This window comes from Mustela putorius, unplaced genomic scaffold, assembly GCF_011764305.1.
Source record: "Mustela putorius furo isolate JIRA1106 unplaced genomic scaffold, ASM1176430v1.1 tig00003834_pilon_pilon_pilon, whole genome shotgun sequence".
NCBI classification, from domain to species: Eukaryota; Metazoa; Chordata; class Mammalia; order Carnivora; family Mustelidae; genus Mustela; species Mustela putorius.
In genome coordinates this window covers 53,852,221-54,140,287 of record NW_025421987.1, presented here as the reverse complement: position 1 = coordinate 54,140,287, position 288,067 = coordinate 53,852,221, and the positions used below count along the sequence as shown (strand labels likewise).

At 42.0% G+C, this 288,067-nt stretch overlaps 3 protein-coding genes across 5 annotated transcripts; 1 reads left to right on the top strand and 2 right to left on the bottom strand.

Moving 5' to 3' along the window:
• Window positions 1-51,430: 51,430 nt before the first annotated feature.
• WWTR1 (WW domain containing transcription regulator 1) lies at window positions 51,431-189,458 on the top strand. Of its 2 annotated transcripts, none has more exons than XM_004755519.3 (7): window positions 51,431-51,693; window positions 52,632-53,065; window positions 132,996-133,132; window positions 164,914-165,116; window positions 180,000-180,133; window positions 181,283-181,395; window positions 186,006-189,458. In XM_004755519.3, exons 1-7 carry the CDS (start codon window positions 51,667-51,669, stop codon window positions 186,188-186,190), a joined length of 1,233 nt encoding a protein of 410 aa, XP_004755576.1. In that variant the 5' UTR covers window positions 51,431-51,666; the 3' UTR covers window positions 186,191-189,458. The 2 variants fall into 2 exon arrangements, with proteins under 2 accessions (XP_004755576.1, XP_004755574.1); XM_004755517.3 differs by having other exon boundaries at window positions 51,662-51,749.
• A 15,318-nt stretch (window positions 189,459-204,776) lies between these two features.
• TM4SF4 (transmembrane 4 L six family member 4) lies at window positions 204,777-231,783 on the bottom strand. Of its 2 annotated transcripts, none has more exons than XM_004755515.2 (5): window positions 231,418-231,783; window positions 230,431-230,520; window positions 217,637-217,773; window positions 209,628-209,817; window positions 204,777-205,389 (listed from the first exon to the last, which is right to left on the bottom strand). In XM_004755515.2, exons 1-5 carry the CDS (start codon window positions 231,589-231,591, stop codon window positions 205,372-205,374), a joined length of 609 nt encoding a protein of 202 aa, XP_004755572.1. In that variant the 5' UTR covers window positions 231,592-231,783; the 3' UTR covers window positions 204,777-205,371. The 2 variants fall into 2 exon arrangements, with proteins under 2 accessions (XP_004755572.1, XP_004755573.1); XM_004755516.2 differs by having other exon boundaries at window positions 209,628-209,719.
• Window positions 231,784-246,469: 14,686 nt separating this feature from the next.
• Window positions 246,470-247,527, bottom strand: LOC123394396 (heterogeneous nuclear ribonucleoprotein A1-like). Its single transcript, XM_045088507.1, has one exon. It carries the CDS (start codon window positions 247,471-247,473, stop codon window positions 246,517-246,519), a length of 957 nt encoding a protein of 318 aa, XP_044944442.1. The 5' UTR covers window positions 247,474-247,527; the 3' UTR covers window positions 246,470-246,516.
• Between the last annotated feature and the right edge of the window lie 40,540 nt (window positions 247,528-288,067).

Sequence of the window (288,067 nt, the reverse complement as noted above, 5' to 3'; positions counted from 1 at the left end):
AGAAATATTTCCAATCTATCTCATCTTAATATCCCTTGATCCACATCCCTCTCCAGTTACCACAAACTCTCTCTTCTCCACTTCAGTAACTTCTGAAAAAGTTCACCTTCCCTTCCAAAGCCACTCCTGGTGACATTTCCAGGACCTTCCATGTTGCTAATCCAATGTACATTCTCATCTTACTAGATGTTACAGCAACATCTGACATGACTGATCACTCTCTCTTTCTAAAAAATATACTTTTTGGAGAGGGAGGGATGTCAAATACTCTTCTCGGGGCACCTGAGTGGCTCAGTTGGTTAAGTAGCTGCCTTCAGCTTAGGTCATGATCTCAGAGTCCTGGGATCAAGCCCCGAGTCAGGCTCCCTGCTCAGCAAGCAGCCTGCGTCTCCCTCTCCCTCTGCCTTCTATTCCCCCTGCTTGTACTATCTCTCTCTGTCAAATAAATAAATAAAATTATAATAAATGAAAACAAAAACAAAAAAACCACTCTTCTGTTTTACCCTCTATATCTCTAGTAGTGTGTTCTCAATCTTTGAAAAGACTGTCTGTCCTCTTAGTTGTATATTTTCCCCAGAGCTCTGTCCTTAGCCATTTCTTTCCACAGACATATGCCAGGTAATTTGGTTCATTTCTTTGGCTTTAATTACCATCAATGTGCTGATGACTATCCACTTTAGATCTCTAGCCCTTATTGCGCTCCTGAATTGAGACATGTGTAACTATTTATTATCTGTCTGTGCTTAGATGTCTAACAGTTACTTCAAACTCAAGAAGAACAAAATTCAACTTAATCTTTCACAAACCTACTCTTCTGGTATTCTTTATTCAAGAACTAACATTGCTATCCACCCAGTTGCTCAAATCGGAGATGTGTGTGTCATCTTGGCTTCTCTTCCTTTCACTCACCACAAATGATCCATTACCAAGTCCCATCAATTCCATCTTTTTAAATATCACTCAGACTAGTCTACTTCTCTCCATTCCCATGGCCTCCCTGCTCATGCTCGGGCTACCTTCTCTGCCTCCAGTTAACTGGTCCTTTGACTCCTTATTAAGCTCTCCTTTCTCCTCACCCCATGCATTCCCTACAGAGCAGCCAGAATTCTCTTTCAAAATAGAAATCGTATCTTTTGGCTGCTTAAAACCCCTCAGTTGATTTGCATTGCTTTGGGGATAAAGCCTCAGCTCCAGCCTTTAGCTCCAGTCTCATTTCACTCACATTCTCTTCCCATGCTATGTTCTTTCATGGTTTCCCTTCCCCTGTCTGGATCCTCTTCCATCAGCTACCAGGGTAACATATTCGTTCCTCTGGTTTCACCTTTAAACATCATTTCCTCCAGGAGGTTAGGAGACCTGTTCTGTTTACATTGTACTCTGTGCTGTTCTTATCATAGGTTTAACAAATTTTGGTGTAATTACTAAGTTAATTACCTTTTTTCCTGGATTGTAGGTATGGTGTTTTTCTTGTACTCCTCTGCATCACTGGTGTTTGTCACTGGGACCGGTACCTGTTAAGCTCCTAGTAAATGTTGGGGAGAGAGAGAAATATAAAATGCAGTACGGAACCAAATCTGCACACATTTTAAAGGTAAAACAAGGATCCAAACAAATTTTGCTTTTCTGTCACACAAGTATGGTTTGCATTAACCTCACAATACAAGTTATATATCAGCATTTCTTTTTTTCCTTTGGTGGGAAGGCATAATTAGAACATTTAGTCTGTAGATTCTATTGAATAGACAAAACCAGATATTTACTTAGACCAGTGGTTTTCAGCTTTCGGCTGTCCTTTGGAATCACTTGGGGAATTTTAAAAAATTCTGTTTTCTGAGTCCCATCCTCGTAGATTGTCTTTTAATTGGACTGAAATTTGTGAAAGCTATCTGCATGATAGCATGATCCACAGCAGAAGTTAAGAACATGACAGGTACTGGACTTTTTTCTATGTGACATGCTTCACTGATTGATATTTGAGCTTGTTGGCAAACAGGAAATTCAACCAATCCAGATTCAACAGCGTCCTAATCCGCGCACTGGTGCTTCAGCTCCAGGTAAAAATGGCTGAAACAGTAAAAAGAATTTGTTGGGACAAATAACTGTCAAGTCCAGATGATCACAAACTTGATCCAGTGTCCCAGTGATGGCCCCAGGGACCCATGTCCTTCTCTTTCTCCTATCTGTCTTGGTGTTGGCTTTCTCATAATTTAGACCCTCCACATGGCCAAAGATGACTGCCAAAGACACCTGGAAGGTGACCCGATCTTTGTCCCAGTATCGTTATTAGAAAAAGGTTTTAGATTCACTCTGATTGGACTGGTTTAGGTTACAAACCAATGGCTGTGTTCAGTAGGTTGGGATGTGCTAGAACAAGAGTGGAGCTCTCTTACCAGGAATCATAACAATTCCCAAACAAATAGAAGTTCTTTTGGGAAGGAGAAGGAGAGAGAAATCAATGCCGAGACCACCAAATAAATGTTTGCTATAACTCCACAGTGGTTTGGCCTACCTGCAGAATTTGTACACAAAACTGTAATAGTCTTTTTATAGTATTATACTATATACTATACTATAAAGTACATTGTATGTTATAAGTAACCCAGATTATTTGTATTTCAGAAACAAAATAACCCAAAAAGGTAAGTAACATAGATAGGTTTCCACATCAATTTCTACAGTTAGTGACTACTAATAAACCAAATATGATTGTATTCAATATAAAGCTATTTAGTGAGAAAGGACTCAAGAACAGAAATTTTAATTTGATCCTGCAAATGTAAGTTGCCTCATGTATGGTATTTGCTTAGTGCCTCGGTGAACAATTTTTTTTTTTTTTGCTTCATTTTGAAATACAACAACAAAAACATCTTAGACCCTCCAGAGTGTCTGATTTGTGGATTTCCACCCTCTAAGCTGAGTGTTACCAGCCAAAAAGATTCTGTTGAGCTTTGCTCTTTATAATTTTCATTATGAAAGCAGTAGGGTTTTAATTTCTCCCAAAATATATTATTGAATTATAATATTGGGTATGTCATTCCTAATGACACATGCTAAAACAGAAAATAACACACAACCACCCCCGAACACACACAAATTCCCTCTTCCCTCTGCCTATCCCCCAGGGGCTGCTAACTCTCCCTAGTTGGAAACTCACTGTTCTAGAAATTACTCTCACCAAATAGCCTCCTAATTATAATGTGGCTTTGCATAAAAAGTTTCCCATAGACACAAGATGTGCTAACCAACAGGCATGAATTTGGAGTCTGCATAAAGTTACATTCCCCATTGCAAGTTAATTCATCAGTGTTCATCAGGCCCTACACACCACACATTGTCTGCGTGTGCAACATTTAAGTTTCTGAGTTTATAAAACTAAAGACCAGATTCCAGAACAAAAACTGCTAAGACCAGGGATGTTATGGTGGCCCAACAGTTGTTATTCAAGCCACCCTCACCAGACTCCTTTCTGTTCAAATTGTACCAGTGAAAACCTTTTAAGAGAGTGAGGCATAAAATAGCACAGGTAGAGTTTCTTTGACCATTTAGAAATGCAGTACCTGAATTCTGTCTGTATACCTAGCAAGAGAGTGGACCTCCCTGGACATAGTGAAGAGAGAACAAGAACCTCTGGTGTCATCATCAACCTAGAAGTTCCTGGAAACAGAGTGCCTATGGTGAAGAACTCAGGAGCTAGAATGTGAGCATTGAGTCAATATTGGCCATAAAATCTTGGAGAAAACAATCTGGTTTGCAATAGGTAGAGGCCAACCAACTTCATCTGCAGGGCTTCAAGTTCTGCTTTTCTTTAAGACACTTTGAGGGTCTTCCAGTGATGAATGTCATGGGCAAACCCTGTGCAGAGATGCAGTTGTTGTTTTTAGCTACAGAAGACTTCAAACATATACAAAGATAGATAGAATAGTATAATGAACCCTCAAATCCACTTCATTTTGGTAACAATGAACTCGTGGCCAATTTTGTTTCATCAAAACCCCCACCCACTTTGCTCAGTGGTACCTGCTTCCACTCCCACTAGTTTTGAATCAAACCTCAGACATTTCTGAGATGGAGAATTTTTTAGTCGAATAGCTAACTTGTTTTGGATGGTAATATGAAAACGGTCACTGCAGTTAGGAGACCTGCATTTCCTCAGATTATGATCCCCTTATGGTAATGTATCCTTGCTAAGAATGGGATTTGGCTGCACTATCCCAGTAAAATTTCATCTGTTCTTGGTGGAGTGTGAGGTGCTGTTATTTACAGTGGCTGACCGCAGGAAATCTAGAGAAGTCTGAGGACTTCAGGAAAGGCTCACAGGCCAGGTCCTCCCCCTGAGTCTTAGGAAACCAGCCCGGGGTTTGATTCAGTACAGTGAGCCATGGGAGACTCCTGCTGCCAAACATAGTTTTGTTCTACCACTGAAGATTCCAGACTGTGGGAAACATGTCCTAAGTTCAGACTACCTTTTGAGTCAAAACCACAATTTCCTAAGTGAAAAGGTAAAGGCATTCCCTGAAGGGAGTAGACAGTCCCATTGTCATTTGGAGGTAGATAGCCACAGTGGGATATTAATTAACTGAGGTTAATATGCATGCCTTTCTCTCATGGGCTGAGGGAATTTGAGGGCTTGGATTCAAGTTGGGAGAAACAGGCTAGAGGGACACCTGTGAGGTAGGAGACCTTGCCCTTGCATTTTTTCAGTCTGGCTGGGAGTTAGGCAGAGAAGGTCTAGGACCATAGGCTAAACATTCTGATAGAAGCTATATCCAGTAAGAATTATAGGTTGGCTTCTATGTGGTATTTTCCTTCTATAATCTCTATATCTTCAACGAAGTCAGTAAAAGTTGTGTTCTGATTTCACCAGGCTGGTGTGAAATTAAGAAAAGAGATTGGGTACACACATAGGACAGATCAGTACAATAGTAGCAACAACTTGCCATGAGAGACCAACTCTGACACTGCAGAAGGCACAGAGGTCCGTCCCTTACCCCTCAAAGCCAACTGCAATGACTATGATGGTCCTATGGGACAGTGGGATATTCCTAAGGATTCTTAGGGTCATTAGGGAGGGGAACCTGATGAAGACTGGATTTCCTGTTACCCCATGGGTAGGATGGAAGGAAAGGAAATATGACCTGTGAGTCCTGAGCCCACCAGAGAAAAAATCAATATAACCATGTCATATACAGAGTTGATGTGGAAAGCAAATTTGTAGGTTACATAAGAAACTGTTGGGGGGGGCAGTGTGGGGGAACCTGGATGGTTCAGTTGGGTAAGCATCCAACTCTTGATCTTGGTTTAGGTCTTGATCTCAGGGCTATAAGTTCAAGGCCCACAATGGGCTCCATGCTTGGTGTGGAGCCTACCTAAAAAAATAAAAAATAAATAAAACAACTGTTAACAGGGTTCCCTTTGGGATTTTACTTTGTATTCTTCTATACATTATAAAAAAGCTTACAAAATATATGTATTACTTTTGTAATATAAATTAAGATAGAAATGTATATGTAATACCTAAAATCATTTTCTAGCTGAGGCAAGAAGTCTATGCTACATTAGGAATTAAATAAGGGAGAAAAATAGCACATTTTAAATATTACCCCAGAGTAGTTTACATTTGCCAAATTTCTTCTAAATTTTCCTTCTGAAATTCCACCCCCGCTTTTTTTAAACAAAAAAATATCTATTATTGAACTACAGGCTGTGGAACGATTTTAGCATTCCCCCAGGCTTACACCACTAGTAATGATGTTAATTCCTTGCATGCAGCATTAGATCAGCGTTCTCATTCCTGGCTGCACACCGGCAACCTGGCCCCAACGTCAGTAAACCTGGAGTAATAGACTGATGGGAGCCCACCTCTTTTTTTAATTTCCAGAATTCTACAGGTGATTCTGATGTACATCCACAGTTGAGGTCCTGCATTAGAAGAAGAATGTACAGGGAACACCCCCAGAAGACTCAACCCAAACTTCTACACAATGTGAGTTGTGTAGTAACCAGTGAGTTGACTGGTCCATCCCGAAGATTCCCTACAGATGAGCAAATGGCAGAGCCAAACAGAAACTGAAGCTTGACAAAGAAGCATGGACACCCTGGTAGTTAAAATATACTTTTAAGAAATTATTTTGAATTAATTCAACTCTTCTGGCTTTTGAATCTACTAGTACTTCTTTTTTCCCCTTGTATTTCATGTAAATGCAAGGCAGTGAATCAAGAGAAAGGAGAAGTGAGAATAGGCTATGGTAAAGAAAATGTTTTTAAAGTGGGTTTTAGAATTATTCTGGAGTTGTTCTTCACTTCAAAGGGGCAGGAAAATATTCAAACAGAAGTAGTATACGGTTATTGTGAAAAATGTTGGTGAAGCCTCTTGTTCTGTTGCTCACTCTCCAGGATTTGGGGCCAGCATTATGTCTAGTGCCTCAAAAAAGAGCTCCATGTGTCTGTGAAAGAGAACCAAGGCAGATGAGGCCTAGGAAGGGGGATTTACCTTACACAGTAAACTAAACTGGGATTCTTAACCTGCAGTCTTTGGAGAGCTTCAGGTTATCCATGAACCTCCTGAAATTGCCTACAAAATTGAGCATGTGCCCTTTTTTTCTAGAGAAATGGTCCAAGGCTTTTATCGGATTTTCAAACCATTAGAAAGGATTAAATAGTGCTTTATTTTTCCTTTTTTTTTTTTTTTTTTTTAAACAGCTGGAGGGGTGCCTGGGTGGCTCAGTCAGTTAAGCGTCTGTTTTTGGATCAGGTCATGATCCTAGGGTCCTGGAATCAAGTCCTGTATCAGGCTCCCGGAGCTCAGCAGAAGCCTGCTTCTCACCCTCTCTCTGCTCCTCCCTCTGCTGTGTTCTCTCTGTCAAGTAAATAAACTAAATATTTAAAAAGAAAGAAAAAAAGAAAAAGGAAGGGAAGGAAGGAAGGAAAGAGCCTGGAAGATAGAGATGGAAGGTATAAAAATTATTCAAGTTAGGAAGATAGAGACACCTGGGTGGCTCAGTTGGTTAATTGGGGGCCTTCAGCTCAAGTCAGGATCTCAGGGTCCTGGGATCGAGTCCCACGTCAGCTCCCTGCTCAGTGGAGAGTCTGCTTCTCCCTCTGCCTGCTGCTCCCCCTGCTCTCTCTATCTCTCCATGACAAATAAATAAATAAAATCTTCAAGTTAGGAAAATAGAAAAGAGGGCATATTGATTTAGTCAGCTGTCTGGAGGGATCCCACTGGTTCTTGAAGCTGGAGCAAAAGGCAGGTAATCACATTGTTTGAAGCCTGCCATGGGGGGGGGGGGGCGGGAAGGCAGAGAAGTGAATAAGAAACCATAGATGGTAATTCCAGGTGTGAGAGCAGGTAGTTGGTAATTGTTGAAACTGCATGAGGGTCCATAGGGATTAATTAGGTTTGAAATTTTCCATAATAGAACATTTTTTAAAAAAAATAAAGCACCCCAGAGAGGATTTTGGGAAGATGCCAGAGCAGGAAGCACCAGAAATCTATCTTGCCACATTGCACTGGCAGAATCTGTCTGATATAAGTATGTTAGAACTCTCAAGTCTCTGCAAGGCTTGCAAATTCTAGGAGAAGGGCTGGATGGCAAATTGAGGTTAATTTTGGTCAGTTTCAGCTCTGCTAGAGCAGCAGCCACTCATCTCCCACCCCTCTGCCTCTTGGCTGGCTGCCCAGCATGTGTTTCTGGAACTGTCTGCACACAGTCTCTAGGAACCAGGGTGGGAATAAAGGATCCTATGGTCCAGACACCAAGGATCTGTTCTCTGACTGTAGATTGCTGCTTCTGATCACAGAGGTGCAGACAAAGAGGTAGGCAGCCATTGCTGTAGTACCTCATGTCACCCCCCCAACCCCCATCCCCCTGTTGTTGCAAGCCCCTATCCCTCTGGCTGAAGTGACTTCCAGGGGCTTTAAAGGGCTGGCACCTTCTCCCCACCCTTCAGTTTTTTCTTTTCTCCCTTTGGGAGGCAGGTATTGAAAACTAGGACATTCAAAAGCAACTGCATATAAGGGGAAATTAGAAAGTCACCGCACATGCTCAAGGGCAGGCACAAGCTCATAAAAGACCTGAGAAGAACTAAAGCTTATACCTCAGGCTGATCCTTGGCACAGACACAGCCTATAGCAAAAATGAAAAACAACAAAAAACAGCAAGCCTTGGGGAAGGGGGAGAATCTGATTTTCAGAGGTGTCACATTATCAGATTGAAATGTCCTATTTTCAACAACATCAACAGAATCACAAGGCATACAAAGAAACAGGGAAGTATGGCCAATTCAAAGAAAAAAATAAAACAACCAGCAGAAACTGTCCCTGAAAAGGACTTGATAGGGGATTTGGTAGACAAAGACTTTAAAACTACTGTCTTAGAGATGCTCAAAGACTAAAAGAGGATGTGGAGAAAAGCAAGGATGTGATATATGAATAAAATGGAAACATATATAAATAGACACCTTAAGCAACAACAAGAAAAAATTCTGTAGCTAAGAAGTACAACTAAAATTAAAAATTTGGTAGGTGGATTCAAAAGCAGATTCAAACAGGTAGAAGAAAGAGTCAGTGAACTTGAAGTGAGAACAATAAAAATTATAGCATTTGAAGAACAAAGAAAAAAGATAGAAGGAAACAAAGCCTGTGGGACACTGTGGATGAACCAAAGTACACATTGTGGAAGTCCTAGAAGGAGAAGAAAGAAAAGAGCAGAGAGAATATTTGAAGAAATAATGGCTGAAACTCTGTAAGAATTTTGGAACATTCACAAATTTGTTGAAATTAAAGAAGAACTCACACAAGAAAATAGAAAACCCTTAGAGATGAATGAAAACAAATACCCAACATATCAAAACTTACGGAACACAGTGGTAACAGTGCTAAGGGGGAAATTTATAGCTATAAATGCTTACATTAAAAAAATGAGAAATATCTCAGGGCACCTGGGTGGCTCCATTGGTTAAGCATCCAACTCTTGATTTTGGCTCAGGTCATGATCTCAGGGTCATGAGTTCCAGCCCAACGACGGGCTCTATGCTCAGAGGAGAGTCTGTTTGAGATTCTCTCTTCCTCCCCCTGCTCACTATAGGTGAGTGTGCACATGCATGCATCTCTCTCAATTAAATAAATATTTAAAAAAAGAAATATTTCAAATCAACAACCTCATGTTACAACTTAAGGAACTAGAAAAAAAAGAGCACACTAAACCCAAAGCTAGAAGAAGGAAGGGAATAATAAAGACCAGAGAAGAAATAAACAAAATAGAAAAATAATAGAGGGGCGCCTGGGTGGCTTAGTGGGTTAAAGCCTCTGCCTTCGGCTCAGGTCATGATCCTGGAGTCCTGGGATCAAGTCCCACATCGGCCTCTCTGCTCAGCGGGGAGCCTGCTTCCCGACCCCCCCCCCCACCTCGTCCCTTGCCTGCCTCTCTGCCTACTTGTGATCTCTGCCTGTCAAATAAATAAATAAAATCTTTAAAAAAAAAAGTTAATAATAGAGACAGAAAGCAGAATGATGGTTGCCTGGGCATAGGGGCAGGGAGGAATGGAGAGATATTGTTTAATGGGTATTGAGTTTTGGTTTTGTAACATGAAGAGGGTTCAGGAGATGGATGGTAAATGATGGTTGCACAAGAATATGGTACTTAATACCACTTAAAAATGGTTAACATAATAAATTTTGTGTTATTTTACAATTAAAAAAAAGAAAAGAATTAAATAAAGGGCCCCAGATGAGATAACAAGAAGACCCTGAGAAAAAGTTTCTGAGAGCCATTCAGTTTGTCATAAGAGCAGAGGTGAATGGCCCATGTTACCCTGTGGCTGAGTGGTTGGTAATGATCTCCCCACCATCTGCTTCCTTTCCTTCCTCAAATCCCTTTTTCTGATCTGCTTTTCTGAGAGAATAACCCACTTTCTTGAGAGCTTACGTGCCAAGTTTGATGCAATGATTATGAAAAAAGAAAGGTGTGAGGTTACTAATGGAAAGTCCTTTAATTTTCCGACAGTCACATAGACTTAAAAAACATCTCTAGGGCCTAGTAACTTAATAATATTGATACAGAGGCATTGGGTAAAAGAGTAAACAATTTTATGATATTTTTGGGTTGATGGTCCAGTTTTCCTTAATAGGCATAGGAATAGAATTTTGTATAATTCCCCCTGTTCACTTATTTTTCCATATAAATTCAGCCTTCATGATGTGATAGTTTCTGTTCTTTCAAAAATTAGGGTAATAATATGCGTTGGGGCGCCTGGGTGCCTTTGGTGCAGGTCATGATCCCAGAAGCCTGGAATGGAGCCCTGGGATAGGGGGAGGGGGGGGGGTCTTGCTCAGCAGGGAGTCGGCTTCTCCCTCTGCTCCTTCCCCCCAAGCTCACGCACATGCACATTCGTGTTCTCTCTCTCAAGTGAGTAAGTAAAATCTTTTTTAAAAAGTAGTGTTACTTGTTTTATTAACGGTGATATAAAATCTCGGAGGGACCATTAATGCCTAGAAAAGGTCAGAATACTCACAAGTTACTATAGTCTTTTCCTAAATCTCCACTTATGTCAGACCTTCCAAATGTATGAATTTTTATGTCTTTACCTTCAACTGTGAATATCCTCTTCCACTACCTCTTCCTCACATGTAATTAAAATCTTTCAACAAGTTTTACATTAACAAACTGCTTATATGAAAACTGTCACCCTGTCCTTCACCTCCTGGGCACCAGAGGGCAGATATCTTAAATCTCACTTACCCAGCACATAAATCCTTTTTCCCTCCACAGCAAAGTTCTGTCCTCTGGATTTGCTCCAGCACCCTGTAGAAGCTGAAAGGAACAATTCAGTTTTGCTTTTCTGGACAATGTCTTTGCAGCGGCTAATTGGTTCAACACACCCACCAGGGACAGAAAGTAAGGATTACTCAGGAGGCAGCCCCACCACCCTTTATCAATCAGCACAGTCAAAAGACTTGTCCTTGTAAATAGTCTTTGCAAACAATCAGTTCATAATCTTTTTTGTTCTTGTGAACCTTTAATTGTTTTTCCGGCTAAAGACAATCTGAAATTCAATTCATTGCGCTAGCCTTCAAAGCTTGTGAGGTAAGATTATAGAAGTGAAACTGCTTTCAAAGGGGAAAGCAGAACCATATAATGGCAAAGTAGATTATCCCTAGGAGATAACGTTAACAAGACAAGGTCCTTTGCCTAATAAGTAATCAATAAAAGGTCAACAATGATTGCCAGGGACTCATTTTAAAGGAGTGAAGTTAACTTTTGGTCCTGGCGAATGTAGTCTTATAGTTTGTATTTTCTAACAATTTTGTTTGTTGTTGAGCTTCCTTTTTGAAAAAAATTTCACTTTCTAAAAAAAAAAAAAGAAAGAAAGAAAGAAAGAAAGAAAAAATTTTCATTTTCTAAGCCTGTTAATTCTTGTGGACTTACCCTAACCTTCACATTCAGAACCGCTCAAATCGACATTTCTTCATTTATAGAGTATTGTGGCTATTAAGAAATCTAGAAATTGAATTTAAAAAATAAAACATAACTTTTTATTTGCTGTGAGAAACCAGGTATCAACCAACAATAAGTAAATAGTTCCAAAAGAAAATGCAAGTACAAAGATGTGGAATATCTTTTTTTCCCTAATACCAAGTAAGAATATTCTTATTTCCTTTGGGCCTCAATATCAGTATATTTAGAGTAGCTTTAGATTTCTTGGGATTGTTTTTAATGTTTATTTCCTTCTTCTGACAACTATGATCAGATTCAGCTGAAGGAATCAGAGACTTCAGAGTATCACAATTGGTGGGGTGTGTGTGTGTGTGTGTGAGTGCTTTTAATATTTTTTACTTATTTGTCAGACAGAGGGAGAGAGAACACAAGCAGGGGGAGAAGCAAGCAGAGGGAGAAGCAGACTCCCTACCGAGCAGGGAGCCCTATGAAGGACTGGGTCCCAGGGCCCTGGGATCATGACCTGAGCCAAAGGCAGGGGCTTGATCCACTGAGCCACTTAGACATCCCACAATTGGCAGTTTCTAAATTCAACAGAAACACCCCTCCCTGAATAAAAAGATTTTTTTGCTCAGTGTTATGCCAAGGTCTTGCTAACTTACCTTAACTGTTTTCGTGATTACTGCAAGCAGTAGGAAGAGAAATTAAGACTTGTACAGCACTTTATTCATACATATTCACACTCATTCATCTCCCCACACGCATGTGGGATGGACACTTTATAGGATGGACAACTGCCTCAGAGAAGTTAAATAAGCTGATTTAAAAATTCAAGTTACATATTACTACAGGGAAATTAGTGTTTTGGTTTTGTTTTCTATTTTTTTAAAGATTTTATTTATTTATTTGACAGAGATCGCAAGTAGGCAGGTGGGGGGGGGAGGGAGCAGCCTCCCCACTGATCAGAGAGCTCAACTCAGGGCTTGATCCCAGAACCCTGCGATCATGGCCCAAGCCGAAGGCAGAGGCTTTAACCCACTGAGCCACCCAGGCGCCCCATTCTTTTCTTTTCTTTTCTTTTTCTTTTTTTAAGAATTGGCATAGACCATAGTCCTGTATTTCTAATGGTTTATATGTGAAAAACTTTTTTTTAAGTCAAATATTTGGACTTGAAATATATTCCAAAATTAATCCTGAGTACATGGGAAAATATATTCTGAATTTCAATTCCCCCAGCTCCAATCTGATCCCAGCTCATAAATTCCAGACCTCTTTCGTTCTTCAGCTCAGTATTTTCTGCTTATACAGTTTTATCTTCTGAGGCTTCAGTTACCTGTGGTCAGTCCTGCTCCAGAAGCAGATGATCCTAGAGGAATTAGGAGAAGGTCCACAGCTGCCAAATTCATTCACCTCGTCTCATCTCATCCTAGGCATCCCGTCATTCACAGCATCACAAGAAGAAGGGTACGTACAGCAAATAAGAGGATGCGAGAGAGAAGAGATGCCATGTTCGCATCACTTTTATTATAGTATACTGTCATAATTATTCCAATTTGTTACTATTGTCATTAATCTCTCACACTGCCTACCTGATAAACTCTATCATAGATATGTGTGGTAGAGGAAAAGGCATAGTATAGATAGGGTCTGGTACGTCCCCTGTTTCAGGCACCCACTAGGGTTACTGGAACAGACACCCTGCAGATAACTGGGGATTACTATGTCACCCTTTTCTGCCTACATACATTCATAGCATAGGTCAGATCTTGATGTTTGGGAGGCAGTGTGGGTAGAGAGGAAAATGTAGCCCCAGGCAGCAGACAGCTTCCTTCCCTACTCTTTAACAGCCGTGAACTTGAGCAAAGGTCCCAGACAGCTCCCTTTCCTACTCATTGACAGTGTGACCTAGAGCAAAGGTCGTGCTTAGATTGAGCCTCAGCTCCCACCTCAGCAATCCCACAGTAATAATGTATACCTCTTAGAGCTATTTTGAGGACTAAATGAAATACCATTTGCATTGCCCTAGAGTGTAATTGGTTCTAAAATACTTCCCATCCTCTTTAGTGCTAAATTGGATAATAACTATCAGTTAATTATCTTGCCGTTTTGGTTGTGGCATAGAGTCGTGAGTACAGTCAGGAAACCTAGGGCTGTTACTGTGCCATAGGAATTAGCTTTGGATTGGCCTCCCCCTAACTCATGTCTAATTTTTTAAAATGTCTTATTCATGGGCGCCTGGGTGGCTCAGTGGGTTAAGCCTCTGCCTTCAGCTCAGGTCATGATCTCAGGATCCTGGGATCAAGCCCCACACTGGACTCTCTGCTCGGGGGGGCACACTGGACTCTCTGCTCGGGGGGGGGGAGCCTGCTTCCCCCTCTCTCTCTGCCTGCCTCTCTGTCTACTTGTGATCTCTCTCTGTCAAATAAGTAAATAAAATCCTTTTTAAAAAGTCTTATTCATAAATTTCAAAATGTGAAGGTGGGGTACACAATCCTAATCTGCAGGGAGTACATGCTTCTCCTCTTTTTTTTTTCTTTCTTTTTTAAGTTCTAAAAATTTTAAAGTAATCTCCACACCCAACACGGGGATCAAACTTAGAACCCCGAGAAAAGTCACAGACTCTACCAAGGGAGCCAGTCAGGCGCCCTTGCTTTTCCTCTTGATACAAGCTTTTATCAGCAGCTAAAACACCCAGGCTGAGTGGTAAAGAAGTGGGGTCATATCATATCACAACACAGGAATTGTGGATTCAGGAAGAAGAGACTGTTGATTAAATGGCACATTTGAGTCCTGAACATGAGGAGAGCCATGGCTAGAAGAAAACCTGACTTGGGGAATTGATAATTATTTGTGTTTTTGCTCACTCCTTTTTCCCTTTTCTCTATCAAAGTTCCCAATAGTTTAAGATTTAAAGTAGCAAGATAAAATTCTACCTTCCTCCTTTCCCCTTTTCTTGCCTTTCCATTACTTCAGCCTCATTCAGCATTTATTCCATCAAGACATATCAACTGAGCATCTATTGCATAAAAGATACTGTGCCAAGTACTGAGAATGGAATGATGAGCAAAATAGCCAGTCTTTGATCTTATGAAACTCATGTTGGTTAGAAAGGCAGACAGTAAATAAAGCAACAATAAATGAATGAGCATAAGTAATATGATTTCAAAGAGTGCTAAATGTTATGAGGAAAATAAAGCGGACAAGTATAACAGAATAACTGGGAGCCTCTTTAGACTGGGTGGTCATAGGAGGCCTCTCTGAGCAGTGACCTTGAACTGAGACCTGCCTAATGATCTGAGCCATTTGAAGATCTGAGAGATCTTTACAGGTATGGAGGACAGCAGAGGTTTAGGCTTTGTGCTGGGAATGAACTTGGTTTGTTGTGAGGAGCAGAATTGAAGGAGTTATGGGGAGAATGAGAGAGAGAGAGCGAGAGGGAGGAAGCAGGCTGCCTGCTGAGCAGAGAGTCTGATGCGGGGCTCAATCCCAGGACCCTGGGATCATGACCCGAGCGGAAGGCAGAGGCTTTAACCCACTGAGCCACCCAGATGCCTTAAGGTCAGAAAGCTTAGGAGGTCAGAGAGGTGGGCTGGGGGGAGGGACATTTTGTGAAAGACTGTCTAGGCAGTGGTTAGGGTTTAGATTTAATACGTAATTGTCTTAGAAGGTGACAAGTGTTATAAAAAAGGGAAAGATAAGGAGGATGAGGATTGTGAGGGTGGAGCTGGTTTGTGATTTTTAAATAGGGAAGTCACGGAAGCTTCACTGACCAGGCGAACTTTAAGATTTCCAAGAAGGGAGGAGTTAGGGCTGTGGGTCCCAGGAAGAAGAGTATTCTAGACAAGACCCAGAGCAAAGTTGGTATGGAAACAGCAAGAGGGCCTGGAGAGCTGTGAGCTAGGTACTGGGTGAAATCCCTGTGGGCTATAGGGCCCTCCAGCCTTAAGAGGTCCGATGAGTGGGCCCGAAGCTGTCAGAGAAGACTGAACAACCAACAGCAGCCTACTTAGTAGTTGGAAAACCAGGAAAATGTGGTTCCGTAAAAGCCAAGAGAAGAAAACGTCTCAGGAGAGACTGGTTGGCTGGTGCTGCCAGGAGGGTAGGTGAGATGAAAACCAGAAGTGAGTGTTCTTTTATTTTTTTTAAGATTTTATTTATTTATTTGACAGAGATCACAAGTAGGCAGAGAGGTAGGCAGAGAGAGAGAGAGAGAGAGAGAGAGAGAGAGAAGGAAGCAGGTTCCCTGCTGAGCAAAGAGCCTGATACAGGGCTGGATCCCAGGACCCTGAGATCATGACCTGAGCTCAAGGCAGAGGCTTTAACCCACTGAGCCACCCAGGCACCGTCAGAAGTGAATGTTCTTGATAGGTTTTGGTGACCTGGGCAAGAGCAGGGTCAGTGAATGATCTAAATGGAAGCTCATCGGGGGAAGGGTGAGGGGAGACTCCTGCAAAGGACAGAACCAGTGGTCAAGTTGTGGTATGCCCAAGGTCCGAGGAGGCTTTTTCTCTCAGAGATAACACAAGTTCCAGTGCCCGACCCTCACGAAACAAACGCATCTTGTAGCTCTCTTGGGTGTGACTGCCTTTCGTGGCACTCAATGAAACATCTGGCCGAGCTGAACCACTTTCATTCAGAATGACCACACCACCAAATTTATCCATGAGCTCATCCTCATGAAAGCCTAGAGTGTATTACTAAGTCTCTCTGAACAAGTCACTTACTTAATCGTTCTGTGTAATTTCCCCATGTGATAAGCAGGGTTGCCGGAAAACTTGTTAGCCACTTCTATGGTTTTTAGAAGCATTGCTACAAAGAAACATAAGACTGAACCTAAAGCTATAGTTTCATTATAAAATATTATTATTACACCTCCTTCTCCCTTCGTTTTAGGCATTTATTTCTTATGAAAATGGCCTTCATATAAACCCCGAAGAAGAGAAGGGAAAGAGAAATAACTTCCAAATGAGTGTCCCATGGCTGGTGAGGTGAGTGGAGTTTGGGCACAATGATGTCCCCCCACTTCCCAACACACACACACCCTCTCACATCCTCCGTCCGGCTCACAGACACACACTCTCAAAGTGGCTGACACTTGGTAACGCAAAAATAAACAGAAGTGAATCTACTTGGTTTATATCACTCCTAACAAGTCATGCCAATAATAATAGAATTATTTGTTATGATTTTACTACCAATCTCCTGTCCCTTTGGCAGTATATCAAGATTCTGGTGGTTCTTTTTTTCTGGTATGTAGGGTTCCCTCTTCTACCCTCCCTTATTTTCCTCCCAAACTGTGCCCATGTAGGTGAATCAGTACATAATCAGCTTAGGTGGAGTTCGTCAGTAAAAACATCCTAGAACTGGCGAGTGGAGTCACTTTGGCAGAGTGGTTAAGAGAACAGTCTTCAGCTGTGAACCTGGGTGAATATCCTGGCTCTGCTCCTTATGAGATATGAGAACTTGGGTAACTTACTTCTTTATGCCTCAAATTCTTCCTTTGTTAAAAAGGAATAATTATAATGTTTTAGAAGTGTTTTGCAAGTATTAATTCTTCTAATCTTAACAATAACCTTACAAGATAGGTGTTATAATTAAATCTTTTTTTATAGATGAGAAAACTAAAACACAGATACTAAGTAACCTATCCTAGGTTGTAACCTACTAAAAATAGATTCATCATGTAATCCAGCAATTCCACTTCTGGGAGTATATCCATAAGAATTGAAAGTGGGGTCACCAAGAGATATTATACACCGATATTCATAGTTGCATTATTCACAATAGCCAGAGGTAGACACAACCCAAGTGTCCCCCGATGGGTGGATAAACATGATGTGGAATAAACATATAATGGAATATTACCTGGCTTTTGAGAGGAAAGAAATCTGAAACATGATATGACATAAATGAATCCTGAAGACATACTAAGTGAAGTAAGCTAGTCATCAAAAAGACAAATACTGAATGAGGTACAAAATCCTATAGGAGGTACTTAAAGTCTCTGTCAAATTCCTAGAGAAAGCAGAATGCTGAGTGCAGAAAAGAGTAGAGGCTGGGGGAGAGCAAAAGGGGGAGTTGTTTAATCAGTACAGAGTTTCAGTTTTACAACATGGAAAGAGTTCTGGAGGTTGGTTGTACAACACTGTGAATATACTTAAAACCACTGAACTACACACTCAGAAATGGTTAAGATAGTAAATTTTATGTGATGTGCATTTGACCACAATTAAAAATAAAATGAACAAATAAAAATCAACCAACCAATGAAACAAAACAAAACCATGAAAACAAACTAGAAAAATAAAACCCTACCATAGTGGGACTGAGAACACAGTGATTCTCTACTGTTTAGACTAATAGAGTTTAAAAGGCGGCCTGCCCGTTGGGTAAGGAAGGCATGAACCCAGTCACTGATAAGCTCGGGCACAGTGTTCCTGTGTGAACCAAATAGGACTGCCCCGTCATCAGCTAAGGATGCAGGTCTGAGGCTGGTGGTCAGTGCCCATGGAGGCGCTGGCAAGACAAAGCAGTAGGCCTTCACTGCAGGGTGCCTTAGATGGGGGAGGGGGAAAGTGGGGACAAAGGAAACATGGAGGATGGCTGCCCTAATTCTAGCTTAGGAGGAGGAGGATGGTGCTGCCATAACTCAAGAAGGGAAGCTGGAGCCCAAGCACGCGGAAGAGGCGATTGTGAGGGCGGTACTGTGTGTGTTAAGTCTGGGACCTGCAGAGCTCTTCAGGAGGCACTTAGTTTGGTGTCTGAGAAGGTGAGTGGGGCTGAGAAGCCTCATTGCCTCTTGTCAGCATTTTCTCACAGGGCTCAGTCCTCTGAAAGCTGGCTCCCTCGGATATCTCCGGTGCCCATGAACATATCAGAGGCCTAGAGAGTGCTCTGGGAAGGGGAATTGCTTCACTTTGTTTAACCTAGGTTTTTCTGAACTCATTTGACTGTCCAGCCCTTTTGTTCATGAGACATCTATTAATTTACTGAGGAATACACAGTGGGGAGTTATTCTCTGGTCTATTCAGATATTTATCTGTTGAGAAAGTAGAGCAAAGGAGAAACTGGTTAGAGGGTTGGTAGATCTGTAATTATTCAGAGTGGATCTGTTAAGCACTCAAAATGGAGTGAGGAAACTTCCAGAAATCCAGGCCTAACCTGGGACCTGAGGACACTGAGCTTTCTGCATGGGGACTGGTGGTAAAGGCTGCTGGGGGTTTTGATCAAAGACAGCTTGCTATCTTGGCTTTCTACCTACATTACATGTGCCAGTAAAGCCCTGGTCCAATCCCTCCCCTGGTTCTTTTTTATCCTCTACATTGGCTTCTTGTCCTTGCTTTCCCATTTGCATAACTAATGCACACAACACAGAGTTCCTGCAATTTTAAAGACAGCTGGCCAGCACATCTTGGATGCTGATGTCAGGAAACATCTGGAAGAGGGCTAAAGTTCCTGCAGGCCCAACTGAGAACAATGGAAGCACATTAATATGGAAAATTCAGTATAGGGGGGCTTGTGTACATAAAAATGGCTGCCAGGCCAACTTATAAAAGCCTTATGCAAAATGTTCTTGTAGTTTGGGCATTAATAAACCACTGAGCAATTGAACGGTAAGCCAACTAAAACGGAAATATTGCTACTCTCTTTTGGGCCCTTATCTTTGAGACTTTCCTTTTCTTAAAAGGTCTCCTAGAAGTCCTGCCAGCTAACCAAGATACTCTGTTCTGAAGAATCATGCACTAGTATTTTATTTTATAATAATTTCAAGCCAATCTCCATCTTCCCTTTTTATTCTCTTTCAAAATATAAAGATATAGAGTTCTGGAACACATATTTTTGCTGTCTCTAAGAAGTCAGTGTTGGCAGAAATATTGAACTTTATGAAAATTGTGACTGAATCATTTAAATACGAACATTACTTCCCAAGCCTGCATGGCATAGCTGTTGAAGGAATGGGTTTTGGAGTTTGGATTCTAGATTCTAGGTTTGTGTGACCTTGGGTAAATTACTTAATTAGCATAACTTAATCTGTAAATTGTGGTAATTATTTCTACCTGTTTAGACTATCATAAAGAGTACACAAGCTGGGGTGTCTGGGTGGCTCTGTCGGTTAAGCATCAGACTCGTGATCTTGGCTCAGGTCATAATCTCAGGGTCCTGAGAAGGAGCCCTGTGTCTGGCTCCATGCTGGCTGTGGAGCTTGCTTAAGATTCTCTCCCTCCCTCTTTCTCCATCCCCTACCACCCCCCACCCCCCCAAAAAAAAGAAAAGAAAAAAAAGAGCCTATACGCTAATGTGTGTTAGAAGTGCTTAGTGAGATGCCTGGCCCAGGTTAGCTATTATGATTGTGGTTTTGTTGATATCCAAGGATTAAGAAGAAATCCTAGCTATAATCTATTTCTCAATCCAATACCAACAAAACTGAATATTTGCTTTCAATTTCTGGCCTACAAATGTACTTTTCAGATTAGGATTTCTCCACAAGTATTCTACAGTTCTACCTACTGTTTCCCTTTATTCGGACTCCTTCGTATGACACCTGCTTTTCCCCTCTGAGAGCTTGTCGGATTCTCCTCTATCTCCAGGGTTCTGAAATTTCACAGTGACATGCTTTGCTGTTGGTCTGTTTTAGTCTGTTGCAGCAGGTGTTTATCGGGCCCTATCGATCGGGTGGCTTGTGTCTCTTGGTTTTGGAAGCTTTCTTGAATTGTTGATTTATTGTGAGTTCCTCCACATTACTTCTGCTCTTTCTTTCTGGAACCCCTATTTATTAGAATATTGTGCCTTCTATACTAATCCTCTGATTGTTTTTTCTCTTCTTCCCTATTATCCTTTTCTTTGTCTTTTGTCTTTATTTTCTGAGAGCTCCTCAACTTTATCACCTTAAACCTTCAGTTAAGTTTTAAAATTCTTTTACAATATCTTAAATTTCTAAGAGTTCTTCCCCCCATCCCACTGATTCTTTTTATAGCATTCTATTCTTATAAGATCTATTTCACTTCTCTGAAGATATTAATATTTGCTTCTTTTTGAGGCTTTTATTTTGCTCCATAGTCTGTTTCCTCTATAGTTTTGTGTGTGTGTGTGTGTGTGTGTGTGTGTCTGTCTGTCTGTATTTCCTGATAGAGGCTTTCTTCAGATGTCTGGTAATCCCTGCCTTTTATTAATATTTTAGGTCTGATGGGAAGTTCTGTGCCATAGATAAAGCTTGTTGAGTTCAGTCTTTAGCGTGATCTGCCTGGGACATTTATATTGGGGGTAGGGGGGAATGTCATTATCTTTGGGTCTTTTTTTCTTGGTCTGTTTTAGTTTTCCAGGGGAAAAAAAAACATGACTCTTTTCTGTCTCAGGGGTTATATCAAGCTGCCAGTGTTCTGGAAGTGCACTGGGTATCCCAGTACTTCATTATATAAACCTTTTATCCACATCTCTCCGCTTTCAATATAGTATTCCCAATCTTAATAACGCCTAGTGCCCCTAGTTCTACCTTAGGGACCTTTATTATACCCTCTATAGAAAAAAACCTCAAGCATTCTTGTGGGATTGGGGAGAGGCAATCAACTAAGCTGCATTTGGGAGGGGACTTTTGGTGAGACCTATCCTGAGAACTGGGTTGCTTCCTGGTTTTCATCTTCCTGGTCTTTCATCCTAGTTTAGGACTTAGCTTTTGCAACTTACTGAATCAGATAACAACTGTCCTATTTTTCAGCTTCTAAAATCTCATTGTTATCATTATGTCTTCCTCCCTTTAATTTTTAAAAATCCCTTTATTTCTATTTTAACAGATATTCAGGGGAGGGATAAAGACATTTGTTCAATCATTCATCTTCAATCAGTATTTTTCGTAGAAGATATTCTTAATTTAATGATTTATTTGAAAAACTACATTTTCTCTGCCAGAATCCTAGATCAAAGAATTCTGATGAGATCAACCAATTTACTTGAATAGCTTTGTAAATGTATCCATTAATTTCTAGCCAGTTTTTAATATTTTGGCCCTTACAACTGCTGTGTGGTAAATGTTTCTATTTGTTGGCAAAACCTTCTTGGGTTGTTCATCACCTTTTATGTGGTTATAGATGTAAACAACATGTGTGCCCCAGATGGGCTCTGAAATCCAGGCTCCCACTTTGTCACATACTCCTTAACAACACCCGAGTCTTCCAAACACAAGTCCCTAAATCTACTCATTTCAGCTTACGTCCTGGCAACTCTCAAGGGAGAAATCTCTGATGACTAAAATCTCTGTAACAAGAAGCTTTTACATTTCAGTATCTGTTTTGGTAGGCAGCTTTCTATCTACCTTCTTTCTATAGAGTGAGGTGTGGGTAGATTTGGACTTAAGGCATCAGGGGTCGGAGTTAACCCGGTGAGTCACAAGATGAGCAAGAATCTAGGTCCATGGCAAATGTTATTAACACCTTCTACATTTTAAACCTTGACTTTATTTGCCAACGTGAGGATTCCTACAGCTGATACCCTCCTGGAAGAGCTGATTTCAGAGGAACGGGGCAATTCCAGCAGTAACTTGAGTGGGCCTGGACTATGGTGGCACATGGCCAGCCTCAAATAGAGTCAGCAGCGCCCATAGTCTCAGAAAGGCGATGGCCAGCCTGGTTAGTAACAGTCAAAACTGGAGTTTTTTTAAACTGATTTTGGACCTCCATAGTCAATGGAAGACTGATCTTGCTTGTTATTTCATTAGACAATCAGAATGTGTTCAGGAGTGTTTTTCTGGTTTATAAGAATATAGTTGAGAAAAAGCTGCCTTTGAAAATCAAATAATCATAATAATCCTTGTGACTTAGGACCTGCTATTTGCCGGGTGCTTTATATACATGGTCTCACTTAGTCTTCTCAAACAATTCTGCAGTGTTATTATTATATCCATTTTCATAGGAAAAAAGACTGAGTCTCTGAGAGGTTGATTAACTTACCTAAGATTACAAAGTTATTGAAAATTGAGGTGCATTTAAAAGCAAGATTTTTAGGGGCACCTGAGTGACTCAATTGAACATCTGTCTTCGGTTGAGGTCATGATCCCATGATCCCAGGGTCCCAGGATCTGGTCCTGTGTTCTGCTCCCCACTCAGTGGGGGGTATGCATCTCTCTCTCCCTCTGTGCTCTCTTAAACTCAAATGAATAAATATATCTTAAAAAAAAAAAGGAAGATTTTTAGAATTTTTCTTAAAACCCCAGTTTCTTTGTATTGAACAAGCCTGCTATGCCCAAACAGACAATGTCCAAAAGACTTTTTGTATCATTGATGCAGTGTTCATTTTTGAATGTAGGGCATATTTCAGATGTGCCAAGAGAAAATGTGTTTATTCTTGCTGATCTATAACAAAACTAAAGGCAAACTTGTCCATTCTATAATATAAGTATATACAATTACATGGCAAAGATCATCTGCCCAGCAAATCACCTTCCAATATAGGTACACAGATAATAAACACAGGATACAAAAGGGGTCAGCCGAGGCCACTGCTTGCCTGAAGTGCCATTTTGTCCAAAGTTATCCCTGCCTGGTAGAGAATTGCAAAGACTTGGAGTCCTGTGTTCCAGTCCTGGCTTAATGTTTAATGCTTTATCTCCATGAGTGATTATAATTTTGCCTTGCCTAGTAATTCCACCTCTCACTCCCTCCACAAAGTGACAGTGGGAGCAACCTTGTATTTATAATTAGACTTTTTAGCAATAGTCAATTTGTCCTGCCATTTGTGATAACATGGATAAAACTGGAGGGCACTAGGATAAGCGAAATAAGCCAGAGAAAGGTAAATACTGCATGGTATCACTTATATGTGGAGTCTAAAAAACAAAACAAAAAGTTTTAATTCATAGAGAGTAGAATGGTGGCTGCCAGGAACTGGAGGGTGAGGGAAACAGAAGAGGTCAGTAAAATGGTATGAAATTTCATTTATGGGGGCACCTGGGTGGCTCAGTGGGTTAAAGCCTCTTCCTCCGGCTAAGGTCATGATCTCAGGGTCCTGGGATGGAGCCCCGCATCCGGTTCTCTGCTCATCAGGGGGCCTGCTTCCCTTCCCTTCTCTCTGCCTGCCTCTCTGCCTACCTGTGATCTCTGTCTGTCAAATAAATAAATAAAATCTTTAAAAAAATTTTAATTTATGAGATGAATAAGATCTGAGGGTCTAAAGTATATCATGATGACTATCATTGATAATACTATTTTATATAACTAAAATTTGCTAAGAGAGTAGAATTTAAATGTTCTCAGTAACCCCCACAACAAAAACTGAGAGAGCTGAACTTCAAGAGAAAAATAAAACAGAAAGGAAGAGAGATGAGAAAAAGAGAGATTGGAGGGTTCCCTCCAGTACTTCAGACCCTAGATCCAGAGGATTACCAAGGCCTAAATGCATCACCTAAACACTCTTGGTTTTTATGAATTAACCATGAACCTATGTATTCGTTCTCTGGTTTATAAAAACTAAACTAAATTATTTCAGTCAGAGCAAGTCCAAGTTTCACAAATTTAGTTTGTGTGCCGTGATGCAAAAGAAGGTTTGGAAGCATAGGATTAGAGAGATGTTTAGAGAGTAGAATTACACTGAAACAGAGGGCTGGAAACTGTGAGTATGATGTACAAATTTCTGTTTTCAACCACAAGTTGGCTGTGATGACACCTCTCGAGAGGAGTTCTGAGGTGCAAAACAGATTGAGGGGTGAGAGTGAGACATAGTGTATTTGAGGTGCCTGTGGGAGCACCATGAGGAGATGGCATCTGGAGCTGGACAGGGTTCTATAGCTATATGTTTGGGACTCGCCAGCATATGAAAGGTAGTAAAAGCCACGAAGATGGATGAGTTTGACCAAGATACCATGCAGTGAGAAGACAAAAGGTCAAGGACAGAACTCCGACCAGCAATATCCCCAGTCCTAGGGCTGTTTGCATCTACAGTGATCTCTTTCATCAGCGGTATCTTGGGGGAAAGACATTTTTAGCAAATATGAAGCGGCTTTTGGAGTGGAGTATCACACCATCTTGGGACTGTGCCTTCTGCCTTTAAAAGTCTGAAAGTATTCCAGGTGACTTTGGAGACTGGGTGGTAGTGATAGACTTCAGGCTTTAATACTCTTTCAGGTTGCTCCTTCACTGAATTTTTTTTTTTTTTCAGATTTCCTCCATTAAGATGTGTACACACTCCAAGGCCATTGCCTTCCTGCCCTATATTATCTGCCTTAAAAAAGTCAGTGGGGTGTGGCAAAATGGGATGTGCCTTGGCAGCAGGTCGACTTGATTGAGAATTCCAGCTAATTGTGGGTTTGGGCAAGTTAATCTGTCTAATTCTGTATTTTCCTCATCTGTAAATCTGACTAACAGTATCTTCCTGGTAGGGTTGCTGAGAGGACCAGAAACAAAAGCATCCTACACAAAAACTGATGTATTAAAGCTGGGGCTATTATCATCAAATAGGACATCTACTCTAATGGATTTTTTTTTCATGTTTCTCTTTTCTGTGAAAAACACAAAGAATCTAATTAAAGAATATGCTCTGATTCAATAAGAATGAGACTGAATTTTCATATTGCTGAGGTGATGGCAGAGGATTGGGACCCCTTTAAAACCAGAGGTGCTAAAATCCTTAAGTTCCCTAGGAACACTACCATTAAATTTTCCTGATGAGGAGGTAGTGCTGAAATTTTTTTGTTTGTTTGTTTCTTTCCTTTCCCTGTGGAGAAAGAAGATTCCTGTTCTGGAATATGAACAGATATTTACCATAAGCATAGGTTAGCAGGGGTACCTCTCTCTTCTTTTTCTTTAAGCAGATGGTAATTTACTATTCTTCCTCTGGTGTTAAATTCCCCTCAGAGGAGTTAGGTGTGGGACATAAGGGCAGGGACAATGCTTCTTCTGATCTCTTCCCTTTGCAGATACCAATTTTTGGAAAGAACTCCACATTAACATTTTGGGCTCTGATATTACCCCTAAGCATTATTTTCATGCATCTAATTAGGAGTTGGTCATTTCCACCTTGAAATACGCCTCTTTTTGTGTTCAATATTTATAATACAGAGTTTCATTGTCTTCCTCCAGATTCTTCCTTAGCTCTGACCTTCCTTATTTCTCTCATCAGTGCCTTTATTCTTCTGATAATACAAGCTCAAAAAGGACTTGGTGGCTGAATAACATGATTGAGGACCTGGAATGTTCTTGATCTTCAGGCCCTCTGGTTGCGGGAGATCTCGGCATTACAACCAGACACCCTGATGTGCAGATAAAGAGAGGGCACCCTCTCATGTCTGTCTAGTAAGAATGATGAAATCTGTCCTAGAAATCTCTTAGCAGAGTTTTCACATCTCATTGACCTAAATGGGGTCATATGCTCATTTCTAAAATAATCAATCACAAAGAGTATAGGATTCTCCTGATTGGCTTAGACCAGTCAGGATATACCCCGAGCAAGGGATAGAGTCATCTTCCATGAGATGTGGATACACAAATGAAAGTTCTACTAACATGAAAGGAAGAAGAATTAAGAAGAAGGAAAATATGTCCCTCTGGTTTCCTCCTACCATCTTAGTCCAAGCCCTTGTAACCTCCATCAGGGAAAAATATAATAGCTTCCTAACTGGTCTACTGGTCTCCCAACATTCTTTCCCTCCCAGCCCACTTACACAATATTGTCAGATTCACCTTTCAAAAACGCTGCTTTGCCACATAACACTTTCGTTGAAAAATGTCTTTGGTTCTCTCTGACCATCAGAGAAATACTCAATCTTACCATAGAATGTCTTAATATGTTTTATAATGGAAAGATGCCTTTAATTAACTAAATAATTTTAAAAATAGGGTCTACACCCAACATGGGTCTTGAACTCATGACCCCGAGATCAAGAGTCACATGTTCTACCCACTGAGCCAGGCAGGTGTCCTTTGCCATAAATTTCAAAACATAGGACATAAGAGTTGGAAGGCCCAGGGAGATTAGAAGGTCAAAGGCTGGCACCAGGAATATTGGCTTTAAACTGGACTAGAAAACAGATGTGTGGGGTCTCAACTAAACATTTATTGTTGTCTAACCAAAGGCACAATCTATAGAAGTCTCCCTAAAAGAGAGATCTTCAAACTGAGTTAAGCAACTTGCCAAGGGGGTGTATGCACATGGATTTATTTTTTTAAAAGATTAGTTTTTCAGATTTTTAACTTGTTCTTTCTGAAAACTAGCCATGGGGCAATACAAATCCTTCATTTTCACTGTGCATTTCAAAACAAACAAACAAACAAACAAAAAACCTTCTCCTTATGCATCTTAGATCTTACCTTGGAACATTAGCTCCGGGATCTTGAGAACCTCTGGGGAATGGGGGAAAAGGAAAACAAAGGGATAATTTGCTTATTTAATGAATAAGCAAAATCACCAGGTAGATCCTTCCATTAAGGGTGAGGTGTAGGTTTAGACCTGGTGAATTTGGATCTGTGTTGGGAGGCTCTGAATTCAGATATGTTGTAAGAGGGTAGAGGAGGAGTGATTCAGTATCTCTTGTTCCCTGACTATTTTCAAAGAATGCATAACTATCGAGAGAGACCTATGATAGCAAAGCAAAGAATACTTCAAGTGCTGAAGATGATGTCTTCTATTTGTTTTCAGTTATTCTCAAAGTTCAGCCCTAGGAGGTAACATTAGTAAGAAAGAATCATCTATGCATAGTAGAAGCTGTGTGGGTTCTTGATTCTCACACAGGGCTGAGTGGCACAACTAAATGGGAACCATGTTGGATTCTCATATACATCCTGAGTGTTGTTCACCTTTACTGGAATACAGTGTGAATGGTGCTCACTAAATCTGTGCAACTTGGGGGAGTGACATACAAATTTTTTTTTTTAAAGATTTTATTTATTTGTCAGAGAGACAGGCACAGCGAGAGAGGGAACACAAGCAGGGGGAGTGAGAGAGGGAGAAGCAGGCTTCCCACGGAGCAAACAACCCAATGTGGGGCTCAATCCCAGGATGCTGGGACCATGACCTGAGCCAAAGGCAGATGCTTAACGACGGAGCCACCCAGGCGTCCCAGTGACATACAATTTAAAAAAATTCAAATGGTTTCTGAGAACACTACTACATTAAATGAAACTTATGGATAAGAATTTCATGGACTTTCTTGATATTATATGGGCATCACTGAATACAGTAATTAGGACTTACATATATAAGATGACATCATGGAATATTTTTCCAATGGTAGTTAATTCTCCTTTATTCTTTTAAAACATCATATTTTCAGGCACCTGGATGGCTCAGTCGGTTGTCTGCCTCCTTGGCTCAAGGTCATGATCCCAGGTTCTAAGGATCAGGTCCCAAGTTGAGCTCCTTGCTCAGTAGGGACCCTGCTTCTTCCCCAGCCTGCTGCTCCCCCTGCTTGTGCTTGCTCTCTCTCTCTATCAAATGAATAATTAAAATATTTTAAAAATCTTAAAAAAATAAAAATAAAACATATTTTCCTCTCTTATTAACACTATATAAAATTATATGCTAACTCCCAGACTAGTTTTTAGCAGTTCATACTTCTTCTCTTCCATGAAATATTGTTAAGTAATAAATTTTAAAAACCTTAATGGGTTATTTTCTGAGTTTTTAAAAAGATTTTATTTATTTATTTCACAGACAGAGATCACAAGTAGGCAGAGAAGCAGGCAAAGAGAGAGGAAGGGAAGCAGACTCCCCACTGAGCAGAGAGACCGATGCGGGGCTCGATCCCAGGACCCTGAGATCATGACCTGAGCCTAAGGCAGAGGATCAACCCACTGAGCCCCCTAGGCACCCCATTTTCTGATTTTTTACGTGTGATTTTTATTTAACCTCCCCCTCCCAGTCCATTAGCTGCAGACATGCACATTTACTGAAGGAATACCAGAACTTCCATCATCCTTGCTTCATAAGTAACTTAACATCTCGGCTGCTTCTTTGGTATTATCATAAATTAAGTAATGATAAATAGTATTTTTTAAAATTTTATTTATTTATTTGACAGAGAGAGAAATCTCAAGTAGGCAGAGAGGAGGCAGGCAGAGAGAGGGGAGAAGCAGGCTCCCTGCTGAGCAGAGAGCCCGATGCGGGGCTCGATCCCAGGACCCCAGGATCATGACCTGAGCCGAAGGCAGAGGCTTAACCCACTGAGCCACCCAGGTACCCCAAAAATAGTACTTTTTTTAAAGATCTTATTTATTTATTTGGGAGAGAGAGACAGAGATAGCAAGAGAGAACATGGTCTGGGAGGAGAGGGAGAAGCAGGCTTCCCGCTAAGCAGGGACCAAGATAGGCAGACGCTTAACTGACTGAGCCACCCAGGTGCCCCAAGAAAGAGTATTTTTAAATTGCTTTATACATTTTTTAAGTGGATACATTAATTAATTATAGTAGCTGTACATCCTGATATAGGCTTTTAGTAATTTATCTTATGAGATGAATTCCATAATTTTTCAGTGGTTTCATACTATTCCTCAAATTGAATTTTAACTTAATGATTTGAATTGATAAACGAATTCACACTTTTCCAACAGAACATAAATCTGATTGAGCTGATGGTTTGACAATGAGAAATGCCCTTTCCAATTAGTCTATGTGGGAAGTATTTCCTGTAAGCTGAATGAGCCAAATTAGCAGCCTTAAGCTTCTAACAAAAACATTTAAACTGTGTTAAGATAAAAGCACTTAAAAAATAATGTATTGGCAAAAGTACAATAAAATCCATATTTTTATTTACAGAGTAAACAAGTCATCTTTTTTTGGAAAGGTTTTTATTTTATTATATTTGAGAGAGAGAGAGAGAGAGCACAAGCAGGGGGAGGGGCAGAGAGAGAGAGAGAAGCACATGCAGACTCCCTGATACATGGGAAGCCAGATGTGGGGCTTGCTGGTAAGTGCAGGTGGGCCTCAATCCCAGGACTCTGAGATCATGACCTGAGCCGAAGTCAGAAGCTTAACTGACTGAGCCACGGAGGGGCCCCAACAAAGCACCTTTAATTGAAAGAGAACAGAGGTAGTTGTTTAATAAATATTAGTAGAAAAATTTTTTAAAAACCCAGGAAATTGCAGATGTGAATGGCTTTTATAACTGGGTACCAAATCACTTAACAAGTCAAGTTGCTTCTTTATATATTTTTTAAGGATTTTATTTATTTATTTATTTATTAGAGAGAAGGAGAGAGAGAGAGAGCACATGAGCTAGTCAGAGGGGCAGAGGGAGAGGGAGAGACAGACTCCTGTTGAATAGGGCCCAACTTGGGGCTCGATCCCAGGACCCTGAGATTATGACCTGACTCAAAGGCAGATGCTTAACCAACTGAGCCACCCAGAACCCCAAGTCAAGTTGTTTCTAATAAAAAACATTCCATAAAATTAAAGGAGTCCTTAGTGGAGTTGTTAGCTGAGGATTTGAATATGATAGTTGAGACTGCCTTTAAATAAAGCGTCTTCCATTCCCATCTTCTTATTTTTATGCAATTTTCTTGGCAGTATCATTTATAAAAATGAAAAGTAGAAATAAAATTGATGTTCTAACTTGGGAAGCATGAGCTAATTGAAAAGAAAACACTCATCCATCTTATTAAGAATTGCACCTTGGGGGTACCTGGGTGGCTCAGTTGGTTGAGCATCCGACTCATGATTTTGGCTCAAGTCATAATCTTGGGGTCTTGGGATTGAGCCTGGAGTCAGGTTCCTGCTCAGCCTGGAGTCTGCTTGAGGATTTTTCTCACTCTCCCTCTGGCCCTCTTCCCACTCTCATGCACACTCTCTCTTCTTTCTACAATAAATAAATAAATAAATAAATCTCTAAAACAAAGAACTGCACCTTTAATAAAATTTTCCTTTTATGTTTGTTTATCTTTTTTTTTTTTTTTTCAGTAGGCTCCACACCCAGCATGGAGCCCAGTTCAGGGCTTGAACTCATGACCCTGAGATTAACACCTGAGATCAAGAGGGACACTTAACTGACTGAGCCAACCAGGCACCCTTGTCTAATATTTATCTTAATCCACCATATATGCAGGTTATGTTGATATATTTTACACAACTGGTAATTACAACATTCTTTTTGATTCTTTAGAGACCGACAGTGGTAGATTCTATTAGTTGCTTCTTAAAATTTGTTCTGCCCTTCCTTGGGTGCACAGTTAGCCTACATTTTCCCATTTTCCTTGCTGTAGGGTGTGGCAATGTAATTGTTCTGGCAACACAATGTGTGTGGAAGTGATGTGAGTCACTTCCAGGACTCTCCCTGTAAAATCTCTTCCATGAACTCTTTGCTTCTTCTACCAGCTAGAGAGAGTCAAGAATGAGGCTCTAGGAAAGGGGTTGGCAAACTTTGGTAAAGGCCCAGACAATAACTATTTTAGGCTTTACAAGCCATATAAGGTCTCTGTGTCATATTTTGTCTTTTTTTTTTTTAAATAACCTTTTAGAAATGTAAATCTATTCTTAGCTCCCGGGGCACATAAAAGTAGGCTGGCAAGCTAGATCCCCATTCAGGGGAATGGCAGAACCATGTAATAGGAGACTGGGTCCCTTGATCACTGTGTGGAGGAGAGCACCTTGTTTATTCGAGCATCTCACCAAGACTATTATGTGAGAAAGAAACAGACTTTGTGTTGAGCCATTACATGCTTGGGCCTACCTGTTACTCTAGCTTAGCCTAACAAAAATAAAGAAAATTTAAAAATTTAATTTACAAACATTTTTATTGCAGAAAAGTATACTAATGAATAGGAAGACCTTTGGACACAATAATATAAATAAAAGTACACAGGAGAAGTGGTACAAGAATATAAGCTTAAGGAGAAAAGGAAATTATATAAAATTTAGACTGTTAAATAACTTGTTTATATTTATTTTTAAATGGATAATTATGGGCATCAAATTGCTTAGATTTTAGATTAGGTTGGATATTTTAAAAAGAGGACAGCTATAGTTTATTTAAAATATGTAAATTTTAAATAAATTTAAAATTTATTTAAAATTATAGCCTTTGTAATTATTTAAACATATGAAGTATTTTAGATGTCAACTAAAAATTTTGTGAAGGGATTCATGGTTTTAGAAAATTCCTTTAGGAGACATGCCAAAAATCTCTGAAGAGAATTCCAAGAACCTTTAAAGACTCGGAACCAAACCTCTTGTGAAAACTTCATAGATTTAGAGGGCTGGAAGAACAAGCAGTGGTTTCTTTGGTCCACTTCTGCCCTTTTTGAAATCCTGTGTCCAGGTCACTCTAGAAAGTGTGTGAACAGAGGAATGTCTTCGCACATCTAGAGTCCTGCCAGTGGTGTCACTCAGCTAGGTGTAGACTCATTTCTTCTAACTTAGATTCCTCACTGAATCAGGAGGATGAGAGTTGTTTTCTTCCTACCTTTCAAAAGTCTTCCTTTCTGGGTTGTTCTGAGGATCCTGAGTTAAACATTTGTGAAGTACTTTGCAGTATTTGGCTGAAACTACAAAGTTGCATTTGTTATTGTTGGAGGGATGAAAAGTATTATGCAAGTGCAAAGTATCATTTTCTTTCCAGGCCATACAGCATTACCAAGCTGAACCCCCAGGAAACTCTTGACCCCATCCCCTTGCAAGGCCTCTTCATTTACATAACCAGCCACACAAACTGAGCTAACAAAGGTCACCTGGGAGAGGATTTGCACTTTCTCCTTTTCTTCAGAGAGTTTCTTTCGGCTTAAGAGGTGTGATAACTTTGTCCTGAGGCAGAACTGATGGTCTTTACTTGGTCCTCCTACTATAGGAGACAGTAGGAGAAAGAAAAACCCTGGGGACTGAGTAAATTATGAGGATTGAGTTCTTACTTTGATCTGTCCTTGTCTACTCATAGTGACTCATAAGTCACTTCACTTCTCTGAGCTTCATTTTCCTGATCTAAGAAATGAGGGAATTGGAATAAGTAATTTCTATGAGTCCTCTACACTTAAAAATTTCCTCTAGCATGTCAAAATGCTGAAAAATGCTCTGAAATTTTCAGTATTTTGATGTGTATCATTTGGGAATGTCCAATATATGCCAAGAGAAATACAACTGAATTAAATGAATAAGAGATGATGTTATCCAAATAACTTTAGGGTAAAGTTCTTTATTTAATTCTAGTTTTCATAATAAATGTGGTTTATACTGTTAGATCTGTGTGGCTTCTGCTGGTGGTGGCAGTAGAGGTGATGATGGTGATGATGGTGGAGGGGTGATGGTGATGGTGGTAGAGGTGATGGTGTTGATGATGGTGGTAGGGGTGATGGTGGTGATGATGATGGTAGAGGTGATGATGGTGATGATGGTGGAGGGGGGATGGTGATGGTGGTAGAGGTGATGGTGTTGATGATGGTGGTAGGGGTGATGGTGATGGTGGTGATGATGATGGTTAGAGGTGATGATGGTGATGATGGTGGAGGGGTGATGGTGATGGTGGTAGGGGTGATGATGTAGTGATAGTGGTGGGGTGATGATGGTAGTAGGGGTGATGATGGTAGGGGTGATGGGGGTGATGATGTTGGTAGGGGTGATGGTGATGGTAGTGATGATGGTGATGATGGTGGTAGGGTGATGATAGTGGTAGAGGTGATGATGGTGATGATGGTGGTAGGGCTGATGGTGGTGGAGGTGATGGGGCGGTGGTAGACACAGTGGTATAAACTTCACAATGACCTTGAGTGAAAATACATATGCTAATGTTTTCATCAGAGTCAGTTCATCTTTATAATTCCCGAAGTATGTTAGCACATTTTTTGCAAAAAGTGGGCACTTCAGGAGTGCCTGGGTAGCTCAGTGGGTTAAAGCCTCTGCCTTCGGCTCATGTCATGATCTCAGGGTCCTGAGATTGAGCCCCGTGTTGGGCTCTCTGCCCAGCAGGTAGCCTGCTTCCACCTCTCTCTCTCTTTCCCTGCCTCTCTGCCTACTTGAGATCTCTGCCTGTCAAATAAATAAACCTTTAAAAAAAAAAAAAAGCGGGCACTCCATAAATGTTGGTGAAAGAATATCTGGCAGATAACTACAGATGCACCTTGCTCTCATATCTAAGGCAAAAACTAATACTCTTGTAAGATCTCAGGTTAAATTTCACTTAATATAATAGGCTTTCTAAGGAAGCTCTGAAAATACTATCACTGAGGTAATTTTAATTGATGTTGCTCATATTTAACTCCCCCAGAAGAGGATGAAAGCTTATGCAGATTATAGGCAGGCTGTTTCTCAGTAGTGGAAAAAAAGGCCACTGAAGTTAATCCACTCAAAAAGGGATCAAAACTTCACAGGAAGAAATTTGACTTGGACTATATCTGATTATTAGAATGAAAAATTATAAAAATAATTTTATCTTATATGTAACCAAATTTAGGTTATTATAGAAACTAGCAGCTAGTCCTTGAAATGTACAAAAAACTGGGTTAAGTATTGCTTTTTTTTTTTTGAGGGCACATAATTTTTAACAACACACAGAATACTTTTCACTTTAACAAGCAGGAATAATCAAAGGGTTTCAATAATTTTCCCTAGTGCCTTTACTTAGTCTTTGGATTTTCAGATGACTCCACTAACATGTGATCATTGCTGATTTTTTTTCCAGTTGTTGACTGGTCTACCAGTTACATAAGATTTCAAATTCAGTAGTCCCTCCTTACCCACTGTGTTGCTTTCTGGGGTTTCACCTACCCACAGTCAACTGCAGTCCAGAAGCAAATGATCCTTCTTCTGATGTATCATCAGAAGGTTAATAGTAGTCTATTATTACATCACTATAACTGCATCATTCACCTCACTTCATCTCATCCCTAGGTATTTCATCATCATCATAGGAAGGGTGAGTCTAGTACAATAATGTATTTTGAGAGAGAGAGATGCCATATTTACCTAACTTTTATTACAGTGTATTAGTATAATTGTTCTATTTTATTAATAATATTGTTGGTAATTTTTAAAAAAGATTTTAGTTATTTATTTGACAGACAGAGATCACAACTAGGCAGAGAGGCAGGCAGAGAGAGAGGGGGAAACAGGCTCCCCAAGGAGCAGAGAGCCCAATGCAGGGCTCGATTCCAGGACCCTGGGATCATGACCTGAGCTGAAGGCAGAGGCTTTAACCCGCTGAGCCACCCAGGTGCCCCTGTTGTTGGTAATTTATAAATTAAACTTTATCATAGGTATATATGTAGAGGAAAGATATGGTATATGTGTGATTTAGTAATATGTGTGGTTTCAGGCATCCACTGGGAGTCTTGGAATATAGTCTCTGTGGATAAGGGGGGACTACTGAAAATGAAATGAAATGAAATGAAATCTTTTCTTTTTTGCAAGATTTACCTTTTCATTTTGCATTGTATGGGTGGATAAATACCACTTCCAATAATCAGAGATACTCGAGTATTAAATGGAGAGAGATGCTTGAGTGTATATTAGTGAATACTTTTATTTGGTGACTTTTACTTTCCTATATCACATTGTTTCACTGGAGCTCCTGAGAATTAATGTTCAGATTACAAAGATACCTTGTACTCACTCAGCCAGCATCTATTCAACATTATTGAAAGAAACTTACTGTGGCAGGTAATATTTTCCAAATATGGCTGTATCAATATTTCTCATCCCATCTGATCACCTTACCGTGTGACCTTGCTCCTTTCTGATCAAGAGTTGGCTGGCATGCCTAGGTGGATTAGTCAGTTAAATATTCAACTCTTGATTTCAGCCCAGGTCTTGATCTCAGGGTTGTGAGTTCCAAGCCCTGTGTTGGGTTCCATGCTGGGTGTGGAGCCTACCAAAAAAAAAAAAAAAAAAAAAAAAAGGTGTTATCTATATTCTTCCCATTAAACCTGGGTGGACTTTTGTGACCTTTCTGCCAACAGAATGTGGTGAAATGACTCTGGTGGTTTCAAATATAAAATCGTATGATGTTTGTAGTTATAGTTTGTTTACATTCTACATTCTATTGCTACATAGTGCCTCGTCATTTATGTATTCAGCATACTCTTGAAGAGTATTTGGGTGTTTTAAATTTAGAGTTTTTAGTGCTAGGAATTATTAATATTTTAATACATATCTTTGGGAGAACATATGTAAAAGTTTCTGTTTGGTTTGTACCTAGAAATGAAAGTTCATGACTTTAAATATTTTGGATATCAAATTTGGATATCAAATTGATATTTTGGATATCAATTAAGATTGATTTTTAAATGAGTCACCTTTGACATTTAATGACGGCATTTAGAATATTCCTTAGCCTTCTTCACATTCTGTGAGAATAACCTGAAGGGTGTGGCTTAACATCTATAAGCTGAATAAGGCAAAAATAAAGGAACAGGAAGTTACAACTGATCACCCCAATAGAAGATCACAAACCATTGCTCAGTTCCTGGATCTGAGCCAGTTGTCAGGAGCCTAACTGACTGAAAGGTGGCCAGGTCCTCAGGAGTAGGGACCCTGGGACACTGTGGCAAGTAAGGCTAGAAGGATTCACAGCCATTTCCAAAGGAGTCTATGGCTATTTTCTTGGGTTACTATATCCTGGAGAAAGAATATTCTGATGTCTCAAGGATTATTAAATAGGAGTTCTCAGTTGATACTGACATTTGGACCCTGAAGTTTTCTCATGCCCCTTTGTCTACAGTTAGATATGGGGACACGGGGACCAGATAAATAATGGAGTTTTAGCTAAAGTCTGACTTAGAGCAGATTCCCTAGGTCTGCAGATCCATCTGTCTGAGTGTGTAATTGAGAGTGACACACTTGGCAATGGGACTAATCCCATATGGGCCCTAGCCTGTGGAGTAAAAGCTATCCTGGGGGGATAAGGCCAAGTAGAAGCCTTCAAAATGGTGCCCTGCCAAACTGCTCACTCCCAGCAAGAGAGTAAATCAAAACCAATATTGCATTCTGGGGATGGCGGTGGAGAGTGGTAGAGATTAGTGCCGTCACTAAAGTGAGCAGGGAAGTGGATGGTCACTATCACATCTCTATTTAATTTACCAGTCTGAAGGCAGGAAATGACACTACTTCAAACTCAACCAAGTAGCAGCCATGATTGCAGCTGCTGGGCCAGCCACATTTTCCTTGCTGATAAGACCTCAGGTACTTGGTATGAGTGGTTGATTTGACAAATGAGTTGTTTTCCATTCCAATTAGAAAAGAGGGTCAGAAACAGCATTCACATGGAAAGGACAACATTTATTTGTAGTTTTCCCCCAGGGACAGGTTAATTCTTCCCTCTGTTATCTGTAGTTCCTGTATAGATCTGGACCATCTCAACCTCCCAGAGAACATTACTCTGATTCATTGCATCAGTGACACTGTGCTGATCAGGCAGAATGAACAAGATATTGGCTAGGATGCTGGAAGCCCTGGGAGGAGACATTCACACCAGAGGATGGGGAGCAAACTCTATGAAGATTCACAAATCTGCCACTTGAGTAAAGTTTATAAGGATTCAGTAGTCAGGGGCAATTTGGGACAACCTCTGCAAAGTAGAACACAGAGTGATGTTATCTTGCACCTCATACTATGAAAAAGGGAACACGGTGCCTGGTGGGTCTCTTTATGTACTAAAGGCACATAGTCCATATCTAGGAATCTTACTATAGCCCACACATTAGGATTTATGGAAGGCTTTATTTATGGGAGAGACCCAGAGCTCGAAATGACTCTACAGCAAGTACAAGTTGTGGTGTGAGCAACACTCTTACTTTATCAAACCACCCGGCAGAGCCTATAGTGTTGGAGGTAGGAAAAGATACAGCGTAGGACGTATAGTAAGTCCCAGTGGGAGAATAACAACATAGTCGCTGGGACTTCTAGAGCAAGGCCATGTCGTCTGCAGCAGGGAGTTGTACATCTTTTGAGAAACAGTTTCTGGTGTGTTACTAGCACCTGGTGGAGATGCAGCCCTTGGCCATGGGGCACTAAGTGAACATGCATTTAGAACTGCCTATTCTAAGCTGGATTCTTTTGGATCCATCAAGTCATATAATTGAACAGGCCCAAGAGTAGTGGTACATCTGAGATGGAGCCTGAGCAGGATCAGAGGGTGTCAGTAAATGGCATGAGTAGGTATCTCAGACCTTGTGTCATCCACTATACACATAACAGGTGCCCTCATTCTCTGTAAGGTCTCAGCCGGGGGAGGAAAAGCCCAACTGAATCAGTTGGTTCAGTATGTGGGTACAAGACAAAAATGGTCAGTGGCTCAGAAACAACTCAGTGGGTAGAGCTTCAAGGATTCTAAGCTTATTTACTTTTTGTGGAAGGAGAGGTGACTGCTTGAGATGCAAATATACACACTTTCCTGAATGACTCTGAAAGGGAAAGGACTGAAACACTGAAGACCAAGAGGTCAGAAGCAGAAGTGTGTAGATGAATCTATGAGAACAGGCATGAAGTATGAAGATTTTGTGTTACAAATTAATGCCTACTGGAAAGTATTCACCATTGAAGAGGCACTAAAAAAAAAAAAAAAGCGTAGACAAAATGGATTTGGCTAGTTGGTGGCAACCAGTCTTTACCATCAACCATCCCAGAACTGACATGATAGACAAATGAAAAGTAACAGAGACAGGGTGCCTGGGTGGTTAGGGGACAGCCTTTGGCTCAGGTCATGATCCTGGAGTCCCGGGATTGAGTTCTGCATTGGGCTTCCTGTTCAGGGGGTAGTCTGCTTGTCCCTCTAACCGTCCTCCCCTCTTATGTTCTTTCTCTCTCTCTCAAATTAATAAATAAAATCTTTTTTTAAAAAGATTTTATTTATTTGACAGACAGAGAGAGATCACAGTAGGCAGAGAGGCAGGCAAAGAGAGAGAGGAGGAAGCAGGCTCCCTGCTGAGCAGAGAGCCCAATGTGGGGCTCGATCGCAGGACCCTGGGATCATGACCTGAGCCGAAGGCAGCGGCTTAACCCATTGAGCCACCCTGGCACCCCAATAAATAAAATCTTTAAAAAATTAAAAAAAAAAAGAAAAGTAACAGAGACAGAAGCTATGCATGTATCCAACAGCATGGGCTTCCACTTACCAAAGCTAATCTAGTTTCTGCTGCTTCTAAATGTTCAGTGTACCAACACTGGAGACAGTCTCCAATATGGCGCTATTCCTAGAAGAGTCCAACCAGCCATGTGGCAAGTTGACTATAGTAGGCCCCCTCCATCCAGTTTGTTTGCACAGGAATAGATAACTATTCTGGACGTAGATTTGTCTTTCGTTCCTACAGAGCCTCAGTTAGCACCACTATCTGGAAACTTACAGCATGCCTCATCCACAGACGTAAAATCTCACACAACATAGCACTTGATCAGGGAACTCACTTTGCAATGAAGGAGGGGCAGAAACCACCCCTTGGATATAAATTGCACTGATTGTATTACATACTGCAATATTTAGAATTAGCTAACCTGACAGTCATGCCACAGCTAAAACACCATCTTCTAGGCAATTGTCTGCAGGGATGGGGTGCCAGCCTCCAGGGTGCCATGTATACACCAAATCAAAGACCTCTAGATGATATTATGTCACTTACAGGAAGAATGCATGAGTCTAAGAACAAAGGGATGAAAGCCAAAGTGAATCCACTTAATATGACTCCCAGTGATCCTTTGGGGGAACTTTGTGCTTCCCCTCTTCACAACTTTGGAATCTATAGGGTTAGAGGTCCAGGTCCCCAAAGGGACTACATTCTTACTAGGGGACATGACAACAGCACCCCTTAATTAGAATCTGTGTAGGGCACATATGCACTTTAAACTCCTGTGTCCAGGGGCCAACAGCAAATAAGTCACCATCATTCTGGCTGGGGTCAATGACCCTGAGCAGCAGGAGTAAAGGCTGCTGGGGTAAAGGGGTAAAGGGGGTAGGCAGGAGGAAATGTGCACAATGGGATGATCCACTTGGTACCTCTGGGGCTTATTTTGCCCCATTGTAACAGTGAATGCACATACTCAGCAGCCCCCACCTGAGAAGGGTGTGAGTCCAAGGGCTTGGGCCCCCTTCAAGATGAGGGTTTGAGTTCCCCACCAGGTAGGCAAGCCATCAGCACCTGCAGAGGAGATAGCATTGGCTGTGGAGACTGTAGGGTGGAGAGTGGAGCTGAGAGAGAAGATAAATGCCAGCTCTGGCCTCGAGACCTGCGGCCACAGCAGGAACTGTGGCTTGTCTCACTACCCACCTAGTTTCCCCTCAAGAGAGAGGTCCTTGAGAGCTATGGAAGAACTGCATCCTGAAACGGATGGAGGAGTTTGATGCAGTCAGTATAGACTGTTTCTCTCCATTTGATGCAGTTAATATAGACTGTGGTGAAAGCTGTGTGAGTTTTCTGCTTCCAGCTCCCTTCAGGAGAGAATCTCCTATGAGAGCAGTCAACCAACAGCTCCCACCACCACACTGGTGCAATTACTTCACCATGCCCATGGGGAAGGCCACGATCTCCTCAGTCTCCCGGTGAGTGAACCCAGCCATGTGCTACAGCTGAGCCACCCTTGCCCATCCTGGGACACTCCTGATGGTCAGTCATTGACCTAGAGTTTCCCATCATCCTGGCTCGGACTTTCTTCAAGCTGTGCTGTGGTCTGAGGCACTTCTACCCCACCCTCCTTCCTTCGCTTTCCTCCTTCCACAGTTGTCAGACCTGCACCGTGATCTCAAGGCTGTCCTGGCCTAGTCTTCCTTCTTCTCTCTTCTATTCCTTTTTTTTTCTTTAAGAGATTTATTTACTTATTTTAGGAAAAGAGAGAGAGACAGCAGAAGGGAGGAGCAGAAGGACAGGGAGAGAGAGTCCCAAGCAGACTCCAGCTAGGCACGACCCTGAGATGGACAGCCTGAGCTGAAACCAAGAGTCAGGCGACACTCAACCAACTGAGCCACCCAGGTGCCCCTGTCCTTTATTCTTTATGGCATATCCCCCAATCTATTTCTTGCCCATCTAATTCCATCTTGGTGTCTGCTTCCTGGTGGATCTGAACTGACCCACAAGTCATTCTTGCTAGTTATTTTCCAAGTAATCATCTGTTTTCTCCATTTTTTTTTTTTTTGGTTTGTTTCTTGATGAAAAGTTTGAATACTGAAGATTAAACAGATAACTACCTTATAACACAGGTATTTATTTCTCTGGCCAATTTACTCTAACTTAACTCTGCAGAGGAGTCACAGAACATGTAGTGTTGTCTAGAACTTAGAGGTTCATTTTGCCTGTTTGCTGAAGGACAAGTTCACTTTCAGTGTTTCTCTGGATTTACTTTCATGGTTCCCTCCTTTCTCTCTCCCACTGGATGCCAGTGGTAGGGATCTTGTTTGTTTCCTTTAGATCATTGAACTACAAATTCAAATGACATGACATTTTGAGAACACTAGAAATTCCTGATTTAAGTGAGGCCCTTTTGAGTTCAGATGGATTTGTGATAACTGAAAGAAAGAGCAGTCTTGTTCCCAGACCAGCTACACACTGCTGCTCCAAGCTGTGGATTAATGAAACTGGAACAGGAATAAACTTGGTTGGGATTTTCTTTGATGGGACTTTGTGGTCACCAAGAGGTTTCCTTTGCAAGTAAATAAGTCCAGGTGGGAAGATGCCTGTATGTGGGGTTCTTATTTCCTCTCCCCCCCAAAAAACAACCCCTAACGGTAGTAGTGAAACAGAAAAGATTGTCTAAGGGTAAAAATCTGGCCTTGGCACAAAGGTTTTTGGCAATTTTAGGCAAAATGGTCTGGTCTCTTTCATACCAACAGTTTGCTTTGAAGGCTGTAAAGTTTGGCCTCCAAAATTATTTGGTCAAGCTGTCCAGAAAGTCAAAGGGAGGATTCATTAGCAAAAAGGAAATTAACCACCAGACTGTGTCTGTCCTTTGAGCCAAACAGACTTATTTCTTGGCAGTCTCTTTGTGGGGTGTTCAAACACTAACACAAAAATGTTCTGAAAGCCCTGCAATGTCTTCTGGTGAGTAGAGTGTCAGGAGGAGCTTATGCAGAGGAATGACGGTAACTGTTGCTCCTGAGTCGTTGGGTAATTCATCCAAAGGGTCCCCCTCTCTTGGTGACAAATTTTGTTCTAAGAATGGAATCCATTCACTTCTAACTTAAGACCTTATCTTGTGGGACACCTGGGTGGCTCAGTTGTTTAAGCCTCCGCCTTCAGCTCGGGGTCATGATCCCAGGGTCCTGGGATCAAGTCCCACATTGGGCCCCTTGCTCAGTGGGGAGCCTGCTTCTCCCTCTGCCTCTGCCTGCCTCTCTGTCTGCCTGTGCTCACTCTCTCTGACAAATAAATAAATAAAATCTTTAAAATCAAAAACAAAAACATTAAAAAAAAAAAAGACCTTATCTTGTGATGTGACATAATGAAGCTTCAGTTCTGGGACACTTAATATACCTGTCCCCAGGACAGACAGAAGAGATAGATTTCTCCCTTAAGAATGTGTTTCAATCAACATCACAACTTAGTCCTTTTTCATTGAAGGTCTTGTAAGGCAGTATTGTAATAATTACAAGAGAAGTGGAAGACTAAAATTCTAGAGCTTTTTTCCCTTGCAGACCATTAACCAGTTTTATTATTTTAATATATTTTTTAAAGAATTTGTTTATTTGACAGACAGAGATCACAAGTAGGCAGAGAGGGAGGCAGAGAGAGGAGGAAGCAGGCTCCCTGCTGAGCAGAGAGCCCTATGGGAGACTGGATCCCTGAGATCACAACCGAAGTTGAAGGCAGTGGCTTAACCCACTGAGCCACCCAGGCGCTCCCAGTTTTATTTTTATATTATATTGTATTTCATTTTAGCCAAAGTCTAAATTATTATGACTTCCAGTATTGAACTCCCAGCTCTACAGCCTAACAGCCTAACAGCCTTGATTGATGCTTTCAGAGAAAGTAGTTAGGGACTTTTTTTTGGGGGGGGGGGGTATAGTGGTAGCTAAATCTCAGGGATCGTCTCATTCACTTTTCCTTTGGCATTTTATCAAGGTGTTTTAAGTAAAACTCTCCTCAAATATCTGCAGATTATTTTCCCTTCTGTGAAACACACAGTTTTGACAGGTGGGAGAAAATAAAGAGAATGAATGTCTCTTGCCTGAAATCTCTGCTCAAAAAGTGGGAGATGACGATTTAGTAGAATTGCAATGTGCAGCCTCTAGGTTAGTAGGTAGCCCTAAAACTGTTTAGCTGTCAAGAGCACCACGTGGTTCCTCCAACTATTTTATTGATTCATTTTTAAAAGGCAAACAGCTGAAAGACTTCTGTTCATGTTGAGAAACACCAAGCATATGAACTCAGGCAGTTATTCCATCTCTGGGGTTCTCTGCCTGAACCTTCTTTTCTGGTGGCTTCCTGTCTTCCCTTTGCGGTTATGCTCCTTGCACTTATTCTTGCCCTTGCTCTTCCTCCGCCCCATCAAAAGTGATTGGTCCAAAGATGGACACCTGATTCAAATTAAACCAATCAAAGACCTTTCCCTGGGGATTTAGACCTGCAGCAAAAGTCCATTTCTCTTAAGAGGAACTGCTTGCAGGGGCTCCTGGGTGGTGTAGTCCATTAATGTCTGCCTTCTGCTTGGGTCCTGATCCCAGAATCCTGGGATCCAGCCCCTCACTGGGCTCCCTGCTCAGCCGGGACCCTGCTAATCCCTCTCCTCCCCCTCCCCACTTGTGCTAGCTCTGGATCACTCTCTTTCTCTCTGAAATAAACAAATACAATCTTTTAAAAAAAGAAAGAGGAACAACTTATAATATGTGTAGTTCTGAGGCATAGAAAATCATGTACCATGTAGATTGAAGAGCAGAAAAAGCTGATTTGTCCAGAAACAATGATGTAGATAATGTAGAGAGAAGCAGAGACAAGAGGCAGAGAGGGAGAGGGAAGGCAAGGGAGAAAGAGGGAGGTATGCACTTCCTGTGTTCCATGCAGGATCCTTATAACTGCTCCCTTTTGCTTACGTGAACATAATTTTTTACCTGCAGCCAAGAGGAGGGCTTAGTTAACTACTTTTCCTCCCACATCTTGAGAATGTCTGATATAGAAAATGTGCATTTCCCTAGCCAGGTAGTCCTGAAGTCACAGGAAATGCTTTGACCCTTCAAGATCCTCCTCTTGCGGCTCCTGTAGAACACATGTACCCGCTTTCTGTGTTCTCCATCTCCCACACCAGTCCTCGAAGGATCTAGAAAGACTCAACTTGAGGACCAGACACACCCCAAGGATGGCTGAAGTTACTAGCCATCATTTGTAATATATTTTTTTTCTATAACAAAACACATTCAGACTTTTCAGACTTTTAAATGACCAATTTATAAAATAACTCTAGAAATAAAACCCTTAAAAAAAAACTCGGGACTGCCTGCCCCATATTAATTAGTAGTGAGGATTCGCGTGACAAAAGGGCTCTTTAATACATGCAAGGACTCCATTAATTGGGGTTTGACTGCATTTTAAGTATCCTCCAACACATCTGAGTTTTCATTTATTCAACGAGAGGGAGGAGACAACTAGAATTAAGTTTTAGGAGGCTCTGTGCACTGAGTGGCCATTAGATGACAAAGCAATTGTGAAAGGATGTGAGAGGGATAGGTCAATGGAGGAAAAAGAACTAGAAATATCCTCCCTCTCTCCCTTTTTGAGGGACAGAATTCTGTAATCTCACAAAGAAGGAAGCAATTAAGACTCTGATTTGGTTAAGAAGTTATGAGAGAAATAGGGGCACCTGGGTGGCTCTGGCTCAGGTCATGATCTCAGGGTCGTGAGATCCAGCCCCACATTGGGCTCAGCAGGGAGTCTGCTTGAGAGTCTCTCTCTCTCCCTCTTCCTCTGCCCCTGCAGTGCTCTCTAAAATAAATAAATAAATAAGTAAATATTTTAAAAGGTAAGTTATGAGATGGGGCACCTGGGTGGCTCAGATGGTTAAGCATCTGCCTTCAACTCAGGTCATGATCTCAGAGTCCTGGGATTGAGCCCCACATTGGGCTCCCTGCTCAGTGGGGGGTTTGCTTCTCCCTCTCTCCCTGCTTATGTTCTCTCTCTCTCATAAATAAAATCTTTAAAAAAATAAGTTATGAGAGAAATATAATATGAAAACATAGGTGCACTACAGGGTTTGTGTTCTGGCTCTCTTCTTACAAGTTGATGACCTTTGGCAAGGCACAAAGTTTCCTGAACCTTTGTTTTCTTCTGTATAATATGATACCTAGTAAGGCTTGTCCGCCAATTCTCAGAGTTACTGTAAGATTCATGTATAATTGTACAGGTGAAATTGTTTTGTAGTCTGTAAAACATATAAATATTATTTGCTATTACCATGATAATTGAAGTACTAACAACTTATAATTATGACTACATGGAAATGGCTATGGTCAAATGGTCCCATTAAGACTTATGTGGCAGAAACTACATGAGAATAAATTCACTCTTTAAGATTATCTGTAAATATGTATTTTTTAAGAAAACTTTTCTCATTTTTAAATGTGACTTGAAGTCATGTCCATCAGGTCAGTGCTCCAGTGGAGCAGAATTTGAGTCCTGGGCCCGCCCTCCATCCCACATTGGTTTGACTGCTCCTCCCCTCCTCTTGGCTCCAAAAGGGATTGACCTTTTCTGATCAGGCATGAAAGGTGGCTTCACTTGAGTCTGGACAATGCTGAGACAGAGGGATAAGAGTAGAGCTTGTATATCCTGGGTTCCTGTCCGTGTGACAAGACAGAAGAAGGGCAGTGGCTTGAACAGCTGGTGTAACCAGATCTGGGACTTATTTGGGTAGAGGGAGGAGTTCAATGACATCGTCAACCATTGACTGTCCTATCATGTGGCAGACTCTTCCAAGTTTAGCTTGAAAGATCACTTCTGGTATTGCATGCAGTGGGCACTCAAACAATATATGTATTTCTTGAACATATAAATAATGCTGAGAACTTTAAAATTTACCTCCAAACACTGCTAATTAGTTCTCCCATCATACCCAAAATGGAATTAATAATATGGTTTGGGCTTCTGAGAGTGATGATTCAATTTCTCTACCTTGTAATACATTTATAGATTTGCACAGATCTAAGTACACACAAAGAAACATTCATCTTTTTTTATTTTTTAGCCCTTAGGTATTATTTTTAGCATCTTTTCATTCATTTGTTCCCAAATTTTTGAACAAAGTTGTAATTATAGTGTTCATAGATACTTGTTTCCAGATATATTTTTTCAAAAATAATAAAAATTATCTTTTTCACATTGTTACATTATCTTCAGAAGTTCTATTTCCTATTTTAAAAAGGACTGTAAGAAGAGAAATGAGGGGGGCACCTGGGTGGTTCAGTGGGTTAAAGCCTCTACCTCTGGCTCAGGTCATGATCTCAGGGTCCTGGGATGGAGCCCACATTGGGCTCCCTGCTCAGCAAGAAGTCTGCTTCTCCCTCTGCCTGCCATTCCCCATTTGTATTCTCTCTCTCTGTGTCAAATAAATAAATTAGATCTTTAAAAAAATAAAAATGATGTTTTAGATGGTTTGGTCAAAATAATTTCATATATTATCATTATGAAAGTGAATATTCTCTCGGTAAGTTTATACACATTATAAACTTAGAAAATAAAAAAAATAAAAATAAAAAAAGATTTTATTTATTTATTTTAGAGAGAGAGAGAGCACACATGAGTGGAGGGAGGGGCAGAGGGAGAATGAAAGGGAGAGAATGTTAAGCAGACTCTACGCTGACCAAAGAGCTCAATGCAGGGCTTGATCTCAGGACACTAAGATCATGACCTGAGCTGAAACCAATAGTCGGACACTTAACCCACTGAGCCACCCAGGCACCCCGAGAAGTACTATTTCAGATAGCTACTAAAAACTTCATTAGATATTAAGCTTTCATAAATATCTCATTAAATATTTAGGATTCTTCTAATTAATATTATCCTGCAATTGGCAATATAGCTTTGCAATATAGCTTGATAGCTAATCTCTATTTTTCTAAGAAAACATGTATTAATTAATTTATTTTTTCCATTTAAAAATATTTTCCCCAGTACAAAAAAGTAAAAAAAAAAAAAAAAGCGAAAATACTAGAGGATAAACTACTTGCACACAGTACCCAAGTAAAGACTAAATCTCAGAAATCTTCCTTTCCTCTAGTCCAACTATAGTGCGGAAGCAAGAGATAACATGAGGCAGGACACAGTCCCATCCACCACCATCATCAAAATTATCTTCCTTATGGTCATGCCAGTGATGCATTTATTAGGAACACTAAAGTGAAGCCTGGAAGTGAGACTCACACCTGCAAAGGGTAAGTGCAAAAATGTGTGGCAGGACTAATTTTGACTTAAGTATTTGTAAACTTGCCCTACTCTGGACATTGTGCTAGATATCTGGGATACAGTACATTATGAATACATGTGTCACATTTGATTTGTCAAGGAAGTGGTCAACTCTGATCCTCTTAGAGAAATAAAGATTAATCTTATGCAACAGTTTTCTGGACTCTTTTTTATTCTATTATTCAAATCCTTATCTATTCAAGGTCCTTGTCTTCTTAGTTCCTCTTTGGTTGCTAATGGTGATCCTGCTCTGGGAATTTTCTCTGTACTGGTTCTGCAAGCCCAGGCAGGTTCTGCCTCTAGGGCTTCTGGGCTGGAGTCCTCTAACAACTTAACCACCCCACCAAGTTTCTGACCATTCGCCTTAGCTGGAATCAGTCACCCACATCAAGTCAACAATCCAGAGGGGCAGGGCTGAGGAAAGCAGCTTGTGGCTTTCCTGAGGCAAATATGGCAGATGACAAAGTCAAGACAACAGCCATTGGGGCTGGGTGACCACTGGTACTGAACCTGGTGGTGTGGAGAACACCTTATCACGTGTGGGACAAACAGGAAGAAAACGAAGCCTTCTTAGACCTGTCCTCAAAGCACTTTCAATTCTCTTCAGGAGCTGATTCCATATGAAGTGCCAAAACTGTAACAAATGGTGAGAGGCTACCCTCCAAACAGTTAGGAGTCCACCAGTGGGTGCTAAAAGAAGAATGGGCTAAATCATGTAAAGGGCCACCATGCCCTCGATAAGGAATGATGGGCTTCAAAGGAGCAAATCCATAAAGAAATGTAGGATCCTTCCAGTCCCAGCAGCTATAGTTGAGGAGGTAAGAGATAACTGAGGTAAGAGACTCTAAGACAGTGTTATATATGATTGTGTCAAAGAAACAGAAGAAAACAAAGGAAAAGACAAGAATAATATGAATTTAGGGGAGAAAGACTAATGGAGGCTTGACAATAGAATATGGAAGGCAACTTTGAGCAGGGTTCAAATAGAGATATATGTAGCGAAGAAGCAGGCTAAATATGCTTGGGTCAGAGCCTGGGGGGAGTGGAGGAAGACACATTTGTAAGAATCAAGGTCAGAAAGCAATGAAGATGGCAGTTTCTTCCAAGTCCTTGGGTGTTGGATTGATAGCTCTGACCTTTACTCGTGTGGGCAGCTGTTAAAGGCTTGTGAGCCAGGGAATGACATCATGAAAACAGGAGGCCAGAAAGGAGAGACTGGAGGCAGAGAAACCAGGTAGGAGGTCACTGCAAGCATTTTAAGATAAGGTCTTGTTGTGGGAGCTGGAAAGGAAGGATGGTTTTGAGGGACACAGGATCAAGAGTCCCTTGCTATTGGTTGGAGGCAGACAGAGAGGGAGGAGGGATGGACGGCTCAGGGGAGTTTCCAGTAGGAAGTGTGTTGAGGGAAAGATTAGGAAGCAGGAATCAACCTCTAGTGGAAAGTCTTTGTAAGTGGAGAGAAAAACTTGCTAAATCTCAATTGATTATCTTATGAAAACTGTGGAGTTTCTCTCTGAGATAGGCATACAGGGGGGAGCACACTGATTTAAAATGACAATACCAGGGAGCAAAGGGTGACTCCCACAGGATGGGAGCATAGAAGCAGCACTCTAATGGGCTGAATCTGAGGGTCTTTTCGTGAATTCACTGTATGTCCTTGGACAAAATGCCAAGTTCACCGGGCCAGATTCCTTATCTGTAAAATGAGGGATATAAAATATACGATCTTCTTTGTGTCTCCCTGAGGCTTAAATCACAGTCATTTGAGTGCTTTGGTATATAACAGAATTTGTGTTAAGAACTTTATTTGCATTTTCTTTTTTAATCCTTAGGATGCTCATTCTTCATTTTTAAAAATTCCAAAATTCAGTGGCTTAAACCAATAGCCATTGTATTTGCTCACAGTTCTGCAATCTGGGCTAGGCTAGGCCCTGTGGTTCTTTTGTTCATCTTGATGGTGGTCCCAAATGTGTTTGCAGTCAGCTGGTGGGTCCCTAAGGGAGTGGGCTCAGCTCAGATCTGGGGTGGCTGGACTTCTCCCTCTCTCCACATGTCTCAGGGCCTCTCCCTCTCCTTGTGGTTTCTCTGGTGGGGTAGTTGGACTTATCTTAGGGACTTAGGTGTCCCCAAAATACAAAAATAGAAACTTCCACTCCTTCTTAGGGGTTAAGGTGGGGTTGGGAGGATTAGCACATATTCAATGCTGTATTTTTCTGGTTAAGGAAAGTCACTGTCCTAGTCCAGATTTAAGTTGGAAGGGACTCCATAAGGGTGTGACTAACAGAAGGGTGGTCTGCTGCAAAGCAGCAATGTCATAGACTGCCACAATATTATCTCCAACTTGTAAACAAATAATCTGGGACTTAGGAAAGCTAAGTTACTTGCCCAATATAAAGAGTAGAGCTAGGCACTCCAAAGCTTGTGTTCTATCATGGGTCAGCGGATAAATTTGTAGTGTTTTAACCTAGAACCCTGTGAAGTGGGTACTGTTTCTGTACCTGATTTATAAAGAAGAACACAGCAATAGAGAGCTCAAGTATTTTGCTCCAGGGAATATACATTTAGTTGCTATACCGTGCTGCCTCGCATGGGTAATACCTGACACAAGGCACCTGTAAATGTGGTATCATTCGAAGCTGTTGTTTGAAGGACAGAGCAGATGTCTTCAACCATTCACCATCACATCATATAGGCTCTCTGGGAACTGGGGGTTTTCCCTTTGGGTTAGGTTATCCTGGGTAATTTCCCTTTCAGGCATCAACTTCTCTCTCTTCCACTATTTCTTGAAGCTTGGCAAGGATCCTTGCCCATCCACTCCCAGCCCTGATTCTCACTGGCGAGTCTCATGGCTCCCTCAGCCTCATCTTCTCTGATAGTGGCCAAGTACTCCTTACAAAAGCAGGCCCTTCCTTCTTGGGTGAGGACCTTCCTGGAGTAGGGCTGGACTCAAGTTTCCATCCTTTAATCATCAAGTTAGTCTTACAGCTTCTGATTAGTAACCATTTTGGTCCCTGTCACTTCCTCTAGTTCCATTGCTAGTTTCCCCACTCTCGTAACTGTGGTGGCTTCCGATGGTAGCTTGCTGATACTATTTCCAGTGGAGTGACGTGTCACTTCCCCCTTCCTTCTGCCGGTCCTATGGGTAGAGGGTGTTGCTGCATGGGAAATCTGGGGTTCCAGAGGCTCTGGAAAGGAGCTTATGCTCTGCTTATCTTTGCAGGTGACCCATGTGACTGTCTTTCTCTGAGGCAGCCCTGATTTTTTCCACTCTCTGGAGAGTCTGGAATCAGAGCACACCTCAAGTACAGATACTGGGGTGACAGGTGCCCCATATCAGTGGGCTCGGTTCTGTTGTGGGCAGTGACAAAGAGTGGCCATTCAGGAAGTGGCCCCAAAATACTCCCTAGCCTTTTCCAAGGCAAAACTATGGGGTAGTCTTGTCTTTTCTGTAAACTTTTCTCCTTCAGAACAACTCCAGATTTAGACTTTATTTCATCCTTATAAAAATAGTGAGGTGCAATACTTGCACTTAATATGATTTTATTTAAGGAAGAGGATAGATGGGTTGTTCAAAATGTTTTATAAATCTTTCTCAATTTAGGTAGGATGAGGTCCGATAAATCCATGGTAAACTGAAAATACCCTACGCTGAAAATGCATTTAATACCGAACATCATAGTTCAGCCTAGCCTATCCAAAATAATGTGCTCAGAACATTTACATTAACCTACAGTGGGGCAAAATCATCTAACACAAAGCCTGTTTTATAACAACGTGTTGAATATTTCAAGTAATTTATTGACCACGCTGCTGAAAGTGAAAGACAATTGTTATATGGTTACAGAATGGCTGTAAGTGTAAGTTGTTTACCCTTCTGGTGGGAGGGCTGCCCAGCATCAAGAGTATGGCACGGCAAACCACTACCCTGGGAAAAGGTCAAAATTCAAAATTCCAAGTAAAGTTTGAATGTACATCCCTTTTGCACCATCCTAAAGTGGAAAAATCGTTAAGTCCAACCACTGTTAAGTCCAGACTGTCTGTTGCCTCATTTGCCTTATTTCACAAACTTCTGTTTGAATCAAATGGCATTGGGTAGGGGCTTTGTGAAACGTGACTTACCTTACAGCCGCTTTCCCCTTCCCCCCAGTAGAGAGGGGACAAGGGAGGGAGGAACTGAATTGCTCCGAAGGCCAAGGCCGCCTCCCACTTCCCCGCAGCGTCTTGCCAAGCTACATCTAGGGACTGGGGGTCTCCACCCCTCTCCTAGATCCAGCCGGTGGGAGGGTGGGTGGTTTTTTCCGGGTCACTGGCGCACCCTCTCTACTCCCAGCCACCTGCTCGTGTTCCATCCCGGCTCCAGGCTCTCTGGAGGGCGTCAGGGACATTCCAATCCTCCCACAACTCGCGCGGATGTCGCGGGGGAGGGGGGCGCGATTGCTCTCCCTTTCCAGTACCCAGCTTTGACCAGGTTTCTTCTCAATTTCTAGTGACCCGAGTCACGCAAGGAGACTAAGCACTGATCAATGGTTTCAAGGCTGTTTGTTTACAACGCACCCACTGGCAAAGCCGCAGCTCGAGTGACAGAGGCACTTTTTGGGCACCGTCTGCGCTCTAGCAGACAACTGCAAGCCAAACAGCCAAGATGCCTCCTCGCCAGACCAAATATGGTCACAAGCGCTAAGAAGCCTCCCGTGGAAAGGCTGGCCTTGCCTCCCCGCGCCAGGGCGGACCCGAACCCGCCCTCAGGCAGAACCTCGGATCAGCGCTGCGCTCTGGGCGCTCCGAGCCTCGACGCCAAGCACGAAGGAAGGGCCCGGCAGCCAGGACCGGCCCTCCCTCGGTCTGGGCCGCTCGCTCGCGTGCCCTCCGCCACCCCCAGCCCTAGTTTCGGTCTACAAGCCCTTGATTCAACAAGCGCAGCCACTTTCCCTTTGATCCCGCCCTGAGTCCGCGGTAAACTCGAAGGAATGCAGGTCCAGGACTCCGCGGGAAAGGTCTGCGCGGCCGGGAGGAGTGGATGGGGGGCACTCGTCCCCTCTCACCCAGCGAAGTACCTATCACGCCCAGGGTTTTCTGGAGCCCGGGTGGGGGAGGAGGAGGACGCGGAGGAGGAGGAAGGGGAGGGACGAGCGGGGGCAGGCAGGCTCAGGACTAGAAGGTCATGCATAATTCAACAGCTCAACTTTCGGGCCCGCCTCTTTTCTGGGAGTGGGAGTTCGCTCCAAACTTTGTTTATGGGACAGTCCGGGAGTCGCGGCGGCCGCACTGTCTGCTTCTCCTCCGCCTCCTTCTCGCGGAGCGCGAACGCCTGAGGCCAGTTCGGGGGATGTGAGAGCTGAAGCCCCTCGGCTGCCAGGCATCAAGTCGGGATTTGCCAGCCGGGCCCCGGCTACAAGCCCGCAAGCTCGGGTCGCACCCGAGCGACTGGGGCCGGACGACGAGTTCGGGCGGGACGGCGGCCGCCGCACGGCCAGACTCGGCTTCGCTGCGCGCCCAGGTAGAGCCCGCTGGAGCGCGCCGGCTCACCCCGTTCCACCCCTGGGCGCCTAGGATCCTCGGGCTTCCGGAGTCTCGATGCCGTGGAGCTGGCTCGGGTTGAGACTTTGGGGGGCTGCCTGCCCGGGAAAGTTGCGATCTGTCCTTCGCCACCAACAGTTCGGCACCCTCCCGAGTGTGGTTACTCCCCCCTCCCCACCCCCGCCCTTCCTTCTCGTCCTCCTCCCGGCAACTTAACTTGCTTCGAGAAAGTTGCATAATTCTCCAGGCCGGGAGGGACCCCTCCCCCATCCGGCCGGCCTTACCGCTGAGTGTCTGGGATCCTGAGGCGGACACCTATCACTCTCCTCTTTTTCTTTTGTTTCTCTCTGTCCCCGGACCCCCTCCTCCGACTTTATTAAATAAAAGGCTGATCTGACCTCCTTTCTCTTCGCAGAAGATGAATCCGGCTTCGGTGCCCCCTCCGCTCCCGCCACCCGGGCAGCAAGTGATCCACGTCACGCAGGACCTAGACACGGACCTCGAAGCCCTCTTCAACTCGGTCATGAACCCCAAGCCCAGCTCGTGGCGGAAGAAGATCCTGCCGGAGTCGTTTTTCAAGGAGCCTGATTCTGGCTCACACTCGCGCCAGTCGAGCACCGACTCGTCCGGCGGACACCCTGGGCCCCGGCTGGCCAGCGGCGCCCAGCACGTCCGCTCACACTCGTCGCCCGCGTCCCTGCAGCTGGGCACCGGCGCGGGTGCTGCAGGCAGTCCAGCGCAGCAGCATGCGCACCTCCGCCAGCAGTCCTACGATGTGACCGACGAGCTGCCACTACCCCCCGGCTGGGAGATGACCTTCACGGCCACTGGCCAGAGGTACTTCCTCAAGTAAGTGAGTCCGAAGTCAGGGGGGCACAGTCCCGGTGCCCAGGGTGCGCATGCTTGTTGGGATGCGTGCATGCGCGCGTGTGTGTCCTTCCACGTTTCTTTCCAAAGGATCTGGGAAGCTGGAAGTAGGGAGTGCGTCTCTGGGTGTTGGAATGGTAAAGGATAAGAAGAGCCTTTGGTGAGGTTCTTCCAGGGTCGAGGAAATCCCAAGAGATTGGGGATCTGGGAAACACGTAGAGGTAGGAGGGGGGGGAAAAGTAGCTTTGTAGTGATTCTCATAAAACACATAGCTGACTTTGTCCAGAATCTGGAATAGTGGTACAGATTTCTGGGCACAAACCCTTACCCTCTTACCTGTTGACTCCAAGACAGATGCCCCAGAGCTTGGTCCATTGGGATATGACACAGAGGTAAATTCTAGAACATTTTTGAGCATGGGAAGGAGAGGGACTCTTGGGAGTGTAGGTGGTCTGCAGTCTCTCCATTCTTAGGAAAAGCAAGCTAGAAAAGTGAACACTGCCTAGTAGGCCTTGCTGCTCCCAGCTGAATGATGTAATGACCACACAGCACAGTGATGTAATTAGCAACTCTATGCTGAAGTAGTTGCGGGCTGGAAAATCAATTGTGTGGAAATTGGGTCAGGAGTTTTATTATGTTGCACTTAGTAACCTAAAATACCAACGGATCAGGAACCTGTTTTGTTAATGATGCTTCCCTTTCACATTGTTAGAGTTTTCTTTTCTTTTTTTTCTTTTTTTTTTTTTTTAAGATTTTATTTACTTATTTGACACAGAGATAGATCCCAAGCAGGCAGAGAGGCAGGCAGAGAGAGAGGGGGAAGCAGGCTCCCTGCTGAGCAGAAAGCCTGATGCGGGGCTCGATCCCAGGACCCTGGAATCATGACCTGAGCCGAAGGCAGAGGCTTTAACCCACTGAGCCACCCAGGTGCCCCTGTTAGAGTTTTCTTGATGTGATAATTTTTACATTAGACTGTACAGGAAAATATATTCACAGACATAAAGATTGTTTCAGTTGTGGTACCCTAAGATAATTATGTTCCAGAGGAGAAACCAAACTGGAACTTGAAATGGAACCAGTGAGGTCAAGGGTGGTCAGGCTGTTGATGGCCTGGTGGAGGTTGTGCCAGCTGGACCACTTGGTTCCAGATTGCCTGCACTGGGGGGCCGTTCACTGCCATGGAGAGAAACTCCTCTTCTTAGAACCTGCCTTAGACTTAATCTTAAAGTTGAAATTGCTTTGATGCAGAGGCCTTAGTTTAAAACTTCTGCTGAGACATTATGTGCTCTTTTAAAAATACAGTCCGGCCTTTCTTTGTCACTAATACTTGACTGCTGTCAGTTGGATCTCGCAGCAACTATGTATAAGGGACGAGGTTTGCTGTAGCCAACTCTTCGACTCATACTGGTAACCAGTAATTCCTTCCCCATCCCAGTGCTGTTGAGATCTTGTGCAAGGAGTTCTTTATTTTGTTTCCGGGGTTGGTGTGATGCTGAGAAGCTTTGTCCTGAAAGAGACTTGATAGTTATTCTACAGCTGGCCTTCCCCCAGGCTTTGAGTGTTAGTGTGGACATGTACTCAATATTTCAGCTTCTAAATGGCTGGTGGAATTCAAGTACGTAATGTAATAACATGACATTTTTCTAAAAGTGATGCTGTTCTGAAGGATGACATTAGTTTCTGTGGTACATAAAAGCGCCAAAATAATCTTGTATTAAGTTTACTTAGGTAAATGTGGTTTTGAATATTTATTGTGGCCGTTATGGAAATGGACTTAGTAATAAATGCACATAGAAAATGGTCCAGTAATTTACAGTAATTTAGGAGGATCTTTTTTGGTCCCAAATGACTTTTAAACTGCGCTTATGAATATACACACACACAAATGTATGATATATGATCAGTATACCTGTGGTTATAAAAAACATGAAATAAGAACTAGGCTTGCCTAATATCAGAGGAAAGCTAGGAGAAGAAGGGCCCCTCCCCCAAAAGCAAAAAAAAAAATTACCTTTTATGCATAATGACTGAATGATTGAAACTAGGGCAAAAATGGAAGTTAGCTTTGGGTTTAGAGAAAGTTGCTCAGATTCATGTGTCCCATCCCCCCAATGACAACCACTCTGCAGGTCCAAAGCTAAGTACATCTTTATTCACTTTGGATAGCCAGTGAAATCCACAGCTGAAACAATGTAGGTAGTAAGCTAGTTTGATTTGATGCAGCCCTGGGAAACTTTCTGGACAAGGAGCTAAGGCATTTAAGAAATAAAGTCATTGTGACTATTGTTCAAGACAAGCAATCTGCCAGGAGTTCTCGGAGTTTTTTGGGGGGCTTTGTTTAAAGCTGGAGTAAGTTAACCCACTTTTTTTTTTTTTTAAGATTTTATTTATTTATTTGACAGAGATAGAGATCACAAGTAGGCAGAGAGCCAGGCCGAGAGAGAGGGGGAAGCAGGCTCCCTGCTGAGCAGAGGGCCTGATGTTGGCTCAATCCCAGGACTCTGAGATCATGACCTGAGTTGAAAGCAGACGTTTAACCCACTGACCCACCCAGGCACCCCAAAGTTGGAGTAAGTTAAATGTGGTATGTCACACTTTGTTACACAGCCTCCAAAGGCAACATATTTTGATGGATTAAATAGAAGCTTGAAAAATGGTGGCAGCTGACCCTCAGTTAATCATAAAATCTATTTTGCTCTAGCATCTGTGAAGTGGGAATAGCAGTAGCATCCTATCGTTGATTCTGTCAGTCAAGGCTTTTATAAATGTAGGTGTTTGGGCTCCTAGACACCTGGCACACTGACTTTGACCACTGATCACATTAAAGATTTAAAAAAAAAAATTCTGGGGGCACCTAGGTGGCTCAGTGGGTTAAGCCGCTGCCTTCGCTCAGGTCATGATCTCAGGGTCCTGGGATCGAGTCCCGCATCGGGCTCTCTGCTCAGCAGGGAGCCTGCTTCCTCCTCTCTCTGTGCCTGCCTCTCTGCCTACTTGTGATCTCTCTTTGTCAAATAAATAAATAAATAAATCTTAAAAAAAATTCTGGTTACAAATGGGATACATGTTTATTACACATGAACCAGAAAACAAAATTGTAATGAGGAACACAGTTTGGCTTCAGTAGGACTTTATATTCTTACAGAAAAATATTATTTGAGTAACATTGTATAAGAAAAAACATTTTATCCTCTTTTCTTTTTTCTTCTTCTTCTTCTTTTTTTTTTTTTTTGAAGATTTTATTGAGAAAACAAGTAGGCAGAGGGGCAGAGGGAGAGGGAGAAGCAGACTCCTTGCTGAACAGGGAGCCTGATGCGTGAGTCTATGCTAGGACCCCGTAATCATGATCTGAGCCAAAGGCAGACACTTAACCAACTGAACCATCCAGGCACTCCTTATCTCCACTCTTAAATATAATTTCAGTGATAACATTTGCTTGCCCCTCCCAATTTTTAGTAATAATTTTAGTGTTTTCTCTTTTCTGAAAAGTGCCATAGAAAATTATTTTTGTCAAAGTGATCTATGCACTAACAAATCCAGTAGTACAGAAGGACTTTTGTTGAAAAACAATGGTTTCCTTCACCTCCTCAAGGCTCACAGAGGGAGCCTTTTAGGTTTTATTTTAACTGTTTCTGTATTTAATTCTTTGATTGTTACTTCCTTAACCCTAGTATGCTCTTATCACCATTTTTTGATTTATCAATTTTTAACTTCTAATTGAAAATGAGAGTGTAGCTCCTTGAACTGTTTTTTTTTTTGTAATCTCCCCCAATTTTGGTATTTATATTATTTTTAGTTTGTCTGTTAGATCACCTTTGTTATTCTTTGTCAACTTTGACAGTATTTCTTAACTACCCTTTTGTAAGTGAAGGTGGTTTGGGGCATCCCTAGAATTCTTGCTCTTTTTGAATGACACGTTAATGGTCCAAAGCCAGGAACCCATAACCAGCAAGTTTTGTGTTTTGCTTTTAACTTGACCTACTTATTCATAAATTATTATTAAAGTTGAAAATCTAGAGACAACATTTACATTATTACATTTCTATAACTATAATTAGTTCATTTTTATATTAAGATTAAAGTTTAGACTTGTTACCTTCCATCTGGTGTCAGGACTCCTGGTCAATCAAAGGAGGATTTATCTGGCACCAAAGTTGAATGGGTTCTTTCTTTCCATCAAACCCTTTCTTTGTTTGTTTAAAAAATTTTTATTTTAGTGATAGCAAGTGTGCAAGTGGGGTGGGGAGTGAAGCTGAGGAAGGGTGAGAGGATCTCAACCCAACTCAGCATGGAGCCTGATGCATCTCCATCCCAAGACCCTGAGATCAGGACCTGAGCTGCCTGAGCCATCCAGGAACCCCTGAGACTCTTAACCAGTTGTTTAAATTTGTGTCACCTTTGAGTTTCTTCATAATTGGATCTTGACTCTCTGAAACATTTTTTCAAGTGTTTCTAATTGCTTTTTATTTGTTCATGTATTACTTGCCTCTCAAAATTTTTTAGGCTCTAAATTCCATCAGTTCTATTAAGTCTCATTTCCCTAAGCTTTTATGCCCAGACGTCTTTATCTTTTTGTGCCATTCTGGATTCTGATTGTTCTCTAGGTGTCCAAGAGAGTTGTCATCCTGGCATTTCTCTTTTCTCCCCTCCATGGCTGGAAGTAGCATTTCCTTTTCTCATGTCTTCCTCTTTTTTGGTTTATGCCCTCATTTTGCTGGAGTACATGCTTGAGTAACTTCTTCTTCTTGTTCTTTTTTTTTTTTTTTAAGATTTATTTATTTAAGAGAGAAAATGAGTGGGGGTGAGAGGCAGAGGGAGAGGGAGAAGCAGACTCCTCACTGAGCAGGAAGCCCTATATGGGACTCGATTCCAGGACCCTGGGACCATGACCTGAGTGGAAGGCAGATGCTTAACTGGCTGAGCCACCCAGGCGCCCATGCTTGAGTAACTTAATAAGAATTGTTTGTGGGAGGTAAAATATTCAGATACTTTTTAATTTCAAAATATTTATTTTAAAAGTTGTTTTAAATTTATTTTCTTAAAAAAAAAGAACTGACTGTGTTTTGGTTTTTTTTCCTGTTTACTTTTGGATGGCAATGTAATGTAGTTGATTTCATGAAGGGCCTTTTGTCCTTAAAAAATATTGCCAGCTGCCTCAGTTTCCTTGTCGTAAAATATGTATTAATAAGAGTAATAACCTACTTCAGGATATTTTGAAACGATATTTTTGAAGCGATAACATATTTGAAGAATCTGGCTCATAGCCGACTTTCAATACAAGTTCATTCTTGCCTCCGGTTGAGTCTCTGTCCACACACATATGTTCTCTACCTGGCCAAAATCAGATGCAGAAACCTTGGCAGTAGGATAAAAGCTGATTGTGACTCTTGGTTACAGTTATGGCTCTGAATGACAACCTGGATCTGGAATTGAAAGTCAGCTTTTTAAATATAAAATAAAGACGATTTTCCAGTTAAAAAACCTGAATAGGATTGTCCACTGTGGGTGCCCTTAACTTCAGCATCTTGGGCAGAGAATATGGCATCCCTTCTAAAGACAGTGTACTTTTTTTGTTTGTTTGTTTGTTTTTTTAAAATCTGGCTCATGGCTACTGGTTGGGCCAATTTTATGAGTAGGGTGTAGGGTGGAGGGGAGGGATCAAGAAGTGGAGAGAGAAGAGGAGGCAGGGGTAAGTGACATTGACATCTGCTGATGACCAGACAAGGCAGGGAGCTGAGTCAGTGTTTTCTAGAGAGACAACCCCAGAACCACCTGTGGAGCACACTCCTGTCACGTGTGTATGTGTGTGTGTGAACCTTTTTTTCTTTTTTTCATAACCCTAGGTACTTTCACATTATATATATATATATATATTTGTGTGGGTATGTATATGTATATGTGTGTGTGTGTATGTGTGTATATATATATATATATATATATATATACATATATTTAACCCTCACAGTGACCCTCTGAATAGGTACACACTATTATCTCATACTATTCTTGAGGAAACTGAGGCTCCCTGAAGTTGAGTAAGTGGCCCAGGGTCATGTATCAGGTGAGTGGCAGGGATGGGATTAGAATAATGTGATCCTAAAACCTGTACTCCTGCCCCTGCGCCATGATGCCTCATGCCAATTACGTGCCCATAATTAGGTCCTGTAATTAGGTCTCCTTGGTGACCAGATAACTCTGGAGTGGTGGATGGAGCATTGGAGTCTGCTTCTGAACGCCCTCTGGGTGGTCAAATGTGGAGCTCTTGGTGCTGGAGAGAGAGAGGGGATGAGAAAAACAAATAAACCAGAAATGGATGGTATATCCACAGTGCCTATTTACATTTTATTCTTATCAAGGTCTTCACCTTTAATAAATGTGTATCATTTTATAGGGAGCACAGATGGGACAGGGAAGGCGGGTGACCTCATGGATGTCAGGATCAGGGACACTAAGGAGGGCTTGTGAAGAAGGTTACTTAAATAATGTTAGTAAAGTAGTTTCTAGGGGGAAAAAAAAGAGCTGGCTTGCTTCTTATTGCCTTTATCATCGCAGAGATTGATGAGAAATAAATTGCTGTAGAGGTTTGAGGCGGTATGGAGGCTTGGTTTTTGTTTGTTGACTAGTTAGGACTTACAGGAATTACAGCCTTATATATCATTCTCTCCTTTCTCTTCCTTCTTCAGTTGTGTATTTAATCACAGGAGAGGGTGATAGAAGTCAAAGAATCAACCAATCCCAGGGGCATCTGGGTGGCTCAGTCAGATAAGCGTCTGCCTTCCTCTCGGGTCATGATCCTCACATCCAGGGATAAGGATTGCACTGGGCTCCATGCTCAGTGGGAAATCTGCTTCTCCCTCTGCTGTTTTCCCTGCTTATGAGTAACTAAAATCTTAAAAAAAAAAAAAGAATCAACCAGTCTACGGGATGGTTTTCTTTTCTTTTCTTTCTTTCTTTTTTTTGTTTTAAGATTTTATTTTTTTATTTGACAGAGAGAGATCACAAGTGGGCAGAGAGGCAGGCAGAGAGAGAGAGAGAGAGAGAGGAGGAAGCAGGCTCCCCGCTGAGCAGAGAGCCCAACGCGGGGCTCGATCCCAGGTCCCCGAAATCATGACCCGAGCCAAAGGCAGAGGCTCAACCCACTGAGCCACCCAGGCGCCCCATAGGGATGGTTTTCTTTTTGAAAGGTGGTTTGAAAGACGGAGCACTGAAGTAATTAGCTTATTAATGAAAGGCCGATTCTGAGAGGGTGGCCTTTTCACTGAGGGGGACTGTGCATGTTTAGTGCATTGAAATAATCAGGAGAGCCGTGTTCTCCAACTGTATTCTTTGGCCCCAGTCCATTCAGATGCTTTGTGAACATGGGGTTTCTGGACCAGGATGGGATATGTTGCATGCTCTATCCCATTCTTGGAATTTCATAATATACATTAAGGACTCCAAAGTCATCAGAAAAACTAGTTTATTTTTGTTTAAGCCAGTATTTCACAAGCTCATGTGATTTGAACATTTTTATTCCAACTATCATTGGTTGCCATCCTCTCAGGAATGCTTCACAGATCTTACTTTGGGAAACCTTTTCTGTGCCTTTTGTTATTTTTATATTGAGATTTTTATATTTGAGTCAAGTTACAGATTTTTTTTTCTTTCCAGTGTGCTTTGTGGATACATAGCATATTTTCATCTATATCTCTTGATTTAATCGTTAATTATTAGTGCTTGGAAATAAAAAGTCCTGTATGTCAGACAAGTGGGATATAACACAAGAAAACCAACAATTACAATACCTTGTGATAGATAATAGTGTAGTCCTGATTTTACTTTCAAAGGTGTGTGTGTGTGTGTCTGTGTGTGTGTATGTGCTAGAAGGATAGATACCAAAATGTTTTCAGTGGTCATTTTTGAAATTCTGGATGATTTTTCTTGTTTACTTTCCGCCTTTCTTTATATTCCAGATGTCCTATAATAAACATATGTTTCTTTTCTTTTCTTTTTTTGAGATCTTATTTGTTTATTTGACAGAGTGAGAGAGTACAAGCAGGGGGCCGGTAAAGGGAGAGGGAGAAGCAGACTCCCCACTGAGCAGGGAGCCCCATGCAGGGCTCGATCCCTGGACCCCCCGGGATCATAACCTGAGCTGAAGGCAGGCATTCAACCATATGAGCCACCCAGGCGCCCCATATATTTCTTGTTAAATTGGAGGGTGGGGTAGTTACAAAAACTGTAGAAGAAAGAAGACAAGGATGTAAAGATGCAGTCGTAGGGGGGACCCTTGGCTGGCTCAGTCAATGGAGCTTGTGAGTCCTGAGCTCAGGGTTGTGAGTCTGAGCCCCACATGAGGTGTAGAGATTACTTAAAAATAAAAATCTTAAAAACAAAAAAAAGATGGAGTTGTAGATTTGGGTAGGTGTGGCAGGGTGTGGGGAAATCTCTCAGCCGTAGCCCAGTAACCGGAGCGTGGAGCTTACGGTACTAAATGGATGCTTTTTGGGAACTGCTTGTGTTTTTCTCGTTTTGGGTTATTTTCTTTAGGAATGAACTGACACAGTAATAACTAAACTCTTAATCCAGAATTCTCCATTCAAGTCGCCTCAGGATAAGAAGTAGGATTATGGCAGATCCTTAGGTCACACGGATTTCCTTCAGCGTCGTCTTTATATGCATGCCCTACTTCCTGGACTTCTGATGTTCCATCCAGGTACAGCAGAGGATAAATACGAAAGGAAGAAATGATACTCATTTGCATTTGCTTGGCCCTAGTTAGATGAAGTGAAATCAGGAAATCTGTGTAAAGTACTTAGTGCTGTGGCTGGCACAGTAAGTACTGCTAATAGTTTGCTTATTGCTGGGACTGTTCCCAGTTGAGATGGCAGTGGTGGGGACATGTGTGCTATCTCCCAAGTCCCGAGACCTTTTCCTTCATACCACCATAAGGATCGTTAGCTGTTTCAGCATCGACAACAAGAAATCACTGCATTAGTCTCATGTGCTAACACTGGGCCGTGTGCTGTGAGGGGAGAGACTGCAGCAGGTTTCCCTGACCTCAGGCAGCTGACGGTCTAGCTGGGGAGACAAGGAGAGCACAGACGAAATCAGGCGAAATATTTGCGTCCAGACCTTCTGGGGCCATAGAGCCTAGAGCAGCTGCTCACTGTGTGTTGGAAGCTCTTGGGAGGAGTGTCACAATAAGGCAGTCGTTTCTGTTATGGTTACACGTCTGAACTTTGCAGCCGTGCTGAACGTCTCTTAGTTCTCCCATTGGCTGTCCTCCTGCTGGCCCCAAGAACTTGGCACAGTTTGTTACCTGTGCCTGGAACATTATTTTCCTGCTTCTTGCCTGGCTAACTCCTGAGCTCGTTTGAGGCAGCTGCTTCGATGCCATCCTGCATCAAGGTTTTCCCTACAGGAGGTTTTCCCTGACTCACAGCCCCCGCAGGAGTGTGGATGCTCCTGCTGCTGGTCTCCCATGGCCCCCCAGCTATAGCACTGCTGCCAGATTTCTGTTGCTTTATTTCTCTTTTTCACTATACTATCCCCTCCCTGAGAGTAAGATCGGTACTTGTCTTGCTCTATATTAATTAAGTTCAGCATAGTGCCTGGCAAAGAAGCGGATGCACGATAAGGAAGGAATCCTCTAAGACTTTCTGGTGGCCCTCTGCATTGGGAGCTCATGCACTAGAATTCCTCATCGGAACCTGCCGTGCTCAGGAATGGAGTTCCATTGTGTCTGTGCCTCTTGGACTGCAAGCTTAGAATCATAGGTCCAGGGGCGCCTGGGTGGCTCAGTGGGTTAAGCCTCTGCCTTCGGCTCAGGTCATGATCCCAGGGTCCTGAGATGGAGCCGCACATCGGGCTTCTTGCTCGGTGGGGAGTTTGCTTCTCCCTCTGCCTGCCTGCCTCTCCCTGCTTGTGCTCTCTCTCTCTCTCTCTAATAAATAAATAAACTTTAAAGAAAAAAAAAAAAAAGAAACATCTCCACATACTATGATGCAGTGGGGAAGATGGATAGGGGATGTAGGTGTTCAGAGAAGCCTTTGTAAAGTTAGTTGACATACACGGAGTCTTGAAAAATGGGAGGAATGTGGGTAGGTGAGCAAGGAGGCCTTCTAGGAAGGAGGGGCAGGAAGACAAGTTCAGAGAAAGAAGTGCTCAGGATGTGTTTTTGAGGCCAAGTAAAGTCTGGCTTATCTTGGGTCGAAAGTTAAGTGACGGTTGGTGGATGACTGTGTGTCCTACTGAGGCTCCAGAACCTCAGCTAGAACGTGCCCAGTGACCTTCTGCTAGTCAGTGTCAATTTTCTCATCCCCTCATTTTGAGATACACCAGTCCCAGCTTTATCTGAATGTGGCACAAGACCTCGCCATTGTCTCTGATGTCGAGGTCTTCCTAGTTATTTAAGGAACTAAGGATACTGATTTAAAAGAGTTTGAAATGATAGAACCTTTCATAGCAATTCACTCACCCATCTGTCCCTCCGTAGATCTCTCTGTCTATCATAGATTTGATTTAGCATGTGCTATTCCACAATATTGGGTGGTCTTTGCTTTCCAAGTTAGTAGGATATCAGGCTACTCCACTGAGTCTGCCATTTCTGCTTATAAATGAATAGCTTGTGGTCCGGCTGTTCCCAGAATCCTTTCTTGTGGTTTTGGATGGTTTCTCAGTTTCTCTGAGACAGATCAGCTGGCAAAGGCAAAATGGAGAGTCCAGAAGCAGAGTTATGCCACCGAAGCCCACCGGGGCTGTGCCCCCCGAGGATGCCAGGCTGAGCAGTTAGGGGCCTCCCTCTCAAGCACATCCTTTCTGAACTCTTAGTGAAGACTCTTGAGAGCCTTTTCATACAAACTCACAATGCTGAATCATGGGTTAATGTTTTCAGATAACCTATTCATTTATTTAAATATTTTATTTATGTATTAGAGAGGGAGGATGAGAGAGGGGGAGGGTCAGAGGGAGGAGTAGACTCCCCACCAAGGGGGGAGCCTGATGTGGGACTTGATCCAGGAATTCCAGGATCATGACCTGAGCCCAGGGCAGTCATGATTCTGGGATCATAACTTGAGCTGAAGGCAGACCCTTAACTGAGCAAGCCACTCAGGCACCCCCTCTCTTTTTAATTATAAAAATAATACATGCCCAAACACTACTGGAGGAATGGAAATGGAAAAATAAGTTCTTCTGATCTTCCTTGGATCCCTAGTTTTAGAGAACCACTGTTAACACTTTATCCAGAGATGTGCTACAGGAACAGCCCTATCTAATTAATTACCTATCTAGCTTGTCTGTTGCCTGATTTATCTGTCATCTGCTATCCCCACTGTTAATCATTATATCCACCCTTCTACGAGGGGGATGCACGGTCTGGCAGGTGCACGCGGACCAGTTACATGGGTGCCCTGCTGTTCAGAATGAATGACATTGCATTGTGAAGTGCTTGACCCAGTCTCTCTGTGCGACTCAAAGTGTGGTCTCTAAACAGAGACGAGTGTGCAGATGTATGTCACCCATCCATGATGGACAAGATGCATAGGTCAGAAATGTTTAGAGACTTGTATATAGAATGATGGGGCATGTAAGGATGGGACCAGTGGGATTGTCTCATGGAACACGGTCATCTGGGTGTTGCAGAGCTGTGTGATGAATCACGTGTGGCCCGGGCTATGTACAAGGCACCTACAGTGGGACCACATACTGGCCTTGACAGATTGAAACTAGAAGAACACTGATCTCTTTCCACAGATAGTTTGAGACGCGGATACGTTTCTTTTAACTCTTCTCTTCTTTTCCTTCCCTTCCCTTCCCTTTTCATCCCGTCCATCCATCCATTTACCTACACATCATTCCATTTTTCCACCCATCCTTACAACTGCCTTCTATGTATCAACCAACCAATTTATTATACCTCTGGTTAACTTAACCAAAATGATCAATCTAAGAGAGTGAGTATTGAATCTTAATATGAAAACAAGTTCTATGGCCCAAAGGATGATTATCATCTATTTTTTGGTACATAATATATTTTATGTCTTTGTATATATTTTATGTCTTTGTGGTCCTTATGCTCATTGTTTTAAAAATACGCTTTGGCGCACTTCAGTTCTGAACACTGTAGATAATCCCAAATCCTCTTCTGTCTTGTGAGTAATCTACCTAGAAGCACTATCAGCTACAGATTCAGTGCAAAGCATGGGGACTGGACAACGAGACACATGATGGGTTATTTAGTAAAAATGTATATTCCTTTGGGGTGGCTTTTCTGCAAACATTGTCATATTGAATATTTGTCTTTCTCTCAATTTGTTCATGAAAAACAGTTGATGGCCCAGGGTTCAGAGGTTGAGGTTGCCATTGAAAACCTATCAAAAAGTAGAAAGTGCAAGCAAATGATAAATGTAATTAAAGTGAACAGGCATAACTCTTATTGACTTGATTTTACGTCTAGATTTATTTTTTAAAACTGGCTGCTTTAAAAGAAAAAAAGTCTATTTGAGAGAGTAGGAGCAAGGGGAGGGGCAGAGGGACAAGCAGATTCCCCACTGACGCAGAACTGGCTGCTCAACCGACTGAGCCCCTAAAAGCTGGCTTTTTTTTTTTTTTTAAGATTTTATTTATTTAGGGCACCTGGGTGGCTCAGTGGGTTAAGCCGCTGCCTTCGGCTCAGGTCATGATCTCAGGGTCCTGGGATCGAGTCCCGCATCGGGCTCTCTGCTCAGCAGGGAGCCTGCTTCCCTCTCTCTCTCTCTGCCTGCCTCTCAGTGTACTTGTGATTTCTCTCTGTCAAATAAATAAATAAAATCTTTAAAAAAAAAAAAAGATTTTATTTATTTATTTGACAGAGAGGGAACACAAGCAAGGGGAGTTGGAGAGGGAGAAAGCAGGTAGGATCCTGCTGAGCAGGGAGCCTGATGCAGGGCTCGATCCCAGGACCCCGGGGATCATGACCTGATCCAAAGGCAGACACTTAACGACTGAGCCACCCAGGCGCCCCGTGTTGGCTTCTTAAAAAATAAAAAATAAGCAGAACTGAAGGATATAAAGTAAAAATAAAAGTACTCCACCCACTAGTTCTAGTCCTCACATGGAACCACTACTCACAATTGCTTGTGTATCTTCCAGGGATTTTATTGTGCATTACATGATTCATTTATAATGGCATCGGTTGGTGGTTTTGGCATTGTGGGAAGCAGAGCGTGGGTGGTCTTTGTTCCTTGCTGACCCTCACACAACCTAAGGACTGAGTATAGATCTGGATGACATTACAGAGGGCTGGATGTGATGCCTGATGGCGAGGTCTCAGGCTGAAAAGCTCTGTTGGCATAACTGTCGCTCAGAGACTGGGATTTAGCTTTGTGGTTCAGGAAGTTGATGTCCTTGGTGCTCTAAACTGATCAGGTTTTAAAGTCTTTCTGCTTCAGGCCATACTGGAACGAAATGGGGGGATAGACATTCTAGCAGCAAGATCAGTGACTTGAATAATCTCCCACTCTGGGATGAAGGTACTCATAAGAGTGACTTAATCGCTGGGAAATTGCTTTGGTGGTTTTAGCAAAGGGAAGAAATGAAACCATGTAAGGGATGTTATGGAAGTAATTTGACAGGTTTTGGCGATGGATTAAATATGGGGAGTGAAGAAAAGAGGTGAGAAGGAAGATTGGCAAGACGCTGGCTGTCCATGGCACCAATAGAGTTGTTTCTAATTGTGACAAGAAGGAAGGAAGTTTAGAGGAGGGTGAGAAGATTTCTAACATGTTGACTATATATTTTACATAGGATAGAAGATGTGTTTTTAAGGTTTACTAAGTTTTGTCAGTTAACTGTTCACTCAGTGAACAACCAGTACTTGTAAGCAGTCATTAATAAATGGTTACATGAGGGTAACTTAAAGACAGACTTACTGGAAAATTAAATTTTCTGCACTGTTAACTGGAATCAAGGTTCTGTTTATTCTGCACAAGACTTGCATTGAAAAATAAGATACTATATTTTGTTTGTATATATATTTAGTGTTTTGGAGAATTTCAAGAACCGCTAAACTAAATTTACTCAATTTAGGACATTAAATACCATGTACTTCATAGTTCGAGACTGTTCAGTCAAATAGTGCAGAGTACTATTCTATCTAGATGTGTGTTTTTTTAAAGTCACATGGAGGGACGCCTGGGTGGCTCAGTCAGTTATGGATCTGCCTTCAGCTTGGGTCCTGATCTCAGGGTCCTGGAATTGGGCCCCACATTGGGATCCTTGCTCAGTGGGGAGCCTGCTTCTCCCTCTGCCTGCTGCTCCCCCTGCTTTTGCTCTGTCTCTCTGATAAATAAATAAATAAATAAATAAAAATCTTCTTAAAAAAGAAGTAAAATCACATGGAATGGTTTTTTAAATACTAAAAAGTGGAGGGAGATTTGTTTAAACAAGTATTTCTTAAAGAAATATGTACATGATCCTGGAAATAATTTGTGGTAAGGAAATACTATTACTCCAGTTGCATTTCTCAGACAATAAAGTGGTGAATCTGTGCTACCTCCTACTTTGTCAGTGAAGATGCTATTTACCCCTTACATTTTTGTATTGTGAGAGATTCTAAGAAATCTAATGTTCTTTATTGCAAGACATCCTTTTGTTAACAGATTTGTTTCTTTTAATGTTTTAGCTAAATTTGCATGCTTCCAGGATCGGTTTGCCTCTTACTTTATTTGACATTGTAGAAATATAGTTAATAAACAGTGCTTACTACACAGCTTAAAATAGGCTTTCTCATTTATATTCCAGACTTGATCAGTTAGCAAAACTTAATATACAGTTGAAATATTTTTGTGTATGATGAGAGTTTACAGTTTAAATTTTAGAACTTGTTTTGGATGTGATTATATGTACGAAAATCGTGTAACACTACGCTTATGCTAAGAACTGACATAACGGAATTACTGAAATAAATGTGTTGTGAGGGATGGAAAATATGGGGCAGATGTCTCGGTCATGATAAATTGTGAGTTTTTAAAACTCTTTCCAAAAAAAAAATTATTTCTTTTAACCTGCAATCAAATTCCTTTACAAATAACAGTTTTTGTATGCAAGCACCATTTCATTTTATTTTATGTAGTATGGCTAATACTGTTGTTGAAACAAGGATGTGCAGTGATAATTTTCTTCATATGTAAATTAAGTTAGACAGTTAAAATAAGGAGTATTTTTTTAAAAGATTTTATTTATTTATTCGACAGAGAGAGATCACAAGTAGGCAGAGAGGCAGGCAGAGAGAGAGAGGAGGAAGCAGGCTCCCTGCTGAGCAGAGAGCCTGATGCGGGACTCGATCCCAGGACCCTGAGATCATGACCTGAGCCGAAGGCAGCGGCTTAACCCACTGAGCCACCCAGGCGCCCCAATAAGGAGTATCTTGGTAGAGTATATACATACCTCACTGCCAGTGAAATTGCTTTCCTATGGTATATCCTTACCAGAAAAATCTGTAAATAAAAAAAAAAGACTTAAGAAAAAAAGAAAATTTCTACTACGTTGAGTTTGAGGTGAATTTAAGATATCCAAGGGAGATATTCTCTCTAATTCTATTATATGTTAATATTTATAATTTATATATATAAATAATATTTATTATTATTATTATTATTATATACATAATTATCCTAATTTAGGTGTGGATGAGATCCCAGAGAGAGAGGTTACAGATAGAGTGAGAAGAAAAGTCCTGACTCTATACAGGAGAGACATCCAGAGAGGTTGGAGGAAATGCTGAAAATAGTACGAAAAATCCGGTGCCTGGGTGGCTCAGTGGGTTAAAGCCTCTGCCTTCAGCTCAAGTCATGATCTCAGGGTCCTGGGATGGAGCCCTGCATCGGGCTCTCTCCTCAGCGGGGGGCCTGCTGCTTCCCTCTCTCTCTCTGCCTGCTTGTGATCTCTGTCAAATAAATAAATAAAATCTTAAAAAAAAATAGTACAAAAAATCCAGGGAAGAAATTGTCTACAAGAAAGAGAAATGGTTAATTCTGGGTCATATTTCTTAGAGCTCTAGGAAGATGAGAACTGACAAATTTTCAGTGAATAGGTTTTTCCACTGAGGCCACTTACTTTCCCCAGGGTAGGGCAAAGGCTAGGGCTTGGGGTACTAACTCTACAATTTAGTGTTTGAAGAGGGAAAAAAATGAAGAAAATAAGCCTCTTAGTTAGATAAGGGATAAGGGGGCATCCCCCAAATTCCCGTATATTCTACCACATCCCTACTAAGGAGCATGATTCTCTCTGTACAGATCAGTGCCATAGGGAAATATCACATATTTGCTTATTCAAACATCCTGTTAAAGCAGGGTTTGAAATCAGTGTTTTATAACTGACCGAGATAAGTTAAAAGACTTGGGTGAAAAATACTACTCTAATTGATATGATAATCCCTTGCCATGAGGAAAATTACAGTATTGGATTCTGACTGTGGTAGAACCTTTGGCACAGTTCGTAGCACACAGGACTGTTAATGCTGGGGCGTGTCATACTTAATGGTAGCCATAAAAATAACAGATTATGTTTGGTGAGTATCAGTTAAAAATTTATGGGTCACAAGATTATGTAACTGTTGTCTCAGGTAAACCTTTATCTTTCCTGTCTTTGTTTCTCCATTTGCCGAACTGGATTCTGATAACCTGGCAGGGGGGATTCCGAAATTAACACGGGTAAATGCTGAGGCCCCTTTACCCTTTCACAACAGAAGGTAAATAAAACATGTTTGATTGTATCCAGCTGGTCTGAAGTGGAGTTTGGGTTTGGATACATTTTGTAACCAAAAGGCTATTCTGTTGCCTTCTGCTGATTTGGGAGTACCTGGTAGCCTTGTTACTGGTCTAGGATTTGTCTGAACATGTAACTGTTAGTAGTTGGGATTAAGAATCATAAAAGAAGCAGTAAACTTCAGGGCTGTTTATAAAAGTATTTATATTTTCTGAAGACACATTCTCCAGTGCAACTGTTTCCACTTTTACGGGTCTTTGTTTTATGTGCTGTGTGAAATACTAGCTTGTGTGTATAGAACTTCTGGCAAATGCGAATTCCGCCAAAGCAGTTATACCATCCAATGTTTATTTGTCTTTTTGTGCATTTTAATATAAAATCCAACCATAAATATGTAAACTTGAAGTAAGGAAAGGCAGGAAGAGAGAAAGGATGAGCTACTTAAAGGTAGAGCTTTCCCCAAGTGTGTTTTACAAATACACTTGCTTCTCTACTTAGGCTTTCAATAAAATTTTAGTTGTCTGTGGTCTGAAAAAATTAAATTTGAGTTTATTGACGTCACGTTTCTTTAAGTGTTAGGATAGCAAGGGCTATGTTTTGGGCTTTGGAAAGCAGAGTTCTTAGCAAAGGTCCGAAGGCTGTAACCCATACAGTAGACAGTGGCTCCATTGTTCTCTGTATTTGTCTGTTGCTTACATGTTAATAACTATTGAGCAGTCAGTGATTATTAACAGATATCTAACAGATTAGTTTGTAGGGTCAATAATTACGGACAGTTTGGAGTGTCAACATGGAAGAAATGCCTTTAAAGGTTAGATCCAGAATTGTTGAAACTTTTGCCTGAAACTTTGTCAGGTGAGTGGTGTAGGGGATGGACCAGCACGGCCTTTTTGAATTATTAGCCATGGTAACCTGAGTCAGGTTTTGCCACAGCACTTTTCATTTAACCTAACAGTTGGCCAGCCCTAGTTAATTAGTTGAAAACCATTACAGGACGCAGATTTCCCAGTTGCCCCTGCATTGGAATGTCCAGCTCACCCCATGTGTGGATCAGAGGGCCGGTTGTGGCTGGTTAAAGTCACTGTCCGTATTCCCCTTAAAGCAAAGCAGTAGAAACAAGTTACATTTCCAGAGTTCTGTGGAGGTCCTTCTGAGTGAGCCCTGGTAAACAACATCCTGGTTGACTGGTATGTATCTATTTGGAGTCTAGTTTCCAGAGCTGTTGAAAAAGAGTATTATAAACTTCCAAGTGAGCACGGAGGTGTAAACTGATGCTATGGGGTTGCTTCAGCTAAAGTGCAATATCATACTTACTTACACTTAATTACAAATGGGTTTTTAAAACAATGTCTGTTTTGTACAGTGAGAGTAAAGTCGGCCAAGTGTAGAACAAAAAAGTTACATTGTGGAACAAGATAAAAGGACATTGCATAATAAATAATATCTCATACCATTAAAATACAAGGTTTCCTTCCTAAAATGAAGTATGAGCTTCTACATGAATGTTTTAAAAGTCTGATTTCTCTTTGACTTGCCTAGTGACTTGATACATAAAGAGATTCTGAATTTGAATGTGTCCAGATCTAGACATTATTTATGCAGTAAATAATACACATGTACAGCATACAAAATATAAATAAAACTCAGATGGCATTGTGTTATAGTGATACTGTAGAAATTGTGTTTTTTTTTATCATAAATAGGTCAAAAGTAGCTCATTGGAAGTAAGCAAACCATTTTCATCTGTCAATTTCTAAGACTAGAATAACATATCTGATCCAAACTATATTGGTTCTAACCTTGATTCATAGACAGAATCATTGGTTTATGAAAATTGAGGAAACATAAGCAGAGTGGTAAGCTGCAGAAACACTGAATAAATCCTTTAAGATGGGAATGTGTGGATCTGATAAGTAGTTCAGATAGTTTGCTCTTGCTATGAGTGGATTTTGAACATGAGAGATTGCATGGAATTTATATATATATATATATTAATTAATTTATTTGACAGAGATCATAAGCAGGCAGAGAGGCAGGCAGCGAGAGGAGGAAGGGAAGAAGCAGGCTCCCCGCTAAGCAGAGAGCCTGATGTGGGGTTCGATCCCAGGACCCTGAGATCATGACCTGAGCCGAAGGCAGAGGCTTTAACCCACTGAGCTACCCAGGCGCCCCTGTATATACATACATACATATATACACATATGTGTATATATATATATATTTTTTAAAAGAAACTTCTGATCCTGTTAGAGAGGCACTTATCTCAATAGAAGGAGGACCAAAAATGTTGCTTAAAGGGGTTTTGTAAGAAAATAGGCACAGTTTGAACACATCGGGCTACCTGAATAAGGGAGATCTAAGGAGTCACATTAAGTGCCTCTTTACAGGTATAAGGTTTCAAAGGTGAACTTTTGGGGAGGTGGTTTGTTTAGAGAAGGGAAAGATGATGGGATAAGTTGAACAAGTGTCCAGAAAGATAAGGGTTTTATAAGACACCTTGAGATAGATGTTTGTAGATGTTCTTTCCTATGGAACATGGCCAGATACACTGAGGGAGTACTTCATACTAAAATGGAAGAGGTAATTTTAGTCTTTTCAGAATAACAATGAAGAACGATTTATTCATTTTAAAGATATTTTGAAGAGTGGCCCGTGGAGACCACCAACAGGTCTTTTTTGGATGGGCTGACTTGAAAGCAGAGTGTATGTAACCTGGTGTCTTTAAGTGGTATGTGTGGTGACCCAAAGATAAACTAGCTGAGTTCATTTAGACTTGCTGGATATGCAGAGATAGCCAGACCTCTATTTGAGCTAGTGCTCCAGTGTTTCTGCTCTCAAGCCTGATGGTGGAGTGGCTGGCTTTGATTTGCTTCCGCCCAAAGCTTGCTCTGGGTGAATTTAAAAACCTGTTTGTTTCACCCATCATCCGGCTGGGCCCTACCCATAATTCCTGCACTTTGATTATGGGGGTTATTATAGGACAAGAGCTTCTTTGTAAAAGAGCATGTTTAATACTCTGGGGTCTAGCGTGACTAGCGGATATAAATTGTATGGAAGCAATTAAATTCGAAGGAAATGTCATGTGGGCTGAATTTAAACATACAGGCTTGTGGCATTTTTTTTTCCTTAACTTACACAGAAAAGGGTGGAGAGAGAAAAATAAAGGATGAGAAAAGAGAAATGAGCCAGGAGAGTGAAGGGAATGCACACACAGACACACAGAGACAAGAGAAACGACTAATTTTTAACATTTGGTTAAAAATCCAAAGTCCAGAGCCAGTATTATGCTAATGCCATTGCCCTTCATATGAACTCTTTAAAAATACAAATGTCAGGGAATTACACTGCACTCCACTTGGGACTTGCATCCCTTTCTAGGCGGTCACCTTCATGTCAGGGCATACGTGGATATAACTGAGCAGTGTTTTTTTGGAATATGTTAATAAACAGACCTGAAGGTGGCCTGTTATGATCATGAAGGTTTTTCTCTCTCCAGTTTTCTATTTTGTGCTCATGGTCTCTGCATAGTTTATACAGATTGGCTTGTTTTTCGACTTGCTGATGAAGAGTAATGTGTCATTTCTCTCACTGGCCTAGAATGTCTTCCTCTCTAACTTGGTCTGTTAACATTCAGCAACCCCATCTCTCTTAATACCTTATTGGGCCAACCAGCTGGAAAGGATCCCCCGCTACTCTAGATCCTCAGACTAATTGGATCTGGCTGGGTAATTTGACACTTGCTCTTTTCTTTTGTCCATTAAAATGTCATGTAAGGCTTGTCGTTGAGTGAATGGATTTATTTCATTTCCCTAACAAGTCAGCTCTTAGAATATGGACCTGGTATTGTATTGTCCTCCATGCCTAGCACCAGGTACCAGCATGCCATGGTACCAGGAGATACTTGTTGAGATCAGTACTGATAAGGAGCATGCTCTTAAAATAATCAAAATGTTACAGGGTAGTCAGAGGCAGAAATGGATGCTTGTAGATTAGACATAATAGTACAAATTTGATACGAATCTGAGCGTTGGAAGGAATAGACAGCCCTCGATGTTTTGCCCCAGCAGAAAGTGTTTATGCTTTATTTTCATTCTTTAATCTGTGAGCTCTTAAGGATGAAAAGCAAATCTCACCTTGCCTGTACTCTCCTGTACCTGGGGCAATGCCTGGCACACGTATGAGTTCAGATAATATTTGCTGAAAGAAATGAAGTGATTTTTAAATTTCTCTGTTATTAAAGTCATCTGGTACTTCTTTTCTATTCAGTAAGCCAGTTAGTATTTATTGAGAACATACTGTGTGGCAGGTGCTGGTACAGTGCCCAGCATAGTGGGTACACATACAGTATATTACCCTTTGGGATATATTTTGTTCTCTGTATTTAATTATCAGTCTTATTATAAATTCCAAAAAATCACTTGCTCAAACTGAACAGTAATATTCCAAGAGAGCAAAAGTTGCTGAGAATAATTCAGTATATTTATCTATTCCTAGATTATGTCCACATTCCACTCAATGCTGGAAGTATGCCCCTTAAATAATCGTAAGATTGTAACCTTCCCAAACAGACCTGGAGAGGTAGTATACTGTTTGGGTTTCAAAGGACTTTTCAGGATGCAAAGTAAATAGGGGAATTTGAGATACCAACAAAACTGTAATTAAGCAGATTAACTGTGTCAATAGTGAATACAGACATGTCAGAGGAACTAGTTGGTTGCAATTATTTAAACACAGCCTCAAGTTCATTACTAGTATTATCACCATCATTCACAAACATACTTGAAAGGAAGACTAGCCAGATAAACCCAGGAGAAATGATTCTTCTGGGAACATCACATTGTAAACCATAAATCATTATTAATACATTTTAAGATTTGGCTTGGGGTCTTTTATTCTTTACATGCGCCTTAAGGTCACACAGAATTTAATATTATTATCTTTTCAGCTCTCTGAAGAGTGGAAAATGAGCCTCCTCCTGACCAGAATAAAGGGAAGAAGAATTTAAAATTATAGACCAGGTTAACTTTATTTATAGATGAGCCTGTGTTCACATGCAACAGTGTCTATTGCTTTTCTTTTCTTTTCCTGTTTTTTTTTTTTCTTTTAAAAAATTGCCCAGGTTATACTTAAACGCATTCTTGTTTTGAGAAATTCAGCCAAAGTGACAGTCTCTCTTATTCTCTACTCCGGATCCTGCCTGTCTCCCCAGAGTGTGAGCCCACGTCTCAGTTCATAGTCTGTCCTTCAGACATACATACCTCTGCATGTACAAACCTGCTTCAGATATTTTTTACATGTTACTTTCACATTCTTTTTTTGTTGTTGTTCCTACTTAAAAGTATGCTTTTCCACTGCTAAAGATCTTTCTAAATATTTTTTATCCCATCATATGTGTATACTACAGGTTAATTACCCATTCTGATAGTGGGACTGTAATGTTATTTGAACCTCATCAGAAAGACATAGTATAAAACTTTCTTTGAAACTTTTTATCATTTGTGAAGGGAGACTTCTAAAGTAATTATCCAAGGATATGAGACTCAAGCCCAGTTACTAAAAATAGACTGCATTTGTATGTTAGTCTTTCCGGTGTGGGCCCTAGATCGTCCCCAGTCTGTGAGTAGGGGCGAGCGGGGTCCTGCTTTGGGGGCACCACAGGATGGTCACGACCCGCTGCAGCTGAGGATAGAATGGAGCCCTGTTCTGATTGGATGGTCCAGGGCTCTTTAGTCAGACCCACCCAATGTGTTTCTTCCTCCCGTGCAGAAAAGGCGTGGGTGCCTCCCTCTCTGGTCATCTTCACCTCTGCCCAGAGCTTCCTGGCCAGCAGTGTCAATTTGGTTTTGGCCAGAGAGTCTTTGATTTATTAAATCAAGAGGAGATACTGGGGCTAGGCCCCGCGGGGGAAGCCACCAGGAAGCAGGACAGGGAAGAGCCTCAGTGGTTCCCGGGTCCGAGGCAGTTTTGGAAAGGGCAGCTAGGGTGAAGGGTGAATGCCCGCTGAGCCTTACTCCGCGGGCAGGAGCATTGCAGACTTGATTGGGGAACACCTGCCTGTCTGATCCGGGGTCCTTCACTTGCCGCTTCCGCTGCCCACCAAACCATGTTTGTTCAACCAATTAGAATGCGTGGATTTTGGCAGAGAAGAGTCATTGTTCCGTTTGCTGGCCTATTTCTCCCTGGAGGCCCACCCTCTGGGGTAAGGGGCATGTTTGTTCTTCCTGGAACTTAGAACCTAGGATGAATAAATGGGGGAAAGGACGCTTGGTGGGAGATAATGAGGTTTTTCCATGTTGCTCTTGCCATCTTCGGAAGCTGGGTTGTAGAATGCTTAATGTGCATTTGCATGAATTTGCATAGCACTTACTGAGTCCCAGGCATTGTTCTAAGTCCTGTCCACATGGAATTCTCCCAACAACTGTTTGACAGAGACACTATTTTTACATTTTACTTCTTTGAGAGAGACACATGTGTGTGCACATACCCACACACAAGTGGGAGGCGTAGAGGCAGAGGGAGAAGCAGACTCCCCGCTCAGCAGGGAGCCTGATTTGGGGCTCCATCCCAGGACCCGATGATCGTGACCTGAGCCCAAGGCAGATACTTAACCTCCTGAGCCACCCAGGCGCCCCAGAAACACTATATTTATTCCCACTTTACCTAGGAAACTGAGGCACAGAGCATTTACGTAACCTGACCAGGCACAGCTAGTAAGAATTGAAGCCCAAGCAGCCCGGGCCTGGAGTCGGTGCCCTGGCTGTCTGTCCATCTTTCTCTTCCACAAGTCTAGACATGGTTGGGTTTTGCCATCTATCCCCTGCTTTCCTCGTCATCCCTATCGCCCCTACCCTGGTGTGTGTCTTGATAGCTCCTTTGCAGATGACAGATCTGGCCCTCTGACCCCAGTCCCTTGCACACTGCAGCCAGGCTTGTCTTCTGTAAAGACAGCTCTCATCTTGTCACTTTAGAATGCTCCTTTCCTGGCATCCTGTCCTGGTAGGGCTGATCTGCCGATCCCATTCTCCTCCTGTTGAGGCTGTAATGTTACTCAAACCTCATCTAAAGTCCTGGTATAAACTGGATGGCTTCCTTGGTAGCTCCTGTCTCCCCTCCTGGGAGTGCCCTCATCTCTCTTCTCCTGCCCTCCATCCAGTGCAGTCCGTTCTGAAGGCCCATTTCAGGACTCAGCTCCTGTGGTCTTGACCTCTTCTGAACCCAGTGCTACCGATAGGCTGTTGGCTGTAGCTTCATTGTTCCAGGCTTGAAAAGGCTCCATTACATTGAAGCTCCCAAACTCTGTGGCCTGGCACCGAACCGAGTACCTGGGGGCAGGGAATAGTGGTACTGGGAGGCAGAGCACATTGGGACACTGATTTCGACCCTGATATTGGGCTCTCTGCTAGGTTTCCTTACTTTTAAAAGAGGAACTGGAAGGAGATAATAGCTAAGGGCTCTTTTGATTGTTTAATATGACACTTAAACAGCTTTATTGAGATACAAGTTCTATACCATACATTTCATCCATTTAAATACTCAAGTCGGTGATTTTTAGTATATTTGTAGGTGTGTGCAGTCAAAACCCACAGTCAATTTTAGAGTAGTCTGATCACCACAGAGAGAATCTCTGACTAGCCAGATAGCTATTAGCTCTCCTCCCCCACCCCCTGAACACAGAGGCACACACGTGCATGCCTTTATCCTCCCCAGCCTGAAGCACCCACTGATTGACTTTATGTCTCTAGAGGTTTGCCTCCTTGCTCTTTCATATAAATGGAATCCTATATCATGTGGTCTTTTGTGACCAGTTCCTTTCACTTGGCATAATGTTTCCAAGGTTTGTTTATCCGTGTTGTAGCACCTCCCTGTACTCTGTGCTTCACTGTGTGCGTATACCACGTTTTATTTATCTGGTCCTCAGTTGATGAGCATTTGGGTTGTTTCCCCCTTTTGGCTAAGTACACTTACTTTGCAGGGGACCATGGTCTCCTGGGTGGTGGTTTCTGTAGTTGCTGAGTGCACTTTTCCTCCACTGCTTCGAAAGCAGAAATCTGGGTTTGCTGGCTGTGTCTGCCCAGCATGACAGACAGGTGGGCAGATACTCAGTCATCGTTGGAGGCAGGAAGCTGTCCCGGGGAGTCCTTGTGAGCTTGTTTTTTTCCTCATCCTCGTGAGCTTTATAGTCAGACATTCTGGCTTGAATCACGGCCCGGCCACTTAATAAGCTTGCATAATTTCAGCAAGCTCCAGTTTCCTTGTTTGTAAAATGGAAACTACCTTGCCTGCTTCCTCAGAGTCAGGGTCATACTAGAAAGGGTATGGAGCCTGAGGCAGCTCGGCCAGTGCAGAAGGACATCATTAGGACCAGAAAAATAAATAAGTGAATAAGCAAAAATCAAAGTTGTAAAGAACAAGTGCCTCCGGCTGCCAGTTTCAGCAGGTGCAGGGCCTCGGTGCAGCCTTCCTGGCGAGCGTGGGGCCCAGCGCCATCACCTCATCTGCAGTCACCAGAGTGGACCTGCTTAGTCTTGTTGGAACAGTGAGAAGTCTTGCCTGATGTGTCTTAATCACCTTTTTTGCTTGTGGGTCTAGATTTGTACTCCCGTCACTGTTCCATCAAGTCATTTGAGAAGAATGACTGGTGTGGGGGGGTGGGGGACCTTTTTAGGCTTCAACTGAAGCGTGTTGTCTCAGAATGTAGCTGAGTGTTGATGATTATTAAACATCTATTGGCTTATATATTTGGAGTTTGTATGTGAAGACTGAAAATGCCTTTTTTGGTAACTGGGTGAGTAAGGGATAAAATGTTGATATGATCCAGACGTCACTGGGAGGGTGGATAATATCACTGATTTGCCTAAGTGCTGTTATTGAAAATTCAAGGAGCCCTACCATTCTAGATTTTAGGTATGGCCTGCCTCCACATGCAGAATCACAAGAACATTTTTTATTCTGTTTATTTTTTTTTTTAAGATTTTATTTATTTATTTGAAAGACAGAGATCACAAGTAGGCAGAGAGGCAGGAAGAGGGAGAAGTAGGCTCCCAGCTGAGCAAAGAGTTTGATGTGGGACTCAATCCCAGGATTCTGGGATCATGATCTGAGCCGAAGGCAGATGCTCAACTGACTGAGCTACCCAGGTGTCCCTTTTATTGTTTTAAATAAGTAGGTTTTAGAAACACATAATTCTTACATTTACAATAGTAGGTCTTTTGAGAGAATTTGGAATGTAAGTCATTTTCCTCATCCAAATTTAGCTTCTGCCCCTGTGAGTTTGGTGGGAGGTAAAAAAAATCGATTGTTGGGATATGTGAAGCTTCAGTCTCATCTTCTGTCCTGGCCCTAGATGCCTGGGGACAGGTCTGATCTGAACTGTGCACAGCAGCTGTGAACAGGTTGGCATTTCCAGGCTGAAATGATGACCACATTTTGTGTGGGAGATCTCAACAAAAGAATATTTGTTTCCGGGGGACTGACGTCCCTTTTTTCCATTAAGTCTGACCTTTCCATCATTAGATTGTGACTGTTCTTGGAGCTAAGTAGAGCTTAGAAAGAAGGAAGGAATGAGTAAAGGAAATTGAGTACAGAAAGATGCAAGTTGTGGGGTAGAAAAAAAAAAAAGGGACATCATTCCTGGGTGACTGCAGTGCCTGTGTGTGGATTATGATCCTGAGAAAGGAGACTGTGAACATCTGGGTTACGAGCTCTTTTCATTACCTCAAGTGTCATGACTCTGTTTCCTGTTGGTCTTAGGGCTCAGGTGTCCTGCCTGACATGCACTGTGCCACTTGCCAGCCCAGTGAGGGCAGAAGGGCTTGAGCACAGGGCTGGAGCCTCATGTGGAGCAACAAGCCTTGGCCTTGCCTTTCACAGGGAGCCGAGCTGGCTTGAACTGGTCTAGAGGAAGTGCACGAAGAAATTCTGATCGCCTGTCCCCAAATGGAGGCGTATGTGTCTGTGAGATGGCGAGACGTGAGCGTGGAGATAGTGAATGACCCCTGGAAATTTTAGATATTTGTGTTGGGCTGTGGGTCTGAGATAAGTTGCTGACAGTGTTTTGTCCTGTATAGAAAACCTTTTCTCTGTCTCTTTCTGTTCATTGCTAGAGCATGAGTATGGTGCACCTGAGTTTTAGAATATTACTTTTTGCAAAAATAATTTCTAATGGTAATTAGAAATCTTTCAAATTTCTTAAATTTTCTAAATTTCTAACTTTTTATTTCTAAAATTAAAAAAAAATTTTTTTAAAAAGGAAAGAACGAACCATGGAAAATCTTATTACTCTAACTTCATGTTTTCTTCTATGTGCTTGTATATATGCTCTTTGTATTACTACATATTTTCATCAAATAGTCCAGTGTAGGTGGGTTGGCTGACTTGAAAAGTTGTTTTTTGTCTGTTTGTTTTTTGTTTTGTTTTTCTTTAATTACTCTGATACGCTGTTACCCAATTTAAAACTTACAGGAGCTTTTAATGCCTTATTTAGAGTCAGTCTTTTCTCTAAAACAAAAGATACTTCTCAAAGATTATTATGTTGGGAAGGGTATCTTCTGGCTTTATTTCAGACCTCACCAAGATGCGGACAACAAGTTACTGCTATTTGGAAAACAGAGAAGAGAATCTTGAGATTCAGCAGTGACAAAGCGTAGGCACAATGTTACCATGGGAAGAGTTTTTCGAGGCCACATTAAGTCTTAGTTGGGATTAGCTTGGTTTAGTAGGTTCCCTCACCTAAGAAATATTGACCTTGATTTTAGATGATTTCTGAGGTCCATCTCTGTAAGGATAAAAATATCCTAAATAAACAGTTAGGGAGTAGAAATATAAGTATTTTTGTGAGCCTGAGGGACTCTGCTGTAACATCAGAGACAAATACTTCAATTGAGAGAGAAATGAAATTGTTTCTTATGAACAGAATGATTTAAATAGAAAGGCTAAGGGCTTCCTACATCTTCAGACTTAAAAGTGCTAGAGTAGTTGGGGAATATTTTTTTCCTTTTAAACCTTTTGTACAATTAAGAATGTTTTTCTTTTAATCTTTCTTTAAAATATTTGATGGATATCACTGTAGAAGAATGATCTGTAAGTATTATCAGATTAAAATTTTCCCTTGTGCTAGAATCTGAAAGAGTTGGGCTTGGTCTCGATAGTCATTTTTCCAATCTTCCAAAAACTCACCTGTATTTCCCACGCTCCATTGTGTGGGAGAAGAGACTCTTGGAGGGAAGAAGAATTAGCCTCTCATACAAACCGGTGGACAATACCAGGAATTACAATTTGAAGTGGAGGCTATTTGTAGTTGTTAAAACAGCGTTTGTTCATTTTAGCTTCCCTGTTGAAAAGCAGAGTGCCCAGACTGGCTTACTAGTGGGAAGTTTTTATGCCTTCAGAATTTTTTTTTCAGAATAACACTTCCTTTAAAAAAAAAAAAAGACCCACCTTAGAGAGCTTTGTCAGTGGATAATAAACTCTGTGGTTCATAGGTGAATGGATGTCTCTGATTGGTTTCGTGTAGATTTTGACCAGTTTGATTTTGAGATACCTGCTGTGCCCATAGCTTACTCTGTTCGGCTGTTACCACCTCTCCCTCGTTTCTGGCTTTTCTGGCATTTCAGAGGGGGGTTGGGAACGGCTTGGTTTAAGGCTGCTGGCTGTTTCCCTTTGTCTCAAGCTTCCTCATCCCTAGGAGAATTAAGAATAGTTTTTTCCATCAGCAGTTGATGTTTTCTTTGCTCACTGCCTTTCATGGCTCTGTATAAATTCAGGGCTGACTACCTCACGTGACACCCCACATGGCTGAAAATGGGGGGAAGGTGTTTTCTGGGAAATTTGGATTATGGTTGGAAAAGGGAAGGGGATAGACGGTGGGTAGTTAGCAACAGATGTTCACCCTAAGTAGGGCTGTCAGATAAAATACAGATGTCCAAGTAAATCTGAATTTCAGATAAACAGTGGCCAAGTTTCTAGTATATGTGTGTCCCAAGTATCGTGTGAGATGAATTGTTTGTTGTTGTTGTTTTTTAATAAACATGTAATGTATTTTTATCCCCAGGGGTACAGGTCTCTGAATTGCCAGGTTTACACATTTCACAGCACTCATGAATTGTTTGTTGTTTATTGGAATTTCAGGATCAGTCGGGCATTTTGCCTTTTTTTTTTTTTTTTTTTTTTGGCCAGATTTGGCGACCCTGAGTCACTAAGCTACACCTCCTGTCTCATTTCATGTTTTTTGTTAGCCTCTAGCTTATCTGGCCTAAATTTGCTTTGGAGAGGTGCTGGGAGTGGCCCGGTGGCAGGATATTACACTAGTGTGAACTGAGAGAGGGCAGGGTAGGACATAAATAAAGTATTGGCCAAGCAGCTGCTTGGTGGCCTCAGGACAGAGTAGGTGTTCAACTACCTGTTCGCTATAGGACAAGGTTGAGCAACACCTTGTTTTTGATACTATTCTTGGATGCACCCCTATGTTCTCTGGATTTCATCATCCCATCCGAACACGCATTCAGTACGGGCAGTGTTCCAGCTGATGCTCTCAGTGGGCCAACATCTCCAGGACCTTTTCTTAAAACTTGAAAACAGAGGAGTAGAATTTTATCTCTAACCAGTAATACGGAGTCTGCTTTTGGGTTTTTCATGTGAGTTATTTAAGTAAAATGAAAATTATTTTTATTGGGGTGCCTGGGTGGCTCAGTGGGTTAAAACCTCTGCCTTCGGCTTGGGTCATGATCCATGATCCTGGGATCGAACCCCGCATCCGGCTCTCTGCTCAGCGGGGAGCCTGCTTCTCTCTCTCTCTCCCCCAGCCTGCTTCTGTGCCTACTTGTGATCTCTGTCTGTCAAATGGACAAATAAAATCTTTAAAAAAAAATTATTTTTATTCGTATGCTAAACATGTTCTTGGTTCTGGTCAGTGTTTTTTGTTTTTGTTTCTTACACACTCTCCAGTATGTATATTATTGTATACCAACATTCTCTTTAAATTCTGACTCAAAGAGAAGTTACTAGCTTTGTTTTTTGTATAGTGACCAGTTTTAACTGGATGGATTTTAGGGGAGAAAAAACCCATACAGAGTATGATCCTGACTCATAAAGGATGTTTCTCTGAGATGGTCTGCCCCTGGATGTTGCATTAGTGACTGCTGGTTTTTTTGGCCTCCTCCTCTGAGGCTCTGTTAGTAGTTAGTGGCTTCCAGTAAAGTATGTGGAGGATTGACGGAGTGGGATTAATTTGCTGTTGAAAACGTCACATGCACAATTTCTTCAATTTGAGGCCCGTCATATACCTTGGTTTGACTCAGAAAGCCCTCTGTGATATTTTTATTTCTTGGGCCCTGCAGGAAAACTCATTTCTCATGAGTAACAATCACTTCACGGTCATTATTGTGATTGCAGTGCATTTATTGCTAAGAATGGTTTATGAGTGTCACCTTAATCCATGAGCTCCACTGGGTGTCAGACATCTAGGAAGGGAGGGACTTGTAAGTAGTTAAATGGGGAACTAGGGTGCCTTCTGGAGGTGTATTAGTGATTAAGGAGGTGACATTTGGTTTGAGTCAGGGCCTTTAGTGCTGTGCTTAGAACAGTTCGTGTTGTCCTTATGAGGAAATCCTTATTTGCATGTGATCCTAATTCCTGCTTCATTAAAAACAAACCGTCAGGGCGCCTGGGTGGCTCAGTTGGTTGGACGACTGCCTTTAGCTCAGGTCATGATCCTGGAGTCCCGGGATCGAGTCCCACATCGGGCTCCCAGCTCCATGGGGAGTCTGCTTCTCCCTCTGACCTCCTTGCTTATGTTCTCTCTCACTGTCTCTCTCTCAAATAAATAAAAAACAAAAAACAAACAAACAAACAAAACAAACAAACCGTCAGACCGAGTCACTAGAACTCTGTCACAGAAGGCAGGGTAAAAAAGGGCAGACTTGTCTATTTCACTAAACAACTTCTCCTGAGAAGAGAATTCCTTGAAAAACTGAGTGGTTATGATTTATTTTACTAATTTTCATAAGAAACAGAACAAAGCAGTTTCTTCTCCTTAGCACCAGACGCTGGTATTGTAGGAGGACGCAGCAAGCCTGATCTCATGTGACCCACACTTCTACCCAGTTACCTGGAGGGCTTGGGGGCACTGACTGGACCTCATGGCCATGAACATGGCACAGAATGTAGGGTCCTGTCTGTGGCCGGTGTGAATGAGTGTGGACCGGTTAGGACTGTCCCAGTTGAAAGTGACAGATATCAACACCTGCTAGCGGGTGCATGTACCAGTGACGCCAAGATTGACCCCAGACCCAGAGACTACTGGATATCACTTGGACTCCCCTCTGTTTCCTTGGCATCTCTCTTTCCTTTGACCACATCTCTCCTCTCATTTGCAGGAGGGTGGTCTCAGGTAGAACAGAGTTTCCCGTATCCCAGGTGGGCACCTTGAAGGGAAGAGAGGTCTCCCTACTACCCTGGCTTCAGCATATGCTGAAGTATCTGATCATCTGCCATCCCCCAGGTCCAGTGAAGCAGGGCACAGGATTGGTCACCATAGTTGGAGTGGACCAAGAGTAGCTTCTCCGTGGAAGTGGTTGTAGTGGCAGTGGTTGGGTGGAAGGTTCCTTTGGCTAGAAGAGGGAAAGACATGCCTGGCAGAGAGTAGCCATTTGTATTCTCTGTAGAGGGAGTTAAGGACCCTAGCTTGAACCCTTAGTCTAACTGGGGTGGTAACAAGCATACATGGGTGGGAGCGTGAGGACACCTGAACTATATACAGGTAATGAGGAGATGCAGGATTCAGTATGATGTGCATGAACTGAGGTCATTCAGAGAGGACTGTGAGATTTTAGCATTGTATGCAACTTCTGTCATATGTAGTAGCCCTCCAGTTTGTCAGGATTTTGCCTCTTTTTCTGTGGGCTCTTAGAAGGTGATTAATCCTGAAAGCAATTACATCATTTTTATTTATACAGATCTGCATTTACCTATAGAAATTACTCTAGAAATTAGTCTCTCCTGTTCAAGTATGGTGTCAGAATGCAAGTTCATGAAAGTGAGGTTGTTCAATGGATATAAGCTTTCATTCATAAAAAAGAAAGACAACATTTTGCAAACATAAATGACTTGAACTGCCTTTCACAACTAATGATGTCATAGAATGACTTTTAGTGGCTGTTCAACATCCCATTTTATGATTGTGCCCTAATTTATTCATCCAGCCCACATTGCTAATTACATTCTTTCCCATTTTCACACTTTAAGGCACGTGAAAACGTTCTTACAGATTTTTTTTTTAGATTTTATTTATTTGACAGAGAGAGAGAGGGATCACAAGTAGTCAGAGCGGCAGGCGGCGGCGGGGGGTGGGGGGGGCGGGAAGCAGGCTCCCCGCTGAGCAGAGAGCCCGATGCAGGGCTTCGATCCCAGAACCCTGGGATCATGGCCTGAGCCGAAGGCAGAGGCTTGAACCCACTAAGCCACCCAGGTGCCCCTATTCTTAACAGACTTTTAAGATATATCCATGACTGCATCATTAGAATTAATTCTTAGAAATGCAGATAATGAATCTGAAGCTATATTGCTATGGATTTTAAGGAGCTAGTGAGGAAAGGATGATGATCAACTCAGAACCATTTTAGTTGGTTATTGAATCAAGTGCATAATTCTTTATTTTCTTTGCCATGTGGGAAAATGGAATATGGAAGTAAATCCCAAATGATTGTTATCATCATTTTTATATTATTCATATTTTCTCTTACACTGTTGGTATATGTTCATTATTTATAAATTGACTGTTGTATTTTTGTGGTTTTTGAAAAATAAGTCTCTTATTCAAATAATAGCCACCTTGATGGAAGAGTTACTAGCACTTGGGAAGATGATAACAACAGCATCATCCCAGATCCGCTCTCATCAACCTAGCTGTAACTAATACGTCATTGTCAGGAAGACATCTTGTAAGACTGGGCTAAAGCAAGCCCCTTGCTGCTTTTGAAGTGAACAGTTTACATTCACAAATAAGTTGTTATTACTGCTCATGTCATAAGACAGAGGGGGATGTGAGTGGTAGCAGTTAGAGCCATTTTTTTTTTTTTTTTTTTTTTTTTTGCAGGCAGAGGGTGTGGGAATTGGATTCATCATTTCTACCAGAATTTATTTATTTATTTATTTATTTATTTATTTATTTTTAATTTTTTTTTTTTTTTAAGGTAAAGGTGAGTGAGTGAGAGTTGAAAGAATAAGAATAAGGAAAGTTAAATATTGATTAAGACATTTTGATTCTTTGGGATCCAGAGCAAACATCCTTATAGCCCTGATGAAGAACCACAATTTTGAAACTGTGCCAACATGCTGAAATGATAGGAGAGGAATTCAAAGAGTTTAATGTTAGGTCACTGGTCTGTCTTCCATGCAGAACTTTTTGAGAACACCTGCAATGCCTAACATCAGACAGCAGCACATAGTCTCTCTAAAAATAGATACGCAGTGTCATGGAGCAGAGACCATACAGTATGACTTCTGAATTGGGGGTTTTATTTGAATTTCTTCCTCTCTTTGGTTTTTGTTCTTCTTACATTTTTTTTCTGTCATCTTTGGCAAAAGATGGCCGGTGAAGGGAATTGCACCAGGTTGCTTTGGTGAACACATCAAGAGAGCTGGGAAGCCTGGTTGCTAGTTCCAAATAGTGCCGGCAATGGTAAGGTACAACAGGCTACTGTGGGGCCGTGGGCTCTTTCTCTGTGGGCCCTTATTCCTCACAGCACTTGCTACCAGCATTAGTCAGTTCTGTTTGGGTACTGTGGTTTTTTGCTTCCTTCCAATAACATTGCTTGAATTAAAAAAAAAAATCACAGAAATATAGTTTCACAAAGACTTCTGTGATTAGAATTGCCGTCTGGAATTTTAAAAAGTAGACAGTGAAGAAGCAAACTTGAGCTCGAAAAGTTTCCAAACAAGAACCGTTTTCTTCATAGGAGAGGCCTCAAAGCTGTTGGGTTAGTGTTTTTTGTCCTTCTTAAAATTCCATATTTAGTATACCTGAAAATAGCTCAGGCAAGGCGAAAGGTAAGGTAGAAAGGCATGTCATTCTGTGACATTTTCAGGATCGTAAAGTTAGAATGGCAGCAAATTTGTTTTCGGGGATCTGTGGTTCATTCAGCAGAAATTGATCCGAGTTCCTGCCGAGGATAACATGGATTCTTTTATGAGACTCCAGATTTCTGGTACTTTGTTGGCGCTCTCTCTGCTTGTGCCATCCCGAGCAAATAGGGTAGTCGGAAGATACTGCAGTCAGAAGCTTGAGGTCCTTGTGGGAAAGGCTGATGTGTGTGGTCTCTGTAGCCCGGGGGTTCGGTTTATTCCTGGATGTGGGGGCAGACATAGCTGTAACTTTTTGCAAAGGCAGTGCTGTTAGTGGAATTAGACAGATGGATTTGAACCAGATCTTGAGGTGTAGATAGGTAGGATCTAGATAAAAACGATGTAGACATTTCGTTTCAGCTCCCACGGCAACCTCTGTTTAGTCGAAGAGAAGCTGTACTGGGTTGGAGGTGTGGGTGTTGGTATGCTACAGGAAGGGTGCGAGCCACCATGAGAAGCTCTTGCCTGAGACCCAGCTTTCCAAAGGGGCTTCTTTAAGGCACGTGGAGCTGAGTTTGAAAGCAGCTGATCCTTGAATACTTTCTTTCATCCAGACTTGTCAGTCTAGCTAAGCTCTGTGGTTAGATTTATTACCATCTTGGAAGGTGAGTTCTGTTGTTTCAGTTTGAGGGCTGACCAAACAGGTTCAAAGAAAAGTCCAGTTACATCCTTGGGTGTCATGATACCGATGGGATGTCTACGCATGACCTTGTGCCTCATTTACGTACCTCACTTGCTGCTGCCATTTGTTACCTCTTAAAACACAAAGAAACCGAGTTACCCTACACTGTCATCAGAGGAGCTGATTTAGTGTGGTGGTTGAGGATAGAGATTCAAGAGTCAGAATGTGTGGGTTCAGTTCTTGACTTTGCCTTTCAGGAACAGTGTGACCCTGGGCACATTGCTTAATTTCCTTGTGTCTCCGTTTCTTCATTCCTAAGCAGAGATGATAGATTAAAGCGCCTGTCCAACAAGGCTGATGCCGGGATTAATAAAACCCATCTACATAAAGTATTAGGTAAGTGCTCAAGGATGCCATATGGTGGAGCCCAGGACCAAAATAAATCTAAAAAAATCCATAAGTGTAGATGTTAAGTGGAACCAGGTCCCTCATGGGGATAGAGGATAGAATCCTGTGAAGCTTCCAAAGGCCCACCATTTTGGAAAACAAAATTGAGAAATCAGATCCCTGATATCTTGAGAGAATCCCACCATTGGTGTGATATGAACAGCAGATTTCGCCGATTTTGAGGATTAACCAGCAGCCAGAGCCAGCCCTGGGTCAGCTTGTCTTCGGGCAGTAAAGGTAAAGTATGGCCTTCCCTTTGGTAGTCAGTTCAAGCTTGAACAAAAAAGTATCTCTGCGTGCTGTGTAGAGTGTGGGAGTTGTGGGAATCGTTATCAGATGTTTGTATACCTAATTCTAATAATACTGCTGAAGAACACAGTCATGTGAGAACTCCTGTCAGTTGGCGTGAGGAGTTTGAGGAGAAGCACTGCTGTTTCTCATTTTTGGAGAAGTTGCAGGGGGTCCAAGGTATTGCCTTCGGGAGAGCCCCTGTTCTGTACTTCGGGGTACAGCCCCAGAGAGGTGTGAATTTCATCTCTTCCCGAAAGGTGCCATGAAAACATAGCAGGGCTGTTCCTCTTTGCCATTGTTTCTGTCTCCCAGCGGGATGAGGTCATGACAGAATGGCAGGTTTATCTTGGATTTCCTTGTTTGGCCAGCAGCCTAAGCAACCCTGGGTTGAATGTCTCTGGCTATCCCATAGATATCAATGGCGTAGAGGCCATGTTGGCTCCTGCATTGCTGCTTTCGGGAGCCTGGTGGTGCTTGGAGGAGAGAGGGCACAGAGGAAAGGGGACAGGTTTGTACTTCGCAAGTCAAATATGACCTCTGCCTTTTATAGGGTTTCTCTGCTCTATAGTCCTGAGTCGGCCTGTCCTTGCCCTTAAATATTCCTCACACCTGACATGAAATGTCCCTTGCTTTTTTTTTTTTTGCCATTGATTGTGAGCTCCAGATGCGTGGGGACCCCATCTTGTACTCCACTGGTTCAGAGCGCTTTCTGGAGCCCGACTTGCCTGGCTTCAAGCCCTGGCTCTGCCATTTTCTGGCTGTGCGACCTTGGGTAAGTTCTCCAGCTTCTTGCCTGTCTTGGGTGTCACTGTGAGGATTAGAGATAAACATGGATGGGGCTTCTGGCACCAAGACTGGCACGGATGGATGCTCAGAGAGGTCGGTCCGCCCACTCTCAGCTTGGTACTAGCGCCTAAGTGTCTGCTGACCCATGAGCAGTGCCTGACCGTATCTGTCGGCTGCATGAAATCGTAGCCCCAGGCTTGTGGCCAACTGGGGCAGGCAGCCTACTGCCTCGAGGAGCCCCTCATGCCATTCGTCAGTGCCTGAAAGAAGGTGCCTACAAAGGATACAGACTTTCTCTTTTGAATCTCCTGTTTCAGTCCATCCGTAAGAACTTGAGAGTAGTCTTTATAAAGTAACTCTTAAACATTATTAAACAAATAATTATAGTACTATTTAGTAAGGGGGAATCTCCCGTAACCCACCATTTGTCCACCATGGTATCTATCCTACAGGTTTTTCTGTGTACATGTGGTGTCATACTAGTTATTTTCATTTATCCAGTGGTGGAATATTCTACTTGTATTTTCATCTCTATAGGAGAGGCTTTTAGAGTTCATGGATAATGTTGATATGATTTATGGAATTGTAGAGAGCTTCAGGTCAGTCCTTTGTTAGAGGGAGAAATATGAAAGCACCTAATCCATGGAAACCCATCAGCCTCTAGTGGTTGTGAACTTGAAGCAGCACAGTGAAGTTGCATTGCGTGTGCATTGGATGCCTCTGTGTGCAGCCATGTGAGCCTGGAGAGAGAGGGGCACAGAGAGGAAGTGAAGGTGGTGCTCTGCTCTGGCTCGGGGAGTATATGCCCTGGAGTGAGTGTGAATGAGATGTGAGTCTGCTTTTCCTTCTGCGCATTTTGGTCCCAGGGAGACCCTCAGGGTGTGACCACAATATGGTGCTCAAGCACAAGCCAGCTATCTTCTCAGCTGTCTGTCCTAAAGCTGGAGGGAAAACTGGGTATGCTGGCTTCATGAAGAAATAGATAAAAATGGCACAGCAAACTTAAATGTTTAGTTAGATTTTCAGAAGCAGTTTTCCTACAGTAGTTTTGCCTTTGCTTGGTGACTTGAGCGCTTCACCCCCTTACCAGACTCATTTCTGGCGAAAATGTAAAAAGCAACATTTCTCCATTCCTTCTTTGTTCTCCTTCTACACGGAGGTGCTGAACTGTGGAGTGTAGTAATAAATCAGTACATGGCTTTTGCCCTAAATAATTGATACTGAGTTTTAGAGAAAAGTATGAAAATGGCTCATCATAATACATGGTAGTTGAAGGAAGTTCATTAAAGGAGAGGACAGCCATCTTACTGGGGAAGTACAGAGGAGAGAATGCTTCATTCCAGCCAAGGAATTACATGGGGCCCCAGAGGAAGGTGCTTCCTGAGCCTGGTTTTTAAGGATCAGGTAGTTTTGATAGGCAGAAAGAGAGGTGGGGAGAGGGCCTCTGGGTTGAAGAAAAATTAAAGAGACTTTGAAGAAGCTTGAAAGCCAGAGCCATTCGAGGAACAGAGTTCGTGGGATAGATCTGAGATGACATGGGAAAAGCAGTCAAAATTCCAGTTGGGGAGTGCAGATAGAGTAGCTCCCACTGAACGGTGTGGATGTTTATGCTTGTTTGAACCCTGTTGGAATATTCCTGGTTTGTTTTATGAAGGGATGTCTCTCACTGAGGATATTGACTCAGGGACGTTTCCTTTTACAGTCAGGATGGCCTCCATCAGACCAATATTGTTCTCGGGCCTTTTTTGTTTTGTTTTGTTATCTTGGATAAACAGAGAGAGGCTGATTCATTTTTCTAGAAAAACAGGATGCACTAAAATACTGCAAGTGACAATGAAACAGACATGCTCACGTACAATAATATTTATAAAGGGACCAAACAATATGTGTAGCAGATATGTCCATGGTGTGGCTGATCTCCCACTTCCATCTCGATTGCCCTGGGTCGTTGGCCAAGTTGCTTGTTTCATTGGGTCTCAGTGCCTTAAGACATCAAACCAGGACCAGTAACACCTACAAAGCAGGCGTGCTGTGTGGAACAGAGGAGTATAAAGTGCTAGGAACATTGCTGGGCTTGTAGTAGTCATTCCATCCAGTAAAACTTAGTAGTCTTTACACTGGCTACAAAAGATGGATTCGTGGTATTTCACAGCGATTGAAGAAAACGTTCATATCATGGAGAAATGTTCCAATATACATTAAAGTAAAATAGTGTTACCAATTCCATGTAGCCATCATCACCCTGTTTGAGCAGTTACCAGGATTCGACCACTCTTTTTTTGTTTGTTTGTTTAAGATTTTACTTATTTATTTGACAGATGGAGATCACAAGTAGGCAGAGAAGCAGGCAGAGAGAGAGGAGGAAGCAGACTCCCTGCTGAGCAGAGAGCCCGCTGTGGGGCTCAATCCCAGGACCCTGGGATCATGACCTGAGCTGAAGGCAGAGGCTTGAACCCACTGAGCCACCCAGGCGCCCCTACTCTTTTTAAAATATATTTTATTTATTTATTAGAGAGAGTATGTGTGTGCCCAGGAGAGGGGGTGGGAGAGCGTCAGGCAGGGGTGGGAGAAGCAGACTCCCCGTTGAGCAGGGAGCCCTACACAGGGTTTGGTCCCAGGACCCCGAGATCATGACCTGAGCCTAAGGCAGCCGCTTAGCCAATTGAGCCACCCACGTGCCCCAGCATTCTCATTTATCAATCTGTTTTCTCTCTTAAAAATATTTTAAGGTTTTTAACGATTAATTGCCAGCTAAATTATTTTAAAGCAAATTCCTGATAGCTTATAATTTTGCACGTGAGAGCCTGAGAAGTCAGTGGGCCAAAGAGGAAACTCCTTCAAAAATAGCAGACACCGGTATTTTGAGCCCAAGTTTCCCAGCTGAGTTTTAGGTGTTTCTGCATTAAATGGGAAGATGGTTGCATTTTTTTTTTTTTTTTGGAAAATATATCCTTGCTTTCCATTTTAAAATTATTAAAATGTCTTTTAATAGCAGAAGAAATGATTATGACCTAGGGGTCTAGAAACAAGCCAACACTTTATGATATCTTTGATACTGAGGTTCTAGGTGGCTAATTATTCTAAGAAAAAAAAAAACATGCATAGGAGAGGAAGTCGGTGATGGCAGAAAACCTGAATGGTCATAAATTTTGTATTTTGGGGACAGTTAAATCCTGGTGGGTTTTGTTTTTGTTTATTTGTTGTTTATGTTGAGTGAGTTCTGTCGGGTACCCTGATATTGTTAAGATTCCTAGAGTATGTAAATATAAACAGCAACAATTTTTTTTTTGTTTGTTTGTTTTTTCTTAATTCCCCTTCACCCATTTTGTCAACCCTCCCCACCTCTCCTTTGGCAACGACCAGTTCTCTATATTTATAAGTCTGCTTCTTTTTTGTTGTTGTTTCACTTGCTTATTCATTTTGTCTTTTAGATTCCACATGTAAGGGAAATCATATGGTATTTGTTTTTCTCTGACTTACTTCACTTATCACACTACCTTCTAGGTCCATCTATTTTGTCATGAATGGTAAGATCTCATTCTTTTTTGTGGCTGAATAATACGCCATTGTAGCTATACTGTATCTTTTTTATCCATTTATCTGTTGATGGGCACTTACTTTAATTCAAGAGTTGCACTTTGGAAGGTAAAAGTTTTGTTTATTCACTTAGTGTATTTCATGTATTAGTCTGCACATAAAACAGCACTTAGGTGCATGTACAAAACATTTTTTGTAATGGAGGTTTTCAAACATAATGTAATCCCATTAGATTAGTTTAATGAACCTCCCTTCCCCAATCTACCACTGGGGCTGTCTCCATTTGAAAGATGTTTATGTTGTTTGTAAAAAGAATTCTGGGTCTAAATGGCCTTATTAACTTGGAAAGAAAAGGTGTAGAATCAAATTAAATTACACTAGATGTAAAGAAATTCTTAGCATCAATGCTGTTGCCTTTGAGAAGTATGTCAGTGATAGCTCTCAGAAGAACTGATTTTTTTTCTGGATGGAATAAAAGTAAAATCTGATGTTTGAAAGCAGTTCAAGAAAGAGCCCCTTAAAAGACACTAAGCAAGAACAAGTTTGGAGGACAATACTGAAATATTAGCAGTGGGTTCTCTTGGTGGATTTGCATTTTTTTTCTTTTTCCATCCATTGACCTTTCTCATTTTTCGTTTCTCGGTACTTTATGATTTTTTTTTTTTTTTTACCATGAGCCTAGATTACTTGATTGCTAGAAAAGTAACATGAGAGTGAGTGTATGTTACCAAAGTAAAAGTCAGCATATGTAGAATAGAGACTAGCTGTACTGAGGTGAGTATGTCAGGGTAAGGCAGGCACTTTTTCTTAACTAAGTTTTTACCCTTCATCTTGCCACTTACCTGCAGCCCCGTGTTTGGCCCTGGCTCTTGCCTATTTGCTTGTTACCGATGGTGGGGACTGGTACTCGCCTTCATGACTTCATCTCCTTAGGCCAAGCTGGAGGATAGTTAACCCTACTTTCCAGGCCAGTCCCCTAAGCCATGTTTCGTTTTCACTCTTGATTCTGTTCTGTCCTCAGCCCTCACATTTTCTGGTTTGCCTTCTGAGGCTGCTCTGGTTTCAAGAGATGGGTATTGGGAAAGGCTAGGAGATGGATGCTGGGAGACAGGACATTGAGCGGAATGACTGGGACGGACCTCAGAGAGCCTCCTTCTATTCTGAAACCATAAAAATGCATCTCTGTTCTGCTGCCAGCCTCCCCACCCCGACTTTGACAGAAGAATTGTGACATTTTTCAGAATGATTTTCAAGTCTGCTTTGGAACCATTACCTATTCTAAAGTTCACTATCTGAGAAATAATTTAGTTATGGAGGACCCTGTGCAGGCATAAGTAAAACAAGCAGTTAAAACATTAAAGATTGTATAGAAGGAGGTGTCCAGGGGGTCCATGGCGGTGGGCTATGGTGGTGGAGAGACATGAGGAAGGGGTTGAGAAAAGCCCTTTATCGATGGTGGAACTCTGATCTCCAGAATGACAAATGGGGCAGGGGGGGACAACTCCTCCATTTTTCATGCTAATTTACTCATCACACTGAATATCCTGCTGGTGGAGAGCCTCATATCCTCTTCCATAGGAAATACTTAGCTACCTGAGGTAATAGAATCTCTTTTATGGCACTTCCCTGAAAAGAAGATATTACTCAATTGGCAGGCAACTGGGGTTTCTAAGGGACTTACTCAAACCCTGTTTATTGTGTACTTGCCTGTACAGAGTGATGGGGTGAAGGGGAAAATAATTATTAACAGTGTTTTTCTCTTAAGGATCCTAAGTTTTCCAGTGCAAAGTAAAATGATCCAACTGCCAAGGTATATATTGGTAGGTGTTTTTGTTTTTGTCTGGAATGGGTTCAGGTTAATCCATGTGAACATTTGCCTAGCGCCTGTTGTAACAAAACAATGGGTATTGATGAGAGCTCATTGAAACACAGAGTGAATTTACCTCAAACTCCTGATCTTTCATCTAGATTTGGAGCAGCACTAAGCCTTAGCTAATGTGGCTATTGGGCCACAGTTCAGGTGTGACAAGGAAGTTTCCAACAAAAGCATTTCTCTTTGATATTTGGTGTTTGATTATTGAATTTCTAGTCTCATGAATGTAGTCCACATGGCAGCCCCTCCAGTATTTCAGAGTATATACGAGTATGTGATCCTGGATGGCAAACATTTTGGCGCTGCCCGCTACACGGTTTGTTTGCAACTACTCATCTCTCCCATTGTGGCACGAAAGCATTCAGGTTCAAAACATAAATGAGCAGGTGTGGACATATTCCAATAAAACTTAATTTACCAAAACAAGCTGCCAATTGGACTTGGCCTGTAGGCTGTAATTAGCGAACCCCTGGCATATGTCGTTGTCCTCTGCATAGCCGTCATTGGATTGGTTCTGCACACATTTTACCTTAACGTACATTAGTCATTTTCTTTCTTTGTTTTGAAGACTTTATTTATTTATTGGACACAGAGAGTGCACAGGCAGGGGAGTGGCAGGCAAAGGGAGAGGGAAATGCAGGCTCCCTGCTGAGCAAGGAGCCTGAGCAAAAGGCAGACACTTAACCAACTGAGCCGCCCAGGTGCCTGTGCATTAGTAGTTTTCTTATGGGTGAAGTTCAGTCCTTTTGGCTCTCTGTAATCCCCCGGATGTCATATAAGTAGAAGAGTGTTCAGTTGATTTTTGGGTGATGAAAGAAGGATTGCTGGTTTTAGGCTGTTACAGCGTTAGTGTCCTTATGGATGGCTGAGCTCTCCAGACTTCTGGCGCCCTGTTCCCTATCCCTGGCCTGCTGGAAAGGGAGAAGAGAGGTCCTTTAAGCTTTGTGTCCATCCCTTGTTTCTGTCTTTCTTAGCCAGCCTTCCCCTGCTTTGAGCAACTACTATTTACAACTCAAAGAATTCTTTATTTATACAGTGTTGGAGACTGTTTACCCATGTTGAACTAACATTAGGTTTCTTTAAATGTACTGTTAAAACGAAGAGTGGCCGCTTGTAACTTTAGGAGCATAACAGCTGGTCTCATGATGTAAGAGAACATAGACACCCTTAAAATTATTTCCAAAGGCCCTGGGAATGGGATTTTCCTAGTTTATGCATTGCAAGGCAGTCTTTTGTATATTGGTGGAGGAAAGTAAGGTGAAACAAAATCCAGCAAAAGATTCATTACAACTTAAAAGTCATTTGCAACACTGAGCAGGTATGAATTTGGTACTTTATTTTCTTCCAGAAAACTGTCCAAGTTGAAAATTTTAGCATGGACATTGTAATTTTCAATTTTTAGAAGATACCTGGTATATAAGGGCAGTTTTCACATTTTCATATTAGAAGATTAGCATCCCAAAGGAAGAGAAAAATGTTTTCAATTCCAGATAGTAAACATTCTTTTTATTTTCCCTTAGTGTAAATTCATTTTTGCTAACCAGATATATATATATATATATATATATATATTTTTTTTTTTTTTTCTTCTTCTGACTGAATTTTTTATTGTAAAAAGTAGACCACTGGAGTCCTCTGAATTCAGTTGGGGAAAATGATACACACAGTCTTGTGAGTGAAGCATTGCATTGCTTTTAACTTCACTGGAAGTGAGGCAGATGCGGACCTTGGAAAAGAAAGGTTATTATTTCCTCTGTGGAAACTTTTATCTTTGTTTTCTGAGTAACTGGTAAAAACAATAGTTTGCTGTGGAGTTTCAGTAATCAAAGAAGAGGAAATAGCATGTGAGTGACTGCAGCTGGTTGGCGGACTCATTCGGAAGGTGAAATCTACCAGAGTCTCATTAACTATCTCCTTGTGCAAGGGTTGGCAGACATTTTCTGTACAGGGCCAGATCACAAATGTTTTGGATTCTGCTGGCCACGCAGGCTCTGTCCCAGCTATCCAGCTCTGCTGGTGTAGCAAGAAAGCAGTCATAGACAATGCATAAATGAGGGTGGCTGTGGGCCGGATAAGACCTTATTTGTGGGCACAGGTATTTGAATTTTCATGTGTCACAAAATTATTGACTTTGCTTCTCTTTCAGTTATTTAGCAATGTCAAAATCATTCCTAGCTTGCTGATTATACAGAAACAGGTGTGGGTGGTCTTTGGCTGCCAGGTATGATTTGCTGAGCCCTATGCTGGTGAATTTGCACAATGATTTCTGGAAGGGGCCAGGAGGATATAGTAGTGGGGAACACATTGCATATTCATACTTTTAGGAGATAATCTGATTATGATTAGTTGACACAAATTTGTACAGAAAACCCCTGGTAGAATGTGGATGACTTTTTAGGAGTCTGGTGTTCTTGACCTTGTTGATCTAATACAAAGTCCGGGGAATTTGGGGCCTGATGCTCATCTGGTATGTGGTCAGGTTGGACCAGATGACATCTAAGGCTTCAGGTAGATCTTAACATTGTAGACCCTTTATCACTTGTTGTGCTTCATTTGTTTTTTCTGAAGATAATTCTTAAATTCACTTACCTAAAAATTATTTAAATATTTCTTAAGAAGCAGATACGCTCTGGGGTGCCTGTGTGTGCCTCAGTCGGTTAAGCATCTATCTTCTGCTAAGGTCATGATCTCAGAGTCCTTGGATCGAGTCCCATGTTGGGCTCCTTGCTCAGTGGGGAGCCTGCTTCTCTCTCTCCCTGTGCGAACCCCCGCCCCACTCTTTCTGTCTCAAATAAATAAATAAAAATCTTAATGTTCCAACTGTACAGGGCCTGGTGGCAGTGGTGGTGGTTGTGTGTGTAGAGGGCGCTGGAGGGGTAGTCAGAATACAGAAATGTGCATTTTTGTATTCCGACGAATTCTTTTTATATTGTATAAAATTTTTTTTTTTTTTTTTAATATTTTATTTATTAATTTGACAGAGAGAAATCACAAGTAGACAGAGAGGCAGCCAGAGAGAGAGAGAGAGAGGGAAGCAGGCTCCCTGCTGAGCAGAGAGCCCGATGTGGGACTCGATCCCAGGACCCTGAGATCATGACCTGAGCCGAAGGCAGCGGCTTAACCCACTGAGCCACCCAGGCACCCTATATTGTATAAAATTTAAAAAAAAGTCTTCCTTGCAGTTTAAAAAACAATACCCTAAGTAATTATACATGCAAAACAGTTACTAAAAATAATAAAATTGTGAATAATTAGAAATTCAACATTATTAGATACCAATATTTGCACTGTTACTGTAGCTTCTCATTTATTCCTTAGTGCAGCATGTATTTTGTGAGCACCTACTATGTGCCAGACATTGGTCTAGGCATTGAGGACCAAATTGGTTGCCCTTATAAATCTTAGGTTCTTTTTTTTTTCCTTTTTTTACATAAAGCTTTTGTTTATTTGAGAGAGAGAGAGAGAGCACAAGCGGGGCTGGGGGGAGGGCAGAGGAGGAGGGAGAGGTAGGCTTCCCACTGAGCAGAGAGCTCCGTGCAGGGCTCCATCTCAGGACTCTGGGATGGTGACCTGAGCTGAAGGCAGTCGCTTAACTGACTGAGCCTCCCCGGTACCCTCTTTTTTAAAAAAATTAAATTAATTTTTTAAAAATTTTTTATATTTTTAGAATATAAAACTTATATTCTAATGGGGATCTTTTGTTAAAGATGGATGGGTGGTTTTATTTGTACTTTTCACAAGAGTCAGCTTACTCACTACTTGTTTTTCAAGTTTTTTTTTTGTTTCAGTTATCTTGGCAAATCTCTTGAGTAATGTTTTTGAATTCTCAGAGGAAGTTTTACAGTCATACAGGTCTTTGTTGACTTTCTTGGTCTCTTATAGTTGTTAATCATTGAAGATAACTCTGATCCTTCAATGACAGCAAATGAATTAATTCTGTTTAGTTATGTTAGCTAATTTGGAAAGCACTTCCCTTAACTTAAAACTGTAGGGAGGGTCAGTCAGATGGGTCTTTTAGAAAATCACTATGTTAAATTCTCAGAGGATGCTGAAGTTAACCATACTATCAGAGTTCTAAGCAATAATAGTGAATTTATATTTGTACAATATAAATATAATACCCCTTATAAAAATACTCCACATACATTTATTCAGTGAATACTAACAAAACAAAACAAAACAGGGGGCAGAATAAAAGTAATTAGATATGCTTATTAGTACCTGTTGAAGCTTTTTCATAGCTTTGCCTGATGTCACAAATTTTGTTGATTTTTATGGCAGGGTGATTTTCCTGGACTTTACAACTAAAGAAAAAAAAACCATTATATAATAGTGTGATAATAATAACAATAACGAATAATCCAAATATAGTGGAAGCTGTCACTCACCAGCACTTCCCTCTAGACCACTTCCCTTCTGTTCTTCTTCTGGTGGGAGTGGTCATTCTCAGCTTTTCTAATAAAATAAAGTTAAATTTGGCTTCAGACATTTCACACATTCGTTGGCCACTCCTTGGGATTCCACTCAGTCTAATCGTACCATCTAGTTAATTCCTGAGAAGTCTTATCCTGAAAGATCCCTGCTGCTGAAGCATTCCCTGACCTTCACGGGTAGAAGGCTCCCCTGGTTTATATGCCCTTTATCCTCCATGTCTTCAGAGCAACTGTAACTAATTATTTGTCATTACCTGACAGTGAGCTACATGAAGGTGTAGACTTATTGCCTCTCCCTTATACCCAGCACTTGCTATGCATGGACTCAGTTATGTATGTCCACCACCCATCCCCCCCAGGAGACTTTTGAGGCACAGAAAAGTTAAATAACTTGCCACATCTCTGTCTGTGTTGGAGCTGGAAGGCCAGCTTAGGTTTGTGTGACCCCGGATCCTGTCTCCTGGCTTGGGCACTTCAGTTAGAGAATTACCAGTTTTAGCTGCTACTCGTGTGATTTGTTTTTTATTCTATTATTATTTTTTAAGATTTTATTTATTTATTTGACAAAGACACAGCGAGAGAGGGAACACAAGCAGGAGAGTGGGAGAGGGAGAAGCAGGCTTCCCGCTGAGTAGGGAGCCCAATGTGGGACTCGATGTAAGGACTGTGGGATCATGACCTGAGCCAAAGGCGGACGAACTCTGGGATCATGACCTGAGCCAAAGGCGGACGTTTAACAATCTGAGCCACCCAGGCGCCCCCTACTCATGTGATTTAGTGAGAAGTCTTAATGTTTTCTCATAATGTGCTTCTGTGTCTTTTGTGGGTCTCAGACTTTCATGACATATATGTAATTATAATGTTTGCTGACTAGATTTGTTTGATTACTGTTTAAGGAGATGCCTTGGAAAAACCAGAGTATGTGTCAGAGAACTTTTTGTCTCTTAAACAGCTTAAAGTTGGGTAAGACAGAAAAATATATATATATGTGTGAAATAACTAATATGTGACCAGTGACAGTGTCTGTCTGTATACCTGTCTGATCTTTTCCCCAATACTGATGGAGTTCAGGAAAGGAATCACCAGTTCTCAGCTTTATGGAGTGGTTGAGGATTGGTGGGGTCTCTGTGGCATGGCCGTCCTCAACATTTCAGTAGAGAAGAGGTTTAAGCAGCTGCATGCAGACAAGTCCCCAGTCTAAACCCCCTACTTCCATCTCTCTTCTGAGTCCTTATATGCATTTGTCCATTTGAATGGTCCAGTTGTGTGTGCCACGGTCACCTCAAAGGCAACATGTCCGAAGTGGACACTCCCCAACATGCTTCTCTCCCATTTTTCTGGAGCTCGCACATGTTGCTTACACTGGAACTTCACCCAGCATTTCTTTCTCTCCTGTCACAGTCCCCCTCTGAGCCTCACAGTCCCACTGCATGAATTTCCCAGTACTCATTCCTAGTCTAGGGCACCAGCATTTCTTGCTCAAGCTTCTGCAGTACTTTTCTAATGAATTTCCCTCCTTGTGTATGGCCTTACTTTCCGATTCCTTTCCCAGGCTGTGGTCTGAGCCATTTTCTTAAAAGACAAGTGTCAGTACACTGCCATCTACTTTAAAGTCCTTGTTCGGCTTTAGGATGAAGTCACATTCCATCACCAAGCAGACAAGGCCTTGGTGACCTAGTTCTTGCTCCTTAGACACATTGAACTTCTCACAGTTTTACCTACTTTCTAGCCATATTGAACTTCTCACAGTTCTTCTTACTATATTCTGTGCAGTTTGGGCCTTTGCAGCGCTGTGGCCTCTGTCTAGTCTCTTCAGTCAGTGATCCTTTCCTCCTCCATTGCGTAGGCTACAAAGTCTTTCTGTGAACTCACATACCCTGACATCTAGTGAATAAGGTGACCACGAGCCTCAGCCAACTCAAGCTTTCATGAACGTTTTCTCATCAGGGCCTGGTGGGTGAGAACGTAGAACTTACGGCCTCAGTTTCTGGGTGGGCCTTTCCCTGTGCCTGGTTTCCCTTGACACCTGTCGTCACACCTGCCTTCTGGCCTGCCATGGTGTCTGATCTAGGAAATGTGGGGGAAGGGTGTGAGGGTAGGTCAGCAACGTTTTAGTAGGAAGGGGGCAGCACATGGAGGCCCAGGAGCCGTGGGATTGCCTGACATCTGCCCCCCAACACTCCTTACACAGAAGCACGGAGCAGCTGGTCAGCATGTGGGCTGGAAGGAATGGGGCTGGGCTAGGGACCAGGGATTAAGGCAGCCCTTGCAGTAGCAACTGTGACAGAGGGAGCACCTGGCGCTCCTGGAAGTCTCAGGGCTCGCTCTTTGACCTCCTTCCTTCACTTCCTGCATTTTCTGAATTGCAGCTCAAAATTGAGGAGTTGGAACTGAGACGGGCTTGTCTTCTAGCTAAGGAGCTCCTCTGGACTATGAGTAGAGAGCCACGCCTACTCGGGTGCTGCGGTAAATCCCTTCCAGGCTGCCCTGAAACTTACACACCACGAGCTGTCATGAGGGGCCCTTCCCAGGGGGCAGGGTCTCAGCCACTGTCCAACAGCACGATTTTAGACAAATGATTTAACTTCCAATCCCGTTTCTTCACCTGGAAAGTGGGGATAACCTTCCAGGGTTGGAGCACGAAACAAACATTACAAGGATCCAAAGCAAAAATTCTTGGCTTGTTAGGAAATGTGAAAATACTTCACGTATGTTATTTATAGTATTACAACCACAGCAGTGCTATTATGACTGTTTATAAAGTTTAGAAAGAAAATCTGCCCATGAATATATTTCATGAATTTACAGTCTCTCTAATTATCCCTGTGTATTATTATTTTTTTAATTTTTAAAAAGATTTTATTTATTTATTTGACACAGAGATCACAAGTAGGCAGAGAGACAAGCAGAGAGAGAGGGGGGAAGCAGGCTGACCCTGAGATCATGACCTGAGCCGAAGGCAGAGGCTTAACCCCCTGAGCCACCCAGGTGTCCCATCCTTGTGTATTATCAACGCAACATCAAACCCATGACTGTGGCAAAATGTCGTCACTGACCTCGGATGTGGGAACTATGTTCCTTACGGAGATGTGTACTGCTTCACATGCCGTTTGTATGTGGGACCAGTGAAGCATTTTACCCTGGCAGCACTTTTTTTTTCATTGACATTATCTCATAATCCAATCATTATTAGGGGAAAATGTCAGTTGATTTTCTGCATTACCAAGAACATGAACAAAGAAAACTGTGTAACACAAAACTTTCTGTGTGGAAGAGAGAAATCGAGTCACTCTCATGATTTCATGGCAGGGGGTGGGGGCTGGTACCCCAGAGCTTTAGGGCAAGCTGATGAGCTATACCACTTCACAGTTAACCAAAGAAAGAAGGAACAGCAGAGCCAAATGGGGGGCGGGGAGTGTAATTAGAGTAGAGGACAGAAAGAAAAACCCTTCCCAATTCAATTACCAGGATTATTATGAAGGAATTGGTTTTTGAATTGTTTTTAAGCAAAAGAAATCACAAAACAGTATTTTTATATGACCCTTTCTCATTGCATTTGAGGTTTGCATGCCCCAAATTCTTCATAAATCTTCATTAAGATGTCAGAATTCCTTGTGAAGCCTGTCTTCATTTGCATTCCCTTGTACAGTTGTTAACAAAAGACCCTCTATGTCTCCACCCAGCTTGATTTCAGTCATGAACTCCATTTTCCTTTTATTATTTCATAGAATCTAGTTACTTGACTGAACTTAGTAAATCATTCTTGATTGAGGACTTGGTGGGAAGCCAGCAGCGTGGTAGTGATGAGGGCTGTGTGTGAGCCCAGGGTGGGTGGGGGCCCGGAGGGGCAGGTCGCCAGTGACGCTGGCTCCTCGAAGTAAGAAGAACCAAATTATTAACTTAGAGTCTCTGTCGGATTTTTAAAATGTTTGCCTGAAGTTAATAGGTTTTGCAGTTTCAGCATAGATTTCTACAGCTGAAGCCTGGAGTTGGATGAAACTGATCAATATTATTGGTGTTATATTTTAACAAAACCTAGGCTTTTCTCATAAATTATCTGAACATTAGTGTGGTCAATTTAAGCAAGGAAGAAAATAAAACTCCTATTTAAGGAGTTTTGTGGACCTTTAGAAGTTGTGCCTTGATAATGTGTCAGTGCTGGAGTTGAAGTGTCTGCTGAGGTCTTGTGTTTCCTACATTGGAAGCCTGTGAGGTTGAGTCAGGAGGTCTTCAGGTATTTCAGACACTGTGCCTGCTGGGATTTCCCAGTTGCCCAGGGCTCCGAGTGAAATGAGGGAAGGAAGGTTGCTGCTACCACCAAAAGCATCATCGTGTCTCTGGCTGCCTTAGTTCACAGTCTTTGCTTATCCTTGAATTCAAACCCTCAGCCCATCTCCAGATAGGTATTCACAAAAGTATATACAAATGCTCATTTAAGGGCGCCTGGGTGGCTCAGTGGGTTAAGCCGCTGCCTTCGGCTCAGGTCATGATCTCAGAGTCCTGGGATCGAGTCCCACATTGGGCTCTCTGCTCAGCAGAGAGCCTGCTTCCCCTCTCCCCTCTCTCTCTGCCTGCCTCTCCATCTACTTGTGATTTCTCTCTGTCAAATAAATAAATAAATAAATCTTTTAAAAAACAAAAAAACAAAAAAACAAATGCTCATTTAAGACTAGAACAGGTATATATCCTTTTACACTGTGACTTTGGGAATGAAAAAAATCTAACTGGACTTTGCCTTGACTTTTGCTAATATTCCCGCTGAACCCTACGTAGATGCAGTTTTCTCCTGTGGAAAAACTTTATTTTTCCCCTCACCCCCCTCTATTCCCGCAGCACCATTCTAGTGCCTACGAAATGCATACTGAAATTTTTGAGGGGGAGCCTGGTTTGTGGTTGTTAATGGTAAATGTGAAGATTAGATGTGGGTCAGGCTCAAAAGGATTATAAAATCTGATGAAAATGAGACCCACCACAACCACCAGTATAAATCTCTCTGGATAAATGTAGCTGCAGGGGTAACACACTTGTCTCTCACATCCTGCTGACATTGAATTCCCTTTGTATTGAGACGTTCACTCCATCCTATATACTTAACGAGGCTACTTGCTTGCCATCCTGCCTTTAGGACTGTTTGTGTTTTAAACATACATGTTTTATTTCTCAAGTACACTGGAGGAGTCTTAAAAAGGTACAAATGGAACAGGATCTTGTAAAAAAAAAAAAAATTGGGGCGCCTGGGTGGCTCAGTGGGTTTAATAAGCCTCTGCCTTCGGCTCAGGTCATGATCTCAGGGTCCTGGGATCAAGATCAAGCCCTACATGAGGCTCTCTGCTCAGCTGGGAGCTTGCTTTCCCCTCCTGCTGCTCTGCCTGCCTTTCTGCCTACTTGTGATCTGTGTGTGTGTGTGTGTGTGTGTGTGTGTGTGTGTGTAAAAAAATCATCTTAAAAAAAAAAACCAACAAAACCCCTACAGAATTTTTTTTCTTATCCTCGGTCATGCCGCTTTGTTTCCTGTGACATTATAGAATGAAGAATTGGGCATGTATTGGTTTGGGGGTATTTGGCCTGGTTAACTAGAGAAGTATTAGATACTAACTATGGGAAAGTTCTCAAGGGAGGACTGACCTTTCAGTTTTAAGAAAAGGAGAAGGAGTCATGTCTGATCCTTTTCTGATTGCTTCTTTTGAAGCAGTGTACCCACCTCTTAAAATCTACATATTTTTGAGTTCAGAAAAACTGATTAATTAGAACCTGAGCAGGCTCCATGTTTTACTGAGATAATGTGATTTTTTTTTTTTTTTTGCTTAAAACATCAGTCATTTATTTTGCTCAGATCTGCAATTTGGATGCAGCTAAGCAGAAATAGCTCATCTCTGCTCCATACAGTGCTAGTTGGAGAGACTTGACTGGGGTCTCAGGGAATCATTTTCAAGGCAGCTCACTCCCATGGCTAGTGTTGGCTATCCGCTGAGTGTATCAGTCTCTTTCCTTTTGGTTCTCTGTTGACTGCTTGAACTTCTTATGGCATAGTGACTGGGTTCAGAGAACGAGCATTCCAAGAGACAGAAAGTGGAAGCTGTGAGTAAGCCTGGAGACTGGCACCATGTGGGTCAGGAAGTTTATAATGGGAATTTTAAAAAGGCCGTTTCATGACGGATATACTTTGTTTGAACCTCATTTAATGTATCAAATGGGTACTTTCCAGGTTGGCTCCTGCATTGGGGAAGGTGCCCTTATTTACACCAAGGAATAAAGGAAGGAGTCAAGTTCATGAGGTATAATTGATGCTAATTATAGGTGAATAGAGGGTCCAGAGGATGATGGGGTCCTATTTTGAGCTTCTTAGAGGGATGAAGAGGGCATACTTGTGTTAGGAGTGGGGTAAGGAAGTTAGCAGGCTGGCTTCTCTTCTCCCTTTGGTCCTTTGACTTTATTAGCATAGCTAAGACTCAGTGCTTACTATGTTACAAAACTTACTAAGTTTACATATATTAACTCAATTACATTCCTATAGGGGACTGTGTTACAGGTAGACTTAGAGTACTGCTATTGATTCTTAATAATGACATTACTTAAAAAAATGACATTACTTTTTGAAGATAACTACTATCAATAATCCCTTTTCCTATTTTATTACTCTGTGTAATAGTACCTTATTGCTATTTAAAGATATTCTAAGGATATTTTGTAAATTCTTAGAATTTCGATGTTTTTGAACATATACCTAAATCCTTCCTCATATTGTTCTAGATTCTCTTAACACTAGAATAGATATTATCTTGGTGCATTTTGCTTTTAGGTTAAAAAAATCTGACCTGATCTAATGAGAATCTGAGTATCTTAGTTTGGGATATTACCAATACTGTCAGCATTGGCAGGGTCTTCCCTTGATTAAGTCTTATTTCCACTCAACACCATTTAATAGTATTGAGATGGAATATAATGAGCACCAGTGCGGGACTGTCCCCTCTTTTCAGCCAAGGTCAGCTGGCAGCCAGCATACACTGTTTCTTTATTTTGGAAAGGTTTTGCTTGGGCAAAGACTCACTCTTTTAACCAAATCCTGCTTTTCATCTGTTTTTGATGGCAATGGACCATATTTCCCAGCCATTTGCAAACAGTGCCTGTCTGGCGGGATTTCCTGGACACAGAGCCTTGACAACCATTACGGGCCAACGTTTTTTTGAACTTCAGTGATTAACCTGGTTATTTGTTCTGTATTTTCTGCCATGGGAACCAATAAGCTTTTCCTTTTGAAACTAGCAAAAGGTCTAAGAATAATCCATTTGCTCATTAGAGCCATTGCCTTTCCACCCTATTAACTTTGTTGAATGAGATCTTCCTTCCAATATCCAGATTTTAATCTACAAGTCCAAACTGTCCAGAGTGAGGTTAACTTCTGAACAAGATTCCTATGGTAGACCTTGGTCATTGCAGTCTTGGAATCCTTACCTTCTAGAATGACATTAACCAAACATGGCAGAAATGAAACATCAGGGGGTGCCTGGGTGGCTCAGTGGGTTAAGCCGCTGCTTTCGGCTCAGGTCATGATCTCAGGGTCCTGGGATCGAGTCCCGCGTCGGGCTCTCTCCTCAGCGGGGAGCCTGCTTCCCTCTTTCTCTGCCTGCCTCTCCGACTACTTGTGATTTCTCTCTGTCAAATAAATAAATAAAATCCTTAAAAAAAAAAAAGAAAAAGAAAAAAATAAATGAAATATCAGGGGACACCTGGGTGGTTCAGTGGGTTAAAGCCCCTGCCTTTGGTTCAGGTCATGATCCCAGGGTCCTGGGATCAAGCCCTGCATCGGGCCCTCTGCTCAACAGGGAGCCTGCTTCCTCCTCTCTCTCTCTGCCTGCCTCTCTGCCTACTTGTAACCTCTGTCTGTCAAATAAATAAATAAATAAATCTTTAAAAAAAAAAAAAGAAATGAAACATCAGTGGAGTGTGACTGAAAATTGGTTGGCCAGTTAAATGTAATTTTATGGTGCAAGGTATCATTAAAATGATTTTACAGGGGCACCTGCGTGGCTCGGGCATTAAGGATCTACCTTCGGCTCAGGTCATGATCCCAGAGTCCTGGAATTGAGCCCTGAATTGGGCTCCCTGCTTGGCTGGAAGCCTGCTTCTCTCTCCGCCATCCCTGTTTGTGTTCCTCTCTCACTCGCTCTCTCTGTCAAACAAATAACATCTTTAAAATAAATAAAATGCTCCTATATACAAACAGTAATTTAAAAGTCTGTATGTAATGAGTTATCCTCAATAATAAGGTGACCATTTTTTTTTTTCACCCTGTAAAAATAAGCAAAAATAAAACTTGATTGTGGCCACTAGTCAACCATTTGGTAGTGTGGGTCCTCAAGAAGGAGAACAAAGCCCTCTGACAGTGGAAAACCAGAGAGGTCCACCTGTGTGGCACCTAGAAAACAGTGATACTCATGCCCAAGTCACATTCTCTTTCTTCTGGGTTGAGATGGTCTGCTAGGTGACTGTGATCCTGGTGCTTCTTGCTGTCTCTTGGGAAGATGGCACAATGAAGCAGATGGCAAATTAGCAAGGAAGTTATCTAGATGACTTCTAAGGTTTTTTCCATTCTTCTTCCTCCTTTTTTTTTTTTTTTTTTTAAATGTAGTCTCCGTTTCCAACATGGAGCTTGAACTCAGGACCCTGGAATCAGGAGTCAGATGCTCTACCACCTGAGCCAGCCTGGCCCCTGGTTTTCCCTTTTCTTAACATCCTAGGTGTGCATGGAATGATGCATATACATCTTTGTCTCCTAGGAATAAGTGATCATAGTGAACATGAAGGGAAAAAGGTACTTTGATTTAAAAGTTGCATTTGAAACTAGCTTTTGAGAAGCACAGCCTTTCTGATAAGTGATGAATTCCTGGATACTAATAATAAAACCATTTATTTGGTGGAGGGAGCCTGCCCCAAAGATACCTGCAGATCTGGTCTAAGGGCTTTAGGTAACACAAGCAGCTTGAGGAACATGGGAGTAGTATTGAGAAAAGTTATTTATATTTTGTAGTAGATGCTGCATGATTTATGGTTGTTGTAGTCAATGACTAGATAGTTGCCAGAGATACTAGGATGTATTTTGGGTGAATATTAAAGAATCCCGGTATTTTAATTATCAGTAAATTTACTCAAGTTGTACAAAGCTTGATGGGAATAGAGTAGCTGATCTATATTTGGAACATCTTTGCAAGACTCTTTTGAAAACGGTGATACTATGGTCTGCATTTGGAAGTGTAACTGTTAGTCCTCATATTTGGAAAAGTCATTTCAAATGATTTTTTCTTTAAGGGCTCAAAAGTTAAATATGAGTCCTGGCTTTGATAGTTCTAAGTGTCACTATAGTGCCAAGAATTTATCAACATTTTACTCATTTTTGTTTAATTAAAAAAGCTAACTTCTTGTATATACAAAACTGTAGGGACAGGATAGGCAAGAATGTTATGAAGCTTTACCCCTCCTGCCCCCTCACTGAGAGGTCGGATGTACCACTGCAGGTCACAGTGATTAAAAACACCATCTATATTTTATTTTGCTAGGAAAAAAAAAAATTCCTGAATGATTCTGCTCCCAGCAGCTTTCCCCTTTCATGGCATTTTATCCTCTTAAAGAAGTCTGGGAAGAAAGTCTGCCAGTTGGGACGTAAAAAGAGAGCAAAAATGTGGAAAACATAAATTTATCTAACTGCAAGGTTTAGAAATCTAGCTCTGTGGCACAAAGGCAGTAGCTACAAGTTTGGGTTACTTTTCTTGAACAGAAGCCCAACTTCAGACGCTATAATGGCTATCAACAGCTTCTCTCTCCCCTGCTCCCCCCACCCCCTTGGAATCACATTCCTTGTAAGAGGGAGTGCTTTCCCCCTTCCTATTTTTTCTCTCTTTCTTTCTCTGTCCTTCTGTGTTTCTCTGTCTCTGTCTTTCTTTTAATACCTCATCCACCTCCCCAGGTATGACTGGATGTAGGAATGTTCATGTCCCAGTGAGGGAGACGTCTGGGGATGGTCAGTAGGCGACAAGATCCTGTGGTCACCACTGCAGATGGCCCTGTGAACCGGGCAGGAGGCAACCTCAGAGTAAGGAGAGCACAGGGGCGGGAACCCAGCCGCCTGCATTTGTTTGGAAAGTGATGTCTTGCTCTGTACAGAGCCCATGGGGGAATTCTTGGACTCTGCTGGGCTTAATTCTTTAAAATATTTATTTTCTTTTAATTTTGGATTCAGATTCTTAAGATTCTGAGTATCATCTTTTTTTTTTTTTCTTCCAAGGGACACTAACAAGAAGATTAAAGAAAATTTCAGGAGAGCTTGGCTTTGGCGCCAGGCAGACCTGGGTCTGAATTCCTACACTATTTATGAGCTGTGGGGCTTTAGGCAAGTCTCTCATCAACTTTTTGAACCTTTGTTTCCTCATTCATAAAGTGGGGATAATAATTTCTCCTTGTGGGATTATTGTATTAAATGAGATAATGGTGCAGGTAAAATTCTTGAGATTCCATAGGAGACCAACAGCTGGGTGGTAGCTAGTACTCATAGCTTCAAGAAGAAGCTCTTGAGTTGTCTCCTTGACTTTGGCGTTGTGTTGTGATTTTTGCCCAGTTAGCTCCTCTTATGTCATGCTACTGAGAAACAGATGATATGATGAAGCATCTCTTGGGAGAATTTGCCATGATGGCTTTTCTGGTCCGCTATAGGTCAGACACCAGCACCTGTGTTGAGTACTGTCCCATGTTTTGGGGCCATCATTGTGTCTGAGATGGACCAACAGGACCCACCTGAAGGTGTACACTCTTGAATACAAATGCTGGTTATTTGCAGTTAAACAGGTACAGAAAAATCTGCATTTACAATAGCATAGATAAAAGGGCTACAATAGCATTGATAAAGGGGATATAATTGCACACTTTCCAGAAATACTTGTGATAAACTTATTTTTCAAAGGGCGCTTGCTCTGTGCATTTAAAATGTGATTAAAACAAACCATATATTGGGGCACCTGGGTGGCTCAGTGGGTTAAAGCCTCTGCCTTGGGCTCAGGTCATGATCTCAGGGTCCTGGGATCGAGCCCTGCATCAGGCTCCCCAAGGTTGGGCTCTCCTTTTCGAAGGTGATCTGTGTGCTGGCCTGCTAGCAGGTTACAGAGCGATTTCCCGGGGAGCCCTGTGGTGCTAGGTTCTGGGCCAGCAAGGGCCTTAGAAGTACTGAAACTAATTCGCCAATGGAGAATGATCCATGGAGAATGGAGAAGGGAAAAAAACAGAATTCCTGAAGTCTGCTTTGTTATGAATGGCAGCATCGGAGAGAGTGGGGCAGGGATGTGATGGCTTGTCTTTGGAAAACATCCAGACAATTTTCAGGTTTCAGAACAGTCTTCAGTATTTCCTTTAGGACACTAACCATCCCTTCCCCTAATTGCTGTCATAACTAGAGTTGAGAGAAAATGTGCTATTTGACTTTGTTTATAAAGACTGAGAATTCTGGGTCCACTAAACTAATGGTGTCTCCCCAGGCTCCACCAAGGATTTTATTGTTAAAGAGAGGAATATCACAAAACTTGGTATTTTTGATATTTTAGTATGCCAAATTTTCAAACTTGCAAGTAGAGCAAATAGTACTAAACACTCACCATATACCCCTTACCTAGATTTAAGAATGATTAACATTTGCCACATTTGTGTCCTATATATATATATATATATATATTTTAAAATATTTTATTTATTTACTTGACAGATAGAGATCACAAGGAGGCAGAGAGAGAGGAGGAAGCAGGCTCCCTGCAGAACAGAGAGCCCGATGTGGGGCTCGATCCCAGGACCCTGGAATCATGACCTGAGCCGAAGGCAGAGGCTTTAACCCACTGAGCCACCCAGGCGCTCCTGTGTCCTATATTTTTTAGTGAAAGTATTTTCAAGCAAATAACTGATAGATTTTAATCTTGGATACTTAAATAAATATCTCTAAGATAAAAAGACATTTTCTTACTTAACAAAATTAACATTTTCATATGTAACAATTAACATAGATTTAGTCTTTCCTTTTCATTTTAAACCTGAAATAGTATTTAGGAAATATATTCTTCCTTCATCTAGAGTCAGTGATTCTTAGCATTTTGCCACTTTCTTTCTTTGTATATTCTTTTTTTTTTTTTTTTTTTAAGATTTTATTTATTTATTTGACAGACAGAGATCACAAGTAGACAGAGGCAGGCAGATAGAGAGGAAGGGAAGCAGGCCCCCCTGCTGAGCCAGAGAGCCTGATGTGGGACTCAATCCCAGGACCCTGAGATCATGACCCGAGCCGAAGGCAGCGGCTCAACTCACTGAGCCACCCAGGCGCCCCAACTTTGTATATTCTTTTATTTATTTACTAAACCATTAAAAAAAAAGACTTTATTTATTTATTTGACAGAGATTACAAGTAGGCAGAGAGGCAGGCGGGGTGGGATGGGGTGGTGGGAAGCAGGCCCCCCTGCTGAGCAGAGAGCCCGATGTGGGGCTCGATCCCAGGACCCTGAGATCATGACCCGAGCCGAGGGCAGAGGCTTTAACCTACTGAGCCACCCAGGCGCCCCTACTAAACCATTTAAAAGCAAGTTACAGGTAACATGAGATTTTTATCCTAAGTACTTCATCATTCATCTCCTAAGAATAAGAACATTCTTTCAGACAATAACAAAACCATGTTTACACCCAAGAAAATTAAACTTAGTTGAATAATATAACCTAATATGCAGCCTGTATCCAAATTCTTATAGTTGTGGGTTCCCAGGCTTGTGCCTGATTCAAGATCCAATCAGGGTTCACATACTGCCTTTTCCTTGTTCTGTCCCTCTTTTGATTTCGAACAGTGCCTGTCTCCCCCGTACGATTTTGTTTCTTTTTCACGGCATTAACTTTTTTTTCTAGGACTTAAACCAGTATCCCCCATGGGTTCCCAATGATTAAATCAGGTTAAAAATTTTTGACAGCAGCACAGCATAAGTCATTTTGTGAATTTCTTATGGCATTACATCAAGATACATATAGCAATTTTTTAATATCATCTAATACCCAGTGTATAATCACATTTTTTCAGTTATCCCAGGTGTGATATTTTTTACATGGGTTTGTTCAAAGAAATATTGTACGCTATATTTTAAAAGATTTATTCATCCATTTTAGAGAGAGAGAGAGCAGAGGAGAAGGGCAAAGGGAAAAGGAGAGAGACTAAGCAGACTCCGTGCTGAACACAGAGACCCAGGTGGGGCTCGAGCCCACAACCTGAGACCATGACCTGAAACCACCTTAGTTTCCAGGTGGAAACTAAGAGTAGGTCACTCAACCAACTTTACCACCCAGGCACCCTTATTGTGCACTATTTTTTAAAAACAAGGTCAAAAATTAAACCACAGTCCTAATTCTATTCCTTGTCGACCCCTTAATGCTTCTGCTAGATGGTAACCATATCCCTTTTTCTTTTATAACTATTACTTCTAAAAATTGAATAATTTCTCTTAATTACTTTTTTAAAAGATTTTATTTATTTGGGGGTGGAGAAAGAGAGAGAAAGAGCACCAGCAGGGGGAGGCGCAGAGGGAGAGAGACTTGCAGATGCTGATTGGGTCACTAGTGGGGCAGTGGTCACAGGACCTCGAGATCATGACCTGAGCTGAAGTCGGATGCTTCACCAGACTGAGCCACCCAAGCATCCCTCTCTTAATTACTTTTAAAAATTAGGTGAAATTTCTTTCTTTCTTTTTTTTTTTTTTAAAGAAAAGTATACAAATCCTAAATGTAGTGCTTGGTGAATTTTTGCAAACTGATCCCACACAGCAGCAGCTTTCAAGAAACGGGACATCCCCAGTTCCAAGAAATACCCTTCCTGTTCTTTTCCAGCTCCCCCTGTTACCCCCTGAAGGTGCCAGTCTCCTGATGTCCAGTGTCATGGTTTGGTTTCGTTTGCCTGTTGAAAATCACCTCTACTCCCCTGAAAAATGGAGCATGAATTAGAGAAGCCATAAAAGATACGTATATTTTAGTTAGGAGTTATGAAAGCCCACTTCCAATCAAAGATCTTTTTAAATGATATCCTGTATATATTTTCACACAAAATAATTCCCACAACAATGTTTTTACATAATAGTTTCATTCAGTTGGCTCCCCCTGCTTCCCCGAGAGATGGGATTTCATCCAAAACCCTAAAGGTTAAGTTATCAATAGAACTCAAAGGGCATTTTGTTTCCATTTGTATAAGTCGTTTAATGTTTTTGAAGTCCACGCATATGTTAACAATGGAGGCAGTCAATTACAGGGGAGCTTAGCAAGGCATTCTTAGAGTTCTCCTCAGTGGTGAGCAGTGTCAAGGCAAATTCAGGAAAAGAGCAACTCTCTTCACTGAAGGAAACTATTTTAATTAGTAACTCTCAAAGGATAATAAACAGTCAAATAATTCTGAAATCTGGCTTTGGGACAAGTAATTACAATGAGCTCGCCGTTAAAAAAAAGAACGAAAACTAGAATGAGGGCATGTATAATCAATTCAATGCAAGTAATTACATTAGGAGGGCTTCATGACAATTTTATGGTACATTAACGGTGTGGAAAAGCATTCATCCTGCATTCTAGTAAGAAAGTCGACAGATGGTGCAGTGTATGCCGGCCTCCTGACCGGACATTGGTGTTCATGGTCTTCCAGACTCTAGGCTGTTGGGCCCTGCAGCTGCTAATAGGGAACTTGTAATGGGTTGAAATGGGGGTGGGGGGTGGAGATGGAGGCCTGCGGGTTGTAGTGTCTGACAGTGTTGTTTTCCTAGATCACTGGGATGTCCCATGTAAACTGAGTCCCGTGGGCCCTGCCTTCCACCGGTGGGCGATACTGCTCTAAGCATCTGAGTATGACTTTGCTCTGTGTGCCTGGAGTTTTTATGTGGGGGTAGGAATTTACCTTCACTGGTGTGCTTTCAGTACGGCACGCCCTAGTGACATGAGTTGCGAAGTGACTTGCTAAAGTTAGAAAGTCAGATTGAACAGCTGGGTTGACGACTGAGTACTAGGTTCCCACCAGTTGTTTCAAGGGGATGGACAGGAGCCGCCCTGAGAGCTTTGCTGCAGCTGTGACCCTGAGCCAGGAGAAACTACATTTTGAGAGCACGCTAAGAATAGACACCCCCCGGGCTCCCAGTTTCAAAGTAAGGAGGAAGGTTGACAGCTTCTGGGTGCAGACAACTCCACTCACTTTTTAAACAGAGAAATTTATTTTTAAGTTTTCATTTATGGGAATGCATACATGCATGTATATATGTAAATATTTTTGTATATGAAAGCTTGAGATAAAACTTGTGTTCAATACACACACCTGTTTGTTTCCATGCCTGTGTATGCCTCTGTCTTGATCTCTAATCTCTGTAACTCTGATGTAAGGTTGAACTTTGTCGTCAGGATGTTTTGGAATCAGGGCTTCATAACAACGTACTAACATTTGCCCAGCGACACTCTGTAGGATCTGCCTATAGTTTCTCCCTGTTGGTCAGTTGGGTATAAAAATACTGCTGTACTGTCTGAAGTATGTTCTGTGTTCAGACTGTGCTGCTGAACTGAGTCGGAAGCTGTGCCTGCATAAATACCACACATGGCGTATTCCATTTCTTAAATGTATTCTACAGCATATTAGTAAAATTAAAAAAAAAAAGATTACACCTAAAGTAAATTAGAGAAATGTTGGTTTAAGCTTATTCAAATCCAGGGCCTTTTATAATGATGCATATAATGTGAATTTTTTAGGAGGGAAAACAGAACATTGAGTGTTCCCCAGACTTCTTTGGTAACATCTCTTGGGTGGAGGTGTGAGGGATGATGATCTTCTAGGACTAAAATCCTGTGGAACACACTCGAGGCTACCCAGCCCATAACTTACCTCCTCACAGATGGTGTGACTGAGCCAGAAAGCCTTCGTTACCTGAGAAGTGGATTTGAGGTTGAAAGGCCGGATGAGGTCCTTCCATGCCGTGATGAGATTGGCTGATTCAATGGTGTCTTTCCCCCTAATTACTCACAGGGACTTAGTAGCCACTAACCTTGCCATGCCTCCACCATAGCACGCAGGTCATGATCCCAAGGTCCTGGGATGGAGCCCCTCATCTGGCTTCCTGATCAGCAGGGAGCCTGCTTACCCCTCTCCCACTCCCCTTGCTTGTGTTCCCTCTCTTGCTGTGTGTCTCTCTCTGTCAAATAAGAACCAAAAAATGACTTTGAGAAAGGGTTCATGTTTGCATAGTCAAACACATAATAAATACGATGTTAATATGGAAGTGCAGGAAAACGTACAAATTTTAGTTACCATATGATGTCAGGAAAAATAGAGGTCTTTTAGTACATTGAAATGTAATCAAGAAGAAAATGATAGAAACTTGACTTTTTTGTGACTGTCTAAATGAACTGTATTTTCTTCATTTGCTCCAAAAAGGTTCCTTTGACCATTTTTTCCCTACATGTTCCTACAAAAGGAGGCTAAGATAAGCCAGGCAAGTGAGCTTTAGTCTGAGAAATTCTTACAAGATTACTGTAGGTGGGGGTACCTGGGTGGCTCAGTGGGTTAAAGCCTCTGCTTTCGGCTCAGGTCATGATCCCAGGGTCCTGGGATTGAGCCCCACAACGGGCTCTCTGCTCTGCAGGGAGCCTGCTTCCTCCTCTCTCTCTGCCTGCCTCTCTGCCTACTTGTGATCTCTGTCTGCCAAATAAATAAATAAAATCTTTAAAAAAAAAAGGATTACTGTAGGTGTTGAATTATAGTCAAAGTCAATTATAAAGACAAAGTCAATTATAAAAAACAATTATATATATTACTAACCTAATATATTATAGAATGAACACATTTATTTTATGGAGCACCAACCCCATTCAAATATTTTTCCTAGTAAACAGCATTAATAAAAACTAAGGATAAGTCAGACTGAAGCTATTATGGCCAGAGACTGGTTTCTGAAGGAACAGACTTCCCAGGAGACAGGGCCTCTTCCTTTTAAGTCATAGCAGAGAGTTGGGCTTCTGCTTTGTGTTTGGTTTATGTTTTTGTTTTTATTATTTTTTAAAGCTTTTATTTATTTGAGAGAGTGAGTGAGAGGGCACAGGCAGAGGTAGCAGCAGGCCGAGGGAGGAGCAGGGAGCAGGCAAGCCCCATTCGGGGGTCCATCCTGGGACTCCAGGATCGTGATCTGAGCCGAAGGCAGCAGACGTTTCACTGACTGAACCCCCCTAGGTACCCTTGGGTTGATGTTTTTAAAGTAGCACCTACATTTCCTCCTTTCCTTGCACCCTAGCAGGCCACTGCAGGATCGTATGCAGCCAGTTTACTTCACTGTCACGAGAACCCCTTTCCTTGCCGGGATGGGCCTGATTAAAACCAGGCAATTAAAAGGTCAGCTTGGCAGGCAAGTTTGCACGCGGCAGTTTGTAACTCAGGGGCTCCAGGAGGGACCAGGAGGATAGTGGTGGGTTACTGAGACAAGAGGGGGATGCATCTATCTTGTGGGGCCTTTTCCTCCAAAGGACGGAGTCTGAAGGAGATGTGGTTCCAGGACAGGGTCAAGTTCACAGCAGCACTGACTGTCCTTACGCTTTTCCTTCCTTCCTAATGTTCTGGCTTACTCACGTCAGCTTTTTTGCTTCACAAGGCATATTGTGGGAAAAAAAACCCAGACCCAGGGATGAGAATGAGATTGGACTCTCTAGTGTGCCGTATGGAACCTCAAGGAATCCGTTAAGTCATTTAACCTCTCAACCCAGTTTCTGGATCTTAAAACTGGAGATGAATAAATCTATTATGTGAAGATCAAAATAAGATAATTTTTGAAGCTGGTAAACACTACATAAATGTCAGTTGCTATCATCAGACATCATTATTGCCATCATTATTGTGAATATTATCATGTATGGCTAATATGAATTACTATCCATGACTATTAGTATTAATGAATATTAATACCGGTTCATTCATTCATTCACTCATTCCACACACATTTATTGATGTGGCAGAGGAGGTGTATTTTCAGGGCCCATGGTGGGTGGCACCCCGATAGAGGCTTAGTCAGTTTGCTAAGTAGTGTTCATCTGTTGTAGAAGATTTTGTAGCATTCTCTAGCACTCATGTCCTTGTCCCAGAACAGGTAAAGAACAAATCTTGTGGGATGAGTTCTTGAATGTTCTGTAGATAAAGGTATGTCAGATACGCATAAGATTCATTTAATACAGACACTGAGAAGTAAAATGCTTTGCTAAAGGAAGCCCATTAAATATATTCACTCATGCCTTTCTTTTTTTGGTCATTTATTTCATGAGTAGTTTTTGAATTCTTGGCCGTGTTGTCAGACCTTCTACACTCATTCCACAGGGGGAACTACTGAGAAATTGAAGGCCATATTTAAAGTCTCCCATCAATTTCAGTGGCATTTTAGGAAGCATTGTGGAAAGGAAGACTCAAAGTGCATCCTGTAAAGAAAATTCCATTTCCTCTGACAGTATTGTGATGTGTGTCCTGCTCATTCCTTGCGGAGTTCCTCTCCAAGTCAATGGCAGTTGCGTAAAGGGTTTGAAAGCAGGAAGTACCTTACAGTGGGAGGTGGAGGAGGCTGTGGTTGGTCATTAAACTCCATTTAAACCTTTATTTGGAGTAAAAAAAAAAAAAACAAACCTTTATTTGGAGTGAGTATGTAATCAACATTGGACTTAAAAATGAAAAATACAGCTGCAAGGGTAGGTTTCTTCCTTTAAAAAGAAAAAAGGAGAAATTCAGGTGTGACAAGAAAACAAACACACTTAAGTGAGTTATGCATTCTCTTTCATAAGAACAATCGAAGATAGTTTCATCCTAATCTTTCTAGATACAACAAATACCTTTCCCCTCTGGGTTAGGTAGATGACAGCAATCACAGCACTGCAGCTGGAAGTCTCCAAAGGGCCAGGTGCTGGATATAAGGTGCCTCAGATTGTCCTGGGAAGTGTAGATGGGGCCCGGGATGACAGGCCCCTCTTGATCTGCCCCAGGAGACAGCCGTTCCTGTCTGTCATCACCTTGTTTAGCTCCCTGCCCCCTGCTCAAACACCTGCTAGAGGCAGCCCTACAATATTGCTTAATTATAGAATGTTCGTTGATCCTCTTTATCCCTTCCTTCTACTGGCTTCCCCCCTCTCTCGTGCCCCTCTCTGGTTCCGAGCTCCTTTAGGCTGAGCACTCTCGGGAGTATTACGATGGCGCCTTTTCCAAGTCACAGTTAAGGGACTGACAAGCTTTTCAACCCTGTACTCTTAGCTGTGGAATTATTCTCAGAGGCTGTAATTAGCAGTTGTAGGTTCAAATGTGGAATGCCACATTATTTTTGAAGCAGGAGGGGAGTTCGTTGAGGGGGGAGGATAGCTTTTCTCATGCCTTTTTTGTGATTGGAAAAAAAGATGCTTATTGCTGAAATGTAGAAAATACAAAGAAATCTAAAGAATTGAATAAAGCCTACTTTCCCTTCTTTCATATGTATATATATTAACCCAAATGGGATCCTGTTCACATAGCAATATATTGTGAACATCTTTTCGTTTAAACAAGTAATAGATCTGTGTCATTTATAATGTCTGTTCGGTGTTCTGTTATCTGACTGAACCATAATTTATTTAACCACTTAACTACATTTAAGCTATGAACAGAACTACAATGGACGTCTCTGCTTATGCATCTTGCCTACTTTCTGTATTGTGTTGGAGTTACGTTTGTGATTAACAGGGCTATGAAAGGAGATGGCTTATTTATCTCTAACATTAAAGAAATCTAAAGTAAGGCAGTATAGTGCTGGTTTGGTAGCTCCACATGCATTTATCTTTTTTGTCCTTACTGCGTGGCTTTCATTCCTCATGTTTTGAGAGGGCTGCTGTAGCTCTGGCCATCATCTTCACATTCCAAGCTGGGGGTAAGAGTAAGGTGGGAAGCAGAAAAGTCTGTCTCTTCTATTTAAAGAACTTTCCCAGAATTCCACGTAGCACTTCTTTTTTTTTTTTTTTTTAAGATTAAAAAAAAAATTTGTTTGACAGAGACACAGTGAGAGAGGAAACACAAGCAGAGTCAGTGGGAGATAGAGAAGCAGGCTTCCTGCTGAGCAGGGAGCCTGACTTGGGGCTCCATCCCAGTACCCTGGGATCATGACCTGAGCTGAAGGCAGATGCTTACCTACTGAGCCACCCAGGTGCCCCCCACATAGCACTTCTGTTTACTGTCTAGAAATTAGTTTCACGGCCATATCTAGCACCTAGAAGAAGGGGAAAGCAGATACTCTGAAGCAGGCAGCCAGTTCTGCCATATCTATCAGATTATTTCCTTGTAAACTTTGTTGAAGTGGAGTTGCCTGATCGAAGCATTTTCAAGGATCGTATTACATGTTGACAAACTGCCCTCCAGAAAGATGGTACCAGTTTAAGAATAGTAATGTGCAAGGGTGACCTTCAGTGAGGCTGTGGTTCTTTTGTGAGCATTTTATGGGCATTTTAAAAGGTATTTTTCTGGGGCTCCTAGGTGGTGCGGTCAGTTAAGCGTCCAACTCTTGGTTTCAACGCAGGTCATGATCTCAGGGTTGTGGGATCACACCCGCTTCAGGCTCTATGCTCAGCCTGGAGCCTGCTTGAGATTCTCTCCCTCTCTCTCTTTCTCTCTCTGCTCCTTCCTGCTTGTGCTGTCTCTCATTCTCTCTCGTAAATAAATAAAATCTTTAAAAAAGAAAAGCTGTTTTCCTGAAACTTTTTTCCTTTGTTTAAAACACACATTCTTCAGAGAGTGACACACAGATTTTTGATATATTTACAGTTTTTTCTTCAAAATGTAAATCTGTATATTTACAGATTTTTCTTCAAAATGTATATCCGTGTAAGTAGAACATTCCTTTCAAATATCGGAAGGACATTTGCCTGAGAATTTTAATGTTTTTCACACGGATTTCCTCAGCTTCTAAGAATAACTTATTTGTAGGGTTCAGTTAATAAATTAACCAAACCGAGGTGGCTCTCACCCTGTTTGAAAACGCTCCCAGCCAATTTAAGTAAAAAACATAGTGAAAAAGCTGCACCGGCCAAGTCTGTGTTTAAACATAAGTGTTTGATTTCAGTTAGGCTGTGGTGTGGCCATCAGCAGCTCAGAAAATAGAGGACTCATCTGCCTGTGGTTTTCTCCACTTGGGTGGGGTCTGTTCTCTCCTTCTTGAGAGGGTATTAAGGGTCATGTTATTGCCATATTGTTACTGCTTTTGTTTAGATGTTATCAAATCTAGTGTCACTTTGCTTTGTGACTTGGTTATTCAGGCTGGTTATCTTAGCTTTTTTTCCCTTTTTTTTTTTTTTTTAAATCTTGCATAAGTTAAAGAATAAGATTCACTTCTTTTTCAAAGCTGGAAAAATGACCTATCCACCTATTACTGTTACTATGGGGCCATATAAAAACAGATGATTATTCTAGGGCTACTTTTCCATCAGAACTAACTTTGAAAAAAAAAAAAAAAGACAGCGGGTGAATCAGTAGGTGGAAGTACCTTGTGTATTCTTGCATGTTTCCTGTAAGTTTAAAGTCACACCAATTTAAAAATTACATACACGTAAATAGATGTTTATTTTATTCTTTTATTTTTTTTTAAAAGATTGTACTTATTTGAGAGAGAGCGCGCACAAGCAGAGGGAGCAGCAGGCAGAGAGAGAAGCAGGCTCCCCGCTGAAATGAGAGCCCGATGCAAGAAGCTCCATTCCAGGACCCTGAGATCATGACCTGAGCTGAAGGCAGACGCTTAACTGAGCCACCTAGCGCCCCAGATGTTTATTTTATTTTATATGAGAAATAATCCCAGCTACTTTAGTGAAGAACAGTGGGGTTTGGTTAGGGAAATAAGTCATAAGAAGTTGAAACAGATACATGTTTCTGTTCTTTAATAATTAAAGATTAAAGCACTATTGTATTTTTTTTTTTTTAATTAAACCTCTACCTGTGGGTACCAAGTTAACTCTATTTGGAGTTTGCATCAACGTGTTTTGTATAAAACTATAGTACTTTTGAGGCTAAATTTGTTTCTCCATTTGTGGAGTCACAGAAGCTTAAAGTCTTAAAGTCTTCTTGCATTTCTGTAACTGATCAGTACTTACATTTGGGGGCGAACTGTGGGGGCGAACGATTGTTAGTCACCTGGTAAATGATTACAAAACTAAATTGGCCTAAAATTTCTTGAGCATTTCTGTTAGGAAAAATGGAAAGGCATCAGGTATTATTTTTTTAGTGTTCAATCTTATCTTGCTTTTCACTTCAAGCTAAAATCCTTTTCTACTTTAAATGTGGGCAGAAAGTCTTGTGTGCTGACATGGGGTGCTCATCACCACCAGAAGTGCTTCCCTGACAGACACCATTGAGCCCCACATCAATCTCCCTGTTCAGTGGGAAGCCTGCTTCTCCCTCTTCCACTCCCCCTGCTTCTCCCTCTTCCACTCTCCCTACTTCTCCCTCTCCCACTCCTCCTGCTTGTGTTCCCCCCCTCTCTGTGTCTCTCTCTGTCAAATATATAAATAAAATCTCTTTAAAAAAAGTAAAGAGCCTCCCTGACAAAGACAATAAAGGACTATTAACTGGCTTTTTCTTACACTGGCTCTGAGAGTTGATATCATTATAATGCAAAACAAACAAAAAAACAAAACAAAACAAAAAAAAACAAACCAAGGCAAACGTGGAGGGATCACCCAAGGGCTGGTGGTTAACTAGGCCTATTTCTTTTGAGAATATTTTCTCTAAATCAATTACTACTTCGCCACTCTGTGAAATCAAGTATATCTGTAGTTTTTAGAGTGAATGGTTGTTCACTGTTATTTCCCTCCATTTTTGGCAGGTTCATTGTACATTGTGTGTTTGCTGATTTTTGTGCGTTTGAATTCCTCGGATCCCTTTAAACCATTGGGATAGAGTTCATAAGGGATAAAAGGGGAGTTAATATATGTATAGTGTCATGGGGCACCTGGATGGCCCCGTTGGTTGAGTGATTAAGTCTTGGTTTTGGCTCCGGTCACCATCCCTTGGGTTGTGGGATCGAGCTCTGCTCTGTGTTCTGCCCCTTTGGGCACTCTCAATCTCAGATAAATAAGTCTTTTAAAAAAATATTCAGGGTGCCATCTATGTCTGGCACTGTGGAGGCACTTTACTTTTGTTATTTGATGAAATATTCAAAACAAACTTACGAAATGGATATTTTTGTGCCCATTTTACAGTGGAGGACACTGAGACCTGGAGATGCTAGGTGAAGTTACAGTGTTCTTTTAGCTGGTTAATAGCAGGGGCAAAGTTAGAAAATACTGTGGAATGTTCTGCCCCTTTTGGGTGATACTTTCAGCCACAGATGCCAGGAAATACATGTGAAAAGATATGTGGGCTGGGTTTATTTTTTTTAATCTAATTTTTTTTAAATAGATTTTTTCTTTCCTATTTATTTGACAGAGAGTGAGAGAGTGCACACAAGTAGGCAGAGTGCCAGTCAGAGGGCAAGGCAGCAGCAGGCTTCCCGCTGAGCAGGGAGCCCAGTGCGGGTCTCCATCCCAGGACCCCAGGATCATAACCTGAGCCAAAGACAGACACTTATCTGACTGAGCCACCCAGGTGCCCCTGTGGTCTGGGTTTAAAACACAAAACCTAAGTCGGGTTGCCCCATTTTTCTAGGTCTCCAGTGGTCCTCTCCCTTCCCTGACTCTGAAGCTTAATTCCATCTCTTTCAAGGCCTCAGTTTTTGTCTTCCATCCTCTAAATCATTTCTTGCGAAATGGGACGCTGGCTCTGAAAAGTACTCGAGTCTTTCTGCAGACGGGATTGGGGTCTGTGCCAGTCTGTTCTCCAGTGCCAGCTGGGTCATGGCCCTCAAGCATGTGCACGCATAGTGGCTCCGAGGACCGGAGCCCAGTGTGGCTCATTCTCTTCTCAGAACTTAGAAAAACAAAACCAATGAAGAGGAGTCAAATCTCTTTGCCTGAATGGAAGTGAAGCTAGACGAATCCAAAAGAATTCTTGGTTTTGAGGAGGCTTTGCCCTCTTCTTTTGGGCAAGTGACATCTAATTCAGTTGGCCCCATTAGAAAGAAGAGACAGAAGGGCATTAGCAGTTCAGTTGAACCGTGTTTTTGTCTGGAGTGGCTTTGGAGTGGGCAAGCAGTGTGGACTAAGACATACTGGGGGAACAACTGGAAAAACAACACATTGACACGTGTGCTGGGCACGGAGAGCCTGGAAAAACAATTTTCAAAGTATTTTAGCATTTCAAGTAACCCAGTGGCTTCAAAACAAACCTAAGAAATGATTGCGAGATTAAAGCTGCTTCCCAGATGTCAGACACTGCTGATTTGGGGAGAGTATCGAACGCATAGCTACCAGGACAGAATGTCAGGCTCTGGACCATTTATAGTAACAAAAAAACCCAGGATTTGTGTCTGTTAACCTCCACTCATTCATTATTTCTTGGCCACTACCTCACTGCCGTTTGATTGCTAGCTCCTGCGGCCCACACTGGATCGTCTGATGATAGGTCCATGTTGGCTCGGAAGACCACAAAGGCACTTAGGACTTCATGCCTGTTTAAGTGGCACAAATTCAACACTACATGCTTAGGAATCTCAAGGTAACAATTTGGGGACAGCATTGTCTCACCTGGAGCTAGGCTGAAGAAACAGTACCATGTCTTAACCCTGGAGGGAAGTGGCTGTTTCGGACACTGAAAGACAGTGTAACATACATAAAGCCTAGGAGACCACACACTTATGGGCCCTTTAAAGGATTTTCGTAGGTTCCTTTCACCACACCCCACATTTCCCAAAACCGATTCTGGGAACTGAGTCCCCGTGGAAGATAGGGTTCCTTGGTAAACGCTTCTCGAATGAAGAAATGCCTCTTGATGAGTCTAGAAGTCACCATTCATATAGAAGTCACCATTCATAAAGAACCTCATCTTTTCTCCTCTTCTCCTTCCCACCGCATGGTTTTGTTTGTGAAAAAGGGGAAAGTAGGAAGAGAGACTAGATATCTGGAAATAATAAAAAGTAGTGGTATATACTCTTCCATTGTTGTTCGGTTTCCATAGGAGAAATTTAGCATGATTTATGAATCTTTTACTAGCACTGTTGATCCTGACTTGAGAAGAGGAAAAAATGCTAAGTGTTGATAATAAAATCACAGAACAGCCAGAGTTCTGTAATAGGGCTCTTGGCCTATGGCAGACAAGTAAACAGAAACCTAGTCCTTCTCTTTTTCTTCTTGCTCTTTTAGGGAATAGGAAAAATAAGATTAAGTAAGAGTTTGGTTCGGTTTGCAGAGGTGAAGGCAGGTTTGCCTGTGTTGGGCGATGTCCGGGTGCCTCTAACACAATGAGGCGCCTCACCCTCTGAGGTGAGGGGGCTGAGTCATACCTTGGGGCTTTATTGCTGAGTCACTAGCTTCCCAAAGTGGTTTTCTCTAGGAGGGGCACATTCATCCTGCCGCCTTCCTCCCCACCCCAGCAGCAGTGCTCTGGAGGACCCGTGGATGTGACCGCATCAAGTGGGGCGGACGGCCCCTCTCCTTGACTCAGCTTCTGCCCTGACCGAGGGGGTCTGGGAGTGGAGTCTGCAGAAAAGGTGGCCCTGTTCAGTGGAAAGGATTTCTGAGTCAATAGATCGCCACAGCTGGCTGCAGCGTAAGTGCGAGTGGATCTTCCACACTGGCATGGCCACTACCCCTGCTAATTTAAATGAGGGAAGGCTTCCTGGTGCGGCTGCAATGGAAGTCGAGGATTAGAACCTCATAGTTAAAAATACAATCCCTGCCATTCATTGAGAATTCCAGAGGACTCTGAAATGTTTGTGAATTGGCAAGTGAATGGTAGAGACCGGAAGCATGCACCAAAATAATGCTTCTGGTCTTGTATCATCTTTTATTAGAGGATCCTGAAAAAATCCCCTATTTATATAGGACTTATTCCTGTGAGCTGCCTAAGTGAAAATCAGAGCAGAGCCTTTCAGCTATAAATTCCTTGTGGTTTCGAAGAAGGATGAGCTGTCTAGGAGGCACGCTTCCATTATGGGAACAGTCACTTTTTTTTTTTTTAGCAAGTTTTTTTTTTTTTTTTAAAGATTTTATTTATTTATTTGACAGAGAGAAATCACAAGTAGATGGAGAGGCAGGCAGAGAGAGAGAGAGGGAAGCAGGCTCCCTGCCGAGCAGAGAGCCCGATGCGGGACTCGATCCCAGGAGCCTGAGATCATGACCTGAGCCGAAGGCAGCGGCTTAACCCACTGAGCCACCCAGGCGCCCGGGAACAGTCACCTTTATTGGGTGGCATGAGACCATTTTTATGGCTTTGGGATTTAATTTGTGAATGATACGAATGCTTCGCTAATGGAGGTGTCAGTGATGTACCTTTGAAGCCTAACTTTTTTTTTTTTTTCCCTAACCTCTTCCTATCTTTTATTCTAATGGACCAGCAAGAGATAGTACCGTCCAGGATTTGGGCAGAACAGAAAAAGAATTGTAAAATAGTGGTGTCCAAGTTGCTTTATGGCAAAGAATCTTCAATTAGGGTGACAATAGGAAGGATGAAAACCTGGGAAGGAGTTGATGGCTTTGGAAATAAACTAAAACAGTTCAGCCAGGTGACATGCCAGCACTTGATTTCCAATTATCAGTATATTCTAGTTCAAAAGCCTACTCCCGGTTATCCAGCTGGACTGATAGGGTGAAGCAGAGGGGAATAGCTTAATAGATGGCTATGAATCAGATTAGGTTGCCAGTTTAGAAGTGGGCTGCGAGCTATCACAGTGATGATAGCTCTCCTTGCTATAAGTCCCCCCCCCCCGGGGGGGGGGCTCAGGGGCTCACAAGTGATCAGTTTCCACTAGGTTCTGGTTTTAGGTGACAGCAGAGGAAGTAACTTGGAGGAGTGTACATCTGGGTCTGGGAGAATTAATAAGTGTGCACTCCAGCTGTCTTTGTTCTTGTGGTTAAGACCCACCCCTGGTGTCAGTCGGAATAGCTGAGTACCACTGGCAAAAAAACAAAACAAAACAAAAGACACCACTCAAAGAAATGCAAGATATGAGTAAGATACAATGTGTCATTTCCTAGGCCCTGAAATTTAAATAAGAACACACTGCCAGCATGTTTAATGTAATTGAAACACAGGCAGCATTTATTCCCGGAATCTAAGAAAGTAAACCAGTGTTTTGCTTCTTTGTATTTTAAATCTCACTGGGGAACATTTCGGGACTTCAGCGTGATTCTCGGACAAGTCTTCTTGCCATCTGGTACAGGATTAAGTATTGGCATAGCATTTGTTGCCTGCTGACAATGGGTCAAACTTAACTTGGCAAGCCCTTGCTGAGAAATTATCAGCCTCACGCAAATCTGTTTCAATTTCCATTTTTAACATTGATGGTTTTAATTGAACTGGTTCAGAACGAGCAAGTTGCAAAGTTGATTTAGCACTTTCTAAGCAAATAATCTTTAGCTCTGTACATTTGTGATAAAGGGTGATGTGATTAAGAGGGTGGTGAATGGGTTTCGTAAATCAAAAACCATCTTAATGTCTTGGTTAAGTGTCTGCCTTTGCCTCAGGTCAGGATCCCCGGGTCTTGGAATGGAGTCCTGTGCTGGGATTTCCTGTGAGACATCTCCCTGTGCCTCCCTACTACTTCCCCTGCTTCCGTGCTCTCTCTCTCTGTCAAATAAATAAAAATCTTTTTTTTTTAAAGATTTTATTTATTTATTTGACAGACAGAGGTCACAAGTAGGCAGAGAGGCAGGCAGAGAGAGGAGGAGGCAGGCTCCCTTGCCAAGCAGAGATCCCGATGTGGGGCTCGATCCCAGGACCCCGGGATTATGACCTGAGCTGAAGGCAGAGGCTTAACCCACTGAGCCACCCAGGCGCCCCAAATAAATAAAAATCTTAAAAAAATTAAAAAATTAAAGAAGCAAAGGAAAATAGTTTACATATGCTCTAAGTTGGTTTGTGAGTATTATGAGGGTTGCATGGGTATTGTTTTGCAAATGCTTACTATGTACAGAACACTTAGCTATGCCCATAGGATCATTTCTGTCATTGAAAGAGCTTATGTTCCATTTAATATTAGCAACCCCCCGGCCCCCAACAAAGAGAGAGTGAAGGGAGAACTTGAAGAGAGCCTGGGATGGTCAGGGGACTAGCACCAAGCGGCGTTGAATGTGAATTGAGTTTTGAATCAGTTGACCTTGGTTTTACAACCTCAGGCTGCCTTTAAATTCCCATCTCATTGGTGTGGTTCTCTTGAACTGCCTAGCTAGTTTGTGGTGGAAAAGAAGAGGCAGGTTGGAGGCTACTTCTAAGTCCTGTCCTAACAGCTCTGTTGCTGGCAGGGAGCCCCGAGTAATGGCTGACAGTAATGTGAAACTTGAATATATTAAAGCAGTGAGGGTGGGGTGGAGGGGGAGTAAAAAGGCAGAACACTTACATTGAGAGATGAAATCTTTGCCCATAGAAATAGGCAAGCAGCTTATGTTGCTAAGAACTCTAAATTCTTTCAAAATCAAGCACTCAGAATCATTTCTATTTTTGTATCTTCGTATGCTTCCAGCAATACAAAATGTATTACATAGACCTTCTCTATTTCAGAAAGTCTTTGTTGTGTGGCTTCCTTCCATAAAGTTAGTGTAATAGGTCGTGGTCATAGGCTGGAGGATAAATTCATCCCAAAATGCCAGGCTTTTTCTTGGACTGTACGAAGCAGGTGGGTTCTATTTTTACAGGTTAAGATTTTATCTTCGCCTTTGATGGTTCTGCTGTTAGTCAGGGTTTTATATTTACAGAATGCCTTTTATTTTTATACCTGCCTAGTGCATTGTGCACAGTAGGTGAACAGTGCATGCTGTTGAGTAACCTTGAACCCACGTCGTCAGCCTGGGGCTTGGCGAGGCCACCTTCCTTAAACTCATGGCTGGGGAGGTGAGCCTGGGAGGCCCTGTGAACTGGTCCTGAAACCTGTAGGTGACTTCGGCTGTCATTACTTTCCCTGAACAGACCTATTTTACCCTTGCAACAAGGAACTCTCACGTTTGTTAGCTCCTTTCACTCCTGTGGGTGCTCATGGATCTGGGTTCTGAGACCAGGATGGGTGAAGTGGCTTGTCCAACAAGGTCACACAGGATCAGAGGTAACATTAAGACTCAGGTATGTGTGGGCACCTGAGTGGCTCAGTCAACCAGTTAAGCATGTGAGACCAAGGACCCCGGGGGGACTTGGATCCCAGCTGTCCTTGGGATAGGAGTCTAGAGGTGGGATGGAGAGCTGATTGTCAGTGTCGGGGAGGGGTGGAAGGTTGGAGTAAAACCGGAAGGACTGGAGGAGGGGAAGTGTGGAGGCCCCCGTGTTCCTCAAGGTGGAAGGTCAGGCAGGAGGCTGGAGAAGAGGAAACAGAAGCTAAGTTAATGATTCTCTGGAGGCTGATGGGAGGGACCAGGCCTGCAGTGGAGGGAGACCAGGAGGGTGGCGAGATTGCCCCCTCTTCTGCACATTTCAACAATGTTTCAACCTCCAACACAGAATTTCCCTAGTAAATTAAATGGCTTTCTAAATCCGTGTCTCTATTGAAAAACATACTAGTTCAAGAAGGAAAAATTATTTCACACAACAGTTTTTCAGCCAAACATCATCTCAGAGAAATGTTGACTTTTCTTGCCCCTGAGCGAAAACTGCAGTTCTTAAGCAACTGAAGCTCGTTTCAGACCTGAATCCTTCTCTGATCAGAGACTCCTGATGTGTTGGAGTGAGGAGTGGGTTGGCTCTTTCTGTGACTGTGGAATGGGGCAGTCTAGGAAATAAGTAGTGGTCACAGAGGCCCCCAAAGAAAGAGATGACCACTCCCATTATCTTGTTATCTGCACCACCGGGGTCTCTTTGTGAAGCCCTTACGAGGTTTGTTGTTGTTGTTGTTTTTCTTAAAGCCCAGAAAAGAGGCTTTTTGGTGTCAGGAAAAGTTTTTCTTTTCTTTCGGAACTGGTATTCTTTTTCCTTATAAACAGTATGTGGCCAGGTGATTGATTTCCATTTTCCTAATTCTTTCTTTGCCCCTCGACATTGACAAGCCAAATCTACAGCTTATCTAAAGTCTCGTTTTAGTACCCTATGACCGGTGTGACCATGCCTTGTTTTCCTTTTCGTCATGTTGTACCTTCATGAGTGTCTTTGTTTTTACTGCTTATGAAAACAACTCATAGTCACTGTTAAAAACCTGGGAAGTACAAGGGAGTTATGATAAGAAAAAAAAAGTGCCAGCAGACCTCTTATTCTCATGTATCACCGTCAATAGTTTGATATCTTTTTCCTTTTTTTGTTCCATTTTCTGATATGACAGAGGTACAGCATATTATTCCTCGGACACACATATGTAGGGAGAATGAATATATATAAATTTTTAGGAGAAAGGAGACTTTTAAAAAAAACAGCAGAGACATTGGTTTGAAGGCAGCAAGGGAGTGACATCGGGGAAGAGGCGGGAGCTGCAGGCTAGCTCCACTGCGGGTCCTGGCAGACAGTAAAGTTACACTGAGAAATCCGAGAAAGGAAATGAGTCAGTAACTGAGAGGGAGCGGAGATGAGACAGCGGTGTGACCGACAGAGCCAGTGGCTTAGCCTGCCTTTGGGAAGGGGCGATGGGAGCAAAGTGATTTGTTTGCACAATAGCAGAATGTAGCTTTCCTATCAAATCATCAGCGATGTATCAAGTTCTTGTGAGCAGCGCCCTTGCTTTTGACATTCGGCCTGGGAGCCACCCTGGACATCCTAGGAGCTGAGCGTTTAGAGCAAAGCTGGTGTCGGGTCCACGGGTGGGTGTGCTAAGACTAGGAATTCCAGTGGCTTTCTTCTCCGAGTTGTTTCTGAGCAATGAGAATTGCTTTCTTCAGACTCCCTCTTGTACTCTAGTCTTCGGGCAATACCATGAGTGACACTTTTAATTAACAAATCTGCTGGGAACAAAACTCCTTTCAAAGTGTTGGCCGGGCGTGCGGTTTTGAAGGTTGGTTTGAGGAGGCTCCCACGGTCCTGGGGGAGTTCTAGGACTTGGAAGCCACAGTCAAGTTGTACCTCATTGGGGTCAGACCTCTCTGGGATGGGGCCAGAGGGTCCTCCCAGAATGCCCCAGCATTCGGTTCCGGGGGATGGAGGCTGGCCAGCTGTGGTGATATCCTTAGGCAAGCTGGGCTCATTTTACCACTTGGGGTGTGGGCCTTCCTGCTCTCCCTAGATTCAGGGGCCATAGCCTTCTGGTTCAGAATGGGAGAGGAGAGTGGGAACCAGCATTGTCCCGGCTCCTGTGTCATTCCTACCACTGACCGGTAGCTGCATGTCAGACCGCAGCAGACCTGCATCACTTTCTCTCCCCCTACCCTCCCATTCCCCCCATTTCTCCCACCAGCGGCTGCGCTCTTGGTGCTCCTGGTGAAGAAGCATTGAGATCCATGGTGTCAGAGGGTCTGAGAAAGGTTCATGAAAGAGAGAAAGATTCCTTTTCCTTCCGGTAGCATTGTGGAAAGGATGTAGGATAGACCTACCTTGGAAAAACATGTTTCCATAGTGTGGGTCCTCAAGGAATGGTTAGTCAAAGGGTTTCTTAGCTCTTAATTACTTTGCTAAAGGGAGTTTACTTAACTCTGACATCCTCATCAGTGAGGGTTCCTGACTCTGAAGGACAATGACAAACTGCCGGAGGCTGGTGATGAGTTTCCACTTGACGAGAAGCTGACACAAGGATTTTATGAAAGCTTTCAACAGAATTATAATTGTTAAGCTGAAGATGTAACTAAGACCATTGTTTCCTTCTTTTTCATCTTTCTGTGCTTGAGTAAGTGATTGCCCTCTCTTTAGTTGGGTCTTTCCCCCTCTATTTGTGTTTTTCTGAACTGGACAGTCTTGGCTTGTTTTTTTTTTACACTTCCCCCTCTCCTGTGTGCTCATGCGTGCACCCCGTATGCGTGCTCTCTCTCAGAAAAAGAAAATCTTTGCTTTTTTTAAACTTTATTATTTTAGGTAAGTCTTAAATTTTTTTAAAACATTTATTTATTTTTTAATTAACATAGAACGTATTTTTATCCCCAGGGGACAGGTCTGTGAATCGCCAGGTTTACACACTTCACAGCACTCGCCATAGCACTTACCCTCCCCAATGTCCATAACCCCACCCCCACCCCCCACAACCCTCAGTTTGTTTTGTGAGATTAAGAATCTCTTATGGTTAGGACAGTCTTGGTTTTAGTTTTTATTTTACCCTGTTCATTTTGGATTATGTTTTAAGGACTGCTGAGGGCTCCGACAGTATGGAGACTCAACAGTTAAACTTAATTACACTTCCTCTACCTTTAATCACACTCATTTAAAGGCCTTCTTGGGAAAACAGCCAAATTTTCACTCAAGACGGTGGATGAGCTCCCCGTTCCTGTAACTTGCTGTCTAGGACAAAGAAATCTGAGGAAGTTTAGCAGAGGCAGCATTCAAATGTGAGGAAACAGATGCAAAAGAAGAGACAAGTACAACTCCAGTGAGGGGGGATAGCCCTGATGTAGGATTAGATTTAATGGTAGTAATAGCGGTTCGAGACAAGCTAAGGATTCAAAGAGAGCCATTGTTATTCAAAATCAAGGTGTGTTTTACCAAAAGAACAATCAGGCTCCTTTCATATGGATCTAGAAGGGTCTGTAGTGCGTGGGGGTTGACACTGACAATTACTTTGGGAGAGGCAAGCCTAGCTGCAAGGTTTAGAACAAGAGGCTGACGTTCAGTTTCTGCTATCAGAGTTTGTTTTTGATAACTGTGGAAAGAACTCGGCTGCAACTCCTAAAACGAAGCGCTTGTACTAGGTGAATATGTTCATCTTTTAAAGAAAAATATATAATAAAATCTCAGAAAAAAATTTATGTCACGGGGTACATGAAGCACCAGGAATGACTTACATGATACGGTTTGCGAGGAGGCCGACAAAGCCGGAGGTCTGTCCATCTTTCTTCTTCTTTTTTTTAAGATTTTATTTATTTATTTAAGAGAGAGAGATCACAAATAGGCAGAGAGGCAGGCAGAGGGAGAGGGAGAAACAGGCTCCCCGCCGAGCAGGGAGCGCCATGCTGGGCTCGATCCCAGGACCCTGAGATCACGACCTGAGCCAAAGGCAGAGGCTTAACCCACTGAGCCCCCTAGGCACCCCTCTGTCCATCTTTCTTCGGACATATGGAAACTCTGGACAGAAGCTTATGTTGGGCCAGTTTCTCTGAGATTAAGTGACAATAACGGATCCTGGAAGTTGTGTATGACCGAAAGTCAGATCCCTTTCTTTCCTCTAATCATGTCTTTGCCCTCAGAAGTCTTCATGCCTTGATGGTTGGGTTTCTCCGTCATCTGTCTTCCTGTCTTTCTACACTTACATCCTGCTGCTCTGTACTCCAGCTTCCCAGTTGTTACCTTGATGAATCGAATGTAAGCTTCTTGAGGTTCTTACGTATTACCCGTGTGGACCGCACAGTGCCTTCCTTGGTCTTAGTAGAGCTCAGTCATGTCATGTTCACGAGATTGGTTTCAAAAGCCCCGGCTTTGGCTGAGACCAGCAGAGATGTCCTCGTTACGTCAGTTATGCGATCTGCAGAGCATGGGAGGGTTGGTGGGGCAGGAGCATGGTCCTGCTTTGGGAGAGGAGTTCCCACCATGGCATCCCAGTGATTGAATGGCAGCGACGCATCTGAGAGGCTGGGGAGCGAAGACTCCTTGGCTGAGAGGAGATACACACTGGTGAGGCAGAAAACCTGTAAGAGGGTTTCTGCATCTAGGGACGGCTGGGACAACCAAGTCATGGGCTTCTAGTCACAGAGTACCTGCTGGAGCCCTTGCATGGAGGGTATGTGGGCAGGCGTCACCTTGGATGAAAACAAACACAGTGTGTCAGCCATTTGTAAGCAGATCCTAAGGGAGGAAGAGCTGACGTCATTTAACTCTTGTGCTGTTATTGGTGATGGTGATAATGATAGTCATGCTGACAATTAAAAAGATAATTGTTTTCCTTCTTTTAGTCACATAGAAAAAATCACCACATGGCAAGACCCTAGGAAGGCGATGAATCAGCCCCTGAATCCCATGAACCTCCACTCTGCAGCCACGTCCACCCCAGCACCCCAGAGGTCCATGGCCGTGTCTCAGCCGAATCTCGGTAAGCCCAGAGCGTCCGCTTGGAGCTGCATGAACAAGTGTTGAACCCAGAGGCTCTGGAGCTCGAAGCAGCTCCGGCTGGCTCGGTGTTGACTTGCGCACCCACATCGTCTTTGGGTGTGTCACCCTTCTGCCATCTTTGCTTTTTTTCTTGGCGTCTTTGCTACCCGTTCACAGTTTTGCTGCCTAGGTTCACACTGAGGTTCCTGCATCTCATTCAGTTGCCTCAGTTGGAGTGTTTTGAAAAATCATTTAGGCCTCCTCTCTTCATCTAGGCTAAGGCAAGTACACATCCCCATTCTGTGAATTTGGTTCCTGAAGACCGCCACAGGTGCAGTTCTGGTCTCAGATCCCTTTCTTTCCTCTTATTATTTTGCATAATGTGTGATTGACACCAGGCTTGGTGCCTTCATGCCTGATCTCATTCAGCTCACAACAACCGGACAAGAAGTGATGGCATTCCCATTTTGTGAATGGGGAAGCTTTCCCAAGGTCGTACAGCTTGTGGATAGTGGAGTTTGGAGTTTGAACTGAGGCTGGTATGGTTTAGAAGGCATTCAGCCTTTCCCTAATCTGCAGGGGGCTTCTTGAGATAGCTGCCCCAGGACACTGCAGCTTACTCTTCACCTCGTTTAAATGTTTAACTGATTTTATTTTTTTTTTTAAGATTTTATTTATTTATTTGACAGAGAGAAATCACAAGTAGATGGAGAGGCAGGCAGAGAGAGAGGGGGAAGCAGGCTCTCGATGCGGGACTCGATCCCAGGACTCTGAGATCATGACCTGAGCCGAAGGCAGCGGCTTAACCCACTGAGCCACCCAGGCGCCCCTTTAACTGATTTTAGAAGTGAGAAAAGACTATCTTCTGCTAATGGCTTTTACTAAAGAACTAAAATTCTGCCCACTAGAGATGGTCCGATATGAACCGGTATGCTGCAGCGGCATAACTAATCAGCTTTTATTGTAGTCATTCCCCCACACCCCCAGAGGCTAAGAATAAAGGGTACTTTTATGGTTTTATAAAAGGCGGTGCCATGTTAAGATAACATTTCTATTTAAGATCAGATATCCAGATATTGCTTCATACACAGAATAGTTAATTTTAGAGTGAAAAGAATCTCCTGTTGGATTTTTCAGGAATGAACAGGATAAAAATGGAACCATTATTCCCAGACACCTTCCCTCACTCTGTGACTTAGCCAAAGTGAGTATGAACTCAAGTAAACCCGAGTCTGCTTCAAGTAAATATATTGTCTGTTCTTCCAGGAAGTCTGGATCTACCATTTTAAAGCTTGCAGATGTAAAATATATCCAGAAGCAAAGGACTTGGAATAACTTCTGTTGTATCTCGTATCTAACAGGCAGATCAAGGAAAATGGTACCAATTCTTTTACCAGCAGTGGTAAACTGAAACTTCCCATGACTCATTTGTCCCAAATACATAAGAGCTCAAATAGAAAGCAGTTGCAGGCGTATTAAAGGAACCTCAAATTAGGTAGCATTAGACGGGTTTCAAGGTTTCTTTTAGCCATTCAATTTTCATTAAAAATTCTAAAGACTGATTATTAAAGTATTAACTTTCATTTTATAATCCATTATAGTTGGAAAAAAAGTCTTTCAAGGACTCAGTTAAAAAAATGCAAACATTTTTTCGAAGCATTCAAAAATAAGCTTTTCTCGGATCCCCCATTCCGGGAGTCCTCTAGTGATTCTGGTCAGGGGGATGTGTTTTCGTTACATGAATTCTAGCATCCTTGACCTGTTGTTCTGCACCTTGCCTCTTCTGCTTTGGTATCTGTACACAGAGAGCTGCCTTACTCTTGTGAAAGATTTCCTAATCTTCCCAACATAGCGATATGCCACAGTGAATGTATTTAACTGGCAGCCCCCATCTGATGGGTACTTAGGTTGTTACTAGTGTTGCTAGTGCTTCGATACACTATACTGGAATGAATATCCTTGTTTACGTTGTTTATGTATTTGCCTTCATTTTTGAAAAGTAGTGCAACAAGTGGATTAATTAAATTAGAAGGAGTTTGAATGCTTGAAACTTAACACTGACGGCACACATGAGTTGGCGTGTGCTTGGGCGCCCTCCTCCCTGCAGAAGCACCATTGTTGGTAGAGTGTATCCAAAGAAACTGGAATCTGAGTGTTGGAACCATGTTTACCTCTTGCTGAGTTACAGTACCTTACTTTCCAGCTTTCTGATAAATCGAAGCAGCCAATTTCTCAAGACACATTCTGGTTATTTTCCTAACACTGTTTGAGTATTTGTGCATTATGAAAAGTGTTACTAGCCTATAGCGAATCACAGATGTGTCCTGAGGATAGACAGGGAACTAGGATGCCAAGTAAGCGCTGAAGACTTGGAATGTGTTCCTAATAGTAAGTGATTTATTCAGAATATGTTTTGTCAGGCTGCAGCCCTCCCTGTAGTTTATACTCTTTATTACCGATTTTTGAAACTAGAAAGACCAGGTCCTTCTACTTCTTAAATCTGAATTCTGGTTTTTTCAATAGAACATAACTAACCACTAAGTGAACTAAGTGGTATGTCTCCTTCACAGGGAGGTATTTATGTACAGATGAAAATATCAAAATACAGTTAATAATAATATTATTATATATGTAATATTATAATATAGGGTGATAAAATTAGTATCTTTAATAAGCTAATTGTATATTTTATAGAGCTGTTATATAATTTGTGCTATTGCTAAATTCATTCAGAAATAAATCTCTTTTTTTTTGGATTCTATGTTTTACTGTAGGTTAGGTTCATGGATTTAGGAATCAGACTGTGAAAATTTGAAACCTGGCTTTGCCCATTACTAGCTTGATGACTTGTTACTTAATTTTGCCCTAGTTTCCCTATTTATAAAATGAAGATTATTATTGTATGAGGAGATTATTATGAGTTTATATATGTAAAGAGCATAGATGTGGTGCCTGGCACATAACAAGCTGTAATTGTTTTATTCTTATTGTTAATATTATTCCTTGTGGAAAGAAGTTTTATTGCATATTTTATTCAGTGTTAGGTTTGAAGATAATGTCATTGTTTATCATAAAAGCTCTCAATAAAAAGATTTATTGGGGCGCCTGGGTGGCTCAGTGGGTTAAAACCTCTGCCTTTGGCTCAGGTCATGACCATGGGGTGTTGGGATTGAGCCCCGCGTGGGGCTCACTGCTCAGCTGGGAGCCCGCTTCCCTTCCTCTCTCTCTGCCTGCCTCTCTGCCTACTTGTGATCCCTGTCTGTCAAATAAATAAATAAAATCTTAAAAAAAAAGATTTATTTTGGGCGGGATAAAGCGCAAAATACTTTAAATTAGGAACACTGTATTTATTACTTTCAGTGAGTATAGCGCCCTCTGGTGGAAATATTTCCGTGCAGGCCCCCCCACCCCCCAACCCCCGCCCCCAGGAAGCTTATCGGGGAATACCTTATTTTTTCAGTGTATCTGTTCCTGAAATGTAGCTTGAAAGTCACATCATATTTTGATTGGCAGAGACCTATCACTTAAAGGTGTCCTGAAGTGAGTGACTTGTAAAAATAGAGTAAACTGTCACCAGGCGGCATCAGTATCCAGTGAAAAGCCATCTGTGTAGGATGGCAGATTTGTTGTGTATCTAAACTCACTAATATTTTAAATGCCTAAGTAAAATGAAATAGACTCTGCAAAGGAAAAATGGAAAAAAGAAATTAAAAAAAAAATTATTTCAGGTACCGGTACCTGGGTGGCTCAGTGGATTAAGCCTCTGCCTTTGGCTCAGGCCATGGTCTAAGGGTCCTGGGATCCAGCCCTGCATAGGGCTCTCTGCTCAGTAGGGAGCCTGTTTCCTCCCCACTCTCTGCCTGCCTCTCTGCCTACTGTGATCTCTCTCTCCCTCTGTCAAATAAATAAATAAAATATTTTTAAAAAAAGATACTCAACATCATTGATCACCAGGGAAATGCAAATCAAACAAAACTAAACAAAACAAAACCAAAAACCACAGTGAGATATTACCTTACACTAGTCAGAATGTCCAGTATCAAAAATCAAGAAATAACAAGTGTTGGTGAGGATATGGAGAAAAAGGAACCCTCTTGGGGCCCCTGAGCAGCTCAGTCATTAAGCGTCTGCCTTCGACTTGGATCTTGATCCCAGGTTCTGGAATCAAGCCCTGAATCGGGCTCCCTGCTTGGCGGGAAGACCTGCTTTCCCTCTCCCAGTTCCTCTGCTTGTGTTCCTACTCTCGCTGTATCTCTGTCAAATAAATAACTAAAATCTTTAAAAAATTCTTTTTATTTCAGAGAACCATCTCTGGCTTGGTCTATGAAATTTTTGTTTTTGTATTTGCCAAATCAGGTTTTCTGTGAGGTTTTATCCTACTTGATTCTGTCCGAGCAGATGGGTGACTTTTGTGTCTCAGTCACCAGAGGTGCCCAGTAAATGGAAGAAGAAAGGAGGATCTTGGAGAATTTCAGAGAGTAAGAGAATAGGTGATCTCTGGGTGGAAGCCATTTTTTTTTTTTTAAATAAAGATTTTATTTAAAAGAGAGGGAGAGAGACAGCACAAGCAGTGGGGAGAGGGAGAAGCAGACTTCCCGTGGAGCAGGGAACCCAGTGAAGGGCTCAGTCCCAGGACCCTGAGATCATGACCTGAGCCAAGGGCAGACACCCAGCCAACCTAGCCACCCAGGTGCCCCGGGGTGGAAGCTGTATTGCTTGGGGCTGACAACTTTCTTAGAATCCATGCTCTTCTGTAACAGTGAAGGGGGAAAATATCTGTACATCTGAAAGTTGACTTTTTTTCATAACACAAACCACATAGGACCTTGTATTGTTTAAGTGGGTTGTTGGTCTCATTAATCATTATTAATACCCACTGGATTTTTTTGAAGGGGGGGGGAATGAAACAAACGGAGAAAAAAAAGAACGCTACACAGGGCCTAGTCTAATATATATAGGGTGGAGGGCTTGGGGGAAACTGGGGCCTGCTAAGGAAATTAGTTAGGCTGTTAGGGTGTTAGCGTGGTGAAAGGGGTAGGGTGGAAGCAGGGAACTTTTCTGACTGGTGGTTCATGGGAAGAACTTGGAGTCAGAGCTGAGTTTCTCTTGGGTTAGACATTTACTAGTTTTGTTTGTGATGAGCCTCTCTAAGTCTTGTTGTCCTTCCTGAAAAGTGGTGGTGATGACAGCAAACATACGTGGCCACTCTGATGCCTGTCTCCTAAACGTTGTCTTGATACTTGACATATAGGAAGCCCCCAGAGAAGTATGATGTTGTGACTGTTCTTGTTAGCTGGTAGCCTCATTTTCCCTCACTGTTCTGGCCGCCGTGTACTTGGGAGGAAGAGCTTGCGGTGTGCACTCTTAGAAAGCTGGCCTGCTCCTCCCTCGGGAAAACCCAGCCATGGTGCCCATAGCCTGATTCATTTGGGCGCTTTCATTTACGCGTTGCAAGGATGAGTTGGTGGACCCCAGAGAGCAGTCGTGAGAAGACAGAAGAGGCATGTTCTTGCAACCCGGCTCTTTCTCCATCAGATCATTAACAGGGGGTTTGTGACAAGTAGGCACACTCAAGCTGCACGTGAAGGACATTGCTGTCTGGACAAGTGTGACGGGCAAGGTTTTCCCATTTCTCGGCAAGTGCATACCAAAATCACGCAGCGACTTAAAATATCTCCATATTTTAAAATGTTATTGCCCAGAGAAAGTGACATGCAGTTTTGCCCTTTTGGTGATAATCCTCATGATCAGAAACTGTGGTGTGCTGGGCTCCTGTCACACATTAACAGACCTCTTTTTGGAATGAGGCTCCAACCTGGGGTGCCAGTATCCTCCCAGACAGAACAGGAAAAATAAAGACTGTGTAACAGCTTCACCAGACTGCCAGCCCGAGCCGGTTCAGAAACTTTTGGTAAAGTGCAGCCAGGGAGTATTTTTAATGCTATAGGAATTTTTAAAATACCACACACACACATACACACACACACACGCTTTCCCTTTGAAAATGTGCCGTCCACCAGGCCAGAGTCTAAGTCCTCCAGGTCTGCCTTGGCCCATACTTCAAATTATAAACACGTGTGTGTGTTTTTTCCTTTTTTGCAGGGCATGCTTTTCAAGACAAGACGGAAAATCTTGTCTGTGCTTCGTTTGGTAAATTGGCTTATTCTTTCCTCTAGGAAGTGCACAAAGGCACTGAAAAACTTTTTAACAGAAGCAAATAAAATAGCTAAGGGACACTGCAGCCCAGTGTTGCTAAAGCACATAGAAAGGTATCCTAAGGTTTGCTAAAAGTCAGATTTATGTGTAGGCTACTTTTTTTCTTTTTCCAGTGTATCAGATTTATGTGGTACGTCTGTGGCAGACACATCTAGCTACAGTGATTTTTGCAGCTCTGATACTCTTTCTACTTTTTGAACTTCGTGGTTCTGCAGCATCAGTTAGCCTGATAGGCGTAAGTACACACACACAAACCCAAAGACAAACTGAAAAAGCTTGATACTTTACAGGAGGGGGTAGAGTGATAGGGCATTGGTAGGAACGTGGTGATAGAACATGGGTGTATATGGCAGGGGAGGAAGACTGGTGGGCATGAGGAAGAAGGAAGGGGTTCTGGTTAAAGAGGCTTCACCTCCCCCTTGATTAGAAATAGAAGAAACAATTTTCTAAATACTGTATAAATCATTATTTTCATCTTAGATTTGTAGGAAGCCATCAGTTGTCAAAATTCACTCTATTTGATAACATTTTTGAAGACTGTTCTTCGGAGTTTCCAAAGAGAGATTAATTACAGCTGTTTTTTTTTTTTTTTTCCTTGTAAGGCTTTTAAAGATGCATGAAATGGGGTCTAAAAACATTATCAAATCAACTGTTTCAGCTCCTTTCATACAATAAAGTGAGGTGTAATAGATAAAAAGAAAGGAACTTTGGGTTTCCATGTGTACATTCCATTTATCTTAATGTGTAGATCAGTTCAGTTAACCTTGAACATGAACAGCACGGGGGTGGGGAGAATTGCAGAGCAGACCCCTTGCACCTTCAAAATCTTCATATAACTTTGATTCCCCCCAAACTTCACTACTAATAATCTACTATTGACCGGTAGCCTTACTATTAATATGGAACAGTCTAATAACGCACATTCTGTATATGTATCATATACTATATTCTTACAATAACGTAAGCTAGAGAAGGAAAAGTGTTAAGAAAATCACAAAAGAAAATACATTTACAGTACTATATGCTGTAAATTAGCATGTAAGTGAACCCATTCAGTTAAAACGCACATTGTTTGGTGGCAAGCTGTATTAGTTTGTCTGGATGAAATAAGATTAGGTGGTAATTAGTTGCCAATTTTATTGTGAAATTTAGAAATTTTAGGTAGAAAACTTCCTCTATGATAGGAAGCCTCAAGAGCCTTAGAAATATTTTGGTGCTACAATTTTCATAAGAAAATATTCTCCAAGATCAAATTCTAGATGTAGTATGCTAGATGAACACTTTGGAAAATGTGTACACAAACATGGGTTATTTATAATATTGCCCCCCCCAAGTAAATGTCTTCAGTACAACAAAAATATATTTTTAACCATTAAAATGATAGTATAAGGACTATGTGGTGCATGAAAAACTGTTTATTATTTCAGTCTAATTTTACAAAGCAGAAAAAATTGTTTATGCTAGGACTATAATTTTGTTCTTAAGAACAGACTGTCTAGAGTCTCCTTTCCCACAGATTTGCTCTCGATCTGTGTATTTCTAGGCCCTAGCCACGTGCATTATACATCACAGGTGTACCACTTCGTAGAGTTAATGTATTAAGTCAGTCAGTTAACGTATTTTTCAGTGTTACTTGTGGTCATGGTAAGCCTTGTTGATGGGGGGTGATTCCTTTTGTTTTCTCTGTAATGTGGTTATATTACTTTTACAGTAGCCTAAAGGGGAAAAAATGGAGAACCAGTTGATGTCTTGAGCTTTTCATAGCAGGAGAGGAGGAGGGGTGTTGGGAAGAAGGCTCCAGGCCCTGTGTGCGGTCCAAACAAAACCATGAATCTTCAAGCTTCTGCAGTGGAATGAGTCTGCCAGTGGCATGCAGGTTATTCCCTGGTCTCTAAGATCAGTGTTTCTCCAGTGGGGATCCACATCTAGAGCTGTTAAGATCCTTTGGATCATTTGGTAAACATGGATGTTAAGGATCCAGTCACCGGCTCCTTGGAGAAGTCTTGGGCTGCTGCTGGAATAATGCCTGGGCCCCACCTCTGGGAAATTCTGTTTCAGATGGTGTAGATTGGGGTCTTAGAAGGAGTGCTGTTTCCAAGCACCCAGATGACTCTGGTCTTCAGCCAGGTGTCGGTGCTACAGCAGAGTTCTGTGTTTCAGCATAGTGATTGGAGAATGCCGTCATAATAATTAATGGCAGAAACCCCCTTGGGTTATCCATTCTTTAAGTGGAGTTATCTGAAAAGAAGTCCGAATTTGCTCACCAACTTTTTGACTGGGTTCTTTGTCCAAAGTAGACATTTATTCTAGCATTGACATTTGTCTTTTTGGCACTTGCTGGTATTAGTGCCTACGTGAGCATTGGGTATGTGATCTCTGAAGCCACTTTACAGAGAGTTTTGACCCCCCCAGCTGTACCATGTAAACTTCAAAAACGAGGGAAAACATTGCTCTTTGGGCATCCGGGTTATTGAACTGTATTGTCTGCATTCATACGGTAAGTGTGTCAGCTCACCTTGAATTTCGCTTGCTCAGGGTTGACCAGAGCATCACGCCTCGGAAAAATTCCAGAGAGGCACGCCATGCCCCAAAGAAGAGCACGTAAGGCCAGGTCAGGCTTCCCTTAAGTCCCTTCTTCGTGGGTACTACCTCCCTTATTTACTTACTAGTTTTAATGGATTCTGATTTCTTCTCCAAGCTGTGCACCCTTGTTGAGAGTTTTAAAAATAATTTTGACAGTTTCAGTGGTATCTGCTGGCCGACTTCCAGGAGTTTGCCCTCAGGAACTTCCTTGTCCTAGGGAATTGGCCCAGTTAGTTTGAGGTGAAGGGATTCTGGGATGGTTTGTCCTTTGGCCACTTGTTCCAAATTAATAAGTGCTGAGTGACATTTGGACACTCTTCTTTGATCTCCTCTTTGGGGCGCCTGGTGGTGTCCCTGCCCTTGTGTGATCATCACCTCCCCCACCCCATATCAACTGGAAGATTGATTTCTTCTTCCTTTCTGAAAGTCTAAATTTATTCCCTGGGTGTTCTGCAGTTGCTGGTGGTCAGGGACAGCTGTTCCACCATGCTTGACTCTGGATAAATCTCCGTGATGAAGTCAGCAAAATAATACTGAAAGAGAAGCCAAGAAAACAAAAGCTTTCATGGTCTTTTCTCGTTAAGTGCTGAAGAAAGGAAGATCACCCCCTCTCCTTGGTTTAAAAAAAAGGACAGGAAAAGATAAGATCCTAAATATACTTGAGGCAACAATATTCAAGAATGCCTACCCCCCCATATTATATAATTACTATTTGGTCATTGTAGAACAGCTGAAAAACACTGTAATCTGAGCATTCAAAATCACAGCAACATTTTCTTTTTTCAATATAAATGTGAACAAGAAAAGCTGGAAAACCTTCTGTATTCTTTTTTTGTTTTTCCCTTTAACATATCATGAGCATCTATCCAATTCACTTAATCATAAAAGATTAGCTGTTTTTATTGGAATAGTAACACATACATGGTAAAAAAATTCAAACAGTTCAAAGAATATTCATGAGAAGTCATTCTCTCTCACACTGGGACCCCCAGCCCTTCTCTCCTCTTCCTTGAAAACACTGCTACTAGCTTCCTGAGTATTCTAGAAATATTCTGTGTACATATGTAAGCTTCGGTGTATATGTCTTTTTTAAACTTAACATATGCTAGAGAGCTTTCTAAATTCGTTCTTAGAGATACATTCATTCTTTACCAGGATTTTGTAATATTCTGCTCTACTGATGTACCAAATTTATTTAAACAGTCCCTTATTCTGGATCTTTTAGATTTCTTTTCTGATGGTTCACTGTTACTAAGCAATGCTATAGTGTGCATTCCTGTATGTATCCTTGTGCCTTGTGCTGTTTATGTATAAGATAATTTTGCAGAGGTGGACTTCCTGAACTTCCTGAATTTACTAAAAATTCCTAAAAATTAAGTGCATAAAAATTAAGAGCAATTTAATAGCTCTTGTTCTTCCCTCCAAAAAGGTTACACCATTTTACATCCCTACCAACAGTGTATCAAAATGCTCTTTTCCTCCTACTTTGACCAATCTGTTATCAGGCTTTTTAGTCTTTATAATTCTGATTGGTATAGCCTAGGTTCTCCTTGTTTATGAATGGACTTGGGCATATTTCTGTTTATAAACCATTACCTCATGTTAATGGCTATACAATATTCTTTAGGGTGACTATCCTATAATTTATTTAACCAATTCTTCTATTGAGAGATCTACAGGTTCAGGCCGTTTTTCTACCATTATAAGTGATGTTGCCGTCACTCTTACACATGAATTTTTGTGCCTGCCTTTAGCTTCCTCATTTTTTCCAGTTTCTTTGGAATGTATGTTAGTAAAGTGTAGGAATTCCTTAAAAAATACAATTTTGCTAAGTTCTTTATAGATTTTGGACACTAGTCCTTTATCTGATATGTCGTTTGCAAATATCTTCTCCCATTCTGTCAGTTGTCTTTTGATTTTGTTAACTGTTTCCTTTGCTGTGCAAAAAAAGCTTTTGATCTTGATGAAATCCCAATAGTTCATTTTTTGCCCTTGCTTCCCTTGCCTTTGGCGATGTTCCTAGGAAGATGTTGCTGTGGCTGAGTTCAAAGAGGTTGCTGCCTGTGTTCTCCTCAAGGATTTTGATGGATTCCTTTCTCACATTGAGGGCCTTCATCCATTTTGAGTCTATTTTTGTGTGTGGTATAAGGAAATGGTCCAATTTCATTTTTCTGCATGTGGCTGTCCAATTTTCCCAACACCATTTATTGAAGAGGCTGTCTTTTTTCCATTGGACATTCTTTCCTGCTTTGTCGAAGATTAGTTGACCATAGAGTTGAGGGTCTATTTCTGGGCTCTCTATTCTGTTCCATTGATCTATGTGTCTGTTTTTGTGCCAGTACCATGCTGTCTTGATGATGACAGCTTTGTAATAGAGCTTGAAGTCCGGAATTGTGATGCCACCAACTTTGGCTTTCTTTTTCAATACCCTTTGGCTATTCGAGGTCTTTTCTGGTTCCATATAAATTTTAGAATTATTTGTTCCATTTCTTTGAAAAAGATGGATGGTACTTTGATAGGAATTGCATTAAATGTGGAGATTGCTTTAGGTAGCATAGACATTTTCACAATATTTATTGTTCCAATCCAGGAGCATGGAACATTTTTCCATTTCTTTGTGTCTTCCTCAATTTCTTTCATGAGTACTTTATAGTTTTCTGAGTGTAGATTCTTAGCCTCTTTGGTTAGGTTTATTCCTAGGTATCTTATGGTTTGGGGTGCAATTGTAAATGGGATTGACTCCTTAATTTCTCTTTCTTCTGTCTTGTTGTTGGTGTAGAGAAATGCAACTGATTTCTGTGCATTGATTTTATATCCTGACACTTTACTGAATTCCTGTACAAGTACTAGCAGTTTTGGAGTGGAGTCTTTTGGGTTTTCCACATACAGTATCAAATCATCTGCGAAGAGTGATAATTTGACTTCTTCTTTGCCGATTTGGATGCCTTTAATTTCCTTTTGTTGTCTGATTGCTGAGGCTAGGACTTCTAGTACTATGTTGAATAGCAGTGGTGATAATGGACATCCCTGCCGTGTTCCTGACCTTAGCAGAAAAGCTTTCAGTTTTTCTCCATTGATAATGATATTTGCGGTGGGTTTTTCATAAATGGCTTTAATAATATTGAGGTATGTGCCCTCTATCCCTACACTTTGAAGAGTTTTGATCAGGAAGGGATGCTGTACTTTGTCAAATGCTTTTTCAGCATCTATTGAGAGTATCATATGGTTCTTGTTCTTTCTTTTATTGATGTGTTGTATCACATTGACTGATTTGCGGATGTTGAACCAACCTTGCAGCCCTGGAATAAATCCCACTTGGTCGTGGTGAATAATCCTTTTAATGTACCGTTGAATCCTATTGGCTAGTATTTGGGTGAGAATTTTCGCATCTGTGTTCATCAAGGATATTGGTCTATATAGCTCTCTTTTTTGATGGGATCCATGTCTGGTTTTGGGATCAAGATGATGCTGGCCTCATAAAATGAGTTTGGAAGTTTTCCTTCCATTTCTGTTTTTACGAACAGTTTCAGGAGAATAGGAATTAGTTCTTCTTTAAAGAACAAATAATCCAATCAAGAAATGGGCAGAGGACATGAACAGACATTTCTGCAAAGAAGACATCCAGATGGCCAACAGACACATGAAAAAGTGCTCCATATCACTCGGCATCAGGGAAATACCAAAACCACAAGGAGATATCACCTCACACCAGTCAGAATGGCTAAAATCGACAAGTCAGGAAACGACAGATGTTGGCGAGGTTGCGGAGAAAGGGGAACCCTCCTACACTGTTGGTGGGAATGCAAGCTGGTGCAACCACTCTGGAGAACAGCATGGAGGTTCCTCAAAATGTTGAAAATAGAACTGCCCTATGACCCAGCAATTGCACTACTGGGTATTTAGCCTAAAGATAAAAACGTAGTGATCCGAAGGGGCACGTGCACCCGAATGTTTATAACAGCAATGTCCACAATAGCCAAACTATGGAAAGAACCTAAATGTCCACCAACAGATGAATGGATAAAGAAGAAGTGGTATATATACACAATGGAATACTATGCAGCCATCAAAAGAAATGAAATCTTGCCATTTGTGACAACATGGATGGAACTAGAGCGCATCATGCTTAGCAAAATAAGTCAAGCGGAGAAAGACAACTATCATATGATCTCCCTGATATGAGGAAGTGGTGATGCAACATGGGGGCTTAAGGGGGTAGGAGAAGAATAAATGAAACAAGATGGGATTGGGAGGGGGACAAACCATAAATGACTCTTAATCTCACAAAACATACTGAGGGTTGCTGGGAGGAGGGCAGTTGGGAGAAGGGGGGTGGGGTTATGGACATTGGGGAGGGTATGTGCTTTGGTGAGTGCTGTGAAGTGTGTAAACCTGGCGATTCATAGACCTGTACCCCTGGGTATAAAAATATATGTTTATAAAAAATAAATAATTAAAAAAATACAATTTTGACATGGTTTGCTTTTATCTAACTAAACAGGTAATTGTCTGCAGATTCCCTGGGTGTGTTGCTGGGGGCGGGCCATGGGTGGGGAATTTGGGGCATAGCTTCCTTATGCAATAAATGATTTAAGGTTGTCATAAGAAGTGTATTTTTCACCATGCACCTACATTCCCACTAGCTCTGTTTCTCAGTTTGCCTATCCATATGTTTTTGACTAAGCCATAAATGGAAGTTTCATTTGAAGTTCTTTTGCTTCCTAGTACATGTCATGCATTTCATTCCATATTATTTTAGTCCTTTTCCTTTCCAGTGTGCTGTTTCTCAGACACCAGTGAAGAGTGAGTTGTGAGTTTTCAGCTTTGCCAAGAGTCACATATTTGCAGAGCTGGAAGAAAAGAGAGTAAAAAATATTTTTTAATGTGGGTGATTTAGTCCTGGCTCACAAGACTTTCATTTAGCTGCTTCAAAGCTCACACTTTCAGTATCAAGAAAAAGATTCCATTTCTACCCCTGTCAACTACCATAATGTCTGAACTAATTAGAATGGAACTCTCATCTCTCCCCAAACGGGGTTGGATCATCCCAGCCTAATGAAATGAATGCTCAGGGCCACCGCCAGTGGGAAGGCTTCAGAGCTTCTCGCCTCCACCACTTGTGTTGTTTTTCTTTTGCTTCTGTCTGAGATGCTGAGCCTGAGGGTTATTCCTCGGGAGACCTCACTTCTCCAGTCTGTAGCATGGCTCAGTCATTTGTGTATCGTCTTCTCCTCTGTCTCTGCCCTAGTTTTATTATTACTATTATTATATTTTAAGATTTTACTTACTTGACAGAGAAAGAGCACAAGCAGGGGGAGCAGCAGAGGGAGAGGGAGAAGCACTCCTTCCCAGGATGCCAAGATTGTGACCTGAGCCAAAGGCAGCCGCTTAACCCACTGAGCCATCCTGGCGCTCCTGCCGTAGTTTTAAATACAAAACTGCTCCCCTTGCAATTTGAGGGAACCCCAGGGCCCAAATCATATTAAAATAGATGGCTTTGGCCTGACGCATTTCTTCCTGAAACATACTTCCATGTGTTTGCATTCGCTGGTGCCTTCTCCAGACTCAGCTTGCCCTTCGCAGTTGTCCATTTTTTCTTCTGTCAAGAAGGCCTATGTGGAACGTGGCCTTTCTTTAGCTCCACTCTGGGAAGTAAGGGCCTGTGGATGAAGAGCCTCAAGCTTTACAGTCAGTTAACTCTTGGAGCACAGAGTCTCCCTAAGAAAACTTGTAATTCTCTAGTCTGGTGTTGTGTAGTCAGGTGAGGTTGTCCAGAACTGTTTCTTTGAGAGGACTGTTCAGCGAGTCCAGTAGGGCAATTCCTTGCCCTGTCTTACCTGCTGTTTGTTTTTTTGAATATGAAATTTTCTCCTTTTTAAAAAAATTAAGATCTAGATAATTAACACATTAGTTTCAGTGGCACAACATAATGTTTTGATATGTGCACACACTGTGAAATGCTCAGCACAATAAATCTAGTTAACATCCGTAACCACACATAGTTACAAAATTTGTTTTCTAGTGATGAGGACGTTCAAGATCAACTCTGTTAGCAGTGTTCAAATATATGTTTACAATATTGCTAGCTCTAGTCACTGTTAAATCCTGTGACTAATTTATGACCGGAAGTCGGTACCTCCTGACAAACTTCACCCAGAATTATTTCTAAAGAACAGGTGGGGTCTGGGGCGGAGGTGGGGAGGTTGGGAGCGTCAGGTATTGGAATCCTTAGCACACATTACAACTGGGGTTCTCTCCCCTTCAAATTCTGGTCAGTTTTCAAAACCATTGTTGAGTTGGGGGTTTCCTCAAAGATAAAAACGTTTCAGTACAATGGCTCATACGTGAGGCAGTTTCTCCTGACCCAGCCAGACAGAATTTTCAGTCTCTGGGGAGTTTAGGGTGTGTATAGGGAAGTTTTTCTTTCTTGTCTTTTTTTTTTTTTTAAATACCTCACTATTTTCAATTAATCTTAAACTTGCAGAAGAGTTTCTAGTACAAGGAACTCCCATATACCCTTTGTTCAGATTTGCCTTTGTTAATTGTTTATGATTTGCCACATTTGCTTATCTCACTTTCTCTGTATGTTTATGTATTTTTTCCCTCCCTGCCCCCCCCCCGAACCTTTTGAGATTAAGTTGGAGGCATCATGCTCTTTTATGCCTAAATACTTCAGATTATATTTTCTAAGAGGATATGTTCTTACATAAGCACTGTATAGGTATCCAAAGCAGGGAATTTAACATTGGGACAACATTATTATCTAGTCCACACCCGTGTTTGAGAATTTCTTCGAATGCCACAGTAGTGTGGTTTTTGGCCCCAGATCTATCAAGGACCATGCACTGCATTTAGTTGTCCTGTTTACTTAATCTCTTTTTACCTGGAGTGATTCCTGGGCCCTTGTGTTTTTGGATCATGACATCTTTGAAGGGTATAGGCCAGTTACTTCATAGATCAGTCTCTAATTTGGATTTGTCTGTTGTTTCCTCGTGGTTTAGATTTAGGTTACACATTTTTGGCAGGAGGGCACATGAAGTCAGTTTGTCCCGGTATGGGCAATGTTGGCTTTGATCCCTTGGTTAAGGTAGTATCTGTGGAAGATGGAGGAAGAGCAGTGTTTCTTTGTGTCAACTGGCTTCTCTCCTGATGTGTTCCAAAAAGTCAGTGCAATATGATGAGACCTTCTTTGCTCCACCAGGTCCCTGGAAGGTGTGACTTCAGGTCAAATAAGCCCTTCTCCTTGAGATGGTGAGCAAATGTCATTGCCAGCATGCTCACTTAAGCTTCGCAGAACATTATTTAATTAACCAACAGTAGTCTGTATACCTTGATACACAGAGATACAGTTTCTTCTTTAAAGATTTTTATTTATATATTTGACAGAGAGAGAGAGCACAAGCAGAGGGAAAAGCAGGCTTCTTGCTGAGCAAGGAGCTCAGTGTGGGTCTCCATGAAATGTGGGTCTTCATCAGGACCCTGGGGTCATGACCTGAGCTGAAGGCAGCCACTTAACCAACCGAGCCACCCAGGCGCCCCCCAGAGAGACAGTTTTGAAATGAGACAGTGATACTTGCATTCATTTATTCTCTATTCTTGCCTCTTATAAAGCACATATTTCAAGGGTTCCCTGGGTGGCTCAGTTGGTTAAGCAGCTGCCTTCGGCTCAGGTCATGATGCCAGGGTCCTGGGATTGAGCCCCATGTCAGGCTCCTTGCTCATCAGGGAGCCTGCTTCTCCCTCTCCCTCTGCCTGCTACTGCACCTGCTTGTGCTTGCTCTCTCAATCTATCAAATAAATAATAAAATTTAAAAAACCCACATAATTCGAAAGGGTACATATAAATAAGTTGTGGTAAAAGGAGATCGAAGCTGAGAAAATAGTAAAGCCAGAGAGAAGAATGTGTACCACAGGCCCTATGTGGTGGCTAGAGGTGCATGAACATTTGGCTTTGAGATTTGGGGACTCTTGCAAAGAGCAAGGCATGTTCAGTTACGGAAATCAAAGCATTTATGAGGTCAAGGTTCACCTGGTGTTGTGGGAAAACATAATTTTTCCATTTATAGATGCCAAACAGGGATTTCTCCCTTCAGTTCCCTGTTAACAATCTAGACACTGTGCTCTAGGTGACAGTCCTCAGAAAATCTCACAACAGTGAACACCAGGAGTCTTAGAGGTTTTTTCTATAACTCCCTAAACCCTGGGTCATGGCATGCTCTCAGAGCACCAGAACAGGGGTACACCACATCCCCAGCTGGATTCAGGAGAGGCTTAGGGAAATCCAGAGTTGTAGCTTTATTTGCTGTTCTTTGTGGTTTGTTTGTTTATTTATTTATTTATTTTATTTATTGGACAGAGATCGTAAGTAGGCAGAGAGGCAGGCAGAGAGAGGAGGAAACAGGCTCCCTGCTAAGCAGAGAGCCTGACGCAGGGCTCAATCCCAGGACTCTGGGATCATGACCTGAGCCAAAGGCAGAGCCTTTAACCCACTGAGCCACCCAGGTGCCCCTGTTCTGTGGGTTTTATGTATATTTGTTTTTAAGAACAAACCCCCCTTGTCACACCATCCCAAATAAAACCAAGAGGTATAGGTGTTTTGTTTTGCTCGGGATCAGAATCTCCTCTTGGAAGTCTTTAAAAGCAGAGCTGCTTTGGTTTCTAGTTCCGCTACCCCCACTCCAAAACTTAGGCCTTTCTTCCTTAAAGGGGGCCCCAGGCACCTCACAGGGCTGAGAGACAGTAGCCCGGAGACACTAATGCCAAGGGGGTTACCCTCTCCACTTCTCCATCTCTGGGTTTCTTCAGAATTTTTCACTTTACCACAGTGTGTGAAATTCTCTGATGGTTTCCCATGGAGTCTGAGCAGTAAGCTGAAAGGAGATGTCTATCACTCTGGAGCAGAGGTCAGTGGCAGCGCTCACCACAGCTGTGAGCCCCCAGGGGCCCTGGTCCCTGCCCCTCAGCCCTGGGGGCCACCCTGTTCTGCACAAGTACTCCAGACCCACAGGTCAGCCACCTTCCTACCTTGGGATCTTGCCTTTACTGTTCTTCAGCCTAGAATGGCCCCCAGCCTGATTTCTGCACTCGATTCTGTTTCTTAGATCACAGATCACCTCCCCAGAGAGGGCTTCCTTAATGTCTCTGCCTGAGAAAGTCCACATTTGTTTGTACAAGGCCCTTACCCCTAGAGTTACACTATGTTTTTGCTAGTGTCTGTGTCCCTACTAGGCTTTAACCTATCAAAGGGCCAGGACCTTTCCATCTTGCTCATCAGTCTCTCCCTCTAGCCCCTGGAAACAGTACAGTGCCTTGTACCTGGCTGGGACTCAGCAGGTACTTGGTGAGTGAATAATTAAATGAACTGTAGAACACTGGAGAGACAAAGTCAACTATTGTCCTAACATCCAAACACTATCTTTGCTAATTCTTTGATATTTTTTCATTTCAAAAGGTAATTAACATCTTGGGGGGGGTCACAAGAAATCCTAAAAGATCTAGGGGTACAGTCTTCAATATACACATAGACACATGTTCTCAAAATTTGACATATAATTTTACCAGATTTCCTAATCCTGCTACCCCTTCTTAAATTCTTTTTTCCCCTCCTGAGTAGTCCTGGCCTGATGCAAAGCATCTACTGGCCCCACATCATTCATTCTCTTTGCTAATCTGATTGCTGAAAAATGGCTCTCACTTGGGCATTTCTGTGATTCCTTGTGAGGCTGATCATTTTTCCAACTTTGATTTCTGATTGCTTATTCTATTTCATAAATTGTTTAGGTTCTTTGACTATTTTCTGGAGTGTCTGCTGTATGAGCTTTTGAAATAATAAAGATGTGTACTAAAATGGTACATTACAGAAAGAAAACAGATTAAAAATGAGCCTTCCACACTGACAGCTTTTTCTCTGCTTCTCATGGAACAACGGCTGTAGATTCATTTTCTGTTATTTTGCTTGGGTTGCCACACTTTACACCTGGAGTAGTTTTAAAATCATTCAGGAAGGCGAACCAATAAAAAGCTACAATAAACTCTCTCCTGACTAATGAAAATAAATGCATGAATCAGAGTTTCCATTTCCTGTTAGGATAAAAGTGTACCTATTGTCTGAAGATAATAAAACAGTTTTGGTTTTGCTCTTGCCAGGCCGTCATATTAAATTCAAAGACACAAAGATAACTTCGTGGAGCAGAACAGTGAAGCGGCCTATTTCCTCTTTTTCCCAGTTAGGGCGTATTTGCCTAAGTTCACTAGCTTCGTAGATGAGCTTCCTTTCACAGGCCACTTTGGATCAATCTTGTGATATCCCATAAATCATATGGAATCTGAGCAGCACTTGCTGATGCTGGTTTTGGTGGAAGAAAATGTGATTTCTTTATAACAGTAGGATCCAGAAAAAAAATCAGCATGCTAACTTGTTCTGGATATATTACACCTCGCATGTTCTGGATATATGATGATGAAAATTCATGTCTCAGTCTTTCAAATGCCAATAAAATATACATTTTAGGACATGCATTTGCTAGGAAAACAATAAAAACCAGTGTTCCAGGCATTTCCATCGTGGACCCCGAGGAGAGCAGCGTTGCACCGTGGTTTGTCACCTGCGTTACTGTGGAGATGAGCAGACAGGAGATCAAGTAGGAAAATCATTCTCTGGTACTAAAAATCCAGGGTTTCCTGTGAAGTAAATGCAGTGTGGGTTACAGGTCTAAAGCTGGAAGAACCGGGGGTATCTGGAAAACCTAAGGTCCACCTGTCAGATTGAGGGGCACCTGGAAGTGGGTTTAAGGCCTGAAACAGAGGGGCTGGGCAAGGCTGAAGGCACACATGTCCCTCAGCTCTGTGCCTTATCAGCTGAGTGGGCTGAGAAATTGCCTTGTGGTTATTCTCACCCAGAATTGGAATAAAGGGCTCAGTGTGAAGTTGGGATAGTACAACTTCTTGGTTTAATACTTTACAGATTTTTGGAACCAAATGCACCCTGAAGTGAAAAGTTGCCTTTTTTTTTTTTTTTTTTTTTGCTGACCTTGTTGGACGGCTAATACTGTTTCTGGGAAATAAGAGAAACAAGCGGCTCATTGTTGGCAGGAGCTGAGAGAGACATAAGAAGGGCGAGAGACGTGTCTGCAGCCCTTTTTTCCTCTTCATTGTATCGTGACTGAGTCGAGGCAGGACTGTGGCTGGATTTTTCTTCCTACCTCTGCAGACATGTGTTTTCCATCAGACAGGGCTGCGTGACACCTGACATTGGCCAGTTCACATGAGTTAAGCCATGTACGGCCCATAAACAGAGAGGAGAAGACCCACAGCTGCACTCAGACACTCTTGACGCTGAAATATTTTTGAAGCTTGGTGTGGCTGGGTCTGCACGTATGTCAGAAACGATTTACACCTGTGTGTTTTGGCTTCTTCCAGGTGCATATCCTTACTTTCTGGAAGCTGCTGTGGCCAGAAGGTCTAGTGTTGCCTGATGGCAGTACCGCTTCCTGTTTAAACCTTCCTGAGTTATGAAGTGGAACTTTAAAAAAAAAAAAAAAAAAGATTTTTGTTTTCTTTATTTGCGAGAGAGCGAGCACAAGCAGGGGGGAATCACAGAGGCAGAGGGAGAAGCAGGGAGCCTGATGTGGGACTTGATCCAAGGACCCTGGGATAATGACCTGAGCTGAAGGCAGATGCTTAACCTACTGAGCCATGCAGGTGCCCCTGAAATACAACTTCTAAAAGTTATCTGACTTGTCTTTTTTTTTTTTTTTTTTTTTTTAAGACTGAAGAAGTAATGGGCGCCAGGGTGGCTCAGTGGGTTAAGCCTCTGCCTTCAGCTCAGGTCATGATCTCAGGATCCTGGGATCGAGGCCCCCATGGTGCTCTCTCCTCAGCAGGGAGTCTGCTTCCCTCTCTGCCTGCCTCTCTGCCTACTTGTGATCTCTGTCTTTCAAATAAATAAATAAAATCTTTAAAAAAAAAAAAAAAAGACTGAAGAAGTGAGCCCTATACCATTTTCTATAAAACTAGATCACACAAACAGGGTATCATCCTAACATGTGATTCATGGTGATTTCAGCATTTTGTAGTAGTAAATAAGTTAATTACACTAGTCTGTATTAGACTTTTTCATGAAATCGGGAAGAGGAAACAGATCCATGTCACTGAATTGAACTTAGTAGATCCTTTTTGATCACTGAGGGTGAGCAGGACAGGGCAGTGATTGGTGATCAGTAAAGCTGATGCCCACCATGGCATTCTAGCATATCCCTGGGCTTCGTACTTTTGTCACTGTCTCTGCCTGTGATTTATGCTGAGTCATTTATCCTTCCGAGGATCATCTCCAGATTGAGTGAATTGGCCTAAGTCTTTGGTTCTAAAATTGTGTCCCAAAGTCCCATGCTAGGATTTTAGGGTGATGTGAAGAGATGCTAAGCAGATCCCAAAAGCTGTGTCAGTTCAGGTTTTAAAAATTTGTTTAAGGGACGCCTGGGTGGCTCAGTTGTTTAAGCAGCTGCCTTCAGCTCAGGTCATGATCCCAGCGTCCTGGGATCGAGTCCCACATCGGGATCCTTGCTCCACAGGGAGCCTGCTTCTCCCTCTGACTCTGCCTTCCACTCTGTCTGCCTGAGCTCGCTCTCTCTCTGACAAATAAATAAATAAAATCTTTAAAAAAAAAAAAAAATTTGTTTAATATTTTCATCCAGAGTTGAGAAATGGCCTGTAGAAAAGCAGAGTGAGGGCAAGACCAAGAGGATTTCGAGAAGATAGCCGAAGGGGCTGCCATTTAAGTGCTCCCCAACCCATTGGTGACAGCTGAGACTGTAGGCTTGCTTTGAACTGATTTCTACATAGGAGGGTCACCTCTGCTTCATGCCATCCACTGACACTATGGAAGGATCCTACTGCTAAAGAAAAGTTTGAGAACCCTGCCCTAAATAACTGAAGTCTATTTCAGCCTGAACTTCTACACTGATGATACAAAGTAGGGTGAATACACGGGCCCCCCTGGAAGGAGCTCTTTGGGGAAACTGAGTTTGTAAACCACTAATGATAAAACAGAACCAAAGGAAATGGGTGCTGAGCAGAGAACTATGCTCTGGAAGTAAAGAGAAAACAGTCGCAAAAACCTGATATTTATTAAATACTGCCTTGTAAAATTATGGGAGTAGTGGTTCCTATCAGTTTCTGACCCATAAAGCCTGAAACTGACTATAGTATTTCATGTCTGTGCATCAATAAGGCAGATCTGAAGTGCACTAAACTATTTTTGTTCTGTGTTTATAAAGAAAATCCATATTATTGGGGTTGGTTCCAAAGGGTGGAGGAGGGGAGGGAGGCTTGGCTCCTTGTCAGGTCTTCGTTATAAAGAGCACAAATCCAGCTCTCGGGAAGATGAGAATTAGCTCAGATCACAGAAGAGTATATAGTTCAGTCTTTAAAGAGCTGCTTTCAGCATGTATGGCCCAGCCAGGAATCCAAGATGGAGGATTTCCTGACAGTCAGACTCAGTCAAGTGCATGCTTAACGAGTGTTGCAGTGCAATGTCATAAGTAGTGCTTGAGCTCCCTAAAGAGTTTCAGAGTAAGTGGAGAAGGAATGTTTCCTCTGTGATTATTAGGTAGTGTGGGTGCAAAAGGACAGTCAGCTAGTTGTAATCCGTGGAGGATGAGAGCTGGTCGGGACTTCCTGGCTGTGGTTCTAAATATCAAATAGGTCTTTGGTTCTTTTTTTTTTTTTTTTTTAAAGATTTTATTTGTTTATTTGTCAGAGAGAGAGGGAGAGAGAGCGAGCACAGGCAGACAGAGAGGCAGGCAGAGGCAGAGGGAGAAGCAGGCTCCCTGCCGAGCAAGGAGCCAGATGTGGGACTTGATCCCAGGACGCTGGGATCATGACCTGAGCCGAAGGCAGCTGCTTAACCAACTGAGCCACCCAGGCGTCCCGGCATTGGTTCTTTTTGTAAAGGGACGTGATAGGATGGACACAGGAAGTCTTGTAGGGGGCGGTTTCAACTGCCGTGTGTTGCGACAGTCAAGGCCTAAGGTGACCAGACGCCCATCTGTCTGGGACTCTGATGTCCTCATTAACCCTGATATCCCATGTTCCAGAAAAGCCCTCCATCTCTGTCAGACCAGGACAATTGGTTACCCTTCCAGCATTTGCAGAGTAGGAAGGAAGATGAAGTGATTATTAAGCTTTCAGTTTATTATATTATATTATATATATAATATTATTATATATATTATATTATATTATATTATAAGTGATTATTAAGCTTTCATGATTCAGGAGCCCTTGTGCTTCCCTCTGATAGGGCACTTAGGTTTTTGGAAGGGGTTTCTCATGCAATCTATATAAGCTTATTAGCTCCCACGTCGAATTGAAGAAGTTTCCTAGATCTCAAATCAAGTGTGTTACCTAAGGTGTGCATTTTTTTTAAAGATTTTATTTATTTATTTGACAGACAGAGATCACAAGTAGGTGGAGAGGCAGGCAGAGAGAAGGGGGAGGAAGCAGATTCCCCGACGAGCAGAGAGATGCGGGCTTGATCCCAGGACCCTGGAATCATGACCTGAGCTGAAGGCAGAGGCTTAAGCCATTGAGCCACCCAGGTGCCCAAGGTGTGCATTTGACTGTTTCCTAGTCAACCTGTTTGAGGAAACGGCAACCAGGTATTCAAAGCAGTAAGTCAGCCTCTTTGAGGCTCTCCTCACTCTCAAGGGATGATACTGGAAGGATTCTTTAGAATATTTAATGTTATATTATTACAGAAGCAAGTTAAAAAAAAAAAACCCTCAAAGATAGGTTATTTTGTATATATGGAAGGAAAGTTAGTGTAGCAAGGTTTTCCTCACCCTATGAAAACTGACATGCAAGTTAAACCATCTTTGAAATTCCCCTGTTAAATCAGCAGTTGATTATGGAGAATTTAGGCAGATAAACTGCAGTCTTGTAGTATAACCCTTGCTTCCCCTGTTTTATTTTTTTTGTTTTTATGTTACTTTGTTCAACATTCACCAGGCTGCTATGTTCCTTTCCCTGGTTCACCAGGCTGCTATGTTCCTTTCCCTGGATCCATGTCCTACACATCTGTTTAGTTGACTTTAAAGGGCTTAGCACATAGTAAGAGCTTAATAAATATTAATTCATCTTCAATTCAGTCAGATTCAGTACTGCCAAGACATCTGCTAAGTTGCAGTGGACCAGCATTTCCCAGTGTTCCCACTCAGGAGAACACTGGTCTTCCAAGTCTGAGAAGTCCTGCATTTTCTGTCTCCTTCCTGGAAAGTCTCACTGTCTGTTAGAGCCGTAAAGGCTCTGAGGAAGCTTGCAACAAAATGAATTCTTTTAACTTTGTGTAGCCCAACACTTCCCAGTCTTACTTGGCCATGGGACACCTCTGGAAGCAGCTATTGTTATATTTTTATTGTAGCCTAATTTCCATATGCTCCCATGGAACACACTATAGAACATGATGGTGGTTTTTTTTTTTTTTAATATTTATCCATTTTTTATATACCCTGTAAAATTTTTCCATTTTTATGTATCCTATACAAATGAATTTTATAAATGAATTAATAGTGAGTATGGAAGAGACAGCGTCTTGCACAGTCCCTGGTGTCTGTTGAAGACGTGGTCACTACACATACACACACACAAGCACATGTGTACCTGCACATGGTTTTTTAGAACAGTTTCAGATTTACAGAAAAATTGAAAAGATGGAGTTCCCATATACACATCAACTTCTCATATTATTAACATCTTACATTAGTATGCTACATTTGTTACAATTGGTGAACCAGTATGGATATAGGGATTTCCTTAGTTTTTATTTAATGTCTTTTTCTGTTCCAGGGTCCTGTTCAGAACACCACGTTACCTTTACTTGTCATGTCTCCTTAAATTGTTCTTGGCCATGATAGCTTCTCAGGTTTTCCTTGTTTTGATGACCTTGATAGTTTTGAGGAATACTGCTTAAGAATTTTGAGGATTCCCCCCTGTTGGAATTTGTCTGATCTTTTTCTCTGATTAGAGTTGGGATGATGGGCTTTTGGGAGGAAGTGCTCTTTTTGTCACATCTTATCAAGGGTCATGCTATCACTGTGGCTTATCATTGTTGAGGTTGACCTTGATCATCTGGCTGATATACAGGAGTTCTTCCCTGTAAAGTGGCTGCCCCCCCCCCCCCAATTCAATACTCTACTCCTTGCGGGGAGGTCACTATATACAATCTACTATTAAGGAGTGGCAGTTTTGCTCCCCTCCCTGAGGATAGTGTATCTACATTAAATGGTTTGGAATTCTTCCATTCAGGAGATTTGTCTCTTCTCCCTCCATTTATTTATGTATTCGGCCACTTGTTTATATGAGTGTGAACTCATGGATATTGTATTTTTATGCAACTAAGGAACTATAGTCAGCAACATGTGACACTTTCCCCATTACTGATAGAACAGAAGCACAGTTGGGGAGTGGGTTTCCGGGGGGTGTGTGCGTGGAAAAAGTTGTGCTTACAGAGACCTTCTCGCTCACTTAAATAGGTTTGTGCCTCTGGCATGTTGACAAAAACATGTTCTGTTTTGTTTTTTGTTTTTTTTTTTTTTCAAAACATGTATTTTTAAAAGATCAGCTTTGGGCTGCCTGGCTGGTTCAGTCAGTTAAGCGTCTGCCTTCATCTCAGGCCATGATCCCAGGGTCTTGGGATCGAGTCCCACATTGGGCTCCCTGCTCAGTAGGAAGTCTGCCTTTCCCTCTCCCTCTGCTACTCTCTCTCTCTCTCTCTCTCTCTGCCAAATAAATAGATAAATAAAATCTTAAAAGAAATAAAGGGTTCAACTTAAAGTGCCAGTTATAGTGGTCTCTCAGCCAGGAAGGTGGTCAGAAGGAGAAAGGAGGCTGAGAAATGCATACTTGCCGCAGGTATTCCTCTTTTCCCTCCTCAGACTCGCATGTGAATTGGGAAGAAGGATTTGAAGGGAGTAAAGTAATTTCCATGTCTTTCTAGGGCTTTGGTATGGCTTTTAGCCATCAGCACACTGATTGTTCTTTCCATAATCTCCTCCGAGCCAGCTCTGTCCAGGCCTGTGATAGGTTTCATAGTTGAACCTAACCCCTTAAGGTTTTGTTTTCTTCACTTGGCATTGTGTGTGTGTGTGTTTCTGTATGTCTTTATATGTCCGTGTGTGTGTGTGTGTGTGTGTAACCAAGCCTGTTTTAAAAATGAAGGAAGCAAGCCCAGGATGCAAGAATAGCAAGTCTCTGAACTTCTCTGAGGCCGAGAAGACATTTGTCAAACATTCCTGGAGAGGTGCACTGGGTAGTCTCTGATTCCCTAGCCTCCCTCGTCGACTGCAGCTCCTGGCTTGGAGAAGCTGCCAGGACACTTTATAAACTGTTGCTGCCCATTCCCTTGGGCTGCAAAAGGCAAAAAGTTCAGGAGTGAGGCTTTACTTTTTTTTTTAAACGTATCTGTTTCTTAGGTAGCAAATGATATGTGGGCTTAGAACTGAGGTCAGGGACCTTCCTGTCCTGAGCCTACTTGTGGGTCTTTGTGGAACTGACCAAGTGTGTTTGCTGGAACAGTCCAGAGGGTACATTTGTGGATGTTGTCCAGGGAAGCATTAACCAAAGGGTTACATCCAACAGGGATGGTCACACCACACCCCCCCTCCCCCGCCACCACACCCCATTCCTGTGTTGACCCTTTGTTCCACCAAGGACACAGTCATGGAATCAAAAGGGTGTTCAGATCTCATGCTGTGGAGTTTGTTTGACTCTGTGTTTTCTTTTTTACTCAACAAGAGCCGTTAAATGTTTCTGGCCACATAGCTGCAGAGCGTGCTTTTATTGATTTTTCAGAAACGGAGAGAAGGCAAGTTACTGAAGGAAAAGGAGATGAAAACAATGAAAAAGATAAATGTGCATTTAAATTTAAATTCTAACTCTCTTGAAAGGAAAAGAAGATGTCTCTGCTTTAGTTTTGATACATTCCTGCTTCAGTGGAGAAATCTTCTGTTTGGGTTATTCCTTTCTGTGGGGACTGGCAAAAGTCGGAGGCTGATGAGGTCTTTAGCCTTTTTGAGGTAATTCATGGCAACCTGCCCTCAACTGGTTTGGCCTCAGAAATGGCATTTGGGATACATTGCCCTTGTTTTTTTGTTTTGTTTTGTTTTTTTGTTTTTAGCTGAACTGTTGTTCTGTCCCTAAAATATTCTGGCATATTATCCCAAGGAGTGTTAGCTTCATTGCAGATTTACATGTTTTGCCTTCCGTGCTCTCCTTAGGACCTCCTCTCTGTTTATCTCGTCTTGGGCCTTCTCTGCCCCCATTTTCTCTGAGTAGCTAGCGAAAGCAGTGGATTTAAAGAACCTCAACCATCCGTAGCATTCATGAGCTGCAGGCTCAAAGAAGGTTCAGTGATAGTGGGAAACCAAACTATTAGAGGGAGCAGAGTGGCAGGTAGAATCATGGGCACCTCAGTGGGACCCAAGACACCTGGCTTCTAGGCCTCTGACCATTTTATGACCATGACCAAATTCACTCTTTCTTTGGGTATTGATTTTTGGCATTTCTACAAGGAGGAGTTGTACCAGGTGGGCTTTCTTGATCTTGATTACATTCTTTAAACATTTTTTTTTTAAGATTTTATTTTTTTATTTGACAGACAGAGATCACAAAAAGGCAGAGAGGCAGGCAGAGAGGGGTGGGGGAGCAGGCTCCCCACTGAGCAGAGAGCCCGATGCGGGTTCCATCCCGGGACCCTGGGATCATGACCTGAGCTGAAGGCAGAGGCTTTAACCCACTGAGCCACCCAGGCACCCCCCCCCCCCGATTATATTCTTAAGCTGAAATTGTTGCTTATCAGATCATTTTTGAGGTCACTGCCTTGCACTCCCATCCAGAAAATACTGAGTTTGATGTATACATGACCACGTTTTTATGTTTTTTACTTCTGTATTTTTATGTTTTCTCTAAGTAATAAATGCACATAGGAAAGCTTCCACTGGTATAGAAGGAAGGAAAGGAAGATCCCCTCCGATCCCTGACACCTGTTTTCCTCTCCGAGTTACCCACGGTTACCAGGCTCCTAACGTGTTCTGCTACAGATATGTGTACTATGCCCTCCCTTTCTAACTAGAAGCAGTAGCAGGTCCATGCGTAGTATTCTGTCCCTCGACTTTTCCCCCCTCCCTGAACAATGTTTCCTAGAGATTGTTTCATTTAAGTACCTACAGAGCTCCCTCGTTCTCGGGAATGGTTATAGAGAATTTCTGAACAGGTGTACCTTGATTTCTGATCAGTGGACCAAATGTTTAGTCTTTGGCTATTACACACAATACCGTGGTCAGTTCTCTCATAACAAAGCTCTGTGGGTGTGTATGCTTTACTTTGAAAACAAAACTGTTGTCTAAGTTGCATTCTTTTCTAGTCTCTGTTGTTCATAACTGGAGATGTGTGGTCTGCATGATCCAGTCCATGAAATGAAGTGGAGGAAAGAAAGCAGCATCGCCCTCATTCCTCCCTGTCCAGGTCTCTGTGAGGGCTGGTATTTTGAAGCCTAGCAAGGGCGTGGTGTTAGACGAGCTCATCTCCCAGTCTTCAACTCCCCCAGATAAGGAGGCAGAGGCTAATAAACTCTACAATATTTGCTTTTGTTGTGTGGAGTCCATTGGGAGTAAACCCGACGCAGGTTTTGCTCACTAAGAGGGCAGGCTCCCCAAGTCCCCGAAGACAGTCTTGCTCGGATGTATTTGTCCCGTCGTGAAGTTACCAGAACCGAGTCAGTTTTAAAAATTAATAACCTCTGTGCTGCCAACAAGCAACCTAACTTTTTTCAAGCTTCTTTTTTCTAATCTGGGGATTTCTGATGTTGGCAATATTTCAGTTTACAGATTTCTCTTAGAGACACAGTCGGGCATCTTTTCTGGTCTGTAGCAGTTACGTCAGAAAAAAGTAGGAGCATCCTTCTTCAGGAGTTCAGAAATGACTATCCCTGAAAATAGCAACTGTTCTTCCTTGTAAGCTTCCTTCTGGCTGGAAAGAGGTATTACGAATTCAGCCCTTCTGGATATCTGGACTTTGTCTGACTTCAGTCTGTATTTAAGAGCACTTTTTTCCCAGTGATGCGGTGCGTACATGATCCCTGACCTCCTACCCAGGCCTTCCAGGCAAGACTGTAAAATGCCCTGACCATTTCTAGAATATCACTTGAGAAATGAAATGCTCGTTTCAGTAATTTTGCATCGAGTAGGACTGTGCTTTTTTTTCCTGTTCTGAGACTGAGAACTTGAAGAGATTGCCAACTGGTTTCATTCATTGGTCTCATCATTTCCTGAGCTTCCCTGTGCACCAGGAACGGTGCCAGGAGGCATGAGCTCCTTGTGGTGGGCTTGATTCAGAAAAGAAAGACTGCATCATTAGGCAGAGCACTCCAAAGCATTCTCACTTCCTGTTCAGGAGCTTGTGAGTGAGCAGACAGTTGTCCATCTCTCCAGACCTGCCTTGAACCCTTTCTGTTTACAAGGCAAGCGGCTTTGGGCCCCAGGCCCTGTTTTGATGACCTGCTGTTTAAGTGGTAGTTCTCTTGCTGTTGAAGGCAAACTCTTCAGAGGGTTGTTCTCAGTTTCAGCAGCTGTCCCTGTTCTTCAGGGTAAGGCGTGACCGAGGGCGGCCAAGGAGAGTTGAAAGAGCTGGAGGACAGGATGTGTGGCAGCGTCCACTCGGGCTTGGGTGGCTCTACCTGCTGCCAACCAGAGCACACCCCTGCACCTCTCTCAGGTTGCCATCTCCCTCCCGTAAAATAAAAGGATGGACTGCATCATTTCTAAGAATCCTGACAAAGCCTAACATTCTGGCATTCCACAGCCCCACAAATAAATTCACCTCCTTTCTTCACACATTCTTTCCAACAGCCTGCTAATTCCTGTGAGGGCAGGAGCTATTTATCCAACGACAAGCCCGGTGGCTGGCACACAGGAAGTGCGGTAAAGATTTGAGGGAGTTATAAATAAATTTTTAAAAAAAGAATGTTTTTATCCTACCTCTACCCCCATCCGGAGGAAGTTCCTGCTGTGGAATTAATCGTTCCTCAAGGGAACCAGTTAGTCCACAGAAAATCCTTTGTGTTTGTGTCCCTTTTGAGTGTGTGCGTGTGGGAGGGGGGTGGTCTACATACACATTTAGTACGTGGATGATTAGGCTACTTTAGAATTCATTTAAGGAAATTCTTAGTTGTTGTAAAACATGTTTCCACATGATACCTATGTCTTCCAAATGAAAGATGTAAAATATTTAACTTTTAGACTTGAAATAAAATATGCCAGTGATTTTCTTTTTTTAAAGACGGTGATACGGGAGGCCTGGGTGGCTCAGTCTGTTAAGTGACTGCCTTCAGCTCAGGTCATAATCTCAGGTTCCTGGGATCGAGCCCCGCATTGGACTTCCTGCTTGGCGGGGAGCCTGCTTCTCCCTCTACCTCTATTTCTCTGTCTCTCATGAATGGATAAATAAAATCTTCAAAAAAAAAAAAAAAACAGTGGTACCAAACATAGCAAAAATTGAGAGTTTTTCTTCAGAAATGGAATATATAAAACTAGATCTTGTTTTGGGCCTTCATGTAAGAGCAAACAGACAGAAAAGTGTGGTTTTCTTTCTTTCTTTTTTGTGGTTTTCTTTATTATAGAATATGGCCTAGGCAGAAGTTAAGCAAATTTGACTGGTAAACTGTTTAAGGAAAACTAGCACTTTAAAAAATGTGTGTGTGTGTGTGTGTGTGTGAATGCCAATTATAGAGTTTATTAAAGGATTTTAAAATTCTTCCCTCAAGTGAAGTACCGCATGCAAAATTTAAGGTGTTGGTAAGTGTGGATAAGTAGAAAATCCTTAAAAAGTTTAAAAGACTTCTAGAATGCCTTTATTCAATCACAAATGTGATTATCATTTTTTAAAAGATTTATTTATTTGAGAGAGTGTATGTGCAGGAGGGAGGGATAGAGGGAGAGTGTAAAGAAGACTCCGTGCTGAGTGTGGAGTCCCATGTGGGACTTGATCTCAGGACCCTGAGATCGAAACCTGAGCTAAAACTAAGAGTCGGACACTTAACTGACTGCACCAGCTAGGCAACCCATGATTATTATTTTTTTTAAGATTTTTATTTATTTGAAAGAGGAGAGAGAGTGCACATGTGGACACATGGGCAGGGGGTGGGGCAGAATGAGAAGTAGACTCCCCGCTGAACAGGGAGCCTGATGTGGGCCTCAGTCCCAGGATCTTGGGATCATGACCTGAGCTGAAGGCAGTCACTCAATCGACTGAGCCACCCAGGTGCTCCCATGAGAATCATTTTTATGTAACTTCTTCTGCACTCATTTTTTTCCTTTGCAAAAACTATATATAACATCTTTTCCTCAATCAGGTATTTGTTTCTGAGCTTAGCTCATGCTCCTTTGAGGTACCCTTTTTTAAACAAAGCATCAGTGGAGTCCTGCTTCTGTGTAAGTCCCTAGTCTAGGTACTGTGTTTTACATCTTGCTTGCCAGTCACTGCTATCCTAGATATTATTGTGCATCATTGTATATCTATAATCTCACACCCTCCTTAGCTCTGATATGAACACGTAGGTTGTCTAGAAAGTGCACACACACCCAGATGTCTTGCTGAAATTACATCATATGTTGTGGTAACCTTTTGTGAAATTCGCTTTCGACCACTATGTTCTTAAAGGCTTTAAAATGTGTTCTAGACACAGGGAAAGTGTGAAATAATTTTTAACAGGGCACCAAATGCCAAGACTAGCTGAATCAGGAGTGGCGCTAGTGTCTGAGCCTCCATGAATTGATAAGGTAATAATTACTTAAACAGTAATGATTAACAGGAAAGTACTTTGGCAGGAATCTCAGGAATCTATACTCCAAAGCACAGAGCATTCTGATGGTCTCTTTCTGATAAGGTATTGTAGGACCTGTTCATTCATTTGCTTGGTCTTCCCTCCCGTAGTGATGAATCACCAGCACCAGCAGCAGATGGCACCCACTCCCCTGAGCCAGCAGAACCACCCTCCTCAGAACCCACCAGCAGGGCTCATGAGCATGCCCAATGCTCTGACCACTCAGCAGCAGCAGCAGCAGAAGCTCCGACTTCAGAGGATCCAGATGGAGAGAGAGAGGATCAGAATGCGCCAAGAGGAGCTCATGAGGCAGGTATGACCTTCTGTGGTGCCTCCTGGAGGCTCCATGATCCTACGTACCAAGGCTGGGGGTAGGGTAAATCTTTGGGCCATCAGGGTAAATCTTTCTCTAGAAGCATTAAAGGTCCAAAGCCTACTCCAGACCATATGAGTAGAATCCAGGTTTTTCTCCCAATATCTACCTGCCTTGTCTTCAGAGCCATATGTATGAGTACGAGGACCAGCTGTGTTAGCATGGCTGTCTTTGGGTTCTACTGCTGATCTTTAGAAGAGGAGGAGGAAGACTCTATTCCAGTGATCTGTTGATGTGTAACATTATCCCAAAATGCAGTGGCTTAAAACATTAGCCTGTTTTATTATATCATACAATTTTCTGGGTCAGGAATTTGGGCAGAGCTTAGCCGGCTCATTCTTTTGGCTTCCATGGTGTTGATGAAGACCACTTTTAGTAGTGTTCAGCTGGTGGGTGGGTTGGTCTGGAGGGTTCAAGATGGCTTCACTCAAGTGTGTGGCATCATGATAAGGATTGCTGGAAGACTGGGCTTGGTTGGGACGGAAACCTGGGACGTCTATATTTGGCATCTCTTGCTAGCACAGCAGTCTCACTGGTGGGACATATTGCATAGCAGCTTGGGTCTCCCAGAGAGAATGTTCCAAGAAACAAGAAGTAGAAGCTGCCAGTGTGTTAGGATCTGGTTCTGGAAACTGTCACAGAGTCACTTCTCCCATATGCTCTCAATCAAAGAAATATCAGATTTGCCCTAGATTAAAGCAGAGAGCAGAAAGGATGTTCCATGGACAAAATGACTTAAGAATTTGCAACCATCTTTGGTCTGCCATGGAGCATGAAAAAGATTTGGGAAAAATTGAAAGAGAATGAGAAAGGTAAATGTTTGTATACGGGCTCTGAGAGAGCGGGTATTGATCGGGTACCTTTGTGCCATACTGCCCACAATGCATTCATTCAGTCAGTCAGTGGACAGAACGTTGCCCTGTGTCCTCTGTGGATCATAGCTGATGTAGCACTTCAAAACATGAATAAAACAATCCCTGAAGGAACCCACAGTTTTCTGCATCCCTCAGTGGCTTGGTCTGTGCAAGAACAGAATTATTTCTTCTATGTTGCTAAACTAACGTAAACCATGTTTTTAGGTCTCATCAGTTTTGCTGGCTACTTTTTAGGGAGGAAAGCTTCAGCTTATTGTTCTAATGCTTGAGACTTTGCTTTATGACTCACACGAAGCAAGATACACAAGTAGCTTCCTTTCACTAGTTTAAGGAAATAAGTACTTTTAACTGTTTCAGGGGGCTTTCTTGGAAGAGCCTGGGAGTGTCACAGTCAGCGCTGCCTTTTCTTTTAGTCACATCTGATACTTTTAAAAATACACATTGATTTCTATAAAAGAATAATATATTTCTCATCAGATAAATCCTAGGATATAAAGTATCAATACAAAACATGGCAAATTAAAATAATTCCCTAGACATTGACTCTGACAATGAGGGAAATGAATATATGAATATAAATTGTGCTTTGTTGTTCAGTGGAACTACCCTGAATTTGAGGAATACAGCTTTTATAATACAACTACAGTTGTGCCTTTTTCCCTGAGGATTTATGTCTGAAGGCTCATGGCTATTTCAGGGTAACAGTTGTTTATACCATTTTTAGATACACAGGATCATGTTTTTTAACAGGAAATAATTATATTACTACTTTTGTCTTACGATAATAATTGCATTTGTAATATTTTTTCTGTTCCATAATATAGAGTAAATGTAACAGTATCATAGTAGCATTTGTAACTTTTCTCTTAGTTTTATATTTAAATGAACTTTAATGCGTTTTTTTTTCTTTGCACAAATCTACAGACTGTTCTGCAAAGAATGATTTGTTTCTCAGTTTCTGCCACTTTCTGTTTCTTTCTTTTGCCCCACTGCCTTCTTTCCTACAGAAAGTATTTCTGCAAAGGGCTGGGGGAAAGTGCCCCACATCATAGGTGCCTTTGAACCAGGATGTAGTATTAATGTTCATATTACAGAAATGCCAACCAAGTTCATTAAACGCTGATCCCTAGAGGCTGTGGAACTTAGAGTATTTTGCTGCATCATACTGGGCAATGCTGCTGTATGGGACAGCAGAGGGAAATGTCCAGAGTTTTTTCTCCCCATCCAGAAGCAGCCTACTCCTCAGTGTCAAAGATACCATTTAAGGCCAGATGGTAAATAGTATTGCAGCATTCTCTGATACTTTTCTGGGGTGTTTGCCAAGATGCCTGGCTGTTCAGGTGTGGATTATGTCTATCATCTTGGTGGTTTTTATCTTCCTTTTTTTTTTTCCCCCTGGTGATTTTCTGCTTCACTATTTGCACTGCTCAAATAATAAAATCCTTAAAATTTTTTTTAAAAATAAGATTTATTTATTTATTTTGAGAGAGAGCGTGCTTAAATGTGCGTGAACCAGGGGGAGGGGCAGAGGGAGAGAGGGAGAGAAGCAGAATCCCCTCTGAGCACAGCACAAAGGGGGCTTGATGCCACCACCCTGAGATCATGACCTGAGCTGAAATCAGGAGTCAGATGGTCAACTGACTGAGCCATCCTGGCACCCCGTGATGAGGTCTAAAGATTATAGACTTCATTTCTTCATCCTGTGCCATTCCCATGTCCTCCATGGGCAACAACTGCCTTAACCTCCTTAGCTCACTGGGCAGTCTATAAGGAGCATGGTTCTCTCCTCTTACTCACAGGGGGACCCTAGCTGTGCAGGCTTTCTTCTCAGAGGCCCTGCCTTGCCCAGCCTTGACCTATCTGCAGTTCCATCAAGAGAGAATTTCTAGGAGAGAAGCCCCATCCTATTTCTGTCTCCGTAGTGGGAAGGGAGGTTGGTAAACTTTAATGAGTAAGATGAACTTATTCCCTAATTCTTGGAAAATTGTTATCATCCTTAGATATATAATAAATGTGAAAGCTCCTTACAAATTAAATACTGTGCAAATACTTGATTTCATCCCTCCCTCCTCTTTTTCCTTCCTCCATGCCATCATCCCTCCAGGCGTGTAATCTGATGGTGGTGCACTGTGGAGAAAGAGCCGCCTCAGTATTGGGTAAGCCCACGTGGGCTACATAATGCCAGGGGCTCACATGTTAACTCATGGTTGTGGAAATCATGTAGAATATCAAGAAATGGTTGTAAAGGAAGTTTGATTACAGATCTGAGGTGAACCTTCAATATTTCAGGATGGAAAATGACTTTTTTCATTCTTTTTTCTGTATCTCCTCATTCCTTTATCCAACCAGTGTTTCTGTGGTGAAAAATAAAACAAAAAGATAAATGGGACTTGGCTACCTTTGGATAACTTGTATCTTACTAGACAGGCAAAATGATGAAATTAAAGTGATTACAGCTCATCCAGATGTGGGGCCAGAAGGGTAAATTCGAACTCCTTCCTGCTTCCATCTTTGGCTTTCATTCCTGCACAGGGCAGAGTTCTGTGAAGCGAGCAGAAGGTACTTCTTTATTTCTCTTCAGTGGCTGCTCAGGCCAACAGGTTGTTAACAGTCCACAGCATTAAAATCAAAGGGCCAGTGAGGTTTTTGCTATCTCCCTTGATTAGGAATCTTCTGAAGTAGGAGAGTTGCATTAAAAATGGTCCCTACAACTTAGCATTGGCTGGTGTAGCCAAGTCGAACTTCTTATGTCCAATAACTGATGAGTTCTCTCGGGTTGCGCAGGTGCTCCTAGCTCAGGGGAATCCTGTCCAAGTCTGCAATACACAGTCGTCTTAGAAAAGTGTTTCACTGCTTTCCACAGGCATCCATTGCAGACACTGTGGAAAGTAAATTTTTGTGAGACATTCTCGGTTGTCCATGGTAATGAGAGTTTTATTCTCGTTGTGAAATTTCCCAAACATGGAGAGGCAGCTTCAAGTTCATAAGAGAAATGGCAGTTCAAGAAAAGGCAACCATCTTAGTTGAAGATGTACCTCCTGGTATCTTTGTAGTTTTTAAAAAGAAATTTGGATTCAGTTTGTGACATTTTTTCTTTTTTAAGATTTTATTTATTTATTTGACAGAGATCACAAGTAGGCAGAGAGGCAGGCAGAGAGAGGAGGAAGCAGGCTCCCCGCCTAGCAGAGAGCCCGATGCAGGGCTCGATCCCAGGACCCTGAGATCACAACCTGAGCGGAAGGCAGAGGCTTTACCCATTGAGCCACCCAGGTGCCCCCATTTTTTCTTTTTAATTAGACAGAGTTTTTTTTTTTTTTTTTTTAAAGAGTGGCATTGTTTTATTTTATTTTTCTTTTACAAGTTTTTATTCATTTGACAGGAAGAAAGAGTGAGAGCACAACAGGGAGAGGGGCAAAGGAAGAGGGAGAAGCAGACTCCAAGCAGGGAGCCCAACCATGGGGCTTGATCCCAGGACCCTGGGATCATTACCTGAGTCTAAGGAAGATGCTTAACCAACTGAGCCATCCAGGTGCCCTGGAAAAATAAAATTTTTAATTTATAAAAATATAATGCAGTAGGGTTTGGGTTGTTGTTTTTGTTTGTTTTGTTTTGTTGTTTTCTGATTGAGACAAAAGAAGCATTTGGTAAGTGAAAGAAGCCAGGCCTTTATGATTCCATTTCTATGACATTCTGCAAAAAGGCAAAACTATAGGAACGGAGAATAAGTAAGTGGGTGCCAGCGTTGGGTGTTGGAAGGGGCTGCCTACAAGGGGGTAGCACTAGGGGATTTGGGGGATAGTGGCACTGTTCTGTACCTTGATTAGGGTAGCTGTTTCACAACCCATGGATGTTTCAAAACTCAGAAATGTACACCACAGGAGCGTCTGGGTGGCTCAGTGGATTAAAGCCTCTGCCTTCAGCTCAAGTCATGATCCCAGGGTCCTGGTATCAATCCCCACATCGGGCTCTCTGCTCAGCAGGGAGCCTGCTTCCTCCTCTCTCTCTGCATGCCTCTCTGCCTACTTGTGATCTCTTTTTGTCAAATAAATAAATAAAATCTTCAAAAAAAAAAAAGAGAGAAAGAAACATACACTGCAAAGAGTGGATTTAACTGTATACCAGCTAAAATAGTAAGAAAGTAAAATTATCACACAAGAAAGACAAAACATGCATTCATTGTGAAGATGGTGTTGATTTCTCTCCAGTCTTTGTATGTATCTATGCGTATGCTTTGTTTTTAAAACAAAATTGGTAGCATATCATACTTCTGTTTTATTATCTCTTCTTTTTTTTTTTTTTTTTAAGATTTTATTTATTTATTTGACACAGATCACAAGTAGGCAGAGAGGCAGGCAGAGAGAGAGGAGGAAGCAGGCTCCCCGCTGAGCCAAGAGCCCGATGTGGGGCTTGATACGGGGACGCTGGGATCATGACCTGAGCCGAAGGCAGAGGCTTTAACCCACTGAGCCACCCAGGCGCCCCTATTATCTCTTCTTAATAATACTGGGACATCGTGTATTTATTCTGTATGAGCCATGGAAGTTGTGCTATGACTTTGGTTGGATCTATTGTAAGCTGCCTGGGATCCTTCCTACAACAGGGCTGGACATTATTTTGTTTAAATTACCATGAACCACACAGGCCCACAATGAGTATAGAATATTCTGCTATTATAGCTTGGAAATCAACACAGTATTTGCTCAGTATCATAAAGGGCACGTTTGCAACTTTACCCAATGAAATGGAAAGTTTTGGTAACTGGTAAGGAATTGAGAAACAGGCTTCTCAGTCACTATTTACTCATCTAAAAGAACAATTCCTTGACATGAAAACAGAGTCCTGGCTTTATCTGAGCAGAGTATTTCTTTTCATGTGTATTATTCATTTAGTTAGGAAGCTGGGGGGTGCCTTCTGCCTTGAAGATTTTAACCCCAAGGACTTCCTGTCAGCCCCCAGGACCTGGAATTCTTAAGTGGAGAAGCCTTAGCTTCCCTTTGCCCCTTCTCAGAGCCTGCCTTGTTGAGAAACCATTATTATTCTTAGACGAATTCAGCCCTGCTTTTACCCTGGGTCCGTCCTTTAATTGGGGCTCCATGGATAGGAGAATGCAGCTTGTCAAACAAAATTGCTGACTAAGCCTGGCCTCTAGTTGCCAGGGCAACGGGGACGAGGACAGAGGGTTTGGGCGGGAGGCCTTGGAATTCTTCTGGCAGGTCTCACAGATTTCTGTTAGGCCTGACAGCCACTACGGGGTCCGGCTGGCCAGCTGGCTGGCCTCGAGCAGCCATTCCTGACCGTGGGCCCGGGAGGGACACGCCCGGCTGGGAGCAGCGCAGCCCTGGGGAAAGAATCTGGAGTCTGGGTTTTGTCATGTGAAGAATAGCTATTTAGAGAGGTTAGAAAGTGTGGTGTTATAGCAGACCGTGAAGCATCAAGGGTGGTGGCTATTTCATGAAGAGTCTTTCCTTTAGTCACTATAATTTAACTTGTAGAAAAGCATTTCATAGAATCCGGTTGCAGGGATGACTGGGACATCAGAAGTCATGGTGTCCAACCAGTATGGGAATCCATGTGTGGTAGCCTGGCTCGTTAGGTTCATTCTCTGATTTGCTCAGCAAATGCTCCGATCCTAAATGCACAGCAGGGAGTGGACAAACTTGGGCCGTCCTCTCCAGTGAGCTTCAGTTCCAGCTTCCGTCAAGTCCCAGAAATAATCCATTTTCTAAAATGTCCTGGTGCTCCGATATTGTTGAGGAATAACACCAATTTGAGTCTTTTTACAAGGACCCTTTTTAAAAATGTAAATTGAACACATTTTTCAAATGTGACCACATCTGCACAAAGGAAAAGGAGCTTCATATTTTCTGATCTTCATAAGCTCACCACGGTATGAAGAAACAGACCATTTCAAAAGCCATTCAGCTATTATTTATTTTTTTTTCTGAAGTGAAGAGAGAATATCTAAACTGTGAAGTTTTCTTTAATGTGATTCTAAGGGGTACAGAGTCTAGAATAACACGGGGTTATGGTATACATCCTGAATTGAAAGAGCAGCAAACAGGCCAGGGATAATCATTATGGCCTCAGCAAATGTCTTCCTCCAAAGGGTTAGAGTTTTGACTCTTCTTCCATACCAATGGTCTGGCAGCTGAGCATGGATGATGAGGTATTTGAAAAAGAGAGACTCCAGGAAATGTGACAGTGAATTTCTAGAATCTCTTGGCACAGAGTTAAAGAGAAATATACATTGGGAATTTTTTTTCCTTTAAGAAGGTAAATAATTCAGTGTTTTGAAGTCCCTGAGGGTTTTGGCAGAGACAGCAACTTTGCTGAACCAGAATAACTATTTTAATGTTGGGATTTCAAAATACTGCTTTTATTTGATTTTTTTCATTTGTTTCTACTCACCGCACCCTTTATAATTAAAACAGTGCAGTCCTCCAGTTTTGTGGAACCCCTGGCCACACAGGCTTCCATCATTAGAGCACCCTCAGAAGGGTGATTGTCATCGTGTTTTCTCTGAAGCACATTCCAGCGAGGGCAGGAGCTGCTGGCTGTGGAGGCTCCCCCAGCCAAGGAGAGCCTGGGCTGCAGGATGCTTTCAACTGCTGTTTGCTTTCTCACCTCCTCTGTTGATTTATTCCACAGGCAGACTGCAGGCAAGTGGGGAGCTGGAAGGAAAGGGGGTTTGAGGTTTGCTCCCAGGGACATCTTCAACTTACAAATCAGTATTTGTCTTTCACATCCCTCTGGATATTTTACACCCCACCCCGTTGCACAGCTGCTAGGAAAGGGGTTTGGTTTTTGTTCTGTTCTGTTTTGTTTTGTTTTCTAACTCACATATAATTACTCGTTTCAGAGACCTAGATGGACAACCACAAACTCCAAAAGAGATTCTTAAGCCCTCATTTTGCAATGGTCTTTCCACCCTCAGCTTGGATAGAGAAAAAAAATACAGTTGTGGCAGGGGACAGAAGGGGTGGGGTTACTAGGGGCAGCTTTCCAGATCTTTCTGAAACCAGTCTTTAAAATCTGAACTTACAACTGTGCTTGATGTGTTGTGAGTTCCCAGGATACTAATTCCACCCGTATACGTTTAAAAGGACCATAGAATATGTCCAAGTCAGTCTTTTTCCCAGTTGGACAGGGGGAACTGTGTTTGGGACAGCTAAACAGGCTGTGTTACCCAGTCCTTCTCCATACTGCCTAAAGGAAGAGGGCTGGTATTTTCATTTGATAGCTGGGAAAAAAGGCTCAGAGGAAGGAGATAACTTGCCCAATTCCCACGGCCAGCAGGAGAAGGAGCCGAAAATTGGAGATCTTCTGACCCCAGCCCTTGGTTTTCCTCTCTCTGCCACACTGTCAGTCAGTATGGAGGCTAGGAGAGCGCTGGGGGGCCAGATCTGGGGAAGAAGTTCGCTTGACTTCCCTATGCTTCAGTTTCCTTGTCTGTAAAATGGAGACGGTTGGGTTATTGTGAAGATGAAATACTCAAGTGCTTAGAACAGTGCTTCCCACAGAGTAAATGATATGCATGCTTTAGCTAACATCTCTGCCTCCTAAAACATACAACACTATCAGTAATTCCTTCTGTTGCCTGCCTCTCTGGACTAGGTTCTTTATTAATATGCCTTTAAATCTTTACAATGGCCCAGCAAGGTGAGTTTTACAAGCACGCTCTGTCTCTCTATGTTGTTGGTTTTCTATTTTTATTTATTTATTTTTTTCCGGATGAATAAGCTGTCAAGGAAGGTTAAGAATTTAGCTCAAGATGTTATAGGTAGGGAGTAACCGAGCTGGGATTCGAACCCCAGTCTTTCCGATTCAGGGAAGCTTTTCCTCCTCTGCCAAGCTCTGGACATGTCTAGGAGCATTTAACGTTCCACAGCTGCTTGAGAATTCCAGTGGCCAGCAGCCCAGAGAATTGAGAGAGCCAGTTCCACCCCTCAGCAGGACTAGTAATTAGAAAGCCTTTCATCAGATCTGTCTCAGATCCTTGGCAGAAGGAATCTGTCTTCCTTCTTCCATGTGATAATCCATAAATAGTTTGAGAACGAAGGTACACCCCTCAGGTGTCTCTTCTGGTTAAACAGTTCTCTGCTTCTTCGTAAGACATGACACCAGCATCCCTTCCAGCCTGATTTTTCTCCTCTGGTCACTCTTTGCAAGGCTGGATGCAGCCTTGCCTGTGGAGGTTGACAGGAGGTAGGCAAGTCTGTTGGAATAGCTAGAGAAGCAGTGCTGATCTGCTGCTGGAAATGGAACAGAGGTTTGGAGCATGGACATATCCAGGAGACAGGACCCACAAGGCTTGGTCCTTGTCCACATCTGTCTCCCTTTCTAGAATGCTCCGTGAGATAGGGCACTGTCTGTTCATTGCTCTGTCCCTGCTGCTGAGAAGAGTTCCTGGTACCTGGTAGTTTCTATAGTATTTTTTTTTTAAATAAATACATGTACAAATGAATGAGTTGTTATGGGGGCTGGGAGTCAGTGGACTTGGATTTTTGTACCCGTGGTGATGGCACTAAGAGAAAGCTTGAAGTTGGTAGGAAGAGCTGCTTTGGTGCTAGAGGAAGAGTGGATTGTGAGATGTGGGGTATCCTACCCCAGTGGGACACTGTTATTGAGGAGTCCAGAGCTGGGAAAGGGGAAGCTGGCTGCTTGCTGAGGTTCTGGTGGTCAGGGAAGGCATTCTGGAAACCGTGGTACAACAGAACTTCTAAAGGGGGATGGGATATGGCTAGATATTGTTGAGGGACCCAAAGTAGGAGGAGTCCAAAGTAGGAGGGACCCAAAGTAGGAGGAGTCTGGGAAACTGAAGGCTTGTGGGAGGACTGGATGGGGGGGACCTTGGGATGGCATCTGTGGTTAGACCTATTGGACTAGAGTGGAAGTGGGAGATGAGAGTCAGACCCAGGGGCTCAGATGTGCCTCCAGCTTAGCATTTGCTCTGTGTAGACTTGGGGGAGCGGAGGCCCCAGCAATGGTTAGAGCAGTTGCTCTAACCACTCAGGTGGTTACACCCACCCTGAGTCGGGGCCCGAGTCTAGTCCTAGACCAGCCTTGGCTGACTGAGCCTCTGTTTCCACAACCGTTTGCTGAGTCCAGTCCCACCGTCTTCTGTCTGTGGTTTAGCTGTTTTACCTTCATTAGTCCTGACGGCTGCTGCTTGGTCAAACCAAAGTCAGGCGTGTAGGGCAGCAGATGGCATGTGGTAGCCAAAATCATCCTGAGGCTGGGCTTTAATTTCATACCTAAATTTAGTTGTTATTTTTGAAAAAATCCTCCCTTGTTGGGATTCAGACGTGTTAGTGACGTTAGTCCTTTTATTTCCAAACTTCGGGTTTTGTGCTGCTCTTTTTCTCCTTCATGAGCAGAAATAAGAAAGTATTTTCATTCAAAAAAAAAGGTACTTAAAAATATGGAACTATTACATTATGAAATGAAATATAAGTGAAGTGAAACTTCTCACTATTCTCCGTGTATATTGAAAATTAATTTTATGTGATATACGAAAAAGGCTTACAGACCTGTCCTTACTTAGAAAAGAAAGAAAATTGTTTTCTTTTGCTGACTCATTGTGATGAATTCACACTTGGATTTAATCTTTCCAAGGTGAAAGTTCATCAGGAAGAAATGTCAGACCATTCAGTATGGATCAGTTCCGCCTGATGGATTGACTTCGGAGATGGTTTGGTCTTGGTTTTTGCTTTTGTTTTCTGGGATTAGAATACAGAACATGAGATGATAATAGTATTACTTAGTTCACATTTATTAAATAATCGTGTGGGTAGATGCTGTCATTTTCCCCACTTCATAAATAAGGAAGAGAGGCAGCGCCTGGGTGGTTCAGTTGGTGGAAAGTCTGCCTTTTGCTCAGGTCTTGATCCCAGGGTCCCGGGATCAAGCCCCATGTTGGGCTCCCTGGTCATCAGGGACTCTGCTTTTCCCTCTCCCTTATAAGAGCCCCGTCCCCCCACTTGTGCTTTCTCTCTCCATCACTCTCTCTCTCAAAAAAAAAAAAAAAAAATCTTAAAAAGGAAAATAAATGGGGAACAGAGAGTTTAACTGACTGGGAGATGGCAGAGTCAGGGTTCACATCCAAGTGTCTGGTCCCAGAATCCATGATTCTGACCACTGTGCTCTCCTGCTTCTCTTCTGTCTTAGGAGCAGGGAAGAAAGGAGTGGGATCATCACACAAGGATGCAGTTTGTGCCTGGTTAGTTGAGATGTATACGTAGGCTCTTATTTTAATTGTATTTGTGGCTGAAGATGAGAATTGACTGTTCTTAGTGCATTTTTTCTTTTATTACTAATCACCATTTAAAATATTCCCATTTGAATTCCAGTAATATTTCTCATTTATTCATTGAGCAAATGTTTGTTGAGTACCTGCTGTATGCTTAGAGTGTTATAGGCAGCAAGGATTTAGTTGTGATCATGACAAAGATGATTTCTTGCTTTGTGGAATTTTCTAACATTCTAATGGGAAAGACAAAAATACTTAAGTTGCTGTGAAGAAAATTCAATGCAATTTCTGAAGAGATAGCATTTGTAGGATGCAGACATTAAATAAGGTATGAACTTTGGGAAGATCCGGAAGGGTATGTTCCAAGCAGAGAGAACACTTGCACAGATGCTGGCAGTAGGAAAAGCAGAGAGAAGGGGATGAGTGAGGGGAGCATATCAGAGACAAAGGAGGGGAAGTGGACAGGACTGTCACATAGGGCTTTGTGGGCCACCATCCAGATTACTGTAGCCAGGGAACCAATGTGATCTTCATGTTGGTGGCTGTGTGGAATGACTTGTAGCCCAAGGATAATCTTGAAGAGAGTGTTGCCCCCTATGATAACTTCCTAACTCACACTAGTCTGATGTATATTTCAAAGTTGCTATTCAGGTACATTCAACAACTTCTGTATCTTGTGAGTCGTTAAAAGGTGGAACATGATAATGTGAGCCCCCTACAGGCAGAACCTAGGATTGCTTCTTTGATGACATGGAGCCTTTAGAAGAGTTGGGGAAATAACGATGCTGAGGAACGGAACTTCAGTTATCTCTAAAGTAGCAGTAGCGGGAACAGATATGAATTGGAAGATGACACAGTGGAACATTTTCTCCAGTCTGGTATAGGGTCCTTCAACTTCGGTTTTTCTAGCCTTTTGAATTTTATTTATATATTTAACCACACACAAGCTTTCTCTTAAAAATATATGTTGTTTTGGGCGCCTGGGTGGCTCAGTCATCAAGTGGATGCCTTCGGCTCAGGTTATGTTCCCAGAGTCCTGGGATCGAGGCCCACATAGGGGGCCTGCTTGACAGGAAGCCTCCTCCCTCTCCTGCTCCCCCCTGCTTGTGTTTTCTCTCTGTATCTCTCTCTATCAAATAAATAAATAAAATCTTGAAAAAAAAATACGTGTTGTATCTATTTGAAATATGCCAGGAGTAATTTAAATAAAAAGGAAAGTTAGAACTATATATTTTATAGCTAGGTTCTGATATTTTTTCTTACAATTTTTAACATTTTACTTTCATCTTACATGTTACTATAGATGACAAAAAATTAATATATATTATGTGTGTATATATGTATATATATACATATATATATTTTTTATACAGTGAAGTTCCAGAAATAATTCTTACTATATTTAAATTCAGACTACCTGAATATTAGAAATTCAACTAGTATTCTTAAGACTTAATGGTGGGGCACCTGGGTGGCTCAGTGGGTTAAGCCTCTGCCTTCAGCTCAGGTCAGGATCTCAGGGTCCTGGGATCGAGTTCCGCATCAGGCTCTCTGCTCAGCAGGGAGCCTGCTTCCTCCTCTCTCTCTGCCTGCCTCTCCGTCTACTTGTGATTTCTCTCTGTCAAATAAATAAATAAAATCTTAAAAAAAAAAGACTTAATGGTGAGAAAATTTTGTCAGATGGAAGGAAATGCAGCAATATCTTCAACTTGATGTTTAAAAGAGCATCTGTTTAGGGGAGTGTAGGGAAAAGGAGGGAAGAATAAGACAAGACAAGATCAGAGAAGGAGATAAACCATAAGAGACTCTTAATCATAGAAAACAAACTGAGGGTTGATGGGGGGAGGGAGTGGAGGGATGGGGTAACTGGGTGATGAACATTGGGGAGGGCACTGATGTAATGAGCACTGGGTATTATATAAGACTGATGAATCACAGACCTCTACCTCTGAAACTAATAATGCACCATATGTTAATGAATTGAATTTAAATAAATTTTTTAAAAATAAAGGAAACAACCAAAAAAGAGCATCTGTTTAGGGGTAAACCCCACATTTATTTAGAATGGTTATAAAATGAATTGTGATAGTTGAAGTTGATTTTTTTATGTTAACGAAGGTTATTGCCCAAAGGATCTGTGCAGTTACAGATTATAAAGAACTAGAAATTATATCATTGACTAGATGTTTTCAGACCGTGGTTTGTGTGTGTGAGTGTGCTTGGTGGACTTTAGGCTTCTCCCACTGGTTCCGTCCCTATGATTCTTCTGTTCGAGGCCTTCAGCTGAGCTTTGGTTGGAGAATAAGGTTTCTAACGCGCATTGCCTGCCGTATAAAAACCTCTGTCAAAAAACATCCCTTTGTTGTTGGTGTTTTTTGCTTTTTATGGGTAACTGAAGAAAATTTGTTAGGTATTTTGGTTATTTGCAACCTGGATGAAGAGAAGTGAGCCAGAAGCCCTTCCTAGACAGGATGTTTATTTAAATATTAATTAACAATGCAGTTTCATATCAATCAGATGTCTCACGTTTTGTAAGAGTCATACTACCAAAACTGCTCATTACAGTACAATGAACTCTAGTAACCGAAAGTTTTTATTGCCGATGACTTCACTAGACCTGTCTAGACAGCAGTTACTCTCTAAAATCATAGCATGTTAGGGCTGGAAGAGATCTAACAGAGATACCGTAATTTAAATGGCCTAAATATTCTGTTTGCCGTTGTAGCCATGGTTTTGGGGTTTGAGGGATGGGAAGACCAATGACTTCAGGATGGAAAGTGGGAAACTGATAGGCATAAATATAGGAAGGGCCTAACTTTGGTTTTGGATGCAAGTATAAACATATAAAAGTATTCTTCTTTGGAAAGAGCAGCAAATTTGAAAGGAATTTGATGTCTGCTCCTGTTTGTCAAAATGGGAGAGACTCCCTGGAGGTTTTACCTAGAGAAAGTGGTTGCAGTCAGATTCATCACCCTTTGGATTGCCTCTCTGGCAAAGTCATGCCAGCCAAAACAAAACAATTCTAGCGTTCTAATTTTCGCTAATGAAATCCATATGCTATCAGTTTGTTGTTAGTGGGATTGGGGTTGGCGCTGCAGGGTTCCCCACCCTTCAGCCATTTGAATCAGGTCAGCTAGATGACTAGTCAGATAGAAAAACCGATGGACTGACAAACTTGTTCACTGGCTGTTGACCTAGAACTCCTGGCTGTTGACATAGAACTGCCAGCTATGATTTGATGGAGAGCCTGACTCTGTAACTCCCCAACTTTATGGGCCTGTTAGTGGCAAAGACCAGAATGTACTTGCTGGGCCAAAGGAGTTCAGCTGCTTTGATTGATTTAGATTTGGTCTGAGCACCTGGGATAAAAATAGTTTTGTCTTTGAGAAAGTGTCTTGACATCCTTACGTGACTGGGGTATTTAAACACTTGGATGGGTGGGACAGTCCCCACATAAGTGTCCTGAGATAGATACTAGCTGAGTTTCTCATTAACTTGGTGAATGTCAGAAAGTGACTTACGCCTGGGAAGCTTTCTCCAGAGAAAGAACAGTAATGGTTTCCTGATGATTTTGACTGATTAGGAACACACATGAAGTGCTTTGTGTTTGGTAAAAAGCTTTCATGTGAAATATACTTTGCTCCGATCCTTGTGACAATGAGTGAATAACTTGCCTCTCCCTCTGTCATATTTCTGTAGGAAGCCGCCCTCTGTAGACAGCTCCCCATGGAAGCCGAGACTCTGGCCACCGTTCAGGCTGCTGTCAACCCGCCAACCATGACCCCAGACATGAGATCCATCACTAATAATAGCTCTGATCCTTTCCTCAATGGGTAAGTTAACATTTTGGAGTGACTGACTTACTTTTGCTTTATTTATTACGTGGTTTAGAGTATAATGGGTCTTTGTTTATGTTGGGGAAAGGTGGGGAGCTGGGAGATTGGGGTGGGGATCAAGGGAAGCTGTCCATTTCCTGGTGTTGGTAATTGTGCTACGGTTGTGTAAGATGTCCTTGGGGAAGCTGGGTGACTGTGCACGGGGACTGTGTACTCTTTTCACATCTTCTCTGTGGGTCTAAAATGGTTTTACAGTAAAAAATGTAATTAACACAAAGAGACAATGTTTTTAAAATATGAAACATGTGAGCAAGAAGGAAAAGATTATTTAGCCAGAAATATGTTCATGAGTAGAAGTAGTCAAACCTTAATTGTAACTTTTTAAACACAAATAAAGGACAGTTGTCTGTTTCCTGTGTCATTTCTGCCCTTGCAGAGGCTTGTAGCAAACAAACAAGTAGGATTATGGAACTTAGTAAAAACAGAAAGAGAGGTTAAAAACAAGGAGTAACTGAAATAATGAAGAAAGGGAGTTTTTAAATTTTTTATTTAGAAGTATTACAAATGCACAGAAAAATATAAAGAATAACATAAGATTTATCCAGGTATCCAACACCTAGATCCCTAGATCTTAAAGTATTATGCCATTTTTTAAAAGTATTATACCATTTTCAAGTATTACACCATCCACCACTGATATCTGTTCTTTTCCCTGCCTGGTGGGAGCCACTGTTCAGAAATTGGTGTGTGGTGTGTGTCCATCACACATCTTTTTAAATTTCCTATTGCTTGCTACAGTGTACATTCATAAGCAATATTCAACACTGTTTTCTTTTTAAAAAATTTACATAAAGGGTCTCATAGTCTATATTCAGCACAGTGTTCAAATTATTATTTTGAGATAAAAAGGAAATCAGCATCCATTTACTATGACTGGCCGGTTTTATTTGCCTAGTCTTTTCATTTCGCTGACATCGGTGTGCATGTCAGAAAATTAAAGGGAGGTGCAAATTCGGCCTCCCTCCATTCCCCGGAAGGTTGGGCAGTGTGACAGAAGTAGACTAGGTTAGGGGTTTCATGACTCTTTTGATTTGGGAATTCTTGATGTGGGCTCGCACTGAAGTCTCCCCATGCTTTGCTCCCCAGAGGGCCCTACCATTCGAGGGAGCAGAGCACTGACAGTGGCCTGGGGTTAGGCTGCTACAGTGTCCCGACGACTCCGGAGGACTTCCTCAGCAACGTGGACGAGATGGACACAGGTGGGTGCAGAGCCTGCAAGTCATTGCCCTGTGCTTGCCTTTTTGTATCGTCCCTTCGGTCGTGGTCATCGGTCATCTCCCTTCTAAGTCCAACCAGAAATACTTTATCTCAACAGTAACAGAAAGGACAGCTGAAAAGCCACCCAAGCCTCAGGCACTATTATTAAATTCTAGTCCTTTCTCCTTTGTTTATACAAAATATGGTTTTACGTACAGGCACAGGATTTTAAAGTCTTCCCCCGCCCTTCCTTCCTTCTCTCTCTCTCTCTCTCTCTCTCTCCTTTGCCCTGCTTCCTACAGCCCCTGCTCACAGTTGGATTAATGCCACTGTCTGCTCTGCCGTTCTTCCACAGTGGAATATTTTTGCTGTTCTCCCTTCAGTTGTAATGTATGGGCCACTTTTCCTCTTGAGAAATGGGACTGGTTTATAGTGCTTCCCACATGCCATTTTTCTCATGTTAATAGCTGCATTTGGGAAGCCATTGGCAGGGCCATTTGGAAAGTTAAGCCACTCAGGAGATTCTAAATTGTCATCTCCCAGGTCCCAACATGGTAATGATGTCTTCCTTCAGCAGTTAAAGAGAAGAATCAATATTTTTTCTTTAAAAAAGAAAGGAAGGAAGGAAGAGTCCTTTCCCCATTGCCATTGTCCACAGTGCCTGTGTTCGTTACGTGTTCTTAGATGACTGTCATCTGTGTCGTAGTCTCTGAAGCCAGACCACTGGTCAGACCAGAGTCCAAGTCAGCCAGGCGCCTTAGGAGTGCCATCGGTCGGAGCAGCTGCCTTGGGGTCTCTCTGCAGGTCGTCATCCCTGTGTTGAGAGGCTAGCACAGACTGTCTTGTGAGGAGTCACACGGGAATAGTCTGAAGCGTTTGTTTTGTTATTCGTTGATTTATTACTTCAGTTTTCTCCCTCCTGCCTCCCTCACTTTCTTCATCTCTCTCTCTATTTTTTGGTGTGGGATTATTTTGTCCTCTTTGGAACAGCCTTATGAAGTAGCTCCTTCCTATATTTAAGGATTGTTTGCTTTCAGCTTTTAAACACTGGGAAGCCAGTAAAGATAAAAAAACAAAAGTTAAATTAAAAAAAAAAATTCGGGAGATCTAAATCTAAGTCTGACCCTTAAAGAAAAAAAAAAAAAAAAGATGGATTCTGTTCTGTGGCTTTTTTTTTTTTTTTTAAAGATTTTATTTATTTGTCAGAGCACAAGAAGGGGGAGCCGCAGAGGGAAAGGTAGAAGCAGGCTCCCCACTGAGCACAAAGCCCAATGTGGGATTTGATCCCAGGACGCTGGGTTCATGACCTGAGCTGAAGGCAGACACTTCATCGAATGAGCCACCCAGGCATAGCCTATGACTTTTAAAAATGGCTTCAAAGTAGGGACTATTTTGAAGCCAAAGTGTGGAATTAAGTGGTATTCTGGAAAGAACATAGTCTTTGTAGACAGGCAGCCTAAACTGAATCTCTGTTTCTCCACTTCTTGGTAGTGACTTTGGGAAAGTGCTAGAACATGCCAAGGCCTTGGATTTCTCACCTATAAGTGGGAGTAACATGCTTACTTCATGGAGTTGTGGGGAGTTATGAGATCACATAGCTTGGCCCACAGTTCTCTTCCCCCTCTTCTGAGAGGCTGAAGTAATGGACAAATTGAACTTGATCAATGCTAGGCTTCCAAGTTAACCTGGTTAAGTGAGTGTCAGCTCGTGGAGTCTAGCGTCCTGTCTGTGAAGTTCTTTCTAGGCATGAACCTTCCTAAGGAAAGAAAAGTAGCACAGTAATAAGATGAGGAAAAGCTGGGGATGGGCACAGCTCCAGTGTGGCTAGAAAAGGTCTATGAGATTCACTGACCACATGCTGAATGGAAACAAGCCAACCAAGCACACTTCCCTTTGCAAATCACACAAAGAAACAACAGCTGGATGTGGTGTGGAATAGAGTAAAGGGAATAGCAGGAGCAAAGGTGGGGAGATCAACCACTCTTCCAGAATATTCTGCAATAATCATACTCTTTTAAGAATTGTCTGGTTTTTCTCTCTCCTCCTTTTTAATGGATAAAACTGTTAAAGGCCAAAAAGATCACTATGTGATGACAAAGTTGATCCAAAGAGAGGTATTTTAAGATCGTTAACCTAAACAAAGAATCTTGGAACTAGCCTCCTCATGCTTGCCATGTCTGAGGAGAAAGGGTAAGAGAAATTCTTTAAAATAGATTTTGTTTGGCTTAAAAAAAAAAAAGTGTTCTTGAGTTATTAGTAGAGATCAGTAGAGATGAATGGTGCTAACTAGAGATGAGGAAAAAAAAGACACCCAGCACTTTATTATTTTTTTTTAAAGATTTTATTTATTTCTTTGACAGAGACAGATCAGAAATAGACAGAGAGAGGAGGAAGCAGGCTCCCTGCTGAGCAGAGAGCCTGATGCGGGACTCGATCCCAGGACCCTGAGATCATGACCTGAGCTGAAGGCAGAGGCTTTAACCCACTGAGCCACCCAGGCGCCTTGACACCCAGCACTTTAGATTGGATAGTTTTCCTGGGCAGATACTTTCATTCAGCCTCATTTCCATCTGTTATGTTCTAGTGGGTAGTAAAAGTTATTTGGGATTTCCTGTTCTGTTTTGATGCTGTTTCTTACAATGTATCAAATTCTATGTTTTGATCATGTCGAACTTGTCAGATTTGATGTTGAGGTCATGTCAAACTTGATATAATTTTCCCAAATTACTACCTTTTGCAATGAAAATCCTCTAAAATACTGCCAAGAGTCACTGATTTATATGGGTTACAGAAGAGCCATTAAGCTTTGCTATCACCAAAATGCAAGTTTGATTATGTTTCCCTCATCACTTGGAAAGATGCAGTTTTTCTCCTTGGAAAATGCATTTGGTTGAAGTGAATTATCCCAGTTTTGCTCAGAATAATGATATTTCTGTGCACAACTTCAGGAAGGCTACCGTACTTCTAAAACACAAAAGCCAATTTAACAAGCTTTTTAGAAATGATTCTAGGGTGGAAGCCGGCCTTAGTTACCAATGCTTCTGTCTCTGAGATGTATATATATTTTTAAGATTTTATTTATTGATGTGAGAGAGAGAGCAAACTTGAGAGGGGGGAGGTGAGAGGGAGGAGCAGACCCCCTGCTGAGCAGGGAGCCTGATGTGGGACAGGATCCCAGGACTCCAGGATCATGACCTGAGCTGAAGGCAGTTGCTCAACCAACTGAGCCACCCAAGCACCATCTGAGGTATATTTTAAACCTTCAGAAAATTGATCAGGGCTATTTGAATTAATCAGTTGTTCTGATATTTGGTAATCAACAAAGAGTTCCTAGGTTTTTCTTTCTCTTAGCACAATCAACATTTATTGTATGTGTGGCAAACATTATATGGTACTTTGCTCCAGTGTGCGAAGAAGGTACCTATAATCCCAATTTCGATGGATACACTGAGGGTCAGACAAGTTACGTGCGTCTAAGGTCACATGGCTAAAGAGCCCAGTCCACGGGCACAAAGGTCAGTTTGTTTTCTTGTCCACTATTGTTCATAAAGAACATGTGTTCTTCATGTCCTATCCCAGAAGTCTCATTTTCCTGGAACAGTGTGTTCTCAGCTGTGTTCTGTAGACTCCAGTTCCATTAGTATATAGGTTCTGCCAGAATAGGATTGAATGATTAAATGGGTTGAGGTAATAGCGGCTTCAACAAAAGAAAACAGATCTCTTTACAGCAAGATTTCTTTGAACCTTCAGTGCTCACGTGCACTGTGACTCGTACGCATTGTAAGAAAAGTAGATAGTTCTGGGGTGCCAGGTGTGTGTGTGTGTGTGTGTTGGGGGGTAATCTGCAGAATTCCCTTTATAAACTATTTCGAAAATGATCCCCAGAGCCATCAATGAAGACAGGTTTTTGTTTTTGTTTTTGTTTTTGTTAAAGATTTAATGTATGTATTTGACACAGAGAGATAGGGAACAAAGGCAGAGTGGTGGGAGAGGGGGAAGCAGGCTTCTTGCTGAGCAGAGAGCCCAATGCAGGGCTTAGTCCCAGGACCCTGGGATCGTGACCCCAGTTGAAGGCAGATGCCCAATGACTGAGCCACCCAGGTGCCCCCGAAGACAGCTTTTTAGTAACAAGGTTAAAGAAAACTCCTCACTGCTATCTTTGAACATAAAAAGAGGGAGGACATGGGTAGATCTAAGCTTCACAGTGAAATCCTTAGAGTATAGCTGGGTGATAAGGCATTTTTACAGGGAGGGACTCTCTTTGACAAAATAGCTCTTCGTGCAGCCGTCATGGGAAAACACAGATCACAGCCTTCCTGTGCTGCTTTGCTGTCTCCTGGGCTTATCCACTGTGGGCCCTTATCTGGGCTCTGTCTACCCAAGACAAAGAAAGGTTCACCCAGCATCTCTGCATCTCCTACGAGGGAGCATCACCAACTCAGTTTCAGGACCGTGGTAGCTGAAATTTTTCAGAGAACTGAACTATTTTAGACAGGCAGCAATAGAATCTTCCGTTTACATGGAAGCCTGGTGGCAATGGAGGTGAGCGTTGGGTTAACTTCTCAAGAGCTTAACAAACGAATGACAATGGCCACCTTCTGTTCTGTTCTAGGGGACAACACAGGACAGACAGCCATGAACATCAATCCTCAGCAGACCCGCTTCCCTGATTTTCTCGATTGTCTCCCGGGAACAAATGTGGACCTAGGAACTTTGGAATCTGAAGATCTGATCCCCCTCTTCAATGATGTGGAGTCTGCGCTGAACAAAAGCGAGCCCTTTCTAACCTGGCTGTAATCGCTACCGTTGTAACTTGGATGCAGCTGTGACCTGACATTTCCTGGGCCTCTTGGCAAAAAGCAATGGAGCAGAGTCAGTCTGCAGGTGTACTCCATGACTCCCTGCTCCCTCCTTTCCATGCGGCCAGTTTCATCATTGCCTGGATTTGGTTAACAGTATCTTAAGTTATAACAGTTAAGTGTTCTCCTTTCAGTTTCCGCAGGCCTGCATTCCCGTGAGGGGCTCTGCGTCGTTCTTCTGCAGAGCTGAGGATGGAGAATTGCTTCTCTTTTTTTCTCTCTGCCACCCCATGACTAAGCTTGATGGGTGTTAGTTGAAATTTATGCATCAGATTGATTATAAACCATAAAAAATCTGACCACAGGCAGTGACTTGTGACAGGCGGGCTCGGTCCAGGAAATGTACACAAAATTAGAGCTGATTGATGGGGTTTCAAAAACTGTTGATGACAGTAGTACCGAATGCTTTAAAAAAAACCCCGCTTAACTCGAGCTTTAAAAATCATTGTATGGATAGTACATGTCTGCTGTATGGGATACAATGTAGTTTTGAATCCATGCTGGTTCTGATGGTTCTTTTTACTCTGTATCTGCAAAGGCACACGCGGTCCTTTTGTAGTTGGTCCTTCATCATGACTTCACTGCGTAGCGTCTAGACAATTCGTCCTTCCAGCAGGAGAAGAGCAGGGACCGTGAGTCACAGTTCCTACCCTACAGATCTTATGAAAGAGACCAGTTTGGTACTAATTACGAGCATTTATTAAACAAAACCTTTTTTTTTTAAATTACAAGTTGGATTTTTTTTAATTGCAGCTTAGAATTTGATGTTTATTTCATAAAGCACTATAATTTTGTAGCTGATGACAAAAGTCAGCCAACTGTTTTTGATAAATCAGCAGTGACTGTATTTTTTTGTCTTTTGCAACAGTTCTGAAAACATCAGCACGACCTAGCTTTCAACCCAACAGCACACACAGCAGAGCAGAGAAACTGTTGCTTTTTATATGCTAAAGCCTTATCAGTTTTGCTTTCCAGATCTCAAGTGCTTAAAAGAATCTTATCTATGAAACTGTTTGAAGGATGAAGCAGATCTCTGACTGACGTGTTAAAAAAAAAAAAACACACAAAACAAAACAGTAAAACCCTCTGAAGGGTGTATGGTGGAGACTTGTGTTTCTGAATTCAGTAAAATGGATTCCTCAGTATATTATCCTAACCCTGTTTGCTACAGTTGGTATAAAAAGGCATGAAATATGTACTCAATACCTCTTATGTAACCAAAAACATTTTTTATTAGCTTTTAAGGACTGAGAGAGAGCATCAGGTTCACCCGGCGCTTGCTCTGCCTACATTGCCATGAAGTCCTCAATCGTTGAATATTTTGAACTGACATTATTTATAATCTATGAATTTAATACCTTTTTTTGAAAGACATTAATAATTCAGGTCTCTGAGAGGAACCTTCAATTCCCAAGGGGGCTTATCTGTTGGGAATCTTAAATAAGATCATTTTCCATCTATCAGAATAGAGACAGGCAGCATACATTCTATCTGGTTGGAAAGAAGGCAAGTGAAAAGGGCAGAGATGAAGTATTGAAGTCGCAGTAGATAGTGGAAGGACACTAGTTGGGGAAGTGGAAACTGACAAGTCAGAATACCCCAAAAGCTAGATGAGCAGGATGCTAGGAGAGGTACCCAAAAGAACAAAGCAACAATTTTCTACTACAGCTTTTATTACCAGAAGACTGTTGTAGAAGAAAGGGCTTTGGTGCACTTTATGGGGGAGTAGGAGGGTCAGGGCTTTGTGGCCCTGTCCAGGCTGACGCGGAGCGTGTCTGTGGATAAGAGCATGGGCCTGCTGTTGCTTCCAACACAATGAAGTGATTTCTTTTTCCTGAAGGACCCATGGTTTATGTTCAGATTCCTTTCCTCTCTCTAAGCGCTCAGAGAGAGTAGGGTAGATGTTTGTGTTTGCTACTAAATTGAAGGGAGCACTATCTCTTTTTCTCTTTTGTGAGCAATAATTGCAAAAAGAGTTGTACATTCTTTCTAAGAAAAACAAAAAACAAAAAACAAGGGACCTAACAAAACTGAGCAGTGTTACTGTATTTTTAAAAAATATTTTTATAGTCTCCTTTTCAGGTTATTATGTGTAAAAGAAACAGATACCCCTCTTTTTTAAAGTAGTTAAAACATCGGTGATTTGTATTATCAATTTTTAGAAGTAATTTCCTAGTAAGCTTGTGACATTAGAAGACACTAGAAGAATTTTTTTTAGTGAAATTAGCTGGAACATACATTAACGAACGTAACAAATATTTTTCCAGAATGAAATATGAACCATGACTACATGTTTACTAATGGACAAAGCCAGATGTGATTTTTTTTGTTGTTTTTAAGGCCATAAAAATATAGCCTTTGTTAAAGAACACTAAAGCTAGAAATCTAAACATAAGAACAACTTTTAAAGGGTTTTTTCTATTATTGTAAGTGTTAAGACCCCTGCAGAATTCATGATAAGGTGCTATTTATATTTCTCATTATAAAAGAACTGCCAGGATATCCCATCTTTTCAGTCCTAACTCAGTAAATTTCAGCATTTCATCTAATAACTTTGCCACGGGAAATGGAAAACTAATTCCCAAGGCATCGATATCCTGATAGAAAACATTTTCTTGAAGTAAATACATTGTCAAAACGTGTTGGCAATTCTACTAAGTCCAAGTAATTGTTAGTGTTTCACCAGCGTATTTAGAATGTAAGATGCCATTTCTTTCACTGATTGTACAGCATGTGGGAGCACGGAAGACAGAGTAAGACATTTTGTATGGGGGGTGGGGGTGCCGTTGACCCCAATGTCATTGAAAAGCTCTCTGTAGAAGAAGGTGAGAGAAGTGTTGCTATAATTAAGTTGTGTTCTTATGACATAATTAGAAAGTAACTTCTGAAAGTACAACTTTTATGAGAAAAATAAGCTGTTTAAAAAAAAGGAAATTGTAGATTAATTTGATTGGGAAAATGGGTGATTGACAGAGACTGTTTCCCTAATACACTACATCATTTATGTGCTCATACTTTAACTTTTTAAAAAATTTACTTCTACGTTTTGTAATATGACATATGTGTGTTTATTTGTAATTTAGAAAGCTCTGCCTGCAGAAGGTATGCAGCCAAATCAATCCTATCAAACCATTTTACCTGGAGTTTGGTACTGGTTTTTACTTCTCTGATTCTGTATAAGAAAAATAAATACAATTGAATTTCCACTTGGAGCCTTTGTCTTTCCATTATTTGTGTGTGTTCCTTAGTCAAGGCTTTGGGTGGTACCGAAGAAGGGCTTATGTAACTCTCCTGGCAGACCATGAAAGGAAGAAAATTTTGTAGGCCAACATTGTTTTGGCTCAAATGTCTCGTCTTCAATATTCTAAATATTCGCAGAATATCCTGGTTTCCCCTTTGTTTGAAGCAGCCCACTGAGTTTTTTTTTTTCTTAAGTGTGTGTATATGTATAATTTACATCATACATATAATTTACATCTTATATATATAATTTATTTTTAAAGTCACGCTGTCCTTCCAACACCCTCACAGATTTGATAGGTATTCAGATTTGATAGATATTTGATATTTGATATTTGATAGATGATAGAGATGTCAGAACTATAGGATCCTCAGTCTTTTCTGTGTTGCTAATGTTATAGCATGGCTTCTTGTTACCAAACTAAGAACAGCTTATCATTCATTCTGAGTGTGGGCTCGTGATAGTATATTTTCTCTGTCCCTTGAGTCCCTTGATTCCCTTGATTCTCATTGTTGTAATATCTTTCTCCATTCCACAGAAACATTAGGTGAGAGCACTCAGGGAAAGAGTATTTTCAAGCAGGAACTAAACAACAGAAGAGATGCTGGTGGGAACAGCTTACCAACATTCCATCTTTTTTTTTTTTAATAATTTTTAAAAAATTTCCAGGATAATTAATGTACAGTGTTCAATTTCTCTCAGGTGTGCAATGTAATGATTCGGCAATTCTGTACCTTACTCAGACCTTACTCAGTGCTCATCGCGCTAAGTGCACTTTTAATCGCCATCACTTATTTCCTTCATCCCCTCACCCACCTCCCTCTTATCCATCAGTTTTTTCTCTAGAGTTAAGAGTCTGTTTTTTATCTCTTTTTTTTCTTTGTTTCTTAAATTCCACATATAAGTGAAATCATATGGTATTTGTCTTTGTCTTATTTCACTTAGCATTATACTCTCTTGCTCCACATAGCAAACGGCCAGATTTCATTCTTTTTTATGGGTGAGTAGTAGTCTGTTCTGTGTGTGTACCCCCATTTTTTATCCATTTCATCTGTGGATGGACACTTGGGCTGCTCCGTAATTGGGCTATTGCAAATAATGCTGCAGTAAACATACAGGTGCCTGTATCTTTTCAAGTTAGCGTTTTCATATTCTTTGGGTAAATATCCAGTGGTGGGATTACTGGATCCTAGGGTAAGTTCTATTTTTGATTTTTTGAAGAACCTCCATACTGTTAACCACGGTGGCTGTGCCATTCCCATCAACAGTGCATGAGGGTCCCTTTTTCTCCACATCCTCAACAACACTTAGGTTTGTGTTGTTGATTTCAGCCCTTCTGACAAGTGTGAGGTGATAACTCGTTGTGGTTGTGATTTGCATTTTCCCGATGATGAGTGATGTTGAGCATCTTTTTTTTTCTCCTGTAGAATAAGTTGGACCTTTTTTACAGAAGAAAAATAATGATACATGCTATTTTCAAGCTTTCGTTTTTTTCTCTTGATAATAATAATGATACTACTAATAGTTACTGATCATTTACTATGTGCCAAGCACTATGCAAAAACACATGATAGGTATTATCTAATTTAATCTGCATAGTGACCCTAACATTTCCATATTATCCTTACTTTATAGATGAAGGATTTAAGAGGTTAAATCTTTTGCACAAGGTTATAGAGCAAGCAACAAATATGCCCAATATATTACGGGCAACCTTCCCTGCCAGTACACATAGTTGTATACTGGATTATTTTTAACATTATTTTGTATGGATGTCCCCTACTGCAAACCAGTGGATTCTTTTTAGTTTTTTGCCTTTATAGTAGTGCTGTAGTAACCAGCCTAGTCTCCTGTGAATATGGCTGGAGGGTAAATTTCTAGGAAGGGAATCATGACATCAAGCGATCTTAAATTTTGATAAATTCTGTCAAAACATTTTTGAAAGGACTGTACCATTTTATATTTCCAATAACAACAAATGCAAAGGCCTGGCTCACCATTGCCAATCTGGAGCTGAATATTGCCTCTGTTTTGTTTTGAAGATTGAGAAATTTTCCTACAAACATGAGGTTTCAAAACCATAAATAATCAAACCTGATTTGAATAAACATGAACATTTGGAGTTTTTTTTTCCCCTCTCATTGTACATTCTATAAAATATTTGGGAAGATAAGTACAATATATGAAGTTCCAAAATTGGATGAAAGTTGTATTTCCTATCAATAAATATAATACAAATTAGTGTCTTGTTTTTGTTTTTCTTCCAGCTTTATCAAGATAGAGACACACTGTGTAAGTTTAAGGTGGATGGTGTAGTGATTTTATGTATGTATATCCTGCACAATGATTACCACAAAATGATTACCTCACACAGCTACGATTTGTGTCTGTGTGTGTGTGTGTGTGTGTGTGGTTAGAACTTTCGACTAACTCTTAAGTCTGTACAGGTAGAAATACCTTCCTGTTACAGCCTGTGTTTCCTTTTTTTTTTTTCCAGTTTGCATTTCTTGAATTAATAGTGAAATTGATACTTTCATAATACCGTTACTTATAGTGGGCGATGTCAGTTCCCCACCCAGATCACCTTAGATTCTCTTTACTGTTTCGTGCACCCCATCTCCCACCCTGGTGTGTTTTTGCTTCCAACAGCTAACACCTGTAACTCCTTTTTAAAAAGGATCACAGTTACATTGCTCCCGCACGTTCAGAGAGCTAGATGCATAGGAATTTACATTCTATAACATGACCTTTAGCCAGCAATGGGTGGGTATGTAACTGACATGTCAAAGTCCCTGGTGGGACCAGACAGAGACTGCCTTCTACGGGACTTGGCCTGAGACACACTCTCGCTTTGTTTCCTCCATTTTCCTGTCTTGTTTCCCCCATTCTCTTACCAATTTCCCTTGTAAATACCCCATTCCTTGAAAAACCCTTTCTTAAACAGCTCTTCTTTAGTAAATAGTTGCACATGAGTCCTTGTATCAGGGTCTGCTTCTGAGAACCAGACCTAAGCTAATATCCAGAATATACAATAAACTTGCGTGTTAATGAGAGAAACAGTCCCATAGAAATATGGGCCAAGGATATGAATTGAAAATGTATAGGTCAGGGAACTGGGGGCCAAACAGCTTGCCAACTCCATTACTAATCAGAAAAATGGAGATTAAACAGTAGTGATTGACCATTCCATTTCTACCAAACAGCAAGATGAAAAAGACTGCTGACACCTCTGGTTAGCTAGGAAATGCGGTAACAGGAACCCTACTACACCGTTGGGGGCAGCATAAGCTGTTAAAAGCACGAAGAGGACACCTAGTGTGTTTTACTGACCATATCTCCACTGTATTCCCCAAATAAGTGAGTAGTTTCAGAAGGGACAGACAGGGAAGGGGGGCTGGCTGCTAAACAGGGGACAGGGAACTTCCGAGATGATTTGGTTGAGTACACAAATATGTCACCCATCAATGGGGTGACCGCATTGCCGCCAAACTAGCTCACAGCTGGGACTTGTAAATGTATCCAAGTTGCCTTTCTTTTTTTTTCTTTTAGGATTATGAATATGTATTTATATTTTCAATTAAAAAATTATAGCTGCTGAATTTAAGATTCTTTTTTCTTAAGACACCAGTTTTTAAAAATTACAATTAATATTGTGTAGCTATTGGGACACCTGCATGGTTCAGCTGGTTAAACAACTGCCTTCGAGTCAGATCATGATCCTGGAGTCCTGGGATTGAGTCCTGCATCGGGCTCCCGGCTCCACATGGGGAGTCGTCTTCTCCCTCTGACCGTCTCTCATGCTCTCTCTCTCACTCTCTCTCTCTCTCAAGTAAATATTAAAAAAAAAAAAAATACTGTGTAGCTATCAAAGCTCCTGGATATATTTTTTACTTACTGTCCATTGAGGGCCCATATGAAAGTATTGTATAAGTAAAATCTAGAGAATTTCTGCTATCTGCCTTGTTGCCCAGAGTGGTTTGATATATGCAATGGATTAAAATGAATATAAAATTAATCAGACACATTATGTCATGTTAAACTTTCTGGATGAGTTTCTGGTCCCTAGAGCTAGATGGGCTGTGAATTTTGGCTCTAAAACAGAATGGGCCTCAGAAAGTCTGGTATATTAGGGTCCTCCAAGCAGAACTCCTTAGGACTTTCTCTGGAATGCTCCCAAATTTCAAGATTCATCAAAACAATTAGCCAGTGCATTTTATTTTTTCGTTGTCTCAGATGGCTTTGAGAAACTGATAAGGCTTTAGGTGTTGTTCACAGTTAAGTCGCTCCCACACACATTTTACCCTCCCGTTCCAGGTGGCTCATAGTTCACTGATACCCTTCCATTGACCTTAGAATTTGCAATTTTTTCCTATAGGCTGTCCTTTGAAATAGGTTCCTTATAGTAGCTTAAAAGTGTGAGATGATAAAGCCTTAATTGTAGTTCACAGAGATGTATAAGTTGTGTTTAGAAATAATAAGTTGCTGGGGTCACAGAGTCTACCATGAAGCTGAAGTGTCCTAAATGGACCCTTCTGCTTGTAAATCATTAGGTTATATTAGAAATTGAACAAAGTGATGCATGCCTCCTGTGTTTGCAGTCTGAGGACCAGAAATAGGGTGACAAAGTGTCAGAAGGGAGGGACAGAAGAGCTTCCCAAGTCTTAGGACTTTTCAGTATTAAAATTGGGGAAGTTCCAGAAAACTGGGAAAGTTGGAAAGTATGCATCATGCACTCACTGGCAGGACTGGCTACATAAATTGTGGGACCCCATGCAGAATGAAAACATGGGGCCTTGCTCAAATGTATTAAGAATTGACCTTAGAGCATTAAACTGTGGGGCTCCTATGAGGGTGGGGCCCTCTGTAATAGCATAGGTCATGTCTGAAGCCAGCCCCATAGCACTCCATCCTGTGCTAGAATATTTCTATAAGAATAAGAAGAGGGTGCGCCTGGGTGGCTCAGTGGTTTAAAGCCTCTGCCTTTCGGTTTGGGTTCATGGTCCCAAGATCCTGGGATTGAGCCCCTATCGGGCTCTCTGCTCAGTGGGGATCCTGCTTCCTCCTCTCTCTCTGCCTGCTGACCAAAAAAATTACAAACATTGAGCTGTGGAATTACCATTTTCTTCTGACATAACTTCTTACCAAATCTCCCAGATAGTTGGTTGTGTTTGCAGGAGTAGGAGAGAGTTAAGGTGGGTTTAAGGCCCCTGATCCCAAGCCAGATTTAGTTTCTTCCTAAGGATGCCAATGAACATAAGACTCTAAAGATCTTCTTTGATATCTCTTGACATTCTCAGGGTCACTAATGTCCAACAACCAGCAAATATATATTGCATTCTTTCATTCATCACTCTGTACTTGCTGAGCCCCTTGCCATCTTGACAGCACCGAAAGCTTCGGGAACATACAATGATGAAGAAAACTCAGTCCTTTTTCTTTTTCTTTTTGTTTTTAAGTTTTAAATTTTTAATTTTTTATAAACATATAATATATTTTTATCCCCAGGGGTACAGGCCTGTGAATTGCCAGGTTTACACACTTCACAACACTCACCAAAGCACATACCCTCCCCAATGTCCATAACCCCACCCCCCTTCTCCCAAACCCCCTCCCCCCAGCAACCCTCAGTTTGTTTTGTGAGATTAAGAGTCATTTATGGTTTGTCTCCTTCCCAATCCCATCTTGTTTCATTTATTCTTCTCCTACCCCCTTAAGCCCCCATGTTGCATCACCACTTCCTCATATCAGGGAGATTGTATGATAGTTGTCTTTCTCCGCTTGACTTATTTCACTAAGCATGGTGCGCTCTAGTTCCATCCACGTTGTTGCAAATGGCAAGATTTCATTTCTTTTGATGGCTGCATAGTATTCCATTGTGTATATGTACCACATCTTCTTGATCCATTCATCTGTTGATGGTCATCTAGGTTCTTTCGATAGTTTGGCTATTGTGGACATTGCTGCTATAAACATTCGGGTACACGTGCCCCTTCGGATCACTACGTTTTTATCTTTAGGGTAAATACCCAGTAGTGCAATTGCTGGGTCATAGGGCAGTTCTATTTTCAACATTTTGAGGAACCTCCATGCTGTTCTCCAAAGTGGTTGCACCAGCTTGCATTCCCACCAACAGTGTAGGAGGGCTCCCCTTTCTCCGCATCCTTGCCAGCATCTGTCATTTCCTGACTTGTTAATTTTAGCCATTCTGACTGGTGTGAGGTGATATCTCCTTGTGGTTTTGATTTGTTATTTCCCTGATGCTGAGTGATATGGAGCACTTTTTCATGTGTCTGTTGGCCATCTGGATGTCTTCTTTGCAGAAATGTCTGTTCATGTCCTCTGCCCATTTCTTGATTGGATTATTTGTTCTTTGGGTGTTGAGTTTGCTAAGTTCTTTATAGATTTTGGACACTAGTCCTTTATCTGATATGTTGTTTGCAACTCCCATTCTCTCAGTTGTCTTTTGGTTTTGTCAACTGTTTCCTTTGCTGTGCAGAAGCTTTTGATTTTGATAAAATCCCAATAGTTCATTTTTGCCCTTGCTTCCCTTGCCTTTGGCGATGTTCCTAGGAAGATGTTGCTGTGGCTGAGTTCAAAGAGGTTGCTGCCTGTGTTCTCCTCAAGGATTTTGATGGATTCCTTTCTCACATTGAGGGCCTTCAAGTTTGTTTTTGTGTGTGGTGTAAGGAAATGGTCCAATTTCATTTTTCTGCATGTGGCTGTCTAATTTTCCCAACACCATTTATTGAAGAGGCTGTCTTTTTTCCATTGGACATTCTTTCCTGCTTTGTCGAAGATTAGTTGACCATAGAGTTGAGGGTCTATTTCTGGGCTTTCTATTCTGTTCCATTGATCTATGTGTCTGCTTTTATGCCCTCAGTCCTTTTTCTAAAGGAGCCATATATTTAACTGGGGCCCTACATTGTGGGGCAAGGAGTAATAGGAGCTCGGAGTAGAGAAGGAAGAAGAGGAGTCAAAACCTCAGCTAGGACATGGATGGAGTGTGAGCCTTAGCCTCGAAGAGTTCTGTAGGCACTTCAGGGAAATAGCATATATGAAAGCCCCAAATTTTGAGTGTTGAGAAGGTTCATAGCCTTGGAGGGATGGTGTAAGGAGGCAATGAGGCAGGAGGTAAGTAAATAAGTAAAATAGATGGAGATAATTCTCGAAGGGGCTTGAATGATTTGTTCCAGAATTGGAGTTTAGCCTATATAATGGAAGCCAAAGGGAGATTTCTCTCTCTCTTTTTTAAAAGATTTTATTTATTTAATTGACACACAGAGAGAGATCACAGGTAGGCAGAGAGGCAGGCAGAGAGAGAGGGGGAAGCAGGCTCTCTGCTGAGAAGAGAGCCTGATGAGGGGCTCGATCCCAGGACGCTGAGACCATGACCTGAGCAGAAGGCAGAGGTTTATTCCACTGAGCCACCCAGGCACCCCCATAGAGAGATTTCTAATAGCAGAATGACTTAAGGAAGACAGGCGGGAAAGTGAAGATGAACCGGAATGGAGAGAAGCTGGTGGCCCTCTCTGAGGACAAAGGCCTATTTGGTGCTGGGAGGATAGGAAGAAATTGAAATCATGGCCTCTGCCTCCAAGAGGATAAGATATACTACCATGTATTTAGCATCAAGGGAGTGCCAGCGGAGTTCCAGAGCCAGAGAGATTGCTTGGGGCTGCTGGTGAGGTAAGACGAGGGGAGCAGGCAGAGGGTCCTGGGGATATGGAACTGGTAAATGAAGGCATGGAAGACAAATGGAAGGAAAACGGTATGTATGTTGACAATCCACTGTGTTCCAGGAACTAGCTCCTCTGTGTGCTTGTTTCGGTCCCATGACACTTTTAGAGTCATTTAGACAGAACTGGAATTCTTTAAAGTATTGAGTCTTTCTATTCAATTCAGTCTCTTTTATTAACATCTGTTTTCTTAACACCTTCAACAACTCTCATTGAAGATGGGTAGACAAAAAAACAAAAGCTCCCCTAAAACCTCAGTCTTGGAAGTCAGGCGCTAGGGCCAGCTGTGTCAGAAATGACAGATGTACACAGCACATGCGATTAGGGGCACCAACCGCCAGGACAGTCAAAAATTTACATAAAACTTTTGATTCCTTCAAAACTGTACTACTAATAGCCTGCTGTTGACCGGAAGCATTACCAATTAAAAAAACCAGCGAATTAACACATATTTCACGTTATATGTACCCTACACTGTATTCTTACAATAAAGTAAGCTAGAGAAAAGAAAACATTGTTAAAGAAGGTCATAAGGAAGAGAAAACACATTTACAGTCCTGTACTATATTTATTAAAAAAAATGTGTAAGTGGACCCATGCTGTTCAAACTTGAACTGTTCAAGGGTCACTTGTAATTGTAATCTCTAGAAATCTACTTAACTTTCTTGGGTATCATTTCTCATTTTCCTTAGCTATAAAATGCTCATTTCCTCCTGGCACTAGAAACCTCCTGTTCTATAATCTTCCTTAGGGTTTGAACAGATTTTCTATGTTGATGAGGTAGGTAGATTTGTGTCATATTCACAAGAACACACACTTTTTCTTAGAGCATTTTTTGAGAGTCCAATAGTTCTAACAGACGGGAGAATGAAAAACTGATATTTTAACTATGACTCTAATCTTGCAAAGTGATATCATTTTTAGCAAGCACATTCATCACTGCCGGACCAGGGGACCTGACATTTCCACCACTGAGATTTAGGGACTATTCCATAAAAAGGTCCCACTCAAGTATTCCATAAAAAGGTCCCAATGACATCACTGGGTAATGATGGTGTGGCTAATTGGGCTATAAATGGAGAAAAATTAATTTACAGGATTAGCAAACAGTTAATAGTCAGTAATCCTGGAGTGTCTGGGTGGCTCAGTAGTTAAGCGTCTGCCTTCAGCTCAGGTTAGGATCCTGGGGTCTGGGATTGATCCCCACATCCCCTGCTCAGTGGGGAGTCTGCTTCTCCCTCTGCTTCTCCCCCTGCTCCTTCTCTCTCCCTCTCTCAATCTCTCTCTCAAGTAAATAGATAAGATCTTAAAAAAAAATAATCAGTAAACCCTTACCTCTTGGAAGAGAATTCCTTTATGGAACTAGCATAGAGTAAAATTAAAATTTCAGAGAATGAGAAGAGGGAAGCCCCAACAGGGAAAGGTGAGGTCCAGCACATTCCATACAACATTGCCAGTCCTGGAGAAGGTGGGTGTGTGAGCATTAAGAAAGGGCATGTGTGGGCAGTCTCCCTTACATATTTGCCGGGGGCTTCATTCCTCCAACCAGTTCAGAAGTTCCTTGCCACGCAGCTATTAATTAATATCGTGGCCTGAGCCAAGTCTCTTACAGTTTTGAAAGTTCAGTTTCTTTGCATGTAAAATTGGCTGTTATAATAAAAGGTGGGGTTCAGTAAGAGGGTGAAGATTAAGAAAACTGACTTATATAGAATACCCAGTAAATAAATAAATGGTAGTCAGTAAATATTCATTTCCTTCTTTTTTGGTGAGCCTTTCCCTCTCTTCTTCCCAGGCCCTATTTTTCTCCACAGCACTTACCGCCATATAACAGTAAGAGATAATTCACTTCTTCATTGTCTCCTCCCATTAGCCTGTCAGTACCCTGAGAACAGGGATCTTTGTTTCTGTTATGGCCTGCAACAATGCCTGGTAGACTGTTCACAAATACTTGTTGAATGGATATGTTTGTGAGAATGTTGTTTTTCACGTTGCAACCCTTCCTTTGGACAGTGCCATTTTGGTTGACTTGTTTGCTCACACTTTGCATCCCTTGGATTGATGAGGCTTTTGGGAAACTTTTCTGTATGGGGAGATACTTAGAAAGATATCCAAACTGGTCTTCCGAGAAACTGCCCCCCCGAGTGAGCCGGTGGGCTGGAGAGCCACTAGAGGGCAGCAGCTGGCTCCTCCAGAACGCGGTGACCAGCCCCACCCACCACCGTGCAGACTGGACGAGGAGTGTCGCACGGGGAAACAGAAACACGGGCAGGAGTCTGCTGTTTTGTTTCCCTCTTTGCACTCACCTATATATACGTTGCCAGGAAGATCTGTGGTATTTAGGTGAGAATGAAGTTTTAAAAAAAAAAGTACAGAGAAAAAAAAAAGAAAGAAAAGAAAAGAAAAATTAAGGTATTCTCAGAACAAGATTATTCATAGTGGAGTCGGTGAATCACCAGCCTCAGAATATCCTAAGATGTTAGCGTAAAATGTGAATTTCTCTGACTTCCTGAATCTGAAGGAAGGTGAGGCCTGGGAATTTGCATTTACATAGCAAGCTTCCAGGTGATTCTGGCTCTCTCTCAAGTTTGAGGACCACCACACCTGGTGAATCATCTCCAGACTTTTTATCATGAAGTCTCAGTGTATGCATGTTTGCTTGTTTATTTCTTTATAAGTTATAGGCATAGATGTCTGTTCTAATGTATTGTGTACACTATAAAGCATCCACAAACATAGAAAATTTGAAAGGATGAAAGATCACACACATTAAAGTTTATATATGAACTTCCCATGGCACATTTTGGATGAGAGGATGAGTATAATTCATGCAGATGAAATGTTATTTAACTGATCTCCAGGTAATTGTTACGGCATAACACTCATTTTCTCAAGTTTATGGCCTCAGCGTCAATGGGCATGAGACAGCATGATTATCTGTAGAGGTTTTATTTCTGTTTCAGTGGTATCACTGGGCATTCTCCTCCCCACAAAACTCACATTTGGTTCTCAGGAAAGTTGTCATATTTACCCTTGTCACCAACCTGATGTCCTAAGTGCAAATTTGAGGAAACCGAGTGTAGACAGGTCAGTGTGTTGGTATCATACAGCTCAACAATGCCCAGGTAATTCACGAACACGCACACACACACCTGGGGCTACATTAAGACTGAAAAGTTACAAAGCCCTCTCCTAGGAAACCCTGCCCACAAAAAGCTTTACATTTAATGAATTGACTCTACTTCTGGTTCTTAACCTTTCTGGAGTCATGGGTCTCTTTGCAAATCTAATGAAATCTATGAGCTTTCTCCTGAGGGCAGGGGAAAAAAATACTCATCTGACTTCATACACCACTTCCGAGGGTGTGGAAACTTTTGGAGTTCTCAACGGGTGGACTCTGGGCCAGCAGCATCAGCGTTTCCTGGGAACTTAACTTGAGATGTCCCACGCCCAAGCCTACTGAATCAGAAACTTTGGGGTGGGAATAAGCCCTCCAGGTATTTTTCATGAATGCTTAAGTTTGAGAATGCGCCAGAGCAGTGGTTCTCACTGGCTTCCTTATTAGAATCACCTGGTGAGTTTTTTTTTTTTTTTTTAAAGACTAATGCCTGGGCTCCAATCTCCTTTAATTAAATCAGTATCTTTGGAGGTGGAGCCTGGACACTAGGATTTTTAAAAGCTCTCCAAAGGAGTTACGCTCTGTGGACCAAGATGTTAATAACCCAGGCTACTTCTGACGATCCCCAAACTAGAGGCACGATAGCACTGGAGAAGAACTTAGCCGCAGCCTGACTCATCACTTTCATTTCCAGGGGAGGACGCTGAGAAGCTTTTCCATGCTGCACAGTTACAGGATGTCTAGGCAATGTCTAGGCACCCTGTTCTCCTTCCCCTGTCCCAGGAAGTGCCACACACTGAAACAGTGATCCCGAAACCCTCCCGAAGAAGCTTGGCCAGCGAGGACACATGTAGTTAAAAGTAAACTGGATTACAGCATTTTTCGGTATAGATCATTGACATCAGCTTCCAGTGGTTTTTCCTCTTTGGCTCAACATCTGCCATTAATTTTCCTTGAACTCAGTTCATTAAGCTTTCTTAGGAAGGAGCTTAAGTTCTCTGGCCATTTGAAAGCGGCAGAGCCGACATGGGGGGCCACACAGCAGAGCCCTTCCGTTGAGAGGTGGGACAGGCCGGGAGTGTGCCAGGGTCGGTGGTGGGGGAACGTGGTGTGGGACCAGGAGTCCTGGGGTTAATGCCAGCCCTGCCACTGACTCACTCCGTGACCTTGGGCTTCTTGCTCAAGCGTTTCATGCCTTGATTTCTTCACTTCTCAATAAGGGTGATAATAATAGCACCACTACCCCATGGGTTGTGACTACTAAAGGGGTTTGACGCATGTCAAGACTGATTTCCACATGAGGTCACACTCTCGGACAGTGTGAGCTCGTGGGGGGTGGCACCAGGGAGCAGGGATTGGGGAAGCCATCCTGCAGCTGTAGGCGAGGCAGAGAGCTCAGGAACCTGCCTTGTCTTTCCTCATCATTTTTTTTTTTTAAGATTTTATTTATTTATTTGACAGACAGAAATCACAAGTAGGCAGAGAGGCAGGCAGAGAGAGATGAGGAAGCAGGCTCCCCGCTGAGCAGAGAGCCCGACATGGGGCTCTATCCTAGGACCCTGGGATCATGACCTGAGCCGAAGGCAGAGGCTTTAACCCACTGAGCCACCCAGGCGCCCCTCCTCATCGTTTTTAACCCTGAGGATTATAGAAATCTGCTTCTGCGTTCTGGCTTCTTCCACACAGAGGGGTAACATCAATGAGTAGAAGTTAAAAGCAGTGTGTGGGGGGGTGTATGGCACGGGGGGATGATTGGGTAAGGTTGTCTTCATATAGGTGCTTTGAAAGATTATATAAAAATGCTGATTTTGATTATGATATTTTATTTTATTTTTTAAAAAGATTTTATTTATTTGACAGAGAGAGAAATCACAAGTAGGCAGAGAAGCAGGAAGAGAGTGGGGGGAAGCAGGCTCCCTGCTGAGCACAGTGCCCGTTGCGGGGCTCAATCCCAGGACCCTGAGACCATAACCTGAGCTAAAGGCAGAAGCTTAACCCACTGAGCCACTCAGGTCCCCCTATTATTTTATTTTTTAAAGATTTTGTTTATTTGACACAGAGAGACAACAAGAGAGGGGATTCAACCAGGGGGAGTGGGAGAGGGAGAAGCAGCTTTCCCACTGAGCAGGGAGCCTGATGAGGGGCTTGATCCTATGGCCCTGGGATCAAGACCTGAGCTGAAAGCAGACGCATTACTGACTGAGCCACCCAGGTGCCCCTTGATTAGAATATTTTAATTGATCATTTGCACTAATTCAGGTTAGAATGAATGAATGAATGAATTTTTAAAAAATAACAAAGTTTTAGTACTTAGAGTTCTCTGTAGGAACTTGGAATTAGCATCAGAAAGCCTTGCTTCCTGGATGGTGTTAGGAGATTTAGTGAGGTTTGGAGCACCGTGGCTGAGAGTGGGGTTCATACCCTCAAATAGGCAGACGATCTGGGTTTATACCCCATCCCAGATTTTTCACTTGGTGTTTGTGGAGTCCTGAGAAAGTTTATTTTTTTCTAAGCCTCCTTTTCCTCTTTCTTACACGCAAGGAGCTAATCATAGTTTCTATATCGTAAGGTTGTGTCAGGTTAAAAACAAAACAGACTTAGAATAGGAAAAACTTTATTCAGAAGGACTATTGCAACACGAGAATCTCCAATCTCAGGAATCTGCAGGCGTCTCAAAAACAAACAGAAAAGGCTTTTCTTTTCCAGGCTGGGGTAAGCAGGGCTTGGCAGCGATAGGAGGTTGGGCAAGCGCATGGCATGCTGGCCCGGGTCTGACAGGAAATGTGTCTCCCTGTGGTCATCCGATTCCCCGGATACGCTAATAAAGGGACACTTCCGTGCTTGCTCAGGCTTGGGGGCAAGCAGAGGTCAGAGGCCTGCGGGAAGGAGAGAAGCCTCCCTGAAGTGTGGGGAAGACAGAGCCGCACGTGAGGCGTGGGCAGTTGCGGTGGGTTGTTTTGAGGGCCAAGTGAAATCATGCATATAAATTACTTACCAAGGTTTCTGGGTATTACCGATAAGTGCTGGGGTTATTTATTTGGTTATTTATTTAAAAAGATTTTATTTATTTGTTTGTTTGTCAGAGAGAGAGGGAGAGAGAGCACAAGCAGGCAGAGTGGCAGGCAGAGGCAGAAGGAGAAGCAGGCTCCCTGCTGAGCAAGGTGTCCAATGCAGGACTCGATCCCAGGACCCTGGGATCATGACCCGACTGAAGGCAGCCGCTTAACCTACTGAGCCACGCAGGGGCCCTGGGGTTATTTTTTATGACAAATGCTTGATTCTCAAATGCTTGAGAGTAGCTTTTTCTTTGTTTTAAGCAGAATAATTAAGTCACACCTACGTGACCATGATAACACCCACCAGAGCACAGCGACTATGTTCCAGGCCCAAGGCTCGGGAGAGGTCTGGACTTGGATGAGACAGCATTTCTGAGCTCAAGGGCTTCCCCGTCCAGAGGGAAAGAAAGACATTTTATGTGATCTAACAGGGAAGAGCAACCATTCTGACAGATACAGGATACCACAGGAGAATGTGGGGGGGGGGGCGGGCTGTCCGTTAACTGGGGGGACTATTGGGAAAGAAGAACCTGGACAAGACAAGAGCCCTGAATGGAGTCTGGGAGGAGAAGAAGCGTTTATACCCTGATGAGCTGGAGGGAACAAGCATTCCCACGCACATGGACCAGCCCATGCAAGAACAGGGTCTGAAAGCCTGTTTTCAGAACTTGTTTATGTCGTGGGGCCAAAGACAAGGATCCCCAGGTTCTGGGTGGAGTGATACTGGGTCTGCAGGGGCTCAGTGATGAAAGCCACTGAAAGGGTTGGGGGTGTGGTATGTTCTGCAGTTAGGACAGTCATCTAGCATCCTTCTCGTAGTTCGTGCCCAGGGCAGATGCCAGCGCTCTCCGAGACCAGGGTTTCAGGAGAGCCAGGTACATGGAGGACTGGGAGAATTCAGCCCAGAACTGTTTCCTTAAGGAGCCCATGAAACATTCAAAACCAGATATTTAGGGGTGCCTGGGTGGCCTCCTTGTTTCACCTTGGGGAACTTGAAAATTTCTTGGATGATGGGTTGCCTTTCAACAGCAGGGAAATGGAGACTTAGAAAGTAACTTTCCCAGGATCCCTTAGCTGGTGTGTGGTGGGGCTAGGGTTTGAACTCACATCAACAGAATGGATTTGACTCCTTATTAGTGCCTGACTCATAGAACCAAACTTAATGTCTTAATATAATATACAAGATTAATAATACCTATTACCTTAATCCTGGTCAGACACTGACAAAAATTATTACCCAAGTCAACTTTTCTAAAATATCATTTTTGTTTGTTTGTTTCATCAAAAGAAGCCATTTGTAGAAAAGGTGAAAAAAAGTGTGGTAGTCATTCAGTCTTTTCCCCTCCTCCCAAACACACACACACACACACACAATCTTTATTATATCACTTCTGAATTATGATTTTAATTTAATATACATAAGAAAACCTTGCAAGTATAAGCAGGCTTGAAAGACTAGTCACAATTAATTCAAACACATTAGCCCAAAAGACACCAAATAAAATTGTTTATGATACATCAGTCATTCTGTTTTTCTCATAAATCTTGAAACAGAAGCTAGTCTTAGTTTCTCATTTTTAATGTGCTTTCCTCCGTTGAACTGTGTAAACATTCCAAAGATATAAACATCTCTATATACAAAGAAGCAATGTGGTAGTATGTGTGACCTTACACATTTTTCCCTCAAAACAAATTATGATAAAGTTGCTTTGAACCTGCTCTTCAATTCTAGAAGGAAGCGAATCTGAAAGATACAGAAACCTAACTTAAGTGACCAACCTATTTTTTATTTTTGAAAATAGCATAAACATCTGAATTGAGCTAAGCTGCTGGAAAAGTGGAAGGAGTAACTCTGTTGTCCCTAAGCTTTGTCAGCTAGGACGCAGACAGGAATTGCCAGCCCCGGGAAAAAGAATAAGTCTAATGTAATGTCCCGCATGCCATCAAGTTAGAGCAGCTCATCAAGGAGATTTAAACTGGTCCATCTCCCTAGAAGATACAAAGGTTAATTTAATTATGACAACATTTTTTTTTTTTTTGCTTTCTTCTCTCCTCCCTCTCCCCTTCTCCATCACCCTTCTTCTTCCTGATTACTCCTGCCCCATATTGTTACCTATTGAATATTTTCAACACTTTTCTGATTGCTTCAGAAGTGACAGTGCATCTGTCACTTATCGATGCTTAGGTTACAGGGGTTGAGGCTTCATTTTATTTTGCATCATTTATTATTATTAATATTAAGATTTTATTTATTTATCTGAGAGAGAGTGAGAGAGAGCATGAGCAGTGGGGAGGGGCAGAGAGAGAAGGAGAAGCAGGCTCCCCACTGAGCAGGGAGCCGGAGGTGGGACTCGATCTCAGGACCCTGGGGATCACGACCTGAGCCAGAGGCAGATGCTTAACCAACTGAGCCACCAAAGTAACCTTGCCTCATTTATTAAAACATTTTTTCATAAGGAGCACAGAGAACTCAAGTGATGTATACAAAGTATACATCTAGTAAGATGTATACAACTAGTAAGTAGAGGAGTGAGGATTCGAACCCAGGGAGGTGAAGCTCAGAGACCGTGCTCCTTTCCTTGAAGCTGCACCAACTCCCCAGTTTTTGTATCTGAGTAAATAACAATCAGTACAATGTGCTGAGCCTTCTAACTGTTGATGTGCATACATATTTATCACCCCATGTTCAACATGCAGCAACCTTGGGAAGTAGGTTTAACCACCACGTTTTGCAGACAAAGAAACATTGCGTGCAACGGACACTGCCAAGACTGCACAAGCTGGCACCCAACCCAGGTCTCATAGTTTGTATTTCAGGCATGTTTCCATCTATTACCTCATGGAAGGCCCGTGCCAGGCTCAGGAATCTCTCTCAATAAATACTTTCTGCTTGAACGCGATGGGTCTGCACACTCTCTGTAAAAGGTCTGCAAGAGCCTGTCGGGGTAACTAAGACTCGGGGAGTGAGGAAGCTTGCTGGGGTCACTCAGCGAGGAGGCTTCGGAACTAGGCTGCGAGCCCAAGTCCCCACACAGCATCCCACGGGGTCGGGAGGTGGGGGTGCTGACCAGCTGGATGAGAGGCAAGCCGCCAACAAGAAAGGAATCCTCAGCAGACCAATTGCTAAAAAATGCAGCTCTCGTGCGCCCTGAAATATCTGGTAGTGAAGTTTCATGATTGTCTGCACGTTACTTCCCGATGGTTCAGGGAGAGAGTGAGCAGATGTGAACAGTTTGTGCCTCCAGGTGAAAAAATATAGGAGGTCATCGTACTGTTCCTTTACATTGTATGCAGATTTGAAGTTTTTGAAATAAAAACTTGGCGAAGAAGGAAGGGAGGAGAGGAGAGGAGGATGGGCGGCGTGCACTCACCCTCTGATTCTGCGGTTACCAGGCACGGACAACCGTGGATCCTTCTACTGTCTTCTATCAAGTGACTTATTCATTAAAATTGCTGAACTACAGGGGCACCTGGGTGGCTCAGTTGGTTAAGCGACTGCCTTCAGCTCAGGTCATGATCTCAGGGTTCTGGGATCGAGTCCTCCCTTGGGGCTCCCTGCTCAGCAGACCGTCTTCTTCTCTCTCTCCCCCTGCTGCTCCCCCTCCCTCTGCTGCTCCCCTTGCTTGTGCTCTCTCTCTCTCTAATACATAAATAAAATCTTAAAAAAATAAATAAAATTGCTAAACTACAGTATTTGTATAGATGACCCTCACTGAAAAGAGTCAGTGTACTGGTACCTATGGGGATGTTTTAAAATTTATAGATAATCCTCAAAATGCATAGACTACTATCTTCTATTCAAAGGGCAGCTGTATTTGTCATAAATCTGGCAATGAAAATTTTGTTCCTAATTAAATATATGATTCTTTTCTGTGTAGGCAGAAAAAGAAATAATGAAAGTGTTTGAAATGAGCTGATTTAGCAAGCATGAAATCATTTTGGATGAATTACAAGATTTAGATGCTCAATATTCTTAACTGTTCTCATGAAAATAATTTTGATGGATTACTAGCTGGTAGTTTTCTTTTCTTCCCATGTGCATTTAAAGACCAAAACATTTAAATACCACACAATAGAATTGAAAATTTATAGCCCAGGGTTGCCTGAATGGTGCTTTCTGGTTAAATGTCCTATTCTTGATTTTAGCTCAGGTTGTGAGCTCAGGGTCATGAGATCAAGCCCCGTGTCAGGTCTCTGTGCTCAGCATGGAGTCTGCTCGAGATTCTCTCTCCCATTGCCCTTCCCCCAACAGTCTCTCTAAAATAAACAAATAAGACTTTGGAAGGAAAAAAATTATAGAACAAAAATCTCAATAGTCAGTGAAACTTATATGTAAATTATATGACCTTTTAATTTATATTTTGTATATTTTAAAATTTATGATTGTTAAACTTTTTTTGAATAATAAAAGCTAGAAGGAAGGAAAAAAGTCAGTCTTCTTACTGATCATTTACCATTTGAATTGGATTTCCTTTAGGTCTTTTTAAAATTCATAGTGTTTGTTTTTTCTTATGTACATAGTTGTTTATTCTCTATACTTTTCTTTGTATCTTGCTCTTTTTATTTTTGTCTTTTTAAAAAGATTTTATTTTTAAGTAATTTCTGTACCCAACGTGAGGCTTGAACCCACAACTCAAAGATAAAGAGTCACATACTCTTCCAACTGAGCCAGCCAGGTGCCCTTATACCTTGCTCTTTTAAAATAACACTATGTTGGAGCACATGTGGGTCAGTGGGGTAAGCCTCTGCCTTCAGCTAGGGTCATGGTCTCGGGATCCTGGGATTGAGCCTCACATCTGGTTCTCCATTTGGTGGGGAGACTGTTTCCCCATCTCTCTCTCTGCCTGTCTCTCTGCCTGCTTGTGATCTCTGTCAAATAAATAAATAAAATCTTAAAAAAAAATAAAATAACACTAAGTCATAAGCATTTTCAGTATTATTGTAGTTTTAAAAATATTTTTAAGGTAGGGGAAAATGATAACAAAATAACTCCAGACGATATAGAAGAAATCAGGTGGAGAGCAGGGGAACTGGATGAATAGAAGACAGGGTAGAATACAAGCTTTCCAAGTAAATACCAATATACCAACTGTATTTTTTCAAGACACAGAGTTTTTGACCTATATGTGTAACAATGGTTGTTAGAAATTTAAAGAAAATGATTTGGATCATTTAAAATGGGGGCATAATATTATCTTAAGTAGATGGACCACAATTCATATTCATTTACATAGTTCTTCCTTATGGAACTTTTGAGTTCTGTTTAATTTTTTCCTCCTACACCAATTTGTGTTTTGAAATATTTCCATGTGTGTTTGAACAATTCTCTGGTCTGGCTTGGTCATGAGTTGAAATAATCACACTTTCTTACTGTCCACAAGTTTATTTTTGTTTTTTTATATCATTAATAATTTACATCATATCTGGAGACTAAATCCTCAGTGATTTCCTTTTACCTCCCTGCTTGAGAACCCTCTCTCTCTTCTAGATCAGAAATCTCATCAAAATATAGGTTTTGCATTGGTATGTCCTATTCTTTTCCAGGGAAAATACAATGCCTGACATGTGTTCCACATATTTCTTGGCAACTTTATTTATTTAAGATTTTATTTATTTGAGAGAGAGAGAGAGAGAGAGGGAGAGCACAGAAGCTGGAGGAAGGGAGAATCAGACTCCCCACCGAGCACAGAGCCCACCCTCACTTGGGGCTCGATCCCAGGACCCTGGAATCATGACCTGAGCCAGAGTCGGATGCTTAACTTACTGAGCCACCCAGGCACCCAATTCTTGGCAACTTTAACCTGCTGTCTAGATCTATTTAGGGTGTAGTGAGAACATTCTGGGCTGGACCATGACCTGTCATTGTTGTCAATATGTGTGAGTGACAAATGCCCCGTCCCTGGGGATCTTCATATAAATAATAGTAAATGTTATTGTAAACTTCTACATGTATTCAGAGTCCTCTTCCTCCAGGACTGTGGTCAGCTGGGTGTGAGACTAAAAAGTTTGGTCTTCTTCAGCCTGTGTATATTAACACACACAGGAGAGCTGAACCGGGTTCTCGGCCACACGATGTCTCCGTTCCCCTGAGCCGACAGAGAAGGCTGCCTGGACTTTCCAACCTGGGTTTCGGCAGCTGCCGCCCTCTGCACCCTCCCTCTGGCGGCCCAGGTGGCCTGCCCTGGTCTCCTGTATGCTGAGAAGAAAGCGCCAGGACCTCAACTTACCCCACAGCAGCCGCAGCACTGACAGTCCCCACACAGGGTCCCCAGGAGGCCGTTGACGATCTGGATGACACAGAGAAGCATCTGGATCCCTCCTACGACCAGCAGGATGGAGAAGAGGGTCAGATTCCAGGGCACCACATTGACAGGTTCTAGGCATTGCCTGTACAAGCTCTCATCCTTGAGGTAATCCCTGTTGGGGACATGGAGTTGAGAAAGGAGTTGTAAATGTAATGTAATGTAAATGCAATGTAAAATGTATGCAGTACCTGGGCCAGAAAGACACCACCATGATTTTCCTTTTGTAATACTTTCTATCCCAAGCACAAGGTCCCTAAGAAAAATGTCCCATAATAGGCACCTGGGTGGCTCAGTCAGTTGAGTGACTGCCTTTGGCTCAGGTCATGATCCTGGAGTCCTGGGATCAAGCCCTGCATAGGGCTACCTGCCCAGTGGGGAGTCTGCTTCTCCCTCTGACCCTCCCCTCTCTCATGCTCTCTCTCTATTGTCTCTCTCTCAAATAAATAAAATCTTTTTTTTTTTAAAGAAAAATATCCCATAATTACAATTTTAAAAACAACACCTAACATATACTATGTGCCAGCCAGACCCTGTTTTAAACATTGTACCCATATCCATTCATTTTTTAGTTTTTAAAGGCCTAATTCTAGCCAAATTGTGAATTTGATTCAACTATATTTTTGTTAACATGTGAAGATTTAGTTACTTCCTTAAAATTCTTCAATTTCTTCCTTAAAAAATAGGAAGAAATCATCTGCTGCCTTAATACATAGTTTATGAAACTTTGAAATAGGAGAAACTGCAATATCTTTATAAAATATATATATAAAGAGTTCAATGCAATATAAAGGGCATTGTGTCTTGAAGGAGAAATATGAAGTATATTATCTTTAAGACACAAAGAGGAGGAAAGTAGGTATATGTGGATTATTATAATTTCTTCTCATATTCTTAGAGCTACAAATTGGTCTCTCCTTCTTCCTTCATGTATCCTCTATCCTTTCAAGGACTCAGTGGGAAACTCCATCTGGCTACTAAATTAACATCTACCATATTGTTTCCAGATCTTTTTGACGACTCCTGTTCCTGAGAGATTTAAAATTCTCATTTTAAATCCACTCTGTATTAAGATCTTCAGAAATCTTTGGAGTGAAGGAAGATACCCTGGAGTTTAATAGAGCAGAAGGGATAAAGGCAAGATGAGGCATTTTGCTCTTGATTTCAAAATAAAACATTGTAGCATTGATTCACCTTTCCATAATTGCACAGTTCTTAGCTGCTCATTAGCCATGGGACTTGCGTCCTTATTATAAAGTGGGAATAACATCAAGTCGTACTTGATGTCGGCTGCTGTGACAGTGACATGAATCAATACCAGCGAAGTGCTTAGAACAGCGCCTAGCATGTAGTAAGTGCTCAATAAAGCACTAGTACTGTTACTATTTTACTTAATCTGAGCAGTGTGGTCTAAAGGAAAGAGCCTGCTATTTTGGAGTCAGTTGGGCCTGGGTTTGAACAAGAGCATCTTCTCACTAGCTGTGTATTCTTCATGCGAGTCTTACCCCCACCCTTAGCATCAGTTCCTCATTTATAAAATGGGCTGAGAACAACCTCACCATTGTGAAGACTCATGAAGATAAGGTACCTTATGTATTGTACAAAACTTCCCTTTTTAATAACTTATTTTTTAGAACTCTTCTTTCTGTGCTTCATTTTTCTATGCAGTCCTCTCTGTCTTTACAATTTTCAAACTTGATTATAGAAAGTCATAAAGACATGGTATTTACCAGGCTCATTCTAGAAAGCAAGGATTCTAAGAAGTAGTTGGCACTCCCCAGTTCTTTCCCTCCGCAAGAGTCTGTGCAGAGATGGGACGACAGCGCCTCCTGGCGGTGAGATTGGTAAAATGCTCATGGGGGCTCTTGAAAACAGGGGTTGAGTTTGGATACCTGGAGAATTCTCAGTCCCATCTCTGCTGCTGCCTTCCGGCTCACAAACCACCACGAATACCCATTCTAGACCCTTCTACTCTCCTCCCAGATTCTCAGGCTCAGAGTCTCTGAGATTCTGGCCATGACTACTCTGTGCAACTCTCCAACCCCAGGAGAGAGGTGGCCCTAATTTTTCATGGCCCCAGAAGCTAATCATGTTTCCGCATTCTGTGAAGCAAGGAGAGCTGAGTCAGTTTAAAGCCCCTTAACTGGAGTTTTCAAGCATCTCATTATTTAAAGGCTATTAACACCTGAGCGGCAGCAATCCCATCCACATCCAGATAGAAAGCCATGGGTTTCCTGAAATTCATTTCTTGCAAGCAACAAAGGCAGCAGATAGAAGGAACAGGGAAGCCCAAATGCATTGCCCAAGGTGCTCTTCCTGGCTTATTCAAGGGGCTACATCTTCCAGAACAGACTCCCTGATGTTTCTCCTGCTCTTGGCTGGCTTTGGTAGCCCTCCTGTGCTTCTCAGCACTCTGTGTCCCTCCGGAACAGAGCCCCCAGGACCACGTGCTGCCATATCTGTCCATGTGCCTGTCTTCTTTCTAGGACCATACACCTACAGGGGCAGAGATCACTTTTCCTATGTCTGTCCCCAGTTCTAGCACAGGGAGTGGTCAGTCACTAACAGCAGCTGTCATGTCCTGGTCCTGCCCGTGCAGGGCCCTGGCCTAGCGGGTTCACGCCGTTCTTCTCAATTCTGCAAGGAGAGGCTATTTTACTGCAACAGTGCTGTGCATAAAGTAGCCTTCCCGACATATTCACTGAATGAACGAAAATACGCAGATTAAGAACTTGAGTCCAGTAAGCGGCAGTGCCTGGATTCGATCTTGGGTCTATCAGACTCCACAGCCAATGTTCTTCATCATTACACAACCCTCCCCCCCGCCCCGCTTGAGTAATTATATCCCTTCGGTATATTTGAAATAAAATGTATTTGTGAAATTTGATTTATACAATATATTTACCATAGCATGTCAATTAAGATTTACCTATCCCATGGTAGAGAGAATATTCTCTTTGGACCTTCATGTGGGTGGTTAGAAATTAAAGCACAAAATCATTATGAAAGCATAACATTTCAGAAAGTTCTATTGCATAAAAATGAATTCTGTTCACAGTCATGAGTTCTGTTCATGACAATGAATAATAAGGCAGAATGTTCAGCTCACAGCACGTGGCAGTAATGGTGCCAAGAGCTTTCCGGACATCAGGTTATTTGCTTCTTGCCTGAACCTGTGAAGCAGAGCTTGCTGTCACCCTTCCTTGACTGAAGATCACACCACTGGCAGGTGGCAGGGGTGGGTCTGGTCCCCAAGTACAGTCAGGCCAAAAGCAAAGCTGTTTCACATCCCCGAGTGTTGCCTCCTCCATGAAACACCCCATCTCTCTCGGTCAGTGTGGCTTTTGGCTCTAGGGAATGTGTTCAAGAGCAGCTCAGGGAGTTCCTTGCTGATGAAGAATCTTTGAAGTACAAATGCAGATGGTCTCAACTGAACCTGTATTGTACTCTCTTCCATGTTTTTGGTGGGAGGGAGCTCGCCTTACCTCACCTTCCCTGGGGAGCGTCGCAGTCCGACTGGGCTGGTCGAGTACTGTGCTTGGCCATTTCTCTTATCCCTCCCCAACTGCTAACTGTCCTTGGCAGTTCCTCTGGCTCTCCCTCCTGTAGCTGCCCTCATGCCCGATGCAAGCTGCTTCCCGTTCAGCAGCTCAGGGTCAAGGTAGACGTAGCCGATTGTCTCAGAAAGGAAGACCTTGGATGGGAGGAGGTCCTACTTCAAAGGAAGCCAAGAGGGTGTATCTCAAAATGTCCTAGGTTTCCTTTTCCTTCTAGAATGCTTCTTTAGTATGGTTCTTGTGACAGAAAAAGTTAACTGTCTTTTCTCTTTTATTATGATCGCCAACAAGATTTTCTGAGGAACACAACAAAACAGGCTATGTTCTATGGCATTGAAGAGTCCTGAATTTTGTGCCGCAAGTTGGAAATCTCAGAGTCCACCTTAATAACTTCTGTCCTGTCTCCTCATACTTCATCCTGATGATTTCATCTCAGATGGTCTCTGAAATCTGTGTCCTCCTTTTGAACCCCAATTCCACTGCCTTGCAGGTGTCCATAATCCTATCTGGATTACTACTCCAACCTCTTACTTTTCTCTCTTTGTTACTGAGTCCTCGTTCTTTCTCCATATCACTGCCATTATGATCACCCTAGAAATCTACAAGTGGTGGTGGCATGTCCCGCTTGAAGTCCTCTGCTGGTCCCCAAGGTCCCAAAGGTCTGGCTTGCCTGTCTGTTGCACTCCTATGTGGTGTCCCCTTCTGTTCCTCTCTGCCACATTCAGCCTGAGCTTCAGGCTCACAGTGATGGGACATTCTCTGAGCATGTCGCTCCTTCCCCTGGTTGTCTCAGGACCTGCTCTTTTCCCTGCCTGAAATGTGCTTCTCCTCCCTCTTTGGAAGACACATTTTTTTTTCATCTCTCCAAACCAGTTCTCATCACCTCCTCAGAGAAATTTCCCTTGCACTCCTTCGTTTCATCCTTTTCTGCACCGTGAGGGTCTGGCAGGTATGGGCACCCTGACTAGCCCCCTGCTCACTGGGGCAGGAGTCACACGTCTCTCCTACCCTGCTCCATGTCTGCCAGCGCAAAGTAGCGTGCAGACCAAGTGTTTGTTTGCTTTTTAAAGTTCTCCTTCTACTCAGGACTAGCTATGGAGCCCTGGGAAGATTAACCTTATTGAATTACATTTTTCTATCTAAGGATAAGAATTCTCCTCAGATTTATTAGGAAGATTAAGTGAGATAATGCATGCAAAACCACTTAGCCCCTTAATGTTAAGGAGAAGGAGGAGGGGGGAAGAGGAGGAGGAGGAGAGAGAAAAGGAAGAAAGAAAGAGGAAGGAAGAAAGGAAGGAGTGGCAGTGGCTGCCACTGCCCTTCGGTGATAAGGAAAGAGCGACAACTGTTCCGAATCCTTTTGCGCATGCAAGTGATTCCTCCGTTCTCCTCACTGGTAACTGTGCATGTGTGTTAGGCCTGCAGCTACAACAACAGTTGCTGCCATGCTTACGCTCTGGAAACCCCTGGATAAGAAGTATCCAAACCCCTGGATAAGAAGTATCCACTGGGGCAGAGGTCCCTGAGCTACACTAGATGGAATCTATAATTTGTACAAAAAGCAGAGCCCGCAAATCAGTATCACTTGCATTCTAGAGAAGACACTGTAACTTGGGCTCAAAGATTGGATCTGAGCTTCAGTCACTAAGAAACAGCATAGCTCAGGGCAATCTGCATGTCCTCTCTGGGCTTAGCTTTCCTCCCTCTGAGGGAGACTTAATCCCACAGGCTTTTTGTAAGCATCAAATGAAACACGTGGGCGAGAGCACTTTGTTCACCAGAAAACACCGAGTGGCAGAGATTCAGTTATTACTGAAAGAAGATCAGGATGAGCCCCTGCAGTCGGAGGGAAGGTTTAGAGTTGGCATGGGAGATCAGGTCCTAAAGGGCTGTGAGTTCTTGCCTCAGAAGACAGGACGCAGGATGTAGGAGACAATGGAATGCTGAGGAAAACCTGCCAGGTTGCAAAGAGGATAAAGTGTGACAGGCTCCACCTAGAACCCGCCCCCCCACCCCAAAAGCCCTTCCTGTGCCAATTGTGGCCTATTTCAGGCCTTGTACAGAGAGAGAGGACTTGTACCTCTCTGGGATTAAATACTAAAGTCAGGGCATGAGGGAAAACAAAAACCAACCATGGGTAGTCAAATGACCTAAATATTCTATGAATCACGTGGAAAGTGTAGTATCCACGGGCTTTGTAATAAGCCCCTACCCAGCCATATTTACTCACAGGGTAGTTTGAAGTCTCTGCGTAGACCTCATGGGAGGCAAACCTCTCTCCTCTCACGTAGAATTATCAAAGCCCGGCCATGCGCAGAGGAGGGTGCAGAATTCTGAAATGCTCCTGCTTGCCCACAACGTCACCTCTACCCTGTTTTCATAATTAAACCTCGGTGATCTGAGACCAGTTCATGAGCCGGTCAGTTGTGAGGCGAAGGCATGATGACATATAGGAAACCGGACATCACCGGGTAACGAGGAGGCAGATGGCAGTGATGTGCGTGGAAACTTGCTTCACCAGAAGGACAGAATAGTTTGAAAAGTACTTTCCTGTCCTTCCCCCACACTGGCATTTCCTGTGGCGGCCCACAGGCCAGCTGTCACTCTCCTGACCTTGGGCATCCATCCCATTCCCTCCCAAGCAGGGAGTGGCTGTGCCCGCAGAGGGTGTGAGGGCCTAAGGCCATCATGTTGCCTTGGTGGGGCGGGGGGGGGGGGACCGTGGGGCCCGGGTTGTGTTTCCTTTCTCCCTCCTTCGTTTGGGACCGGAACTTGTCCTAATTGACTTTACGTTTGGCGTTTATGTAACAATAAATAGAAAAGAGCTTCCTACCGCACTGAGGCTGTGGGTAGAGATAATAGTAGGAGCGGCCTTGAGAGCAGACAACCTGGAGTTTCAGAAATACACCGCCAGGGAGAGAGTAAACTATCTGGCGAAGAACCTCAGGAAATGGATCCGGTGTCCGATTTCTGTGCTCATGCAGGCCAATCCCAAGGCAGCTGGACATTTCCCAACAGTCCTCTGCCAGAAAAGGGGGCAGTCCACAATATAACCAATGCCTTCGGGAATCCCTGCCTCTGATGAGGATACTAGAGGCCTGGACCCTTGTGTAACTCTCGAGAATGGCAGGGATGCTCTCTTACCTGAAGCCCTTGTGGCCCCTATCACCACCGAACCAGTGCTCTCTGTCTTCCTATCGAAAGTCTGCTCTTGTGGGACTTTACACTCTCATGGAAATCAATACATAGAGTGTTCAGATTTCTTTAGGCACGGACCCATCCTTCCCCGTGAAGCAGGACCCCACAACCGCGTTTCCTCACCACCTCGGTGTGCATCAGTCAGTGTGCCAGGCAGTGAAGAACAAAGCTGAAATGGTTCCAGCCCTCCTGGAGGTTGGAGGCTGGTGCAGCGCTGCCTTGTAGACCATCGGTGATGATGGAAATGCCCTGTATCTGTGAGTGTCGATGCAATTGCTACTAGACACGTATAGCTGCTGGTCCTTGAAATATGGCTAGTTGATTGAGAAATTTTTAACTTTATTTCATGTAAATGAATTAAAGTTTGAACAGGTACATATGGCTACTGGCTACTGCACTAGACTGTGCAGTCTGTGGACAGAAGGGTGCGTAATACAGAAAGACTAGAACTCAAAGTCAGAAGACACGAGTTGGAGCTGCCTTCTGCCTTCAACCACCCGTGTGAGTTTGAGCAAGCCAAATTTAGTACGCCTGCCTTGGCTTACTAAACCTTACTAAACTTACAACCTCTTAGGGGTGCTGAAAGGAGTAAATTATAAATTGGGGAGGAAAGAAGTTCTTTATCAACTGCAAAGTTCCATGAAAATATGAAGTGGTATTTTAATGTGTTCTGCTGACATGAATTCTCCTGAAGGATCTGCAGTATCTTCCATGTCATTTTCCATAAACTCGCACCTTAAAAAGTTGTTTGGTCGGAGAGCGTTTGGGGTGTTAGTGAAAGCCTTTGCGCCCTGTTACTGGGTAGTCACTCTTGTTTTCTGTTATAAGATTTTCAGAGGATGCCACCATGTTCTGTTTACTAATATTACGAGCTGCCTCGTGTTGCTGCTTATAAATGTCTGAGTGTTGGTCGTGGCCCTGCAGACCTCCTTCTCTCAGGCCAGCTGAAGCACCCTCTCTTGTTATGTCTCCTGGCATCTGATGCCAAAAGCTCAATGAGAGGTGAGATCTTGGGCAACTTCTCTCCTGCCACACTCCGGCTCTGCCTTACTCCTCAGAGGAGTAAGGCGCCTGAGACTCGTCAGAAGAAGGGGACGGGACCTGTGCAGGGCTCCCCTTGGGCCATTTACCTGCCTGTGCCCCTTGTGGGGACACAGGGCATTGCAGGATGTACCTTACCCTTCGTGGAAGGGGTAGCCCCACGTGCTGTTGCCCATGAGACACTTAGGACCCTTGTTGATTGAGATGGCGGAGATGACGAATGAATATCCAGCACCCAAGAATCCAATCACAGCAAATATTGTGGAGGTGAACATCTGAAAGAGAAGGAGAGAGACAGGCAGGTTCTTAAGTGTTCCCGAGGTTACCCCCAGCACACCTGACTGTTGTTGACCATGGGGACTCCAGGGAAGTTAGGGGTAAAGGCCAGTCTTCATAGTAGGTGGGGCCAGTGGGGTCTCCCAGAAGGAATTTTGGTATCTTGTGTCCCCTTCTCTTCCCCATCCCCATATCTTTTCTTGCTCATGGATGGCTGACATGCTAGTTCTGGTTGATCCCTTGGAACCATGGTTTTTAACTTTATTAAGAAAAGACTCTCCTCCTAATCTCCCTCCTTCTCAGGGCTAATATGAAAGGCCAGCCTATTTAGACAGATTATTTTTTAAAATACATTTTTAATGTTGTGATTTTCTTTTTTCTTTATAATTTTTTAATAAACATATAATGTATTATTAGCGCCAGGGATACAGGTCTGTGAATCGCCAGGTTTACACACTTCACAGCACTCACCATAGCACATACCCTCCCCAATGTCCATAACCCCCCCACTTTCTCCCCCCCACCCTGGCAACCCTCAGTTTGTTTTGTGACATTAAGGGTCTCTTATGGTTTGTCTCCCTCCTGATCCCATCTTGTTTCATTTATTCTTTTCCTACACCCCAAACCCCTGATGTTGCATCTCTACTTCCTCATATCAGGGAGATCATATGATAGTTGTCTTTCTCTGATTGACTTATTTCGCTAAGCATAATACCCTCTTGTTCCATCCACGTCATCACAAATGGGAAGATTTTTATTTCTTTTGATGGCTGCATAGTATTCCATTGTGTGTATATGTGTGTGTATATATTTATATATTTATATACCTCTTCATCTTTATCCATTCATCTGTTGATGGACATCTAGGTTATTTCCATAGTTTGGTTATTGTGGAAATTGCTGCTATAAACATTTGGGTGCACGTGCCCCTTCAGATCACTGCATTTGTATCTTTAGGGTAAAAACCCAGTAGAGCAATTGCTGGATCATAGGGTACCTCTATTTCAACTTTTTGAGGAATAGACAGATTTTTTTAAAAGATTTTATTTATTTATTCGACAGAGAGAGAAGAGTGGACAAGCAGGAGGAGCAGCAGACAGAGAGAGAGAGGGAGAAGCAAGCTCCTAGCTGAGCAAGTCCCCCAATGCGGGACTTGAACCCAGGGCCCCAGGATCATGACCAGAGCCAAAGATAGATGCTTAACTGACTGAGCCACCCAGGAGCCCTGAAAAGCCAGCCTCTTATGGCACCAAAGATTTTTAGAATTGGAAATGACCTTAAAATTTTTTGGTCTAGTCATCTCATTTAAGCTAAGCCATAGCAGGGTCCTATGTCATTGGTAGGCTCTGCTCAGGAGGAAGAGCAGAGGTCCTGGAATTTTCCTCCTGGGCCCAGTTCCATTTCTCAAGGTCAAGAGTTTAAGTGCTTCTCTTCCATGTGGTAGCAGCCTTTAAAAAGCTGAAGATATTTTATATTTCATATGTTACATCTCTCCACTCCTTCTACCCTCTGAAAGTTTTCTCTTTGGGTTAACAAACCCCCAAACTTAAGTTCTTTTAAATATCTTTGTATGACAGGGATTAATTAGTAAGACATAGATGGTACTAGTATCTTTCTTTTTGTAATTATGAAAGCAAAATAGAATTATAGACTATGAAAGGCAGGAAAAATCCTAAAGCCCATCCGGGCTAACTCCCTCAAAACAAATCAGCAAAGCAATCAGGCTCAGAAAGGCAATGTCCATTCTGAATAGTCATTAGAGGGTAGCATAGAAACATTCATAATTTTGGAAATGGAGGTGGAAAACGATCACCTCTCTCACATTGGTCCCATGAAGGTGTGGCACAAAGCACAAGAGTTTAGAAGTCGGCAGGCTCAGGCTCCGGTCACAGCTTTGCAGCTTTTCTCTGTGTGGTGACTGCGTTAGGGACGCGTCCCCAGGATCCTAGTCTTCCTATTTATAAATGGGCATGATAAAGCCTGACCAAAGGTCTGTTGAAAATTAGATGTGCTAACCTAAGCTAAATGGCAGGTACTTCCGCTCCCCCGCTTCTGTGTATTACTAACAATCTTATCACAGAATATATTTGGGTAGGAGGGTGGGGCGGGGGTGGGTTTGGGGGTGGAGAGATCCTGACAGCGCCTGCCAGTTGGAATCTGTGTAATAATGGAGTTCCACTTCAGCTGTATTTGTTTTCAAATCCTATATTAATGTATTTTTGGTGCAACTTTCCAAGACTGAGCTCTCGCTCTGGGCGCCTCATGTAGCCTTGTCTGACTTCTTATGTCAAACTGACTGTCCCCTTCTTCATCTCTTACCCCCAGTACCCTGGACTATATAAACTTCTACCATAGCACAACTCCCACAATGCATTCCTATATACCGTTTTATGTCTGTCTTCCCCTGAACCACAGCATGAGCTCCTTGCGCTCATGGGCCAGTTATCTGAAGATAGGACATTGCTTTATCCATACCACCATCTATATGGTTTTTCTCCTTCCTACCTTTTCAAAGGCACTGGGTAACTACTTGTTGGATGTTTTCAAAGACCATGGTTTCATGTTACTCGTTATTTAAATTTTTCCCTTCATTTTTGTGTCTAGTCCATTCTCACCATTAGGAACATTTGTGAATATAATCTAGGTCAGAAGCAAATGAAAATGTTGGCCAGTTTATCATGTTAGAACAGGCAATATCTTCTCCAAAAGATGTCTAGTTGAATGATTTTGAAAATTGCTGGTCTATCAAGCTAAATGGGTTTCACTCCTGTTTTACTCCTAAAACTCTTTGTGACATGCGCAAGTCTATGAGCCTCCAAGAAGAGGATACAGTATGTCTTCTGGAATATACACAAACTTATTAGCTCTCAGAACACCTCTAAAAAGTGAGGGAATTGCCTTAGAGCTGAGTCCTTATTTTATCTACCAGGCAAGAGGGCACTTCCCTCAACACTTCCTGCAGGAGGAAGGCATTAGTCAGGAACAGCCCAGCTAATGTTAGCTGAAAGAATGGTTTAAAGAAAGCTTTCTGGGGGCGCCTGGGTGGCTCAGTGGGTTAAGCCTCTGCCTTTGGCTCAGGTCATGGTCCCAGGGTCCTGGGATGGAGCCCCGCATCGGGCTCTCTCTCAGCGGGAGCCTGCTTCCCCCCTTCTCTCTGCCTGCCTCTCTGCCTACTAGTGATCTCTCTCTCTCTGAGTCAAATAAATAAATAAAATCTTAAAAAAAAAAAAGAAAGCTTTCTGAACAAAGATGTATTAATTATTCTAGGAAACTAGACCTTATTATTTCTACTTCTGAATGTTATAATAAATGATACTTTTAAAGGGCATTCTGAATGAGCACACCTAGTGTTTACAATTGTGGGGATCATTACACATAACTGCAAGAGTAGTGTTCAAATACTTCCTTTGTCTTTTGTGAACTAAGATTTGTGAACTGAGTGAAATTTCCATGGACAGCGCCATATGTTGTATCCAAACTTCATGGGAGAGAAGAGAAGATGTACTATGGGAAACTTTTGATGGCTCAAAAGGAATCTTTAGCAGTAGCAGAGACATAGATGTCAAAAAAGCATGAATACATTTAAAAATAAATGAGTGGGGGAAACATCTTACTTCAAGATCACTGTATTAAAATTTTATGAAATGTGATTAAAATATGTGGATGGCATTCAAAGTTTGTATATTAATGTCAGTCAAAGAGCTTTTTTTGAAACTTCTTTATGGGAGAATAAGAGATAGTTGTTTGTTTCTTTTTAAAAGATTTTATTTATTTGACAGAGAGATCGAGAGAGCACAAGCAGGTAGAGTAATACAGGGAGAAGGAGAAGCAGGCTCTTTGACCATCAGGGAGCCCGATGCAGGACTTGATCCCAGGACCCTGGATCGGGACCTGAGCCAAAGGCAGACGCTTAACTATCTGAGCCACCCAGGCACCACAAGAGATAGTTTTATATTCAGTTTTGCCTTTTGTTTGGGTAAATATGGTGATTTACAGAGTTTTCCAATCTCATTGGAATCTATAACTTTTTTCCATGCGTTCTTGCAAGAACACGCTTGGGGAATTACTGCTCTAATTCTTAGTGATAGTTTATCTAGCTGGTTCTCTGTCTCTGAGCTACCTCCATGCTCCAACCAAATACCCTGTTGAGTTAGACACAGGCGATACAACTCTAGGAATGGCCAGAATGTTCTAGTACAGCAACTGAAAACTTACACTCAGGGCAGTTTCTTCTAATGTTACCTCTTGTCCTTTCAGAGTGAGGCTGCGCATGGTCTGGAAACATTTGTTGACATGTAGTTCTTTGTAACAGACTGAATTGTCTCAATGAAAAATGGATTCTGGGGCACCTGGGTGGCTCAGTGCATTAAAGCCTCTGCCTTTGGCTCAGGTCATAATCCCAGGGTCCAAGGATTGAGCCCCGAGTTGGGCTCTCTGCTCAGGAGGGAGCCTGCTTCCTCCTCCCTCTCTGCCTGCCTTTCTGCCTATCTATGATCTCTGTCTGTCAAATAAATAAATAAAATCTTTGAAAAAAAAAAAAAGAAAAACGGATTCTATGATGAAAAGTCTCTGACATCTTAAAACTGGTTAAAAGTCTTCAAAAGTCAGAATTTCCACTAAATCAGTGATTAAATATTCTTATAATTAATTTTTGTGAAAAATATCTCAAAAGCCATCCAAGGCAATCATCTCACTTTTTAGCTAATAGACATAGCTAGCTCCCTTCTGCGATACATGCTTTATTTCATTTAATCCTCTCAACAACACCTGTGAGGTGAGTAGTAGTTTGAATGGCATGGGTTCTTTCACAAAAATAAAAAAATACATAAGAAAGAAACCCAGTTTTTGTTTACTTGACATTCTTTTTTTTTTAAAGATTTTATTTATTTATTTGACAGAGAGAGAACACAAGTAGGCAGAGAGGCAGACAGAGAGAGAGAAGAGGAAGCAGGCTCCCTGCCAAGCAGAGAGCCTGATGTGGGACTCAATTCCAGGACCCTGAGATCATGACCTGAGTTGAAGGCAGCAGCTTAACCTACTGAGCCACCCAGGTGCCCCTGTTTACTTGACATTCTGATTTTGAGTTCTAATTGCTAGTCAGGAATCATTAAGCTACCAACTAAGAATACAAAAGTATCTACAATTGGGAAAGACTGTATTTCCAGGAAGGCAGTTGGGAAGTCTGAAGAGACCAGTGTTCTAGCCCTCAGCATCAGAGAGGCCCCTACTTCTTTGGCCTCAGCTTCCTGTGGAAAACAGAAGAAGGCGGGAGAGCAGGTCTAGAAGGTCCCCTCAGCTAAAACGACCCAGGATTTCAACATCTGCTGACTGGTAGTGAGAGGAGAAATCTGACTCATGCTATTCCTGCTGTGGAAGCTGAGTAAAGGATTTTAAATATCACTCCTGGAACGTTTTAGCAGGCAAATATTTAAAGATACAGAAAGCAAATACAAACATACACATTCTTCGTGTTAGGAAAGTCTGAGTAAATGAAAAAACAGGTTAACATAAAATACCAACTGGATAATATTCCCTTTACAAGGAGTCCCCATTGCAAGGCCCTCTAGACCAGTACTGTCCAATGGAATTTTAATGAGAGCCATATATGTAATTTAACACTTTCCAGTAACTACCTATTTAAAAAGGAAAAACAAAAACAAACCCCCAAAACCAAAAACTCTGAGATTAATGTTAATATATTTTAACTCAACATATTAAAAAATTATATCAACATATAATCAATATAAAAATTACTCATAAGATAGCTTCCATTTTTTGCACTAATTCTTTGAAATCTGGTGTGCATTTTTGACTTATGATATATCTTAATTTAGGTCTGCCACATTCTACCACTCAATAGCCCCATGAGAACAGTGGCTATCCACACCGGACAGCATAGTCTAGAATATTTGAAAACTGATTTTTGGTAGTAAAAGTTTAAAGAATGCATGGATCTAGTCTGCACTGAATTTATGACTATGGTTACTATGGTTAGGAGACAGGAACACAGTGACTGTCAACTGAATCAATAGTGTTTTATTTCTTTAATAAAGAAATAAAGGAAGGAAACACGGAATCAAGTTACAACTTCAGGAAGCTACAGGTGGCATGTTCTGATTTTGTATCTAGATTTGAAATAACTTGCATTAAAATAAAGAAAACAAGCAACCCAAACTGATTTTTCATAACTTTCCCAGAACGGATGAACCACAGGAAGCAAAGTATATGTCACTTTGCTTTCAGTAATTCCACATTCAGAAGTCTTAAAAAATAATCAAATTCACTCCTCAGATATTATCACTCTGGAATAACTTTATGATGGGTTTCATGATAAAAAATTTTTCATGTTGAAAGCAAAGTTGTTGGGGCATCTGGGTGGCTCAGTCAGTTAAGTGTCTGCCTTCAACTCAGGTTATGATCCCAGGGTCCCTGGTTCGAGGCCCGCATCTAGCTCCCTGCTCAGTGGGGAGCCTGCCTCCCCCTCTGCCTGCTGCTCCTGCTGCTTGTGCTCTCTCTCTCTCTGACAAATAAATAAATAAAATCTTTAAAAGTAAAGTTATTGAACCTCTGAAGCTAATACCACACTATATGCTAATTGGGGAAAAAAAGTAAAATTATTGAAACCAAGTTGAACATGTGAGGGTAGACACTCAAATTAGGTGTTATTTGAAGTAAACAGGCAAAAGGCCTGGAAAATCTCTGGAAGGAGACACAAAATTGGGAATAGAGGTAAACTTTAGAGAGAATGGTTGCCAGATTTTAGAGTCAGGACTGTGAGGCTTCCCTGGTAACACTTTCCCTGGCCTGGATGAATAAACAGTAAAGAGGGGGTTCTGCTGTGCAGTGGTCAAGGGCGCGGGTTACAGGCAGATTGATCTGGGTCTGAGTCTTGCTTCCTCCCTTTGACCACGGTAAGTTCATCTTTCTAAGATCTCCTGTTCCTCTTTTTAAAGACAAGGCTCAATAAAAAGTACCTGCCCAGGGAGATCATAATATGTAAGCTAGCCTAATAAATAGTAAACAGGGAATCCAAAGTACCTATCTCTACAAGATCAGATAACCCCCGGGTGGGGTAGGCTATTAGATAGTGCCTAGTACTTCCCTGATAGGATACCCAGAAACTTCTTTTGCCTACTTCTAAGTTTTGGGTAATTTCCCATGATATTAGCAAGCCCTCGATCAATGTCATTATTACATTGTAATATTTTTATTATCATACCCTCACACACTCTTACTTTCCACAAATACCGAGATCATAACACTGGGCAGAAAAATAACAGGTCGACTCCCAGCACACACATTCCGTTCCCATAGCTAAAGAAATGGGTTTATGTGTATGCTGGAAACACTTCCCCAGAAAAAGGAGATTAAAATGCCCTCGATTTCAGCATTTGTCAGCTTTAAAACCTTCCACTTTGCCAGGTTCTGGAGATTAGAGGCTGTGGGATTGGACCCTAGCTCTGCCACAGCTCACTCAGTGTTCTTGGTCAGAGGCGTGTGGAGTTGGCTGAGCCAGATGGCAGAGGCACAGGGGCCTGGGAAGGGAAGAAACCTGGGAGGTTTGGGGATATAGCTTTCAGAGACTTGGGTAGTAGCAACATGTCAGGGAAACATCTCTGATGGGCATGATGGTTCCTCCTTAACAATTATCCTAAGATATACAAGTATTACCTGAAGCATTTTTTTTCCCCCTTGGGATGTTAATGTTCTGTATTTTTGGCCTTGGCCAGGCTTGGGAAGGGGAGAGGACTGGGGGCATGGGGTGGGTTGCAGCCATCAGAAACTTAACTTGCCTGCACCTCAGTTTCCCTATGTACAAAACAGGCAGTTTAATGCTTAACTCAAAGGGCTGGTGTTAGAGAGTTGGGCCAGATAGTATCAGTTTGGAAATCACCTGAAATCCCTCTTGAGCGTTCATTTGCTTCATTCATTCCACAAGCATTTATGGAGGATCTATGTGTCCTCACTGCCCAGCCCCCTGGTGTTCCTCTCCCCTTTTGTTTACTCTAATGCTGGCACCAGCTTCCCCCACCCTCGGACGGTCTTGTGAAGGGACATGTGCCTATCATCCATTTCATAGCAGAGGATTTTGAAGCCTAAAAAAATTTAGTGAAGAAATAGGATTCCATATTTTATTTCTTCGTTCAAGAGAATCTATTATTTCAAAAGAACTGTCTTTCTTGAATCCCCGTCAAACTGGCCATCATGTCAAGAGTCCGTGCTTCCCGTCCCAGGAAGGGTATACTTCAGAAGTGCTCTCACAGGAGGTGTCCCTAGGGGGCACTGGTGAGCCAGGCACAGAAGAAGTGCTTCCAGTGACGGACTAATTTAAGAAGTGACAAGATCCTCCTTGGCAGTAGGACCGTCATCCATCCGGCCCTGCCTGTGGGTGGGGTGCGCCTTTATCTACCTGATATGCTTTAAGGATGCTGAAATGCCTGCCTGCGCTACCTTCAGTTCTATTATCAGAGAGTCCTTTGAGTCAAGGCCAAGGTCTTCAAAAGGCTCTTAATAAAGTACAGACATAACATGAATGAGTGGCTAAAATTAATTAGCTGTTCTATGGACTCCGATAGCTTTGTTTTTGTTTTTAAAGCCCAGAGACCTTGACCCTCCCCCCCCCCCCCAAAGATAAACTGCCAGGAGGCCACTGAAAACCTCTTGTAGGGGAGGAAGAGGATGAGACCCAAAAACAAACACAGGTGTGGGTTTTCAAAGCCCATTTTGGAGGTCACCCTCATCTCAAAGCTTCTGTCCCCTTTCTGGGCTTTCGTGTAGCTTAATTTTTTAAAAAATATTTTATTTATTTATTTGAAAGAGAGAGCATGAGCTAGCATGGGCAGGGGGGAGGGGCAGAGAGAAAGGGAGAAGCAGATTCCCCACTGAGTGGGGAGCCAGATGCAGGACTTGATCCCAGGACTCTGGGATCATGACTTGAGCTGAAGGCAGATGCTTAACCGACTAAGCCACCCCAGGGCCCTCATGTAGCTTAATTTATTTAAAATAGTGCAGACCTTGAGGCTGGGCTTCTGGCTTGCTCTGCCTCAGAGTAGAGCGGCTTCCGTCTTCTAGTTTGACCATGAAATACTGGTTCAGTGACCTCAAGATTTTTTCCAGCTCATTGTCTTTCTTTATCTCTGCAATTACCATATCCTGCTGCTACTCTTTATCGATTACTATGCCCTGGTTTTATGTAGACCCAGGGAAAGGGAAGAGAATGATGCAATTGACTTCTGAAAAGTATTCCTGAGAGACGTGTAGCAAAGAAGGGAGGGGAGAGAGAGAGAGGCCAGGAACCAAATGAGAGCAAGGTTGTGGAGACAGGAACAGGATGTAGTCCCACAGCCCTTGGCCTAGTGTGTGTCTGCCTCAAAGGACTTTGTACCCAGCTGGATTTTCCAAACAGTGTTCCACAGAAGCCCCATGGTCCTTAAACACCTGGAGGGGAATGCCACCAGCCTTTGGAAAAATAATTCGAATCTTCAGCATCAGAGTACTGAGTAAAATATGCTGCAGCTTTTCCTTCTTGGTCTGACAAAGTGTTTGTAGATTCCTTTCTTTAAAAATGATTATTGTTTAGGGCTCCAGAGCCTCAGGACGTTAAGGAAACAGAGCTCTTTAGCAGAGGCATGAGCTCAGTGGCCCTGAGGGGGAGGGCAGAGACCCGAAACAAAGGGCTCAGCCTTGTCTACCGCAGGCCAGCGCTGTGTCAAAATGCAGGCCCAGGTCAATTTTGAATTTTTTGAAAAAGAAGTGGAATATCTAAATACTTCTGAAAATTTCTCCTTTTTTTTTTTTTTTTAAGATTTTATTTATTTATTTGACAGAGAGAGACACAGCCAGAGAGGGAACACAAGCAGGGAGAGTGGGAGAGGGAGAAGCAGGCTTCCTACTGAGCAGGAAGCCTGATGTGGGCTCCATCCCAGGACCCTGGGATCATGATCTGGGCTGAAGACAGATGCTTAATGACTGAGCCACCCAAGTGCCCCAAATTTTTCCATTTTTAAAAGTTGGCAGCTGAGTAGGAACCAAACCCCAAAACAAGAACTTCTGCAGGCCACCTAGTGGCTGTGGCTGGCTGCCTTGTTTTACGGTCTGGCAGAGCAGGTCCTTTGATGGGCACTGCTCTGCGGGTGATCAACCAATGGTTTGGAGAATTCATCCTCAACCCAAGCCAAGGGCACCTCTTCCATGGGGTGTTAGGGAGCCCAGACAGACAACTTGAACTGGGCAGACCACATGGTTCAGATTTGATTAACTCAGCTTGTAAAAACATGACTTTTCTGCTTTTCTTTGGAACTTCACATAAATCTAATTAAAAAACAAACTATGTACAATACTTTGAATATTATTTCCCTTTTCCTTGTAGTTCTGTATAAACCCCAAAACAAAAATAAACAAACAAAACCCCTTGTTTTAATTCTGAGCCTTCTACTCAGCACAGAGAGAGAGAGAGAGAGAGAAAGCACAAGGGTGAGGGAACAGCAGAGGGAGAGGGAGAAACACGCTCCCCACAGAGCAGGGAGCTCAACATGAAGCTCAATCCCAGGACCCTATATCACAATCTGAGCTGAAGGCAAACACTGAACCAACTGAGCCACCCAGGTGCCCCTGAGCTGTTAGATTTCTAAGCAATGGCATTTTCCCTTTTCATCCAATTCCTTAATTGCCAATTTTTAAATTTTATTTCAAATTCTCATCGTCAGGGGTGGCTGGGTGGCTCAGTGGTTAAGCCTCTGCCCTTAGCTCAGGTCATGATCCCAGGGTCCTGGGATCAAGCCCCACATCGGGTTCTCTGCTCTGTGGGGAACCTGCTTCCTCCTCCCCTCTCTCTGTCTGCCTCATTGACTACTTGTGACCTCTGTCTGTTGAATAAATGAATAAAATCTTAAAAAAAATTCTCATCTTCAACTTATTCTCCAAAAGGAGGGTAACAGGATTATATTTCAAAGGGCAAATGAGTTATAGATGTCTTCCTTTCCTTTATAATTAATTATATAAAAATATCATATATAAAACACATGTTACATAACTATATCAAATAAATTGTGGTTAATTTTTATATCTCTGCTTTTATATGTTATAATAATCAATGCTAAAAAATGATCCATGCTTACTCGGGACACATGATGGTGTTAAAAATGTAAGAACAGGGCACCTGGGTGGCTCAGTGGGTTAAGCCTCTGCCTTTGGCTCAGGTCATGATCTCAGGCTCCTGGGATCGAGTTCCGCATCAGGCTCTCTGCTTGGCAGAGAGCCTCTCTCTCGGTCAAATAAGTAAATAAAATCTTTAAAAAAATGTAAGAACATTTTCTTTGAATGATCTTTGCACATAAAAAAATGTAACCGAATGCCCAGTACACTAGCTTCAGCCCTTCATATGTGCTCAATCAATTTTTTGATCAGACAAATATTTTTTGATTGAACAAATGAGCAAATACTAATGGGAAAGAAATGTTAGAAATGATTCTATTTGGGAACAGATGGCTACACCTTCCCTTTAGAAATTAAGGCAAGTTTGTATAATTCATTATTGGGGTTCACAAATCTCCTAGATGAACAATTGAGCCTTGGGGAGTTAGAGCAAGAACAGCCTTATTCATTAGCCAGCCAGTAATTCCAGTTCATCCTTCTTCATTTTTGCCATACAGTGTACCCAAATTCTTAATATCTTTCTTTAAGTCACCTCCTTATTAACTTATATCCCCACTATGAGTGGCGTGCTAGAATCATTAACAAAGATAATACAGTCTTACTGCATTTTTAGTTGATGTTGCTTGAGTTCTGGGATCCTGAAACGTGTTCTTCCTTTGTTAGAAAGGGAGAATATGAGGGGTTTGGGATGGCTTATTTCCAGCAAAATTTGAGTTTCTCTTGCTCAAATCAAAAGGATTGAAGGAGAATTGACAAAGGAATAACTTTCTATGTTATTGAAAGGTACAGCGCACCTGTGCTCCAGCAGAGCTTGTCCCTTATTTGGGAACTTCTGATCTAGTTCAACGTCCTTGTTTTAAAGACCAGTAAAAGGGAGGCAGAGGGCAGTACAGTGACTTGCCCAGGTGCAGAAATGGGACCTGACCCCACTTCTCAGGCTGCGAGAGTGATGCCAAATCTCTCTAGCTGACCTCCTAAAAGAGACATGAAACAAGAAACAGAAGTCTTGAGGCAAAATCTGGGCACTGAGACAGTGAAACTGGCAGTGGGGTAGATGGGGAATTTAGGGGGCTTTTGAGGAGGGGCTGTTATCATCTGTCATGGTGCCCCACTCCCTTTATATATGAGATGACTCAGGGCCAGAGAAGGGAAATGACTTGCCCAGGGTCTGGAGGCCTCTCAGTGGCAGAGGGAGAGCTGCAGCCCTCACCCCTGCCTTCCATGCCTGCATCCTTTACACAGCATGACTCCAGTTCTCTGGTGCTGACATCCCTGACCCTTTGCAAAAGCTAAAAGGATGCTCATGGGGGCTATGGTAGTTTACATTTTATTATTACTGTTACTTTGCATCAGCAAGACGTCCATATTTCTCCATGCCCCAGTGCCCCCTGGAGCTGGTGACCGCCTGGGGTCACTCACTTGGCCCCACACCCACGATGCCGAGCGGGGAGCGGTGCACCCCGGGGTCATTCCCGCGGGGGCGACTGCCCCTGGCAACTTACCGCGAAGCGCTTCCCACAGCTCTCGTTGCCACAGCACCCGCAGCAGTCATTGTTCTTCAAGCCCAAGAACACCAGCGCGGGGAAGATCATCTGCGGGAGAGAGAAGCACCTCCGTCGGGGTCGGACCCGGGGAGGGAGAGCCTGCGCCTGCCCGGCTGCGGAGGCCTCACGTCCAAGCCATCCAAGCCGTGGGACCCGGGGACTGAAGGACATGAACTTACAGAGCTCCACTTGGTAGTCAAGTGTGACTATCTAGGGTCCATAAGGCCTAACTGCAGCTTCGGTGAGGCCAGATTTCAAGATCTGACGCCCTGAGTTTCCATTTACATGGTGGGGTAGGATAGCAGTAAGAAACTTTCCTCCGGGGTTCTGGGTGGCTCAGTTCTGCCTTTGGCTCAGGTCATTATCCCAGGATGCTGGGCTCCCTGCTGGGGGAGCGGGGAAGCCTGCTTCTCTCTCGCCCACTCCCCCTGCTTGTGTTCCCTCTCTGGCTGTCTCTCTGTCAAATAAATAAAATCTTTAAAAGAAATAAAAAATGTCCTCAATTGTTCTGAACAGTGAGTCTCTAAACTCTACTAGAAAGGAGGGGTAAGTAGATCATTAGTGGATGAATGGAAGAGAAATTCAGCAACACCTGCTTCTCTTGGTAGTTTTCAGTCCTTCAGTTTCCCAGAAAGTGTGTGTCTACTGCCCCCAGCACTATCTTGTTAGAAGATAGAAACTATGTAGCCCTCAGTTTGGTTGGTGGGATTCAATTTATCCCTGAGAACTGCCAGCCCAATCTTGAGAATTCATAACTTAATAAATTTCGTGGAGATGTCCTGTCAGGACCTAATGAAGAAGGAAAAAAATAATAAGGCACTGACTTTTCAGCATGCCATGTTTGGGCTCTTGTTAGTAACTAAAGATCTTCTTGTTCGAAAAGTACCCAATTTTAAAAGGATTCTGCAAAAATCTTTGGCAGGATTTTAAGGCATCCCTACTCACCAAGACCCCGCTTCCTAATATTCCTCCGAAAAACCAGACCTCGTCAGAAAGGTGGTCTTTGTTGTCTATCACTTTTCCTCCAGGAAAAAATAACAGGATGTTAGCCAAAAAGCCGAACAAGGCAAGAGGGATGAGAGTGCCCCCCAGGCACTTGGCGCAGCCTCCAGGGCACATGTTGGGGGAGTTATAATATAGGACTTCGATCAAAGGCACCTCACTGTCCCCTTCACAGGGTCTCTTCAAAGTTATCGGTGACAGTGTCCTAGGAGTTGTCCCCAGTTCAATCCGTATTTTGGAGCGGAGAACCAAATCAGTCTGTGAGCTGTGTCCTTGGAGTTGCTTCTGCTTCTCAAATGAGGCAGAACCTGATGGCGAAGGACATTTATACATTTTCCCTGACCCGAAGTCTTTTTTTTTTTTTTTGGACTCCATAAATGAGATTAAGTTCAGAGCAATAATTTTGCCATGGAGACCAATAACCTCTGTTAATAATCGACCAGCACAGGCAAGACACACATTGTTGCAATCGAACACAGGGCTGGGACAAATAGATTTTGAACTTCTGAGCCTTTAATCTGACAATGCCCCTGCCCAGATATAGAAATATTTCTCCCAGGCTCTTTATAATCACTGGATAATTGAGTTACATCCTAAAATCATGTCTGGCGAGTGTGTAATGGTCTACAGTGTGTGTCTTTTTCTTTTCCACTGAAAGCCTGGAATGCAAAAGAATTATCCTAAAGAGCTTCTGTTTCCCTCCATATAGAAGTAACAGTTTGATGGTCTGGTCGGGTATCACTGAGTTCAGCCCTATAGGGACTTCTTAAAGGATCAAATCAGAATGATTATTAATTTTATTGCTTGACTGCTCTATTTTTGTACTTGTCCCTTCATTGCATTTTATCTTCTTCGTTACCTGGTGTGATGGAATTAGCAAAAACAGTTTCCTCAATCAGCTTGTTCAGTCACATCCTCCACATAGGAACCAAATCCTCTGTCTTCACAAATGGGAAGGGAAAGGGAGAGGGGTTTGAGGAGAGGAGAGGGAAGATACCAATAAATCTATCAAGGGGAGGTCAAGCAGAGGAAGTTGGAAGAGCCCTCAGTGAGTACCGGGAGTTGTCAGAAATACTGGAAATTTCGCCAGTTGCCAGAGGCATGGTTCAGTTACTCATTTGCTTTGTGTCACTTAAGAAGGCCTTGGCGGGGTGCCTGGGTAGCTCAGTGGATTAAGCCTCTGCCTTCAGCTCAGGTCATGATCTTGGGATCCTGGAATCAAGTCCCACATCGGGCTCTCTGCTTTGTGGGGAGCCTGCTTCCCCCTGCCTCTCTGCCCACATGCGATCTCTCTCTCTGTCAAATAAATAAATAAAATATTTACAAAAAAAACCCAAAAAAACCCTTAAAAAAAATGGCGGCCTTGGTGGTGCCTAGACCCAGCTCTACAGTATGCAAGGAACAAGTTTGGTGCTGGTTGCTGCTGGACCGTGGGGTGGAAGAGGGAGCCTATTAGCTCTCCTTGGAGAGTCTAGAGGTTAGATTTAAGAACAATAGGGAGAATTTTATAGAGGGCCGAATTTTAGCTAAATAAAAAGCAAGTAACATCGTGATCATGGTGGGAGCTACCTGGCAGGGGAGATGTTCACCCACTCCCAGGGGAGCAGGGGGCTGCCTTCCCCCCAAGGTTCAGAAGCTGTTGGCAAGGGAGGCTGTGGTCAGGACTCTGGAAAAGGTGGGCAGGATGGACGCTGAGTTTCCTTCTAAAGATTCTTTGAATTGTGTATTGGTCACTCTGTAAAGATCCTTTCTGAGATCTCAGAGTTGGGGTGAGGAGACAAAAGCAAATGTTTCTTGAGCACGCATAATATACGAAGCACCAAGGAGCACTTTCAATGCTCCTCAACCTCCTGTGAGGAAGATGTCAGGCCCCTCTACAAGCGAAGATACTCGGGTTCAGACAGATCATTCCAGTGTAATAAGGCAAGGAGTTAAGATTGTTAATCAAGAAAACCTATTGCCCAAACTGGGGTGTGGTCTCCGTCATAGGTTTAGAAATTAAAAAAAGACGATCTTTTCAATATAAACAACAGAAAGGCTCTATGTGCAAGTCTATGGAAACCGTGGGACATACTTCCTTCTGAACAACAATTTTGATTTTTTCCCCGTATTACCAGTAAGTATTTATTTAGGTAAAAAAGTCAGATATAAAGACAAGCAGAAGGAAGAAAAGGCAAACCAACTGTGTTCCCACCACCAGTGGGTGAGGACGTCATCCCCTTGCTGGTGGGGGCTTTCTGACACTCCAAGCAGGTGGTGCAAATGAGCTTTGCTTATAAACCACCAGTTTTGACAGGGAGCCTTGAGAATAATCCCACAGAGGAAGATAAGGTTCTAGAAATGTAAAACTTGAATTAATCATCACAGATGCCACCTTGAAGCTAGACAGCTCCCCACTGGGATCTGGACAACTTCTTTCTTTTGCCAGGGCCTTTGGCCCCTAGAATTTCCCATCATGTCATTTCAATAACACTGGTCAACACAGCCCTGATGTCCTAGACTTTTCAGAATAGCAAGTGGGGTTGCCAGCCTACACTATCAGAGAGAAGAGAAAGCCAAGGGTACAGTGCACCACACTTCAGTTTCCTTCCACAATTTTTTTTTCCCAATAAAAATGAGATGGATTTTTTTTAAGGCCGGGGAGGGGCCAAGGGGAGTGGAGAGAGAATCTTAAGCAGACTCCACACCCAGCCGGGCTTGATCCTACGACCCTGAGATCATGACCTGAGCAACATAAAGAGTCAGACCTTTAGCAGGCTGAGCCCCCCCAAGCAACCCAAAATTAGAAGGATTTTTAATTTCTAAGAGTTTTGAGAAAGCAAGACTAATGAAACACATGTTGGAACATCTAATTAATAAACTTAACAGTAAGCCAAGGTAATTTTCTTACAGAAGTTAACCCATTTATTGTAGACTAGTATTGTTTCAAATAGTGTACCTTCTACTGGTCTTTCAACTCTGCCATTCCTCTGATGGCTGACTCTATGGTGACAGCAAAAGTGGTGTCGTAGGTCCAGGCACCACGGGCTACCATTTTCATTGCAGGAACCACAATGCCAGCCCCTCATTGCTCATCTTTTCCTGTTGGTTTTGCCACAGAAGGAGCAAGTGTACTCTGGCGTGCTGGATTACTTCAAACTTCCTCACCATTTTCCTGAAGGAAGCACCATAACGGGTTGCAAACTAGTTCTCAGCCCAAGAGTCCTTCCAGAATTTTTAAGAAGTTTTGGTACATGAGTAATTGTGAGGGAGAAGCCTGAGGTCATTTATTTCCTGTGTGAAGAAGGGGAAACACTGACAGTCACTCTCCTGGAATGCTCTGGCCATCCAAAACCTGGAGGGTGACTAAGTCATTTATTGTTCAACTATTAATGGTACCTTTAGACCTGCAAGTGGGAAGTGGAACACCTAATCTGGAGAAAGGGCGGAAGTAGGGAAGGGAGGCAGGAGTCACCAACAGACTGCTCTAGGCACTAGGAAAAAAAAAAGTTGAGATTCTGGCAATCGTTTTTGTGACGCCCACTCCTTGCTTGCTCTCTGGCTAGCAGTGAAGCCCTTAACCTGAAAATGTTAGAGCCCTCTCTTTCAGAGACAGAATGGAGAAGGAAGCTGAGACTGAGCCCCATTTTGGATCCAGTCCTGTAAGAAGACCTCAGCAGTGAGAGCAGATAGCACCTCTGGAAGGGACAGAAAGACAGTAGTGATCCTGACAGAAAGAAAAGAAGAAGGCAAGCATGATGGCCATTCTGACCGTCACCTTCTGTGATGCAGGCAGTCTGTTCCTGAGACAACGGGAACAGGAGGAGGAGATATTTTCTAGGGGACTCTGATCACCTGTGGGGGCACACATACTACCTAGGTGAAGTTTGCTACTGTTTTCAGCCTGCTAAGCTTCTTTGCCCTACAAAGGATGAAGGTGCCACCAAGGTGTCAATGCTGTCCTAATAAACCAAAAAAATTGGACTGATTTTCTGCCCTCAATGGGATCGCAATCTCTTACAACAAGACACAGTAGAAATCATGCATAAGGGTTATAAAATTAACTGCTTCTTAGCGTAACTGGAAGAGGCTCTTCCATTTCTCTGAAAGTAGATCACTCTCATTTATTCAACTAGCCCATCAGAGAGAAGATGAGGAGTCTAGACACCCATATTCAGGTGTCATAAAATTTAGTTCTCTATCTTTGCTTGCTTATATAATTAGAACAGCTTCTTAAAAGTATTTCCAAGAGGAGGAAAAAGTAATTGAAAATAATAGTGGGCATTGCATGTAACAAGAATTAGGTCTATTTTATGAAACTTCTGTAACGTGCATATAGATAACGGGTAATGATGTAACATGTTTTATTTTCTAGAGGTCTCTAGAATGAATAAAGGTCACAAAATAAGAATCAATGACTGAAGCCTTCAGAAGCTTCCCATGGCCCTCATAGCTTAAACCCAGACCTCTCTGATTTGCCTTCCTGCCAAGTCAAGTTGACCGTCTCCTTACTTTCTTCTCTGTTCTCTTCACCTGCTTCCCTCTTCTCTACCTCCAGGACTCATCTCCACTGTTGCTCCTTCCAAGAAGCCTTGCTTTACCAGAAAAGTGTTTCTCAGTCAAGACACGTCTGCACAAATCTAGGTAATACCAAGTTAAATAGATTTCTAAGTGGCATAACTTTTCAGGGCTTTCAATTGGCAAATGCATTTATAATTATTGAAGGAAAGTTAGGAAATGCAGCATCCAGTCTCTCCAGAACTTTCAGTGGGCCCAGAATAGTTCATCCTGAAGGACTAGGATTCTCCACCACATCCTGGGGAGACTTGGAGCTTCTGCATTTCTCAAGTGTTTGTGAAGGAATCTGTGTTAGCAGGGAGAAGGCAAGTGGTCATTTGACGGAAAGGAAGTGTAATAGAAGAGAAAGCTGAAGAGGGGATGAAGGGTAATTCGGCGGAGTTGGGTGTACTCTGCAGATGCTGAGCTGGGAGCCGGGTTGGGAGTCAGCTCAGCCTCTGTTGAATGGGAGATAGCTGACCTGAAGGAAGGCCGTAGCTAACCTTAGGTGGAACAGTAAACTCTAAAAACTCCAAAAGAGCTATTGTCCTGGTTGAGATTGGACGATAAAAGGTCCAAATGGCCTGGAGAATTAGATGACATGGAGTCCCCCTCAGACTTCTCCGTCTCAGAATCTGACGAGAGTTGTCACCCAAGCTTAACAGGAGCCAACTTTTACAGAGCCCTTGCTGTTTGCCAGGCCTTGGTCTGAAGGCTTTACGCTACCATTCATTTAATCCAATAAGGTTGGTATTGTAATTGTTGTCCCTACTTTAGAAGTGAGGAAACCAAAACATCAGTAAGTGTTGTTCTAGTTATCTGTCAAAGTATCGTAAAGGACTTCAAACTTTTGTATTGGAAACAGCAACCATTTTATAATATATCATGATTTTGGAGGTCAGGAATCAACTGGGTGATTCTTCTGTCCCAGGTGGTGTTGATTGGGGTTGGTCGGTCTTATACAGCTGAGGTGTGCATTGCATGGGTCTGTAGGGTCCATGAAGGATCTGCTCACCTGCTAAGTGCCTTCATGGGAAGGGCTATAAGGCTGGGCTTGGTGGGACTCCTGTCTTCCCCCTGTCATCACGGGTTCTCCTTGTGGTCTCCATAGCAGCATAGTCTGATTTTACCCAATGGCTTAAGGCTCCAAGAGACGAGGAGTGGAAGTTGCATCTTTTAAGGCCTGGGACAGGTCTACTTTTATCCTATCCCCTTGGTCAGAATCATCACAGAGTCCTATTCTCTTACAGTTAGTGGAAGGGGCATAGACCTCACCTGTCCATGAAAAGAGGATCAGAGGCTTTGTGGCTATCTTTAACCTGCCACGATTGTAAAGAGAGGATTTGAACTAGGAGATCTGACTTCACCGACTCTGTGTGTGTGTGTGTGTGTAAGATTTTATTTATTTGTGAGAGAGAGCGAGAGAGCACAGAGGGAGAGTGAGTGGGAGAAGCAGACTCTCCAATGAGCAGAGAGCTCAATGTGGGGCTTGATCCCAGGACCCTGAGATCCTGACCTGAGCTGAAAGCAGATGCTTAACCGATTGAACCATCTAGGAGCCCCAGAGACTGCGCTCTTAACTACTACACTATAAGGTCTCAATGACCCAAACTGGCATCGACTCTTCCATCAATAGGCGAAAGCTGTCTGCAAGGACTTAGCTTCAAATGAAGGGCCTTTCTTAGCTACAGGCTGACACATCTGGGTAATTCCCTCTATTTTATACAGGTAGACATAGCCTGAGTGGAGATTTGGATTTCGGGATCTTGCAGGTGCCATCAACACCTAGAAGTCAGTATCTCTGGTTGTTTTCACAATCAGAATGAGCAAATGGACACATGCCCTTCCTCCTGACTCAAAGGGGGTGCTGTGCAGTCCTCTCTGACATAGGCTTCAGTACAAAAGGGCGCAGATTGACCTCTCCGAGAAGCATGAGCCTTAACTGATAAATCTGTCCAAGAGATCTGCCCAAATATTGATTGGTTTTAGCGTTGTTCCATGTCTCTATGGTTATAGGTAGAAAATTAACTTTCAGCAGGGACTCAGCCTCCATGCACTCTCCATAAAGCAGACCATTGCTAACTGAGGGTCCTCATCCTCTTTTTAAAATGAAAATACTTCTCAAGTAGACTAAGTTTAGATATCCATGTTATGGTTTTTAAAAGGCAGGGGCCTTTCAACACATTTGTTCTTTTATATTTATACATCTGACTTTATAAAATTATGTTATTCTTTTGGTCTGTGCCTTTGGATAGGTATTTCCCCAATAATTTTTAGTATTATATTTCTTCAGTCATATTTGCTGTTAAAAAATTCACACACATATTAGAAAGCAAGAACAAAAACAGAAAGAAGAGAAGTGAAATTTGGAAAATTACACTGAGAGAAACTGGCTGAAAACATTTGTCAGGTCAGGTCAATGAGCTAAAATCATGTCAATTTTAGCTTCACACGTTTATTCTTTTAGCATCTTTATTTCTCCTTTATGTATCAGGCACTGAGCTAGGCACTGGAGATATGTTAAATGGACTGAGCTGCTAAGAAGAGGAAAAGAGATACTAATAATACTAAGAATAAGAAACACATCTAGTACTTTTTACATACCTACCAAATTATTTCTCATAGCAACTGTATAAAGAGGGTCCTATTATCAATCTGCATTTTGCTGATGAGGAAATCTGACACAGAGAGTAGCTTGGCCAAGATCTTACAATTAGTAACAAAAGCTAGGACTGGATCCCATGTAGCCTAGTGCTAAAACAAACAAAAAAGGTTTGTGCTCTCAACCCTGCCTCTTGTTAATCAGAGAGTGTCAGAACCTTGTAATAACCAACTGTGATCTGTGCCATGGCACTGAAGAAGCCATGAAAGTATACATAGTAATAGCGGGATTCAGGTGGGTGAGGAAAGGCTCCTCTGGGAAGGTAATGCTCCTTTGAAACTTCGTTCATCGTCAGGAATAAATTTTAATAAAATTCTGTAGTTAATATTTCTTATACACTTGTTAGATTTAATTTCATCACTGACTCATTTTATCTTGACCAGGTCCCTCTGAGGCAGGTACAATAACTGCCTTTTTTATGTGGGGGAGGGAACTGAGGGTCAGAGAGGTCTGGAGCTTGCTGAAGCCCATACAGCTAGGAAGCATCAAGTCAGCCTCTGAACCCAAGCCTGCACACTGCTCATCTTAATGAAAGGAAAAGGCAGTGCTGGGGAAAATGGGAATGTCCACGTTGTCGCACTGCCCAAAGATGCACACATTGACTTTAAGGACTGATTTCAAGCTGTAAAAGGATGAGCCAAGAGAGCAAAAAGTGTGGCTAAGACCAGATTCTGAGGTAGTGAAAACATTAAAACTAAGTTTTTTCCAGAGAGGGAAACAAACCATAAGACACTCTTAATCTCAGGAAACAAACGGAGGGCTGCTGGAGGGGAGGGGTGTTGGGGGATGGTCTCTGCAGAGGGTATGTGCTATGGTGAGTGCTGTGACTTGTGTAAGACTGATGAATCACAGACCTGTACCCCTGAAGCCAATAATACATTAGATGTTAGTTAAAAAAAATTTACTACAAAAATATGTTTTTTGTTTGTTTGTTTTGTTTTTAAATGTTTTTAATCATGGTATAGTAATACGTAACTTAAAACCCACCATTTTAGCCATTGTTAAGTCTACAGCTCAGGGCTATGTAAGTACATTCACATTACTGTGCAACCATCGTCACCATTTCCACAAATTTTCCATCATTAAAACGGAGTTCTAAAAGACAGGACTTAGAGCACTAATCATACCAGTGGGCTTTCATGCAGGTCGGTTTTAACTTTCACACATTTTTTTTTAAGCATATTTTTTGAGCCCTTTTGTATTGGGCACAAGAATGCTAACTGAGAACAATCCATATTTGGGCGGATCCCTTAAGGGTGTAGGCAGCTGGTGTGATAAGTGTTTACTCTGTGCTGATTTCGGTGGCCCTTCCCTGTCAGTCATGTGGTCCAGAACCTGAGTCCAAGGATAAACCTCACTCACTTGAAATCAAATGACCAGCTCCAAATCACAGAAAGTCAAAGCTAAAGCACCTTGTTTTCTCTTTCATAGACTTTGAAGACTGAACTACGATTGCAAAAAAATATATATATTTTTTTAATAAAAAACAAAAATAGAAACAAAAAATCTTCCCACCTAATGATAGTGATTAAACCTAGAAGAACAGAATACATCCTAGAGGTCCTTGGAGGTCTTCAGGGTACCCAGTAGGGCATGAGGCACATTGCAGAGACTCGGTATTCTTTTCTATTGAGATTAGCGATTACCTGTGTGTACATCGAAGCTTTTAGCAGAGTAAAGACCAGGGCATCTCGAACTTTAATGTATATGCGAATCATCTGCTGTCTTGCTAAAATGCAGATTCTGATTTAGAAGGTCTGGGGTGTGGCTTGACATGATGGATTTCTAACAAGCTTCCAGATGATGTTGGTGGTCCTATCCTAGACCTCCCGGAGTCCTAGGACCATACAGTGAGGCTGCACACAATTATTAGTATCTTTATTTGGGGCTAAATAGATGCCCTCCCTTTGACTTCCTACTGCCTTTGCCCTTTGTGGGGTATTTCCGACAGCTGCTACTTGCCCTAGTAAACTTCTGTTCTCGAGATGGTCACCGCCAACTGGGGATTTCAGAAAGTTCTGGGACTGGAAGAGAACTCTCATCATTCTGGCTGGTGCTGTTTTCTGCGTGCTTTAAGGCAGTAGTTCTCAAAACCTGAGCCCACTAAGAATTCATGCTGAAGTCCACTAGGAGGGCACTCCTACTCAGCGATCTGTCTTCCTGCCTTACTCATGCACTCCCTACCGCATTCCATCACTGTTGTTCCAACACTTTTCCACATTCTTCTGAGCACTGTCTTCTTCCCCCAGGCCCCACTCCTTGGCATCCTGTAATCTCTCCTCTCACTTTGTGGAAAAGAGGCCCCACTTTCTCCACCCATCTTCCTTTTAGGCTTAAGGTATTTTTATGCCAACATTCCCTCTTCAGCCCGTATTTTATCCTTATGTGATTATCCATTCTTTTCTCTGATCTTTCTCATCAGAAAGTTAATTCCCTCAGGCTCCCTGCTGAGTAAGGAGTCTGATGTGGGGCTCCATCTCAGGATCCTGAGATCATGACCTGAGCCGAAGGCAGATGCTTAACCAAATGGACCACTGAGGTGCCCTTATTTTATATGTTTTTAAAAGGTTTTATCTATTTTAAGAGAAAGAGTGTGCATATGTATGCGAGCAGAGGGAGGAGCAGCGAGAGAGGGACAAGCAGATCCCTATTGAGTGGGGGGGCCTGAGATGGCTCTCAATCCTAGGACGCAGAGATCACGACCCAAGCCGAAGTCAGACGCTTAACTTGACTGAGCCACTCAAGCACCTCTGAATTTGTGTGTGTGTGTGTGTGTGTGTGTGTGTGTGTGTGTAAGTATGTCCCATGCAGTTTCTGGGAGATACTCATACTAAACAATTACTTTTTGTTTACGCAAAATTTGGATTTAACTAGGCATCCCATTTTTTTATTTGCTATCTGGCCACCCGACCTGCAATATGAATCTCCGTGAAATCTGCACTCTCACATTCACTGAATGCCTGCGACACTGGGCAGGCCACACATGCAACCACGGACCCTGGTATTCAGCTCACCTAAGGCTGAGGACCAAGCAGAAAAACAGACTGTGGCTGGCTGCAGCTGGGACTGAACGTCCTTCCCCCGTGGCTCACAAGTTCTTTCTCATTCCCATGCCCCTTTCTATGATTGTTTCAATTAGAGCTGACAAATGGCTATTTTTATTATTTTAAAAAATTATTTAATAATTTTAAAAAATTATTAAAATATGGCTATTAAAAAAACTTTTTAAATAAAAAGAATACTCTGATTTTGGCTACTTTAAATTTTGGCTATTTTTTAAAAAACTATTTTTCTTTAAAGAATTTGATAATTTATTTGACAGAGAGAGATCACAAGTAGGCAGAGAGGCAGGCAGAGAGAGAGGAGGAAGCTGGCCTCCTGCTGAGCAGAGAGCTGGGATGTGGGGCTCCATACCAGGACCCCGGGGATCACAACCGGAGCCAAAGGCAGAGGCCTTAACCCACTGATCCACCCAGGTGTAAAAAACCCTATTTTTAAATACAAAGAATACTCTGAAAAAAATTATGTCTTTACTTTTATTTTTGTTTTACAGGCAACTGACCATCATGTATCTAAAGACTACTTGTAATGAAACTGCTGTTCATCTGTAGTCACACCATTAAATGAAGACTTTCTTCTTAAATTTCTATGTATGAACAAATATGATTATGGGGCTCTGCATTTTAAAGTGGTCCTTTTTCTTTAAAAAAAAATTTTTTTTTTCTTTCCAGTAAGGGAAAGCAAATGAAACAAGATGATGTCTAGGGATTGGCTTCAAAATAGCCAGCCACTGGCATCCTGGGTGTAGAAACAGACGGGCTTCGGCCAGGGCTGGGAATTTGGTGGCTGGAAAGTTTGTGATGGCTGCTTGGGGTTTGCTTTACTATTCTTTCTACTTTTATCCATGTTTGAAATTTTCCATGATAAAGAGTCAGAAGGAAGGAAGGGGGTATATAAACATATAACATAGCTAAGACTATTACATGTGGTAGAATCAGAGACTAATACAAGTGGAAAGTCATCTAGCCCAAACTAGTTATATTGTAGATGACATGAGGGAGGTCTGGTGACATAGTGACTAAATCAGAGCCACACATGCAGCACTTGAACAGAGAAGCCTTTGAATTCCATGTCAGTGTTTCACAGGGGTCACATTACATTGTATTCTTTAATCTCTCCTGTGTCATATATCATCATTTTACTGTCATCAAATGTTTGGAAGCTATTTTTAAACAGTTGTATTCTCTTGACTCTCAAAGGGAATGCATGAGTTCATTTTTCTTCTCTAGAGAAAGATTTTTTCATGTGTCTGATAGCCATTTGTATGTCTTGATTGGAGAAGTGTCTGTTCATATCTTCTGCCCATTTTTTGATATGTTTGCCTGTTTCGTGTGTGTTGAGTTTGAGGAGTTCATTATAGATCCTGGATATCAACCTTTTGTCTGTACTGTCATTTGCAAATATCTTCTCCCATTCCGTGGGTTGCCTCTTTGTTTTTTTGACTGTTTCCTTTGCTGTGCAGAAGCTTTGGATTTTGATGAAGTTCCAAAAGTTTATTTTTGCTTTTGTTTCCTTTGCCTTTGGAGACATATCTTGAAAGAAGTTGCTGTGGCTGATATCGAAGAGATTACTGCCTATGTTCTCCTCTAGGATTCTGATGGATTCCTGTCTCACGTTGAGGTCTTTTATCCATTTTGAGTTTATCTTTGTGTACGGTGTAAGAGAATGGTCGAGTTTCATTCTTCTACATATAGCTGCCCAGTTTTCCCAGCACCATTTATTGAAGAGACTGTCTTTTTTCCACTGTATATTTTTTCCCGTTTTGTCGAAGATTAATTGACCATAGAGTTGAGGGTCCATATCTGGGCTCTCTACTCTATTCCACTGGTCTATGTGTATGTTTTTATGCCAGTACCATGCTGTCTTGGTGATCAGAGCTTTGTAATAAAGCTTGAAATCAGGTAACGTGATGCCCCCAGCTTTATTTTTGTTTTTCAACATTTCCTTAGTGATTCGGGGTCTCTTCTGATTCCATACAAATTTCTGGATTCAAATTAAAACCACATTGAGATATCACCTTACACCAGTTAGAATGGCCAAAATTAACAAAACCGGAAACAACATGTGTTGGAGAGGATGTGGAGAAAGGGGAACCCTCTTACACTGTTGGTGGGAATGCAAGTTGGTGCAGCCTCTTTGGAGAACAGTGTGGAGATTCCTCAAGAAATTAAAAATAGAACTTCCCTATGACCCTGCAATTGCACTCTGGGTATTTAACCCAAAGATACAGATGTTGTGAAAAGAAGGGCCATCTGTACCCCAATGTTTATAGCAACAATGGCCATGGTCACCAAACTATGGAAAGAACCAAGATGCCCTTCAACGGACGAATGGATAAGGAAGATGTGGTCCATATACACCATGGAGTATTATGCCTCCATCAGAAAGGATGAATACCCAACTTTTGTAGCAACATGGACGGGACTGGAAGAGATTATGCTGAGTGAAATCAGTCAAGCAGAGAGAGTCAATTATCATATGGTTTCACTTATTGTGGAGCATAACAAATGCTCCACTCCTTGTCCTTAGAGGACAAGAGGTGTTAGAGAGGAGAAAGGAGTTGGGGTAAATTGGAAGGGGAGGTGAATCATGAGAGACTATGGACTCTGAAAAACAATCTGAGGGGTTTGAAGTGAGGGGGGTGGGAGGTTGGGGTACCAGGTGGTGGGTATTATAGAGGGCACGGATTGCATGGAGCACTGGGTGTGGTGAAAAAATAATGAATACTGTTTTTCTGAAATAAATAAATCAATAAAAAAAATCTTTAAAAAAATTAAAAAAAAAATAGAGAAAGATTTAAGGAAGTTTACCAGCACTTGAATGTAATATAATAAAACACACAGACACACAAATAATGAGTGATCAAAATGATCTCAAAGGAAAAATCGGTTCAGAAACTCAAATAGTGGGGTGGGGCACCTGTGTGGTTCAGTGGTTGGGCAACTGCCTTCAGCTCAGGTCATCATCCCAGGGTCCTGTGATGGAGCCCCGTGTTGGGCTCTTTGCTCAATGGGGGGCCTGCTTCTCCTTCTCCCTCTGCCTGCTCCTCCCCCTTCTTATGCTCTCTCTCTCTGTGTCAAATAAATAAATAAAATATTTTTTTAAAAAGGAACTCAAATAGAACAAGGACTAAAGATAGCAGTAGTCAACAAATTCATATACCCTAGAAAGCTGTAGGATCGTGAGAAAGAAGAAAGTTGCCCACAACATCTGGAATGGATTTGACTTTCACAGCTAGATGTCAATGCTATTACAAGGTGGTCTGATGCTCATGGTGTCATTTTGTTCTCTTGTTGGACAGAAATAGTCTTACAGACATCTATATCAGATGAGGTCACTCTCAGACCACGGATGAAAAAAACAAGATCACTATATAACAAAAACCAATAAGCATTCCCCTTGCTCGCTGACTAGGTGACTCTCTAGTCTGTCCTTCCTTCAGAATAGACCTGTTGGGAGGTCCAACCGTAGAACTGCCTCCATTTTCTGACAATCCAGAAGAAGCCCCTGCTGCTTTAGACCTTCCCCTCAAATTACCCACGAAGCTTAAATTCTTTACTAGCTTCTTTCTGATTCCTTATTACTGAGACACCCCAGGTTTCTCCATGTGTGTGTTCCCTTCACAGTAACCCGTAAAAAAAGCCCCAACTTGTTCAAGGGATTCTCAGTGGTCTTTGTCCAAAAAACATTGATAAAAGCAAAGCCAATTATCTGTTAGTGCCATTTTTTACATGAGACAATAAACAGTATCAACAGAATGCGTATCTTTTGGGACGGCTGGGTGGCTCAGTCGGTTAAGCATTTGCCTTCGGCTCAGGTCATGATCCCAGAGTCTTGGGATCAAGTCCCACATCGGGCAAGCAGGGAGAGCAGCAGGCAGAGGAAGAGGGAGAAGCAGGCTCCCTGCTTGTGCACACACTCATTCTCTCCATTACAAATAAATAAATAAAATCTAAAAAAGAAAAAACGAATGCATATCTTTTTGTTCCTTGGAGCTTGCATGTGGGTGTTCATTTGTGGAGTATTTGGGGAGGGCAGTAGTAAAGAAAGGCTAACTTTATGGTGCTTCCCTGTGTCAGTATCTTTCAGAGTGAAAATCACTAGTTACAGACAATTAAGAGTGCCCAGAGTATTTTCAGGTGTGATAATGTGTTTTAGTTGTGTGTTAAGTTTTGTTGTTTTTGTTTTGTTTTTTCTTTTTCTTTCTTTCTTTTTTTTTTTTTTTTGCTTGGGTGACCTTTTAATGGTGAACTCCAGGTCACAACACATTAACTGTCAGTTCAACTACACCAAGGTTTGTGGAGACAATGGCTTCTGTGCCCAAGCAGGTTGCAAATAAATTTCGAATGGAACCTGGCATCACCCTGAAGGAATTCTAACTTCACACTGTTGGGGTAGTATACCAAGATGGCTTCAGAGTAGACTAACTTTACACAGCACATTTAAAAAAAAGACACATTTATTCAGCGTCATGATCAGACTATTACATTTAGCAATCAACAGCATGGGTGCAAAAAAAAAATCTACATTAAAACCCTTTGTTGGAATGCTTTATACTTTCCACAGAACAGAAACTAAAATAACCTGTTATACAATTAGTCACAAATACAGTCCTCGAGTTTTTTGCCCATACACATGAGTATTGTCTAAAACATGTCTTCTTTGTAGCAGCTAGGCCCTGCCACCACTGTGCTTGGCTGAGTTCACAAATCTGTTGTAACCTGTAGCTTCCCTGTCACTTCTCTGGCTCTCCTCTCCTGCTAAGCTTTGTTTCCTGGCAGGAATTAAAACCTTCTGCCACTGCCATAGCTGCTGCTGCTGCTGGAACCACCATAGCCACCTTGGTTTCGTGGTTTGGCGAAGTATTGGCCTCCACCACCATGAGGGCCAGAGCTTCTGCCTCCAAAATTGCCTCCTTTCATGGGTCCAGAATTTGATGATTGATTGTTGTAATTGCCAAAATCATTATAGCTTCCGCCACCTCCAGAGTTGCTTCCATCATTACCAAATCCGTTATAGCCATCACTGCCACCATATCCACCACCACCTCGACTGCCACCAAAGCCACCTCGACCACTGAAGTTTCCTTCGCGAAAGTTGTCATTCCCACCAAAACCACCTCCACGACCACCACCAAAGTTTCCAGAACCACTTCGACCTCTTTGGCTGGATGAAGCACTAGCCATCTCTTGCTTAGAGAGCGCTTTCCTTACTTCATAGTTGTGGCCATTCACAGTATGGTATTTTTGAATGACAATCTTGTCTACAGAATCATGGTCATCAAATGTTACAAAAGCAAAACCCCTCTTTTTGCCACTGCCTCGGTCAGTCATGATCTCAATCACTTCGATTTTCCCATACTGTTCGAAATAATCTCTTAGATGATGTTCTTCAGTGTCTTCTTTAATGCCACCAACAAAAATCTTTTTCACAGTTAAGTGGGCACCAGGTCTTTGAGAATCTTCTCTTGAGACAGCCCTCTTTGGTTCCACAACTCTTCCATCCACCTTGTGTGGCCTTGCATTCATGGCTGCATCCACCTCCTCCACAGTGGCATAGGTGACAAACCCAAAGCCTCTGGAGCGCTTGGTGTTCGGATCTCTCATTACCACACAGTCCATAAGTGTTCCCCATTGCTCAAAATGGCTCCTCAGACTCTCATCGGTTGTTTCAAAGCTCAGACCTCCGATGAAGAGCTTCCGCAGCTGTTTAGGCTCTTTGGGAGACTCTGACTTAGACATGACGGCGGTGGGAGGGGAGACTTTAACGATGCTTACTCGGCGGCGTCCACAGGCAAAAAGGCTTTTGTTTTTTCTTTTTTTAAAGCACTTATCTTTTAGAGATAGACACTGAAATCCATCCAGGAGAGAAGAAAGGGGGTGGAGTTGTGGATGGGAAGACTGGTCATAATAATCAAAGCTGGGGGGGATGAGTATAACAGTTCATTATGGTGTTTTCTTTACCTTTAGAATTTTCCATAATGAAAAATAAGAATAAGAAGATTCCTGGGGTCCAATTGCCCATCTTTGTTTCCTGTTTGGGGAGCCCCAAGGCCAAATAAGGCTATGTCTAAATATGTTGAGAATCAGGGTATTGGAATTTAGTAGAGGATTCCAGAGTTATCTGTGGGTGTGGAAGTGAGGCAAGGACAGACTTTTGAAAGGTGTTGTCCAAAGGCATTTGGATTTTCAGGGAGATTTTAAGCCAAATGCACTACAGCTGTAACATCCATCAGATAGGGTTGGGTAGCCAGGGATGAGGATGCAGGGAAGGAATGTGAGATGTGAGAACACAGCAAGAAGGTCTGGAATGGTAAGTGAGAGTTTAAACCTGGAAATATTCCTTTAGTCGAGCCTCACATGCTTCAGATCCTATCTACTGCTGAGGTAGGGGTTCTGGAAGGTTACTTTGTACTGCTTGAGTCACAGACGCCAATCATTTCACTTTTCTTAAGTTGGATATCCAGATCTCTAAGGTCTGCCAGTTAAAAATCAAATGGTACCATCCATCTTTTTCAAAGAAATGGAACAAATAATGCTAAAATTTATATGGAACCAGAAAAGACCTCGAATAGCCAAAGGGATATTGAAAAAGAAAGCCAACGTTGGTGGCATCACAATTCCGGACTTCAAGCTCTACTACAAAGCTGTCATCATCAAGACAGCATGGTACTGGCACAAAAACAGACACATAGATCAATGGAACAGAATAGAGAGCCCAGAAATAGACCCTCAAATCTATGGTCAACTAATCTTCGACAAAGCAGGAAAGAATGTCCAATGGAAAAAAGACAGCCTTTTCAATAAATGGTGCTGGGAAAATTGGACAGCCACATGCAGAAAAATGAAATTGGGCCATTTCCTTACACCACACACAAAAATAGACTCAAAATGGATGAAGGACCTCAATGTACGAAAGGAATCCATCAAAATCCTTGAGGAGAACACGGGCAGCAACCTCTTCGACCTCTGCCGCAGCAACATCTTCCTAGGAACAACACAAAAGGCAAGGGAAGCAAGGGAAAAAATGAACTACTGGGATTTCATCAAGATCAAAAGCTTTTGCACAGCAAAGGAAACAGTTAACAAAATCAAAAGACAACTGACAGAATGGGAGAAGATATTTGCAAACGACATATCAGATAAAGGACTAGTGTCCAGAATCTATAAAGAACTTAGCAAACTCAACACCCAAAGAACAAATAATCCAATCAAGAAATGGGCAGAAGACATGAACAGACATTTCTGCAAAGAAGACATCCAGATGGCGAACAGACACATGAAAAAGTGCTCCATATCACTCGGCATCAGGGAAATACAAATCAAAACCACAATGAGATATCACCTCACACCAGTCAGAATGGCTAAAATCAACAAGTCAGGAAATGACAGATGCTGGCGAGGATGCGGAGAAAGGGGAACCCTCCTACACTGTTGGTGGGAATGCAAGCTGGTGCAGCCACTCTGGAAAACAGCATGGAGGTTCCTCAAAATGTTGAAAATAGAACTGCCCTATGACCCAGCAATTGCACTATTGGGTATTTACCCTAAAGATACAAATGTAGTGATCCAAAGGGACACATGCACCCGAATGTTTATAGCAGCAATGTCCACAATAGCCAAACTATGGAAAGAACCTAGATGTCCATCAACAGATGAATGGATCAAGAAGATGTGGTATATATACACAATGGAATACTATGCAGCCATCAAAAGAAATGAAATCTTGCCATTTGCAACAACATGGATGGAACTAGAGCGTATCATGCTTAGCGAAATAAGTCAAGCAGAGAAAGACAACTATCATATGATCTCCCTGATATGAGGAAGTGGTGATGCAACATGGAGGCTTAAGTGGGTAGAAGAAGAATAAATGAAACAAGATGGGATTGGGAGGGAGACAAACCATAAGTGACTCTTAATCTCACAAAACAAACTGAGGGTTGCCGGGGGGAGGGGGTTTGGGAGAAGGGGGTGGGATTATGGACATTGGGGAGGGTATGTGCTTTGGTGAGTGCTGTGAAGTGTGTAAACCTGGTGATTCACAGACCTGTACCCCTGGGGATAAAAATATATGTTTATAAAAAATAAAAAATTAAAAAAAAAATCAAATGGTATGTTTTTGAAAATAAATTTAAAAATTTCTCTCCCTATGAATGGGTTTGCCTTCTTTTACCTCTAAATAGTTCTGGAAGAAAGGAACAATTTATTCATTCCAAATACATTATTGAGCTCCTGGTATGTACAAGACACAGACCTACATGCTGGAGATAAATAGCACCAGACTCTACAGAGCTTAGGGTCTAACGAGGAAGAGAGAAATGAGTCCAACAATCTTTATTTTTTTTTTAAAGATTTTTATTTATTTATTTGATAGAGATCACAAGTAGGCAGGCAGGCAGAGAGAGGAAGGAAAGCAGGCTCCCCGCCGAACAGAGAGCCCGATGTGGGGCTCGATCCCAAGACCCTGGGTTCATGACCTGAGCTGAAGACAGAGGCTTTAACCCACTAAGCCACCCAGGCGCCCAAGTCCAACAATCTTTTAAATGTAAAGATACAAATTAAGGTAAGTGCCTTGAAGAAGTTCCAGGAGTTTTTGAAGCCAGTGACTTATTCTAGCTGGAAGAATTACCTGTATAAGTGAACTCTTCGGAAGCTGGCGTTACTGGGAAAATGGAAGGTTATAAGGCAGTGCCAGGGAAAGGGACTAAGAGCAGGCTGTCCATCTAACTGATCAAAAGCCTTGGTTTTTACTCTGTAAACAAGACAATGAGTGCAAAGTGACATGCTCACTTAGGGGATGAAATTGTGGATATAGAGCACCTTGGTGGCTCAGTCAGTTAAGCATCTGCCTTCAGCTCGGGTCATGATCCCAGGGTCCTGGGATTGAGTCCTGCTTTAGGCTCCTTGCTCAGCAGGGAGTCTGCTTCTCCCTCTCCCCCTCCCCCTCCCCTTGCTTGTATTCCCTCTCTCACTGTCTCTCTCTTCATGTCAAATAAATAAATAAAATCTTAAAAAAATTTTGCAGGTACAAACAGTCCTACAGTGACAAAACCACCTTAGCTGATAGAAAAATGTCCTGATCTGAGCCATTCACTGAATTTGTCCTTCACTGAGGAGTCAGTTGCAGTGGTAGGAGCGCAGAAGCCTGAGGCAGGTGGTGAATGATTCTTGTCACACACTTGGATGAAAAACTACCAGCGGAAAAGAATAAAATCATACACATAAATATCTTATGTTTTTATCTGCATGGAACTCCAGTATAAGATTCATGGGTAGCTTATCTCCAAAGATGTTCAACATCGACCAGTTCCTTGCTTTTGTGCACATAGGTGCTACTTGCCCATTGAGAGGTCCAGTCTGCTCCTCTTCCTTCAATCTGGGCTGCCATGTTGTGGATTTGTCACCAAAAAGTGGCAGAAGAGACTCTGGACCATCTCTAGGATCAGGCTATAAGATCACTGACAGCTTCCGCTTTCTTTTTCTTGGAACCATGAGTCACCCTGTAAAAAGTCTAGCTAGACAGCTCTGCAAGAGAGAGGGGCCATGGAGAGCCGCTGAGACACCAGAGTGGGGAGGAGGAAACCATGTCGGACCCCCAGTCCAGACAAGCCTTCAGATGACTCAGCTCTTCACTTACCGTTATTACAGAAAAACAAGCCAGCTAGGTTGCTCCAACCCACAAAACCATGGCAATCGATAATACATCGTTTTAAGACACTATGTTTTGCAGTGGTTTTGGCAGTAGGCAGCTAGAAATCACCTTTAACTCCCAGTATGTACAGGGAGTAGAGCTTGTGCTCCACAAGTCCTTGTTAGGCCAAATTTGAGTCAAACTGTCTATTGTAGAATATCCCAGATCTCTCTAAATTTCACTGCAGCTCTTAGTAAGGGGCAACAGGGAAAATTAGCAGAATAGGGTGAATTATCTTGCACACACTCTTTTTTTTTTAAGATTTTATTTATTTATTTGACACAGAGAGAGATTGCAAGTAGGCAGAGAGGCAGGCAGAGAGGGGGAAGCAGGCTCCCCGCCAAGCAGAGAGCCTGACGCGGGGCTCAATCCCAGGACCCAGAAGTCATGACCTGAGCTGAAGGCAGAGGCTTTAAACCCACCAAGCCACCCAGGCACCCCGTCTCACATGCACTCTTATGGGATGTGTGTGAAATGACAGTTGTCAAGGCAATATTCATATTTACTGAGTTTCTGTGGTGAGCCCGGGAGAGTACCATGCACTCAATGCATGCTATCTCATTTCATTCTCAAAATAACCATTCAAAGTATGTGATATAATTTCTCCATTTTATTTTTACTATTTTTATTTTTTTTAAATTTTATTTAATTATTTAACAGAGAGAGAGCATGCACAAAGAGAAAGTGAGAGGGAGAAGCAGAATCCTCGCTGAGTAGGGAGCCCCATACAGGGCTCGATCCTAGGACCGAGATTATGGCCAGCACCAAAGGCAGATGCTTAATGACTGAGCCACCCAGGTGCCCCAAATCTTCCCCATTTTAGAGACGAAAAAAGGGAGGCCACAAAACTGCTGAATGGTAGAGCCTGATGGATCCATTTGATTTCCATGCTAGTTACCTTGCCTAAAACGGGTGCTTTCATCCAGAGGGAATTCTTTGGAAGTTACTGAAAAGTTCCTACAGTGCAGGGGCAGATTCTTAGTCATTGTCCCTTGGAGCCTGAGCCTGCCATACTCTTCTTTGCATGAGTATGGGGAACAATGCATTTGAAGGTGGAGGGGATGATGCTGTATTGAGTTCACCCCAGCTCCCAGGGCTAACAGCCAGGCGTGGGCCCCTCCATGCCATCCACGGAAATGCTCTCTGGCATTAAGCATCGCTCAGGTCAGAGGCACAGGTAGGTCTGTCTGAAAGCTAGAACATTCCCAGATTTTGGAGGAGGTCAAGAGAAACAACTGTGCAGTATGGAGAGGGGAGGAGGCCCAGGGAAAATTGATCTGCCGCATTCTTTCAGCCCTCCCACCAGGCAGGAGGCTCCCCCTCCCCGCACACCACTCCTAAACCGCCCTGGTGCCTGCAGTCTTGTCTCCTCCCTCTTCTGCAGAAGCCCCCCCCCCCCCCCCCCGCGCGCGCCCCGCCCGCAGCAGCGAGGGAGGCGAAGGCCCCCAGGTGAAAAGCTCTAGTTCCATCCATCTGCCCCTTCGCTTTAGTGGGGAGAACTAGCGTGGCAACACTGCGGACTAGCTTTCTGAACCTTCCCCCTTCTACAGCGCAGTACTGGCTGTGTCATCCTACCTTAGGGCTTGCAGAAGGATGTGTTGATGCGCTTATGATATTCTTAAGAAATCGCCCTCCCCCCTAGGTATTTTCTGAGGGCTTAGCCTCCTTCTTTCTGCTTTTTGTCATCTTTTCTCTTCTCTCCTCACGATTAGGTTCAGGACAGAAAGCCACAGAGAGACTCTGTTCAATCCTATGCAGTTGGGAATCTCTTTGGGAAGAATCTCGAAAGGAGGAACCTGATGTTTGTTGACTGAATTAAATGATGTTATGTTGCTCATCTGGAAAGAGAAGCAAAAACCAGCGTCAAGAGGCTTAAACACCACTGCACACCAGGGAAGCTAGTACTGAACAACTTCTGGGTCCCAAGTATTATCCCAAGCATATTGGCCCAAAGTTCTGTGAGTTAAGTGTTACTTTATTTCCGTTTCACAGATTAAGAAACTGAGGATCGACAAGTTAAATAATTTCTAAGTAGCTTTTGGTAGTTCTTTAATCATCTTTTCAATCTATTATATGTGGTTGCTGTATATTCTAATTTTCCATTTCTTCTCTAGTCAATTTTGATTACTTATATTTGCTAGGAATTGGTTCATTTCCTACAGATATTTAAACTTGCTGCCGAAGGAACAGCTGGGTGGCTCAGGCAGTTAAGCATCTGATTCTTCATCTTAGCGTCATGAGTTCAAGCTTTGCATCGCACTCCAGGCTCACTGTGGAGCCTGCTTAAAAAAAACTTGCCGCATAGCTTCACATCTTGTATTTATTTTGGGATTTTTTAAAACTTTGCAAATCAATTTAATTGCGGCATAATTTGCATATAATAAAATATGACCATGTATCATTTTCATTTTTTATTTTTATTTTTTATTTATTTTTTTCCTATGTATCTTTCTTTAAGTATTTAACCCAATGCGTTACGACAAAGGTCTATACAATCTATATTGTCTATATTGGCACAATCGAACACAGAACTTTTCCATAACCCCAGAAGTTTCTTTTGCTTCTTTGCAGTCAACCCCCCACCATCTGGCCCTGGGCAACCACTGAGCTGCTCTCTGTCACTTTAAAATAGGTTTGTCTTTTCTAGACTTTCATAGAAATGGGATTATACTATATACCCTCTTTTGTTTGCAATTTGTGTGTTTTGGTGAGTTTAATGGTTTCAGATTTATCCATGCTGTTATAAGTACCAGAATTTGTTACTTTTTTTACTGCCAAGTGGCATTCCATTGAATGAATACACCACAATGTTAATTATTGTCCTGTTGTTTTCAGCTTTTGACTTCTATGAATATGTTACATATTCATAACAAATCACCACAAAATTTAGTGATCTATTAAAAAATTTTTTTGTCCTCATTGCATTTTTGTTTTAATGGGTCTCAAAATTCTGTGACAGATTTTTGGTCAAGTTGCTTCCGTAAAAAAGTACTGATTTTTAAAAATTAATAACTTAAATCTTTCATACACACACATAAAAAAAATGGCCCACAAAACAGTCTCCTTTCTTTCTGAAGGTTTTATGATGCACTGTTATTATTAACCAGTCTTTTACTATTAAACTTAAATGGCCAGTTGATATAAACAGTTCTGAGGGCATTCTTCCGTTTTAAGACTGCAGGGAGCTGGGGCACCTGAGTGACTCAGTGGGTTAAAGCCCCTGCCTTCAGCTCAGGTCACGATCTCAGGGTTCTGGGATCGAGTCCCACATAGGGGTCTCTGCTCAGCAGGGAGCGTGCTTCTCCCTCTCTCTCTGCCTGCCTCTCTGCCTACTTGTGATCTCTCTCTCTGTCAAATAAATAAATTAAAAAAAAAAAAAGACTGTGGGGAGCAGGTATTAGGGATAATATTCAGTTAGCTTTCTGAGCTTTCTGGGCAGACTTGGTGACCTCACCAGCTCTAGCTGCCTTCTTGGCCCCTGCTTTGATGATACCCACAGCAACCGTCTGCCTCACCTCAGAGACGGCAAAACGGCCCAGAGGAGGATAATCAGAGAAGTTCTCAACACACACAGGCTTGCCAGGAACCATATAAACAATGGCAGCACAACCAGATTTTAAGAACTTGGGACCCTCTTCCAGCTTTTTTCCAGAATAACAATCAATCTTCTCCTTCTGTTCAGCAATCTGGCAGGCACTGTGAGCTGTATGACAATCCAGCACAGGTGCAAATCCAGCACTGATCTGGCCTACATGGTTTAAGCAGCTAAGAAACCAGCTGTTTCCATGGATGGGTCATTTCTGCTGTCACCAGCCATATTGCTACAATAAACATCTTTGACAGATACATTCTTCACATTGAAGCCCACATTGTCCCCAGGAAGAGCCTCCCTCAAAGCTTCATGATGCATTTCTATAGACTTTACCTCAGTTCTAACAATGACTGGAGCAAAGGTGACCACAATGCTAGTCTCCACTCAGTCCACAGGGACAGAACCAATACAACCAATTTTGTAGACATCCTGGAGAGGCAGACACAAGGGCTCGTCAGTTGGACAAGTTGGTGGGAGAATGCAATCCAGAACTTCGAGCAGTGTGGATCCATTGGCATTCCCATCTTTATGGGCAAATTTCCATCCCTTCAACCAAGGCAGCTTGGTTGCATGGTTGCATGGAGCACTTGGCTCCAGCATGTTGTCACCGTTCCAAACAGAAATTGGCACAAATGCTACTATGTCAGGGCGGTAGCCTTCTTAATGTAGGTGCTCACTTCCTTAACGATCTCCTTGTATCTCTTCTGGCTGTAGGGTGACTCAGTGGAATCCATTTTGTTAACACCAACCATTAGTTGTTCTACACCCAATGTGTAAGCCAGAAGGGCTTGCTCCTGGGTCTGCCCATTGTTGGAGAAGCCTGCCTCAAATTCACCAACACCAGCAGCCACAATCAGAACAGCAGAGTCAGCCTAAGACGTGACTGGAATCATGTTTTTGGTAAAGTGTCTCTGTCAGGGAGTGTCAATTAGGGTCACATAATACTTTCTCTTCTTCAGTTTCCACAGGGAGACATTAATGGTGATACCATGTTCATGTTCAGCTTTCAGTTGATCCAAGACCCTTACTAGAAGGAGCCCTTTCTCATCTCAGGAACCTCCTTCTCAAACTCTTTGATAGTTCTTTTGTTGATCCCACCACATTTGTAGATCAGATAACCAGTAGTGGTAGACTTGCCTGAATCCATGAGTCCATTGATGATGATGCTGATGTGAGTCTTTTCCTTTCCCATTTTGGTTTAGGTTTAGTGGTGGTTTTCATGACATCTGTGTTCTGGTGGCAAACCCATTGCCAAAAAGAAAACTTGGTGATTTAAAAGGGAAATATTATTATACCACAGTTTCTGTGGGTCAGGAATTCAGGTCTAGCTCTGCCACTGGGTCTCTCACAAAGCTGTAAGCAAAGTGTTGGCCAGGCTGCTCATTCTCACCTTCACAGTGTTCAACAAGATTCCATTTCCTGATAGCTATTGGCCTAAGAGCCTCTGTTCCTCTCTTGCTGTTGGTCAAGGGCCTCCCTCAATTCCTGGTCATATGGGCCTCTTCAAAGAGAAACTCATAATGTGCCCAGGGGCTTCATCAAGTGGTGAGGATGAGAGTAAGAGAGAGCAAAAATATGAAAACGAGTCTTTTTGAACCTAATCTCAGAAGCAGCATCTCCTCACTTTTGCCATAATCTCTTTGTGAGAGATAAATTGATAGCTTCAGCCCCAAGGGGAGGGTGCTACATGAAGGCATGAGTTCTAAGAGGCAGAGATCACTGGGATCCATGGGAGGGGTTGCCTTCCACAGACTGCAATGAACATTTGCATACAAGTCTTTGTGGGGACATGTTTTTGTTTCTCCTGGTTAAATACCTAGAAATGGAATTGCTAGCTCATATGGACACCTTGGAAGAAATTGCCAGATCATTTTCTCTGGTAGCGGTATCACATTACACTCCCATCCATAGTGTATGAGGGTCCCAGCTGCTCTACAAGCTTGACAACACTCCTACTGTGAGTCTGTTCAATTTTGCCCACCACAATGGATATGAAGTGGTACACTTTCATGGTTCTAATTTGCATTTCCCTGATGCCCAATGATGTTGAGCATCTTTTTATGTGCTAATTGACCAATTGTATGTATCTCTTTTATCAATTCAACTCTTTTGCCCATTTTCTATTTAGTTATCTTCTTATTGTTGAATCGCAAGAATTATTTATGTAGTCAAGTTCCAAGTCATTCATACACACACACACACACACACAGTTTGTGTACATATACACAAACATATACATGTATAAATACATATATATATATATATATATATATATATATATATATTTGTCCTGGGAAATTTAAAGTACAAAGTTACCACTCTCAAGGCTGGAGGACTTCTCCAGGTTATCAACATGTTTAGAGGACTTTTTCTCTAGCTTACTTCTATAGTCCTGAGGATAGTCCTCTAAGCCACCAGAGCATGTAGCAGAAAGCCTCAGTCTAAAGTAAATTGGAGGCAGGGCGCCTGGGTGGCTCAGTCAGTTAGGTGTCTGCCTTTGGTTCAGGTCATGATCCCGGGTCCTGGGATTGAGCCCCATATTGGGCTCCCAGCTCAGCAGAGAGCCGTTTTTCCCTCTCCCCCTGCTTAAGTGTTCACGCTCTTTCTCTCTCTCTGTCAAATAAATACATAAAATATATTTTTAAAGATTTTATGTATTTATTTGACAGAAAGTAGGCAGAGAGGCAGTCAGAGGGAGAGGGGGAAGGAGGCTCCCTGCTGAGCAGAGGGCCCAATGCAGGGCTTGATACCAGGACCCTGAGATCATGACCTGAGCCAAAGGCAGAGGTTAACCCACTGAACCACCCAGGTGCCCCAAATACATAAAATCTTTTTTTTTTTTTTTTAAGATTTTATTTATTTATCAGAGAGAGAGAGAGAGACACAGCGCGAGCACAGGCAGACAAAATGGCAGGCAGAGGCAGAGGGAGAAGCAGGCTCCCTGCCGAGCAAGGAGCCCGATGTGGGACTCAATCCCAGGATGCTGGGATCATGACCTGAGCTGAAGGCAGCTGCTTAACCAACTGAGCCACCCAGGCGTCCCCCAAATACATAAAATCTTAAAAAAAAAAAAAAGATTTAAAGTAATTTGAAGGTTACCTTTGGGCTGCTAGTCCAGCCAGGAGGGGTCAAGTCTTTCAGTCCTCTCGCTGACTCTACTCCTGACTCATGGGCTTCTATCAGGCAAATTGTTTCTGTGTCACAGTTTACTCCTCTATAAAATAGCAGTATCAAGCCTGAGAGTCTAAGGTACAATTAAATTAACGTCTGAAATCATTAATTTTGAGGGTGAGCAAGCTAGTACATGTGAAGATTAAAAGGTAGTTATGTTTTGTTGGTTTGATTTTTACTTCTTATTTAGTCATCATTTAACCACAGGGCATTTTTTTTTATGCTCACCAAATGATTTCATGTCTTAATCATTCTTCACAAAACATCATCAGATAGAATCACGTGGAAGGGAAGGAGGAGGCAGAAGGGGAAAGGGGTGATGTAAGGAGGCAGTCCCTAAGGAGCTACGTCACTTAGGGCAGTCAGAGAACAAGTGAGGATTGAAGGGGAGGGCAGACTGTAACCTGGAATTTTCCGTCTCCTTGGCAGGAACACCACACTTGTCTTCCTGGACCCTGGTAGCATCACCACACAGTAGCTGATGGAGAAGTTCAGCTATTCAGGTCGGAGGCTTCCTTGGAACGGGGAGCTGGAAAATTCTGGAAGCCTTTCCATTTCCTCTGTCTCACTCTTGAAGGTTGGCACTAGTAGTTGGAAACTATTAAATCACTAATCCTAGTCACCATTTTGGGGGGAAACCTTAGCGTCTCTGTTCTATCTTTTAGAATCCTCCCCCTGCCCACAGGCCTTCTCGAAGAGTCTCCTTGGCTCCTGCTTCCCTAGCTGGAACCTTAATAATACGTGGTTGATACTCAGTCTATGTCACTTATCGGCTTCCTTCAGATGGCAGAGCTGTTCATGTACTTCAAGTCATCATGTGTGGAGTATGGTCCCCACAGATCTCTGTCCTTCTGACGAATATTAACCAGCATTTATTGGGTTCTTATTAAGTCTCAGTCATTGTTCTAAGTGCTTAATATGGATTACAACACTTAGTTACCATGATAACCCTATGAGGTAGATATTATTATACTCTTTATACAGATGCGGAAAAAGGCCCAGAAACTTGCCCGGCAGTGAGAAGTGGGAGTCTGGGATTCAAGCCCAACCAGTATGATTCCAGAGTCTTTAGTCTGCTTTAATGCCCTACCATCCCAATACAGGGAAAGCCCCTGTGTTGCCCATGCCAGACCATGTCATTGAGTAATACAAGTATCTATCTCATCATCATTGGGTTATACAAATACCTATGGAATAACATTAAATGAGAATTTGTGGGAAAGAAGGTAGGCCATTTATAACCATGGTATGTTCTCACATTCTAGTCTTTGGGCCCTGATTTCAGGAAAATATCTGCAAATGAAACATGCAGGAAAATGACAGAGGAGAGAAGAGCCAAGTGTAGCAGAAAGAACCCTGAAGCTTAGAGGCTGAAACCAGGCTTCAGGTCCCACCCATGAAACTTAGCAGCCTCAAGTCCTCAGTGAGGAATTTAGGCTGGTGGAGCTTCACTTTTCTCATCTGTCAAAGAGAACTAATGTTTATACCCACTTCGAAAGTTTGTCATGAAGACTAAGTGAAGTAAGGTATGAAACATGTGTTTTGTAAACTGTAAAGCCTTATAAAAATTTGCTTTCATTTAAAATACAATTATAGAAACTATGCATTTAAAAATTATTTTTAAAAATGGAATGGAAATGAAAAGATGTCCTCCTGATTGAAAATATAATTCCAATTCCAAGGATAGTGACTTGTGAGTCTTCAGCTGGTTTTCTCTTTTACAGATCAGATCTCCAGCTCAGTTTCCACCTTAGCAGTTAGACCCAGAGTCCAGATGTCAATAGCAGTTTTATTTTAATGGGAGTATCTGAAAATGAGTTTTTCTAACTCCATCTAAGAGTCAATCTTTATTTTTAATTTATTTAATCAGAGTCATATTTAAAGAAAACTATGCTCATATAGAAAAGACCCACTATTTGCCCCCTTCCATAAGAAAGTCATTTTAAAAATACTTTCTTTGGCCATGGATTTCAAGTACAAGTCTCCCTGTGAGAGAAGGAGCAAAGAGTAGAAAAACTGTAACTTTATAAATAGATTTTATTTATTTATTTATTTATTTGAGAGAGAGAGGGAGAGATCATGAGGGAGAGCACAAGTGGGGAAAAGAGGGAGGAGCAGGATCCTTACTGTGCAGGAATCCCCATATGGGGCTCAATCCCAGGACCCTGAGCTCATCACCCAGGCCAAGGCAGATGTTTAACCGACTGAGTCACTCAGTTACCCTGAAAAACTCTAACTTTCAAACAGTGATCTCCATTTCTTTTCTTTTCTTCTTTTTTTTTAAGATTTTATTCATGTATTTATTTGTCAGAGAGATAGAGAGAGGACAAGTAGGCAGAATGGCAGGCAGAGGCAGAGAGAGAAGCAGGCTCCCTGCCAAGCAAGGAGCCCAATGTGGAACTTGATCCCAGGACCCTGGGATCATGACCTGGGCTGTAGGCCGCAACTTAACTGACTGAGCCACCCAGACATCCCAACGGTGATCTCCATTTCTATCAAAAGAATTGTTAGGACCAAAATGGCATCCTTTCTGCAACAAACAAAATTTATTTTTCTTCAGTTTGTTTTCTCCACCAGGAAAGCAATCATGTCAGAAACTGTGAAGTATTAAAGGGAAAGTATATTTAAACTACCATGAAGTAGAAATACTTATTCATGGTGTGGCATGGGCAACCAATTTGTGCCTGAGGAAGTTGAGAGCACATGTAGTCCCACAAACAGTATGGAAGACGGCAGTAATAAGTTCTTAAGAAATATTAGAAGATGAACAAAATGTAACTGATATGGCAGGCTGCCTCTCTTCCAGCTTGGAGTAATGAGGTTCCCTTACCTATCATAGTGGGAGACAGCCTACACTTTTGGTTTTATGATCTCTCATGCCTGAAGTTTTTCCCAGACGCAATCTCTTTCTCTCTCTCAATCTCTCTGTCTCTTCTTTCTCCTCTTGCTAAGAGCCAAATGTGAGTCCACACAAAAAGAGCAAATACACACTAGGATATTTCCAGCCTTTTCTCACCATGACTTGAAATTAGTGATGGAGATTACACCAGTTCTATCCCAGCCATCCTCCAACAGGGCATGCGCACATATGCACGTGTGTGTGCGCGCGCACACACACACACACACACAAACACAAACACACTTTAGCATGCACACAGAGTGAAGTCTCAGCATCACTCCCTTTTCTCAAAGGGAAATCTCTTGCATGTGGTGGATTGAAAGCCCTTTAAACTACTGATTGCCTCAATTATAATAATCAGACAAAGGATACAGTCAAGCCCAACACAGTCCTTGGACACAGGGAAGTCCGGGGAGAAAATGTGCAAATGACTTTGGACTAGGGATCGGACTGCTTTATTTGTAAGAAAATTCATATGCTTTGTGCTGTGGGAGATTTAAGTCAGTTTCAAGATAAATTTTCAATATAGGCAATTTTCATCTAACATGAGGACTTTAGAAATCAACTTATCCCTCCCTGACTATCATACCCATCCATCTTTTTAATGTTCACCCCCCATGCCCCACCCCACTGTATCAAAGTTCTTTATTAGAGCGGTAGGTAAATCTCAAATGGGTATTTCAGAACAGGAAAATAAACACTAAAATGCTTGCAGGCTGAGAGTTTTGTGCCTTATTAAAAAATGAGCCTTCCTAGGAGCTTTTTAAGGATGGGTGTCTTAAGATCTACCTGTATTCCCACCTGTTTTTATCTCTTCAGATCTCTTCCCCAGGCTCACATACAGCTCTTCTCTCCTACAAGTCTCTCAATCTAATGATGTCACTCTGACCCTCAAAAAATCCTCCTCTGTCCTACCTCTCCATCCTCCCAGTAATGCGTTGGTGTTTCTCTTCCTGCCTGTTGCTCATCTCCCAAGGATATGGTCTCATGCCATGAATGAGGTTGAATGCTGGTCCTCTCATTCCCATTTCAACTCCCCTACAATCAAAATATGTCCCCATGTGCCAAACATTACATTTCTGTGAAAGCATTTATTTGCCTTAGTGGTACAGGTTTGACCTGTTTGTGAGCCAAGTTTTTATTTATTTTATTTTTTTTTTAAGATTTTATTTATTTACTTGACAAAGATCACAAGTAGGCAAAGAGGCTGAGAGAGAGAGAGGGAAACAGGCTCGCTGCTGAGCAGAGAGCCCGATGTGGGGCTTGATCCCAGGACCCTGAGATCATGACCTGAGCCAAAGGCAGAGGCTATTTTTTTTTTATTATTTTTTAAAAGAGCTTGTGATGCCATCAAATAAGAACTTAATCCACAGTAAACAAATTTTAAGTACTCAAAAGAGATAGTTAAAATGGAACAGTGTTTTCAACCTGTGTTTAAAGTTTGAAGTTAGAAATTAGTGACTTTAACTAGAAGTTTAGGATCATTGTCATAACAGAATTCAGAGCATGAGTAATTATCTTTTTGCATGGCCTCAGCACGAGGCAAGGCAAGAGACTACAACACTGGCCGGTGCTTGTTATTTTCACAGTTAGGACTGGAGAACCAGAGGAGAGAGCTGGGGAAAATCAACTTCATTAAGACTACATCTTCTATTACGGTCACACAACCTCTTGGAAGGAAAAAACAGATGAACACACCTCATTTCCCCTCTTCAGCCTACAAAACTTCAGGCTGCATTGCTGCTCTTTCCCTATACAAATCTCCACAGTGGAAAATACTTTAGACATCAGTTAGACCTACAAACACATAGGCAATGATAGTGTAGGAAGAGTTGCATGTTTTATTGCTGCTAGAAATAAGGAGAGCAAACCACACCTAAAGAAGACTAGGAACCATGGAATTTAATCATCTCAGTGTTTTCTAAGAAGAGCCAATTACTTCCTTCTCTTTAATTGCTTATTTGTAGCCTTCACTTATTCCTGAAGGTTGCATGTAAAAATATCATGGGGCTTGGCTTGGCAGAATGTGCTACATGAAACAAGATAGTTTGGATGGAAAAACCTTTCTAATCAAGACCTGAGAGAAAATTGGGTCTAGAACACAGGGAGGTGCAACTCACAGCCTCCAGATCCCAAAGAGTTGCGTAAGCTAAGAAATTAGCTCATTATTATTATTATTGAATGATTAGAATACAGTTATAAAAGCTAAAGTCTACATTGTAGGAGTGAGAGAAGTGCTTTAATTTTTTTTTTTAAATTTAAACTCAGTTTAGTTACCATATACTGTATTATTAGTTTTAGAGGTAGAATTTAGTGATTCATCACTAAGTAACACCCGGTGCTCATTCCATCAAGTGCCCATCCCCCATTTACCCCATCCCCCCACCCATCTCCCCTCCAGCAACCTCCGGTTTGTTTTCTATAGTTAAGAGTCTCTTACAACCATAAGAGACTCTCTGTTTTCATTTTATTTTATTTTTCCCTTCCATCCCCTATGTTCATCTGTTTTGTTCCTTAAACTGCACATGTGAGGGAAATGATATGGTATTTGTCTTTCTCTGACTGACTTATTTTGCTTAGCATAATGCCCTCTAGTTCCATCCATGTAGTTGCCATGGCAAGAGTTCGATCTTTTTGATGGCTGAGTAATATTCCATTGCATGTATAGTCCATATAAACTTCTAAGTTATCTTTGATCCTATTAATCCTGGTTGAGATTTTGAATGTGATTTTGAACAGAATCAAAGTAGACAGATTAAAACTTTAAGATGTGAAGATTGTTTTGGGAGGGGTCTTTCTAGTTTTTAGTAGTGGAATCTTCCTATCAAATTTATTTTCTGTCCTTCTGAAGAAATAGCCATAGAACATCAAAATGTGGGGAAACTACGGTTACACTCATCAAAACAAGCATACAGCATTGCTATGATGTATTTTCAGTGCCTTCAGAAGACTGAATACAATAAATTTATTGTATGGGGCAGGTTTCAATTATATGTAGTGTAGGCCACTGACTCTGAGCTAGTCATATACCTGCATGCCAACTAATAATAAGTCATAATTTCTAGAGTGAAGAATCTGTGTACCAGACCTGGAACCTTTGTGATACTGTAGCATTGTTATCTTGGAAGTGCTGTAATTTGATCTATAAGGATGCAACTATGTATGACTCATGCACTGGAAAGTAGCCAGCTCTCCTCTCCTGTATAGAAGCCTGTTCCATGATAGAGTACATATGAGGGACTAGGGAGAACTGATGGAAAAATTAAATGTCTTGACAACATCTATAAGAAAAGATAGAGTTGAGATGGTTAGGTTCAGAGATGGGAAGGCTAAACAGGAAGTTCAGTTTTATGAAGGCTCTACCATTTTATTGTTGTCTATACTGGGACAGCTACTTTGTTTTTGCAGGACTGTGTGCCTCCTGAAAGCCATGGCTCAAGGAAACCATCATCTTGCTCTGCAGCATCATAGATGCAGAGTGTTACAGCTGTGCTCTTTTGTGACATCAAGTGCCAAGAATGATGGGGGCCTTAATATGCAAGAGTAGATATGAAGCCACCTACTGGCTTGAATAATGGTTTTGTAGTGACTTATGGATTTCATGTCTAAGTTTGGGTTGTTTAACATTTGTTACCATTAGTGTTACTGAATTCCTATTAAGTGCATAGCATTTGGGAAATATCATACTGTCAATTAGCCATCTATTAAACATACTGAAGGAATATACAAAATGCCAACATTTGTTAAGCATTTTTATTTCTGTTTTTAAAATTTTATGTGTAGTAACCCATTTAATAATTGTAAATACATGTGGAGTAAATACTATTATTATTCCCATTTTATAGAAATAAAACTAGAAAGCCAATAGCTAAAATAACTACGTTACTTAAAAAAGGCTAAATCACGTCCCTAAACGCACAGCAATAGTAAATGGCATAATCTGGATTCAAACCCAGGTATTCTAGATCTAACAGTTGTATTCTTTAAAAAAAAAAAGAAAAAATATTTGTTTATTTATTATTTTAGAGAGAGAGAGTGGAGGGAGGGACAAAGGGAAAGGGAGAGACAGAATCTCAAGCAGACTCCCCTCAGAGGGCAGAGTCCAATGTGGGGCTCTATCTCACAACCCTGAGATCATGACCTGAGCTAAAACCAAGAGTCAGATGCTTAACCCACTGAGCCACCCAGTGACCCCTAACACTTACACTCTTATCTACTCAGCTATATATGATTTTTTTAAAAAGTGTATAGATAGTCATTTAAAATTTTACAAACAGAATTTGATAAAATGTAGATGAATTACACATGTTCTAAAAGTTGATATTAATTAATAATTGCTATGAGCAAAGAATCTATGAATTAACTTTTTCATAACCAACAATTACCTCCTTCTTTTTTTCTTTCTTCCTCTTTTTTCCCAGTAACCTTTGAGATTCTAGTTTTACTTGTGAGACATAGTCTTTGTGTTTCAAAACAAAATATCCTATCCTCTTCTCTGTTTATGTTAAGGGTGGCAATGTGTATCACAGCAAATGTCATTGAACTTGGAAGTATTATAGGCTTGGTGGAGACAGCTCAGGCTCTATTGTAAAACCATAGTAGGCATATGACTTCCTGGAGTAATAACGTCTAGAGATAAGGCCTCAGAAGTACATCTGTATAGATAGAATTCAAAATAGTCGTAATAAATTGTGAGATCACTCAGTACTATCTCCTTTTAGATATCCTTTCACTTTCCTACTGTAATAGTCTGTGAATTTTACCCATCTTCACTTCCTTGAGCTGTTAGAGCAGTATTAAGGGGAAAAAACACAAACCATATAAAACACAAGCAGATGTCCAACAAAACTGGGAATCCACATTATGTTGTATATGTTTAAGTTCCTTGTTTGTTTTAGTGATGAATTAAAATTTCATTTCATGAATGCAATTGCTTCCTCTTGAACTTTTCTGTACTCCTAATTCCCTTCTTCCCTTCCCAGAGTGAATGGTGTCACAAATACGGTATGTATCTTTTAGGTCTATGTTTTCAATCTTTTTCTGTTTTTATATGTAATAAAGAACATTAATTACAATTTTCTGATTTTTTTAAAAGTTTTTAAAAAATTTATTTGACAGAGAGAGAGAGAGAGAACAGAAATAGGGGGAGCGGCAGGCAGAGGGAAAGGAAGAAACAGGTTTCCCACTGAGCAATGAACCCGATGTGGGGCTTGATCCCAGGACCTTAAGATCATGACGTGAGCCAAAGGCAGGCACTTAACCAACTAAGCCACCTATGCACCCCAACAATCTTCTGATTTTTAACACTTTAGATAAATATCATACTATATATGTCTCTTTGCATTTCTTTTTTTCATTTTAATTTTAACTCACATATAATGTATTATTAGCTCCAGGGCTACAGGCCTGTGAATTGTCAGGTTTATACACTTCACAGCACTTACCATAACACATACTCTCCCCAATGTCCATAATCCAACTACCCTCCCTCTACCCCTCTACCCCCGGCAACCTTCAGTTTGTTTTGTGAGATTAAGAGTCTCTTATGTTTTGTCTCCCTCCCAATCCCATCTTGTTTCATTTATTCCTTTCCTACCCTCCAAACCCCCCATGTTGCCTCTCGACTTCCTCATATCAGGGAGATCATATGATAATTGTCTTTCTCCAGTTGTCTTATTTTGCTAAGTGTAATAACCTCTAGTTCCATCCATGTCGTTGCAAAAGGCAAGATTTCATTTCTTTTGATGGTTGCATAGTATTCCATTGTATATATATACCACATCTTCTTTATCCATTCATCTGTTGATGGACATCTAAGTTCTTTTCATAGTTTGGCTATTGTGGGCATTGCTGTTATAAACATTTGTAATAGACACTGAGTGCCCCTTCAGATCACTACATTTGTATCTTTAGGGTAAATACCCAGTTGCACTTCCTTTTTTAAATATTACTTCTCATGATGGTATAATAGGGTTCATTCATTTTAACTGCTGTATGGGATTATCACATGAATAAAACACATTTTATTAATGCATTTCCTTAACTTTAGAAATATGTAATACATCTAATTTCTCTCTCTTTTTTTTTTAAATTGTCTTTATAAACAATTTTTCCCTGATCTTTTATCCTTTTGCACACATAAGAGAACTTTTCTAGAGTATATAGTTAGAAATGGGTATGCTGGGGACTAAGATATGTGCAATCTAAATCTTACTAAAAACTGACAAATTGTTATCTAAAGTGGCTGATTTAATTTATACCCCCATCATAAATATATGAAAATTCTTGTTTACCCACCAGTACTCAGATTTTTAAGATTTTGTCAATCTGATGGATATAAAATTGTATCTCAGAACTGAACTTCATTTTAAAGTGAATTTAAAACCACCACAGAATCATCACTAGTAATTATATTTACAAAGTACTATGATGCAAGAACTTAGAATTTCAATTCTGTCTTGCTCAGATTTTCCTATTCTTTGCATTCTGATGATTTTTGGCCAACTATACAGAGACATATTAATTCTCTGCTAAGAACATGTGTGACTATTCAGCTAGAAGTAGTAGTAAACAATATAGGATAGAACTTAAGCATTTTCAGATGGAATAAATATATATTTATATATAAATAAAATATATATTCAGATGGAATAATAAATAAATAAATAAATAAAATATGTTCATTGTAGAAACATTATAAAATGCAGAATACAATGATGAAGAAAATAGACACTGAGGGCATTTTTTTTTCATAGCCAAATAAATACATGGCAAGGTTGGTTCCCCCCCCCCCGAAAAAATTTGTGTCAGGAGCATGTTTTTCTGAAATCTGTATTTTCAGTTGAACAACAAATATATTATGACCATTTCCCATTTCATTAAGTTGTTTTATAAAACAATGTCTTTAATGACTTCATACTTCCCTCAGGTGAAGTTAACCTATTTTATGTAATACATCCCCCAGCTTGGACATCTCTGCTTTTTCTTTGGGATAAGTTTCTAAACGTGGCATTCCTGGGTTAAACAGCATGAATGGTTTTTCCTTTTTATGACTTTATTTTTGTATTTGAGAGACAGAGGGAGCAGAAGCAAGGGGAGCAGCAGAGGGAGAGGGAAAAGCAGATGTCCCACTGAGCGGGAAGTCTTGATACGGCACTCGATCCCAAGACCTTGAGATCATGAGCTCGATCCCAGATGCTTAACCAACTGAGCCACCCAGGCTCCCCAGGGCATGAATGGTTTAAAGAAGGAGTCAATGAACTCTTTCTGCAAGGAGCCGATAAATATTTTAGGCCTTGTGGGACATGTCTCTGTCATAGTTACATGAAAGCAACCATAGATAATATGTAAATGAATGAGCACGGCTATGTTCCAGTAAAGCTTAATTTAAACACTGAATTTTCTGTGTAATTTTCACATGTCACAAAAAGTTATTTTTTTTTCATTTTTTTAACCATTTAAAAATGTAGAAATCATTCTTAGCTTGTGGGCTGTTACAGAAAGAGTGGTGGCTGTGGCTTGTCGAAGATCTTGGTCTCAGATTCTATTAGAATATCAGAACTGCATGAAACCTTATGAATGAATTAGTACAACTTGTTCCTTTCAAATACCAGAAAGAGAGGGCTGGAGACTGTAAGTAACTGATGAAGTTGCCTGCATTATTCATGTATACATAGGGCATCAATACTACATGTCAGAAGAAAATAATTTCATTACCTACTTAGAAAGAACTACAATCCCAAAACATTTAAACAGATATTTCCAACTGAATAAAGGGTGTGCAGAATTTCTCTGTTATTTCTTACAACTGTATACAAATCTATAATTATCTCAAAGAAAATTTTAATAAAAAAAGAGATATGTTTAAGCTAAAGAAAATCAAATTTTCTAGAAGCCACATCCTGATGTAAGAAAAAATCAGGAAACAATCTTTCCTTCTAAATAGCATTTTAAAATGTTTCATTAGCAATCATTTAATTTCTTGATGTAGAAATCAATGTCTGTAAGAGTTAATGACATAGACATCATGATACCAAAGCCAGTGCCAAACAAATTCACATGAACTTAGAAATAAAAACGCCTTAAAGCTTGCAATGTTCTTCATATATGCAGCTTTATGAATTCTGTTACAGGGAAGTTTTACAGCTAACACTTTTTCTTAAAAGGTTTTATTTACTGTGGTGCCTGGGTGGCTCAGTTGGTTAAACGTCTGCCTTTGGCTCAAGTCATGATCCCTGGGTCTTGGGATGGAGCCCTGTGTTGGGCTCTCTGCGAGCCTGCTTCTCCCTCTCCCCTGCTTGTGCTCTCTCTCTCTCTCTGTCTGTCAAATAAATAAATAAATAATGTTTTTTAGAAAGATTTTATTTATTTATTTGAGGTGGGGAGAAGAGCAGAGGGGAAGGAAGGAGAGTGTCCTGAGTGTGGATCCCAATATGGGGCTTGATCCCAGGACCCTGAGACTTGAGCCAAAACCAAGAGTTGGACGCTTAACTGACTGAGCACCCCACAGCTAACTCTTGTCATGAGGGATAAACCTGGCCAATGAGGGCCACTCATAGGGCACGTGGAGGCACCAGGGATATCTCTGCACTGTCTTCACTAGAATATTACAGTCCTGTCATCACACTACTTTGCACTGCAACAGAATAACCAGTCATGTCTACAATGGGCCCACCCCAACTGCAAACCATCTGTAATGGGAATAAAATATCAGACACCTCATCACTTCTGGTGAGTCTCCTGTGGAACACATAGGCCTGTACTGGAGCTCCTAATGGTCAAATATAGTTTGGAATTTTAAAATAAAACATCAAGGTAAGAAGAGGGCTTGTGGGGTGGGGGACTTCGTAGCAGCCCGAAGCCCAGATTTCACTCTATCCCCTTCCTTCTTTTTAATGTGTGCCTCTGTGAACACATTAACTCAGTTGAACTGAGCCTCACAGTCCCCCAGTCCAGACAACCTTGGTTTTTTGTTTTCCAGAACGGTGCCATCCAATTGCACTTTCCATGATGATGGAAACATTCTGTACTATCTCTTAAGAGAGTCACCAGTCACATGAGTCTGAGCACCTGAAATGTGGCATGTGGAACTGAGGATGTTTACATTTTTTGGTTCTACATCATTTTAGTTAGTTAAAATTTAAATTCAATTAGCTACATCAGGCTAGTGGCTACCCTGGTGGACAGCTTGGCTCCAGAGATTTAACCTCTGCTGAAGTTGGGTCAATTCAATCTCCCATCTTGCTTATTTCAGTCTTGCCCCTTTGCCCCATCTTGGGAGATAGCTGGTGGCACATGTTTGTGGGAATTTGGGAGATTCTGTGTTGTAAATTGCCCGAGTCAGTATTATGGGTGGAATTGTGTCCTCCCAAATTTCCTAGATTGAAGTCCTTCCTCTTGTATCTCACAATGTGACTTTATTTAGAAATGGGGTCTTTGTAGATGTAATTTGTTAAGATGATGTCATTAGGGTCTGCCCTAATCCGATATGGCTGGTGTCCTCAGAAAGGATGAATATCCAACTTTTGTATCAACATGGACAGGACTGGAGGATATTATGCTGGAGGATATTACGTCAAACAGAGAAAGCCAATTATCATATGGTTTCACTTACATGTGGATCATAAGGAATAGCATGGAGGACATTGGGAGATGGAGAGAAGTGAGTTGGAGGAAACTGGAGGGGGAGACAAACCAGGAGAGACTGTGGACATAAGAGACAAACTGAGGGTTTTAGAGAGGGGGATGGAGGGTGGGGTGAGCCTGGTGGTGGGTATTAAGGAGGGCACGTATTGCATGGAGCACTGGGTGTGGTGCACAATGAATTTTGGAACACTGAAAAAAATAAAATAAAATTCAAGTTTTCTTCAAAAAAAAAAAAAAGAAAAAGAAAGAAAGGGATAAAATTTTTAAAAATTTTAAAAAAGGAGCTTTTTGTACTTAGGGACATGGACACAGGGAAGATATCATGTGAAGACATAGGCAGAGATTGGGTGATGCTTCCACCAGCCAAGAAACACCGAGATTACCTGCAAACAGCCAGAAGCTGGGGGAGAGGCATGGAACAGATTCTCCTTTACAGCCTCAGAAGGAACCCACCCTGCCCAGGCAGTGACCCATGTTGGACTTCGGGCCTTCAGAGCTGTGAGAAATAAATTTCTGTTTTCCAAGCTACCCACTTTTTGGCACCCTGTTACAGCAGCCCGAGGAAACTAAGACTCTCGGGGTTCAGTTTTCTCCTCTCTGCCCCTCACCCTGCTTTAGAGTTTTCCTGCTTTTTGTTGCCTTTGTCCCTTCTCCAGTTTTCTACATCCTTGTGGGCACAGGCCTTAAAAAAGCAGAAGCCTTCACTGCCATGTAAGTGAGGATTTAGGAGGGGTGAGACTAGCTGTGTCTGTATGCCATTTTTCCTGAAAGTCTGGATTTTAAAAATTCTTCCCCCTAACCCCTCCAGTTTGGGATTAAAAAAAAATTCTTACTTGAGATCATAAGCCCTTCTTTGCCCCTCCTCCGTATTTCCTCAGAGAAACAAGATGCCCTTGTTGAGAAAACAAATTAAAATGTCTCCCAAGGGGCTCAGTGCTGGTTGGCGGTAGAAAAGCAAATCATTTTTAGTGGAGACACGTCTCCACTAACATCTTTACTTTGTTTAAAATAGATGAAGGAAGTCAAGGTTCCAGATGCATGGGGGTGGAGGGGAAGTGGGAGAGAGTGGAATCTTCCTATTTCTGCCTAGAGAAGATGCTATATCACCCAGGAAGGAGGTTTGGACCTGTAAATCTGATAAACGATGGCTGCCGTGTCTGTTTAGACAGCAATTACACAAAGCTGGGAGTCAGGAAGAAAAGCAAGAATGTGATGAGGCATATATTTATGAACTATTTGATGGAGGCACGATTCCAGGTTGAATAAGAAATAAATGAAGGGGTTCAGATTCCATCTTGGGGATTTCAGCAATCACAGCAATAAGAATTTCCCAGGATGGAATGAACTGAAGTTCTTATTTTATATTTTATTATTTGATTTTTTTAAAGCTTTATTTATTTATTTGAGAGAAAGAGAGAGAGAGAGAGAAAGAGCATGAGCAGGGGGAGGGGTAGAGGGAGAGAATCTTCAAGCAGACACCCCGTTGAGTGAGCCAAAATCGAGAGTCTGATGCTTAACAGACCAGGGTGCCCCTTATTTTACACTTTAAAAATGAAAATTCATGAGGGATTAAAGACAATTTTATTTCTCGTTCCCATTTTCCATGCAGCCAACTTTTTTCTTTTGCCAATTTTGTCTAAATTAATACCATTATCTTTGATGCCAACTTCTGAATAGTAGTAATACAGAACAGTCACATTTATTGAACATTAGTATGTGAAAACATTTCAGTTATCTACTGCTGAGTAGCAAGCCACCCCAAATACAGAGTTTCAAACAACATGAATTATTATTTCTCATGATTTGACTATTGGATGGGCAGTCATTCTGCTGGGCCGGCTGGGAATTTCCCACGTGCTTGCCTTCAGCAGGCTGACTGGTGGGGTCTAAGCTCAGTGAGGCTCTTGACTAGGGTGTCTCAGGTCTCTGTGTGGCCAACTTAGGCTTTGTCTTAGCATGGCAGGCCAAGGAGAATCATTCTAAGAGCAAAAAAGTAGAAACTGCCAATCCTCTTATGGCCTGGACTTATAAGTCCCAGAATAGCGTTTTCATGACAGTCTGTCCATCTGAAGCAAGGCACACTGAAAATTTTGGTTGATTGCAGTACTTGCTGAAGGTCCTCTCAATAATGGACTCTTAGTAGGTTCACTACAAATTTGTGTGTCAATTTCGTATTATTCTTAAGAGGGGAAAAAAAACATTTTGAGTCCAGTAATTATGGAGAATTTTTTAGAAGTATACTTAAAAAGTGTGTCAGCCAAATTAAGTTTTCACAGCAATAACTAAACATGCCACTGATGTCCCACCAGTTAAAAAAAAATGCCTTCATGCAAATTTTAGAAACTAGAAAAATAAAGTCACCAGGTGAGCCCCGATTCAAGGGGAGGGGAAATAGACTACACGACTTGGGGTGAGGAGTGACTGATGTGTACAGGAACCGGAGGGATTATCAGGAAGCCTTCCACATGGACGCATACTGCACTCACTGCTTCATATGTGTTACACTGATTAGTCCTCACAATAACCCTATCAAATAATTATTCTTATTGCCACTCAGTAGTAACAGACCCAACACTGCTTGTCTCAAATTGTTTAATACCCAACCCAAGCCAGGGCTTCCCTCAGACCAAATATCCTTTTGCCAATTTGAACATGACCAGAACTCCAGCCTTGGTTAGAGAGCTATGGGTCTGAGTCTGACTCTGTTACTTACTTTTCTTAGCTTTTAGTCAAGAGCACCTCATTTGTGAACTGGGAATCATAGAGTCTTGCTTAACGGGTTCTGGCAATATAACATATAAACCAAATACACCATTGAAGGAACCGGGATATTAGGAAGGAAGAGCAGTGGTTTCAAGGAATCAAGAATACTTTTATATGTCTTTCCCTAGCATTTCTGTTAATGAATCATATCTGTTGTTTATAAAAAAAAAAAAAACAAATAAAAATTGAGAGTGGTTTAGAAAGCCTGTCTCAGGTATCTATTGCTTTGTATGAAGCTACTCCAAATTTCCATGGCCTAAAACAATAGTTTATTCTTCCTCACAAATCTGTGGATTTATGGGGTAAGGATTCCTTGAGGATTTACTGTTGTAGTAGTCTTTGGAAAATACAATCTGTCACAAAGTGCTTTCTAGATTCCTCATTATTAATATCCCAAAGTGGCCTTTTTTATGAGCTCTATCATTGTTGTCTTACCTTAGTTATTTTGGCAGATTCCACTGCCTGTAATATCTTTGACTAGGAAAGCCTTCTGAGAACCATGGGGTGTCCTCCTGTGTTCCCAGGTCACACTGACCAATTTATTTCAGATGCCTACAGAGATTCATGGAGAAGCCTGGTTGGCTGACTTCTTTCTACTTAAGAAATCTGTTCCCAACCCCCTCTGTGTCCGTGGGAAAATCCCTTAGCCTTCTTGAACATCAGCTTGTTTCTCTGGAAAGCTGGGAAGGAGAGGCTGGACTAGATGATCTCTAAAGACGTTTTCTATAGCCAACATTCTATGATTTTTTAAAAAAAATCATTAGGCAGTACCAGGACATATATGGAAATGTTGAATCACTCTATTGTACACCTGAAACTAATATGACACTGTATGTTAACTACACTGGAATTCAAATAAAGACTTAAAAAAATCATTAAGCACTATATAAGATATTTCACAATCTAATTTTTGTAGGATCCTCAAAGTTTAGGAAAATATATACTGGCAATAATACCTTACCACAAGAACATACATATGGTATAAATTGGGCTCTTGGGTTTGTTTGGCGCCTGAACAACTTTGGAATTTGTTACTTTAATTAGATAGAAAATATCAGAATAATATATATGAGGAAATAAGATGACTTGTAATGGTCTCCTTCTAATGCTAAAGTCTCAGTTTCATGTAAGTCTTACTGACACCAGAGACTATTTTAAAGAATTTTTAAGAATACTAAATTATAATCAGTTTTTCAGAGCAGCAACACAAGAAGCATATAGTATTGTCTCTTCTGTGCTGCAAGACACTTTGTAGATGGGAAATAAGGAGTTAGAGACATTTCGTCAGGAACATTAGGTCTGGGTACGTTTAGGAGAGAATCGTCAAAATAATGATAAGCTTAGAAATGACAGTGAGTGAGTGGTTGAACCAACTGGGATGCTGGCTTGGCAAATTTAGGGAACAATACTGCCATGAAAGATTAAAGGGATGTCATTGTTGGGAAAGACATTTTGAATAGCTTTGCCTGATAGAACTAGGTAGAACTTACTAAGTTCAGTGTCAAGGCTTGAGGTCAACAGAAGACTTTTTCCAATCATCACAGCCCATATTCAGGGCTGTTGCTCCTGAAACAGTGAAGTTTCCATTACTCGAAAGGCTTAAACAGAAACCAAATCAGTTTCAGGCAAACTACCCGAAGTACACGGTGGGAACTGTGTCTGGATGACTCCGGGAGGATTTTCAACTTCAGAGTTCTGTCCTTTTTTCTTTCAAGGACATTTTAAGGTTCCTGATAGTGCTAAGATTCCATCAAGCAGCACATGGGAAAAATACTTCTAACAAAGGATCATGCCAATATCTCAGAAAAGCATTAAGATTCCTGTGGCTGAGGGTTCAAAGTGCAGGAATGAATGGTGCACAAAAGAGGAAGGATGAATAATTCATCAGCTTATGAAAAAATGTTCAGTGATGCTGGTAATAAAAGAAATGCAAATTTAAATATCCACAAGACATCATTTTTCATTTATTAAATCGGTGAAGGTAAGAATAATAATACATTATTTTTTTAATAATATACTCTTGATGAAGGTATAGTGAACAGTCTCAAAATGACTGGTTTATTTTTTATTTTTTATTTTCTTAAAAGACTTTATTTATCTATTTGAGAGAGAGTGCATATGCACATGCACGTGAGTGTATGAGTGTGGGGGAGGGGCAGAGGGAGAAAGAGAGGGAGAAGCAGATTCCCCCCTGAGCAGGGAGCCTGATGTGGGCTCTCGATTCCAGGGCCCTGAAATCATGATCTGAGCCAAAGGCAGACACTTAACCAACTGAGCCAGCCACCCAGGTGCCCCGAAAATATAATTTGTTTAAACTTTCCAGGAAGCAGATTAAAAATGTATATCCAAAGTTTTCAAAATCTTGAAGCCACTCTATATGAATATTTGGTCATATTAAAGAATTATTACTATTATTAGATGTAATTATGATGTTACAGTTAAGGTAAAAAACAAAAAACCTTTTTATATTTTAGAACACATGTTGAGGGGTTTACAGATGAAATGATGTCTAGAATTTGTTTCAAAATTATCCACAGGAGAGTGGATGTGTTTGCATAGGAGTGTAGATGAAAAACGAAAAACTGGTTACATAGTAGTCATTGTTGAAGCTGGGAAATGGTGACATGGGGATTCGTTTTGCTATTTTCTCCATTCCTTATGTGTGTAAAAATTTCCATAATAAAAAGCAAAAACAACAATAAAAAACCGTTTCACATCTTCTGACCTAAATAATTATCCTTTTAGGAATATATCCTGATGAAGTAGTCTGAATGGTATAGAAAGTTTTAAGCATGAAAGTGATTTCTAAATGCTCCCAGTTTCCCTATTCTGTGATGTCCCTCCCCGCTGTACTCCGGCCGCATCCCATTGCTGTCAGGATTAATACCAAGAATTTGAACCCACCTGCAGGGTTTTGGATCATCTGCCTCTGCTTAACTCAGCTTGCCAGGGGCCCCAGACACTCGGGGAACCACTACTTTGGGCTTCGCTCAGGGAATACCCTCTCCTGCCCATCCCCCTCCTTTAGGTCAACTCCTACTCCTACCTCAGAACCCAGGTCAATGCTGCTTGTTTGGGGAGGTATTGCTGCCCTCCCCAGATGCGGTTAGACTCTGTCATGTGCTCTCATGGCACAATGTATTCCTGTTCGTAGCCCTTCTTTCAGTTCAAATGAAGTAGCTGATTAGGTAATTACACACTAGCTGGTTAATGACCTCCCACCCCCATCAGTGACCTCCACCCTCTTCCTGTGTCTTCTAGAACTCCCCAATATAGCAGGAAATCAATAATTATGGATTGAGTCCATTAACGCATTAAAGTAATAGCAATCTAATTCAGCCAACCAAACTGTGATTAGCTTTAACTCCTTGGTTTTCTTTCTTTCTTTCTTTCTTAAAATTTCTTATTTATTTTTTAAAATTTATTTAATTTTTTAAAAAGATTTTATTTATTTATTTGACAGAGAGTGATCACAAGTAGTTAGAGAGGCAGGCAGATAAAGTGAGAGAAAAGCAGGCTCCCTGCCCAGCAGAGAGCCCGATGTGGAACTCGATCGCAAGACCCTGAGATCATGACCTGAGCTGAAGGCAGAGGCTTAACCCACTGAACCACCCAGGCGCCCCTCTTTATTTATTTATTTTTAAAGATTTTATTTATTTATTTGACAGAGACATAGCAAGAGAGCACAAGCAGGGGGAGTGGAGAGGGAGACACAGGCTCCCTGCTGAGCAGAGAGCCCGATGCGGAGCTCCATCCCAGGACCCTGAGATTGTGATCTGAGCTGAAAGCAGAGGCTTAACCCACTGAGGCACCCAGATATCCCTCCTTGGTTGTATTTCTGAGTGTTAAAAGGGAATGGCAGATTTTTAACTTTCCAAAGGCAATGGTAGGATGAGAAGCTTAATTTAGGAAAGGTGCCTCCTGCTTGTTTCTAGACTTCTGATGGTAAAAGTATTTTAGAACCAGTGGGGGCCTCCTTTGTCTTATGAGAAAAGCACATCTCAAATGTCCCCACACAGAAATCACCTTTATTTGATGGGAACACTTTGCACAGTGGTGCTGGCAGAGTAGAGAAGAACTTCAAAATGCCAGTACCTTGTCAGATAATATGTGCTGGGGAGAGATGAAATGATTATGGGTGAAAAACAGGGAACTTCAAATTGTGCAGTGTGAGTCTGGTTTTTATCTCATTAGCTCAGGAATATATGTCCTGGGGCAGCTGCATTCTCTTAGGGTTTCTGGTCTAAGATAATGTGGTCAACAAATTTTACTCAAGGAGAGATGTTCCTGTTAATTAGGTAATGAGTGGGGTTTTGCCATGCTCTATATTAAATTAATTTAATTTCCAGAACTGAAGAGTCTACTTCCTGGCTAGCTCACTTTCACAATCTAGACAATGGAAATAGGAGGCAATAGAAAACATGTCATTTCTAAATTCTGCTACAATTCCTGGTGGTTCACCTAGGCATGCTGGCTCATTTTTTTTTTAATCCAGGCCAGAATGGCCCTCAATCTGGGTTTGTCTGATTGTGCTTCACAATTAGATTCAGATGAAACAGTCCTTGGTAGAAATTCTATACAGATGCTGGCAGGAGACACACGATGTCTTTTAGGTCTCTACCCCCATCTCCCACGGCACTCCACACGCAACCTTTAAAAATAGACAACACCAAGCAACTCTGTAAAGCTAGGCCTTTGGGAATTCAAATGGACAGCTTTTTATTCCTTTATATTTTGACTGGGCCAGATACACAAAGATTTTGTTCATTTCTGAATAAACAAAGATCTGGACTCATCACTGGCTTAGCTTTTTCAGTTAAACACCATAAACCTTGGCTAAAGACCCTGGACGTGCTCACCATAAAGGCTCCAAAGCACTTTAAAAACCTTCCCTGAGCAGGAGTCAATGCTTTCTTTGGAAGAAATGCCCAAAGTTTGCACAAAGGGAAACGTTAGACAAAGAAAGAAGATACATGGACAAATGGACATTCTCAACATAGAGTAGTTTTCTTGTTTGAGGAATGTTATTTTCATTCATTCATACAAATAATTATTGAGCCAAGCACTGTTCTAAGTGCTGGGTTCTAGCTATGAACCGAAGCTACGAACCGAAGCTACAAACCATCCTTCTCCTTCTACTCTAACAAAAATTTTGCCTTTTTTAAAAAAAGTAAATGTGTGTGACAGATTAAAGACATTTCTTTTTGAAAATCAATCATTATTTCTGTGCTTAGAGAGATAAATAAGTACATAGAGAAAAAAGCTCCTGGAAAGATATGCCAGAATGTTGATGCTTGTTAGCTTTTCCCATGAAAAGGGAAAAAAAAGTTTTCAGTGTTCATACTTGTCTGAATGGCGTTTTTCTGTGTTTTTCCTGTGCTACCATATTTCTGTGTGGCCATGAACTTGTATAGTTTTGTTATCTGGAAAACAATAAAGTTCTGCCCCCCAGTGAGGTCTCCAAAGCCCAGGTGTGCTGACCTGAGACTGAGCGGTGCGGATTAAAGGAAAACCCTGGTATTCACGGGGCTGCGGGGACAAGGGCTATCTTTGAAGCAAGGGCTTTCTCTGGAGGTCCTGAATAAGTGGAGAGAAGAGGAAGGGTGCAGAGAGAAACACTCTCAGGCTCTCGTTTAGGTGAATACCACAAAGATGCCACTTGAATTTTCATTTCAGTTTGTCAATGAGCTATATTTAGTTTTATCTTTGTCGAACAACTGAAAGTATGAAGATACCCTAGTTTAGCTATGTATTTACTCACTTTGTGAGAAAATTCTAGTATGGAGTAGGGAGAGAAGGTGTAACCACATTACTCCCTACGGCTCAGTTCCATTGACCCTCCCAGAAACCTCATGAGACAGAGTCAGGAGACTCCTGGAGAACTGATAAGGGCCTGAGCTGAGTACATCCAGAGAAATGTCAAGAATGTGTCCTCAGCAGATCCAAAGGGGAGCCAGCATGAAGAGAGGAGAGTCAGTATGGAGACCATTGATTTGAACTGTTAGCTTACCTTGGAGGTATCTCAGTCAAGAAAGACCCTGAGGAGGTACCCTGAGCACCTGCGTTGAGCCGGACCCCAAGCTGAGTGCTAGGTTTTATGGTGCTGATGTGTGCTTTGCCTTCATGAAACTTGCGTTCCTGGAAAGGGGGCAGACGATTTGTGGGTATGACACAAATAAGCAGTTGGGAATGTTTAAATATGGGAGTCAAGCGAGGGACAAGGAAGTACTAAGCACTATCAAAGAGGCCTCCGAAATAAGACCATCAAGGCGAGATGAGAGTTTCATTAAAGGGTCAAGATGAGCCCCATTTGTTTCAGAACCACCAGGAACTGCACTACAGTTGAGGGATGACTTCTGATTCTGCAAGAAGATCTTGATGGTACCTCCTAGTTACATTTTCTAGATTCTGAAAATATGCGCCTGGCCAGGAGGTTCTCTCTTGGTAAAAAGTTGAGAAAGGAGAGAATAAATTTTGTTTTGAACTCCTATTAGTACTGTTTGAATTCATTGAGAGAATCTGAATCAAGCTCACAAATCAAAATGTGGTTGCTCTTTTCAGGATTTGAAACAACCACAGCGTGCCGTGAGACACCTAACGCTGGGTTTCTGTGCGGGACAAGCGCTCTTTCCACCCATCGACAGTTGCTATGGGGATCCGTTCCAGATAGTTCTTCCCCACTTCGTGCACAGGTGAAAGCAACTGTGCTGTTTTATTTTCACTTCCTCATACCCACCTACATCTAAGTTCCTTGGTATCTTTGAATATTTGGGCGTTCATCATGCAAACACTATTTTATTTGATCACAGGAATAACTTCCTTTGTTTCTGTTGTTAAGTGGAAAGCTAACCACTTTATCCAGGTCCTTTATCAGAAAAACTGTCACTAGGCTGGTGACCAGAAAATAATTATTGCTTTCTGGTTCTCTTTGTAGCATTTTATCACTGTTCCATAAAGGGATTCAAGTTTAGTCTACAAGAATAGAATTCAGGAGGACTCATGGTTGTGAGGATTTGTTAAAGAGGCTGGAAAAGCCGAATCACAGCACAACATCCCACAAGGAGGTACTTTCTGCAGTAACATTGCATCCGATAATCCCAGGAACTGGAGCCATTTACGGGGTGCGTGCCGTGTGTCAGGCCTGGGACTGAACACTTTGCATACCTCCTTTCAGTGAACTCCCATGAAAATCCTGCAAGACTGAGCATTCCCATTTCACAGAGTAAGAAACTGCAAGTCAGAGGAGTCATGACCCATGGGTACACTGCCAGCTAATAGCCAGGAAACATGGACTTTCTAACTCCAATGCCCAAAGCCACTCTTTTTTTTTTTTTTTTAAGATTTTATTTATTTGACAGAGAGAAAGAGAGAAAACACAAGCAGAGGAAGGGGCAGAGGGAGAGAGAGAAGCAGGCTCCTCACTGAGCAGGGACCCCAATGCAGGGCTCAATCCCAGGACACTGGGATCATGACCTGAGCTGAAGGCAGAGGCTTTAACCCATTGAGCCACCCAGGAGCCCCCAAAGCCACTCTTAATCATTATGAAATATTGCTTTTCTTCCCATTTTAATTCATGAAAGAATTAGATATTTCATAGAAAAGCAACACAGCTCATCTGCTGCTCACTTCTCAACCCTTGGCATTCCATAAAGAAACCCACTTTCTATTGGCATTTGTGAAATGCCATACAATGATGGCAGCAGAAAGTCTTCAGCTCAAGTGAGAAATCAGGAAAAGAATACCTGGAGTAAATACCAGAATGTGAAATGATGATGATGGTGATGGCTGCTGGCATTTAAAACACGTAGTCAACAAAGAAAGACACATAAAAATATTTACAAATATTATCATTTATCACTTTTCAATATCTGCAACATGCAGGTATAATATCGTAATAAACATAGAGGTTTGGCCATTCCCAGAAGAAAAAATTTTAATTAAAAACATATGCTCAAGGGGACAAGTAAATATTAATATGTTTAATATTTTAAAATTTATTTCAAGTTAATAAAAGCAGATTGCCAAAACAAACAAAGGAAAAAAGGACATGAATATTTCAGAGTGGAAATATATATGACTAATAAACTCATAAAAATGGCTAACCTTGAAGATAACCAAAGAAATGTAAATTAAAAGAAATAATGCCACACCCTATTTTCCCTATCAGATTGGCAACGATGAAAAAATTGCTAACACCACAGCTTGTAAGAGTATGGCAAAATGGGACTGATATATTCCTGGTGGGAAAGGAACTGATATAATTCTTCTAAAAAGTAATCTGAAGATATGTTTCATGAGCCCCCAAATGTAGTAACTACATAAGGGATTATTAGGTACTAACATATTATTTAAAAACAATATTTAAGGACATAATTAAACACTATAATATTAAGTGAAAAAGTTCACGTTCCAAAAAGATTGGTTTTATACTGAAAACACTTTACATAAAAATGTGGAAACCAGACCGGAAGTAGAAGCTGAAAAGGGGAGAGGGATTACCCACAAGTCATGGAGTGACAAAGAGATACTATTGTGCCCTGGAGCCTGGCTTCCTCTCTGTCCCAGGCCTATTTTCTCAGCGTAAATACATTTGAGACATCTTGATGCAACAAGGATTTTCCCAGGCTCCCTTCCCTGGGTCTGGAGCCCTGACCTGAAAAACTCTTGTAAGACCCTCTACCCATGACTCTATGTCTTTTCTGCTCTTGAATCCCAAACACTTTTTTCTTCTTAAATTATTTCCCAGTGCGCCTGGGTGACTCAGTCGGTTAAGTGTCTGCGTTCGACTCAGTTCATGATCCCGGGGTCCTGGGATCGAGTCTGACATCAGGGTCCTTGTTGGGCATGAAGCCTGCTTCTCCCTCTGCCTGCCACTCCCCCCGCTTGTTCTCTCTCTCCCTCTCTTTCTCTCTCTCTCACGAATAAATAAATACAATCTTAAAACAAAAGTATAGTCAATACATGCACAATCTTTTTTAAAAAAACTTTTTTTTTTAATTTTATTTTTATTTATTTGGCAGAGATCACAAGTAGGCAGAGAGGCAGGCAGAGAGAGAGGAGGGGAAGCAGGCTCCCTGACAAGCAGAGAGCCCGATGCGGGGCTCAATCCCAGGACCCTGGGATCATGACCTGAGCTGAAGGCAGAGGCTTTAACCCATTGAGCCACCCAGGCGCCCCTAAAAAAACTTTTTTTAAAGACTGCATATTCTTTTCAGTTTCTGTGGTCTGTCTGCCCCTGGGAGAGGAGGGCCACAGTTTTTCTCCTTCACACACCCATCATGGGCTCTGTGAGGCCGACCTGCTCTCCACAACTTGCTCCTTCTGGAGCCCTGCTCCTCTCAGTTAAAATGAGGCTTTATAAAGTGCATTCTGCAGCCTGAGAAAGATGAAATGAAGGCAGGAGATGAAAGTTACCTATAATTCTGCTACTCAGAGATGAGCACAGTTAACATTTTGTGCAGATCTTTCTAGATTTATTTTGTCATAGCCGAGCCTCTTGCAAAGTTGGTCTTCCCTCACTGTCTCCATTTTCTCCTTTCTTAGTCCTCAGTCTGCAGAGACACGGCTGGAGCCTCTCCCCCACCTTCCTGGGCCAGGTCAAAAATTACTCCCCTTTGCCACATTCAGTGGATAATTTGTCTACGGGAGCTCTCTGAGGTCTTTAAATTTACTTCTCAGGCAACTCAACTTGCTTGGTTCCTAAAACTCTCATCTCTCCTGGTTCTCTTTGAACCTCTCTGACTCTCAAGACCTCTTCATCCACTGCACATCTCTTAAAACAGGAACACAGCTCCATCTTTGAGCAAACAGTCTCCTCTCTCTGCAGGCCCTCCTTGAGCAGCCTAAAACAAATTTTCATTTCAAATCATTGTTTCAGGGTTTAAATACATACAGCAGGCACTAGAGCAAAGAACAAAGACTTTGGAATAAGGTGTGCCTGGGTTTAAAACCCAGATCTGCCCTTTATTACCTGTGTAAATAATGGCAAATGGTTTAATGTCTCTATAATTCAGTATACTCATTTATAAAATGAGTATGATGATAGTTAATTCTCTCATTAGGATGTTGTGTGGGTTAAATGGCCCACATAAAGAGCTGGTATAGAGTAAGTACTAGATAGATTTAGTCATCATTATTGTATTGTTCCAAAGGCATTTTAAACTCAACATCACCTAAAACTGAACTCAGTGAATTGCATTCCTCCTATCCAACCCTCCACGCCACACTTAGAGGTCCTTTTCCAACAGTGAGAATAACATATCCGGATTCCCAGGTCCCACCCCAGACTCACTGCATCAGAATCTCAGGGAAGGGGCTGGGAATTTTGTATGTCTATCAGTCTCCTCATTTCATTCTCAGCAGAGAAGCAGGGGAAATTTCTTTATATTCCTCCCTTTCCTTCCACATCTCATACCAATATTTCCTACAGATGGCTTCTTTCCATCCCTGCCACTACTGTCTTAATTCAGGCCTGAATTCATTTCCAGCCTGAAACTGGTCTAGGCTTAACTGGAACCCCAGTAGGGGCGCGATGGGGTGTGATGGGAAGTGGTCATCACACAGGCTGTCTCTCATTCTCATGAGAGGTTCAGCACAATCACCCTCTTCAGGAACAAGCACTACTCTGAACCTCAGCTCTCGGGCCTGGTGGGTATCCTGACCTTACTGTTCCCACTCTCCCTTTCTGAGCTTGGCCCCAGCCCCTGAACTCCACAGCTCACTAACAGGATTCCTATGAATCAGGATGGATGTGCTACAGTCAAGTCCTCTGTCTTGCAGGTACATGACTGACCTCAGGTTCTGCTCTCACATGTGGCTGCCTGCCTGTTCGGACAACCATACTAAGTGAGTAATAGTGTGGTCCATTGAAACCCCCTTGGTTTGTCCTGTCATCCTTCTCTGAGCCCCATTTCCAACTCAGGACTCGGCTTTATAACTCTTGTTTCAAGAAATTTGGGCAAAGATATCCACCTTTTATTTTAGGACCGAAAAACTCAAGGGAATAAGGTCCTGTCAGGTCAGTGGTTCTCAAATTTCGGTGTGCAATAGGATCCCCTGGAGGGCTTGTTAAAACACAGATAACCTGGGTTTTAAAAGTGGGGAGGGAAGAATATACATACGTATCTGTAGTCCCGTATATATCTGGAAACACAACAAAAATCTGTTATTTTCTGTTACCACCAGGGAATGGTCAGAAATGGCAGGAGCAGGACTCAGGCTTCTCATCATATACCCTCTTGTATTTTTTTTTCATAAGATTTTATTTTTAAGTAATCTCTATACCCAATGTGGGGCTTAAATTTACAACCCCGAGATTTAAGAGTCACATGCTCTACTGACTGAAACCGTCAGGCGCGCTAGCCCTCTTGTATTTTTAAATGCATATCATGTGACTGTATTACTTCAAAAATATAAAATTTAATTTTAGGTATATAAATATGATTACATTTATTTTATATAATCATATAATATATAATATGATAATATATAATATGATATTAATATGATATATAAATATATATTTTATTAGTATAACTTGTATATACATAATTGAATGTCATGGATCTTTAGGGACACTGACTCTAGCCAATTTTGTCACTTGATTTAGTCATATACATTTTTGTTTTTCTTTCCCAGACACAAAGTCTGTAATTTTAGCAAATAGCGATTGCGCAAGTATCTGCTGAACTCGTGTAAAGGGTGTGCAGAGCCACTAAAAGAAAAGAATTCCCGGGATTTTTTCTACCATGAATTTAAAATAATGAATGTCTAGTACAAGCTTCTTGCAGTATTTGACTGGGTCATTTTAAAATCTGCTTGGTGTTGAGATTCGAACTGTGATCAATAAGAATTAGGCATTTCTCCTTACGCAGAGTGAAGTCAACAGGAGCTTGTCTGCTAGCTAAATGCGGATACCCCTTTACTGAAACTCATTAACATGCTTAACATGCTTCTCCAATAGGGAAATATTTGGGGATGTTCCATCAACCCAAGGTGACCTTCTCTTCCCCTGCAAGCAGCAGCATGCTGGAGCCGCCTCGTACAGACTCACAAGAGCTGATTGTGAAGCTTGCGAAAATTAAAAGCTACTGGGCGCCTGGGTGGCTCAGTGGGTTAAGCCTCTCCCTTCGGCTCAGGTCATGATCTCAGAGTCCAGGGATCGAGTCCCCCATCGGGCTCTCTGCTTGGCAGGGGGCCTGCTTTCTCCTCTCTCTCTGCCTACTTGTGATCTCTCTCTGTCGAATACATACATAAAATCTTAAAAAAAAAAAAAGTTAAAAGCTACTGGAATAAAAACTCAGTCATTGGAGTGTGCCTCTACCTGGAACACACAGCTTTCCTTTGCTCCCTCAGCTTCCAGCTTCCATGACCTCCTAGGTCTGGTTCAGAGGCTCACAGTTGAATCCTGAGCCATCAGCAAATGCTTCGGGAATGAGCCGGTGAATGAATAACCTCTGAGGCAATGACGGGGAAAAAACCAACTGAGCGCATGAGGGCCAGGAGGAGATTCGCCTACATTCTCTTCATTGGTCTGCACACAACTTTATGAGACAGGAATTTTTATTCCTATCTTATAAGCTCAGGGGGTTAAATGATGTTAGAAACCAATACTGGCAGACCCAGAAAATTCTCTCCACAATATCCTTCTGTCCCTCCACAATATCAGTCTTTCCCCAATGCAAAGGCATTGGCTGACAAATAGCATGGCTAGTCACAGGTGCTTTATCATCTGATTCTTTTCTTCAAAAATCACATGAAGAAGAAGATGGTGTCACTATTTGCAGTTAAAGAAATGAGGACCACCAGAGGTGAACTGACTTGTTAGAAAGTGCAACAAATTTTCAAAAATGAAAAATCCTTATGAGCTGGTGTAGGTTGAGAAAACATTATGGTGGTCTGGAGTTGATATTTGGAGGAAGGGTAGTAATCAGGTGGAATTGAAGTCATCAGGAGCAGAACCTCCAGTCAAGGAAAGAGAAGTAGAGCACGAGGGAGGACAGACCGTAAGGAGGCCAGATGACAACAGTGAGAGTTCACGATGGAGAATTAGGAGGACACAAAAGTGCGGAAGTTGGTCAGGCCATGTTATGAAAGCGTAGAAAAAGAGTGTCTCCAAAGTCATATTTTAAAGCAAGTTGGAATCATTTTGTAGGAATGACGGGATGAAGGGTGTATTTGACCTCTCCTTTCCTTTAAACATAGGATTTATATGTGATTTATCTGACCTTCTGGAGCATTTAACTTTAGCTAATTTTTGTTTTGCTTCATAGGGATCATGACTCATCTATCCGAGTTTCCACTTTTGAGAGACAAAAACCGTGAGAAATGCAAAGTGCTATGAACCTTTGAACTCTGCTATTTCAGGGTGGAGCAGGACGTACCCTTCCACTCTGTGGAAGAAGACTTTCCGACTTCTTGTCGTTGAGAAAACACTGGAGTCATACGTGATTTGTGAAGCAAGACCTTCTGAAGAATCAAATGGCTTATGAGGGAAATTGTGTTTCTCTCATTTTCCTTAATCACTTCCAAACTCAGCTCAGAAACTTTCAGCAAGGATCAGCAATACACTCACACGATTACTATTTATTTTTTCTTATATTTGGCCTTTTTTCAAAACCTTTTTTTGTTAATACTTTCAAAGCAGGTTTTTGTGGGATTCCTGCCTGCTTTTCATTGGCATACTTTCTCTCATTCTCCTTACTTGCATGGGAGATCTGACACAGGGAGGCAGATCTGCCCACCATCTGCTCTTTAATTAATGAGGGACCTGGGGTGCGTGATGTACATCTACTGTAGGTTGAGAGTCAGCCCTGCAGAGACAGAGGTTGACCAGTATTCCTCAAGCTCCTCTTGTGAAAGAGCCATGCATCATGGGAAAGTTTAACAGGGGGGATGTTTTAAATGCAGAAGGTCTGAGAGCAAGTAGGAGCTGACCCTTTGTGCTTCTGAGGCCTGACGTCCATTGAGGGGCTCCCACTGGCTTGGTCACCCAGAAATTTCAGTCCCTGTGCCTGACACTCATTCCTGCAAGGAGACACTGCCCTGATTATGGTGACTATATAGCTTATCATACAGACCGGGACATTTTTAAGAATAGAAAAGAAAAGCAAAAAAGAATAAAAGAGATTGCTAAAAATAATTAAAGCTCTACACAGTCTTACATTTATTTTTGAATTACAGATTCAAAAAATCTTGAATTTTTTTGAAAATTCAAAACTACTTTATAAGTAGTTTACTTAAGTAATTTATTTTATAAGTATAAAGTAGTTCTATTCAAAAGTGTTTTAACAAATATAGATTCTGCAGAAATACATACATTTTCCGTTTCATTCTATTATGGTACAGAATACACACTTAGGCAATTAAATATAATAGGTCCATCCAACATTTCTTCATATAAGTCAAAATAGTCCAAGGTATAGTCATGGAATCTTAAAATTAAACCTTGTAAAAGATTCAAATTCTCATTGTTTATTTTGTTCAGTTGCTCTCCACTTAATTTCAAGATCTTCTTGTTTGCCAGCTTCTTTGTTTACAAGCTCAATAGTTGCAATTTGCTAGAAAATAAAAG

Excerpts from the sequence above, each read along its gene's own strand:
- LOC123394396 (XM_045088507.1), bottom strand. The coding sequence starts at position 247,473 with ATGTCTAAGTCAGAGTCTCCCAAAGAGCCTAAACAGCTGCGGAAGCTC.
- TM4SF4 (XM_004755515.2), bottom strand. The coding sequence starts at position 231,591 with ATGTGCCCTGGAGGCTGCGCCAAGTGCCTGGGGGGCACTCTCATCCCT. Across the intron at positions 217,774-230,430 it reads GCTGTGGGAAGCGCTTCGCG|ATGTTCACCTCCACAATATT; the intron begins GTAAGTTGCCAG and ends CTTCTCTTTCAG. Across the intron at positions 209,818-217,636 it reads GGCTACCCCTTCCACGAAGG|GGATTACCTCAAGGATGAGA; the intron begins GTAAGGTACATC and ends TGTCCCCAACAG.
- WWTR1 (XM_004755517.3), top strand. The coding sequence starts at position 51,717 with ATGGGGGGCACTCGTCCCCTCTCACCCAGCGAA. Across the intron at positions 180,134-181,282 it reads TCTGATCCTTTCCTCAATGG|AGGGCCCTACCATTCGAGGG; the intron begins GTAAGTTAACAT and ends TTTGCTCCCCAG. Across the intron at positions 181,396-186,005 it reads CGTGGACGAGATGGACACAG|GGGACAACACAGGACAGACA; the intron begins GTGGGTGCAGAG and ends GTTCTGTTCTAG.